At 39.8% G+C, this 288358-nt stretch overlaps 3 protein-coding genes across 8 annotated transcripts in view; 2 read left to right on the plus strand and 1 right to left on the minus strand.

Annotated features, from left to right (window-relative positions):
* ANGEL2 (angel homolog 2) overlaps positions 1 to 16023 on the minus strand; it is a 19521-nt gene extending 3498 nt beyond the window's left edge. Inside the window, exons 1-7 of one of the 2 annotated variants that reach the window (XM_063303387.1) lie at positions 15695 to 16023; positions 14720 to 15126; positions 12956 to 13212; positions 11958 to 12027; positions 10898 to 11319; positions 9485 to 9611; positions 6227 to 6290 (exon numbers count right to left, since the gene is read on the minus strand). In XM_063303387.1, coding sequence (XP_063159457.1) covers positions 6227 to 6290; positions 9485 to 9611; positions 10898 to 11319; positions 11958 to 12027; positions 12956 to 13212; positions 14720 to 15119 — 1340 coding nt within the window. In that variant the 5' untranslated portion in view covers positions 15120 to 15126; positions 15695 to 16023. Of the gene's footprint in view, positions 1 to 6226; positions 6291 to 9484; positions 9612 to 10897; positions 11320 to 11957; positions 12028 to 12955; positions 13213 to 14719; positions 15127 to 15694 lie in introns of those variants that run through there. The other variant, XM_063303396.1, reaches the window with a different exon arrangement.
* A 218-nt stretch (positions 16024 to 16241) lies between these two features.
* On the plus strand, positions 16242 to 17652 carry KTI12 (KTI12 chromatin associated homolog). The gene has a single exon (XM_063303374.1). It carries the CDS (start codon positions 16351 to 16353, stop codon positions 17125 to 17127), a length of 777 nt encoding a protein of 258 aa, XP_063159444.1. The 5' UTR covers positions 16242 to 16350; the 3' UTR covers positions 17128 to 17652.
* An 8813-nt stretch (positions 17653 to 26465) lies between these two features.
* On the plus strand, positions 26466 to 144635 carry RPS6KC1 (ribosomal protein S6 kinase C1). Of its 5 annotated transcripts, XM_063303424.1 has the most exons (17): positions 26466 to 26635; positions 41096 to 41131; positions 47658 to 47778; positions 57157 to 57272; positions 58882 to 58975; positions 60348 to 60404; positions 62504 to 62866; positions 86827 to 86948; positions 91622 to 91714; positions 101202 to 101249; positions 102835 to 102967; positions 112442 to 113983; positions 114254 to 114343; positions 131495 to 131577; positions 133142 to 133237; positions 134836 to 134925; positions 142843 to 144635. In XM_063303424.1, the coding sequence occupies exons 1-17, from the start codon at positions 26531 to 26533 to the stop codon at positions 142951 to 142953; spliced, it is 3300 nt and encodes a 1099-aa protein (XP_063159494.1). In that variant the 5' UTR covers positions 26466 to 26530; the 3' UTR covers positions 142954 to 144635. The 5 variants fall into 5 exon arrangements, with proteins under 5 accessions (XP_063159494.1, XP_063159503.1, XP_063159513.1 ...); XM_063303433.1 differs by lacking the exon at positions 134836 to 134925; XM_063303443.1 differs by lacking the exon at positions 114254 to 114343.
* Positions 144636 to 288358: the final 143723 nt, after the last annotated feature.

The following is a 288358-nucleotide window of genomic DNA, read 5'->3' on the forward strand; positions in this document are numbered from 1 at the left end:
AGTGGAGTCTCTTCCAGTGTGAACCTCACTCAGAGGTTGCTCGAGGAATAAAAGGGGTTGCCAGGTCAGCCATATGGACCTCATCCAGTATGCGTATCTCAGGTATCATGAGTCAGAGACTTATCCCAGCATGACTTCCTCCTGGCCAGACCTTGGCATTGGGTGCCCAAGACTGGAATGGGTCCATCCCTTCATCCTCCTCTAGCTCACTCAGGTAGAACAGAACAGTGTACTGAACTAGCAGACAACAGCTTTCTTCACCCTGGTAACATCTCGTGGTAAACCACAGAAATGACCTTGGAGAAACCATGCAGTGACAATTATAAAAACATATTTTAAGCTTGGGAAATGAAGAAAACTTTAGAAAGAAACTTGAATGGACTCTGACTTAACTCCCTGAGGTATAAGAGGGAAGGAAGGGAAAACAGTCAAGCTTTCAAGATTCTGTTATTGTTGTGGTTTATTCGTTCAGTCGCTTCCGACTCTTCATGACTTCGTGGACCAGCCCACTCCAGAGCTTCCTGTCGGTCATCAACACCCCCAGCTCCCCCAGGGATGAGTCCATCACCTCTAGAATATCATCCATCAACCTTGCCCTTGGTCGGCCCCTCTTCCTTTTGCCCTCCACTCTCCCTAGCATCAGCATCTTCTCCAGGGTGTCCTGTCTTCTCATTATGTGGCCAAAGTATTTCAGTTTTGCCTTTAATATCATTCCCTCAAGTGAGCAGTCTGGCTTTATTTCCTGGAGTATGGACTGGTTTGATCTTCTTGCAGTCCAAGGCACTCTCAGAATTTTCCTCCAACACCACAGTTCAAAAGCATCGATCTTCCTTCTCTCATCCTTCCTTATGGTCCAGCTCTTGCAGCCATATGTTACTACGGGGAACACCATTGCTTTAACTATGCAGACTTTGTCGTCAGTGTGATGTCTCTGCTCTTAACTATTTTATCGAGATTGGTCATTGCTCTTCTCCCAAGGATTAAGCGTCTTCTGATTTCCTGACTGCAGTCAGCATCTGCAGTAATCTTCGCACCTAGAAATACAAAGTCTTTCACTGCTTCTACATTTTCTCCCTCTATTTGCCAGTTATCAATCAAGCTGGTTGCCATAATCCTGGTTTTTTTTGAGGTTTAGCTGCAAGCCAGCTTTTGCACTTTCTTCTTTCACCTTCATCATAAGGCTCCTCAGTTCCTCTTCGCTTTCAGCCATCAAAGTGGTATCATCTGCATATCTGAGATTGTTAATGTTTCTTCCAGCGATTTTAACTCCAGCCTTGGATTCCTCAAGCCCAGCATGCTGCATGATGTTGTCTGCATACAAGTTGAATAGGTAGGGTGAGAGTATACAGCCCTGCCGTACTCCTTTCCCAATCTTAAACCAGTCTGTTGTTCCGTGGTCTGTTCTTACTGTTGCTACGTGGTCGTTATACAGATTCCTCAGGAGGCAGACAAGATGACTTGGTATCCCCATACCGCGAAGAACTTGCCACAATTTGTTATGGTCCACACAGTCAAAGGCTTTAGAATAGTCAATAAAACAGAAATAGATGTTTTTCTGAAACTCCCTGTCCTTTTCCATTATCCATCGGATATTCACAATTTGGTCCCTAGTTCCTCTGCCTTTTCTAAACCCAGCTTGTACATCTGGCAATTCTCGCTCCATGAATTGCTGAAGTCTACCTTGCAGGATCTTGAGCATTACCTTACTGACATGTGAAATGAGTGCCACTGTTCGATAGTTTGAACATTCTTTAGTGTTTCCCTTTTTTGGTATGGGGATATAAGTTGATTTTTTCCAGTCTGATGGCCATTCTAGTGTTTCCCAAATTTGCTGGCATGTAGCATGCATTACCTTGACAGCATCATCTTGCAAGATTTTGAACAGTTCAGCTGGGATGCCGTTGTCTCCTGCTGCCTTGTTATTAGCAATGCTTCTTAAGGCCCATTCGACCTCACTCTTCAGGATGTCTGGCTCTAGCTCACTGACCACACTGTCAAAGCTATCCCCGATATTGTTATCCTTCCTATACAGGTCTTCTGTATATTCTTGCCACCTTTTCTTGATCTCTTCTTCTTCTGTTAGGTCCTTGCCATCTTTGTTTTTGATCATACCCATTTTTGCCTGGAATTTACCTCCGATGGTTCTAATTTTCTGGAAGAGGTCTCTTGTCCTTCCTATTCTATTGTCTTCTTCCACTTCCGTGCATTGCTTGTTTAAAAATAATTCCTTAGCTCTTCTGGCTAACCTCTGGAATTTTGCATTTAATTGGGCATATCTCCCCCTATCACTGTTGCCTTTTGCTTTCCTTCTTTCTTGGGCTACTTCTAGTGTCTCAGCAGACAGCCACTTTGCCTTCTTGGTTTTCTCTTTCTTTGGGATGTATTTTGTTGCCGCCTCCTGAACAATGTTGCGAACTTCTGTCCAGAGTTCTTCCGGGACCCTATCTACTAAGTCCAGTCCCTTAAATCGATTCTTCATCTCCACTGCATATTCCTTAGGAATATTAGCGAGCTCATATCTAGCTGATCTGTGGGTCTTCCCTAATCTCTTTAGTCTGATCCTAAATTGTGCAAGAAGAAGTTCGTGATCTGAACTACAGTCAGCTCCAGGTCTTGTTTTTACCAACTGTATAGATGTCCACCACCTTTGGCTGCAAAGGATGTAGTCAATCTGATTTCAGTGTTGTCCATCTGGTGAAGTCCATGTATAAAGCCGTCTCTTAGGTTGTTGGAAGAGAGTGTTTGTTATGCAGAGTGAGTTGTCTTGGCAAAATTCTATCAGCCTATGTCCTGCTTTGTTTTGTTCTCCCAGGCCATGCTTACCTGTAATTCCAGGTGTCATTTGACTGCCCACCTTAGCATTCCAGTCTCCTGTGATGAAAATAACATCTCTTTTAAGTGTGTTGTTAAGTAGTTGCTGCAGATCCTCATAGAACTGCTCTACCTCAGCTTCTTCAGCATCTGTGGTTGGGGCGTATATTTGGATCACTGTGATGTTAGATGGCTTGCCCTGGATTCGAATTGAGATCATTCTATCATTTTTGGATTGTATCCAAGCACTGCTTTAGCCACTTTACTATTAATTATGAAGGCTACTCCATTTCTTCTGTGGTCCTCTTGTCCACAGGAGTAGATCTGGTGGTCATTTGATGTGAAGTGGCCCATTCCAGTCCATTTCAGTTCACCGACGCCCAAAATGTCTGTCTTGAATCTTGACATCTCACCAATAACCACATCCAATTTGCCCTGGCTCATAGATCTTACATTCTAGGTTCCAATGGTGTGTTGATCCTTAGAACATTGGATTCGCCGTTCACCACCAGCACCGTTGGCCGCTAGCCATCCTTTCGGCTTTGAGCTAGCTGTGTCATCACGTCTGGGGCTAGTTGAACTCATCCTCTGTTCCTCCCCAGTAGCATTTTGACCATCTTCCGACTTGGGGGTCTCATCTTCCGATGGTATACCGACATATCTCTGATGTTGTACTGATCCATTGAGTTTTGACGGCAAGAATACTGGGGTGGGTTGCCATTACCTTCCCCAGGGATCGCATTTAGTCTGACCTCTCTGTCATGACCTTCCGAACTTGGGTGGCCCTTCACGGTTTAGCTCATGGCATCACTGAGGTGCTCAAGCTCCAGCACCACAACAAGGTAACGATCCTTTGCTGAAGTCTGTTATTGTAGGCTACATCAACAGAGTTTCAGCATTTCTGCGGAGCCTGCTTCCTGACTTGGTCTACCTCAAAGGGTTGATAGCGTCAAGCATGGTGCCTCAAATTAAAATTAAAATTTAGGTTGGTGTGCTTAGGCTTGCCCAAAAAAAATCCCATACTAGAACTGGGGCCCTGACTACTGCTGTTAGGGGAAGAGGGTTCGCTGTAAAGCCCAACAACTTGTCCTAACTGTACAGTAGCCTTCTCTTCTGTCCTCAACCTGAGCCACTTCTGCAACCAGGAGCTCTCTTTCTCTTCACTGAGGATGATGGATAACTGCTTTTGTGGCCTTAGGTCAAACAGGTTTGCAAGTATGAATGCTTGCTCAAAACTCAAAGACCTCAGCACTGGACACTCCCAGTGTGAAGCTGGGATGCCAAGGCTCTGCCATTCTCAGAGCCCAGCTTCTCCTAGTTTACCCAAGAATCAAGGACAGAACCTAGTTCTCTGCCTTAAGGGAGAAAGGAGCTGGAATTCCACCAGGTGGAGACATCATGATCAGGCGTTGAAACAGATGAAGCTCGACCTGGTGCCAGTCTACCATTTCCTTCCTTTTCACATTCTGGTAAAAATAACCAAGAGTCTTACGGTACTTTTACAGAACAGCACTGATGGCAACCTTGGACACAGTTGTGATGATCCTGATGATGACATCCTCCAGTCCAACACTGTTCCATGCAATCAGATGAGCTCGTGAGAATGCAGTTAATGCCAACAAAATGTGTTTGACAGGTTTCCCTTTGCATGTTGGGTCCACTGTACATGACCATAAAGTCATGGCTAGGATTTGGCTACTCATCCGGCTCTCAACCATGTGGCTCATGGCTGTGCTTCCCACATCTACTATGTGAGTGATATCTAGCGCCACAGCACCCATCTTTGCCTGGGTCCTACATCATGGGAAGTACTGGGACCTACAGCAGCAGATACCCCCTCATTTTCATCCCATCCCCATGAATGCTAAAGGTGGATGGGGAAGGGATCTGGTAGTCAGGGACAACCAGATCGAGGTCATGCCAGAATCCAGCACCCTCCACCATGTTGAATGGCCAGTTGTTTAAAGCCCTAATCTACACAATAACATGTCTGATGACTTTGCACTACCTTGCTGCTTTCTACCTGATACCTGCTTCAACCTCTGTGCAGGCACCTTGTTCTCTTTAAAGGCAGATGCCTTGCTGTTAGTGAACAAGATGAGCTGTCTAGGGCTCCCAGAAGTGGGAAAGGCAACTGGACCCCCAAGCTTGAAAGATGCCTGGTGTTCTTTCCCATGCCTTGCAATGATTGCAGACAGCATAATATAGATCTTACAACACAAGCTTCAAATGCTCTTATAACATGCTGCTTTTGGGCTCATAGTATGCCCATGGGAGAAGCCTTAAAGTAAGCCTCCTGAAAGTTTTATTTCATACATACACATAGCAAGTAGCAATGCTATCAGTACCAGCACATACATGCAAAACTAACTGGAGAATTAATTCCTCAAAATAAGCAAACAGGACTTATTTTGGAAAGTTTTTTTTAATAGGGGAAAGTTTTGAAAAGCAAAGGAATGGGGGTCTGTCTAACCAAAACTACCTCTCACCCAACTATACTGAATCAAAAGTGAAACTAAAAATAGAAAAATTAAGTGGATTTGGGACTGTAGAGGTTGCCTCAGTGGCAGGCAGGCAATCAGATACTTACATCTAGTCACCCTCACTCCTTAAGAAGCCCCAGTCTAGCACTGAGATAAGTGGTTTCTTGCAGCAATTTGTTCCTATGTAACTAATCTCCAGTCAGCCTTTTTTCAGTGGCAGGTAGCCCAGAATGGCTCCCTCTGTGCCATGCACTCCTTTAATACCAACTGTTTTACTCCAAAACTCTACTCAGATCACCCTCCCACCCACCTAAGCCAACAGCAAGAAGGACCTGACAGGTCCCTTCTACTGTACTAGCCTAGGCAGGAGAATTCAAAAGATAAGACCACCGATTACAAGAGACAAGATAACTTCCAGTTCAAGTAGCTAAAACTGAATGGATAATTTGAAGCCATTCTACCCAGAACAGCTGCATTTCAGTCCATATTCAAAACTAAACAGCAGAGTTTCAGTCTGTGTTTGGAACAAATAATCTAAGAATGCATGATTTGGTTTGTGCATGGAAGGTTTTATATATCCCTAGGTATTTTTAAGTGAAAGCATACTCCATACTCTTTAGTCAGAGTGTAATAACCTTGAAACACTGAGAAAGCCTGTCTTTTACTCTTCTCTTCATTGCAGCTTTAGTGCGATAATATTGAGCACACTTACACAATCTGTTAAATCACCCTTGATGATTAAGGTGAATGAATGTGCCACTTTCCTTTCCCTTCCCACACAACTTCTTGTCTGTATTCAGTGACTCCTCTAGGAACGTTTTTGCTTTAATAAGAAGAGTTCAAGCTCTGCATTTATAAAAATCCAGCATAAGCTGGGTGTTTCAAGAATTGATGAATGAAAAGCAAACTAATATAAAATTATCAAGAGTTACCTTTTTGCTACTATTAGGATCTCCTCTGACTGTTCTAAACTTGCATCTTTAGTCTCTTCACTCTCTAGGAAAAAGAGACACTGGTGATAAGTACATAAACACTTGCCTGACAGCAGAACCACTTAGCTCAGTGGTATCTGTGGAGTCCTTGGTGCTCTCTGAGCCTTGCTGTTTTCTTGCAGATGTTTCCTTGCCAGACTAGGCAACATCTTCAGTGCGAAGAGGGAGTGGGCCTTGCTCTCCATTTATATACTGTGGCTTGCCCTGCTTGTGTTGGTAGGGGTGTTGTTCTTTGATTGGGCTGTTGTTTGCTGCTTGGTTGATTGACTGAGTTAATAGTTCCTTGGTCAGGGTGTATTGTGCTGTTTGATGGTTCATCTGGTGTTGATCCTAGTGTTGATTTTTGCATATCTGGGTGTTGATTGCTGGCAAGGGAGTGTACTGGTCTTTTGGCTTTTCTATTGTCTCTTTTGAATGGTATGTAAATGTTGTTTACCTCTATGTGTCTGTTGATGGCTGCTTTGTCTGAGTGCCAGGCTTCAGGAATTCTCTGGTGTTTTTGGATTTGGCTTGGTTTAGGATGCTCAGTTTCCCAGTTGAAACTATGGTTGAATGTCCATGTGCTGTGAGATTAAGGAGTTCTCATCGTGTCTTCTGACTGCTAGTTGGTGTTCGTGGATGCGCTCTGCTAGTCTTCTGCCTGTCTGTCCTACACAGTGGCTGTTATAGTCTTTGCACTGTATGTTGTAAATAACTCCTGTTTTTTTCTTCTTGGGCTATTGGGTCTTTTGGGTTACTTAATATGTTTTGAAGAGTTTTAGTTGGTTTATGTGCTACGGTGATGCCATGTGGTTGTAACAGTCTGTTGGTGGTTTCTGAGATGTTTCTGATGTATGGTAGTGTTATACTTTTCATAGTTTCTATTGGTTGGGTTGTAGTGGGTTGAGCAGTGAGGCACTTTTTGATAAAGTTGAGCAGGTATCCATTTTGTTGGAAGATGCTGTACAGATGATCTTTTTCCTTTTTCTGGTGTTCTGGGTTGCTGCACACTGCCTGGCACTCAGACAAAGCAGCCATCAACAGACACATAGAGGTAAACAACATTTACATACCATTCAAAAGAGACAACAAAAAAGCCAAAAGACCAGTACACTCCCTTGCCAGCAATCAACACCTAGATATGCAAAAATCAACACTAGGATTAACACCAGGTGAACATTCAAACAGCACAATACATCCTAATCAAGGAACTATTAACTCAGTCAATCAACCAAGCAGCAAACAACAGCCCAAAGAACTCCCAAGGAGAGAACAACACCCCTACCAACACAAGCAGTGCAAGCCATGGTATATAAACTGAGGGCAAGGCCCACTCCCTCTTCGCACTGAAGATGTTGCCTAGTCTGGCAAGGAAACGTCTGCAAGAAAACAACAAGGCTCAGAGAGCACCAAGGACTCCACAGTTCAACCCTGAGCTACAAATATTTGTATCAGTGATATCTATTTGATTGAACACCTTTTCAGATCCTTAGGTAGAATTTTTCACATCACTTGCTACTTGATCATTTTAATTGGAGAGGTCAGTTTCTACAAAAAATACTTGTCCTCTATCTGAGCTGTTTCATTCTCATATCATAAGCCAGCCTCAAAAGGAACAGCTTCGAAAAATAGATTGAAGGCTTACATACCACTGGGCATAAGATAAAAATACAAATAAAGTTATATGGATCTCCCTCTCTCATATAACTGTCCATATCACAAGTGTGACTCATTTGTACATAAAATGCTAACTAAATGTACCTTCTTATGGAGGTCTATGAAATTTCAGGGAAACTAACAATACTTGTAACCTACAGCACGCTTTATCCTGGTGGTACAGATGCAAGGAATTGTGTTGGCCCTTTAAGGCCTTTATAGATAATTGTTTTTCCCCCCAAAATGGAAGGAGCAATAGCATCTGCTCAACTAGTTTCATGCTACACAGAAACTAAATCATCTGTCTGTTCCAGAGACTCAATTTCCAATTGCAATTCTCTGGAATAATTCTTTCATCACTTCCTTTGAGGGAAACGAATAACATCCTAACTAAGTCCTCAACATTGGAACATAGGAAGCCTCCCGTTTTGCACCTTAAAAATTATCTGCCTCTTTAACTCAAGGGTGGGTCACCTGTGTCCTCTGGGCTGCATGTTGCAATAGAAGAAACCTCTAACCATGACTGCTGAGCACTGACAGTGAAGTTTCCCATGATCAGGTATAGCCAGCATAGTCCAGGTCCCATCCATTACAGCATCATCTGATGGGATCTAGGATCTATGCCTTCTCTGCTGTAGTGTCTGCCCTCTGGGAGACCCCCCCTCCCGATATTTGTTTTGCCCCCACCCTGACATTGTTTAAAAGATCCCTTAAAGTCTGGCTCTTCCCACAGGCCTTGGGCTAGAGTGGGTGGCAGGCCCCTTGTGTTTTATATGGCTCTCTTCAGAGATAGGCATTTTTTTCTGGATACCTTTTATTCTTTTGTCTGTATTTGTTATTGCTTAATGTTGCACGCCATTCAGAGTCACAATGGAGTTGGGTGGCCTTATAAATATAATAAATGAGATTAAATGTAAATGAAATTTTAAGGTGGAAATATCTGAAAACTGCAGTACAAGACTACGGGAAGGCATGACCATGTGTGTGAGACAGTATAAAATCACGTATTGTAGATGTTTCACCAAGCATTAATTCAGTTAAAAAACAAAAGCATCCCCAAAATTTGACACAAAACCCCAGTCTTGCCCACCCATTCTGTTGCCCCCCAGATCCACTCAAAATATTGAGGCTCCTGTCCCTCAAACTCTATCCAACTCTGATCAACCCAATATTTCGCTCCTTGGCAGTGGCTCTCCAAGGTCTCAGGTAGATTTTTTTTCTGTAATTTCACCTAATTCTTAAAAAAAAAACAACCAAAAATTCATATAATGGCCACCATATAAAGCAGATACTCTATCACAAAGCTATGAATTCTAACATGTTCAGGAACAGTCACACAATGCTATGGCTACTTCATTCCCACTCTGTCCAGAAGTTACCCACACCTACAGCTGAGCAGTTGGGAATAACAGTCACAAACAGCAATCCTGGCTCCATTACATTTGCTTTTCAGGCTCCTGTACAAACGTTCAACCTCTTGACACTGCAGTAAGTTTACTTACAAACATCTCTGAAAGAAACAGAATGTTCAGAAAGCCACTCCCTGGTCTCAAGAAAATCTACCTCTTTCTTTTAGTAGGCGTTTCTGCTGTTCTTCGTACATGCAATCCTGGGAAATGCCAAGGCTTTGAGGCCAAATGGGAATCGTAAGTATCCTATTGCCCCTTGGGGACTGTTCCTGGCCAGACACCTTAAAAACAAAACAAGATATAGGTATATTCTTAGAATTAATAATGCAGGTCTAGTCTTTCAAAACAATCCTTCACAGCTTTGTGTTTCACCCTAGAATAACTAGTGCCACATATAGATTTAGCTGTCCTAATATTCATTCTTGAAAACATTATTTTAGAATGTAAAAATGCTCTGTCCCATTATAAATCCCTGAGAGACTCTACTGTTTACTTCTACTATTGGGAAAACTGTAGATTTTTGTTTAGGGATAAAACAAAGGAGTTTTGTTTAGATAACTTCTGATCTGTTGAAGAACTCCTATCCCAAAATTAGTTTGTCGTTTTTTGGTAAGCTAGCAAAAAGATTTTTGAAAGCACAAATATGCCACCTTGAGTTATTTATAAAAATAATAAAAGGCGGGATAGAAAATAAATAAATAGCTTACATACAATACAAGAACGTATACTTTTGCTGTATCTGCATACACGCATACCGACATTTTCTAATGATGATTTAAATTCTAACTTTAATGCTCTGGCTAATTTTTAGATTATTTATTGCAGCCAAACTCAGAATGCCCCGAAATCAGAATGTACTTATGTTGGTATTGTTAGGGCTTCAATTCCACTTTAATGGAACCATCAAGGCTTCCCACAAAGAATTCTGAGAATTACTGTTATGTGAAGGAACTATGATTGTTATTACCTCCTCAGGAAAAAGGGATGGTTTACTGATTCTGTTCCAAAGTATAGAGGAAATGTGTATCACAGCTTTGCTCCAAGAACTCAGGATGGTTTCATACAATTAAGAGCTATACTCAGGTGTTATCAGACCAACCCTTGAATACGCTGTTCTCATTCTCATGTTCTGCTTTCAAATGATCCCTTATACATTGCCCTCTGTGGCAGTCCTGAGTATTTGTCACAGAAGCTCCTCGTGTCACAGAAGAGCTGAGCCATGGTATACAACCTTAAAAGCTTATGCAAGCTTACTGACTCCATTAGAGGGGAAGACTTGGGGTGTCTGTGTGAAAGGCCCAGAAACATTGGAAGAAGCAATTTCCAGGGCTTCTTAGCCATATTTTGGGGGGACAGGAGAGGAGAGGTTCCCCAATTTTTTCTTTGTTTTCTCTGAAATTTTCCATTCCCTCATCTCAAGCCTGTCACATCACACTGGCTTTAGTGCGATCTCCCGCTCCCTCAGAGTTGCTTACTGCAAGAAATTAATAGTTGCTGCTGACTGCTTTTCAGGGATGCTTGTTTGTCTACCTTTGCTTTCGCAGTAGCTTCACAAACAGGTACTTACTTTTCCTATTGCCAGACCTTCATAATTCAGCTTTCCTTCCGTCAAAAAATTGTACAGAGGAGAGTGAGGGATGGAATTGAAATCACCACAGATGACAAGGGGACAGAAACACCCATCGTCGCGAATGGCAACACTGGTAATTTCTGCCAGGAGCATGGCTAGCTGGGTTAGTTTAATGTCTCCCCGTCTTGGGTTATATAGGAGATGCGTATTGGCCACACAGATGGCTGTGGGGGCTTTGCAGCAAAACCGAGGCTGCAGGAGCAAGACCAGCCCCACATTATCTCTATCCAAAAGTGGGATGTTGTGACGGAAGAATTCCACAGGATTGGATGAAAGAAGACTGAATTTGGAGGTCCTGAAGCAAATGGCACAGCCATCAGGCTTCCTTCCTGTCCTCATTTTGTATTCACAATGATAGCCTGCAAAAAACCAGGAAAGGACAAATACATATCATGGTTTCCAAGAACTACAGCATAGCATATTAACAAGAATTATGCATCACACAAAGCTTTAATGCAGTTTAATTTTGGCTTAGGGCACTGTGTCATTATAGTTTATTTAACAAACCATGGATAAAGAAATCATAGGTTAGCACAATGTGAGAATTCAGCATTGTGATTTAACAAGACATAGTTAAGCAAAACATAATTTAGCATCATGGTTAGGCAGGAATGATTGGGCAGAATACATGCTTCCTAGTTCACAATGAGCAAATTCTGAAGGATTAATGGCATGTAAAATAACCCATTATCTATGTTCACATATTTAACGAGCATTTGTTGGTTTGCTGAAGTGGGATAGGATAGGGTTATTTATTATCTTTATTAGAGAGGGATAGGAAAGATCAAAACCTATTATGTGCTGTTCCTTTCTTATAATTTGCTCACTTTTCAGTACTGAAATTGGGTTGAGGGTAAATGGCTCAAAGCAGTAGAATACAGGGGTGTAAACCAAGGAAGGGTATTCCACATACTGTTAGTTATAAAAGTAAATCAGCATCCTGGTTTTTTTTGGTTACATATAACTCAGAAAGGAACATATAATGGGTGTATAATACCTAAGGCTTCCAAGCTTGGCTTGATCTCTAGTCCATATTGGTCTTCTTGGACCTCCTGTAAACAAAGTACCTATGGGTGGGGAAACAGGTGATCAACAGCGAAAGATTCATGTCACCTCCTAACACTACTATTATGACAATTTTAGAAATGATTGGAATTCTAATTAATATGGTAATCAAACTTAATGCAGACAATTTAACATTAAAATAAAGGATTGATGAAACAGACTGGATATAATCCAGGCAAAGTTAAAAATTTCCAAGTCTCACTGATTTCAGAAAGACAGAGTTAATATACATGCAGTTCTTCCAGTGAAAGCAATGGGACTTTCAGATGATCACTATGCTATGCACATTTATATAAATACTACTAGGCTCAGTGCAGCATACAATGCTAAGAAAACACAGGTTTTGTGCCAAAGGGTTGGCTTCATGAATGTTCTTCCACCAGAAAAATCTCTTCGGAGCGATTCACTTCTAAGTAAACATACATAACGTTGTGCTGCAAGAAGGTAAGACAAGAGCCATGAAGAAAACCCGCGTTTTGAAGGCAGATTTGACATAACAGGTAAGTGTCCTTTGGAACACCATACCTCCTGAGATTAAATTGGCCCTGACCCTACTGGCTTTCCGAAAAGCCTTGAAGACCTGGATGTATTCCTAAGCATGGGGGTTGGGAGGTTAGTTGGAACCCATGGGGTATTCTTATTTAGTAGATTTGTTTTTATCCTAGTAGTCAGTATAGATTTTATATACTTGTTATTATTTTATGTTTTTATCTGTTGTTAGCCACCCAGAGTTGCTATGGCAAGATGGGAGGGGGGCATATAAATCTAATTAAATAAATAAAAATAGTAAATAAATAAATGAAACCATATATATGTTAAACTTTATTTAAACTTGTAATATGTGAAATCCACCTGTGTTCATTTATTATCAGTAAAAAAAAAATATCATGCATCAATGACAAGTTTTCTTACTGGCAGCTTTCTACTTACATCTGCATCAAACTGTTTGATGTCCGCGAGAATGTTGGGAAAGCGGTAATTCCAAGCTAGTATTCGCTGCTGGCAGTGTTTATAGAGGTGGGAATTGTCTTCTAACAAATCCTGGGAAAGAATGTTGTATGACATTACAGTAAAATCAAATTTTGCCTGTGGGTCTTTATCATCTTGGTTGACCTGCATCTTGTCTTCAACAATCTTTGTTTTTTCACTTTGATGGCAAAAGTATTCCCAATGTCTCTTGATCAAATCTGGCAAAACACAATAAACCAAGGGATAGAGACAAGGTTTATATTAATATATCTTGAATTTAAATGAATTATAGACCTTACTATGTTAACATAAATCTACTCAAATTTGGAGCTGTTCACCAGATGCAGAGCAGGAACAGTGTGATCAATAACCAAGAGAGCAACGTAGAAGATGCCAAGTTGATTATTTTTTTCTTATTTTATACTACTACTATTTTCCTATATCTGATGGTCACCCCAAGAAGTATTTGTATTTGTGTGTGTGTGTGTGTATCTATGTGTTTGTGAATACAAAGAATAAATGCTTAAAATGAAGAATATTAAAAAGAAATGATTAACTAGGGTTTCTAATAGAATTACAAGTATTAGGTAAATCTGGCCATTAACCTAAAATATGGGCAATCAAGAAAGGAATCTAGTAATCAGGCAATAACACTGACTCCCATTTAAAAAGGGGGAAGCATCTTCATTCTCAGAAATATTCAAAGCAAGTTTACCAGAATGACTCCTCAGAGTATCTTTATTTTAGAAAGAAGAAATAATTTCATATACTGACCCTAAAAAGTGTGCCCTGGGATATCTACACACATGACTCTTGTAATTAAGATTCTTCAGGGGAGTAATGCAAATGTACACATTAGCAAGATGATTATGAATAGTGTTTAAGTAAAGTATCTGAATAAATGCTATTCAGCGTAGTTGATGAAGAGAGGAACTAACAGAAACTTTAAAATCAGACGCTATCCTGCTGTTTCTCCAAAGAACTCAGGTGTATATCTTATTTCATTCTCACAATAATCCTGAGAGGTACATTGAAGTGAGAGATGTTGACTGATCTAAGGCTGAGTTAGCTTTTCGGTTGACGAACCAGAGCATTTCCAAACTACACCACAGATCATTTGAGACCTGGAAGTATCCTTGTAGGACAGAGCAGGGGCTTATTGGGGGCACTGGGCAACAGTTTATCTGTTTCAATGTCTTGGATTAGGGACAAGCTATTTGTGGGACTGCCAATCCCCACTGATCTCTGCCCGTCCCACTAAATCTGGCAGAGTGGGCGTCTTCTGAGTCTCCTGATGAAGTGGGGTCACCCGGTGGGTCCCAGGAAGTGTGACTTCTCTCTCATGGGCATCTGCACCTGCTCTATGGAACTCCCCCCAGAGATGCAGACAGCCCAAACCCTACTGAACTTTTGGAAGGCTGTTTTGAAAGACCTGGTTCTTTCCCCAGGCACTGAGGCCAGAATGTTAGTTACGGGAGGTCTGGCATGGGTGTATGTGCATTGTGTATGATCTGAGATTTTCATGGGGGCTCTTTACTTGGTTTGGGGAGGTTCTTTTGGGGTGGTGGTGGTTATGGATTGTGTTTTTATTCTGTTCATCACCCAGAGTTGGGCAATCATATAAATTAGATAGATTATCCAAATCCTCTCTCTACACTCCAGTTAATTACCCATATCCTATTAATATTAAGAACAAATGACCAAGATAATAAAATGCCACATTACTTTTTGGTTTTGCAGTGCTTTCTTCTTTAAGCGGAGATGATGACTTTTCATTTAAAGAAAATACATTTATTGTTTTTTCATCACTGCAACTAATGTCCTGTTCCTCACTATGTCTTCTTTTTTTAAGAACTGGTTCACAGTCCTCAGATTTCATTTTTGCAGTACAAAAATGAATGGAATAGTTTTGCCCGAGGTTGGGAGGAAGCTGCAAGTTCCAGAACAGGGGAAAGCTCCAACTACCCCCAAAATTCTGAAGGTTCAAGTGTGGGTAGCAAGCCCAAGAATAGTATTCCACACACTTCAGGCACTGAAAAGCTTGAGCATTCTGGAGGTGTCTTTGAAGATGATTCCGGTGGAAAACCCAATCTCTAACCAGCCTGTGAACATGGCGGGACAGCATGGGATATCTAGGAAAAAAACAACATTAGTCAGATTTCTGTGATATAAAGCCTAAGATGGAAAGGAAGAAGAGTAAACGAAGAAGGAAAAGGGGGAAAAGTTATAGACAAGTATCTGAAAATTTAGATTGGTGGCACTGGCATAATGTTCAAGATGGCTCTCCACAAAAGTGCATAAGCATCAGCTACTGGCATCAATCTCTATTTCAATATCAGAAAGTGCAGGTAGAGGCCAGTTGCTGGGTACATGAGCAGGAGGATGATGGCTGGCTGGGGAATTCTGGGAGCTGAAGTCCACACATCTTAAAGTAGCTGAGGTTGAGAAACACTGTCTTTGTGTGATGAGTTAACCCAGCCTGTATACACGGAAGTCCTGCTTGGCTAATGGCTGTGTGTTCCACTGTCCCCAGCAGGTTAAATCAGAAGGGGCGGTTCTTATCTCCCATCCCACTGGCCACCCTTCCCCGATGACGCCCGGTGACCATGCTAAGGGGGTGATGGGAGTTGTAGTCCAACACATCCGACGGCACTAGGATTTGGGGAGTCTGCTCTAGGCCACGAGATCCCATATCGTTACCTCCGAGTGGGCCACCTCCGCTCAGCAGCAGGCGCTCCCGGCCAGACCTTTGCTCTTCACCGCGACCCGCCCGAGAGCTCATCTCAGACCGCCGCCACCGCCGCCGCCGCCGCCTCTTTCATTCACCGTGCGCGCTCAGGATTCAGCCCCCCGCGCGCTCCAAATCGGCGGCTCCTCCCACAGCACAAAGCCCTTCCGTTTCTCCGACCCCCTTCTCCCCTCTGCTTTCGCTTCGGCTCATGGGACTTGTAGTTTTCTTTCCCGCGGGCGTTACTTTCGATCACGTTTCTATAGACTCACAAACAACTTCTGAGAACTCTTCTTCGGGTTCTTTAAACCTTTTTCTTTCTTTCTGGAAATTTCTATCATCGCTGTGCTGAAGATCGAAAAGGGAGCTGGTTATTACTCTGAAGTCTGTTTATTATCATTTCGTGGGGTGCGGATTAATTTATCCAAGGGTCCTCTGCGATACCGGCAGTTATGTACTGGAAGCTGCTCTTCATTATTTTATCTCTTTCCTATCTCCAAATCATTGGAGCGGGAAAAACCCGGAAGTGGAAAGAGCGCTCGGAAACGTCGCTGCCACCATCTGAGGGTTGGGCGGAAGCAGAAATGATAAACCGGGAGGTTTCCGCGGGGCAGTGAGCGGAGGTGCGATGCCGCTGGTGCTGTTGTGCGGATTGCCGGGTAGCGGCAAGAGTCGGCGAGCCGAAGAGCTGCGCGCCGCTTTGGTCGCGGAAGGCGAGCGGCGCGTTTTCGTAGTGTCCGAAGCGGACGTGGCCGGAGGGGGCAGCGGCCGGGCTGCCTTGCGGGCGGCCGCCGAGCGTCTGCTGAGCCGGCGGGACGTAGTAATCGTCGACGCGGGCAGCGAGTTGAAGAGCTTCCGCTACGAGCTGTACTGCCTCAGCAAGCACGCGGGGACCCCGCACTGCCTGGTGCTCTGCCCAGGAGGAGCCGCCCGCCCCGACCGCCCTCCTTTGGAGCCGCCGGACTCGCGCAATCGCTGGGACTGGCCCCTCTTTCTGGCGCCCGAGGACCCCGCCGAGCCCCTGCAGCTGCCCGAGATCCGCGCTGCCCTCTTGGAGCGGCGCCCGCCTCCCCCCAACCAGTCCACGCGCTCCCAGCCGCTCCAGGCCGCGGGCTTCCTCCACCAGCTCGACCGGCTGACCCAAGAGGTGCTGGCCGCCGTCATGGCTGCTCAGAGGGACGGCGCCCAGGCCGGACAGTTCATTCCGGTGGCGGTGGATGGGCTAGCAGGAGGCGGCCGAGAGCCTCAGGGGTTGCTGCTGAGCAGGCCCGTCAGCTTGGCCGAGCTGAGCCGCCTGCGAAGGCAGTTCCTCAGTTACGCCAAGATGCACCCGGGAGAAGGCAAAGAGAATCTGCCCCAGCTGGGCAGCATGTTTCTTCAGTACCTGAGTCAAAACCTGAAATGAGAGCTGCACCTTCCTGGGAGTAGGTACTCTTGCTGGCCCCACTCCGTGTATGGACGATGGAGTCAGCCCAGAGTTGTCGTAATAGGAGATGGGTGGTGGAGAAATACGATAAATAAATAAATACATTTCATTTAGATACCCTTTGCTATTTAAATTTTGGACAGGAATTCAGTAACTGTCGAATCTATAGACTGCTGTCAGAACTATTTGGTGAAGACCAATGGAGAAACTTTAAAAATAATGTTCTTCAGTGCATGACTATTTACATTTGAGTTGCCGTTGTCATAATTTTATTGTTATACTTTGCCTTGTTTAAAGGAGTTAATTCGTAGATTCAACATTCATGGACAATCCTATGAGGTAAACTTGGCAGAAATACAGTGACTGCATTGTAGTTAGTAAATTCAGCATTCTAACCAAAGATTCAGTGCAATCCTAAAAAGTGTGCTTTATCAAATACATTATCAAATACATTTGGACTTAATATGACTAAGAAAAGTTTGCATGAAGGCCATTTCATTGTGATTATTATATATTTTTTGCCTTTCTGTGAGATTAATTTATTAAAGAGATAAAGTTGCAAGGTTGGATTGATCTTGACTGAGAAGGCATACAGAAAACTGAACCCATGAGTTTAGGGATATAAATGCTGGCATTCAGAATCCTTGCTTTTTGGGGTTCTGAAGGAAAATGGACTGGCAATGTAAACAGAGCTAATCTCTTTTTTCTAAAAAGAAAAATTCGATAATTCTCAATCCCTTGCTAATGATGTACAAGTCTGATCAATTCTGGTTTTGTTATGATATCAAAGGTGGCATTTACTAGGATTGTCTTATCCAACTGTTTAGAGTTGTGGGCCACTAATCTCAGCCTGCATCCTTGTCATGATCACCCTTGCGATGCTTGTGACATCGCAACGGCTCGCATGACAATGCAGGGAAATGGGTACCGGGCGGATTAAGGGAAAAGGCAACTAGCTAACAAAAGAGAGCAACAGGTGCTGGCAACAAAGTATCAACTCTAGCAGAGGAAGAGAGAGATACAGTGTTGCAAAGAAGGTAACTGACAAGATCAGACCAGGAGGTGCGCCCGAGCTGTCGAAGAGATTACGAACCTGATAGCCCGGCAATGAACCATCACCGGCCAGGGAAGCAATCAAGGAAACGCCCGAAGCACAGGAGGGGCTCCACGACCCCTCACCTACCGGCAATGGAACCGACGGGGCTCGGGGCGCACCCGAAGCAAGAAGGGGTGGAGCGCTGATCAGCGTGGGCTATTTAAATCCTGTTCCGGCGCGCTCCACTCACTCTCAGCTTTTCTTAAAGGGCACGCATACGTTACTCAAATAAAACCAGAACCTAAGCCTACACTAGCGTCTGTGTTTTTACTGGGTAGCAGGCAGAGCCTGACAATCCTTAATATATTTGTTATTAAGTTGGGCTGATTGATAGATGGCTAATCATATCTTCTGCCCATAGGGTTCTTATACATTATCTCAGCAAATATATTTCACTGTGTACATAACAATTTGGGGCTAATTTATCTGCCTGTTCTCTGATGTAGCCTTGTCAGTCCAAAGTTAGCTGTGCTTTCCATGATCACTTGAGTTTCTTCACTGTAGAAAATCCACAATGCAACAGCTAACATGGACTGCATGAGGGTGTTATAACACATACACAATTTTGTTGTACATGAGTGAACAGCTACTACCTAACTTTTTTCCATTAATCAAGCCTAGCCCAAGATACTTGCTACCCAAGGTGAATGTCTTGCTGCCTTTATCATTTGCTGGTTACATAATCTACCTTTCATACAATAGCTCCAGGTGGTGTATAGTCCTGTTTTTCACCATTACTCCAATCCTGTGAGATAGGCTGGGCTGAAAGGGAGTGACTGGTCCTGTGGCTCCCGGTGATGACTTTTGACAGACTAGACATCTCTGAAGGAGTGTGGACAGCACTGCAGCAGAGATTGGTGGCCAGATGGTAAATTCTGGCCAGCGCGTTCTTACTGGATAAAGGAGAGATCATGATATTGCCCACTTGCACTCTGGACAGCTGCTCCTCCTGAGTAGATTACAGGAGCTGAGGTTCTTTTGGTTGGCTTGTGAGTTGAGCAGCTGGGAATTGAGGGATTTCAACCAAGGTCACAGCCATAATGCAGCCTATATGGACACAAGGTTTGCATAGCCTCATTTCCTAAACACTTTCAGATGTAATTAATTTACAGCTGAAGAAAATTGGGCAGTGATGAAATTCGAAATATAAATAAATTTTCTGAGCCGCAGGATAAGAGAATTCCATTTGGTAAGTCAACATTCTTTCTGGGTTAAAAAGGAAAAAAAAAGTTTCAAAGATTTAAAAACTTTTGGCAAAAAGCTTAACAAGGAATGGATGTAAGAAGGTTTAAAATGGATAAAGGGGATAGTTATATTGAAAGATTATTTTTTGGTGAAAATGCTTTTCAACAAATTGGAATTAAAATAGACAAACCAGCTTGACCTTTGTGGGAATGCTTTTGTTTACTATTAAAGAGTGCAGACAATTGGTGAATTTTACAAAACAAAAGATTAAAGGTAATATGAGCCAGACTGTGTTGCTGATTGTAACTACAGAGTGCTATCTGAGACTAAAGTATTAAGGGCACAGGAAGACAAACAGAAAAAAAAAAGGGGGGGCTTGCCTTTTACTCTTTCCCTTGCAATTGAGACACTTTCACTTTTGGATTACAACATTACAATGGCAACCACCAGAAAAGTGGCAAAAACAGCAGAGTGGAGGGCAGGATCACTAGAGCAACCTGCAGAGAAAAATCACACCAGATTTACTTCAGAAAATATTTGAGGAATTAGGCAAAATTAGCTGAATCACTTGATACTAAACTGACGGCTTTTGAAAGAAGAATGGATAAAAGTCTTGTAAAGATGAAACAGGAGCTAGAAGAAGTTAAAAAGATGGAAAGCTCTGTAAAACAAGTGTCTGGAGATGGAAAGTTAATGACTGGAAATTCTGGAGAGTAAGACAAGTTATAGACAGATAGAAAGAGAACTAGATAATTTGGTTCTATTGGAATTAAGAGAGAAGGAATTTTGTTTGAGATTTACAGCAATCCCAGAGGATTCTGTTGAAGATATTAGAGAAAAAGTTATTAATTTTTTTTTTTTTTTTGGTCTGGGATGAGGAAGATTCAGAGTAAGAAATTGATTAAGTATATAGAATAAATACAAGATTTGCAAGAATACGGAATGTTCCAAGGGATGTCTTGGTGCACTTTTTCAGGAAGGAGACAAGAGATCAAGTTTTGCAGCAGCATTTTAATAAAAGATTGAAGACTGATAATACAGATGTAATTGTTCTTAAAGAAATCCCAGTTAGAATTTTGCATAAGAGAAATGAGTATTCTTTTTTGACTGACTGTAACAGAAAAGGATTCCATTTAGATGGGACAAATTGGAAGGTGGGATTTTTACTTTTAAACAGCAGAGGTTTCAACTGAATTCTGTCTGGAAGGTGAGGGAATTTCTAGAAAAATTTAAAGAAGAATTGGAGGAGATTCAAATGGAAGTGTCAGATGAGACCTCACAAAAACTTCAACAGTGCAACAGGAAACTGAAAAGGATGATAGTGAACTGGATGCTACAGGTATTGACTTTTCTAAATTTTTGGCTTGATTATGGATTACAAATGCTTAATGTGGAATATAAATGGAGCAAATGCTCCTCAAAAGAGAAAAAAATATTTGAAAAAATTAAAACAAGATAGATAGCCTAGAAGAGAGACATATTAGAAAAAAGGACATAAAATATTTGATTTATAAAAATCTGGGTGAAGAATTTATTTCAGCAGGAACTAAAAAAGAAATGGAGTTGTTTTGTATATTAATCCCTAAAACCAGAACTTGTACTGACTGACCAGCATGGTAGATTTGTTGGGGTAGAAGTTAATTTGCTTGTGGTTAAGACACTGATATTGGGAATTTATGCCCCAAATGAGGATAAAGTAATGTTCTACAAATGACTTGCGGAGAGATTAGTAGGTTTTTCTTATGAAAATTGGTGTTTGATGGGAGATTGGAATGATCTCCCCATAACTGGATAGAACTTCTGAGAAATATATTAAAATCACTCAAGGCAAATTACCAAAAGTTTTCTTTGATTTGATGGACAATTTAGGGCTGGTTGATATATGGAGACAGAAACATGGCAGTTCAAGAGAGTACACCTACTTTTATGGAAAGATTCAGCATTATTCATAATGGAGGAATGAAGATGATGGAACTTGCTGAGATGGCCAAATTGACTTCTTTGATCAATTGAAAAAGATAGTATCTACGTTTATTGTTGACAGGAAACCCCTTATGGACTTCTTGCATAAAACAGAAAAAAAAAACTTATTATGATTTATGGTTTTGATTAGACAGGACAGATTATAGAAAGAAGTCATGTTGTAACCTTATAGTACAAGGTAAATTTATAATTGTACTTATAACTGCTGTAAAGAAGATCGGAAGCTACTTCTTTTTATTTTTTTTCTTTTCTATTTTTCTTTTCTTCTTTTCTTGCACTTTAGCTTTCTTTCTGATTTTTTTCTTTTTCTTAAATTAGTTTGTATTAGTTTTTATCTTTTTTAAAACTCTATCTACCTATCTGGAATGACTGGTCCAAAGTCACCTAAGGAACTTCTATGGCTGAAGGTGGACTTGCATCTGAGTCTCTCTGGTGTCAGTCCAACACTTTAACCACTACTCCACACAGTCTCAGCTACAATTGCTTACAGCAATTTTAGTATGGTGGTTGTACTACTTCACTGTAAACTGGCTTGGAAATGTATTTGAAGCATGAAGTAATATGTGGCATATTTTGTTGGGACATTTTCATATACAAATCCTATTGAAATAAAATAGGATTTGAATGCTCCAATCACCAAGCTTGTATAGAAACCTTTCTTGATGGTTTATAACTCAGCAGTGAAGCATAGGGACCATCAGGTGTAAGCCTTCTGAAGTACCAATTCTGCAAACCTCAGCTGATATTAAAGCATTGCATCAAGAAAGGAAGACAACGGAAAGAAAGAAAATTCATTGTTTCTCTATGGGACAATATCTCAACTTAAATGCCTTCCAGATACTATTAATTATACTTGATTATTGACAAAACTGGCTGGGTTGCTGTAAGTTTCCCATCTCTGCCTTATGGCTTCAGTAAGGTAAATCCAATGTATATTGAACATCTAAATATCAATAAAAGAACAACAGTGGAAATAGTTACACTGAGATTTTAGGCATAAAATATAGATTAAAAATAATTTTGCTGAGGGGGAAATCAAATTGCAATCATATGAGTTGTAACTATGCAGTGCTTCAGATCTGATCTACAAAAAGTACCTTGGAGTATGAATGCAGCAGCTACCTTAACTACCTTAAAGCAGCTGTGTCTTTTCCCAGAATTGCACGGCAGCAGGAGGGCAGCTAAGTAATCCCAGGAAAAGGTGTATCTGCTGTGAAGAACTGCAAACTGGTGTTACACTCACACCCTTGTGCACGCCCTCCTTTTGCAGATCAGATCTGAAGTGTTGCCTAGCTTCAATATCAACACTTATTTGGGATTCAGTTCTACTAAACTTTAGTATAACCTCACTCAAGCTATACTCTTATGTGAGCAGAACTGGGAGTAAGTTTCTGAATAAAAACTCACAGGGCTACTTTAAGGTTCACTTCTCAGTAGGCAGAACTGGTGCTTTGGAACACAGCAGTTAAATGAGTGTTAAATATCTAACAAATTCATACATTACAAACCTTATTGCCATGATGCCATTCCACATCTAGTTTTAACTGACTGAAGCAGGAGTCACTGACTAATCAGAGTAGATTCTATCCTTTTAAAACCAAATACAGTAAGAATGCTCATGAAAACCTATAGAATGCTGTAGTGAAGTTGTCATGGCAATACTGGCTGCTATACCTAGAACTTAGAAGCATGTTTGTGGTGATCTCACAATCCAGGATGAGGGGAATATCAACAAGTTGTACATGTGCGGTTGTGTGTAGCAGACAAATCTGAAGTATTCAACTTCTGCACAAGAAGCTTTCTTCAGAGAAAATCATCAGATGTATATTCTGTATTAAATTATGCAGTAACACAACCAAATTATGGCAACATTTTCAAACAAAATATCTTGCCCGTTTTCTTCCCAAAGTCATACATCTGCACTAGTAACTTTAAAAAAAAAAATCTATTTGTTTATAGTTTTTATAGCCTGCCCGAATTCGTAGATTTCAACTGTGTAGATTGAAGCATGACAGCACATTAATGAAGAAAGGTTTTGATCTGTATTAGTTACCCTGGGTGTATACGCAAGAGTCACAGAAGCTAATGCAATAACAAATTTGTTAGCTTTTAAAATCCTACAGTTCTATTTTTATTTATTTTGCCATCATAATCTAACAATTTTCAGAGATGTGGCCCTCAGTATATTACAGAGAAAGGCTATCTTAATTGTACTCATTTCACACTGACTATCTGCACATTGTGTAGGATTCTGCAGCAAGTTGTAGGAAATCCACACAAGAAACACCTTGATGACTGATCTTTTCATTGTGAAACTTCAGAAAATTAAAATACTGATACAAGCAAAAGAGTGGCCCAGGATCCAGGAAGGACTTACAAATCTGTATTCAATATCTGTGTGACCAAGCTTTATTGCTGCTGCTGCTGCTGCTGCTATAATTATTAGTATAAAGATTTTAGTTTGCTTCCAAATGAAGGGAATGTGAGACAAAGCCATTAAGCTTCCCCTATATAGTGCTATATATGCTATATAGTACTTTGCTCTGATTTCTGCATGTGTACTGTACCAGTCTACAGGGGTGGGGATGGGGCTTTTGTGTATACTTTTCTAGGCATCAAGGCTTACTCTACAGACATTTGCCCTTTATGAATTATGCTTGGTGGAGTGGCTACTCCCCATGTTTTGTATCAGTATTTTCCCCTCCAATGGGCCCTGGTCCAAAAAATAAAAAATGTTTGAAGACAATAGATAATGCGTGCGCACGCGCGCACACACACACACAAAATTAGATAGTATAATACTCAACACACCAGAATCAAGATTAAACAAGGGTCAGAAGGGTTAATGTCTTTTCATTCTCTGATCCTGAAGCTATACCTTCTAAGAAATGATTTCTTAAAAAATCTGAACAGAAGGCAGATTCCATCTTCAGGTTGTAACCCCCCAAATATATTATACAGAAAATATATTACAAATTATTGCAGTGCTTTGGACTTAATAAAAAAAATGTGTTGGGATATGATAAAGCAGCCATGTGATCCCAGGAAAAGACAACTGCATTAAAGTGTTGCAGACAGGATGTTATGTTCACATCCTATACTGAAACATCTTTTCCAAATCCTGATCAATTCAGTATTTCTGTAAGAAAATAATGTTCTTATATGCTGTTCAAGTTACTCTTTGGAAAAGCAGTATATATTATTTATAAATGATATATATTTAATATTCAGTGGAACTATGCGTTAACTTTTGATAGCCATATAGTTAATTAGGTGCCAATTCTTCCTGATCTCTGATGATTGTACGGACAAATGCCTAACATTTTGATCTAATTCTGGCAACAGTCCACAGCTCTTCCAAGCCCTTTACAGGGATCTCCATGATCTTAACCTTCTGTATTATCCCCTTGTTCTACTTCCTTATATGATGCTCACAGTACTCAATCTTGATATTAGTTTTCAATTGCAAGACTTAATCCTATCATATAGGAACTAAAAATAGATTTAAAGGAGATACCGTAAACTCCAAAAAGGAATGGGCATAGTAATCCATTTAAAATAAAATAGTAATTTAAACAGTGGGATGTGTTAGGGAGAAATAAGAATAATTATTTTAAGAAAAGCCACTTCTAGACCAAAGCAGAACTTCTCAGAATTCGTTTCCTGCTAATTAAATAAACCAGATTGTAGGATAAAAAGACCTTGATGCAAAAACAGCCAAAGTTTCCTTGTGAATGTTTCACTATTTGTTCTATGCAAAAATATTTATATGAAGACTGTCTGGAATAGTTGCTTCACAGTCAACCCATTTCACCAGTCTATACTTAACTAGAGGACCCTGATGAAGGAAAACAACAACAACAAATTGACCAGGGGAAACTTTCCTACTTGTTCTGGCTATGTTTCTGTATATTCCCCAACACAGCTTGGAAAGTCCACTTCCCCATCATCCAAATCAAGCAAATTTATCAGGTGTGTTGAAACATAACCCCACCCCCCGCCACAGTCAAAATATGGTTACTTTGGAGACTTGAAATTATTTTTTTTTCATCAGGGTCTCCTAGTAATGCCATGATTAGGAATTTGGTTGGCTTGGCTGACTAGGGAGTAGATATTACAGATCATTTTCTGAAATACGGATTTTATCTGGAATTGGTAGTGGAATGTGGTTCCTGTGGAAGTTTTAGCTTATTTTGCATTTCATTGTACACATCTGATGAATGTGGTTGGTTAAACTGACATTCTGGCAATTCTGTCATTATTTCTACAGTATCCCACTGTTTACCAATATTCCCTAATAAGTGCCCATTTGGTATTCTAAAGTTTAAATTATCTTAATTCAAGTGTTTTGTGTAATAGCAACTTCCATTGCACATGTCACTGAAAAAAGGACCTGATTTGGCATAACCAGCTAAACCTCTATACTATTATTTTCTGGTTCAATTTGCATATCTGTCTGGAAATTACTAGGTGGATTTAGAAAAATAAAGTCTCTCTCCCCCTCTCTCTCTATTCTGTCTCACATCCCTCCCATACGGAATAGGACATAACTTCTTTACTGGGTACAACAAGCAACATTAGAAAGGTGCCACAAAAAGTTTACATTGCATACCGAGGATTACGATTAAGACAAATCTTAATGGGACTAAACCCCACTGAATTCAGCTATTGATTTCCCTACCAGAAAGGTGATGCCAGACAAAATTGAGCGTTTTTTCCCATTTCTTTTTATAAGGACAACTTCCGTCTGCATACTTTTTTCTCGATACCAAAAAAGCGCCCCATCTGCTTATGCCCCAGCATTTACTGTAGTTTCTCGATCGTAACACCGTTGTGGGGATCCTGCCGGGCCTTTCCCTTGTCTCCAGCCCTTATGGGTGGGTGGAGAAATGGACCGACCGGCTAGAGAGAAAAGCCACTGATTTTCGCCGCTCGCTGAATTGCTACGAGGGAAGCGGTGCTGCCGCGGCACTTCCGCAGCTACTTCCGCCTCTGGTCCGGGCCTGACCCGGGAGTGGAAAGGTTGACTGACAGCTCTGAGAGGCGGCGCCGGCGCCGGGGAAGCGGCGGCCTCGGCAGCTCCAGCGGGTCCCTACGCCAGCGGCGACGGCGGCAAGGATGATATCTCCGCGGAGTCGAGGCGGGGAGGTGGCCCGATTCTACACGGTCACCGAGCCCAAGCGCCATCCACGGGGATACACGGTCTATAAGGTCACCGCGAGGGTGAGTTGCCTTTTGAAAGGTCGGGAAAACGAGTGAGGGGCTCTCGCCTCCCTGATGATTTTCACTGGCAGGGAGCCGGGGGGCGCAGAGCCGATCGCCGGGGCGGATTCCCCGCCTTGGAGCTTGCTCTGGGTGCTCGTGAAGCTGCGGGGTCAGATCACCCGTAGCAGGGCAGGGGCAAGCCGCCTGGCGCCCCCAGCTGGTTGGACTACGCGTCCGTGAGTCCCATGCGGCACGTCCGTGAAACGCGAGGCTGCTGCTTTGGTACAAGATCTGCGCGTGTATCAGCTGGTCGCTCCTCTGGCGCCTTTCCCCGGTTCTGGTATCTGCGATCTTTGAAAGCTGGAGGCGGCAGGGACTGGACCTGGGGCTCTTTGCAGTCAGAGCATTTGTTTTACTATTGAGCTAAGATGTCCTACCAGTCAAAAGATCTGACTTCACTTCCCTCCCCCAGCAGATATGCAGTTTGTCACCCTCTCACCCAAATATTTTTAGAGCGTGAAGGGGAAAATAGCACTGAATCTACATCTCTTCCTATAAAAATTCCCCATTACATAGAATGGGGGGAGTATTGTTTGTTTTCTTAAAATCACTTCCTTGGTTATGAGAGACTGCAGTGTCCCTTGATCTCCTATCTCCTTAAGAGAGAAAATGGAAGAAGTGTAATCCACATCCCAGATCCATCCATCCTTCCTTCTTTCCTGATGTGGAGCGGGAGGGGGGAGAGGAAAGAATATGTGCAGAAATAATATTGCTTATCCCAGGTAAGCCACGCTGAATATAGGAGTTCTTCCTTTTGAGTAAAGGCACAAAGGATTGTTAGTATTGGGAATGGCAGGTGTTCCCTGGTAGAAATGTGTTGAGGGAAGAGCAATCGAAATCTGCATTGTGTAAGACTAGATTGGAAGGAACAGCTGTCATCCTACGTCCCAATAGGATGAACAAGCCAGAGCAGCAGCCAATGTATACTTACTTGAGTTTGCAAAGGGCAGCAGGAGGTTATAGACTGTTCTGGGTTTCTACCTTGAAGGGCAAGAGGCGAATGCGTTGTAAGGCCCATGTGCCTTTGAGTTCAGTGCAAGAATCATATTAAAAATAATCTTTTAAAGGGAGGAGGGATCCGCTCTGTGCACAGACTCAAACCAATCCCATTCATACTGTAAATAGCAGATAATTGTTTGGAAATTCATTCCCAGTCTGGATTTAAAAAACCAAACTGCTGGGTTAGTCACTACACAGTTATTTTGCACATTGGTTGAAATACATTGAACATTACAGGGGACCTTATCTCAGAGAATAGGTCCTCTTTGAATTTCTAAGCTATCCATAATTTATTTATTTTATTTTTTATCCCACCTTTATTATTTATATAAATAACTCAGGGAGGTGAACATACCTAAAATTCCTTCCTCCTCCTATTTTCCCCACAACAACTTAAGAGATGTTACCTAAATATTGCATCTATTCTTCAGCAAAGGATCGTTACCTTGTGGTGGTGCTGGAGCTTGAGCACCTCAATGATGCCATGAGCTAAACCATGAAGGGACAACCAAGACGGGAAGGTCATGACAGAGAGGTCAGACTACATGCGATCCCTGAGGAAGGTAATGGCAACCCACCCCAGTATTCTTGCCGTGAAAACTAAATGGATCAGTACAACCAGAGATATGTCGGTATACCATCGGAAGATGAGACCCCCCAGGTCGGAAGATGGTCAAAATGCTACTGGGGAGGAACAGAGGATGAGTTCAATTAGCCCCAGACGTGATGACGCAGCTAACTCAAAGCCGAAAGGACGGCTAGCGGCCGACGGTGCTGGTGGTGAACGGCGAATCCGATGTTCTAAGGATCAACACACCATTGGAACCTGGAATGTAAGATCTATGAGCCAGGGCAAATTGGATGTGGTTATTGGTGAGATGTCAAGATTCAAGATAGACATTTTGGGCATCAGTGAACTGAAATGGATTGGAATGGGCCACTTCACATCAAATGACCACCAGATCTACTCCTGTGGACAAGAGGACCACAGAAGAAATGGAGTAGCCTTCATAATTAATAGTCAAGTGGCTAAAGCAGTGCTTGGATACAATCCAAAAAACGATACAATGATCTCAATTCAAATTCAGGGCAAGCCATCTAACATCACAGTGATCCAAATATACGCCCAAGCCACAGATGCTGAAGAAGCTGAGGTAGAGCAGTTCTATGAGGATCTGCAGTACCTACTGGACAACACGCCTAAAAGAGACGTTATTTTCATCACGGGAGACTGGAATGCTAAGGTGGGCAGTCAAATGGCACCTGGAATTACAGGTAAGCATGGCCTGGGAGAACAAAATGAAGCAGGACATAGGCTGATAGAATTTTGCCAAGACAACTCACTCTGCATAACAAACACTCTCTTCCAACAACCTAAGAGACGGCTTTATAGATGGACTTCCCCAGATGGACAACACCGAAATCAGATTGACTACATCCTTTGCAGCCAAAGGTGGCGGACATCTATACAGTTGGTAAAAACAAGACCTGGAGCTGGCTGTAGTTCCGATCACGAACTTCTTCTTGCACAATTTAGGATCAGACTAAAGAGATTAGGGAAGACCCACAGATAAGCCAGATATGAGCTCACTAATATTCCTAAGAATATGCAGTGGAGGTGAAGCATCGATTTAAGGGACTGGACTTAGTAGATAGGGTCCCGGAAGAACTCTGGACAGAAGTTCGCAACATTGTTCAGGAGGCGGCAACAAAATACATCCCAAAGAAAGAGAAAACCAAGAAGGCAAAATGGCTGTCTGCTGAGACACTAGAAGTAGCCCAAGAAAGAAGGAAAGCAAAAGGCAACAGCAATAGGGGGAGATATGCCCAATTAAATGCAAAATTCCAGAGATTAGCCAGAAGAGACAAGGAATTATTTTTAAACAAGCAATGCGCGGAAGTGGAAGAAGACGGAAGGACAAGAGACCTCTTCCAGAAAATTAGAAACATTGGAGGTAAATTCCAGGCAAAAATAGGTATGATCCAAAACAAAGATGGCAAGGACGTAACAGAAGAAGAAGAGATCAAGAAAAGGTGGCAAGAATATACAGAAGACCTGTATAGGAAGGATAACAATATCGGGGATAGCTTTGACGGTGTGGTCAGTGAGCTAGAGCCAGACATCCTGAAGAGTGAGGTCGAATGGGCCTTAAGAAGCATTGCTAATAACAAGGCAGCAGGAGACGATGGCATCCCGGCTGAACTGTTCAAAATCTTGCAAGGTGATGCTGTCAAGGTAATGCATGCCATATGCCAGCAAATTTGGAAAACACACGAATGGCCATCAGACTGGAAAAAATCAACTTATATCCCCATACCAAAAAAGGGAAACACTAAAGAATGTTCAACCTATCGAACAGTGGCACTCATTTCACATGCCAGTAAGGTAATGCTCAAGATCCTGCAAGGTAGACTTCAGCAATTCATGGAGTGAGAATTGCCAAATGTACAAGCTGGGTTTAGAAAAGGCAGAGGAACTAGGGACCAAATTGTGAATATCCAATGGATAATGGAAAAGGACAGGGAGTTTCAGAAAAACATCTATTTCTGTTTTATTGACTATTCTAAAGCCCTTGACTGTGTGGACCATAACAAATTGTGGCAAGTTCTTAGCGGTATGGGGATACCAAGTCATCTTGTCTGCCTCCTGAAGAATCTGTATAACGACCAAGCAGCAACAGTAAGAACAGACCACGGAACAACGGACTGGTTTCAGATTGGGAAAGGAGTACGGCAGGGCTGTATACTCTCACCCCACCTATTCAACTTGTATGCAGAACACATCATGCGACATGATGGGCTTGAGGAATCCAGGGCTGGAGTTAAAATCGCTGGAAGAAACATTAACAATCTCAGATATGCAGATGATACCACTTTGATGGCTGAAAGCGAAGAGGAACTGAGGAGCCTTATGTTGAAGGTGAAAGAAGAAAGTGCAAAAGCTGGCTTGCAGCTAAACCTCAAAAAAACCAAGTGTAATGATTGCCCTAGCCCAAATACTCAGACTCACAAGAGGCTGCTAAATGAAATCTGATTTATTAGAGAACTAAAGACAAGTACAAAGAAAGCTGAGAATGAGCAAAAGCGCGCCAAATACAAACTTAAACCCTTGGTGCAAACGTATCCCGCCTCCCTCGTAGCAGCCCCGCCCGGCACAGGTGCTAGCAAGCGTCAGAGTTGCTAGCCTGGGAAAGTAACCTTGAGCTCAGTAGATAAGACAAATACATTCCAAAGCAAAGCGAAAAGATAACGGTTCCCATCCTCCCCACAGAGATGAAACACGCATCCAATTAATGACATGCGAAACGTTACGATGTATCAAAGACACTGAAACGGCGAACATGACATACCGCCTCCCTAAAAATACATCTAAGGACCTGGCTTAGTGGGATAAGCAGAGTGAAAACGGGCTACCAGGACAGGGGAAGCCACATCTGGTGCAGCCACCCACTCTGGATGAGGGAAATGTTTCCAACGAACTAAATATTGTAAAGTATTGCGAAGGCGTCTAGAATCCAAAATTTCTTTAACTTCAAAGTGTTGCTGACCATCAATCATGATGGGGGTTGGAGGTGGAGGTTGGCGATGCCAGCGGTCAGAAGGAGTAGTCGGTTTGAGCAAACTGCAATGAAAAACAGGGTGTAAGCGTTTGAGGTTATGAGGCAAGTCAAGTTTAAAAGTCACAGGGTTAATTTGAGCTATAATCGGGAAAGGACCAACAAATTTAGGCGCAAGTTTCTTTGAAGGTTGTGAGGACTTGAGAAACTTAGTGGAAAGGTAAACCGAGTCCCCGACTTGGAATGGAGGGTGGGGGGCCCGCTTTCGATCAGCATACAGTTTATAATCCGCTTGTGCATCAGCTAATGCCTGTTGAATCATTGGCCAGGAGTCAGCTAGTTGTGTTGTCCAATCATCTGGAGTAGTTGATCCTGCCGGAGGTTGTGGTAGATCAGGGATAGGTACAAAGTCTTTACCCTGTGCTACCTGAAACGGGGTTTGGCCAGTGCTTTGGTGCACTGCATTGTTGTAAGCCACTTCAGCAAATGGTAGGAGGTCTACCCAATTGTCCTGTTGATAATTTACAAAAGCTCGAAGGTACTGCTCCAAAGTAGAGTTAAGAGCCTCAGTGGCCCCGTCCGTTTGCGGATGCCAAGCCGTGGAGAGGGCTTGCTTCGTGCCTAACAGCTTGAGGAACGCCCGCCAAAATTGGGAGGTAAATTGTGTGCCCCTGTCCGAAATTAAGCGGGAGGGGCATCCGTGTAGCCTGTACACGTGTACCAGGAACAGGCGGGCCAATTGCCGTGCTGACGGAATGGACACGCAAGGGATGAAGTGAGCTTGTTTAGAGAAATAATCTTTGACCACCCAAATGACTGTTTTGCGCTGGCTGGGTGGCAGTTCTACAATGAAGTCCATGGAGATTTCCTCCCAAGGGGAAGAAGGGGTAGCCACCGGCTGTAGAAGCCCCTGGGGCTTGCCCACCTTGCGTTTAGACATTGCACACACAGTGCAGGAGGCAATGTAGTCCTTGACATCTTTACGCAATGTGGGCCACCAAAACTGCCTCCGAACCAGGTGCAAGGTTTTTACAAACCCAAAGTGACCGGCGAGCTTGTCATCGTGTGAACGTAGTAACACATCTTTTCTGAGGTTTTCAGGAACATAGAGGCGGTCAGATTTCCAAGCGAAGCCTCTGTCAAAAGTAACCGTGTCTTTATTCGCTAGCAACCAAGTATCCGTTTTCAGTTCTTTCAGAAACTTTTGTTGCAACTGGGAGGGAATTGACAAAGTGCTTGGCTGGGCAGCGTCCGTGGTGGGCGGCTGCTGCGCACGCGTTTGGCTTCGCGTCACAGCCTGCATGCCCAATTGGGGCGCCGTCCATAGGGTGCTAACCACTTCTGGCGCTGCCCCAGCATCCTGAGGTTGCCTTGACAACGCATCAGCCAAGAAGTTCTTTTTCCCCGGAATAAATTTCAATTGAAAATTGAATCGATTGAAAAATTGAGCCCAACGGACCTGTTTGGGGCTCAGTTTTCGAGGGGCACTAAGCGCCTCCAGGTTTTTATGATCAGTCCATACTTCAAAGGGATGATTTGCCCCCTCTAACAGATGCCGCCAAGCTTCTAATGCGGCTTTTACTGCAAATGCCTCCTTCTCCCAGACATGCCAACGTCTCTCAGTCTCTGAGAATTTGCGGGACAAGTAGGCACAGGGTTTGAGGCATCCTGTCCCGTCTTGTTGCATCAACAATGCCCCAATGGAATAATCGGAGGCATCTGCCTGTACTACAAAAGGCTTTGAGGGATCAGGATGCTGTAAAATGGGCTCTTTGACAAAAGCTGCTTTCAGCCGCTCAAACGCCGTTTGACAAGCAGGCGTCCAGCGCAACAGCGCCCCGGGATTCTTGACTCTCCGAGTATCTCCCACCCCTTTTGTTCGAAGCAGTTCAGTTAGTGGCAAGGCAATCTCGGCGAACCCCCTTATGAATAATCTGTAGTAGTTGCTGAACCCCAGGAAACTTTGCAGTTGCCTGCGGGTGCGGGGACTCTCCCAGTCCACGATAGCCTGCACCTTGGCAGGGTCCATTTCTATGCCTTTATCTGAAATTCTATACCCCAAGTAGTCAATACGGGTCTGATGAAAGGCACATTTAGACAGTTTGGCATACAATTCAGCTGATCTGAGTTTACACAATACTTTCCTTACCAGAGCCACATGCTCTTCCATGGTTTCCGTATAAATCAATACATCATCCAAATACACCAGTACCCCTTTAAACAGATGTTCATGCAGTACCTCATTGATTAATTGCATAAATACCCCAGGGGCCCCAGCCAAACCGAATGGTAACACCTTATACTGGAAAGCTCCCAACGGGCAATTGAATGCAGTTTTCCACTCATCCCCCTCCTTGATTCGTACACGATAGTAGGCTTCTCTTAAATCAAGCTTAGAGAAGATCTTTCCCTTGGCCAGATGTGACAACATGTCCTTGATCAATGGCAAGGGATATTTGTTGGAAATTGAGACGGCGTTTAATCCGCGGAAATCGGTACAAAGTCTCAATGTCCCATCCTTTTTTGGGCGAAAAAGCACCGGCGCCCCCACCGGTGAATTCGCCGGCTCAATGAATCCGCGCGCCAGATTTTTGTCCACAAAGTCTCTCAACAGAGTCAGTTCCTTTTGTGTCATGGAATAAATCTTTGGCTTGGGCAATTGGGTGTTGGGCAGCAGTTCTATGGCACAATCCGTCTTTCGATGGGGGGGCAACTGGTCGGCTTCCTTTTCACCAAATACATCAGCAAACATCCTGTACTCGGCCGGCAAGCCTTCCAGAAGAGGGACCAGGTAAGGCGGAGTCGCAGCTGCCGCCACCCCCACCATCTCCTCTGGGGCACCCTTCCCCTCGGTCGCTTGATAGAACCCATCCCTAAACGTGATAGTTCGGTAAACCCAATTTATTTGGGGGTTTTGCTGCACCAACCAGGGTACCCCCAACACCACCAAGGGCCCCCCCACAGGGGCCACGACAAAAGACAACCCTTCCTGGTGGCTGCCCAGTTGCAAGGCTACGCGCCCTGTAAAATGGGTGACCGGTTTACCCCCTGCCATGGACCCATCCAATTGAGTAAAAGCGATGGGTCGTTGTAAAGGGAAAATGGGCAGCTCCAAAGCCGCTACCACGTCGGGGTGCATAAGACACCGGGAACACCCCGAATCAATCATGGCCCATACTTCTACAGTCCTGGATTGGGAGCCCAATTTCAATTTCACCGTGAGAATGCGGTAACTGCCACTCACCGACGGAGGCTCGCGCCCTTCCTCTACCACCTGCCCAGCGGCGCCCTTTAGAGCAGGTGGCTGGCGTTTCCCGCCGGCTGCATGATTTCGGTCTCCCCTTCAATGTCGTAGAATATCACATCGTCTCCCTCGGCTTCAGCCACCGCGGCTTTCTGCTTCTTCGGCAATGCAGGGGACTTCGCCGGCGGTTTGCTGGGCCGTTCCTCCCCCTTTGCCTTCGGGCATGCTGCCACTCGATGCCCCTCCTTACCACATCTCAAACACAAGCCTTTTGCGTACCGCTTCTCCCGCTCCTCGTCCCAGGGTCGTTGTCCCGGTTTCCCCCCGGTGCTCACTGGGCGGCTGGGTTTCACCTCCCGCCCCGACTTGGCGGTCTTCCGCTGGGCAAAGATCTCCTGGGCATGTTCAGCCCTCCCCGCCAGCAGGATCCATTCGTACAGCGTATATGGGTCGTCTCTCCCCAGGGACCAGCGCAGCACCTCTGTATTCAAGCCATCCTTGAAGAGCTCGATAATGGTTGCTTGGGACCAGTCATCCACCTTCCCAGCTAGCGCTTTAAACTCCAAAGCATAATCTGCGACTGATCTGAACCCCTGCTTGAGTTCCTTCAGAGCTCGCTTTGCTCTCTCTTTTGCTAAGGGGTCCTCGAAGTGTTGTTTCAACGCCCAGAGGAACTCATCGAAACTTTCCAGTTCAGGCGCTTCCGACTGGCACATCTGGACATACCAGTCTGCCGCCCTCCCCTTCAGTTTGGTGGCAATGGTGATGATTCTCGCCTTCTCCGATTGGAAAAACGCCCCCCATTCTTCCATGTAAGTTTTCGCATTCGTCAGGAAGAACGAGAGTTTGGTCGGGTCCCCATCAAACTTGACAGGGAAGTCTCGCATGCCGCCTCCCGCCGGGCTGCGCCCCACCACTGGTGCTGCTGCGGCTGGTGCTTCCCTGGCTCGGGGCGGCACGGGGCCCCGGGGCGATCGCCCTGGCGATGCTGCGATTTCCATCTGGACCGACTGGTCCCCTTCGCGCCTCCGCACCACCCGTCGCCGTTCCGGGGACTGCCCCTGGGAAGAAGGGGTTGAATGCCTCGGGCTTGATTCCTCCCGGACCTCTCGCAACGAGGTCACATCCAAGCTCAGCTTTCTCAGTATAGCCTCCAACGAATCCATTTTGGACTCCAGTACTCGGATTCGATCCGGAGTGGGTGAGCCCTCCGTTGGCTGCACCTGCACCACGTTGGGGGATAGTGGGTATCTCTGCCTCCAAGATGGGCCCCCCGCTACGGTGGCACCTCCTTGGGTCTCATCCCAGGTGAGCAGCTCGCCCGGTGAATTCACGGTGGTCTCCGGGGCCGTTTTCAGCCCCCCGGCTTCACTCTCCGACGCGGAGCTCGCCTCTTCCCGGATGGCTGACAGCTCCCCACCTTGGGACGGTCGGCCGGACTGCCTCACGGTCGAGTCCGGTTCCCCTTCTTCCATCATCATGATGTCGGGTTCGGTCATCGCGGGCTCTCTCCCTCACAGGGTTAGACACTTGTCTTTCCTGGACAGGGGCCAGCGGGGTTAGGATCTTAGATTCTCAGCTTTATGTAATGATTGCCCTAGCCCAAATACTCAGACTCACAAGAGGCTGCTAAATGAAATCTGATTTATTAGAGAACTAAAGACAAGTACAAAGAAAGCTGAGAATGAGCAAAAGCGCGCCAAATACAAACTTAAACCCTTGGTGCAAACGTATCCCGCCTCCCTCGTAGCAGCCCCGCCCGGCACAGGTGCTAGCAAGCGTCAGAGTTGCTAGCCTGGGAAAGTAACCTTGAGCTCAGTAGATAAGACAAATACATTCCAAAGCAAAGCGAAAAGATAACGGTTCCCATCCTCCCCACAGAGATGAAACACGCATCCAATTAATGACATGCGAAACGTTACGATGTATCAAAGACATTGAAACGGCGAACATGACATGATTATGGCAACCAGCTTGATTGATAACTGGCAAATAGAGGGAGAAAATGTAGAAGCAGTGAAAGACTTTGTATTTCTAGGTGCGAAGATTACTGCAGATACTGACTGCAGTCAGGAACTCAGGAGACGCTTAATCCTTGGGAGAAGAGCAATGACCAATCTCGATAAAATAGTTAAGAGCAGAGACATCACACTGACAACAAAGGTCCGCATAGTTAAAGCAATGGTGTTCCCCGTAGTAACATATGGCTGTGAGAGCTGGACCATAAGGAAGGCTGAGCGAAGGAAGATCAATGCTTTTGAACTGTGGTGTTGGAGGAAAATTCTGAGAGTGCCTTGGACTGCAAGAAGATCCAACCAGTCCATCCTCCAGGAAATAAAGCCAGACTGCTCATTTGAGGGAATGATATTAAAGGCAAAACTGAAATACTTTGGCCACATAATGAGAAGACAGGACACCCTGGAGAAGATGCTGATGCTAGGGAGAGTGGAGTGCAAAAGGAAGAGGGGCCGACCAAGGCTAAGATGGATAGATGATATTTTAGAGGTGATGGACTCATCCCTGGGGGAGCTGGGGGTGTTGATGACTGACAGGAAGTTCTGGCGTGGGCTGGTCCATGAAGTCATGAAGAGTCAGAAGCGACTAAACGAGTAAACAACAAAAATTGCATCTATTAAGTATTTTGGACACTCAGAATAACCTTAGTGCTGGAGGAAAGTTCTTCTGATCCTTTATGTACTTGAACTTGGTACAGCCACTTAATTTCTCCATTGTTTCTTAGAAAAAAATGTGGACATTAAACAGTAGTGATGACAGGGCAGTACTGTAGTAGCCAAATAACACTTGATGCAGACTGTACTGTACCAGGTTAATTTCTGTTGATGATGAGTGGGAGAGTACTCCCAATACTTTCATTAGTTTGAGATTTCTTTGGGTAATATAAGGTCATAGAACCAGAGACAGAAAAAGTCTTGAACTGTTTTCATTTATCTGAAACTTGTGGGGAGAAGAATCTTTAAAATACTTTGTGCATTCTTGGAAGAAGGGCACAGGCCTTTTTTTGTGATTTTAACTCACAGCATTTCTACTGCCTGAACTGCCCTGAATTTGTTCTATAGAATACTCCTTTGCAGATGTTAGTGGTAATAATAATAGCATTGATATAGCATTGTAGAATGTTCAGAAAGCTTCACATACATTCTTTAAGACAGCTGTCCCCAAATGTACTGTTTTTAACCATGCTGGCTGGGCATGATGGGAAATGAAGTCCAGATTCTCTAGAGCAGGGTTTTTCAAACGTTTTCCAGTTGTGAAACTTGTTAGTTAAAAAAATTTCTTGGAAATCTTGATCAAGAGGCAAAGCTGTAGAGATAGAAAACTGACAATGAAATGAAGCGTATGCATGTAGGACTTTATTTATGCAAATTTGCATATTAAAGGTATGTATGTATGTATGTATTTATTTATTTTGCCCTTAGTCTCTTGTGGAATCCCATCCAGTGCTCATGGAACCCAGGGTTCTGTGGAACCTGGTTTGAAAAACCCTGCCCTTTTTGCTTTCCTGCTCTAGTAATGCTAATTGAAAATCTAACTATATTGCTCTGAGCAGGTTATTACAAGGGGGAAAGACGCCTTATTCAAGACTGCTGATAGGTGGCAAGCTAGAAACCTGCACTAAGATAACTGGGAGGGAAGGGGAAGCAATGAAGACTTCTGCTCCCTCCCAGTGATTGTGCCCAGGATGGCACGTTTCTGTTGCTAATCTGTGTGTGAAAAGATGTGGTGTGGAATGTGGGTATGTCTAAACAATTAGTAACAGATGCCTTCAGGGTTGAAAAGGTTCTCCATTTCTGATCAGAGTTTGGTAATTTCATTATGGAGAAGAACAAACTGCAATACTTTTATCCTCAAGGATTACAAAGTTGGAGGTAACCTTTCTTATGAATTCTTTGGACACTCCTAAATAGTTTGAGGGCTTAGAAGGGGAGAAAACAAGAAAACAGGTTAGGTAAAAAGTTACATAGAGATAGTGCAAGTCATGTGTCATAAAACAGTGAAGTAGAATTATTTCTCAGTTAAAAGTTAAATTCCTATAAATATACAGTACAGTAGAGGGCATATAGAATGTACACACACACACACACACACTGTTACCAGCTTACAAAGTGTTTAAAAGGAAAACAGAAAAAAGGTTTGGATTCTTTTTTTCCACTTGCAGAATCTAATGCACATTGCATCATGCTCTCTTGGTTTTACTTGGCTCCTATGTGATTAATAAGCTTGCAATGCCTTGGGGAAAAGAGGTGTTACAGGAAAGATGTAACAATATTACCTACACACATACTTCTCTTCCCCAAAGCAGAGCTAAATAGTGGATTTGATGCTAAACCTTGTGAAATTGTAATCATCAATTTAGTATGCATATGAACGCTTAATAATTGAGTTTTAACACTTTTAACAAGAAGGAAGGTGAATTTCCAGAGGATGTTTACACCCTATAAGCTGTCATGTTCAGCAGTGAATGGGAATTATAAACCCTTTGAGTGTTATTGACAGAGTCATTCCATTGATATAAATCAAATAAATAAATAAATAAATAAAGCTCTGAATGGGAATTATAAACCCTTTGTTATTGACAGAGTCATTCCATTGATATGAATCAAATAAATAAATAAAGCAAGCAAGCTCTGGTAAGTGTAGTCACCTGCCCAAAAATTGCAAGTGGGGCTATACCGTAGGGTTGCAGAAGAACATCAGGACAATACCAATTTTATTTTTAATTCCTTTCCCAGTTATCTCCAACATGAAATTTTGTATTTTTCACTGTAGCCGCCTGGGTTTATAGTCTCAGGTTGCTAATCCATCACAAACTCCAGATCTATTTCTGGTTCAGTCACTGCTAGCTGAGACGTCTAAGTGTCTGTGTGAAGCCAGGATTTTCCCCTTCTATGCATCACATTGTGATGTTTAGATATGAGAACTGTCCTGCAGAGCATGGTAATGTAGGGTGCCTTCTACAAGTTTATATTCAGGAGGGAGTAGGAACTGTAAAGAGAGGGATATGGAAGGTTGTGGGTAGAAGGATGGGTCTGAGGGAAGCTCAGAGAAGTGTCTTAGCCCTAGGATGACCTCCATCTGTCACAGTGCAGGTTTATAAATACACATTTAGTCCTGGGGAAAACAAGACTTGATAGTCTAAAGATAAGTTGTAAAGAGCTTAATTCTGTGTCTTCTTTAAATGTTTAAAAATGGCTATGCTGTTTTATAGCTTCCTCATATTCCATGAAATCATATTACCTCAGAGACAAGGGATGGGTGGGAAGGGATAAAGTAATTGGCGGGGGGGAGAATTTCCAAATCAGTAAAGGATTTGAAGATCTCAGTAAACCAATTGTTACTTTAATCCCTGGTCAATGGGATTACATTTTGGTTTTGAAACCCCAGTGACAGCAAGGGTACATGACGCACTCCCCCCTTGTTATTTTGAGCAACATTTACCACTTTAATGCCCATTCTTCCCGTTTGTAGACTCCTTTTGGAGTCTTACTTCTTTTTTATTTGAGTCTTACCTTTTATTTGAGTTTTACCTTTATTTGAGACTTACCTCTTTTTTGTTTTTAACTTTGTAAAACCATTTGGTGTTGTTAGCAGACTTGCGACCTCTTTGGTCACCCCTGAATCTTTTCTCAATTTTTTAATGAACATTCTGAAATGTACTGGTTCCAATACAGAACCATGGGACTCCACAGTTTAAATCCATCCCGTGCAAGAACTGCCCATTTTTATTCTTTGCTTTCTGTTTTTTTTTTAATCCATTCATTTGTGTCTGATTCTTGGAGACTGCCTGGATAAGTCCCTGCAGTTTTCTTGGCAAGGGTTTTCAGAAGTGGTTTGCACTGCCTTCTTCTTAGGGCTGAGAGAAAGTGACTGTCCCAAGGTCACCCAGCTGGCTTTCTGCCTAAAAGACTGTGTTTACACGTACTACTGCCGAGCTAGGTATCCCCCATCATTTTCTTGTTTTCAAGAAACAATATATTGATTTTATGATCTGCTGTAGAATTTTCCTGGATATCAACATCAGACTGCCTGAATTCTTCTTTTTCTGTTTTTTAAAAATAGGATCAATATTTGTCCTCTTCCATTGTCCTCTTGTGGAAGCATCCTAGCCCAAGCTAAAACCAAAAATGTTAGGGAATTCCTGGAAGCTTGGCATTCAGACAAATCAGCCATCAATAGACATGTAGAAACAAACCTATTTATACACTGTTCAAAAGAGACAATAAAAAAGCCAAGAAGGAAACAAAAAGACCAGAATACATTCTCTCCAGCAGCCAACACCCAGATAAGCAGGGATTAACAAGCAGAAAACAATACCCTAATCAAGGAACTCCCAAGGAGAAAACCAGACCCCCACCAACACTGGCAAGGCAAGCTACTGCATATAAATGGAGCAAACCCCACACTCACTAGCACTGATGATGTTACCTAGTTGCGTAATGAAACGTCTGCAAACAACCAAGCTCAGAGAGCACCAAGGACTCCACAATAAAATAGGTTTCCCAGCCCAGTCTGTGTTAATTCACTGGATTATTTCATCTGTTATTTTTCATTATTTTAAAGGCCTTGACCTCTAAAAAGATCTTTGCTTTTGTTTTTCAGATTGTTTCACGAAAAAATCCAGAAGATGTCCAAGAGGTAAGGAAGGCTCTTTTGTTTACATTTTTGTAAGCTTCTTCTTTTTAAAGCATCATTGACTCTTATCACGATATAAGTCTCAGCATTTGGATGATGCATCATGCCCCTTCTTGTCACCCCTCCCCCGCCCATGGGTATCCATGGGAAGAGTGGTTAGAAAATCTGAGTCACTGTAATGTAATGGTAGCTGCCTGCCAGTCATAACTATGCACTGCAAAGTTGGGATATACCTTTTAAAATAAATACAGAAATATGATTTGAGAGACTGCAGAGTGCCAGGAATTATACAAATTTTAAATGTGATTCACCCAGGTGAACAGGTGAGATGAAAGGAATGCAAAACAGATTTGATAAAGAATGAAGGAAGCAAATTTAGGAAAGTTCCTTATACTAGGTCAGACTCTTGGATCAAATAGCCCTATATTTGTCTACTCCATTTGGTGTCAGACCCTCAAGTAGAGGTCTTTCTCATCCTGTTTCCTGATCTTTTTAACTGAGGGGAAGGGATTGATTTTGGTCCCTTTTAAAACAAATATGCATTTAGTGACTAATGCAATGTGCCTCAGTGCTGAACTGTTGTCTGTCCTAAGGATAAAGTAAGATGCGGTTGATAGCAAATAAAGCAGAATACTTGAGGCAATATGATAATTCTGAAAACATTCATAAACAGCAGAGCAGGACAGCCCACAGCACCCTCTGTGGTTGCACAGCTAAATGTTGATGAGATTGGTGATATGTATTCCTGAGGGCTTTCAGTAGTGGTGAGGGTGTGGGTAGGAAATGGAGAGCTAGAATGTCTTAGTGAAGTTGTAAGCACCACAGAAAATAATTCAGAAAATCCCAAACTCTTCCTGCAAGCAAAACAGGTTGACCAGGTATATAATCGTCTCACCTCTGGTGATCATTCTGTCACCATCCTACCCACTCCCTTGGTTGCAAGATGATGATGATGGTGATGATACTCATCCAACCATAGGGAATGGTTTTGACAGAGAGATTGATTTGTAAAGTATTGAGAAAGCTCTTCCAGGCTTTGGGACATGAACAACATGAAAAATACTCCTTCTGCAGTTCTATATGAGTGGAGGAGAGAAAGAAACTTTCATCCTGTTAATATGAATAATGTGCCCAGCGGACAGATTTTTTGAATTTGTCTGGACTCATTCTTCATGTATAAAGTTTCAGCAGGAGAAGTTTTTCCTGTACAGTTGGCTTTTATTTATCTAAGAATCTGCTTCTGTACATAAAGCACAAAGGAAGGAGTTGTAAGCAGCTGACAGGGAGATCAGTAACATCAGATGAGTTGATAAGCAGGGCAAGGAACGAGAAATCAGGTAAAGGGAGAATCTGGAGTCCATACAAAAAGACAGCTAGCAAGCTTGGAGGGAATATGATAGAACTGATTGCAGCAGGAAGAGATTGAAACAGTTCTATTGGACTAAGGAGAGCTGAAGGCAAAGCTGAGGGCCTGTCACTCGTGGTGTGAAGTACATAGCATGAAGGGGCCATTTTGATTTTTTAAAAGCTAATATCAATTCATTTTTAATTATTACTTCAATATGTAAATGGGGAAAATTTAATCATTTTATTCACCGCTGCAATTCCAATGAAAGACAAGTTCTATCCCTTGTTATGTTAATTGTAGATCAGGTAATCTTATTTTTGTTTTTAAATAATATTAAGAGCAGAGGAAGGGTTAATTGTGTATGTAGTGTGGAGGATGAAAAAGTAAAGTCTTCTTCATAGGCACATATATATAGTGTACTTGGCAGTGGTATGGAGGTAGCTTGCCATTGACTTCTTTTAGGATGACTTTTCGACTTTTCATTTTAGACTGCAGCCTTGGTATTCCCTGCCCATCCAAGTACTAATCAGACCCAGCCCAGTTTAGTTTCCAATCCCAGAGAAGGCCAGTTAAGGTAATATGCATGTAGAGAACACATTTCTCCTCGATTGCTTATCTCCTTTCAACACATCCAGCTCATGTTTTATGTCTGAGAGCTGCTCAAATATCAAGATAACATTTTGCGCTGTGAGCAGGCATTGCTTTGCCATGAACTCCATTGGGTTTTCCTGTGGAAGCTACTCCATATTCTGATTTTGTTTTTTGTTTTAAGCTTAGTTTCAGATCCTCTGTGACAAGTACTTGGGCTAGTTACATGAAATGACAACACATGAGGGGAGCCCGTAACAAGGTCCTGGCTCCCATTTAGCTCTTCCCTAACAGATAGGGAAAGCTCTAATAACTGTTGTTTTTCCAACTCTGTTTGGAGATCCCATTCCAAGATTTTGAATTTGTTGGAAGTGGGAAGGAAATTTGTTTTACTTATGTTTCCCTTTCATACAAAGCAATCTTCGATTCTTGGCTGTTTAGCAAGCTTCAGTGGAGGAAGGGAACTCGGGCTAACACCGTGCTGCTTCTTTCTTTTACCCATATCAATCAATTCCATACAAAGTCCTTTAGCTAAGCGTTTGTCTTCACAGTCGTCTATTAATGTAATTAGATTTACAGGAGCTGTGAAAAATGTGTGCTATCCCGATAGATTAAGAAAAAAGATGATAAAAAATAATCTTTTGGAGGGGCTCCTTACAGCAGTTGCTGCCTCATTGCCATCTTGGCTCCTCCCCCCACTTTTCCTCAATTGCAGTCTCCTTGAATTCTATCAGCAACCATCCCAAAATTCAAAGAGTTTAAGGAACATCTTCTTGCAGTATCTGGAGGGTCTTTACCAACCCCAATGGTCAATTCAACCCTGATGGGTGGAATCTTCCTCAGAATGATAGATGAGAAGGGGAGAATTACAACTCTGTGCTCTGTGTACAGAAAGAGAAGAAATTGGAAGAAAATCAGACTGAAGGACTGTGCTGGAGATTAGAGCTGGAGGAGTCTTGGGAGAAACTTAGACTAAAGACTGTACTGGAGACAAGAGTGTGGAAGAGCAGGTTGGAAGGGGTGTTACAGATTGGAGTTGGAGTGAAGAAGAGGAGCAGGGAAGATTGCTTGGAAGTGTATGGAAAAATTGTATGGGTGGGTGATTGGGTAGAAAATGGAAGGGGGATGTGAGTAGAGGGTGGATAGATGGAAGGAGGGAGGAATATTGAGGAGGCTTCAGAAGAGAGCTCAAGTGGTAGGCAGGGAGTGGAAGTTAATAGCCCTCCTCCTGAGTGAGGGAATGGAATGGTGTGTAAGGAAAGTCATGCACTCACCCCACCCAGATGGGAGCTGGAGGGGAAGTAGGGACAGGAGGAAGGAGGAAGGTTGAGGAATCTGGGTGACAGGGTGAAGAGGCAGAGATTTCAGGAGATTCCTTGCCAGCATTTACTTCCTGAGAAACTGACCATGGACTACTGCGAGGGTAACAAGGTCTTTACAATATATTCCCCAACTATCTTCCTGCTTGCTTGCTTGCTTTTTTATTTACTTAAAGTGCTTTTATGGGTTCAGTCCTTCCAACTCTAAAAATATAATAAGTAAAATAATATCAAAAATATATCAGTGTCATAACTTATAGCTCTCAAATTAACATAACGTAACAACATAATTTATTCATATAACATTAATACATTATATTCATATTGATAATTGTGGTACATTACATAATAGCATAATGATTTCTAAACTTACTTTTACTGTAATGAAATCTATATTATACAGTTTATCTAGATTTTTAAAATGATTTGCCTTTTTAGATCTAGTTGGCCCATATATTCATGGTAGATTTGGTAGTGTTTTTTAAAATATATATCGGTCAAAAAATCTTAAACCAACTTATTGGCTTGTTATTCACTGGAGACATTTCATTTAGCTTCCCAAATATAACAGCTGGTTAATATTACCCTGATACTGGCAAACAGATAACTTGACTCTATGCAAGGTTGAAACTGGGTTATGAAGTCTTCTGGTTACTCTTTTATTTCACCTTAAAAGAAAACCTATTTAATGTTTTCAGCTTTAAACAGCACTTTGGTGCGTTTTCTGACAATTCTAGCCCAGCAAAAAACCTTATATTTTCTTTTAAACCTGTTTGTTCTGGTTATAGGTTTTTCATCTGTTCCAAGGGGGATTCTGAATAAAATACAGATACCTATGAACAATTTGTTTATCTTTCTTGTCTTTCTTTTGAGAAAATAACCATAGATGTTTCTACTGAGCTCGTCCGGTCTTTCTCCCAGCTGTACACTATGTAAACTTTTAGAGTTAGGAAAGTATTTTATAGTAAAATATATATGTTGCCATAAAATCAAGCTTTATAAGAAAGACAGAATTGGTAAGATAGTTTCCTGTTCCTTCTGATCTGTATTTTTATCTGGGAGATTTGAGTTAGGGCTGCTCACTTCTAAATCTGTACTGAATAAAATCCTTGAACACCCATATCTGGAATAATGTTTAATTCCTAAACATACTATAGAAACTTTAAAAATAGCTCAATACCAAGTGGTGGACAAAAGGGTACTATATTAAAGGTAGAAAAACATTAAAACATGCAAAATGCTTATAGAAAGATAATGGGTAGTATGAGGTCTGCTGTTAGGAATGAATGTTTGTCAAAAGAAATGAAAAGGGTTGAAGAGTCGGTTTCTCTCCACTTTGCTATATGGAAGTGAGAGTTAAGTATGTCAGGGGAAAAAGCAGGTTGAATGCAATGGGAATTGGGTACTTAACAGAAAGTGTCAATAATAACATGGGTGCTGAATGAATGTGGATTAAATGCAAAAGTGAATGACCAGAATGAAAGAAGTACACAGAAGTGCTTTGGTCATATACAGGTAGTCCTCATTTAGTGACCACAATTGGGGTCAGCAACTTGGTCATTAAGTGAAACTACACATGTGCTTATGATCTTACTTCAGCTTTCCTTTGCTTTACAGAGCTGCAAAGGTCATAAATGTGAGGATTGGTTGTAAAGTTACTTTTTCATCACCACAGTAACTGCGAATGGACACTAAACAAGGCAGTCACTAAATGAGGACTACCTGTATGGAGAATGAAAGAGAATTGAATGGGGTTGAATAACAAGACAAGTGTAAGAAGGAAGAGTGACTTGGGCAAGAGGAAGGGAAAGACCGAAAAAGTAAGAGTTGAATGGAATTAATGAGATGCCCAAGAACAGAGGGATGAGAAGTTTAAGGGACAAAATGTGGTGTATGAAGTGGTGGTGGAAACAAGGATGGTTTACATGGGTAAAAAGGTATGCAGAAGTATAGTGAGAGAATGGTGTTGTATACTAGTTTTAACCATGATACTTTTCTTTTTCTTATTTCATACCTTTAATTTTTTTGGCTTCCTATTTCCTACTTCTTTTCTGCATTCTGTATTGCTTATCCCAAAAGGGAATAGCAGGATGGCTAAATATGTATGTGGATTTATGAGTTCTGAATGACGTTATCTTTTTAATAGCCCATGTTGTGAAAACGTATGTGTACAGCATGGGATATGTGGGATCTTGGTGCCCCTAACAAAGGAAAGCAACTCTTAAGAAAGAGTTAAGAAATTCCAGGCCAGCACTAGATTTTTACAAGAAATAAATCCAGAAAAGGGACGGGGTTAAATTAGTGGCTTTACAAAAAGAAAAGAGAGTGGATATGCTAATACATGAAAGTGCTTTCCTTTCTCTGTAAGAACAAATGTACAAAGCCATTACCTTGTGATTATCTCTTTTGAAAAAAAAGATTATCTAGGTTAATATTTACCACCTTAATTTAGATTATGTTGTATTTCATGATTGCTTAAGCCTTCTTTTCTTCATTGCTTTTCACTTTTTTGATAATCGGTAGAAATTTAATGGAAGTCTTAACCCTATTTTAGAAAAAAGTTATGAACAAAAGCTGTCATAACCTCTGCAGGTAGAAAGTTAAACACAACATCTTTTTTGCAAGTTTGAATGCATGCTACTATTTATGTATAGTTGTTTACAGATTTAAAAGGAAAAAAAATGAATTTAGCAGGTGCATGGTTTATTACATGCGGATGAAAAAGTAGTCCTGTTTCCAGATGACAAGCTGGCATTTATTGACAAGCCAGCATCTTCCATAACAACATTAAAAAAACAGGTAATAGTTTTAGGCCCTTCTCTGGGTATAATATAGATTGATCTTGATATATTTGAGAATACCTGTTGTCAAAACTAGCTTTTTTAAAAACTTTTTTGATGGTGTCTTGGGCTGAAAGAGTATATTAGAAATATATCTTAGGTGACTACACTGAATTTAAGTACATCATTAAATCTGAAAGTTTAATTAGGGTTCTCTCTATCAGTTTATGAGCAAAAACCTAGTGTTAAGTCATTTCATGGATTAGAACTCTTACTTAATATGTCTTAGTAGATCTGTCCTTTAGGTGGAAAAGTCGATAGAGGGAGAGAAAGAAGATATCAACAGCAAAATCTAGATTAATAGTGTTAGCTAATATTTTTACTGACTGTATTGGTTTCTGCTATTTTATTTTTTATTTTTATAAATGCTCAATTAGAAGGACTAATTGCCTCATGGGTGTGTCTATTTTCTGTTTTGTTTTGTTTTGCTTCAGATAGTCGTTTGGAAGAGATACAGTGACTTTAAGAAATTGCACAAAGAACTCTGGCAGATTCATAAGCACTTATTCAGGCATACAGAATTGTTTCCTCCCTTTGCTAAAGCAATAGTATTTGGTAAGCATCTCTTTTAAATCACTAAATAATTTGGGAATATATTTTTATTCATCTTGAAATAGAATAATTGGCGTTGCCAATCCCTCCCCCCATTTCCCCCATCCTGTCTAAAAGATGTACTTATATTTAGTGATTAATATTTCAATAGTTCAGTTATACCCTGAAAAGTCTCCAGACCTGCACTGAGATCTGGGCATTCAGTCTTAGTGTGCCTTATCTCCTAGATATATCATGACTATATAATTGCATATATAATCATATATGAAAGGATATATATCTATGCCTATACTATTTCCATTTATTTATACATACATACATACGTATTTTATGTAAGCACCAGTTTGGTGTAGTGGTTAAGGCACTGGGCTAGAAACCGGGTGACTGTGAGTTCTAGTCCCATCTTAGGCACAGAGCCAGCTGGGTGACTTTGGGCCACTCCCTCTCAGCTGTAGGAAGGAGGCAATGGCAAACCACTTCTGAAAAATGTTCCCAAGAAAATTGCAGGGACTTGTCCATATCGTTGCTAAGGGAAGACTGACTTGAAGGCACAAAGTAATATATATCCTATACATATTATATATCCCTTGTATATCTCCTTATAGGTTCTGATTATGATTAGAATATCAAGATAACATGTTATACACTTTACTTGCACAGATTCCACTCCTGATTTTGGATCTAATTATGGGCTAGTTTAATCTATACATAGACATTTTTGCTAGCCATGATTAGTTCTAAATCATAATTTGTCTTGCATTCCTGAGAAAAATAGAAGAAGCTGTTGAAATCAAGCAGTTGGGTCAAAGTGCAGATGTCTGCGGATACCACTGCTAAAAAGCCTGACTGCCTCTGAAGATGAGCCTGAAGATCAGCCATCATCTGAAAAGGACTGCTTGAGTAGTTAAATTGACTTGTTAAACTGAAACGCCTAAGAAAAGCTGCTCTTATTTTGTTCTCCACCCAGTTAATTCTTCCTTTCATGGCATCTCCATCCAGTTTTGTTATCCCCTTTGTCTTCGTTCTCTTCCTGGTGCAGCCACCTTTTCCTTTTGCTCTATCTTCATCTTCATTCCTTTTTGCTGTTTCTGTTAGGAGGAGGAAGAAGTGGGTTTGTGTGCCTGTAAAATGTGTTTGTTGTGGGAGTGGTTCTGTGTGAGAAAGAATGGTTGTTTGCTTGACATTAATCACCCCAGGAAAATGCAGACTATTTTATTTACTTGCTATACTTACATACAGTGTTCTTTTCAAATCTTTTCTTATAGCTGAATGATCGAAGAAAACATGCCTTTTTATGCTTATGTTTAATTACTTCAATAGAATTTCCTGTAATTCTTCAGATAATTCTGTGTGCTCCAATTATGCTCTACTGATTACTGATATATAATACATTTAAAAAGGACTTTGATTAGTGAAATTATGAAATAGTACAGGTGATCCTTGCTTAACAACCACAAGTGGGACCAGCAACTCCGGCACTCCTGCTGTGGCTGTTAAGTGAATCACCATGGTCGTTAAGCAAGACATCATGAGTCTGTGACTTATGATTTTACTGCCAGCTTCTCGATTGACTCTGCTTGTCAGAAACCGGATGTGAAGTGCACAAATGGTGATCACGTGACTGCGGGACACTGCAATGATCATAAATGCCTGCCGGTTGCACAGTGTCCAAATTTGCTAAAAGGGTAGGGGATCTCTCTGATCTCCAGTGGGTGGCTGTCCCAAAGGACTGGGGTGGTGACTGGGAAGGCATGCCTCCGAGTTCCCATCAGATGGCAATATTTAATTTAATTTAATTTAATATCTGCCCAGAGTCCCTCTTGGGGGAGATGGGCAGTAACAAAACTTGAATAATAAATAAATAAATTTAAGGGGGGGAGACCTGGAGTGCACCCACCCTATCTAACCTAGTAGGATGGGCAGATACCCTCAGGAAGAGGCAGTCCCGCAAGTAACCTGCTGGGTGTCCCAATAGCATATTTTTATTATTTGGAGGGGGACTTCTTTGTTCTTGAATTTATTGACATTTTTTAGGCATGCTGATTTTGAAAGAGGCCTTAAAATACATGTCTGATACAATTGTGGACAAGGTTTCCTCTTTGGAGAAGTGACAGTGCTGTTGTTTTTTTCTGATACTGGCCTAATTGAGGAGGATACAAATTGTAAACTATTACAGTATAGTGCTTAGAACAGTCAGACTGGAATTAGGGAGACTCTGAATGAAATTTCCATTTGGTCAGGAAGCTGACTGGGTGACTTTTGACCTGTCATTGTCTTTCAGCTTAACATGCCTTTTGGGACTGTTGTGTGGATAAAGTGTGTGTGAGTGTGTGTGCATGTTTCTCAAGAGATGTTCATGCACACTCTACTCTGAGCTCCTTGGAAGAAGAGCTGGTGGTAAATGTAATGGATAAATGCGCTCTACATGGGGCTACCCTTGAAGAGTATCTGGAAGCTTCAACTGGTCCAGAATGCGGCTGTGCAAGCAGTTATTGGTGCCCCAAGATGGGCACATGTGACACCACTGCTGCGCGAGCTGCATTGGGTGCCGGTTTGCTTCCGGGTCCAATTCAAGGTGTTGGTTATCACCTGTAAAGCCCTACATGGCATGGGGCCAGGTTACCTGAGGGACCACCTCATCCCCCTAACATCGACCCGCCCCACCTGGTCATGCAGAGAGGGCATGCTACGGACCCCGTCTGTAAAAGAATTTCATCTGGCGGGGTCTAGGAGAGGGGACTTCTCTGCAGTGGTACCCGCCCTCTGGAATATTCTGCCCCCAGAGGTGAGACAGGCCCATTCGCTCCCGGACTTCTGGAAGAACCTAAAAACCTGGTTCTGCTGCCTTGCCTGGGGTGGGAGGGACACCAGTTCATCTTGGGGGTGGCTATTATAGATCTCTCCCCAACAAACAAGACCTACACTGCTGGATTTTATATTTTATATCTTTTATTTTTATAGAGTTATTTATATTGTAATTTATGTGTTTTAATTCTGACTGTAAACTGCCCAGAGTCCTCTTTTCAGGAGAGATGGGCGGTGATAGAAATTTGAGATAGATAGATAGATAGATAGATAGATAGATAGATAGATAGGTAGATAAATATTGGGTAATATAGGGAGGACAGTTCAGATATGTCTTTCTTTCTACTGTAGTCCCATGCTGATATGTTCTGATTGGCTCCATTATTCAATCACTGAAATATGTAATCTTTCTGAAAGAACACTATTCCCTCTCTTTCTGATGTTCAGGCTGCGAGTGCCAATTGTTATGTAGTCCAAGCAGGTACCACTCATGCAGAAGAGATGGTGTCAGATGTGGGAGGGCTGAGCATGTTCAGCAGCAAAGAATGCTGACTGATTGTTGACCTTGAGGGTGAGGGGCAGAACAAGAGGAAAAACAGAAGGATGTGGGGGAGGAATGGAAATGAAATGACTAAACCTTTGAACAGCAGCAGCTCATGCTGCAGCATTTTGTCACAGAAAATCATACATCCAAACTGGAGCAAGGTGTCTTTCGATGTGGGTTTTTCCCTTCCAGTCCTGGGGCTGATAGATAGATGTGGTATTTAGAAATAGAAAACAGTTATTTATTTGTAGGGTGCTTACATGCTAGTATAGTGCTTTGTAAAATCAAACTGCAATGTGTTGCCCAGTGGTTTGGTTTCCAGTTGTGTTGAATTAGGGTTTGTTTAATCTTTGCTTAGTGAATAAACCACAGTAGCTGGATTTGTATAATGCACTGCCAAAACAAACAGAAGCTTGGCTTAATGAATCATATGAAGTAGATCTGTGCCTGATCCTATAGCAGTTTGAAAATCATTGCTTGAATAGAACTACTGAAGAAGGATATTAAACCAGTTTGTGCTAACTGTAGTCTGGTTGTAGAGTTCTTGGTGTTTTCTGAGCTTGTTTACTTGCAAATGTTTTATTACCCAACTAGGTAACATCATCAGTGTGAGTGAGTGTGGAGTTTGCTGCCTGTTTATGGAGTTTGCTGCCTGTTTATGGTCTGGTTTCATGCCTCAATTCACAGACTAATTCTTTGGATTGGTGGGGTGCGGGGTTGGCTTCATTCTTGATCCTGATAGATCATCCATTTCTCTCCCCCACTTTTTTTTTAAAAACCACACCTCTAAAAAGCAGAAAACAAAAATAATATTTTTTCCTGGATGTGATTTGATAGTTATGTGTTCTGATGGTAATGGTGCTGTATCAGTTTTGTTCTAACCTTCTTGTTCTTGGCTAAAATAAAATAAAGATGTCTTCAAGTTGAGCTTGACTTCTGGTGACTGCATTCTTGCAGTTTTCTTGGCAGAGATATGGAAATGATTTGCCATTTCTTTTTCTGGAATGTTTTTTCAACTTCTGAATTCCCAGGCAGTCTCCCTCCATTACCACGGATACCAAGGCTGATTCTACTGAGCTTGTGTGGTCAGCCAAAGTCTGGTAATGATGCCTTCTCTTGAGGCCCAGTTCTTAGGTACACAGGCAAACATTCAGAATAATTTACTTCAACAAGCCATTGCACCATGGATGCAGTGGTAAAGTTAAACATTTAGGAAGCTGAACATATGGAAAACATCAAGCAGCTCTAAAACCTGGCTTTCCAGTTATATGTCTAGAAGCCCACATCATTTGTAGATTCTTTTTTTTTTTTTACAATTGGTACAAACCATAGTTTAGCAGTGCCTGAACTGAACTGCTAATCAGATATTGGACATAGTAAAAATAGATGCAGGCATGTTTTATTTATTTAAAACATGCATACCTTGCCTTTCCTTGGTTTTGTTCAAAGCGATTAGCAACAGTAAATTAGAGCAACTGATAATATAACAATAAAATACTAAAGTAGCGATACAAAAATAAGTAAGTACAGTAAGCCTTTAAAAGAATAATGTAATGAAATAGAGTACGCTAAGCTATAATGTGGTTGGTTTGAGCTTCATGAGATGACCCAACCAACTGTGGCTTACATGCTTTAGCTTAGTGTATGAATCAAGACTATGACCCAAAGTGATTTTTAATCTCAAGGCCTTCCTGAGAAAACGTGCTTTAACCACCAGCAAAATGAGAAGGGTAAGAGACAACTTCCCCTGAATGGTTCTAGAGCCAGCAGCATTTGCAAAGATAGGGTAAAAAAAGACAAGGGACAGCTGCAACCGAGTAATTGAAGTTCTGCCTCCTGCCTCTTTTTAAATGAACATTGCATTGCCAGGCTAGCCGATCTTCCCTTCCTGAGGTTCACCATAGGAGAGAAGGAATTTAGCTGCCAGTAGACTGATGGAGGCCAGTCTGTCTTTCCCTCTCGTTTCACTCATTGCAAAGCAGCTGAATAAATTGGCATTTATAAGTATCATGGTTGTCTGGAATGGTATCCTCTCTTTCAAACAAAAACATTGCCAGAGAGTGAGAAAAGAAAAAAGAAAAATAGAAAAGAAAGAAAGAAAGAAATCCCCTTCACGATCTGTTTTAACCCAAGCTGTCAAGGATTAACATATAAAATGTGCTTTCTGTCCTTAAATTATGGTTGCTATCCTTAATATGATGGCATCACTTTTGATCAAAAGTCTTCCGAAGGTTCAAGAGTGCAGCCTAATGAGGTTGGGATGCTGTACAGAAAAATAATTTCCTTTAGGTAAGCGGCACTCTGGCCATGTTGTGCATAATGCTGAACCCAGCAAATTGTCCTTAGAAACCAACTTGTATCAAATATAGTTTCGAGAGTGATGGCTGTCTGAGCAGAGAACAAAGTTGCCAGTTTTGAACCGACTTGTGGTGGGGGCAGCTTTCTCTGTCCCCTCCTCTCAGAAGAAGTCTCAAAAAGGCTTGAAAAGCAAGGCATACGTGGAAGAATCACATCATATTGTCAACCATACAAAAAGCACCTTGTCTGTGCTCTGTATAGCAACCCAAGATAATTTTTTGAGCCTAGTTCAACTCAATTCACATTGCACTTAAAAACCATTCCAACCAGTGGAAAAAATGGTCCTAATTTGGCTCACAAGAAGCAGTTCAGGACTCTTTTGGACCTGAAATCCTGGTCTTGCCTCCTAGATCTTCATGTTGCAGCTTCTTGGCATGTGGAAGTAATATATATGTCCCATACCTCCCTTGGTGGCGGTGGGGGGGGGGGAGGGAGGAGATAAGTCAGAAAGCGTAAGAGTGTTGTGTTTGTTTAAAAATAAATACAGTTCCTTGTTTGGAGAGGCTCAGAGATTGGTAAGCTGAGCCCTCTTAACTCTTACATGCCAGCCGCCTTCTGATATAAAGCAGTTCATGCATTTCCATACCTGCATGCTCTTGGAAATGTTTTATGCTACTCCCCCCATGTACATAAAATTATTGTGCTGAAATAAAGGATCCAGGCTGATCCCCTGGGCTTCTCAGTATAGCTTGTGTGACTGCTAGGATTTCTTCCTCCAGGAAAAAAGAGAAAGAGACAAGAATAATGAATTTGAGAGTGCCCAACTGGAATTGTAGTTATTTTTGCTTAAAGAGGAAAGCTGTGCCTAGAAAGACTTAAAAAAGAAAGCAGATGTATTGTTGAACATGAAGTCAGCAAGTACTCTTCCTGCACACTTTCATGTTATTTCCCATATAAGTCTGGTGAGGACTCTTTCTTGAACTTGGTTACAATTAATCAAGGCTGTCCAGACTGCCCGACAATAGGTCTGGTGAACTGAGTCACCTGGATTTGCTTCCAGTGTAAATGAAACACCCTCAACCCCCCATCTCTTTTTACTTTGTGCCTAAGACAAATTCAGCTGAAATTTCTCTAAAATTTGCCTATCGTTCTAGACGACATTTTGCAGGTTGTTCAGCTGTCCAGTAGGTGAATTGAAAAGTAATAAGTAAGATTGCAATTTTTCTGTAGTCTGCTTGGAGACGTTAGAGAAAAATCAGAACTGTATTTTTACAGGGAATGCAGGGGAGGAGGCTCCTTTTGCTAGCCAGCTTGCTTGGTGTCTGGATGCAGATGAGGCATGAAGCACTTCTGCTAGCTTGCTGTTATATCTAGAATTCCTATTTGCGTATTGGAGCCAGGGCTGTGCCTAAAGAGAAGGTTATTCTGGATATCCCATTTCCACAAGAGAGAGAGAGAAAGATTCTCTGAACTTCAGTTTGTTGCTAGTTAGAACTTTCTAAGAAAATCAAGATACTGCTGCAACTTTTGTAGGTAGTTCTGCCTGTCTGTAGTGCCAGCATGGATCTCCACATGCAGCTGGATCACATGACAGATTGTATTTTATTCGTTTGGCGAGAAGGTCATATCATGTCTGAATGCTTGCCCTCCCCTCACAAAAAGAAAGCAACATCAGCATAATATTATTGCATTATGGGCAGAATATTGTTTTCAGACTAGGAGATTTTTAGTCACTTACCCTGCAGTCATAAGTGACGCATTCCAGAAAGATCCGCATTATGAGTTTCGGCTGATTGTGTGTATTGGCAGCCAGTCCTTTTTTCCCATTTCTGAAGAGATGATAGTATAACCAAAAGTATTTCCAGTAAAAAGGTAATGGATGAGGAGTATTGATTGATTGATTGATTGCATGCCATCAAGTCATTGTCAGCTCTTAGCAACCACATGGATACATTTTCTCCCTGATGACCTGTCCCTAACCTGGTCCTTCAGCTCTTTCAATGGCATACTCATTGCTACTGTAAATGTCCTGATTACCAGGAAACACACTGAGACAATGACTTGGTCTCTAATATTTATTAGTAGTACTTAACAAGAATCCTAACAAACTGAGAAAGCGTGGGAAAACCCAGCCATATAAACCCCAAAGGTTAAGGCGGTCCCGATCTGTGTCTCTTTGAATGGCTGAACAGTTCCTCAGTGCTACGCATGCGCTTGACAGTCTGGGTGGGAGCCCCCTGCTCGCCATCCTTACTCATGACAGTAAATGAGTCTACCCACCTTGCTGCTGGTCGTCCTCTTCTCTTTCCTTCTACCTTTCCCAGCATTAGAGCCTTCTCCAGAGAACTAGTCTTCATGTAATGTGTCTGAAGTAGGATAATTTGAGCCTGGTCATTTGTACCTTGAGTGAGAACTCTAGGTTCATTTGTTCAACGATCCATCAGTTTGTTTTCTTGGCTGTCCATGGCATTCTCAGGAGTCTTCTCCAACACCAGAGTTCAAAAGCATCAATACTCTTCCTATCTTGCTTCTTCAAAGTCCATCTCTTGCTTCCATAGAGTGTCACAGGGAATACCATGGTTTGCACAATTCTGATGTTTGTAGGTATAGAGACATAATTCGCATTTGAATATCTTTTCCAAGGCATTGATGACTGCTCTACAAAGTTCTAGTCTGTAGCATATTTCCTGACTGCTTGTTCCTTTGCTGTTGATGGTTGATCCTAAAAGGCAGAAACTATCCACCACTTTGATATCTTCATTGCCAATTCTAAGGCTGGTTGTTCTGCCTGTTGTCATTGGTTTGGTCTTCTTTATATTTAATTTTAGTCCCATTTTTTTACTGGGCTCCTTGAATTATATTACTAGGGCTTTTAGATCCTTTGCATTTTTGGCTATCAGGGTAATGTCATTAGCACAGTGCACATTATTGAAGTTTCTTCCTCCAGTTTTAAAACCATGCTCATCTTTTTCCTATCCAGCTTCCCTTAATATATAGTATATTCAGTGTATAGGTTGAATAAATAAGGGGAGAGTATACAGCCTTGTCTCACTCCTTTGCCAACCTGGAGCCAGCCTATTTTACCATGTTGTGTCTGTACAGTGGCTTCCTGGATCCCAAGTGTCCTTTTGGGGAATAGAAGGCCCCTTCTATTGATAATACAGTGATGTGATAGTCCTTTTCTCATTCAAGTTGTAACCTTCCTGCACCATCCCTTCCCACTGAATCTAAATAGAACAGATTTCTGGGAGGGAGGGGGAAAAATTGCCTTCTCTTTCTTCCAGTAGCAACACTGTCCTATGCATGGTGTTCAGTGAAGAGAAATTCAGAATCCAAGTCTTTGTCTTTAGCATAAGCTGAAGAGCTGAAGTCTGCAACCATAATGGATTAGGGCTACAGTGGGTACAGTACAGACATCTATAATGTGACAAGCCCTACCTCATTTATCTTTTGACTATTGATGGTATATATTAGGTGTTTTAATGGCTAATTGAAAGTACTGTTTTATGTGTTCTTAAAAAAGATGGAGCTTTAAATTCCATTGGGGCTGCCAGATTGTATACATTCTCAATAGATGGCAAAATATTCTGGGACATTTGAGCCCAGACATTTAATGCTGTCTCCTGAAGCAGTTGTGTGACTTCATAGATGCAGGGCTTTTTTTTCTCATAGAGGATTTTTGCAAGAAAAAAAATGGCTTGTTTCTCAGAATGTTGATTTTGTTTATGTTTTAGGGCGATTTGAAGAAGGTGTGATTGAAGAGAGAAGACAGTGTGCAGAAGATTTGCTTCAGTTTTCTGCCAACATCCCCATGCTCTACAATAGCAAGCAGCTTGAAGATTTCTTTAAGGTTAATCTTTCTGAGCTAGCCCATCTTTTAAATGATTTCATTTGGCTGTTTGAGTGAAGTCCTTGTTCTTAATGCTGCTTCTCTGTAAAAATCAGTACAAATGCAGTTCACTATAAATCTGAGGAAAATATAAGCAATCTTTATGCATTATTTCAATTTGTTTAAGGCCAGCTATCCATAGCCTCAGCTCCCCATCTACACAATGAAGTTGCAAATGATTGGGTTCTCAGAGTTGGCCTAAGGTTAAATCAGAATCTCTGTAGTATGCTAAGAATACATACATAATTATGTATCTCCATTCCCCCTGCAGGCATTTACTCAGGAAATTATCGCTGCTTAAATAGAGTGCTGTGTGATATAACTATGCTACACTTTCTGTCAGTATTGCAAATCATTCTCCATAGGATATAAAACAGAAAGGCACTTTATTAGAATAAAGAGCACCCAAAGAATTTCAGACTAGGGCAATATACAAATATTGTGAAACAAATAAATAAAGTACCGTATAGATTGTAAAATTTGGGGTCTATCTGTAGAAGTCCAGATCTGTGGAAAATCTTACGGTATTATCACTTTACATGACAAACAGCTACTGCTTTGCTGCTATTTTCTGCCATAAATATATTATTGGTACACATTGGAAGGAAGGAGAGTGTCTACTAGTTAGAGTAGTAATGACACATTGCGATATTCTATCATGTGGCCCTGCAGCAAACAGATGATGTCAGCGTGGCAATGCACATGCAATGAAGTAACTGTGTCAGAATATCTGATGCAAAAGTGTAAATTGTGGCATTTGCATCAGATACCCTGTAGCATCAAGCACATGTCATTTGTTCCTCTGTGTCCCTCGCTGCAGACACCCATACTTCTACATTAGAGGGCATAGAGTACTGCTGGATAGGGCTGCAAATATCTAAACAGTCGTCATTAAGGTGGAAGCAAATTATTAGAGTAGTCTGTATCTCTTTAACATCCAAGTTTGAGGGGTATCAGACTAAACATGGGTGAAAGTTAATTTAAGGTAGTTCTCTTTCCTTTCTAGTAGCTAGGGCAGGAGATCTGGTGGGTTATGAACTATCTGATGAATCCACGCAGATGGTTCAGTGGGAAAATTCCAACCTTCTTTGAGAAATTTTGTGTGTAACCAGAATGCCTCTCAGATTTAAAAATCAATTTTATCCTAAAAGCTAGTATGGCAGTTTTAAAATAATATGTTCTGGAAAACATAGATGGCAGCCTTGGATATCGTTTTTCTAGGAAGGGATTATGTGCCACAATGAAGGTGTTTGCTAATCAGTTATTTAGATCGATGAATAAATCTGATATCTGTTGAGTGTACTTTCTTTAAATGTATACTTCAGGTTCAACCTGGAAAGAATATAACACCTAAAACTAATCTTTATCAACTTGGAATATGGATTTGAACTCCCAGAATTGTCAACAATGCTTGTGCTGGCCAAGTTGGGGAACAGTGTTTTAGATCATGTTGCCTGGGGCCCTGTAGTTTAGCTATTTTTCTTTTGGCTTTTCTCCCCTTTAGTGAAAGTTACTTTAATCTATAGTGAAGAATAGCTAAATATATACACTGATTTCTGTCTGTTTTAAGGATGGAGAGGTGCACGATGGATCTGAATTGATTGGTCCTGCAGAGCCTCTGGTGGACTCTCTGACTGACAGCATATCTACCTGCAGTTCTGAAGGTTGGCTTCTCTCTTCTTACCTTTTGTAATCTAGTTCCAGGTGATTTTTTTTAAACTGTAGTTTCTTGAAAGAACCATAGTAAGCTCATTTTGGGGAAAGGCAATTGAGGAATGTTATATGGCATGTTTTGGGCACTTGGTAAAAAAGTGATTGTAATACAACAAACTATTATGATTTATTATGGAACCTGAAACCAAACTTTTGTATTTTACAATGCCTACAATGTAATAATACATCTGCATGCTGTATGGAGATCGAAACAATCCTGGTTTAGCCCAGTATGCAATTGTTCCCTTGGCTTTTGAGTGGCATGCTGGATGCCTATCTCTCCAAAATAGGACTAAATCTAAATTGTGATTTTTACTGTTTTTATGGTGTTTTGAGTGTTCACAGTTGATATGTTGTTTATTTGTTTCCCTGAGTGCCCGGTGGGCAGAAAGAAGGGATTTATAAGAAGGAAACAATAAAATAGGCCAATACTTTTCAGTCATGCCTTAACTGTCATGCCTTTCTGTCACACTGAAATTAGATTTGGTAACAACTTTTTGTGGTCTTTGGGAGCCATACCCCAGATTTCTGAGAGTCCCATGTGGTTCTTGGGCCTCACATTGCAGACCTCTAGTATAGTGTTATGGTGAAAAACAGGCCACTGAGTAAGTTGAGGGGTTTTTCCAGAAACCAAAAGGGTAGCTCTTAATCTTCATCTCCTCTAGATGGCAGCATTACATTTCAGCTCTAATTTTCTGGACTGCGCAAGCAGTAAATTTTTCCTGGTTTGCTTCTCTCTGTTATGCAGAAATCTCAGTCTTCACCAAAATGGAATAAAGCCTATTGTAGCAATACCTGTTCAGATTATTTTTATGTAACATTCTGGCTATAAACAATGCAGTCTTCTTTATTTTTGCGATTGGCTTTTTGGTGCATTTCTAGATCATCCAATACCCTCTGTTCTTTGCGGGGGGGTTCACCAAATGAGGTTTCAGACATAAAATTCACAAATGCAGTAGAAGATAATGTGAAATCTGAAAAGAAATACAGACCAGATAAAAACAACAGCAGGGGAAAATGCAGTTCAAGTATCTAAACGCTTGTGGTGTTGTGGTACATCTTCAGTCTAGGCTGTTGGCCAGGTTAGCTGGGAATCTGGGGAGTTTTAATCTCATATAACTGGATGGTGAACAGTCGAGAGAGGCTGGTTTAGGCTTTTAGAATAAAACTGTTTATATTTTTTTAGATTGAATTTACCCAACAAACTGCCGCCCCCCCCCCCTTATTTTATTTCTATTTAGAATTGCCTGACTGCAGTGAGCCTATCCTAGTTCAAACCTATGCATAACTAATGTTGGCTTCATCTTATTTCTGTTTCTGCAGCTCGGAAGGGTATTGGTGTCCTTGATGAAGTGACACTTAGCCAGTCAGAATATGGAGGTAAGAAAGCGTGGAATAAATTGAACAGTGCTGAATTAGTTCTTTGTTAATTTAATTGCAAAAGAGGGAATACCCATAATGTGCTGGCCCTTTTCGGGTGGATTCCACTTGCAACATGCAGTTTTGAACATTACCAGATTCCAAGCTAAATAGAGCTTTATAAGGATCACCAGCACCATGGATTACATTTGGATCTTATTGGCCACCAAGGCATCTTCCACAGTAATGGTGTCACGTGGATAAAACAAGGCAGAACCTGTTACCATGCAGGCTGCTGCATTTCTAAATAGTCCTCAAGGAGCACCTTGTGAAGTGAACTGTAGCAGCACAGATGAGAGATACAAGGGCATGAATTACCATAAATAATTCACCCTGATTTATAGCAGTTTCAGAGAGAGAGAGCTGCTATAATCTGGGACATTTTATGTGCAAAACATTGGTTAAGCTATTGCTCATCTCCTCTGGCTTAAGACCACCAAATGCACATTTGGGAGAAGTAAGACTTGAACTGGAGGACTACCTGATTTTGAACTCCATCTCATAGCTATGCTACTGCACTAGTTCTTTTAATCTGAGTTTTGCATAATTCTCATCAGTATGAGGACTTTTGGAATGCTCTAGTCTCACACCAGTTCTACTCTACAGCAATAAAATAAATTGTCTACTGAACATGAATTGGTATACAAATCAGCTTCTTACTCAAATCCTCAGCGATGTTTTGGCTTTCTTCTGTTGCTTTATTTACAAATGGGCTCTAGATAGACACAGGAATGCAGTGGAGACTATTCTGGTGTTATTCACTTACTACATTTTTCCACTTGTGAAAAGAAAGATGGGTTACTGTTAAATGCCATTATGTACTTTGAGAAAATTATGTTATTCAATGGTTAAAAGGCCTAGGAGCCAAATCTCTTGCAGAAACACTGAACAGTAAGAGATATGAAGTATGAGTAGATTCATCACTCTGAAATACTATCAAAACAATTTGGACAGCTAATGTAGATAGATACAGTAATGTATATTTCTATCAACTGTGCATTAATTGTTCAGAAAAAAATCTTAATAAAACAAATCTGGTACTCCTTTATGAGGAAATATTACACTGACACTTGTTAGAGTAGGTTAAAAGATCCATAAGCAAGTATATGCTCTGCATAATATAAACAACAATGCATGGTATGGAAAAGGAAGATAGAAGATTGTATTCCTTTCCCATTGAACTGGAACTTGGATTCATCCAATAAATCCAAAAGTTTGGAGGTTTGGGACAGATAAAAGGAAGCATTTCCTCACATGAAACGATAGAAGTTGCATCCCAACATGTTTTGGTAATAGTCACTGACATAGAATGATTTGGAAGGAAATCAAATAAATTGAAACAGGAGAAATTGTTGCTGATCACAGGGCATGCTGCCTATATGTTACCTCTGGAGCCACAAGCTTCTCAGAATTAACTGCTGGGCAGCTTCAGTGATGGGCTGCTATAGTGGGCTGCTATGGGCTTTTCTTGGGCTTTTCTTGCGAATTAAATGCTCAGTTAGATGGACTAGATGGACTTGCTTTGATCTGGCAGAGATCTTGTTTTTTTAATTACCAGTCGAATGGGTTGTATAATTTAAGTTGTACAAAAATAAGTTGTAAGTTGTATAATCTTCATCAAACATTCTTCTTTATCATCACTAGTGCATGATATACTTTACTGAGTGTTCAAAGTACATCACATCTATTATCCTAATAAACCTTCTAATCATCATATAAAAGAAAGGCCACTATCTTTTTAGAGGCAGTGGTCTGGGGCTAAAATAGAAACAAAGTTTTTCCCAAGATGTCCTCTTGATTTACATCTCAGTTAATATCTTCCATGGATATTTCTTTTACTTAAGCTCATGTTCTAAAGGAAGTCAGGAAGCTCTGGCGTGGGCTGGTCCATGAAGTCACGAAGAGTCGGAAGCGACTAAACGAATAAACAACAACAACATGTTCTAAATCAAGACTTGCTACTAGGTGTTCTTTAGGTGACAAGGTATTATTTCATGGGAGAAGACTGAATTAGCAGGACCATTCCCTCCTTTTGTCTCCATTCTTTTGTTGCACTTCAGGTTTATCCAGTGACAGTGACTTGATTTCCTTGACTATTGATGCAGATTCTCTTGTTGAGTTAGATGATGGAATGGCATCTAACCAGAATTCCCCCAGCACATCTCTTGGTCTCAGCTTTGCTGCTGAACCTCCAGCATTGGCATCTGCCATTTCAGACCATGAATGGAGCAAATCTGAGAGGGAGAGGGAGAGCCCGGGTTTATTCACTGGGAGCTTGAAGGCCAAGCTTGGCAGGAGAGACTACTTGGACAAAGCTGGAGAACTGATAAAGTTGGCTTTGAAGAAGGAAGAAGAGGAAGACTATGAAGCTGCATTTGGCTTTTATAGAAAAGGAGTCGATCTACTCTTAGAGGAAGTTCAAGGTATGATCTCATTTATTTTTGTGACCCCAAAACTTATTTTAGTTTAATTAAGCCTTTATCCTCTAGTCAGCAAATTTAACTGTGAGTTCACTCATTTTTGCTGTCATCATGCAGAGTTGCAGAAGTTGCAGGGTGATAAAAAATGTCCATCATAAATTGTAAACACTTACTTTTTCTTAAAGAAGAAACTGTCTTGTTCCATTGACTAAATCTGCCTGCATTTTGAATCTTCATCTATTTTCACTTTTTATATTCACATGCCTATCACTGGCATGTATCTAGGTTTTTCCTTATCCAGAGATAAGTGAGTTCTGAGAAGTTTTGTTCCAGGCAGTTAAATTCCCTTATCAAATGCTACCTTATTGTAGCACTGTGAAATATAAGAATTTCTAGCTCCATAATAAAAACCAATAATTTATCATATTTAGATCAGTGAGAAAACGGAGTGATGAAAACATGCCATCTAAATTATATTAATAGCTTTTCCTGATCTGACATCCTCTAAATGCATCAAACAACAGTTCTATTCATTCCTGCCTTTTGTAGCCAATAACCATAAATGCTCGGGATAGTGGGAATTATAATTAAATAATTGGATATTAAAGGAAAAAGAAAAGCCCTCCTTGGTCACTTTACATTTCTCTATTTATTGAAATAGAAAAGCTTATAAAGAGTGGAAATGATAACCTTTACCTATAGGCTTACAGTCTTAAAATCAGTGTGCAAAAGGAAAAGAGAAAGCAAGCAAGCCATCCAAACCATCCATGAAAAGGGGGTTTCTTGGTTACAGAATTCAGCAGGTTGAAGATCAGAACACAACAGAAGGAATTCTCCCCCTGGTGTGTTTGGTAATAGCAACTGGTGGTGGGAAAAGGGGGACTCTAGTTAGGGTGGAAGGATCCCTGACTACTATTTTCTCTTCCTTTGCTCTATTCCTCTCTAGGCAGGTTTAGCAGTTGAGGCTTCTGATAGGTTTAAATATTTCTTCAAATCAGTTCAGTGGCTCTTGCTAGGAGCAAGGAACTTCTGGCCAACAAGTTTACTTCCATAACTTCAATAGGTATACTGGTAACTATATGTATATTTTAGATATACCTTAAAAAAATTGTTCATGTATGGTTCAATAGGAGCTTTACTTTCTCCCCATGGTTGCATTTAGATATTACAATGAGAGTTTCAAAGGTCTCATTTCCAACAACTTAGCAATAGTTCTGAGCCTATAATATGGTTTATCTTTTTTGGTTTGTAGAAACAAACCACCTTATAAACCATATGTTGAAGTTAGTTTATTTCTCATAGACCATGGTTAATAACAAATCTCTAGTATGAATAATGATAACCCTCAGCTAATCAGAAATAGAAGTAAAACTTAAGGTGAGAAGTGCCCAACTTCTAGAGGGAAGCTGTGTTGTTCCCATCATATAAAGCAAGATTTATTACAAGATAGTGAATGTGAAGAACACTTTCTTGATGTTCTAATCTGAGCCCACAGGAGGGTGCTCAAGACAAAGTTTCCTATTTTTCTCTAGGTTATAAGAGAATCCATTCCACTGAATATGAATTGAAAACTGAAATGTAATATTTTTGGGCGTCCCAAGTTTCTCAACTAGTTAATTCTGCCATAATAGTTTCCACCCAGTTTTTTACATTAATAAATGAATGAAGCTAGTGTACTCTCACAAATAAAATCTGTCTCTCTCTCTCTCTCTCTCTCTGGGTATTCTGGTTAGCTTAACATATGCAAAACAATACTATCTATATACTACTAAAACTGTCATGTCTGTTTGTTTGTAATCTTTAACTGGGCAAAACAGTTCATCATAGGCCAACAATTTTTGAACCAAGGTACCTGAAATGGGCTAACTTACAGAATGTGTCCAAAATCCAGGATCCATGGAATTGAAATTTGGCAAATTTTATAAAACATTTTATGACATAAAAATGATCATAAAACAGTTTATGACATAATACAAAATGTCATAAAACATTTCCTGTGGTCAACTCTTGATGTTTGGCTGTGCTGTACATTTGGATATGAATGACATGGACTGTCTTCGAGGCAGATACATCTCTGAATATCTCTCTGAATTTTAAAGAACTTTTCCAGTGAAGGCAGCACATTAGAAGCTCTGCCACTGTTGAAGGAATTGAGGAATCTGGTAAGGAAATATCTCTAAAACGATGACCCAATGGATCACGGGTTGTCTAGTCAACAATAAAACCCAATAGAGAGCATCACCCAAGGGAACAGCAACCAAACTCTTTCCTCCACCAGCAGAAAGAGACAGGAAGGTCCACCCAACCACACTAACCCATGGATCGGGATAATAGCCATGCTTTTAGTGCTCTTTTAAAGGCTGATAAGGTAGGAATCCTACAAATCTCTGGGGGAATGTCGTTCTGGAGGACAGATTTTCAGCCTGTATTTGCTAATTATCTGGAAGAGTACAGTAATGGTATATTGAATGTGTAGATACTACTAAGGAAATGTTATTCCAATGGTCTTCTTCTTTTTCATAGTGTTTCCCCTGCATGCTTGTTTTTAGACTGTACTCACCTAGTTTTTGCAGTTACTGAGTTATTAATCCATGATGCAATGACGAGGGTTTGTTTATCAGCCGGCTTGTTGCAGAGCTTGGCACCGATTTAGGCTGAGAGGGAATGACTGAACCAAGGTCAACTAGCTTGCTTCCTTGCCTAAGGGAGGACTGAAACCTGAGTCTGTCCAGTTCTACTACAGCACCTAAGCTACTGGACCATGCTGTCTCTCTTTAACAATATGTAGTAATATAATTACAATTAATAATTTTGCCTTAATAATAATGAGAGCTAATATAGTGTATTAGTTAAGATGCTGTATTAGGACTGGAGATTCCCTGGTTCAAGTCCACTGTTAGCTGTGGAATCTCACTGGATGAGTTTGAGTCAGTAACTGTCTCATCTCAGCTTATTTTCCAGAGTTATGCTAAAAACTGGAGCGAAGGCTGAGGTTTCAGATGAATTTCTCCATTCTTGTTGCCTTTTGTTGTGAGAAAACTATCTTCTGGTACCTCTGTCCTTGATTTTTTTTTCTTTCTCCTTCTCCCCACTCTCTGCCTTTAACTTCTAACCATTCTGCTATTTTACCGTTTGAACCCAGTTTGGGGATCACAAGCATTACATAGGATTGTGTGCTGGTGTCTTTAAAAAATTAGGGTATCATTTTCTGCTGAAGATACAAGTACAGATACAAACTATTACCACATGATGGCATCAAGCATGTAGAATATGTATATCCCAAACTTTAACTGAAATCTACTGAATATAAGATAGTCCCTCCTCTGCCCCCGCTTGTTCACTAACAATTTGTCATATTTTAACAAGTCATAATGTTCTTTTACTTTGCTTGGTATAGTCTATACTAATTAGAGATTTAAACCTTGTATTTGGTGGTGGTGGTGGTGCAAAGTATGTGTCCTACTAGTGAGCTACAGTTTTTCTTCTTCATAGACATTTATCTTGGACTGATCCTTGGACATGTGTGTATTGAACTTGCTTTCAGATATAGAAACTTTCCTTTTTTTAATAAAAGAAAAAACTGCCCTCCAATGCCATAAAAATTCATTCTCCCAATCTGCTTTGGGATGCTTGAATTGCAGTTGCTTCCAGAATTGAGTACTGTATAACCATTTGTATCCTCCTGGACAGAAAGTTAGCTAGAGTGCTCTTTTTTAAAACAGCATCTTCAATATTCTTTAACTCTCATTCAAGATGGTGGAAGTGATTTTTAGACTTTTTATCTTTGGAGGATCTTCCTTGCAAGGATTTGTCTACCAAGAAGCTCTGATGCATTAAGGATGATTTCTCCAAGCTGACACCCTTCAGATATGTTAGGCCTGCAAGTCCCCAAATTCCCAATCAGCATTGCCAATAATTAAGTAGAACCCTGGCCAAGCCTGTATGCCCTCCATCCTGTGCTAGATAACAGTCCTCTGTGCCTTCATGTCACAGAAGCAAGTTGCTAGCAATGAGCAAGATGTTGCTCAAGGCCACTGCAGGACTTTTTGTTCCTTAAGGCAAAAAGATAAAAACCTACTTCCTACTTCAGCTCTAGTGATAGGACAGACTGTCCTGCTGCAGCTGAAGTCAATAGTTTACTTAGGTTATCCAGGCTCATAGCTCTGTCCTATATCTTGCCTACCTCTGGTAAGGCATTCTTAGCATCTTCTGTCATTACTGGTCTTTTCATTAGAGACTGCTGATGTTCCTTCTTGCCCAAGGGTCTATGCAACCTAGCAGAGAGCACATGGGAGACGCATCCTTTTCATCTGTGTTGGGTGGTGGAAGTAAGTGATGCTGTGACCACCCTCTTTGAGTGTCTAGGGGCTGTGGGGGTCTGCATGGGGAACAACAGGCTTCGGCTGAACCCTGGTAAGGCGGAATGGCTGTGGGTTAAGGGCTCTGCCATATCCGGGACTTTGTCATCTTTGGTTCTGGATGGGGTTGCACTGCCCCAGACAGACCCGGTGCGTAACTTGGGGGTCCTCGTGGACTCACAGCTCCTGCTCAAAGAGCAGGTGGCAGCTGTGGCGGAAGGGCCTTTGTACAGCTTCGTGTTGTGCACCAGTTACGCCCTTTCCTGGATTGCGAGGCCCTTCGGGCAGTCACTCATGCCCTTGTTATCTTCCATATAGACTATTGCAATGCGCTCTACATGGGGCTACCCTTGAAGAGTATCCGGAAGCTTCAGCTGGTCCAGAATGCGGCCCCGCTGGCTATTTTTGGTACCCCTAGAAGGGAGCATATAACACCTTTGCTTCGCGAGCTGCAGAATACCAGTTTGCTTCCGGGTCCATTTCAAGGTGTTGGTTATCACCTTTAAAGCCCTACATGGCATGGGACTGGGTTACCTGAGGGACCACCTCTTCCCCATTACATCAGCCCGCCCCACCTGGTCATGCAGAGAGGGCATGCTGTGGACCCTGTCTTCAAGAGAATTCCATCTGGTGGGGTCCAGGAGGCGGGCCTTCTCTGCAGTAGCACTCGCCTCTGGAACATCTTGCCCCCGGAGGTGAGATTAGCCCCATTGCTCCTAGCCTTCCTGAGGGAATTGAAGACCTGGCTCTGCCATCTGGCTTGGGGCAGGGAGGAGAATAGTCATACTTGGGGTTGGCTGGTGCCTTGAAGTGCCCCTTCTACACAAGGACTGAATGAGACCATAGCCATCGGGATTTTATTATATTTGGTAGTTTTTAAAATTGTTTTAGTCTATATTTTATATTGGAATTTTATTATATAGTTATTGTTTTATGTTGTAAACCGCCCAGAGTCCCTCCGTTTGGAGGAGATGGGTGGTGACAAATTTGATAAATAAATAAATAAAAAATAGTCTCTGCTTAAGAGTTGAGAAATAAAATACATCTAAACACAAGAATGAAGACTCCTTTGAGTAGCCCTTGGTACCTGATAACTTCATGAACATGTCCATAGTGCTTTCTAGACAACAGTGAGTGCAAAAGTGATTTGCCACTGCTTTTTTTTATTTTTTTAAATTTCCCCATGTCACCCACATCTTTATTTCCTGATGGTCTACTGTCAGACTACATTCAGATCAGCAGAGATTGGCTATTTGCTGCCTCCTAGTGCACAAAATATATTTACCTGACAATAAATGCAGGATGCACGTTCCCCATTGAGATGTGCAGCATTTGTATTCAAAATGGGGAATATGATTTGGGTCAATTTTATGGGGATGTTCAGTGTATCTATTGGCAGCTCCTTAAAGAAGCCACTTCTTTTCTTAGGTTCACGTGTCAGCTGTCTAACTGTAAGCCCTTCAAGGCAGTCCAGAAAAGCAGCACAAGTAGCTCTGCATTTATTGTTACATTAATAGAATCTTGCAAGACTGAAAGTATTTTCCCCCTCTTTTTCTTTTACTCTGGAAAACTAGGGAGGGTCCCTTCTGAAACATTTCCCACACTGTGGGCTGAGATATCTTTTACACACTGGTTGCCAGTCTGTGACTCTCCCTCCTATCTCCCAAGGTCATTCCCACATGTTACATTAGTCCCAGAAAACCATGAGTTTGAGTCAAGGAGACATTAAAAGGTAGTGACAGAGTACGGTCCATGGCCACACCTGTTGTTTCCTTCTTCCCTCCCTGTTCCTTCTGTGGCTACTGTGTGAGCCCCTGAAAAGGTGTGGTGTTTTGAAGGATCCACTAGCAGGTACAGTTTCACCCATGATTTTTTGCAGCTGTCAAGCCTTGCCAGGTCGGCAGACTTAGGAAATAAGAATCACTAGAAATGTCTTTATTGCTAGTAGGGTAATGTAACACAATCAATTCTCCTGCTCAACGTATACCAACGTATACCTGTAATTAAGGCAGAGTTGCTCTCTTTCTCATGCTTTTCTGTCCTGTTTCCTACTCTGCTTTCCCAGGGTCTGTTAGACATTCCATCACAGCACCTTTTTCACCTTGGATTCAAATGCTACATACCTGTAGTTCCTCAGTGTAATGAAGGTTCCCTGTTTCTACTTGGTGCATGTCTACACAGCCTGTGTGTCCTAGAAACCCTCAAGAGGTGGGCTTCAATTCACCAGTTTCAGTACTGCATCAGTTTAATTATTTGTCAGAAATAAACTTCAAGCAGTTAACATCCAGAGACATAAAACATAATAAAACATGATAATTAACACTAAGGACATAATTTCATAAAATAACAGTAAACAACCTAACGCACCAAAATCAAAAGGCATCCAATCCATCCTTTCCCCAAAGCTGTCCAAAACGATTCAGTCTTAACCGGCTTTTGGAATACCCATCAGGGTTGGCACCAACCTGGCCTTGGGGGGAGGCTGTTCCATAAGGCAAGGGCTATCACTGAAGAATGGTGCTTCTGGGCCCTTGGTTATCTCACCTCCTGAACATGAGAGATTACCAGTAGCTTCTCTTGTAAGGAATATATTGGATGTTTGTGGCAGGCAAATACAAACAGAAATGCCCTTCCTTCTCCAAACTCTGTGCAGAAAGAGAAATATGTCCTGACCACCCCTTTCTTTAAAGACTGCTTTGTGTAGGATTTCTGGTAGAATATGTCAGATTGTGAGCAAAATTGTTTTGACACAGATTTTAAAATCCAAATATTTTCTTTTTAATAAAATGTCATTAAAAAAACAGGAATAGATACATGTCATATTTTCATGAAGGAGAATGGTTTGATGAAACAAGCTGTGGCAAAAATAAATGTTCTGCCTGCACCTTTGCTAAAGGAGGCCAGCGGTGATCAGGATTTCCTCATCACACAGTGACACTGCTTGGTGATAGACTCCTGTGTTTTATTTTCCTCTCCAACATTCTTTCTAGTTTAAACTTTTGTGCACAGTCCAACAAGAGAAACGGAAAATCAAAGAAATACGGTATTTCCCTGAGTTGTAACCTTTTATCGTGGCCTAGGTTCTACCAGGAAATGTTGGCCATGAAGCCAGCCAGCTGAAGATTGCCAGAACTGTCTCTCAGGACCCAAAGACATTTACCCTAAGTTATTTGAAAACTGTAGCTGTGTTTTGTGGATGTTGCTTACTCTTGTCACTTTTTTACTTATAAGCATTTCCAAGAAAAGTGATCTGCCTGCCACTTCAGGGTGAAAAGTATTATATACTAAGCTTTGGTTGGAGACTGGGATGCTGCCCAAATCCTTCCCATTAGGGATGCTCTAGAAAAAAAAGGCTATATGTATCAATAAAATAAGTAAGAAGTAGGATCAATCAGATTAATTTCTGTTTATTTTGTCATGACAACGATTCTGTCCCTTTAATATATCAAATACGTCTCAATTCTAAATCACAGGATATACTTTTTTTGAAAAAAAGAAAACCTAGAACGAAGAATCTGAAACCACTTGCATAAATGGAACCTCCCTTAATTCAGTTTCAGTACAAAGCCACACATGCTGCAATCATGATAACAGCATGAAAACGATCTTCAATCTGAGACCAAAGTTCCTTTAGTTTAGCATTTTGTCTTCTTCCATGACTAGATAGATGTCTTTGGAAGGCTCACAAGGATGCCAGAAATGTTACAGCCTTCACAAGATCTGGTATTCAGAGATGAACTGTCCTGGGAGATTGATGAGGTTATTCTGAAGGAGGCAAAGAAAAAAAAAATCATTCATATTTATATCTAGATAGAAATGAGAGAGAATTTAGTATATACCTGTATCAATAGAAGTTAATGATGATTTTCAAAATAGTTCTGACAAGATGTTCTACTGCTTAAAACTTCAATATTTCAGAAAGCATCTTTCCCTTTGTAAGTCAGAATATTAAGAGCTACCGAAGAACTCTTCCCTGCATCCTCCCATTGGGAGTAGTACATTATAGGGAGACACAGCAGGATTTCTTGGCTGTAGCACCCCGATTATGGAATGCTCTCCCTGCTCAGAGGTCAAAGTGTTGGTTTTGATTTCATACCAAGGAAAGACCTAGCTGTTCATCTGGGCTTTTGATTCTCACTGACAGCAAAGTTAAAGTTCACATTGCCAAACTCTGTAAGTTAGGCTGAGTCATGATAGTTTAATCAAGGACACACAGTAATCCTTCAGGCTAGTCAAAGAACCTAGTTTTTCTGTATCCAGATTCAGTGATGCTACCACTAGCCTGCTTCTGGCCCTCTTTTTCTGATTCTGTAACAGGAGTGGGGAGCCCATGTGCTGCATGATCTTCCCTGGCTCCTCAGATTTGGCAGCAAAATGACAGATTTTCAGCAAAGTTGTGTTATGGGGTTTGTTTTTTGTTTTCGGAACCAAGTGGAGAGTAATTATATGAACTATATTTAAATAATTTAATTTCAATTAAGCTTAAATTCAATATTTCACCAGGAGTGCAGTCCCCAGTACGGCATGAAAAAGGACCTGTGATGTCTCCCGCCCCCCACAAGTCTCCCCCTCCCAATCTAGCAGGTGGCTGAAATTCTGGTACACTTAATGAGACTTCAAATAAAGATCTTAACTAAAATAATTTTCAGTGTCAAATCTGATTCAGGCCTCTGTATTTCTACAGAATGGTTTTCTAACTGCCTGCGTGCCTCCTTCAAACTGATGCCATGAATCAGCCTTCAGCAACTTGATGCCTTCTATGTATTTGGATGCCAACCCCTTTAATGCTTGCCCATGCTATCTAGAAATTCTGGGGATTAAAATTTCAGCATATCCAGAGAGCATCAGAATAGGGAAGACTGCTATAGGACATCATGGGTTATGGCTGAAATTTGCTACACCAGTTGTAGAGAAGGACATGATCTAGATCATCTGTAAAACTGATGCTGGAGTTTATTAACATGAAGAGCAGCCTAAGGTTGATACACCCCTCCAGGCGCATTTATTGCCCTCTGATTTAGTGAATACCCTTTTTATTAATTGATCCTTTATAGTAAGTCCTCAAATGAACTATGTACCACATCAGTCTCTCCCTACTTTTATAGATGGGCTGGAAATGAGGCCATGGACAGACTTTGAGCATTCTTTCCAATGAAAGGAATGCTGTTTGCATTTTCTTAATGTTTTCTAAAAAGTAAGGCTTTTTGTATAGATACTGTTGGTTTATTTTATTTTTTTATAAATCGCCTTGGGTGTTTTAATGCAAAGCTGGAAGGCAAATGTTTTTATTGGAAACCAGGAAACCTCTGCTTCTTGCAGAGCGTTCTGGGGTATACAGATCACAGTTATGGCTTGTAAAGCACACTCATGATTTTCCTGCAGTAGGTTTCATTTTATTTCTTATATAGAAGTGCCTTGCATCAAGTTGTATCTCGATTGAAACTATCGTTGAAGTGGTTGTAGGAAAGGAAGAAAAGCTACAGGCTTTGCAGATTGCAAAATTTTTATTTTTTTTTAAAAAGACCAGGCACTGCAATATCTTCCAGGAAATGTGTAATGCAAATATTTTTCCTGCAGTCCCTGTATTGAAGTTGTATTCCCTGTTCAAGCTGGTTTCCAAGGATCAGGCGTCTGCTAGGTTCCTCTTTGTTGTCTAACAAGTTCCTCTTATGCTACTCTGTTTCTTGGCCATCTTTCTCTGCACTGAGCTGCAAGCTCTTCCAGAACAGAATGCAAAGGGAACGGGAATCCTTTCCACTCTTCTCCCTTGTTCTCTCCCACTGTTCCTGGAATCTGGCTGAGCAGCCTTGGAACATGGCTTTGAAAATAACCTTGTCCTGTTTACTCCAGAACTTATGCTGGAAGAAGAGGAGGTTTGGACACATTTTTATTTTCTTATCGAAATAGAGAACCTATTTCTGAAGAGGTTTTTTTCTGTTGGTTAAAATCCCAGGGACTGAAATTCAACAAGAGCTACAGGCAGCCCTTAACACATAACAAAGTTATCTCATGCCAGTTTAACTGTGTTTGTTAAAGAGCAGTCCAAATAAGAATGCCTCATAGTTTCAAAAAACTAATCTAACTTGTATCTTGACAGATGCCAGATGAAAAGTAGAAGCCCTTGTGACACACGCTCCCTGGTTCGCTTTATGGTCACTCACTGATTAGGAACACACAGAAATCACTTTCAACCGAACACTGAGGCACTTCAGGTTCGTTTGGAATACACAGAGACCCAATGAATTTAAAGTAGCAGCAAAACTTTACTAGTTAAAATGAACATTTGCTCTTTCTCACACTCACACACACACACAGATGTCCCCACTTACCTACATCCTTCTCAGCCAAGCTGCCAGGCACCAGCTAGGGCAGGGGTTCCTAAACCTTCTGCCATCATACCTCTTTTTAGTGTAATCTTAATGGACACACCTCCCTTAAAAATCCAAACACCAAAATGAAGACAAATGGACAATGAAAACAATACAATGGAACTTTGGGAAAGGTGGATTTATTGTAACAATGTAACTAAAAGGTTTTTCACACTTCTCTGGTCTCTGTCTGCATCTCCCCAAGGGAGGTAGACCTCACAGTTTGGGAAACCCTGAGCTGGAGTGACAGAAGCCACCAAGCCTGGATCCAGGACAACTCAAAGAGTGGACAGGCTTCAGGACTGATTCACAACAGACTGGCAACTGTTGATGGGGTGGGGGTGGGGGGTCCGTGTGCTCAGGGCCAGCCTCCTTTGTCTGCTTCAGGTGACATTTTTCTTTTGACCCTTAACTACTTCCTTCCTTCTTCTCTAACTCCCGAAGAGATCTTTTTGACAAGATTCCTGGCTTTTGTCTTCTCTGCTTAACTGCCTGCTTCATCTTTAGGTTATGACAGCTTCAACCTGGTCTCACACCACTTCCGTATGGGAGATGGCAATCACGTTAAGAGACTTACCCAATACAGTTTTTTCTTGAGGTTCCTGCTTTATCTTTCACCATGTATCTTGTGGATGTGACACTTTTTCTGTCACTTTAAACCTGGAGAGGCAATCTGCAGGCCACATAATTTCCCCAGCCCCATTTCTGTATTTCATAAAGGCCCTCTAAGATTATGCCCTGAAATCTGTTGCCAGACTGCTGGTTTGCAGCAGTATCTTTATCATGTTTTCTAGGTAGAAGGATATACTGTATGATATTTGCTCAATTCCCACCTCAATTTAACCACCCAAAGTCCCTCTTTTGAGGGAGATGGGCGGTGGCTAAATTTGAGTAATAAATAAATAAATAAATAAATAAATACACACACACACACACACACACACACACACACACACACACACTGTATGGTGTTAAGCCTCTGCAAACAAGATGTGAAAATCTGGCCCTGCCTCCTCTATGATGTCACCTCATCATGGCCTATGCTGAAATAAAAAAGTAAAAATAAAATTGCATCTCCTCACTTGGTGGAACAAGGTTGCACATCCCTGTCTTAAAAAGAATCCTGTAAGACTTAAAGGTTATTTGATTTTTTTGATTTTGGTACTGTTGGCAGATTGTTAGGAAAGCCTGTGGCCCAGGAGAGATCAGAAAAGTCACACACCAGGCATTTCTATAAAAATAATTTTTATTTACAGAAAGCAAACATATTTAAAAGCTTCTGCATTCTTACAGGCTCTCAGTGAGAGCTGCTTAACTCTCTACATGCCTACACAGAAGGGAAACTGAAACTAAAACAAGTCCAGGCAAGCTCTTCTCCCAGGTGCAAAAATTAACATCCGAAAAGAGGACAATTAAATTCAACCTCTTCACCTGGCCAAAATGGTTAGTTACCATAGTAACCTTAATCTATAGTAGAAAACATATTAACAGGTGCTATCTGATTGGCAAATGTGCTTCTACTATTTAAAATAATCTATTTGACAGCATTTCCTTAGTTTACTTTCAGGCTAGTTTGTACTGAGAACCTCTTCTTTTTATCCTAATGTGGGGATAGAATAAGTAGAATAATCAAGCAGTTGGTGCTTTAGATAGAATAACAAGTCCCACTCCAATCAAGGTGTGTCGTATCAAAGGAGTAGTACATCTTTCGTAATCTCTGGCCTTTGGTTGACTGTGGAATGATGGGAGTTAATGTTTGACACATCTGGAGAGAGCCAGGTGTAGTGTTATGGTATGGTTCACATATCCACATAATTGGCTAGGTTGACATGTTTTTTACTAAGTTATAAAACGTAATTTTTAAACCATAATTGTTAGGTTCAAACCTTGTGCTGGTTGTTAGGACATGCTGAGTGAAAACCAAATAAAACATCTAGTGACTTAGTGTGATGAGTGAATGCGGTCTGTATGATTATTGACAGAAATCTTACATGCATACTCATCATGCTATACTCTTTTGGGGTAAACAGCATTATATGAAGCACAGAAATGGAGTAAAGAATAGTTAAAAAAAACCACGGCTCGAGATAAGGAAAAAAAGGAAACATAGCTAAAACTAGCTTATACCAACACCATTCAATACACCTCTCCATATTTTTCTATTCTTGCGAACCATTCTTGCTTCCACTATATCCCTACACTGCTTCGTATATTGTCTTTTTGTTCTTAAACTTCTCACCTTTCGTTTTGAGGATCCCATTAATTCCATCCAACTATGACTTTCTCTGTCTTCCATATTCTTTTGCCGCTCATTCTTCCTTGAGATATTTGTTTTGCAATTCAGTCTTCATTCTCTCTGTGTTGTTGTTTATTTGTTTAGTCGCTTCTGACTCTTCGTGACTTCATGGACCAGCCCACGCCAGAGCTTCCTGTCGGTCGTCAACACCCCCAGCTCCCACAGGGACGAGTCCGTCACCTCTAGAATATCATCCATCCACCTTCCCCTTGGTCGGCCCCTCTTCCTTTTGCCTTCCACTCTCCCTAGCATCAGCACCTTCTCCAGGGTGTCCTGTCTTTTCATTATGTGGCCAAAGTATTTCAGTTTTGCCTTTAATATCGTTCCCTCAAGTGAGCAGTCTGGCTTTATTTCTTGGAGGATGAACTGGTTTGGCATCTTCTTGCAGTCCAAGGCACTCTCAGAATTTTCCTCCAACACCACAGTTCAAAAGCATCTATCTTCCTTCTCTCAGCCTTCCTTATGGTCCAGCTCTCGCAGCCATATGTACGGGGAACACCATTGCTTTAACTATGCGGGCCTTTGTTGTCAGTGTGATGTCTCTGCTCTTAACTATTTTATTGAGATTTGTCATTGCTCTTCTCCCAAGGATTAAGCGTCTTCTGATTTCCTGACTGCAGTCAGCATCTGCAGTAATCTTCGCACCTAGAAATACAAAGTCTTTCACTGCTTCTACATTTTCTCCCTCTATTTGCCAGTTATCAATCAAGCTGGTTGCCATAATCTTGGTTTTTTTGAGGTTTAGCTGCAAGCCAGCTTTTGCACTTTCTTCTTTCACCTTCATCATAAGGCTCCTCAGTTCCTCCTCGCTTTCAGCCATCAAAGTGGTATCATCTGCATATCTGAGATTGTTAATGTTTCTTCCAGCGATTTTAACTCCAGCCTTGGATTCCTCAAGCCCAGCTTGTCGCATGATGTGTTCTGTGTACAAGTTGAATAGGTAGGGTGAGAGTATAGAGCCCTGCCGTACTCCTTTCCCAATCTTAAATCAGTCCGTTGTTCTGTGGTCTGTTCTTACCGTTGCTACTTGGTCGTTATACAGATTCTTCAGGAGGCAGACAAGATGACTTGGTATCCCCATACCACTAAGAACTTGCCACAATTTGTTATGGTCCACACAGTCAAAGGCTTTAGAATAGTCAATAAAACAGAAATAGATGTTTTTCTGAAACTCCCTGGCTTTTTCCATTATCCAGTGGATATTGGCCATTTGGTCCCTAGTTCCTCTGCCTTTTCTAAACCCAGCTTGTACATCTGGCAATTCTCGCTCCATGAATTGCTGAAGTCTACCTTGCAGGATCTTGAGCATTACCTTACTGGCATGTGAAATGAGTGCCACTGTTCGATAGTTTGAACATTCTTTAGTGCTTCCCTTTTTTGGTATGGGGATATAAGTTGATTTTTTCCAATCTGATGGCCATTCTTGTGTTTTCCAAATTTGCCGGCATATAGCATGCATTACCTTGACAGCATCATCTTGCAAGATTTTGAACAGTTGAGCTGGGATGCCGTCATCTCCTGCTGCCTTGTTATTAGCAATGCTTCTTAAGGCCCATTCAACCTCACTCTTCAGGATGTCTGGCTCTAGCTCACCGACCACACTGTCAAACCTATCCCTGATATTGTTATCCTTCCTATACAGGTCTTCTGTATATTCTTGCCACCTTTTCTTGATCTCTTCTTCTTCTGTTAGGTCCTTGCCATCTTTGTTTTTGATCATACCCATTTTTGCCTGGAATTTACCTCCAATGTTTCTAATTTTCTGGAAGAGGTCTCTTGTCCTTCCTATTCTATTGTCTTCTTCCACTTCCGCGCATTGCTTGTTTAAAAATAATTCCTTATCTCTTCTGGCTAACCTCTGGAATTTTGCATTTAATTGGGCATATCTCCCCCTATCGCTGTTGCCTTTTGCTTTCCTTCTTTCTTGGGCTACTTCTAGTGTCTCAGCAGACAGCCATTTTGCCTTCTTGGTTTTCTCTTTCTTTGGGATGTATTTTGTTGCCACCTCCTGAACAATGTTGCGAACTTCTGTCCAGAGTTCTTCCGGGACCCTATCTACTAAGTCCAGTCCCTTAAATCTATTCTTCACCTCCACTGCATATTCCTTAGGAATATTAGTGAGCTCATATCTGTCTTATCTGTGGGTCTTCCCTAATCTCTTTAGTCTGATCCTAAATTGTGCAAGAAGAAGTTCGTGATCTGAACTACAGTCAGCTCCAGGTCTTGTTTTTACCAACTGTATAGATGTCCGCCACCTTTGGCTGCAAAGGATGTAGTCAATCTGATTTCAGTGTTGTCCATCTGGGGAAGTCCATGTATAAAGCCGTCTCTTAGATTGTTGGAAGAGAGTGTTTGTTATGCAGAGTGAGTTGTCTTGACAAAATTCTATCAGCCTATGTCCTGCTTCATTTTGTTCTCCCAGGCCATGCTTACCTGTAATTCCAGGTGTCATTTGACTGCCCACCTTAGCATTCCAGTCTCCCGTGATGAAAATAACATCTCTTTTAGGCGTGTTGTCCAGTAGGTTCTGCAGATCCTCATAGAACCGCTCTACTTCAGCTTCTTCAGCATCTGTGGTTGGGGCGTATATTTGGATCACTGTGATGTTAGATGGCTTGCCCTGAATTCGAATTGAGATTTTTTGGATAGTATCCAAGCACTGCTTTAGCCACTTTCCTATTAATTATGAAGGCTACTCCATTTCTTCTGTGGTCCTCTTGTCCACAGGAGTAGATCTGGTGGTCATTTGATGTGAAGTGGCCCATTCCAGTCCATTTCAGTTCACTGACGCCCAAAATGTCTATCTTGAATCTTGACATCTCACCAATAACCACATCCAATTTGCCCTGGCTCATAGATCTTACATTCCAGGTTCCAATGGTGTGTTGATCCTTAGAACATCAGATTCGCCATTCACCACCAGCACCGTCGGCTGCTAGCCGTCCTTTCGGCTTTGAGCTAGCTGTGTCATCACGTCTGGGGCTAGTTGAACTCATCCTCTGTTCCTCCCCAGTAGCATTTTCACCATCTTCCGACCTGGGGGTCTCATCTTCCGATGGTATACCGACATATCTCTGGTTGTACTGATCCATTTAGTTTTCACGGCAAGGATACTGGGGTGGGTTGCCATTACGTTCCCCAGGGATCGCATGTAGTCTGACCTCTCTGTCATGACCTTCCCGTCTTGGGTGGCCCTTCAGGGTTTAGCTCATGGCATCATTGAGGTGCTCAAGCTCCAGCACCACGACAAGGTAACGATCCTTTGCTGAAGCATTCTCTCTGTATGACCAACCATTTCAATGTATTTCTTTCACAGTGGTCACTCACATTGCATTTAATCCACATTCATTCAGTAGCTGTTTATTCTTGGTCCTATAGCTTTTTGTTTGCCATACACACTTAAGTACCCCATTCCCACTGTATTCAAGTTACTTCTGTGTTTCTCCTGACATACCAAACTCTTCTCTTCATATAATGTATTGGACAGACGTCTGCTGTTATACATAGCAATTTTAGCTTCTTTTGACAACATTCATTCTTCAGAGCAGTCCACATTTTGGCTACTACCTTTCTGCCAGCATTAGCATGTCTTAGAATTTCTCCATCCATCTTTAGTAAACATTCTACCAAAGTACACAAATTCATCCACTTATTCAAGTTTTTTTTGTCATTTCTGTATAACTTGTATTCAGTCCATTTTTCCTGTCAAACACAACTGCCTTGGCCTTTGATACATTAATTTACAAATGCATACTTCTTGCATCATGCAGTCTAACACTTGGTGCAAATCATTTGTGTTCTCAGCCAACAACACAGCATCATCTGCATGGAAAAGTACACATGCAGTATATTCAACTCCCCAATCAACACACCTCTAACATCACCACAAGCCTTCCACTTGCCATTAAACATTTTAAACACCCAAAGGGACATCCACGTTTTACTTCCTGCTCGGTGTTGAACCATTCAGTAAGCATTTCAGTTATTTTCATCAATGCATGCTTTATTTCCACCATATACTGTTCTTATTGCATTCAGCAGCCAACCTCCATATTTGCACAAAACATTGTACGTTCATTCCAATCATTAAACCTTCTCAGTTTCATAAATTATTTAATGACATGTTGAAAAGCAAAAAAGCTGGTTCTGTACATTCCCCCCTGCCATAAAGCCATGCTACATTTCCCACATTTAGCACATTGTCATCTCACTTAGTCTTTTAGATAAATAACTTTTCAGGAACATTTAATAAAGCAAGCCCCTGTAATTTTAAACATATGTATTCATTCAGACATGTTAAAGAAGTTAAATAACCACGCCATAAGCAAACCACACCCCCATTTTAATGTTTTTTCAATTATACCATCATCTTCTACAACATTCTCGCAGTACTTACGGCTTCTTTTCATCGTTTTTTCTTTGTCACTAGTATTTATAGGATAGGAGGTTGGAGTGAGTGGATTGCCAGATTACCAACCTCCTGATCATAGTGTGATTGCAGCGTGTGATTGATTGGCATCCGTGTTTGTGTGTGTGTGTGTGTGTGTATAGATAGATAGATAGATAGATAGATAGATAGATAGATAGATAGATAGATAGATAGATAGATAAATGTTTTATTTGAATTATAGATGTATGCATGCTTATCCATACTGGGGTGTTGTTTTAAATATGTATGGTTGTTGCATTTGGATAGTCTTATTTGCTAATATTTGTTTACTGGTCTGGCTATTAAGTTGTGAAGTAATTTTATAGGATGCAATACTGAAATTACTTTGTTATTCTAATTTGTACCATACCTGGGTAAAAGCACTTTTTTTTAAAAAGTATTATTACTATGTCTCTGAATGGCCCAAACACTTTTTCTCTTCTCTCTTTCCTTGCTCCCATACACTCAGACATGTCATCTAAGAGAATAGTTTTTTTTTTCCTCTGGATCACATTCATTCATAATCAGGGCAATGCACAGAGCTCTCTGGATCTCAAGGCAGACTTCTCAGGTAGATTCCCCATCTCTTTGCTAGTCTTCAGTTGAAGAACTACTGGCTACATTCAAGGAAGCAGACTTGTTCTGGTGCCTAGAGCTTGCACCCAAGCCACTTCTAGGGAAAGACTGGCAGCAGCACCAGCTTGAGGTAACCTCTTGGGGGATGTTGGCAGACTAGGGCTACCAAACAAGTTGCAAAAATCCATGCAACTGTTAGATTTGCAGCAAACAGCAAGAATTTTCTGTATTTCTTTGATGCCACCTAATAGTCACCCTAATGTATCTGCTATATTTGCCTGAAGTCCACTTCCACCACTGCTACAACTCCCCCCCATCATGCTACCCTAGACAAATGCTGTCTGCAACAGACTGTGATTATTTTTTCCCCAAGACTGAAGGTCTGGCTACAGCAGCAATCTCTGCAGGGGAATGTAAAAGAAGTCAAGGCTACCACGGGTTGCCAGCCAACTTCTGAGCCCAGTTCAAAGTGCTGGTTATCATCTATAAAGCTATATATGGCATGACACCAGGTTGTATCAGGGACTGCTTTACTTAGTATGATTCTGCCTCTCATGTCCAATCAAACAGAGAGGGCCTGCTTAAAGACCCACCCCGATAGCAGGGGTGTGGACCAGAAGAAAGGCCCCTTCAGTAGTGGCCTCCACACAATGGGGTATACCTTGCTGTTTTTCTCCTGACATTTTAAAGGGCACAAAGATGTTTGTTTCAGTGGGCCTTTGGCCATTTGTAAGGAATTGTGGGCGTTTGTCTAGTTTTTGGTTTTGGTTTTAGAGTTTTTAATGTGTGTGTGTGTGTGTGTATTATCATAAATTATATTATGATCTTGTACATGGCCCTGAGTCTTTTAGATTGGAGTAGTATAAAGATAAGGTAAAGGTAAAATAAAATAAAATAAAATGAATGAAATAAAAGAAAGACAAGATAAAATATTTTGTGTCCCCTGCTTAGATAAACAACAGTCCCCTACTCTTTATTACATCACTGACTCTTATTGATGGTCAAATTAACCTTGGCCCCTCCTGCATTAATGAACTCCTACACCGAGGGTTCCTGGTCCCATACTTGCCATTGCTGAGCCCTGAAGCTGCTTCTGTGAAATTAACAAGCAGAGACCTTCACTGATAAAGCAAACGGATTTTCTCTTGGCTTTGAAACCTACTAAGGCAAGTTGTTTGACACATACACACCAAAAAAAAATCTCATTTACGTTTCAATTGTTGCTTTTTTTTCCTGGCTGAATAATAACTTTAAAAATTAATATCCCTTACTTCCATTGGTAGGATGAAGGTGCAAAGCATTAAATTGACAGTGGTTGTAAAATATATATTAACAATTCTAAATAAGTGAGAATTTCATATTTAGGTTTACACATCTCTTAAATTTTTTAAGCTACTCCATAAATAATATATTATGGACTAAGTATATGAATGTGGCAAGAATGTATTGTTGACATATTCTGTCTGACAACTTAAAGCTATATTGCCAGATAAAATATCACAATGGATATTCATTAGCTTGTCTAAAAGTAAAATTATTATCTTTCTGAGATGTATGGGTATTACACCAGATCAAGGTGGGTGATCTGCACCTACAACGACTCCACTTAACCCTGTCTTGCAACCTGCGAAGTATCGCTATTTGTACTGCTGAAATTTAGGAGCAAAAATGTTCATGTTTGGTGGCACAGTTTTTCCTGTGTTTTGCTAAAATACAATGCAAATGGGTGAATTAAATCCCCATTTGATCCTTAAACCTACCGTTTCATCAAATGGGCTGCACATTTCAGCCCCTCACCCAGCAAGGCCACTGCACCCTTATCTATGCTGCCTATAGCACTTGGACCCTGATTTTAATAAGCATGACCCCAGTTGTAGAAAGTTTGCTTGTGCCACTTTTACAGATTCAGTTAGTAACATAAATTTGGGGTTTAGTGACTTTTTTTTATTCTATACTTTAGTGTTAGCTGCTCTAAATATTTAACTGGGATATAAACCAGTCAAACAAATAATTTTATACGTCTGTATTAACTTTTAGTAATGCTTATGCTGGGTTCAGTTTGGTTAAAAAGTAGCATATCTTTATACAAAACAATGTGAATTTAACACACGATGCTATGTTTTAATTTAACCCCCCCTTTTTTTGCTACGTTTTCATTTGTGGATAGTATATTATTATTAATATTTTTATTAATGATATTATTATTATTTATAATTTATTAGGCATGTTCATACATAATGTTAATCCATAGTTAATGTTACCAGAACAAATCTAGACAAGCTTTATACTTGCATGCTATCCCCATCTTCTTCAGCACAGCAACAAGCAAAAAAAAAATTATTTTACATTATAGATTAATTGCAGCTTGCTGTGCTGTCTGACCTTGGAGGAACAATATAACTCTTAACTTGGATTAATGGAAACAAGCCAACTTTGTTTAAGAGTTTATGAGTTTGTTTTATTTTGATTAACCATAATTATAACCAACCATAGTTTACAGTTTGGACAATAAGCTAAACTAGAGATAATCTGAACAAAGTAAACTTCATAATTTTATTTTATTATTAATTTTATTTATTTATTAAATTTATATTACCGCCCATCTCCCCTGATGGGGGACTCTGGGCAGTTTACAATAAAAGCAATAATAAAAACATCTGAGCTTCAATAATTCCTTCTGAGCCACATAGGAAGTGCATTAAATCAATTAAAAGAAAATGGGAGAGGTTCAAAATGATACAAATCTGAATTATTTTCTTTTTATATGACACAGTTAAACTGGTATTTGCTAACTTTAGGCATGATGATGGTCACTAATTTAGACATTTTTAAAAGAGAATTAGACAGATTCATGGAGGATCAGATTATCAGTGGCTACTAGGCTTAATGACTATAATTTCAGAATCATAGGCAGCAAGCCTGGAAAACCAGCTGCTGGGAAAAAACACGGAAGAGAATTATAACTGTTCTGTATCTTCTTGTAAGTTTCTCAAATACATCTGGTTGACCACTATGGGACACAGAATGCGGGATTAGACATGCCTTTGACCTGATCCACAAAGCCTTTCTTATATTTTTAGAAATGGCAACTAGCCCCAGCTGTTCAGAGCTCTTTTGCCATCATCATCGTCGTCGTCGTCATCATCATCTATATTCCTCAGTACCCACTGACAATGGGAAGCCCATGGGGCTTTTCAAACTTGGAGCTGGCTCGGGTGCCAGGGTAGGAACATATATTTATCCTCCCCACACTGTGAGAACCTAAGTGTTGTACCAGCATAGTTGCAGCAAATACAAACCCAATCAGGGTTGCTGATGCAAATAAAAGAAAATATTCCTTCTCTTTAACATACAGGATGATTTGCAATGGAAGCAGCAAATAGCTAAAAATGGCTAGAAGCCTGTATGTGTTGCTTGGTAGCTGTATAGTTATTTTTCATCTTTTCTTTTTTAATATTCTGTTTGCAGGAATGGTGAACAGAGCATCTAAAATAACCACTTTCACATTGCAACAAACACATCATCATTTGCTTAAAAAGAGTTATAATTACAGTTGACGAAGCATGGCCACCATAAAAATGCATTAGTTTAGCTTGACACATTAATTACCTGTTTTTGCAGATGTTTTTATATATTGTTGTGCGAACAGATTACAAAATAATTACAGGAAAGTCATATGGAAAACAAGCTAAGGGGGTGGTTTCTCGCCTAAATATTTTCATTCATGTGAATTTGTGCGAGGCACAGCTGCTGTATAGCAAATGGGGAGAGAGAGAGAAACAGGAGGAATCTCGAAGGGTTTTTATTTGAAGGTCTCTGTCATCAGCATTATCACACTTTTTATATCTTTCTTCAGAGGAGGATCTTTTGCAAAAAAAATAAATCAACATTGCCTTATTTATAAAAGTCGGATTCAGGTAAAAACCCTTTGATCTTCGTCAAATGAAACACAAATATCTGCTGGTATCAAGGAAGACACCTAATAGAAATGAATATTTTGTTTGAAGAAAGATGACCTTGCCTGATTGTGCTATAAAGACTAATTAAAAGCTTTAATATACCTAACACTTAAATTCCTGATGTGTTTTTTAATGTCTAGAAGACTCTCAAAGCATAAAAATCTCAAGGATTATTCAGAAGTAGTGTGACTTCATACTCTATTGAAAATCTCATGACACTTGAAGGCAATGTGAATTTGAATATCTGAAAATCATTAATTGCAACTTCAGCATTTAATGTCTTCTTAGCAATACAATTAGAGGTATTTCTTTAGCAGGGATGTGAATTATTACAGGGTCAAAATTAATTGTAGTTTCTTTCATTTCATGAGAAACAAGAAATATTGAAAATAGCAAATTAAAAATATTTACATTGTGGATCAGGTCAAAGGCATGTCTAATCCCGCATTCAAATATTTACATTAAGTAATTAATTAATTATAAATAACATTCATTACATGTAATTGATAGTAAACTGAAAATCTAAAATTTGGCAAATCTTGAAAATTCAGACAATTCTAAATCCAATAAGTGAGTATCTGAGAAAAGTAGAAAAGAGGAACAAAAGGGGATAGAAATTCACTAGTTTATTTTGGTACTATCATAACATGGATGTTATGGATGGCCCTGACTCTTTGGCCTTTTGGAAGGCCTTGAAGACCTGGCTTTGTGCCCGGGCCTGGGGTCCTGAGTGTGTGAAGTGTGTGTGTTTCCTTGCTATATTGATACTGACAGATTATAATATCTCTTGGCTGCTATTTGTATTTAATTTCTTTATTGTATTGTGTTTTAACTGTTTTTATGATTGTTCGCCGCCCAGAATCACTGGTTTGAGATGGGCGGCTATACAGATCGAATAAATAAGTAAGTAAATAAATAAATAACATGCTGTATATATGTAGGCAATCGCTAGACTTTGTAGTATATTTTTGTGTCTTTCTGTGTATGAATGTCTATACATTTTAAGATAAAAAAGGGTGCCTTAGGAATCAGCAAAGTTTTGCCCTTAGAACCTCATAAAACCCTAAAAAATGAAAAGGTACTTTTTATTGGCCATATCTGTGTGGGGGAGAGGGGTGCCTCCCCCTCACCAAATGCTAGGGAGCTACATTTTTTGCAACTGTGTTCTTGTATGGGAGTGTGTGTTTGCTGTGATAGTTTTTACATATTACAGGCAAGATCTTACAGAAATACTGGGAAACGTTTCTCATTTATCTCATGGGGATATGTTTATACTAACATTGAGAGAGACAGAGAGAGAAAATGAATTGCAATAGCTGGAGGCAAGCCAGTAAGGTGGGAAGAGGAAGTGGAGAGACAGAGTCTAGGGTTGGAAGGGCTACATATTGCAGTGGATCATGTGAGGGAATCTGGGACAACTATCTGGAAAAAAGAAATGAAGGCTGAGATAAACAGATGTTGCATGATTGGAATGGAGGGTGAAAGACTTTCTGTTTCCTTTCTGAGAAATAGGATTCTGTTGCAGAAAAAAGTGGGTTCAGTAGCTTGATTTTGTGTTTTTGGCATTCAGATAATGTTCTTTCATAAATTTCTCACTTGGGCAAATTAGTTTTATTTTAGCCACAGCAGTTTGCCTTTTTAAAAAGTTGTTTCTCTAGGATTAGACTGGATTGGATTCAAAAGATGTTTTGTGTTCTGAGGCTTCAACCTAATTCCATCTTCTATTGTCTTTTAGTCTCACCAGTTTGCCTTTTTGCACATGGGTGTTTAGTGACGTAATACCTTACTACAGTAGTCGTTTTTTGATGAACATCCTGTGACAACCATTTGGTGATAGGAGCAACAATGCATAAAAATTCCTACTGTGACCACCTTTCCAGAAAGCGATTTGTGTCCTGAGATTTCCCAGACTACAACTGAAAAAGAAATTGTTGCAGAGGTTTCAGGCTTATAATTATATTCTTTTATATTATACAGGAGAATCAAGTCCAACCCGTCGTGAAGCAGTGAAGAGGAAGACTTCAGAATATCTGATGAGAGCAGAAAAAATTTCTAGCCTTTACTGTAGATCCTCATCAGAAGATGGCTCAATATTTGGTGTAGGTTCTTTTTATTTCTAAAATAATTTAATTTTCTTGTGTTGTTTGTGTATGCATATGGACATATGTGTGTCTCCTTCAAAACTGACTGAATTTCTTTTGGACTAACAGTACCAGAAAATGGATTATGCCAGTTAAGTAAATATGTGCATGTATGGAATAAAGGGCTGAAATCATAGTGAAGGAAAATATCCCGTAGTCTTCTATCTGGTTCTTCAAAAATGTTACATATTTATCCATTTTCAGTTAAGAAAGAATACCACAGCCAAGATCAGCATTAGCATCTTTATATGTAGCTAAGGAAAACGGTTTTTAGTTTAATTTTTTCCTTGTTAGTGAGATTAAGTACAAGTAAATTGATAGAGATTTCTGTAACCATATTTAAAGAAGATGGATGTAATCCTTAGGTTTTATTTGTGAGGATCAGACAATCAGTTATCTTGAGTACAGATTATGTGTGTATTAAGCAAGTAATTAGAGACAGGGGATTGTCTCAGATTGGGATCCTGGTGTGGTAAGCCAGGAGTGTTAGTTCTGCTCTTGCTGCAGTCCAATCTAGATTTTGCCCCGTGTTCCTGAAAATAGCATTGCCAAACAAAAGATTCACTGACACCAATGGGGCCTGATTGACTACAGCTGTGGGAGAAGAAGAGGAAGTGTCAGAACAATGCTTTGGCCCTGATCAGATTGAGTTTATGCTGCACTCAGTATGCAAACTATGCAGAAACACATAATCTGAGATAAACTGAAATGATAGCAAGGTCAAATTTGGAGGAAACCAGATGTTGGAGAAGGCATTCTGGAGGGATGTGATAAAAAATGTCTTGATGGTCATCTCTGAATACTGAAACTGTCTAATGCTATGGTTTTTTACATGGAGGGTTTTTTTTTAAGCAGATAGCACTAGTAAGGCATTTGTAGCACTGGAGCTGCTGTACTTGTTTATTTATTTATTTATTTATATTTATTTATAAATTTATTCACCGCCCATCTCTCCCCAACAGGGGGACTCTGGGTGGCTTACAATAAAACAAGATTAAAATATGAAACCATTACAATTAAAATACAATTAAAATATAAATATAATATTTATTGAACTCCAGGCCGGAGAGCTTGTGACAAATCTTGGTTTTACTCTACCTCAGTAACAGCAACAAAATAATAAACAAAATAATAAAATGAACCTCCCCAGGACCCTTTTTTTTCCTTCTCTGGGCATCTTCTCTGCAGTGGTTAAGGCTCCAGGCTAGAAACTGGGAGACGGAGAGTTCTAGTGCCGCCTGTCCTAACAGTCAGAAATCACGCTGAGACGAGGAGTAGGTCTCTAGTGTTTATTACTGCTACATTAAACAGAATCCTAACAAACTGAAGAAGCATGGGAAAAACCCAGACAGATAAACCCCAAAAGTGAAGGCGGGTCTGATCTGTGTCTCTTTGAATGGCTGCTTAACTCCTCAGTACTACGCACACGTTTTCCCCCCTGGATAGGGGCCCCCTCCTGCTCGCCATCAGTACTCATGACACCGCCTTAGGCATGAAAGCCACTGGGTGACTTTGGGCCAGTCACTCTCAGCCCAACCCACGTCACAGGGTTGTTGTTGTGGGGAAAATAGGAGGAGGAGGAAGGAGTATTAGGTATGTTCGCTGCCTTGAGTTATTTATAAAAATAATAAAGGCGGGATAAAAAATCTAAGAAAAAAAAGTCCCTCACAACTCTTGTGTGATTGTCGTGAGACTGCTCTCATGGAGAAATGTTAAAATTTCAGATCCACATTTGGATAACAAAATGGCCACCAAGTCTTTCATCTTACTTTAAACAATCAGATTAGTTCAAGGCAGCTCTTCAGTGGGGATGGGGGAATGGTGTAGGGTGAGCATGCAGAGGAATAATCTGTTGAACTGAATAGTTCAACTGAGTCTGTTGAGCCTGTTTTTATAGAAAAAACTGGGCAAAATCTCTTCTGCCGTAGAAGTCTCTGTATAAGCTTTGAAGGATTCCTCAGTGCCCCTCCCCTCCTGTGGACTGCTTAATTTTAACTTAATTTGTAGATATGCATGTGTGAAGGGGGACCCAGCCATAGCAGAGACTGAAGTTAAAATTCCCATAGGGTTCTTTCCAGCCTTATAATACTGATCTGCTTAATGAAAAACCAGTTTCCCTACATGACAGTGAAGAGCCAGTTTGGCATAGTGGTTAAGGTGCTGGGCTGGAAACCAGGAGACTGAGAGTTCTAGTCCCGCCTTGGGCCTGAAAGCTGGCTGGGTGACCCTGGGCCAGTCCCTCTCTCTCAGCCCAACTCACCTGACAGGGTTGTTATTGTGGGGAAAAGAGGAGGAGAAAGGAGTATTAGGTATGTTTGCTGCCTTGAGTTATTTATAAAATAATAAAGGTGGGATAGAAAATAAATAAATAAAATAAATAAATAAATATTTGCTTAATTACCAGAGGTAATCTGTCTATTTTGTCACAAGTACGTGTGACCTGAAGGAGACACCATCTATCTAGTTATACAGAATTGTGTAGCAAAAGGATCCAGGATATAAAAGGATCGACATAAGAGGCCTAGGCTGAAATAATAACTTAGCTGTAGGATCTTAGCTTCAGCCTTGCATTTCCAAAATCCATTGAATTTTTAGCTTCACAGTACTAATACTACTTGTTACATGTTGTGGGATAAGTTTAACTAGGTACATGCTGGAATAAAATGGAAAAGGAACATGTTGACATTTACCAAAAGCAACCTGCAGCAAACTTGGGGTACTCTTGTTCCCAATACATGTGCTGTTTTTGGAGATCCAACCATAGTGGAACAAGCTTTTTGCAGTGGCTTTCTGCGTTTATCAGGTGGAAAAGTTAGGAAAAAAAGTTAGCAGTGTTTTCTACCTTTTGAAACTTTGTCTCAGTTCCTAGCCATTACTGCTCTGTAATAGGATGGAATAGGGGAAAATTAATTTTCTAATTCTTTCTGAAATTCCACTTGGATAATAAAAATTGTTACAGGCTAAAGCTTCTCAATTATTTGTTTGTTTGTTTGTTTTTGCTGACCCCTCTTCCCCTTTAAGGAACTCCTGAAGATTTGTGAAGATGTTCAGTCCTCATCAAGCCATTTCTTCCTTTTTTTAAATTCACAAATTAATGTAGTTCAGCCTTTGGGACTGTCCTCCATATAAGAAGAATCCACACTTTGTTTTAAGTCGACAAGTCAGAAGGAATGTTGGTAATAAATTGCATACTTACAGGCAGCCTTAATTTATATTAGCTTTCTTCATCCAGATTGTACCTCACTTTCTCATGAAATGTTATGTTCAAGTGGTTTGCAATAACAGGACAAAAAAGATAAAAAGTAATTAAAATGTGTGAAAAACATCAAACCTGTGGTTTCTCTGGTAATAGCCCTGAATATGAGTTAGAAAGTACTTGTAAAGCATATTATCTGCTTTAAACATAATGATATTTTAAGAATTGTAGTCAGTTCTCTATTACTTAATGAACTATATTTGGGCACGAATATGTGTGTGTGTATTTTCAATCTTTTCCCCTGTATTTTGAATGTTCTTGAATGCTGCTAAGTGATGTTCATGGGTGCTGTTTTGTAAGAAAACCCCATTTTCCTTCCTTGAAAGGAGTTGTCCATGAGGGTTAGGCATATGGAATGGAGGACAAGTTTTGCATTAGCATTCCCATATGTATTTGTGGTCTTTCTTTTGCAAATTAATAACAGCAGTTCTGCTACACAAAACAAAATAATACAAGTCTTTCTGTGATTTCACTGGAGAGGTTCCTCAGTCGGTTCCCTCAGTAGTATACCTAGATTTAGGACACATAATAAGCTTTTAAGACTTAATGAGAGTCTGTAAATTCTCGCCTATATAAGTTAACCCTCAGTTCTGGGAGCTGGTCAACTTATGTAGGAGACTGAGGTAGTGGAGTCCCAAAGTATAAAGTGGACTGTATCATTTCAGACTGCGGTTTTGAATGCCATGTATTGCCAGCAGGTTGGTGATTATAAAGATGATAGGCATCCCCTTGCTGTATAAACTGAAGATGACAAGGAGGAATAATGCTTCCATGTAGATGAAGAAAATGACAGTCTGTAATGAGGAAGATTAATATTCAGTTAATGGCTTTATGGATCATTTGCTATGTTCTTAAATATAATACTACATTGTTTGAAATGCTAGATTGGATCTCATCAAGGCTGAAAACTTACTTAAAAGTAAATAGTATTCACTTAGTAACAAATATACTTGTGCTCAAACTTTCTTTCAAGCTAAGGCATTGCAAACAATGTTGTTTATGGATATGCTGCATTTCTATGATTCTGTTTCTGTTCTTTTAGAATTTAAGTAATAATGTGTATGAATGAGGTTTCCAGCAATGTACCTGAGCTTCCCTACATGCACAAAGAGCTAGGAAACTGTATGAATTGTGAATATTTAAAAAATATTAATATTCCTTTTTACTATATATCCATTTTCATCTCCTGCAAATTATTTACTATCAACTTATTTCTTTTCCTTTGCATTAAGGACAAACAGCAAACTTCTTTCATCTGCCTTCTCTCTGATTTATGATAAATTTAGTTTCCTTCAGCCTAGCATTTGCTTCAGCAGGCAACCTTCCTTCAAGTACCACCCTGATTGATGTTGTAATCTTTGATATCTTCCATTAGCCTCCAGGATCACTAAGTTCAAGGCCCTCTTGGAACCTAAGGAGCCCTGCCGAGGAACTGAAGGCCTTTCGAGTCCTTGGGGTGATTGACAAGGTAATTCTTCAGTGTCTCTTCAAGAGTTCAGTCATAAATCGACTGCATGCTGACATTCTGTCTTTGAAGCTGCGGATCTTAAGGATATGAAACAAAGGAGGAAAATGACTCAGATGCATCTGCACTTTAAAATAACAAAAGTAGAAGGAAAAGAAAGGCTTTTATCTAAGCAATTCATGTAAGGTCATGCAAAATATATTTGAGTAAAAGAATAAGGCATATGTTTGGTGCCGTTCTGTGAGAAGGGCCTTGGTTTTAAAAAGGATTGCTATGTGCACTTTCAGAAAGTTGCCAAGAAGGTGCCAGGGGACAACAACTTTGAAAGAAGGCAAATTGGGAAATTCAGCAGCTCATCCCATTGAAAAGGTGGCAGTCCTAACTCAAAAACTGAATTCAAATATCAATGAACAGTTTCTACAGTATTGTTTACTAAATTTTTGTAGAGCCAATAACTTATTTTTTTCCTATTAGTTCTTCTTTCTTCAGTTCTCCAGGTGATACAAATAATGAATGAGATTTGGCTGAAAGACTCCAAAATAAAGCTGCTACCAACATGGTTATTGATGTTTAACAATGTTAGATATTTTGATATCAAATGAAACTGGATTAATAGGGTTATAAAGAAAGGTACTGGTGGGAAATAGCTGGTATAGCCTAGCCAAGCCTTTGAGCTGAGTGTTGAAAATCCTCTTTCAAGATTGTTGTAGAAAAATATAATTCAGTTGGATACTACACATTCTTAATCTTCTTAAAAATATTGTACAATGCCTGATGGTATGTGAGACTAAATTCTTGTGAAAGATGACAATGGTACACATTTGCTTGAAGTGTCAGGCTCAGCCCAAGAACAATGAAGAGTCAGTCCATTCAAACATTCCAGTTCTTTATTTGCTCACACCATATAGGCAGAATCTTGCCAGACTAAGGCTACCTTACCTAACCTAAGGGGAAAGAACCTGGGAGACTCTAGGGCGGGGCTATCCTGAACCTCTTTGTTTTACCACCAATGCCTCCCGGACTGTGCCTCTGCTTCTCTCCTCCACCTCCTTGGAATGTGCCCCCTCCTTCCTGAGAACCAGCGACACTGCCGAAATCCACCACATCAAGTGAGAAGAAGGGAGCCAAATAAATTGGAGTGAATGGAATGAAACCAACATCTCTACAATATATTTTTAGGTTGGAGCCACTGATGGTCTGTGCAAACATTGAAAAAATGAAGGAATGGGCAGCCTAGTTTATTAACAGGAATGTAATACTTTTGTCACTGACATAAGGGACAAATCTGAAATGGTGGTTTGGGATGCATCTTCAGTTCTTTTGAAAAATGTGGGGTTATATGTTTTTAAAAATAAACTTAGGGATAACCAATTGCTGTCATTCAGTTAATGTGACATCAAGGATAACTTGTAATACTTATTTTTCTGTTGTGATGTCTGGTGCATTAAGCTTGCACCATGTATCATAATAGAAAGATATTTTGGTCAAGTCATGTCATCTGCATTATGAATTTTAAAAAGAGAATATTTAGATTTCAGTCCATTTAGTTTAGTTTCCTTCAGTGGCTCTAACTCAGATGAGCAGGCCGGTGTCCTTTTCTTTCATCTACATAATCTACTTACAAGAGTCTGATCTAGCCTTGTGGGTCTTCCATTCCATATTTCTTAAAGAATTCAACTATAGAAGCAATTTAACCAGCCAGTATAGGGTTATATATGCATAAACCTATAAGATAATATTTAATTTTCTGATCCTTCACCAAGAGGGATAGAGCAGATAACTGAAAATCCTGGACTGAGGCCTTTTGTAGGGTTCATCCATTGTTGCAACCAATCTAGAAATATTTCTGTAGTTGCAGGATGGAGCTTAACTACTTCAGATAGTGAGACTGAGAGCTGCTGGGAGGTGGTGAATGGAAGGTAACAGTCACTGCCTTCTAGGCCAGCCTTATAAATAAGGGAGAAAAAAAGATCAGCAAATACAGGCAGACTTGCTAGAATTCTATTCTCTTATTTTTGTTTTTTCTTGCTAACACATTGAAAGAGTGAAGATGCAACCAGCCAATGGGATTTTGGTGGTCTCAAGGTAATTCTTGCAGCAAATGGGCTAATCAAATCAGGAATGACCAATTGGTTTCTGAAGGTGAACCAGTTTAAAGTCTAGTGAACTTACTATATTATAATCTATTTGTAGCAAAAGGGAAGGGGATTTCTAATTTGGGTATGTATGCGCACCTGAGAGTAAGTCTGCCTTTTATGTTAAAACTGGCTTTAGATTTATGACAGTGGCCATAATGTCCATGAAGAGAATGATTTGTGTGGCAACAATTTATTTCTAGCCAAGTGTCTGGGGGAATAAGATGTCCCTCAGAATAAATGAATACATACTTCTACTATTGTTTTATATTACATTTCTGCACTGTTATCCTTGTGATTAATTATCATATTAATCAATCATTTGTCTCTAGGCCAGTGGCACACAACCTTTTTTGGGGGCCTTGGGCTGTACCTGACCACTGAGTAGCATTCAGGGGCTGTAGTCCAGAAGTGGCAGCACAAGAATTGGTGGGAGCAGGAGAAAAATGAGCTTTCATTTAAATATATATTGAATGTATGAAATATGTTCAGTATGATCACTTGTTACAAGTATAACAATTTCCCCCTTCTGCTAAATTCATATTACAATTTGGTAGCAATGTCTAGATTGTCTTTGTTCTAGGTGGTTTAGAACTCCAAATCCAGACTGTTTAACAATTAAAATAGCTTAAACAGTTTAAAACAATTAAGACATCCTTTGAAACCTGACCATGGAACTGTGCTCATTTTTTAACCTCAGTAAGGTTCTAGGACTCAGCAACAGGTAGGCAGAAACTTGGCCATGCTTGATGAATATCAACTTTTCCTTTAAAAACAAATTGTTTTTAGCACATCACTGCAAACTACATATGCCATAGCTTTTCCTAGGGAATGCAGGGAATGATAATGTGATGATTACAACTTTTCAAGATTCCTTTTTTAAAATAGTAATTTTATTAAAAATTACAATTACAAAGATAAAAATTAATACAAACTAAAAAAAAATAGAAGAATAAAAATAGGAAGTGCAGAAAAGAAAAAAAACAAAGAAAAATAGAAAAGAAAGAAAAAATAAGAATATAGTAAAAGGGAATATATATATATATATATATATATATATATATAAATGACTTCCCCCTGCATCACACGTATAAACAATTTTAGTAACTTATCACTTTCTCTTAAAATACAACAGATGATCTCTTTTTCCCATATCCCATCTCTTACCTATAAACAAATCCTTAAAGCCTTCTCTTTTCAGTCCTGATCAGCAAAAGTCCAGTAAGGGTTACCTGAGATAACATCATATCTACTTTAACCTCGATCAAATAAATCAACTTTATATTCCTTCCTTTTACTTTTAACAGTCTTGATCTTTAGTCCCTTCAAATAATGTCCAAGAACTTGATTTCTTTTCATTTTTTCTTTGTAATCTGTAATTCCTTCTAGTATCCAACCTTCGAAGTCTCATCCTATCATTATTTATAAAGAGAATTCAAAACAAAAGCATTTTCCCATGGGAAGGATTCTTATAATTAATTCCGAAATCATATTTCAAATTCATCTGGACCCTTAGTCCATTTGTAACTTTCCAAAATCAAAGTTCTAATCATCCTTTTCCTGTTTATTAATTTTTTTTAAGTCCTTAAACTTGTATTTAAAACTTCTTTCACTAAGGATTGAAGGAAACTCAGCGAGTGCTGTAAAGCTTGTAGATCCAAAAGTTTCTAATAGCTGAAAAGCAGTTAACGAGCAATTTCCAAAAGTTAATAGAAAAGGAAGTATGAGAACCCAGTGTTCTTTTGAAAGCACTGACTGCGGTTTGAGCAAGATGGCTATTCTCTCATCTGCCAGAGCTCTAAACCTACTGGAGAACGCTGTATGGAGCACTTGTGGGCAATCTTAAGTCCTCTCCTTGTCCGGAGAGAAATTACAAACAGCCGTTCTATTCACTGGCTCTTCATTCTGCTGCAGTCACCGGCTCTGCTTTTAGTAGAGCTGTCTTCAGTTTGCCATTTCTTCCCTGGAAGTCCACAACTTTTCAAGATTCCTAACCATCCTGGGGAAAGAAAGAGAGACTGCTGATATTGTGGCATTTTTTCACCCCATCAGTCCCTTGCTTAAGCAGCAACTTTTCTTTTCTAGCCAGAAGCCTGTTCTTCCTGGATCAGATACAAAACTGATTGTTTGAAACTAAAAAGAACCTTCCCACATTTTGAAAGAGGAATGAGAAAAAGTTATCTTCTGGAAAAAAACAAGGAAACTACACAGGGTAACAATACAGGATAGTGGGGTGGGGTGGTAAAGCAGTTGCCCAAATTGGTAGGCCAGCTTAATTTACTTTAACAACCTGTGGAGATGGAAGCTTTTATTCCTAATTCTTAATTCATCCAGTTATGTCCTTGTGACCTTGGCAAGGAGTTGAGTAAGGTGACTAATGGCTCGCCATATTCTTTGCTTCTGGTGGCTTGCCTGTTGCCTGCCTCTGGGCCTAGGGCTCTCCTTCTGCCAACTTCTGCAGTATTCCTTCGGCCTCTAATCTTGGCACTTTGATGCATATGTTCTGAAGGTGGCCACCATGACTTGGGGTGGCAGCAGATGGTAACCCTTCAGGCTGCCACCAGCTATGCGGGTGTTAAGTTGGAAACTTTGCTTTTGATGAAGAGTCAGCAGTGCATATGAAAGAGCTCTTGCTGCAGAAGTATCTTTTAATTAAAAAATTAGCATACTGAAACAGTTGCTAATGTCTATGTGTTTAAAGGCATCTAAAATCAACTATTTTCTTTAGGCTAAAGAGCATTTTGCTTCCCTATTTTTTCTTTTTGTTTCTTTTTTCAGTAAATTTATTTATAAACCATTTTTTTTTCTTTGTAGCAGACTGAACTGCTGGATCCCAATCAAAACTGAGAATTTTATGTGTTATTTTGTGAAGTGGGATAAAAGTAATTTTGACTCCACCTCTCCTCACATAAGCCTTTTGTAGGGAAACAGGGTTATAATCTGTGTAATACTTAACTGACGACAAGCCCATTAAATTCATTGGGAATAACCGTGGTGTAAACTACTATGTAACTGCACATTTTTTGCTTTTTATCAGCATGTATCTTTGCTCAATAGTATTAGAATCATAGCAGGTTTAACTTCTGAGATTCAGAACAAAAATAAGATTTCTTAATCTTTTGGAGCCTTCCCTTCCTCCAAAATTAGTGCTATCATATATGCTGTTGCTGTTCCATTTTTAGCAATTTGTCCTTATTTACATACATTTTTGGACCTTTAATACTGCTCTGGAGTATTAAGAGACTGAAAGTACTGTCAAAGCACAAAGACTCCTTTGAAGGCCCTGATGCGATTTTTCTCATTATTAGAAAAAAACATGATCTGTGTATTTGTTTTTAATGCATTTCTAAGGGGTTTGCAGTCATTATTTTAAAAAATGGTGGAAAGGTGCTATTTTGGCTGTAATGTTATTTCAAATAAGCTAGAGGAAACTGGAGCCACTTGGGCCAAGTCTAGCTTCTGAGGAGTGCTGCCAGGTCCTATATTTATTTAGGAAGTTGGTAATCTGAGGTTCTAGCCCAGTCCTATCCCCTTGGTTAACCCAGGAAAACATTAGCTGACTTTAGGCAGGTTGAGCAAAAGTTAGCTCTTGCTGATTTGCTTGTTGCATGATTCCCAGTAGTTTAACAGTATCAATAAAACAATACACAAAGAGGCATGGTATTGCGTTGGCTTTTTCCTTTCTAGCCCTTCCAGTAAATTGTTGTCTGCTTCAGATAAGGATAAGATTAGTAATGGGTATGGAAGTTTCTTCAGAGAGATGAGTTGCAGTGAGTGCTAATTGAGGAAAAGGACCATAGCTGAATCATATGGCATCTGCTTTGTGTTAAAAAAAATCTTAGATAGGCTGTAGCATCTTCATTTAGAAGAATCAGTTATTTTATGAAGTGCAAGATGTTTGCCCAAGATCGTGGAGAGTCGCTGATAGTAGGAGCAGGCATTACTAGAATAAATGGACAAATAGTTTGCCCTGGTGTAAGGAAACTTCCTCTGTCCTTCTTACTGTGATATCTTTAGCACTACAACAGGTAAAGAATCTTTGTCATCCAGATGTTGTAGGTCTACAGTTATTTTTATATTGGTTCTGCTAGTTGGATAGATGGGAATTCAGAGTGCAAATCTGGGGGGCTACAAGTTCTCCACTGTAGCATGATATGTGAATATACTTATTAATACATGTAGAAATATGTTTCCACACTTCTTTGGGAAACTGTATTCATTCATTAATTAAAAAAATGAAATAAGGAAAGGGTAAGCAATCTACTCAGTTCACTGGTGTACCTTTGATTATTGTCATTGGCTTTCTCTGGCAAGGGCATCCTATTGGCATCCTATTTTTCATAACACTATGGCATCAACTGCTGCAGAGCAATTATATCAAACCATGGACTGGCAAATCCTATCGTAAGTGGTAACTCTACATTTGACAAGAATAGGATATGTGAGCTACACTCAAGGTTATTCATAGTGATTCTGAAGATGCTGTAAAAATCACCCTGATACAGTTTATGATCTATTTGTGAGTGACTCCTGCTTAGACAACATATCAATTAAAGCTTAGCTGCATAGTAGGTAAATGTAGATAAACAAATAAGTGGAATTAAAAGGAGCATTCTTTTAATTGTATCCATCCCAATAATGATATGCTTATCAAAGGTAATTATTTCATGACGGCTTGGTTACAGCAGTTGTTTTATCCTGAAATGAAAGTCTGTGTTGGGTGCTTTTGATTGGGAAGACGGTCATATCAAATTAGTTCAAATTAGATTTTTGTCTTTAGAAAGGTGAGGAAAGCCATGAGCAGTGTTATTAAATTGTGTGTTCTACCCTATAAATGATCCAGCCCTCTTGAGGGTTAAAGAAGTGATTATTCTGTCCTTTATGCTGACGGCTTCACTACCGATTAGCCTAGTGTTGGTTTTTTTTTTTTGTTTAAATGCTTGGCTCCTTATGATCTTTTGTGTATGCAATGATAATATTAATGCAGAGTCGTAAGCCCATTCATTAAGAAATGACTCTAAAATGAGGTTGCTTCGTGTAAATTTGGAGAGCTGCAGATGCTGTGTACAGACGTTTCTTCATGCTATTAGCCGTATGGCTAATAATTTCCAAGTGGCTAAAGCTCTTGTTAGCAAGAGTGCTGGGGTGTTAAGAATGGCTCTATAAATAACTTTAAGAAGGGAAGTTGAAGGTGCTTCTTTTTAAAGACTATTGTTAACTAAATATTATTGCCAAACAGATGGAAAGCATTCACCAGCCTGATGTTTTTACTCTAATTATATTATCTCCAGTCCTGTACGGCTCAGTTGAAGAGGTGTATCCAGGGGCCAATTTATAATCATTTAACCAACACCTGTTTGGGAAAAATTGACAGTCAAAGGGCACATTAAAAAAAAATCACATATGTTCTTGTATTTACTGCCTCAATGTGAATGTTAGCTAGCTGCAAACAAACTTGGGTGAAAAGACAAAGTCCCTAGGAAAATTGATGCATCTTTTTAACCATTTTTATCTATTTCAATTTGGCATGTCTTCTACCCCACATGTCTTGTGGCTAAACAGGGAGACCACAACTCAATTGTCTTCTTATGATTTATCCCATCAGTTCCTAGTCCATTTTTAAATTGCCCTGATTTACAATCTTTATGGAAAACTTACCAGCTTAGTGACATAAAATGAACACATGTGAAAACATGCTTTTTTTCTTGGGCATGATTGAGTTCATAGTTATATAGGCAGCATTATTTCTAAAATATTTCTGTGTGTGTGTGTACATGTCTTGGTTTGAAGATCAGATAAGCTTTTCCCATCCTACTAAGTGCGAACACATGAAGTAATGAATTTAAGAAACCCATATGTTCCGAGCTAATTGTGATTTTTCCTGAGATGAGTTTATATTACGGATACTCAATAAATACAACCCTAGGTGAGATTTTGTTACTCCGTGGTCCTATTTCACAATAGGCTTCATCCCTTCAGCCTCTGGCCTAGTCAAATATCCTTACCAATGGTTCTGGCAACACACAGTAATACTGTAGTAACTAGATCAGAAATCACTGTTAGGGGATTCTCCAGGAAGCAGCAATTCTCCCTGGAGAAGCCTGGTAAGGTGTTATAAGACTAGTAGGCTCTTCCCTATTGGTCATACACAGGCAGCAATAGGAGCAGCTTGGTCACTGTAGCTAATCAGTGTTTTGAAAGAAACTAGGGATACAAGATCTAGGCTGCAAAACTCCCATCAACTGTACTTTTTTTCTTTGCTGCCATCTAGTGGTTGAATGGATTTTTGCAGAGCAGATATATTAACCCTAGAGATGAATTTTGTGCTGCCAGGCATTGGCAGGGAATTCTGTAATAGAGTAGCTAGCTCTGGTTTCGGTTATATTTAATCCCTTGGAAGTAACCCCTCTCATCGATCCAATTAAATATGGGTGGGGGGGGGGAGCAGAGCCTTTGCACTCAATCACTTATTAATTCAGTGTGTTAAATTAAATCAGAATATTAGAATTGGGATGTGCTTATGTTGGCTTGGCTGGTTTGGGGAATGAGTTGCTGTTTTTACAGCCCAGTTCCAGGCATGATACAATTGCTGTGTGAGGGGAAATGTGGGACTACAGTGGTCCTGAATCCTCCATTATATTTTTGTCACTTTGCTCTCACAGCTGTGAAAAATCCACAGCGAGATTGAAGGGTGCTATCTCCCACTCATGTATCTCCCACTCATTATCTGCAGTAGATAATATATAGCCATCATTTATTTGTTCAATCAATTTATTAGCTGTCTTGCTCAAAGAGTCGGCATAGTATAGTGGTTAAAGTTCTGCACTAGGAGTGTGGAGAACAGGGTCTAGTTCCTGCAATTAAACAAACAGTTAATTAAGCTTATGAGATTTGTCAATGAACTATTCTTGGAATTGTATAAATTTGCAGGTGAACATAATTTTGAAGGTAAAGAAACCCTCTTGTTTTTACATCATCCCTTTTTTTAAAATAATGCAACATATGCTGTTGTATGAGATAACAAGGGCGGGGGGCATGCCTTTTCTGCTTGCCATTTTTAGTTCTTAGAAGTATTTCATTAAAAATAACTGCTTAAAATATGTTTCCGCTAATTAGGGATAGATTTTTAATTAACAACATTACTATTAACTTTTAAATAATCAGTTTAATTGATTCATTGATTAAGCACTGCAGCTATCATATCTTTAGAAAAAAGACAATGAATTGTTGCATATATTCCTCTTGTCAGGTCCGTTTTAGAGACTTACATTTCTGATCAGTAGAGAAGAAATACTAATATTGATAACTGAGAATTCCTACAAATTGAATTAATTTCAATTACTTCTTACATTTAGGTTTTGCTTGTAATGGATACTAGGACACAACAGACATATATATTGAAGGTAAGTCTTTATTTTTCCTAAATCATTCACTGTGCCAGTGGGGTCCTGTCTTCCACTGCTTACAGTTCAGCCCACAAAATCCAGAATGCAGAATGTCATCAGTCAAGTTTGTGGAGTTTGTGTTTTGATCGTTAATCTTCAATGGCAGTATACAGAACTACAGAACTGATAAATGGCTTCTGCTATTGGCAACACTTATTTTTGCTTTGACCATCAAAGGAAAGGGAGTTGTTACAGTCAGCGTACCATAGCACAGTTTACATTTTTTCCACTGAAATATCTAGGTCAGTTCAATACTGGAAGTAGTAAATATTGACAGTAAAGTAATTCTTCACTCTCTCCCAGCACTTGTAGTGCGTAGTGTGTTAGGCTATTCATGTTTACAGTGAGTGGGAGAGGGTAATTCAGGGGCCATTACTCATTTATGGAGTTTTGTGCACAGCTGTTGTTTTCCTTTGTTTCCCTATACTTATCCCATCTTATTGTGTGATTCAAATTTTGCTAAATGACAACTCCTAGCATTCCTCACCATTGGCTATGTTGGCTGAGACTGCTGTGAGTTGTGGTTCTACGATATCTGGAAGACCACTCCCATGTAAAGGATACATCACACAGCTTTCTCCCTCTCTGATGCCTTTTGCCAATATGTTGGGGCCCCCACTGCTTTAGAATTTTCTATTCCTATTCATATAATATTTTTCCACTTGAAACCTTTGTTTTAATTTGCAAGTTTGGAAACAGCATGATGATAAGGCCAGCACAAACAGTGTGCGAGATGAGAGAATGACAATCCTGCATCTCTTTCTCCATTTCCTAATATCATCTAATAAAGCTGTATGTGCACGGTTAGGTCACTAAACAAAGCACAGGGTTAGTCAGAACATTTGCATAGTAGTAATGCATATTTTTGTTTTATTAGACATTGCCAAGAGGAGGAAGAGAATCAGGGCTGATTTTTTTCAGCAGTAGCCTAAGGTCTTGTGAAAACTGATTGTGATCTTCAGTAATTCAACCACACTTTATTTTTCAGCAGTGCTTCTTTCATAAGTTGTTTCACTGTTTGTGTGTGCCATCTTTAGAAATCTGTAACACCTTCGGAAAACAAACCATATCATCACTCTATCTTTCCTTCAATCCAATGGAAATGTATGCATGCTCCAGTCCATAAAATTGAAGGTGGGGCAAGATTTGTCTTTGGAATGTGAATGGATTTAACAGTTTGCTCTGATACTTAAAGCACAGCCCCTGTCCTCCCTGCCCCTCCCCACAAGAGATATCTGGGGGAAAAAAGGTCATAGAGAAATAACTGAGTGTCATTCTGATGACTTGGTTTGTGAGAGATTCTAATGAAAACATTGACCCATGTAATTGATTTTAATGGCAGCTTTGTGCCATCTTCTGTTCTCTGGATGTGCGCCAGATGCCATCAGCAGGGCCTCAGGGGACTGAGGGGCACAGAACAGCAGATGAGTGGTTTCTCTGAAGCCTGGAGTAACTTGGATAGATTAGTTTGGTTGATAAGCACAGAGCACAGCATGCTCCAAAGGCAACTGCGGGTACAACTGACCTTTCTGTTCTCTGTCAGGGTCTAAGGAAAAGTAGCGAATGCAGCAGGAAGAGAAAGACCATCATCCCCCGCAGTGTGCCCAACATGGTGGCTCTGCACAAGTACATCATCTCAGAGGAATCGGTCTTCCTTGTGCTGCACCATGCAGAAGGTCGGTCTGTGGAATCAGATGCATTGCGGGAAGGGTGGGGGAGGCGGGGGAGATGGTGGGGGGAGAAAGAAAGCCTTTGCTTCTTCTGTTGGTGACATCCAGATGTTAGAAGTTATCTTTTGAATTGGAATTTTGGGAATTGTCAAGCACAGGTGCAAAGAATGTTGAGGCATATACTGTATGCCCTTTGTTATGCTCCATTGTTGCTTTTTACAGTTTACATCCCATTAAAGTTCTTGTAGTTGCACTATTCAGCAAAGCAGCTGCCTTCCCCTTTGGACCTCTTTAAGTAAAACTTTCAGGTCACACAGACCAAACTCTTCCTTAAGGTGCTTTTTCAGTAAAACAGTGTGGTAGATATTTGTCTCATGCATTGGTAGTCTGGTCTGTTTATTCTGTTTGCAAATCCTTTCTGCTTCAAATAACCATCCCATATGGCACTCCTAGCACAAGTGATAACTGTAGAGAAATTCTCTTTAAAAAGGAGCCTTTATCTGGCTGAGAGTCTTGGTCATTGCTGCAATGGCCTTGATCCAGATGGGGAAGGATGTTTGCGTGGCCTCTGTAGGGTTCAGAGAGAAACTCCACTGGTGACTGTGAATGCATACCCCAAATCCATAGATCCAGTCTGAACGTGAGGGGCAGGAGTGGCCCACTTAGGTGCTGTTTACTTTAGTTGTGCCCATGGGTCATGCATCTACATTGCAAGCATGTGCAAAGGGGCGGGGCTTTGATTGTGGACCTTCAGACTAGCTAGATCAGGTTTTAGTTAAGCAAAATGCTTTCTCAAGAAAAGGGGAGAAACTCTCCAAAAGGGCTTTGCTTGCACTGAAATAAACAATATGAACTGGGGAGAGAAACATTCGTTGTCACCAGTGGAGTTTCTTTCTACTAGCTTGCTTCTTTAACAAAACAAGTTATCTTATGAGAATAACTTGTCTGTTTTGGCTCAGTGAGGAAGTTGAGACAAATTCCTTGTCCTGGCTCATATAAACATGATTTACCTACAGGCAAGTAAGCAACCCCTTTGCCTGTGTTCAGTCACATGATAAAAAATCAGCATGACTGGAATTGAGCCCAGTTTTGGCTAGTAACAGCTTCTGTGGTGATTGGCTGTGCTGTTTCCAATTTTGGGAACTATACTATGTTTACATGATGTAGTTGACCCACTCTGTAGCTACCTGATGTAAATACGGTGGTGAGCTGGTGGCAGATGCTAGAATTTGACCTCCAGTCACCTCAGAAATCTTTGAGAGGCGGTTGCTTCCTGCTGCCTTTTATTTTAAAAAATGCATTTGTTTAAAAATCACAGTGGCCCAATTGGGATGGGCTCCATTGTGAGAACAGAGTGCAGGGAAACCCTTTGTGTGGCTGTGGTGTGGAGAAGGTGAGAAGTAAAATGGAGAGAGAAAGCCCTGTTTTTGCAGGGTTGCTTGAAGTATTCATTGCTGTGCTGCCAGGTGAAGAAGCATTAATGCTCTGTTAAACCTTTGCACTAAATGCCTCTGAAATCCCATTATGAGTCAGTGAAGGCAGTGGCCTTCCTCTGGCTCCACCATTTGGTAGTCAGAGGCACTTTACCTCAGAATATGAATCTTGCATCTAGGTTTTCTTCTCTTTTCTTGGGAGATGGTTCTGTTTAGTAACTAAAAGCTGACCAAGCTGGTCTTAATTTAAAAATAGATAAAATAAAAATGAACCACACAAACTGTTTCAGGTAGCACACTGCAGATCACTTTTGCTTTTCTCAAAATGGAGAGGGTGTAAGGGCTGAGGCTAATGAGGTGGAAACCAGTGATTCTCAGCCTCAGAGGTCCATTGTGGAAACAGAGTCCAACTGCTCAAAACCACCAAGTAATCCAGTAAATATGTTCATTTGGAAGGGTGGTAGGAAAAGGCCTAGAGTTTAAAGCTGGTCTATATAAGTCTCTGACTTCTTTGCAGTACAAAGGGCAACCAGCTGTTGTGTTTGAGGCTTCATTCCTGTCTGCACAAAGGATTCTAATTCAGCCAAGTCATATATGGGTGTCTTCTCAGTTTAGCTGCAAGCATGAGTAAGCATTAAGTATCTGGAGACCTGTGATTTATCGCTGAGCACAGATGTGAAGTGTGACATAGAGTGAGTTAGAACTGGTACCTAACAACCCATCAGTGTTGTTACATGCCAGTTTCCTCCTCCTCATTGGTCATGGTGGCTGTGGTCTGGTGAGATCTAGCAAATCTGGAGCCCCAAAGTTCTCTGCTTCTGCATTAGACTGAACTTTGGAGTCAAAAGAATGCTTTAATGAAGGAGAAATGAATCCTCCTCTAATCAAACATACATACTTAATACCCTTTTGAAATACTTTAAACTCTTTTTTTAATGCAAAAACTTTTGTTGAATTCTACAATTACGCAGTTGTTCTGATCCATTGTTTTAAGAAAATAGCCGGTGACATTGGATACAAGTTCAAAGAAACGCTGCAGAGTTATGCCTACTTTCAGTGTTTTTGGGTAGGGAATTACTGGTATGTAATTTAAATAAATTTTAAAAAATGAAATTGCTGACTGGTTAGATGGCAAAAACTAGCTTTGTTCATGTAGCTTTTTTTTTTTTTAAAAACCACTCTATGAAGCAAATGGGTATAGGGCAAGATTTGGAGTAAAAATCCAGATGCATATGGCCCTTTGCACGTCTTATAAAATAGTGTGGCTCCTTGTATTGTAGTTCCTTTCTTCTTTTCTCTTTTTCTTCAGGTTGTACTACAGATCAAGTTGGTAAATAGTTCCTACACCAACATTTGGAGGTTCCCTTTAATCTATTAGGAAGAGGGGTAGATAATCTGGTGACCTACAAATGTTTTGGCCTTCAGTTTTCCCAGGCCTTGGTCATTGGCCTTGCTTCCTATAGCCAAGATTGGAGATTAAGGTTTCATCTTAGATTGTAATCCAAGATTATAGAGAGAATTTGCCAGTTCCCCAAATTTTTCTGTGTAATTGGGCATACTAGGGGAGAAAGAAGTTCTTCGCTCATTTCTCTTTGAACATTCCTTAGCATGTTACCCTTGTGTCAACATTATAGAAACCATAGCTTTGTGGTGACCAAAGTTACTAGTGAGGAAATATTGGAACTTGCCTATTTCTTTGGCACTAGCATGTCAGTGAAATGATGCCTTATGTTACTTATGTCACCGCAACTAAAGCCAATATTTAAATATTTAAGACACCAACTTACCGTGATAGGCTTTACCTCCATACTTATTAACAGAATTACCATCTGGAAAAAGTTGTATATGGGTAGGAGGTGGAGATGCTCCAGTTACATGCCAAACAATTGTAGATTAATTCCTTCTATTTTCATCCATCCGTCCATCTTTCCACAACTGCAGAATGCATCCATTCAGTCAAAATATTAAGCTGGATTTCCAGAATCTAAAAGGTAACACTTCCATTGAAAATAAGGATCAGTAATGAAAAGTTTTCCTCTTTTTTCAAACATCATTGCTGAGTCCAGTACAAGCCTCCCCCACATTACAATTTAGTGAATGGCTTGTTAAAGGTGGGAACATTCATAAAGTATCTGTTAGTTTTGTCACAAAGCACTTGGCAAGACATGTTGAAGCCTCACTACTACTTAGTGGTATCAGTGCCAGAAAAGGTAAAAACAGATGCTTCAAAAAGTGTCTTGAGGGACATTGAGGGAAGGATTTTGATGGAGATCAAACTTAAACTTAAGTGGCTTTTGGGAAGTGTCAAATCTTTTTCAGCATAAATGAGTTGGAGTTCATATAAATCTTGAAAGCACACAAGAAACTTCAAAATGGTATTTCCTGTTAATGAACACTAATTCTATAGCAGACAGTACTTAATAACTCCCCCCCCCCAAGTCTTAAGGATCATATGTTGCCTCAAGAGCAGAAAACAGACGTATTCCCTATTTTAATTTTGTCAACACTACAATTGATTAGTATTTAAATCCCTCAAATTCTGAGTCAGGAAAGGTAGCACAACTTCTCTGTGATTCCCAGAAGACACCTCAGATTATGTCACTAAAATTTGGCAGCAAGGTCACCGTAACATAAATAATAGAATAAGTATGTTAAACCTCCAATAGGCTTTACACAGTATCAGAAAGCTGCCACCAACAGAACTACCCTCAAATCTCCCCAAAATAATTAAAAAGTTGCTTGTTCCCCAGCTTTGTCATTACCCCATTTTTGTAATCTATAATCTATAGCCCAAAAACGTTTGCCCACTTTCCCAGCCCCAGAACTGTTGAGCCCTCTCAGTCTAAGCAATGGTTGTGCAGAGCTTGCCACTATCAGAATTTGGCCAACTTTTTTTTTTTGGTGTGCCAAGCTTTATATCACATCCTCTGTCTGCCAGGTCAAATCACTCTTTATGTAGTGACTTTGGACATATAACACTGACCTGGGCCCTGGGTTGTTCCATGTTCTTAACAATAGTTTGGATGAGAATATTGAGGGGATGCTTAGAAAGTTTGACAATGACATAACATTGAGAGAAGTGGCTAATATTTTAGATCAGGTGTTGGCAAACTTTTTGTAAAGGGCCAGATCCTGCCCCATCTCTGCTGGTGCAGCTGGTTGGCCTACAGGTGAAGGAGCGTGGCACCATGGGATGGTGCTGGCTCACCAACCAGGAAACTGCTGATAAGCTGCTGCTGCTGCCACCCAGAATGCCACACCCCTACCCCTTGGCCCTGCCCCTCATCCTGGGAGTTTGACTGCAGCTCAAGCCTGGCAATCTGTTGCCCACCCACCCATCCTTCTTAGCTCACAGGTTGTATAAAAACAGGCGTCAGGCCAGATTTGGCCTGTTAGCCATCGTTCGCTGACTTTTGCTTTAGATTAAAGAGAAAAGATTCCAAAAAGATCTGGACAGGCTTGACCAGTAGGATGAAATGTATAGGATGGAATTTAACTGGGGGTATTGTAAAGTTCTGTATCTGGATAGGGAAAATGTAAGGTACAAGTATAGGATGGCTTGGCAGTAGTATATGTGAAAGGGAGTTCTTGTTGATCAGAAGTTAAACATGAGCCAGCAGTATGATGCAGTGACTAAAAAGGCAAATGCTATCTTGGGGTGCAGTAACAGGAACATAGAGTCCAGATAACTGGAAGTAATTGTCCATTCTACTCTGCCCTGGTCAGTCCCCATTTGAAGTTCAAAAGGGACAGTGACAAGTTAGAGCAAGTTCAGAGGATAGCTATCAAGATGGTGAAGGGTTTGGAAACCAAGCCCTGTAAGGAACAGTTAAACGATCTGGGTATATTTGGCCTACAGAAAGGACAACTAAGGGGAGATATGATAGCAGTCTTCAAATATCTGAAAAATTGTCACACAGAAGAGGGTTTAGATTTATTCTCTATTGCCTCAGATAGCAAGACCAGAACCAGCAGGTTAAAACTGTAAGGAAGAAGGTTCAAGCTAGACATGAAGAGGAACTTACTGACTGTATAAGTTGTTAGCCACTGAAACAGGCTGCCCAATGATCTCCTTCACTAGACATCTTCAAATAGAATCTGGGTGGTTATTTGTTAGACATATTCTAATGGATCCTATATTGGTTGGAGGTTGGACTAGGTGACCTCTCTAGTCTCTTTCAATTTGATTCTATTTGATGAGGCATCCTATAGCCATGGAATATCCCATACTTTGCATGCCTGGGGACCTCATGTATGTCACAAAATAACAGTAGATTAAGATCTAGAGTCTGGATGATGAAAGTGCCAGGAAGTGTCAGCCTCAGTTTTTCATTTGTAAATAGAGATCAAATTAGTAATCTTCACAGAAGGGTTGTGTTGCTAAAATTAAATAAAGGAAGCTGAGAACCACATGGAGAGAAGCAAGCCTCAAACTGGTACTCATTAGAAATTTTATTGTAAAAGAATACAAATAATTGAAAGGCAAGGCTGCAGACTTATGGAAACTTCTTTGAATCAGTTGATTTCCCCCTCTCCCATTATGGGTAATTTTACATGATAATGGATGGCCAATAATCAAATACATTGGCTAATGCATTTACTCAATCTTAGCTACCGCAGTATAAGATGAAAAAGATTATTAGTGTGTCATTTATAAAGACCTAATGATATACCCAGATGGAAATATTGCTCCTCTGTGACCTAAATTGGACATTTTGGAAAAAAAAAAAAAAGATAACATTGTAGATTCCCCATTTCAACATGCACAACTATTAAAAAGCATTTCTTTGCATATTTGCATTTTATTGCCATTCTATGCATATATTCATGAAGGAATATTTGAATTTCTGTGATTATTTGAATGATTAATCATGGTTTGCACCAAGGTATGCACTATAGTAGAAAATAAAGGTTTCTTTTATTTACAGTGTTAACTTTTGCAAATAGTTGTATCAGCACCCTCCAAAGTTTGGAGGGTGCTGATAAAATAATAACAGGTTTCAGAAAGCATCTTAGAAATACTTTTTCTTTTTGGTGCCTTTGAGTCCATGTTGATTCCTAGCAACTGTTGGACTGTTTTAGAAGTTTCATCGCTTGGATTTTTATCTTTTATTTTTATTTCTATTTATAGTATTTTTATAGTATTTTATTATTCTGATGGTTTTAATCATTTGTTGTAAACCGCCCAGAGGCCTCCGACGGGAGGAGATGGGCGGGGATAAATTAGATAAATAAATAAATAAACTGCCTGGGCTAGTCCCTGCAGTTTTCTTGGCAGCATTTTCAGAAGTGGTTTACCACTGCCTCCTTCCTAGGGCTGAGACAGTGACTGGCCCAAGGTCACCCAGCTGGCTTCATGCCTAAGATGGGAGTAGAATTCACAGTCTTGTGGTTTCTAGCCTGGTGCCTTAACCACTGCATCAAAGTGGCTCTCACTAGAAGTACATTTAGGATGGCAATAATAATTTACCAAGCGCTATCACTTTAGGGAATTAAACACAGATCTCTTACAGTAGCTCCAGGAACTTAAAACCTAATTTTAGGTTGGGTGGCATGTAAAAAAGATTGCTATTTAAAAAAGGAAACATGGAGAGAAAAGGCCAGAATAAACAACAGCTGGATGCAAACAGATGTAATTGTAGGTAAAACTTTGTTTTCAACTGGTATAAGTCCCATAGCTCAGCTGTAAACACATGTTTTACATTCTGAAGGCCCTAGCTTTAAGTCGTAGCATTTCCAATGAAAATCCCTAGCATTTCCAGTGAAAACAGGTGATTAGAAAGATCTGTTTTAAAAAGCTAGAGAGCCAATACCAGCTGGAATAGATAATATTGAACTACATGGAAATTAAGGCTACTCCAAGGCTGTTTCTCCTATTATTATACCATAAGAATTCCAGAAGACCTGGTTTTTAAAGACAACCATCACCATAAGTATTTGTAAACCGCCCAGAGTCCCCCGACGGGAGGAGATGGGCAGGGACAAATTAGATAGATAGATAGATAGATAGATAGATAGATAGATAGATAGATAGATAGATAGATAGATAGATAGATAGATAAATTTTTGTGCTCATTCTGTATGTGGGCTTTCCAGTGACATCTGGTTGGTCTTTATAACAACACAGTGCTAGACTTTGTGGATCTTAGGTCTTATCCAATACAACTCTTACGTTTTAGCTGTTTAAAATCTGCTTAATAAATATGTGTAACTGCATCTGTGAGCTGAAAGAAGTTCAGGTGAACATGGAGTTCATGTCTAATTTAATGTTTCTAGCTGTTTGTTTTTTCTAGTTTTGTATGCCACCTGCAGTCCACTGGAGTTGGGTAGCCAATATGAATGAATGAATGAATGAATGAATGAATGAATGAATGAATGAACGAATGCCACATTTTTAATTGCAGTCCATTAGCAATAAATAAGGCTCCCATTGTCTTCCATTCTGAGTTCCACTTCAAGCTCATAGTTTACTTAGTAGGTCTAAATTCAGCTGACCTGTGGCTTCAGGATATTGACAAAGTATTTGCAAGAATGTGGCTGACAAACTATCTTTCGTGATCTTTATTGGCTCTGGATGACCTTCCTGTCCATGGAGTGTACAGTATATGTCTATGTGATATGGAGATGAGGGGACTGGTACCCCAATGGAAGATTTATTTTTCTTTTTATAAGTGGGGAGATGAGGGTAGAGAGAAAAAAAGCAGCAGGATCCATCATCATCATCATCATCATCATCATCATCATCATCATCATCATCATCATCTCAATTTGTATTATATGTGATGATCCTAATCCCCATGCATATTTGAAATAAAATAAAATGAAGGTGGTTTGCATGCTGTATTATCATTGCATGTGCTTTGATATTAGAAATTTTCAGATAATGGGAAATGTGACAGCCAAAATTATAACTAATACAGAAAAGTAAAACTTTATTACTCTGACTGTAAAAGAATGTATGTTCTGCCTCTCACTTTTAAACCTAATTTAAGGATTTTGCATTAAACCTCTGCAAGTTTATAATCTAAGTATCTGAAAGAGTACAGTATCTCTCCCTGCAACAGCCTGCTCATATTTTGAGATGTTGTAATCAGAAGAGACCCTTCTTTACTCACTGTATTGTAGGAGCCAGTTTGGTCTAGTGGTTAAGGCAACAGGCTAGAAACCAGGAGACTGAGAGTTCTAGTCCCACCTTAGGCAGGAAAGCCGGCTGACTGACCTTGGGCCAGTCACTCTCTCTCAACCCAATCCACCTCACAGGGTTGCTGTTGTGGGGAAAATAGGAAGGAGTATTAGGTATGTTTACCGCCTTGAGTTATTTATAAAAATAATAAAGGCGGGATTAAAAAAAAATCTAAAAAATAATAAATAAATAATTCAGAAGAAGGAGATGCAAGTGGCATTGACATTAGAGAAGATCCAGTGTTGTATACAGCATGAGCAAAACTATATCCTGCTTTTTTTTCTCTCTTTCTGATCTGGAACCCCACCCCACCCCATTTCCCGCAAAAGATTCTGGGAGTACGTAAGGTGATTCAAGTGGAAGGGAAACAACCCCTCCTCCTCCTGCTGACGGATACTGTCCCTTAACTTCAATGGGAGCAGTTACTTGGAGCCAGACCTTAGTATGTTATGTTGGGTGTTATATCAAAATCTTGATGATTAGGCAACCTTAGAAATCAGTCAGTCAGACAAACAAATTTGGGTGTTCTGAACATTTTTTGAGCTGGTTGATGTGAAATGTATATTTTGTGTTTTCCTGTGTTTTATTACTAAACTTGAGGTTCTTGCATTGCTTTCATTGTAAACCATTTTAGAATGTTTAAATATCACCCTGCTTTTGCAGATGTTGGGTAGTATAAAGATGCAGAAACATCAGATTAATGCTGTTGTACTACTCGTACATCATTACATACAGTTAGAGGATCAGAGTGGGATAGCATCTTCCACCAGTGTTAATACTTCTCACATATAATTATACCTTCTGCCACAGTTAGGCACTACATGAAATACAACTAATGTTGGTTACTTTCTTTTTTTCATACAGGAGGCAAACTTTGGTCTTACATTAGTAAATTCTTGAGCAGGAGCCCTGAAGAAAGCTTTGAGGCCCCTAAATCCAGAAAGTCCAGCTGTACCAAGATACATTTGCACCAGGCAAGTCCTAGTCCTCAAGATACCAGCAGTAGCCTTGGCTCCAGAAGAAGTAATGGGGACAATGTGTTAAAGGTTTTACCATTGCAGACCAGTCTCACTCCAAGTTCTCAAGATGGTAGTAGTAACCAAGAAGATGGTCAGGAAAGTTCTCCCAAATGGATTGACTCTGGGTGTAGTTCAGAGGAAGAATGCACCACAAGTTATCTAACATTATGCAATGAATATAGTCAAGAAAAAGTTGACCCTGGTTCATTAAATGAGGAATCTGTCCTGAAACCAGATGATAATGTTCTCATTACCAAAGAGCAAAGAGGCTTCAAAGCACAAGATGGAGCTGCCACTGGGAATTTGGAATCTGCATTCACATGTAAGGAAATAAAAGATTTTGCTGATGATGCGGATCCAGAAACTGCTAATCCTACTATGATATCAGAATCGTTAAATAAATCCAAGAAGAGCCCCATGGAATTTTTCAGAATTGATAGTAAAGATAGCACCAGTGAACTTCTGGGGCTTGATTTTGGAGATAAACTTTATAGCTTAAAATCAGAATCTTTTAAACCATTTTTTCCCACATCAGATCAGGATAAGAGCCTTGAAGCCATAGAAAATAAATTAGGCCTTGCATCTCAGGATACTATCAGCAGGGGTTCTAATGACTCTGTGCCTGTGATATCATTTAAGGATGTAGCCTTTGATGAGGTTGGTAGTATTGATGAAGGAAGACCTGACCTTTTGGTCAACTTGCCAGGCATTATGGAGCAAATGAAAGAAGCTTCAGTGGATGAGCCAACAAAGCTGATGGAACCGAATGGAGACATCTTGGAAAGCAAACTTTTGGAAACTCCTGATGTCTTGCAATTGAATAGCAGTGCAGAACAAAGCAGAGTGCTTGAGCAAAAGGTAGAGCATTTGAGGGAAAAAGAATCAAAAGGACTATGCAAAGACAATCAGGAAACAGTCAGGACATTCCATACAGCTGCTAGTGACCCAGTTGGTTTTGGGAACAGGACAGCCTTTCAAGGACTTCAAGAAGCAACATCATCATCGTTAGATGTGTTCAGCATAAAGGAAAATGTCTTGGTTTCCAGTACACAAGTAGATGTTACAGAAGACAGCTTAGATGTGGACAATGAAGCTGTGTTGCTGTTTTCCGATCGTGCTGAAGAAAACAATAAAGATGGAACAGCCTCTTCTTTGTCCCACAAAGCAGAAAGCAAAGAGTTGGGTGTGAGAAGTAGAGGAGAGAATGAAATACATCATTTTTTTCAGGACTTGGATGAGAGATTAGCACTAACCTCCAGATTTTACCTCCCTGAGGGCTGTGTTCAAAGATGGGCAGCTGAAATGGTTGTAGCCCTTGATGCCTTGCATAGAGAAGGAATTGTGTGCCGTGATTTGAACCCAAACAACATCTTATTGAATGATCGAGGTCAGGAACTTTTGCAAATGCATTTCTTTTTATTCGCTGTTGCTTCCAATTAACTGAGAAGGCGTTTTATCTTGTAATTAGTATCTTCATTTCCTGTCTAGAGCTTCATTATCAGTGCAGCAAATTCACCCCCAGTAATAGCTTCTAGTACTTAATGATGCTATTATTCTTAATGATACTGTTTTTAGCTACAAAAGGAGTAATTACAGTTCACTTCTGCATAAAATGGAAGGGAAAATGTTTTGATTTCTCCTGTCGTTTTGTTTTTAGGACACATTCAGCTAACGTATTTTAGCAGGTGGAGTGAGGTTGAAGATTCCTGTGACAACGATGCCATAGAGAGAATGTACTGTGCCCCAGGTTAGAGCAATCACCTCAAATGTTTCACTTGGAAAACAGATTAGCAGCTTTCATTTTCTCATGGAGCTTTCATCCCATTCCACCCTCTGTGTTTCTTGGGAATACAAGCTGTTCAGTATCTGCTAACACTTTTAATTTTTTTTTATTTTTCAAATGCTCTTTTGGAATATGAAATACTAATAACTGTTCATTGTTTAGAAGGAGAATTCGCTATCAAAGTTAGATGTAACAGGAATGCATAAAGATTTTTGAAATCTGTGTGTTTAAGTGTACAGAGTTCTGGAAACTTTTTATTGTTGAAATGAAGAGGGGTTAAACGTATCATGGTTTGTACAGGTTTTCCTTTGTATGTACCTATTATGGTATCTTCCACAGAAGAGTGTCCAGTTTTTATTTAACTGTGGCTCTAAATCTACTATGGATATACTGTAAATACTGAATATGAACAAGTAAAAAGGGAGTCCCAGTAAGCAGTGCATAAATAACATATTTTCATCAGTTTTAACATTCTAATATTAGTAAGAGGAATTAAGATTATATTAAGTAAAAGTGTCTCACCAAACTGATAGCGTGTAAAAGTAAATAAAGTATCCCTCAGATTGAGTGTGATTCATGGAGACTACATGGACATGTTCTTGTGTCTTGGCAACAAGACAAAAGATCATCTTTAAAAAAACTTCCTAGCCTAATCTACGGCCTTATGATTCCTTTGTGGTCTCCTAGTCTAAGTACTATCTAGGTCCAGTCCTCTCATCATTTTTGAGATCAGTTAAGGCCACCTAGATGCTGCCACTTGCTTTGACTCAACAGAATGAATTAGTTATACACTGATTTTACTTACAAGGATTTCAGATGAAATTAGGTGCAACAATTTAGCCTGGACCACATCCAGGATAATGAGAACATAACTATAAGTCAGTTGGGCTTCAAAGGACTAGTGCTGTTTTTTAAAGCATTTTTATTTAAGGTGATATTATGGAGAAAGTTTCTATGGTATCAAAGCTAATTTTCATTAAGATTGTCAATCTGTGTCTTGCATTCTACTGTTTTAGATTATAGAAGGCAGGAGGAACCTCAATTGGATTGTGGAATCTTTTACTTCAAGGAAGAACAAATTTTTAGAGGCCATCTTGAGTCTGCCCCCTGAATCCTCTGTTGACATATGCTTGCTAATTAATTTCGCTGAAGTCATTTTCCATATTGGCTCCTTGTTTAGTTTCAAGCCCAAGATGAAGTAATTTTGAAATCCTAAGTGGCTTGAATCCAGATAGTCTGAAGAACTACTTTCTCTTGTTGAGAACTCATCACTGATTGGGTGATGTAGGTCAGGATGTAGGCCTTTGGTCCTTTGGGAGGCATAACTGACTTAAGTTCTAAATTCAGAAGATGTGCATCAAGTCAGTTTAGAGCAGAATTCAAAAAATTCTATAAAAATAAAATCAACTGAATTTGATTTAGACATTGAATTAATTAATAGAACATCAGAAAGTTCTGTTAAGTTCTATTAATTCAATGTCTAAATCAAATTCAGTTGGTTTTATTTTTATAGAATTTTTTGAATTCTGCTCTGAACTGACTCAATGCACATCTGAATTCAGTTGCAGATTGGAATATTTCTGTTCTTCAGATTTTTCAGTTTACAAATTTGCAGTGCAATGCTCTATTTAAAGATCTATAAAATGTAATTATAGCTCATTAGGGATAGAATATGTTTAGAAATTATGTTGTGAGAAAATATATTCAGAAATATGTATATTTAAATGTAAAGTTGTATTTTTTTAAAAAAGGAAGTTGCACATAACTTTAGAAATAGGCCTGAATACATGAAAATCTCATGTGACCAGGGGTATGTTGAACCATCTATCTTAATTTTATTGCCCCTGTCCCCTAATTAGTAGAATTTGATGTTGATTTGTTGCCTCTTATTTTGCTGCTTATCTTTAAAAAAAAGCATTAGTAACAGTGTATATGTTTCTGTGTGAGTGAGTCCACTGGATTCTTAGTTTCATAAATGTAAGGTAACTTCTTTAACATGAAAAAAATCCCATAGAAATGAATGGAATCAATACTGAACTCATAAAATTTCAGTTAATTATAAATCTAGACAAGACAGCATCATGTTAAAGCAGTGGAAAAATGATCCTTTAGCAATGTGAATTATGAATTTTCTCTTGGGCATTTTCCAATAACTAAAACTGGGCTGAATCCTGTCCTTCTGAGTATGCAGGATGCTTTAATCCCAGAAAAAAAAAGTTATGTTTTCTGCTTTTTTTGCAGAAATTAAAAGATACGCACGCCTGATATATAGTAATACTGTAATTACCCTGCAATCTTGCTGTTATGGAATAGGACACAGCATGTTGAGGCAATATTGCTGTAAAGAATCCTAGTTTCTGGAACTTCTATTCTTTTAAAATATAGGTTACATTTGCATGCTTGCCATATTTATTTATTTGTTTTTCTAGACATATATGTTGCTTAAATTGTTGATTGACTGAGTAGCTCATAGTCCTACCATGTGTAAATCAGATAAATAGCAAACATTACATCAACAAATTTAATGTAATAATTAAGATTCCTATGCTGAGGAACCTTAAAATCCCATAAAGTAAGTAACTCAGAGGAGAAATCTAAATTCATTTCCCCCTTTAAGGTCTGTTGAAAAACCATGTTTTGACTGCTTTCCTAAATCCCAATAATGTTGCTGCAAGTCGAATCTCCAGAGGAATGCTATTTTAGAGAACGGGGGAGGGGGGAATTATTGGGAAAATATTCATTACTTTAAGTAATATTATTTTAAATATTAAGGTGATATACTGTATATAACATAAGATTAACTGTGAAAAAATAATCTGTCACTTTTTAGATATACAATGTTTATCTGTTTATCTAAACAGATACAAATTAGATAAACAGTCACAAATATCATGGTAAATCTGGGTATGTTATTGCATACTTAGGTTTAGGTAGATTTTACATCAGATCCTATTTTTGAATATGGTATTTGAGAATATTTCATCCCATGGTGCAGAAGACATAATATGTAAACTTCCCACCTTGCAATATTGGGCAGAATGAAAGTGATGTGGAATAGGGATGAGAACCTGTGACTTTCAGATATTGTTGAATTACGATTTCCAACTTCTCCCGTCAGCATGACCTGTGATGAGGATACTGGGAGTTGTAGCTCAACAAACATTTAGAGATTCACAGGTTCCTCACTCTCTGATGTAGGATCAAGATCTATTAAGCAAGGTGTCCTCTCTAGTGTTTGTTCTATCTGTACATTTTCACCTAATGAACTTTGAAATAATAAGGGAAAAGACCAATAATATTTACTCTGATTATTCATAGTTGTGGCACAAGATGCAGTCCTGTATCCATTGGTAGTCTCCAATGCCCTAGCATAATCTAATAGTGATGTGTGCCCATAGATCCCCTTTAGAAAGTAGAATCCTGTGCTGGATTAGAGAACCACTATTTGAATTCCTGACAAGGAATGTGGTATAATATCACTTCATGTACATGTTGTTTTCCTGACACCTATGCAGTGATTTGCTATTCCTTTTTTTCAGGATGCCTCTTTGAATTCTCAGGCTAGTTTGTCTATAGTCCAGGGATTTCCTGGGGGTCTCCAGGTACTACTCAAGTCTGCCCCTATTTAGTGTTTTCAGCCAAGGTTGGCTTGGTGCTCTCACCTGCTGAGACCCCCCCACCCCACCCCCCAATGTGATAGAAAGATATATTTATTTTCTTATGTTAAATGTGTAGGAATGAAAATGTATGGCATGATGTTTGTCATCTTGTATATTTTTCCCATCCAAAACCATTGCCCAAAATATGACTGGGAAGACATACCTTTAGATTAGTAAAGAAGAGATGGGCATATTTTATAGTATCTGGAGTTAATTGCAGTTATGTATCAAAATATAATGCAAGTAGCAAACCAGTATGAGTGATCACGATGGGAAAATGGGGAGTGATTCTGCTCCAGCTTTCCCCAACCTGTATTCCTCAGCATGCCTGAAGGTCAGCAGCTAGGAGAAAACTGGATTACTTCAAGTCAAGAAAATAAGAGCATGAAGCCAGTAAGGTCAACAGAAGAAGAATGATGCTTCTGTTATTTTTCATTTGTAACAAGCAAGGAACTTTTCTACTGGAACCAAGCATTGTGTTTGCAAAGACACACAAACTTCCATGATACATTGATTAGAATACAGGAAAAGGGGCCAGATCTGTATGCTTCTCTTATTGCTGTCAAGACTGTATACAGAATGAGAAGGTTGTTAGGAAAGTCCTTGCCCCTAGTAACATTAACACAAAATATGCCAGCCTAGTTATAACCTTCTCACAGTTTTGTAAACATGACACTTTCATAACAACTGCTTCTGCTTTTGTTTTTGTTTTTATAAACCATTAGACAGAAAAATGCCAGTAATTGTTCCAGGATTTGGGGAGAAATTTGCTTTGAATTTTTTAAAAAGATCAGACATTCACACAGGACAGCTTGATCTGTTCCTATTAGATACAGCAGTTAAAATGGAAGCTCTGTGTCAAGATATCGTACATCCTCAAATATCAGATGTGGACAAACATTCCCTCCATGGCCATTCCCTCCATGGTCATCTTAAGAAGGTTCAGAACACCTGGCCAAACATTATTGGAGACAGAAAAATTGAAAGAATGAGATTTTGCTTTGACACAACAAAACCATTCTTACAGTCTTAAAGGGCAGGCAGATACCGGCAATAAAGCATCTTTTTCCTTAGAGTAACTTCAGGGTTAGTGTTTTTTCATAAAAAAACTATGGGTCGGAGGATGATGCCCCAGCACAGATAGATTGTAAGGTTTAGATGGTCTGTCTTATCATGTCCCTAAAGTTCATTTGTTTTTAAATAACACTCTAAAGAAAGTATGTCTTATTTATTTATTTATTTATTTATTTATATCCCATCTTTATTATTTTTTTAATAAATAACTCAAGGTGGCAAACATACCTAATACTCCTTCCTCCTCCTATTTTCCCCACAACAACAACCCTGTGAGGTGAGTTGGGCTGTGAGAGAGTGACTGGCCTAAGGTTACCCAGCCAGCTTTCATGCCTAAGGTGGGACTAGAACTCACAGATTCCTGGTTTCTAGCCCAGCACCTTAACCACTAGACCAAACTGGCTCTACAACTGTTGTTTTTCTAACTGCAGAGGGGAAAAGTAATGTCTTTTAGTCCAATTCATTTAAAACATATATCCAAAATATACACCTTTGGAAGGTCATCTTCTGACAGAAACAGCAAATTCTTCCCTAGTGAAAAAAGAGCCATGCATTGCTCAGAATCTTCTCAGGATGCTTTGAACTTGAAGAGCACCCTGTTTAATCTTTTCCAACCCTGCTATTTTCCACCTGTAAATTGCCACCTCCAATGGCTTTTGAGACCTGAATTTCTGAAATTCTGCCTGGTGATAGTAGTAGAGAGCAATTTAAAATGGAACAGCAGGCATGGAAAGAATTAAACCCTTGAAGTTGCTTCTCCATAAAGAAAGCCATTGCCTGGATTGAAAAACCACCACCACGATGACCACCACCATACATTTGCCTGGAATGTCTACTTTGGCCCTAAAGGAACTTTTGCCAAGGGAGATTTCTCAAAGTTGGCCAGTAGGTGGCAACCTACCATTAACTGTTGTCTATAATCAGACTTGACTAGTAGTTTTTTATATTATGAGAACACTAGATAAAGAAGAGCTGTGTTATATATTAATTATAAATGTGTTCAACTGCTTTTTCAGCAGTGCAAGTTGCTGAGTATTATCATTTATCAGGCTATTCCCTTGATTCCTAATGAAGGTGACTTCATAAACTTTAAGGTGATACAAATCTGGGGTTTCAAACTTTTCCGGGCTTCAGAACTGTTAGTTTAAAAGAAGAGTTCCCAGAACCCCTGATGAAGAGGCAAAGTTCTTGTGATAGAAAACTGGCTGTGTTTGAATGAAATGTAAGAAAAGAAAAGAAAAAAGAGAAGAAAAGAAAAGAAACCAAACCAGCCCTTAGGCTCTCAAAGAACCCCATCAAGTTCCTGGAGAACCCAAGGGTTCTGTGGGACGTGGTTTAAAAATATACATGACTGCCATGCTGTTTTCAAAACACAATGTTTCTTATCCACCCAAAGGTCAGAATTCGTGAATCCAGAGAACTACAATAATAATAATTAAAATCCCTAATAGTAATAAATACTATAAAAAGGCTGCACAGTATAATAAAAACAAAGCACATCTGTGCCCAGCTAAGCTGAACTTCTAAGGCAAAATTTATAAATACAGTTGGATGAATATGTTAAAAGGGCAATTGTCAAACATGGAATCTCGTGGTGCTCCTATTTCTTGGTGCTGAGAGTTTCCTTATTCTTTGCAATAGTAATCAAAAATATGGAGTAGAAAGCAGGAAGAATGGAGTGGAATAGGGGCTGCCATGTTCTTCCATCCATAATCAAATGCACAGTAGCGAGGAAGAAAAAGAAAGGAGGCAGAAACTGCAGTTAGGCCCAAATAATTAGAAGAGATGGATGCCATTGGAAGCTAAAGTTGTGGGCTCTGTCTGCAGAAGAATAGCCATTACCAGAAATGATGTAAAACTGGGAAGCATATCTTTTGCACAAGGACAATTTAATTCCCAACTTCTTCAAGTAGAGCTAGGAAAGACACTATCTGAAAGAGTCAGTACTATAGATGGGTTGGTGCTTTGATTTGGTATAAGCACTTCCTAAATAGCAAGTTTCTTACCAAGTCACAATATTTAATAGCCCATCAGTATGTCCAAACTCCTCAATGTCCATTCATGTCATTAAAAACATTTTCTTACGTTTTTTAAAAATAATTTAGACAAATCTTAGGGTAAAGATTAAAGATAAGGTTGCCCCATACTCATGATGCAAATGTTTCACTTCTGTTGAAACATCCTTTTGCTCCTAGAGTCCCCTGGGAATCTTATCACATATTTGTGCTAAAAAAACATTAACCACCTGCCCTGTGCTTTGTAATATCAGCAACCAACCTTTTTATCTTTTGGTTAATGTGCCTTGGTATTTTGAAAGGGGGAGGAGGGGGAGCAGGGAAGGCAGAGGGAAAAATTCCAGCAACAGATTTGATTTGCAGGGACAAAAATTTTGAGCAAATGCCAAGCTAGCAGGGGGGCCATTATTCTGCTCTAAAAATAAGTTTGAAAAAAGAAACAGACACAAACCTTTTAAATCAACATGTTTTGGTCTAATTGAGGAGAAAGCAAGAAAGATTCAGTTTGAAATTCAAATGATCACCTTCTGTTATGGACATTTTTTTCCCTTGCCAACTTTATGATCCTACATTTTAAAGAATTACTGCCAGTGAAATGAGGGAAATGTAAGTTATACAAGGTAGTTCACAAATAATCTGAACTTTATATAATGGGTTTTAAAGAGAATAGTGTAAAAATTACCTGTACCTTGTTTTTTAAACTGCAAAGGATAAGAATTGCATAAGGAATATGTGAACTGATTAATAGAACCCTTTCTTTCAATATAGAGCTTGCTGTCAGCAATGTATGAACATAGGATGCTGTGCAAAATCAGTATTGGCCCATTTAATTCCATGCCATCTATTCAAAGATTAGGCTAGACTTGGTGCTCTCTAAATGGTTTAGACTACAACTTGCACTATACCTTGCTATTGATCATGGAAGCTACATCTAATGACAGTTTAACTCTGGAAGGTACCAGTTATGTAACTCTGGTTTATTCTGGTCAGCAGAACTGTCCAGGATTTGAAGCCTTTCGTATCTGCAAGCTAATCCTTTCAGATTGCATTATACTTGAGACCTGCTTGCAAAAACAATTTTACAAATTAGCTATGAGTCTTCCAGTGTGATTATCAAACATCTCCAGTTTTAGCTGATTTCCCCCCCCCCCCTTGCTCCTGCCATTTAACTGAAGAAAAGAAAATCTGAATATCTGCAGTTTGCTTCTATAGATGCAGAATGGTAGAACAGTGTTTTCAGATCAGAGGGTTTTCAGTCCAGGAAAAGGTTGAGGCCTTATGTTTATAAACTGACCCATCTTGGCAGTATCAATCTCTTTGGCTCTCTGTAAGCTCTTGAAGAACATTTTGCTAAAAATATTTAGGGCTTGTTGCTGCTGAGCAACAACCTTGCCTGTCTTCTTATCACACATTATTTCAGCTTGCACATTTGAATATTTTTGAGAAAAGGGCATTGTAGAAAAAAAAATAATTTGTTTCCATAGGTTGCTCTAAGGTTTTTTTTGTTAGGTGATGATGGAGTGTTGATTTTGATTTAAAGTGTTATGTATTCATAGAGCTTTAGTGAAGAAATCTATTCTTTGACTTCACAATTGATTGAGTATAATGAATAAGGAAGGTTTGTGAAGCACTGAAGCTTTCTGTGATACTTCTGTCCCCAGAGATCAGTTGTGAATGCAGAGTTCTAATCTACTTTATGATCTCAATGAATGAGCAAATAATTTTTTTGAAAAAATTTGAAAAATATGATCAACAAAATATCCCTTATGGCTATCTCCAAGATAACAAGGGTAAAGTTCAGCCTATATTTGACAGTGACACGCATAATTCTCAAAGGAGTTTCTTCCATTAGACCACGAGATCTGTGTACATATTGGGTGTGTTTGGGAGAGTATTAGTTCCTTGTCCACATAATTGGGAAAAAAGTGAGGCTGGGAGTGAATGTTTACCAAATTTGATGGAACTAAACTTGTCTACTTAAAACTAAACAACTTGTCTACTTCATATTAGTAAAGTTTAAGTTTAAACTTTGCCTTGGGGTAGCTAACATGAAAAAAAAAACATTCCATTTAAAGTGTATGAAGATTTTTTTTTAGTCCACAGTATAGAAGCTTACATTCTTTTAAATGAAATGCTTCAATAGTGCCTTGATTCTTTAAAGAAATTCCAATGTGGAGGTTTCTGTAAACCCTTTAATGGCTAGAACTGGGTATTAAAAAGCATATGTAAACCTATTTTGTCCAATGCAGGAGGAAGGAGAAGCTTTAAGGAACATAGTTTGTTGGAGACAGTTTAAACAGTGTTGTAATAAATACCTTACGACAATTTTAGTATGATAGAACAGGTAAAGTAGTCTTCCAAATTGGAAAGCATGGATCAAGGATAGCACACATAGAACCTGGAATGAATGAAACAGTATTAGGATTGTAGGCAGAGGAAAAGCTGAAATCCTAATAATGGGATCTTTAAAAGTTTGTGCCAATTTATCTTAATATCCAGTTTGGTTCTTATGAGCAAAACAAAACAAAAACATTACCTGGTAGCTCTTTTTGGAGCCAGAATAGTTTTCTGATATCTCAAATTGCATCCAGGTAGTTTTGTGATGATGATTTTACAATGGCATGAAAAGTCTCTGTCATTATAGCCTTGGTTTTGAACAAAAGAGGAAAAGTTGGAAGTGCATGAAGTTAGGAGCTGTTTGAATAAGGATTGTTGCACATACACCTGCTTGGCCACAAAAATATCAGATTAGGAATATTATTTTATCCTCTTAAAAACAAAAGATAAAGTTGATAGGAACCATTTTTTGTTAGCAGGAAAACTTCCGAAGAAGAATGGTTTCCTTGGTTTAACATTTATATTACATGCAGAAGGTCCAATTTTAGTGTCCCATCTTTTCTGACAAAAACATGTTAGGGAAGATTTAAATCTTGTTAGGGAAGATTTATTTCCAAAATTAACAGGGAGGTTGTTCTAGACTTGATGGAAAATCAATTTGAGTTGATACAGATTTTGTATAGTTTTGTGCAGCTATACATTTGTGTATAGCTTTTTCTCAGTGAAGCACTCTTGTAAAAGGTGGATGAACAATTGATTATGCTGTGGATGTATCATCAGAGTATATGAGCTAATGTATAAATAGGATTCTTTCATGAGGAGGAGGAGGAGACTGAGAATTGGTTAGGAAAGAACTATTGCTCAGTGGCTAAATACTGTGCATATTCAGCTTCTGGTTTCTCCAGAATGGGTGGGGGAAAATGCCTGCTTGAAATACTCAAGATGTACTGTTAGTTAGTGGACAATACTGAGCAAGATAGTCTGTTAGTCTGACTTTATATAAAAAGCATCTTCACATAGTCCTAGTTGGTACAAATGCAGATATCCTGAAATTCTGTTCTGAATGATCCCTACATAAGTAAGACAGAGAAGCGTTAGAAAGAAATACAGTAATAGAAAGCAAAGCTATTGGTTGCTTAGGTTTGTAGGCCACCACTTTTTATTATGTAAATGTCTTAGCTGATATGAACGAAATGGCTTCATTATTGAGAACTGGCATTTGGATGTGATTTATTGCAATATTAAAACTTTTTGATGGGTGGAAGTGGGGAGAGCTTTTTCGCTATGCAGAATTGCATTAGCTAGTTGGGCTTCAAAAGCACTTTGCAATCTATAGTTTTCTTATTTTTCTCTCTATGATGTATTACTGAGAGTAAAGGTTGCTTTATTGATGTGATATACAAAGGTTATTATATCAATACATTGCAGAGAAAATGCAAGGGAAAGGAGAGTGCAGACGAAGAATTTATCTGAAGCTTTTCCCAATAAGTGGAGCCATGGCATTCTGAACTGGGTATCTCCCTCCCACTCATTGTGGAGACAGGGCTAAAAAGCTTGTGATGGCTGTAGAGAGCATGTCTCCTGGCCCCTCGTGAGCGTTGCTTGCCATCTTTGTGGTCAAGACCACCACAGTCACTGTTCTTTGCAATTTTTATTTTTATTTTCTTTCGTTTTTTCTTGATTTTTTTCAGCCATTCACCTCACCAATGCCAGAAGCCAGCAAACTAACTTTATGCATGTCTGACTCAGATGCCTCCTTTCAGACCAATCTGAATGTTCCTAGATGAGGGAGTGGATCAGCAGCCAGACTCCAAATCTATCAGACTATTTAAAAAGCAGAATTTCCACAATTATTCAGGAAACTCTGCAATACCATAGGCCTGAAAGACCCAGAGCTACCCGTGACTGTTGACTGTGTGGTGGCAGAGACCTTCCCTGTGGTTCATAAATCCTCTACCTAAAGAGTCCTGGAGGCAACGTGAGGGGCCCCAGGGTGACTGGAGGCAAAATGGGGAGCAACAAGGGTGGCTCACTGCTGGCTGCCAGGCTCTGTACTTTTTCTCAGAAATCTGTAGACCTGTTCAAAATCCACCTAGTGGATGCCATGGTAGCATTGGCTTTGGAGGCCATAATAAACAAAGGATGGGACAATACCCCAAACATCCAAAGGAGTGGAAAATGGAGATCCCAAAATGCAGAGCAGACAAAGTGATATCTCTAGCCACAAGGGACTCCCTGGAAACTTCAGTCTTCGTCAACACTTCCATCCTTTTCACCAAATAGGTTTCTCATCTCATGCCTCCACGGCACAGCGTATTCAGGTAGGTAAGGACAAAGTAGCCAACATGGCCGTTTTTGTGATGCTAGTCTGGATAGTGTCCATTCTCAGCCAAAGGCTTGGTAGCTTCCATGGCCACCCAGAGACAATTTTGGTTGAAGAACTGGACCATAAACTATAAATTAAAAAGAAAGAAATAATAAATTAAAAAGAAAGCTTTTTTTCTTTTTAGGAAAAGAAACAAAGAAGCATCCCCATTTATTCATCTCTACCACACCCAAAACAGAACTGTAGACCAGAGGGAATTCAGACCACCAATGCGGGGTGGGGGGGGGAGACCACACCTACCCCAAAGCAGACGGAGTATGATATCCCCTCCAACAAAAGAGGGGACAGAAACAACAAGGAGAATGTCTCAGTCTTTCTGTGGGTGGGAGGCTAACACAGTTCACTTACCTGTAGCCTAATGTAACATTAAATGTATAAATCCTAAAGATGATCTCACATCATTGTGTCATCAAATTTAACAGGGTTCCCCACAATTATTTCATCACATCCTCCAGATCTCACAGAGGAATCAAATACCAGCTGGTCCCAAAAGCCATAAACTACCTCCAGAACATACAAGCCTTCACACTGATCCAGTGAGGTGAGAGACTCTCTACCTCTGCACCTTGATCCAGCCTTCCTAATTAAGGTGAAGTTAGTCTTTCATCAGGGCCAGGTAGCGATGCTCCCTTCTCACTGCCCCAAGCTCAGGTCCAAATTAGAGAAGAAGTGGCACAAAGTGGATGTTAGGCAGGGCATCAAGATCTACCTGAGTATAGTGGAGAAATTCATAGTCTTGGACAATCTTCTAATTTTCTTTTGAATGCCCCACTTGGCCCACAGAGTGTCCCCTATCATGATCTATAGGTAGGCCTGTTTCATATTAGACTAGAAGACTCCAAATAAGCTTGCTCCACAGGGGATTGTAATTCACCCCACAGGAACTGCAGCCACATCACCTGTTCTTGACCCCAACGTCCCCCTGGGAGATACTTGGAGGAATGCCATGTAGTCTTCCGTCCTCTAGTTAATAAGGCACTATAACTCTTCTAGCTCAGCTGAAGCATCCTTTGGCAGGTGGTTCTGCAGAAATAGTTCACAACAGAGATTAGTCCCCCTCCCCTAGGACAGGATCAGACCCCCAGAACCAGTATATCCTATTTCAGAATGCCCTGGCTGTGCTATAGAACAATGGTGCGCTGGACCTTTCATTGAGGTCCTTTTTATACAGTGGAAATAAGCCATCCAGCACTGTTTAAAAAATGGGGAGATAGTCATGGGGGGGGGGCATCAATATTTGCAATGTATGGGGTCTTGCCATGTTTTCCTGAATCCCTACCTTTTCAAATGCTATTTCTCTTTATGGCTTGTCATTCCAAAGCTGGGGAAGGGAGCAATAATCTCCCATAGAAACTGATGTCAGAATCTTTTCTAATCTGGCTCTGAAATTAGTGGGAGATGCCCACTTCAGAATGCTAGTTTCCAGTTTTGAAAAAGGACTTTCATGGTAAATCCAGCAACTATTCTTGATTAAAGAAAATACATTTCCTTAATTGTAAATGTGAAAATAGCCAGATTTAAAAGGAAAAGCTACAAGAATGAAGATACTAGTGCGTGGTAGAAGAAAATAAAAAATCATTTGGACCAAGCACTGAACATCTTTGAAGTTCTTTTCAAGTACTGTAAAGACATTTTGTGTGCTTTGGCTAAATAGCTTCTGAATTTTACTCTTACTGAACTCACTGGAACTTATTTATTCTGTTCATGGCTCACCTTTCCTCCAGGAATTATTTTTAGTCCTCAGCCAGTGGCAGCATCTGGCCAGCCTTGCTGGGTTTGGAGACCAAACAGGGTGGGACCTGCACCAGCTGCAATGGTTTGTGGGAAAGACCTTGGGAGACTGGGCAAAGAGACACTGCCAAGGGAATGGTCAGACAAAAGACAGCATAGCCCGCAGCTGCATAGTGGGCAGGGCAAGAGGCTAAGAAGGGACCTTCCCTAATTTTTTGGGTTGTAAAGGGGGTGGGGGAGGATTGTACTTTCAGACTTGCAAGATTCTGTCAATGTAGCTTTAAAATAAAGTAGAATTAGCTCACCTGATTGTGAATCCTACCTGGTTTACCCCAGGAGGCCAACATCACCAGATGATTCCAGTGCTATGCCCTGTAGGTTAGGCTGGGAAGTTTAGAAAAAAATCCTGGAAAATGAGTATAGCCAAGAAAATTGTATGAATATGTTTTTATGTTTTTATTTATCAAATTTGTCACTGCCCATCTCCTCCCACCAGAGGGACTCTGTGCAGTTTACAACAAAGGTAGTCAATTAAAACAGTAAATATAAAATACAAATACAATATATAAAAATATAAATGCCATTAATAAATATAAAAATAAGAATAAGAGTAAATTGTAAGTGGCAAGATCTAATTCAGTCCATGTGTGTGAGGAGCGCTCTAAGGTGCTAGCCATCCCCCCGCAGAGCTACTCCCTTCTCCGCCCAAAGCAAGACAGCAGAGCCAAGTCTTCAGGTTCCTCTGGAAGGCCAGGAGCGATGGGGCTAACCTCAGCTCCAGGGGCAGGATGTTCCACAAGGTGGGAGCTACTGCAGAGAAGGCTGACTTCCTGGACCCCACCAAATGGAATTCTCTTGTAGAAGGGGTCCGCAACATGCCCTCTCTGAATGATTGGGTGGGACGGGTTATGTAATGGGGAAGAGGCGGTCCCTCATGTAGTCACCAGGTTATCCTTAACTTTTTACATGGTTGTCTCCCTATTTTATTCACTTACACACAGAGTGAAGTAGGTATGGATATGAGAGAAAGACTAGCCAATAGACCTAGGTGAGTTCATGATTGAAAGGTAGTTAAATCTAGATCTACCCAGTCCTACATTAGTCCTTTAATCATTACATATTATTTACTCTTGCTAGATAGATAGTGTTTGTGTGTGTGTGAGAGAGAGAGAGTATTTATCAGATTTCTGGACTACCCAACTCCAAAATGACACTGGGTAACTTCACAATTTTTTAAAAAAACATCATATACAAACAACAATTGTTTAAGGAAATAACCAACCATTCTTCCATATCACCCTTAACTTAAAGGATTAGTCTGTGCAAACCTCATTTGAATAGGACTTGCTCTCAATTTAGTGTGATTAGGCTCTTCAAAAAACTCTAATAAAGTATGAAGTAAATACATCCAAGGACACTTATATTTAAATAAGTCTCTTCGCTATTCATACGTTACAACACAAGCAGCACAGTTTTAAGTGCTTCATTTTATTGGTTCCATCTGCTTTTGAAATGTATAAAAGTATATATGTATAAAATGTATAAAAGTAGGGAACTTTGATAAAACAGAAATCTAGGAGATCCTAGGTGGGAGGGTGCCTTCAAATCAATGTTGACTCTTAGAGATTTCTGGAAAAGTCCTTGCAGTTTTCTTGGCAAGATTTCGGAAGTGGCTTGCCCTTGCCTTCTTCCTAGGGCTGAGAGATAGTGACTCAATCACCCATCCGGCTTTGTGCCTAAGACAAGATTAGAACTCATAGTCTCCCAGTTTCTAGCCCAGTGCCTTTAACCACTACACCAAACTGGCTCTTCAGGAGATCTTAAAAGCAAGCAAGATGTTACCTAATTAGGCATTTAGTTTCTTGACATTAGTGCTTGGACAGCTCATGCATGGGGGAACTTCAGTAAACAAGAATTCCCTCATTTTTAAAATAATTTTTTAAATAATGACACCTATCTGAGTATATGATCACTGCAAGTTCAGAGGTGTTCCTCATAGTTGCCCTATGCAGTAAATTCTTAGGCATAGTTAATAATGGCACAGACCCACCTAATATTAACAATTATAACAAAGTATGGTGAAGGGATATGAAATCATGGCTTAAAATGGACTTGCAAATTATGCCTTGTGGGTAATCAAGGTTAGGCTATACTTGCCTGGGGGTGTGGGGGAATATTTTAGCAGCTTGCTTGCCTCTGCAGATGCTCTGCATGGGAGATGAGAAGTATTCTTACTGTTGTCCTCTTATACTTGTTTCAGTCAATTTTATAAAAATCAATTCTTAAAATTTTATTTACAAATTATTTAAATTTTAATGAAATGGCTGAAATTTCACAAGATTAACAAATGTTAAATTGCATTGCATTTTATTTAATTTTAGGGTTCTGTGGGTACAATCTAATGGTATACCCAACTCATGTAATAAACCATGATAAGTACTTACCATGGATAAACATGCCTGCAACAGGGTGTTGAGCAAAAAATGGGGTTTGGCATGAACCTCAACATTTAATAATGCATTTTGTCAATTAAATTAACACATTACTTTGATTATCAATGGCCAGGCCTTTTTAGTAGGATCTAAATGTATAAAAAGTTCTTGCAATAAAATAGGAAGTGCTACATCTGTTGGCTTGAGAACTAATATTAACAGATAAGCAATACTGTGTATCTCTGGTACCATTGGGTCTTGGAGTGTAGAAGTTATATGATTTTTATATAACTTGATATCAAAAGTGCCCATGAGCTGCCAAAATCTTTTATAGCCAATTATGTGGATATAGAATATAGAGTTGCTTGCAGAGTCTTTCCTGTTACCTTCACTAATAGGTACATCATGGGGAATGCTTGATCTAGTCATAGAAGCTCCTGCAATTCAGTCCCTGTGCTGTATCAGCACTTAAAGTTTCACTGTGCAGAGACTTTGCCGAGAAAATAAGTTTAAATTCCATTCCTCATCTTTTTCTGATTCTTCAGGAAAAATTTTCCACAAATCCACTAAATAGACATGGTTTTTTTATCTGTAACCTGCCCCACCCTAAAAACAACAGCACTTAAAGATAAAAGCCTCTCATTATAATGCTAAATCCACTGCATGCTACCTTGCTGAGAGATAATTGCTTTCTCAAGGCTACTCAATGAGTTCTATAATCCTGTCCTTTCACTAAAATAGGTGCTGCTGCCTTCCCTGACCTAGCGACCTCCAGATGTAAACCCCCAGAAAAACAGCTTGCATAATTCCTTGCCAGCAGGACCCATGGAAGGCACCAGGTTGGGGACAATGGCTCTAGAAGCGTATCTCCTTTCAGAATGGAAATGAGAACAACTGATTGTGGAATTACTTCCCTGAATTCACCAAACTGAATAAGCTTTCAGCTAAACACCTACCTGTGCAAGCTTGACTTAAACTGATGTGCCTGTTAGGTGTTTCTATTGTCACCATTCTGATCTTGTTTTAAGTTCTGTCATTTTTATATGCTGTTATTAGTGTTTTTATTTCCCTCTGGGATCGTTAGAAATTGTTTTAATTCAGAAAAGTAGATTGCTCCTCTAGTCAAGTGAGGATGGTGATAGTGACTGGAGGAATGCATCATAGTTAGCTATGGCTTGTTGTAACATTGATTTCTTGAAAAAGCCACAGTGATTGGCTACAGGTTTTACAAACCACAACAGCTGGTTCATGCAGCATGTTAAGCTTAAACTATTTATGGTTTAGCATGATGCGTGAACTCAGCAATTATACTGTGTTTAGAGGATAAACATTCAAGAATCCTGATCTCTGTGTCGAACTGGTATGTCTGTAGTGATGTCTAGCTATTGGAGAAAAAATGTTCTGTTAGAGTCCTCGTGCAAATGCAAGTTGGAAAGGGTATTTGACCTTTGAATTTTAACTGCACTCACCTTTCAATTCAGAAGTTGGTGTTGTCTTTGAAGAAACAGAGGCCTGCGACTGGTGGAGCTTGGGTGCCCTTCTCTTTGAACTACTTACTGGCAAGGTAGGGTGTACTGGCCATTAAACAAAAAAGATATGCCAAGTCCTGTAATCTTACAGAAAATTAGGGGACCAGGTCTAGGCTGTAAATATCCAAAGGCAGCTAAGAGATACTGTATAGAAAACTAATGTTTTTCTGCCATCTGGTGGACATCAGGATTTTTGCAGCCCAGAGAAAAGTAGTATCTTAATAAAGAGTAATATAGGATAGGAACTTTCATATTGTAAGAAAAATCTTCAGAACAGCTGTTGATAGTACCTCATCTTGCTGGTGGGCTCACACATCACATTAAGTGATAATTTGTTTCAACTGTGATTTGTTGAATAAACCACAGTTGCCTGGGTTCTTACACCATGCTGAGCCATAAACCATGGCCTATACTACATTATCTAGTTCACACAGTGTGCTAAACTGAAACTGAGCAAAGAATATTATGGCTTAACATGATGTATGAACCCAGACACTGAATATATATTTTTCTTATAGCAAAATACTAGTGTTTGCTTTATTACAATGCTGTCAATAGGACATGCTGGTAAGGTTTAGAGTATATAATATGTTTCTGGGGACAAAACTATAGATGTCAAAGAAGTAATCTCTTTGAAAAGTAACACACAGGAACAAGAAGTAATTAACAATGAATGCAAGTTGCTGGGGTATATCATTGTCCCTCAATCAAATAGGGCAGAATTCTGAAGTTTTGTATTAGGCTCATCTTTATGGATCTTGTAGGACTTCAGGAAGACAAATAAAGGCAAGATGCAAAGGGAGATTCTTTTCCTTTTCCTTTTGCAATGAAAGTTACGTGGAATACTTGTTTGGTTTGACATAGGAGCATAATTTTTGTCAGACAAATCAAGCCTTTCTTCCAATTCCACCTCCTTTCCTCCAGCCTGGGGAAAGGCTTAACTTGAGCAGGAGGAAAGCGTTGTTGGATGGAGGGGCCCATCTGGTTTCTTCCCTTGCACTTCTTTTGAAAGCAAATGAGGTGCTCCTAAAGCCTTCCTTAATGTTTCCTCTTGCTAGCAACGCTGTATGTTGAAATACAACTTCCATGATCTCTAGAGATTATGAGAATTAAGGTGGGTTATGCCTGTATGAAAGAACACAGTTAGGTCAGATAACCTGCCTGATAAATGGAGCAGAGGTCTGTACCTCCTTGATCTTTGTGCACCTATTCACATTTCAGAACACCTTTGGGAACGACCTGTCAGTTTGCTTTCCAGATTTGTTTGCAGTGGAAGTGAATAATATGTGTATGCACAATGCATAGTATGTCCACTTAGAATTTTTGGTGAGGAGATACCATTGTGATTGCTTTGTGTTTTAATTAAATTTGCAGTTCCATCATTGTTAGGGATTTTCACAGAGGTCATAATTACCTGGTTGAATTTGTATACCTTAGCCTGCATCTCCATTTTTTCCATCTCAGAGCAGGAATGAGATTTTAAGTTTGTGTAATTAATATTCAAAAGATGAAGCTCTTTGAATATAGTAACATGTATTGACATTCTTTATATCATAACATGCACTTTAATATGTTGCATTTCTTGTTGGTTTGTGATAGACTCTCCTGGACTGCCACCCAGCAGGAATAAATACTCATACCTGTTTGAATTTGCCAGATCACATTTCAGAGGAAGCCAGATCACTCCTTCAACAGGTAAATTCTTTGTGAATGTGTATAAGTGTTGTGCTCCTTATATATGGCTAAAACCAGACTGGCATATGTTGTATGTTCTACTGAACATACCAAAAGTTTAACAAATGGAAATTTTTCACCCAGTGGAAATAGCAACCTCCCATCACCTTACAATGTTAATAAAATTAGCTTTGTTCTCTTTATACTTGGTGTTGTAAGGAGTTTCCTATCTTCCCCATTTATCTTTAGAAGTTTTAAAAATATATGTGGGAGTAATGTTTAAATCTGAAGTCTGAAAATATACTTACAGAACCGTAGTTTATCTTAGAGTTCCTAGTAGCTGCATCTCCTTAGCAGTAAAATTCTGTATTTTTGTCCAATATCTAAACAAGAAAAGAAGCTAAACTATTTAAATGACAATAAATTTCCAATGGTCTTCAAGGGCAGCCCCATGTAGAGCATGTTGCAGTATTCCAAATGGGATGTGAAGGCATGAGTGACTGTGAGCAAGGTGTTGAGGTATCATGCTTAAGAGGACGTGCTAAATATCAGCTTATATTTATACTTTGTAGTAAACATCAATTCTTGTTCTAAACTAATCATCCTTGAAGGCTATACAGGATTTCCTTGAACTATGGTTTCATTTGTACAAGTGTAACAAGATTCTTCTTAAGCAATCATGCAAAACTATATTTAACTTTCTTCTTCTAGCCTCCACTATAACAAGGTGGTCTTTAAATAATTATGTGTTGGCAAGATGCACGAACCCGACTCTTTCTTCTCTCATGCTCCCATGCCCTATCTTTTGTCTACTCTGACAAGCATCAACATTTCAAAAACTCTGACAAAGATTCTTCCTAGCCATCTAGCTTGGGTAGAAAAGCCCTGCAGTTATACAGTTGCAAAAGATAGGGGCCATTTTTGTCAGGAAAAAATGCAACACTGGATTTTATTTATTTATTTTTTTAATTTTGGAAAGGAGGGAAGGAATCATAGAGAAATGTAAAGACCTATCCAGCTGTGGTCACTAAATACAGCCAGGGCACAAAATTGCTGCAGAAATCCATTGATTTATCTTTAATAGTCTCCCCTGCCATATGTGATTGGGAGTAAAGGTATATTTTTTATATTAAAGTGAGTGTAATCTATTAAGATTTAGAAGCATGCTAAAACTTGGGTATTTGAACAAACATTTAGGATGGAGTCAAACTGATTTAGATCCATCTTGTTGTATGAGTGTTATCGCTGTTGCTGGCACTGTTCTTTCATTCTGATTAGACCTATTTTTTACTGTTATTATCATTTGTTTATTTTTATTGTTTTAATCTATTTGTGTAGATAGGATTGTAAACCACTTAGAGTCAGTATTCGGTTGGAACAGCAGATAAATTTAGTAAAATAAGTAAATAAGAATAAAAGTATTCATGTGCTATTAAGATCGATAGGTTCACCTAGGTTATAGACTCATAGAATAGAGGATATTTTATACTCCACCCCAGAAAAGAGATTGAAAATGAATGGAATTTTACCACTGGCATCTTTGAGAGTTTATTAAAGCAATACATAGCAACATCTAGCACTTTATGCCAGACTATTTGTTATTTTCCCTCCTCCCCCAGGTTCAAGGTTACCCATGTCCAAAAGGAAGTGTTTCATCTCTGGGCTGCATGTGGCTGACTTTACAGTTGAAGAGTCTGCTCCATTGGCTAGTAAATCAACTTTCTTTTGTGTGTCTCTCTAAGGAAACTACCATTCATTTTTGAGGAAGCTTTGTCAGGAAAAGGAAAAAGGGGCTCTTGGCATAGCAAGTCATTTGTCATTATGATTTTCCTCTTCCACCCCCTCACAGGTTGCTTGGGTCAGCCCATCACAGAATATCTAGGAGAGGAACAGTGTGCAGATACATGCCAAATGTGTCCCATGACATGGCTTTCAAAATCAGTGACCTCATTGAAAAAATAATACCCCACCCTGATCTAGCCAACTAGAAGCAACATAGTTCAGAGGCATTATTACTTATTTTGATTACCTGAAGATAGAGATGAAATTCTTAAGGCTCTTTTAATTGACACACAGTTTCTCAAAAGCTGTCCCAGTTAGCAAAATATCCAGTCTCTTTTTGAACTATGCAGCTTTAATGCAGTTTATTCTGCATTTGCTTTCTCATATTAAAGTTTTTTCCTTGTAACAGGGGAAGCTTTCAGAACATAAATGTCTTTGTACTTAACTTTTCCACCTGATATCAGTTGTTATATTTTCCAGAAGACGGCAGTGGCTGTTCTGTGACTGCTTATCTACTAACTCATGTATATTCACAAAGAAGGCTTGTTTTGTTATCTGAGTTATTTTACTAAGTGAGGTTGGAGCAGTTTTAAGTGGCAGAGCCAACTTAAGATGTGCAAATGAATACATTTTATGGGGAAATTTTTCACTTTGATTATTGGATGTATGCATATGAAGGCATGTGCCCAAAAGAATACCAAAGACAATTGCATTATGCTATAGTTCCCTTTAAAGGAAACTTAGAAATGAAATTATTCTTTTGAACTGCTTATTTAGAATGTGACAGACTCATAAGAAGGAAGAAATGTAAACTTCAGTTCCTTTATCCTTTGTAAATATTTTTATGCTTTACTGGTTACTTCCTTTCAAACAATTATTCGCCATCAGAAGTTGCAGATAGGAAGAGTTGACTTACTTTCTATGTATATATTCATCTCCTTTTTGACTTTATTGTGGATTTTTCAAAAAAGCTACTTAGAATTATTAATACTAGCAATCAGTTGTACCATTTCTTTACATTTCATTTGAGAATCTTTAGCTGCTAAAGGTCCTTGGGCCTCTTTTAAGATGTTGTTAGAGAAATATCTTAATTGTCTGAAAAGCATCAGTTTCTTAGTTTTCTCTGTCTGAACTGATCACATTGGTTTCCACTGAAACCCCCAAATGGGGCCACCTGTCAAGCAGTATTTTTATCTTTTTCCATAGGCTTTAAACAAATATTTTGTGCAGGTACTGCAAATACTGAGCTGCTTGAGGCTGTCTTGGGGTTGGCAGTGGAGTTCCCCAGGCTTATGGTTCTGGGGGACTTCAACCTGCCATCCCTGGGGCAGGGCTCGGAGGCAGCCTGGGAGTTCATGGCCACCATGGTGGCCATGGGCCTGACTCAGATTATTCAGGACTCGACTCAAGACAGTGGCCTCACCCCAGACTTGGTTTTCTTGTCAGAGCAATGGCAATGTGATCTGAGGGGAGAGTTACATCTTTCCCCTTTGTCATGGTCAGATCATGCCCCCGTGACCTTGAGATTCTCCTATGCCACACCCCTCCGCAGGGAGGCAGGACCTATTCAATCGGCCCGCCCCCTGCGACTAATGGACCCAATGTGGTTTCAGAGGGAGCTGGGGGTTATATCTGAGGACCTGCTGCATGGTCCAGCAGAGGCCCTGGCTGCTGCCTGGAATAGGGAGGCAGCCAGGGCCTTGGACAGGATCATGCCCATGCGGCCTCTCTTAGCCCATCAGACCCGACACTCCCTATGGTTTATGGAGTTGCTGAGGGTTTTGAAGAGGATTAAGAGACATCTAGAGGGCCGCTGGAGAAAGACGAAGACTGAACCCAACTGGACACAAGCTAGAGCTGCGATTAAGGCCTACCTTGTGGTGGTAAGAGAGGCGAAACGTCAGCATTTCTCCACTCTTACTGCCTCTGCAGAATCCCACCCAGCAGCCCTGTTTAGGATCACCCGATCCCTGTTGGAAAATCATCTACAGGGCTGTGCTGAGGAGTTTTCGGAGCATCTGCAGGATAAAATAGCTCGGATTTGCTCTAAGTTGGTCTCCAAGCATGAGACAGGGTCTGTGGAGATGGTTGGGGAGTGTACTTACCCAGTTATCTGGGAACAGTTTGATCCTGTTGGACCTGAAGAAGTGGACAAGATCCTCCGGACTGTAAATGCCACCACCTGTCAATTAGATCCATGTCCCTCCTGGCTGGTGAAGGCAGGTTGGGAGGTGATGTGCAGTTGGGCCCAGTTGATGGTAAAGACATCCTTGCAGGAGGGGGTGTTTCCAGCGGCCTTTAAGGAGGCACTGATGTACCCCCTCCTCAAGAAATTATCACTGGACCCTACTGTACTGGATAATTTTCATCCAGTCTCCCACCTCCCCTTTATGGGGAAGGTGGTTGAGAAGGTGGTGGCACTGCAGCTCCAGAGGATCCTGGATGAAATGGATTATCTGGACCCCTTTCAGTCAGGTTTCAGGCCTGGATATGGAACAGAAACAGCATTGGTCGCACTTACGGATGATCTCTGGCGGGAGCGGGATGGAGGCAGTGCATCCATCCTGGCTCTCCTTGACCTCTCAGCAGCTTTCGATACCATGGACCATGGTATCCTTTTGGGTTGGCTCAGGGAGCTGGGGGTGGGCGGTGTAGTTTTATGCTGGTTCACCTCCTTTCTCCAGGGCTGGTCCCAGTCAATGTTAATAGGAGAGGAGAGATCAGGCCCATGGCCCCTACTTTGTGGGGTGCCACAGGATTCAGTACTCTCGCCCCTCCTTTTTAACATCTACATGAAACTGCTGGGCAAGATCATCCATCTCCGTAGGATGAGGTATCATCAATATGCAGATGATACTCAGCTATACATCTCCATCCTGGGGGAAGTAAGTGATGCTGTGGCTGCCCTTTCCAGGTACCTGGGGGCTGTTGGGGTCTGGATGGGGAACAACAGGCTTCAGCTGAACCCTGGTAAGACGGAGTGGATGTGGGTAATGGCCCTTCAGCTCCTAGGAATTTGTCATTTTTAGTTTTGGATGGCGTTGCACTGCCCCAGACAGAGCCGGTACGTAACTTGGGGGTCCTCTTGGACTCACGACTCCTGCTCGAAGAGCAGGTGGCAGTTGTCCTGATTACCAGGAAACACACTGAGACAATGACTTGGTCTCTAATATTTATTAGTAGTACTTAACAAGAATCCTAACAAACTGAGGAAGCGTGGGAAAAACCCAGCCATATAAACCCCAAAGGTTAAGGCGGTCCCGATCTGTGTCTCTTTGAATGGCTGAACAGTTCCTCAGTGCTACGCATGCGCTTGACAGTCTGGGTGGGAGCCCCCTGCTCGCCATCCTTACTCATGACATCAGTCATGGCCAGAAGGGCCTTTGCGCAACTTTGTGTTACACGCCAGTTATGCCCCTTTCTGGAGCAAGAGGCCCTTCGAATGGTCACTCATGCCCTGGTCATCTCCCATATAGACTGTTGTAATGCGTTCTTCATAGGGCTACCCTTGAAGAGTATTAGGAAGCTACAGCTGGTCCAAAATGCAGCCGCGCGGGTGATATTGGGTGCTTCAAGATCAGCACATATAACTCCTATGCTCCGCGAGCTGTGTTGGGTTCCAGTTTGCTTCCGGGTCCCATTCAAGGTGTTGGTTATCACCTTTAAATCCCTACATGGCATGGGTCCAGGTTACCTAAGGGACTGTCTCATCCCTGTTACATCAACCCGTCCCACCCGGTCGTGCAGAGAGAGCATGCTTCGGACTCTGTCTGTAAGAGAATTCCATCTGGCGGAGTCCAGGAGGTGGGCCTTTGGAACATCCTTCCCCTGGAAGTGAGGTTATCCCCCTCCCTCCTGGACTTCAGAAAACAGCTGGTTCTGCTACCAGGCTTGGAGTGGGGAGAGGAAGAGCCATTCTTGGGGCTGGTTGGTTCCCTAGTTCTACTGGGACTGGTCTTATCCCCTTATGGGTGGAATTAGATCTACCATCACTTGGATTTGACTGTATTTTTTATATTTATTGACTAGTAGTATTATTTATGATGTTATTGAATTTTAAATTGTTTTTATTGTGAACCGCCCAGGGTCCCCCATGTGGGGGAGGTGGGCGGTCATAAAAATATGATTGATTGATTGACTGATAAATAAATAAATAAATAGGAATACATTCTGTGACACCCCTTCATTGTGTATGTGTGTGCCTTCGAATCAGTTTTTGACTCTTGGCATCTCCCTGGACTAGTCCCCACAGTTTTCTTGGCAAGATTTCAGAAGTGGTTTGCCATTGTCTCCTTCCTAGGGCTGAGAGAGAGTGACTGGCCCAAGGTCACCCAACTGGCTTTGTGCCTAAGGCAGAACTAGAACTCATGGTCTCCCGGATTCTAACCTGATGCCACTGAGTCTCTCACATGCCTTCATTAAAATCAGGTGAAAGAAACTTACTTTTCATCCAAACTGAGTGGAGAGACAGTCCATCTTTTTTCATTGTATTTCTCATGGGCTGATAAATATAAGAGGCAGTATAAAAGATAATATGGTAAAGTCTCTGAAAATGACCACAAGGTGTTTTAATGCAACAGGTATTTGCTGATATATTCTTCTTCTTCGTCTCTTATCTGCCAGTTTGTCTCCATTTATGAACCAATAAGCGGAATGCTCATTAACTTCTTTAACAGGCCTATCAAAATGTGATTTTGGATTCTTGCATCCAGTATAAATTGGCAAGATTAATTCTGAGCCACTAAGGCTTAAAACAGCTGATAGTTGATAGCTTGAAACAAAGTTACTGACAGTTAGCCAGCTGCCTTTAATAAGCCATCCATATAATGTAATAGGTTTTGGTTACAGATAATCTTTCAGTTAAAAATACATACTGTATATACCCAAGCACATTCTGGGTTTTTTTTTCCCTAGCCCAAAAAATATTGGAAAGAAGTTATGTAAAGGGGTATCCATCTAGCAGCAGGATAATCCTCTGGAAACAGAACAGAATGGGATTAAATTTGGTGTCATGGGAGAAGCTGGCAAAAGAACTCCATGTTTGAAATAGGCTGGATCCAGCTGGGGGGCGGCAGAGAAAAAAAATCAGAAGAAAACTCTCAAATGTGTCCATATGGGAGAGAGAGTTGACAACAGCTTGAAATGCTGCTCTTCTAAGTCTGCCTTCTCCATCACATGATTCAGAGCAGAACCTATGCAGCCTCTCTTTGCTTCCTGGTGCACATGTACAGATGCAACATGATGGGAGAGGATAAACAGACATTTACATAGATGCAACATGTTACTTATATGGAAGAAAATACAGATGCCTCCTATGGCTATTGTTGGTAAAGAATTCCAGAAGTCATGCTCTACCTTCCTTGCTACATTTACATAACAGACAATATTTTATCTGAAAACATTTTAATTCTGCATACTTTAGTGAGCCATGAAAAGTGAAGTTTTCATATTTTCCTAGCTATTTACTCAAGAACAGAGGGATGGTCAGCTAAATTCCTAGTTTCTTTCTAATTAAAAACCAGCGTATCCTCCATTAACTTAAAAATATTATACGTCAGCAGTCTAGGCCTCACAAGGCCAGATGCAGGGATCCAGTAAAGCCTAGGTTTCACAATTAATCAAGTTTACTAAAAACAAATCTAAAAAAGAGCTATGGGAAAGCCACAAGCATAAAATTACTGATCTGCTTAAATATATAACAGGTGACCACATATAATTATGTTTAGAGATTGGGATGGCATGCAGATATTGTAAAATTAATAAATCAATCAGTAAATGTGCCTAATCAGAAGGTGAACTACTAGAGATAAGTGTTAAGTTGTCATGAATAAATAACATCCAAGAAAAATGGCTAGAGTGCAGAGGTGGTTGCTTAAGAAAAGTGAGTAACAGCAAGGATATTGCCAGTCCTTCCCTGTCAAATCACCTTGTGGATTTGTTATACGGTTTAGAGAGGTCTATGGAATATTCTGTGCTGCCAATTAAATACACAGCTTCTGATAACAAATTCGAGATAAGTTGCAATTGTAAATCTTTCACCAAAGTAACATGAAGCATATTGTAAAGGTTTCTGTGTAGAAAATATTCACAAGAGCTTACTTTCACAAAAGAGTCTGGAGAGACATATCTCAAGTCCAGGAATATTCAAGAATAGTCTTTTTCCAGTCTAAGGTAATAGTTAATCCAACAACAGCATACAGACAGAGTCACAGATTCAAGCATAAATTGGTTACAAACAGCGCTCACAAAAGCCATCTCTATCAGTGACTAACTGGCTCAGTCAGTGCTTCTTTCTTTCAGGCAGAACACATGACTCCCTTTGCTGTCTCTTCTTAATTTGCAAGATGTTGCTGGGCTTAGGACCTTGACTACATGCTGAATCAGCTGACTTAGGAGATCTCCTCAGGCATGCTCTCTTCAGCTAATTCCTGTGGTTCAGGCTGAAGTTCAGACTGGTCAAGCTCTTCAGCTTATTAATCTGAAGACTCAGACTGATCCCTAGCATCATACTATGTTTAGGGTATGGGATTCTTAAAAAGACATGCCTTATGAATATAGAATTTTGTCACATCAACATATTCATTGCTGTTGACAGGTTAGGAAAGGGTTCAGTAAAGAGTAAGGTTGGCAGAATAAAGGAACTGATAGTGTTTTATAAGAATATGAGTATAGACAAAAGAAAATCGGTGTTTGGATGCTGATATTTTCTAATATCTTTAAAGGGTGTTTTTTTTTAATAAAAAGGGAATAGTAACCTGTGATAGAAGAAGAGAACAGAATTCATGTGGATTTCATCTACAGGAAGGAGCATTTACCTTCCTATAAACTTTATGACATATTCCCCCACTACTTCCTAAATGTAGTGGCCATCAGGGATGTAATGACCTTAAACCATGTAGGCTTCCTAGGTGAGGTGAGGGCATTTGTAGCAATACATAGGCTTTGTTGAGCTCTTCAGGAGAAGAGTGGGCTGTGAGTGAGATAAATAAGCCCAAGAACATTTCAACAATAGAATCAGTTGCTTCAGTTTACTGTCTTGACCTCTGCCAGATGTTTAAAAGATGTGCTATTTATGTTTGTTGGACAATTATGATAATTTACGCTCTCCTACAGCACTGGCATTGCTCACCCTCATATAGGCAAGGGAAATCAACCTTAATAGCAGGCTGCATGTGCATTTTATACTTATTTATAAAGCCTGTAAAAGAGAACCTGTGTCAAAGAAATGGAAGTTAACTGTACAAAACTGGTTTTATTTTTGTCTTTCAGTCTCAAAAAACACACCGGTTTTTAAGTTGATTCTTTACTACCAGAGTAGCATGGAAGCCATTTCAGTACGGTTGATCCCATGCTACTGTGTTCAACCTACAGATTCTCCACAGAATGACAGGCGACATAGTTAGTTTCAAGATTCCAGAGTTGCTGTGGAATATGGAAGAGAACGTATTCTAGAATATACCACCTCCTAATCCACAGTTCCAAGATAACTGATGTGTAGAAACTGATGTGTAGAAACTGATGTGTAGAAACTGATGTGTAGAAACAGGCTCCAACAAATGGGCTCTTATACTGCAATAACAATGTAGTAATGACTTAGAGAAAAGAGAATGGCCAGCTGTATGATAAAACTAGAGCTGTAACTATGAGGCCACTACCCTGATCTTTTCCCATTTTTTGTGTACTCCTTTTTTACAGCCAAATTGGAAAAAAGTTAAGTGTAATATACATTTTATTGAAGTTTAGGCATCCAGCACTGGGTATTAATTACAGAGGATACAATCCTCTGTGCTGATGAGCTATAACCAGCATAGCCTGGGTTGATCGGTATGTTCTTTTCTCTTAAGCTTTTGCAGTTCAATTCTGTGGAACGTCTTGGTGCTGGAATCCCTGGAGTTGAAGACATCAAAGCACATCCTTTTTTTGCCACCATTGATTGGACAGAATTAGCTAAGTGAAAAGCTGTACAAGTTGTCTGTGCTTAGGCTAAAGAGTTCTAACAGATAATTCTCTTGGCTTGCTGTCATTATGAAGACTTTAAGTGTTCCCTGACCAGGAGGAGTAAATTGGGAATTGGAATCAGAGCACCAAAAGGAATGTTTAAGCCTGACTGTGCAAAAGAAAGATGTGGTGTACACTGCTGGGGACTGATCTCAATTCTTCTTTTGTGTTGGAATGGTGTGCAGCACTGATTGCAGGGCATTACAAGCAGTTGTCGTAGCATATCATGCCATACATTTCCTCACCCCCATTTCAAATCATGGGAATCTGGATGGAAAAGGTTGGCACCATTTTTGGAAGTAGCCCTGTGATTGCAGTCACATCTAGCTCTGGCGTTAGTGGGAAATTATGCAAATAAGAATGCACCCCTTGTATTTTGTTTTATTTTAAGTGATGATGAAGTGTGGAATTTCTGTTGTACATGCCAGTGCCTATTGTCTATGCCAGCTGAATATAGCCCCCTTTTTATACTTCTGTAACCTTGGCAGAGTTGAATTTAGGTAGACTAGAGAACAGGGAGAAAAATAACTTATCAATAACATATGCTAAATAAAATATTATGGTGCTTCTGCAAAACTTGACATGTAATATGTCTAATCTGGGGAGGGGGTGGGGGGAGTATGAAAGCTAGTAACATGCAATGTAATTCCAAAATGGTTAAGTGTCATCTCTCAAAAGATGGAACAATGTAATCTAGCTATTGCTATTTTGTGCTTGTTGGTTGCAATGCAATGTTTTTTTAAAGCACTAATGTTTAACCTCAAGTGAATTATACATTTTAAACCACTACAAGACCAAAAGTCTCTTCGGTCACCTACATAATGATTGTTTTAGTAATTTTAAATGGACCAAGAAAATAGAATGCTGAAAAATGTAAGGATGTATGGATATATGGAAAGCTAGCATATATTGTATGGAAATTCATGCCTTCACATAACTCTGTGATATGGTAGTTTTTATTTTTTTTTCTTCATTTTGTTTACATGGAAAATGTTTAAATTTGCAGCATTCCACTTACATACACATGTGTTTTTATTTGCACATGTGAGTTCTGAAAATGTTTTGCCTACTCAATTTCACTACAATTTTGTTTCTTTGTTTAGAAACAGTACATTAGTGTTTTACCATTGTGAATCCCTCCTAAGGAGGAGAGTCTTCAAACAACTGTTCTGAGATTTGGGAGTTTTATATTGAAGTGCTCTATCAGAAAGAATATTTGGAAACTTTTCACAAGTACTAGTGCTTCACAATTTGAATTCCATTGCTTGTGCCATGAACAGGCCCAACTGAAATGGGATGAATGAGATGTCTGCAAGAGATTGGTTGTGCTTTTCATGAATATTGTTTTTTTTAAATAGATTTGCCATGAAGCTGTTTCAGAGGACTGCTGTCTTCTGATACAATTGGTATAATGGAGATTTGACTATTGGTCCTTAACTTGCTGATAATTTTGTCAGATGGAAACACAGACTCCAAAAGTTGAGAACAAGACACCTAAAGTTATATTTACTTAAATTAAAGAATGTTTCTTTTAAAAGGTCATTGTATTAGTACATGTGAAACCTTCTGTAATAACTATTTTAGGATGACTCATTAAGGTATTAAGATCCAAAAACTATTAAAATAGCATACAAACATGTGCCTTGTTACTTCCTTAAATTCATCATAACACACTGGCAAGCATTCCCTCCATTTGCACCTGGGCCAATACCTTTCTTACTAGTTATTGCTTGCGAGCAGTCTTTCAGACTTATACTGGCTCTGAAGTCATTCCCAGGGAGTTTAACATGGGTTACCTCCCAGGAAATTTGAGGGGGATTGCTGTTTCAGGATTACAGGAGAGGGAGTGAAACTTTTACTCCTCAATTGTAGAAATGAAAAGCATTGTTCTTAAAATGAAGGACAAGTCTCCAAACTTTAAGAAGAGTCACACCATTTCCAGTAAGATTGACCAAGTTGGCAGTTCCCTAATGGGACATATAACAAAAAGAATCAGATGACCTGAGGGTTGGAAACACCAGCATTCTTTTATCAGTGCAAATATATACAGTATGGTCGGTTATAGTGTGTAGGTCACTGGGGTGCCCATACACTATTATACAGTATAGCCTCTTGCTTGCCTGTTTGTTTCCCTTAGTTTTATCTGGAGAGCAAAGACTAAATTTCTTGGGTAAAAAAATGTTTAGGCTTTTCAGTAATTCCTGCTGTTCATCCTAGTTCACACTGGAAGCTAAGATTTTTATGGGGCATTCCCTATGTGCATCTGACAGGCTACATCTGTTAGATGCTAGAACTGGGTGCTACCATAAAGTGGAAAAAGGAAAAGACTTCATTGATCCAAAGGAAATCTGGAAGCTCTGTTTTGTTCCTTTTGAAATTATCCTGCTCCTGTTTTCCCCCACCCCCACCCCTTGTGATAAAAACACAAACCACGGGACTGTAATAACACTGTAGGCTGTAACCAGGTCACCAAAGAATTACTATTATGGAGGGCTATCCGATATTACATCATTCTCCAAAACTTCGTTTGAACAAAATCCTTCCATGGCCACATAACAGGAACTCTCTCAGGTGAGCTGCGACAACAACTTCCTGTGCTGAAAGGTGAGGAAATTTCTGAAGCTGAGAGAAATGCATAGCTTCCTTCCAGCAGTGGCCTTGTGGTTTTGGAAGAGAAGGAAACTTTTCCAGTTGTGGCCATGAACCTTTAGCTGTTCTTTTTTGTTGGCTTTTTGAATCTTTCTAGAAGGACAGCTTTCTCATCCAGCAGAATTCTGGGAATTGCAGTCCCAAAGCAGGTGGAGGAGAAGGCCATTGGTTTATCCTTGCCTAGATTTCATCTATTTTATAATATATATCCTTCTGGCTGAGATTTTAAGAGTACTGTACAATGTCAGTTCTGAATCAAAAAGCCATTTTCTCCTCTCCCTGCAAAAAAGAATAAATGAATGAAAACAAATGACAGCAGAAGGGAGAATAACACCATACCCAATGATGTGCCATATGCTGAAGAAATTGATGCCTCTTTGCCCACTTCTGAAACCTGTTCTGGAAAATGGGATGCCCCTGCAAGAAATGGAGGGGAATGAAGCAGGGTAGGAGGGGAAGGGAAGGAAAGAAGGAAGCTTTTTTGCATAGGCAGAGGTCCACTTCTATAGCATCAGATGTTGCCTAATGTCTGTCCTCATGGTGGTTCTCAGCTGGTGAAGACTCACCGGTGGGATTCAGAAGTGATCTAACTACATCTTCAAAGCTTACTACACCTTACAGAATGCCTGTAAACATATACATGTCCTCCATTGAAAAAGGTTTGGTGGGACTTTTTTTCAATGGAGGACGTGTATATGTTTATAGGCATTCTGTAAGGATGGGACTTAAGATATTGGTGGAACTTAAGATATTAAAAACCCCTCTCTGCTAGCCAACACAACTTCCAGAAACTAAAAATAAAGGGAATAAACTGTTATGAAAAGTTGACAGAGTACCATGCGTGACTTATTAGTAAATTTTAATCATGGTTGTGCCCATAAAGTTTATCCCACAACTCTCTGGGATTGGTGGCTTAAATTTGGTTGGGAATCGAATCTTAGAAAATACATCTAGTAAAAATTCCCCTTTGCTACAATTTGGCACAGTGGCTTTTTGTAGTACAGGGATGGGGAAATTTGGGCCTCTGAAGCTTATGCAGCCCATCAGGTTTCGGTATAGGGCATGAGGGGCATTTTAGAGGGCCAACACCCTCCCCCACCCCCCAGCTGCCTCAACTTTCCTTGTCTTCAGGAGAAAGCAAGAATTTCACTATGACTTTTCCATGTTGGAATTGGCAGCAGAGTTGGGGCAGTCTCTTCTTTTCTAGAATGGCCATATTGAGGCCTTCTATCTGTGTGGAAAAGTAATCTGGAAATGCATTGAAGTAGAGACCATTTTCCTCCATTGAAAAGGAGATGAAGACATCCTTCCTTTCACTGAAAAGGCAAAGCTACTATGTTTTCATATTTATTTTATTGAGGTAGAAATGTTGTAATGATCCAACTTATCTCCCACATAAATCAGAAGGACTATGTTAATACTGTACTCATTTTCACAAGTTTTTTTTCCAAGTCAGAAGCACCTACCAAGGCGCTTCTGTGCTGAAAAAATTTGCTGATGATGTTACTGTTGCCTGGGGATGCCTGAAGGGGCTCCTTTCATGTCCCTGTTATTTTCCCACTGAAGTGGTACCTATTTATCTACTTGCATTTGCATGCTTTCGAACTGCTAGGTTAGCAGGAGCTGGGACAAGTTGATCGGAGCTCACTCCGTCATGTGGCTCGCACTCTCGGGTTTCGAACTGCTCTCTCAGGTTTTGAACAAGCGAATCCTAATGTAGCTAAAGCAGAATCCATGCACAACAGGAAGAGATACATAGGTTCACAGAAACCCCACAGCAGAGGAACCTTTCTCTTGTGTAATAGCTAAGCAAAAACAAACAAGCAACTAAGCAAGACTACTCAAAATCTCATGGGATTTTAGTCAAGATGATATTTCAGTGATTTAAAAGAAATAATATATTTTGGAGTTTCGGGACTCAGTTGAGAGATGCACCCTAACACTTAACCTAAAGTTATGCCACTTTTTTGCATAACTACTCAGAATCTTTGGAAGAAAAAACCAAAGACATAATCATGAAAAAGAAAAGACTGGGTACTAATCAGCCGTGGAATATTGGTTAGCATTTGGAAGGAGGGAATGGAAAAAAGGGTGGTGTGAGGAAGAGAGTGGTGTGCAGTGTCTTGCCAAAAGGGTATGGATGGATGGAATCCTTGAATAGCAGCACTGACTGTTGTGCAATCCCAACTTACATCTTCTTTATAATTTGCTCCCCTGAGAAGGTAGGATGCAAAGGGAGAAGGGCTGGTGGAAATGGAAGATTTCATTGGGAAGCATGAAGAAAACAAGAATTCTGAGAGGAAAAACACACCTGAAAGACTTATGCAATGCCCCAACGTTTCAAGGTGAAATTCAACTTTTGATAAGAACAAATAATCTGAATCATTGTTTTACCATCTGAGAGTAGATATATTATCTTATTATCATTCCTCATCCCATCTCTATGTGTTGAAAACAGAACTGAAGTTAGTTCTTTAAAACAAGGGCTAAAATATCTGGGCTGCAAAAATCTAGACAGCCTCTAGATGGCAGCAAAGATGCTTTCTGTATCTCTTTACTGCTATCCAGTGTTTGCAGTTTTGCAACCTCTATAGAGTAACCCTACTAAAAGTGAAGGTTTAACCTAGTGAATACTCCAATCAGGTAGAAAAATAACATCATTTATTTATCAAATTTCGTCACCACCCATCTCCCCCAAGAGAGGGACTCTGGGCAGTTTACAATAAAGCTAAAAAGATTCAAATACAATAAAAAACAGATATATTACATACCGTATAAATATAAAGTATAAAATAGGATCCAGGATGGCAATTAAAAGTTCTGATTCAGATTTATAAATAAATGGGGACCACTTTAAGGTGCTAGCCACCCCCAGGATTGACTACCCCCCTTTCCGTCCCAAGTGAGATGGCAGAGCAGGGTCTTTAACCTTTTCTGGAAGGTCAGGAGAGAGGGGGCCTGCCTCACCTCTGGGGGAAGAGTGTTCCAGAGGGCGGGGGCCACAGCAGAGAAGGCCTGCTTCCTGGGCCCCGCCAATCGACATTCCCTCATGGACAGGGTCTGTAGCATGCTCTCTCTGGGATGCTGTTTCTGATGCCAGCAAGTAACATTTATTCCCTCCCACTGTCAAAAGAAGGCAGGCAGGCAGGCAGGCAGGCAGGCATATATTCTTAGATATAGTTTATTATTAGCTGGAAGGGGATGCTAATCCTTTCTATTTGTATCATGTGCTGGATTCAAATCCCCCCCCCCATTAAGGAGGGGATTTGAATCCAGCACATGATACAAATAGAGCATAATAGCAGTCTGTAGACAGTCTGTAGATGTCTCCTCCCTGGCAATTCTGAAGTGAGGCAGCTCCTTCCCTCCCAAGACCCCAGTTCCATGGTCCAATCTAAATCAGAGGTAATCTGTAGCTGATTTTATTATAAGAAAACTATATTTCCAATTATGGAAAGGTCAAATCTTCTGAATGAACTGAGTCTGCGCTCACCCCTGAGCTTTCTCTGTAGTCCTAACCCATGGGTCAGGCTGGGAGCTCTGCTTGAGGCCCTCATCTGAATATGTGATTTCCCCAAGAAGGACCGTGTGTGCTGCAGGATCCTCTGCCGGTGTAGAATTAGGACTGCAAAGCATGTTTGCAAATAATTCTCCAAACAGACAATGCAGTGTTTAACAGGTCCAGGCAAAGAAAAGCTGGAGGACAGTTCCTGCAGTGAAGTGGACTTGGCCATCAAATTCATCTGCAAAAAGCGATCTAGACTAAACAAGAGGCAAAGGAATGGGAAGTATTACCAATTGCAATTTCTTGCAACTGTCGTGTCATTTGTTTTCTCAAGGACACTGAAGGGGAAGCTGAAGAAACAGCGACTTCCTCTTTGGTAAGATTTATGATAGTGATTTAAGTAATAAAATGAGCACTTATTTGCTTTCGAAGCCCTCAATACCTCATGAAAAGAAGTTCAAATATCAGTTGAATCCTGCTGTTTAGATAGAGGTGGTGGAGCATATTTAATCAGGAAATGCCTGTAATCTAAGTGAGAAACATTTTAGCCTCACTTTCTCACAATTCTCAAGCATGTACAATTCCAGAAGAAGAAAGCAAGCAACAAGATCCAGTGGAACCGATGAGTCTCAGTCCTAAGTACATCAGTACTTAACGCCCTAAATCCTTTCACATGCTGGACTTGACAGGCTGGGGGAAAAACTCTGCTTCCCACAGTAGCAGCTCTTCCTCCACCTACTTCAAATGTCCAAAGTGATCACCTTCTCTGCTGCTTGGCAACAGATGGAAACCGTGGGAGAAGTTCAAAAGAGTGAAATGTATCTTGATGGCACTTTGTATCAAAGGGTACATAGGCTCGTCTGGATGCACTAAAGCAAACGTTATCACTCCCTGCAATGCAAATAGGCTAGAGCTTAGCCAAGACTCAGTGCTGAGTATGTGTACGTGTGCAGAGAAAAGCTGGACGGTATATTTCCCTGTAGATCGTCTTTTAAAAGTCCATGCAATGCAATGGCTGCACTGGATTATGGGAGCAGTAGCCCTGCAGGTGGCAGCACCTAGCTAGCCTTAGCTAATTTCTGGTTAAAATTTGAATGGGAGACCACTAGGAACTCCCAAGGCTGTTAAGACCGTAAGCTGGACTGAGAATTCAAACACATGTCTCAGAGGGAGGCAATGGCAAACCACTTCTGCATTGTTGTTATGAACAAGACATCCATACAGCCACCAGTAGTTGAGCTCCTTTTGAGGAAGCCTTTCCTTTTGTACCCCAACATACCTGAGGGTGTTGGAACTGGCAAAGGGGCCAAAGCCAGCTCACTGGCAAAAGTTTTGCTTAAAAGATACGCATCTGCAACCGCAGCTATCAGGGTGGCAATCTGACTTGGGTGGGAACTCACAAAAAGGGAACAGTTTTTGATGCAAAACAGAACACCACCTGCGACTTCTCTGAAAGCCAGGAGGTTAATGTGAGGTTGAGAAGCAGCGCATTATTCTGTGCAGGGCACAATGAATTGTGCCCCTGTGTCCTTGCTGCTGGTCAAGCAAGGGCTGACAGAAAAACAGAGGAGACAAGGATTTGTTTCAGAGGACCAGGTTCTGCTGGTGGGTGACACTTAAGGCAGTGCTCCAGCTGTTGGGGACCAAGGGCAAAAATTCTCTAATGGCAGCTGGATCTCTGTCTTCTTGGCAAGCATAATGCCCAGTGAGAATGAAAGCACTCCTGCTTGTGAGATGATATAGCCTTATATTGGGCATCCATTGAAAGATGCAGAGGAGGGACAATCACCCTGATTCTTTTGCAGCTGTAAACCCCAGATCCTGGGTTTGGCTGATCTGGGAAAAGCCCTTCTGGGGGAAATAAACCACATTGGCCAGCTGGCAAATGATCTGGCTAGGGAAGCTGAAAACTGAATTAGGGGAGGGCTGGCCAAGAAAACAACAGATGTCGTGATGGTCAGAGGCTCTTTCAAAAAACCGGCAATGCAAAACCTCTTTCTAATTTGACTGGGGGTTAATAAGCAGCGTATTTCTGAATAGTCTTGCCTTGGCACCATGCAAAATTCTGAGCAATTTTCTTCCCCAAATATGATGGAAAGGCAAATTAATTGAATTATAGGCACTAATATGCAGGAAACTGTTTAGCTCATCATTTTGTCCAGCAAGGTTTCACAGAATAAGGGCAAAAAGCTGCCCTTCTGAGCATCAGCTACTTCTGTTTCTCATTTATATTGCACTTGTAAATTATTTTATACAACGCTTTCTAGTTCTTACCAGAGTATAATCCTGAGCATATTATGTCTTCAAACACTGTCTGCAACATATATTGCTGTCTCTTTTGGGAGAAAAAAACATCATCATAAAACTTTCTGCAGACCCTCCAAATCACAGTTAGAGATAAGAAAAGAAGACTGAGATTTATTTGCATATTTCTCTGAGTTTTGATTGCCAAAGCTCCTCTTTATAAGATGTGACACTGGATTCTTCCTTCTTTAGGTCTACATTTATTCCAGCCCAGAATGAAGCCAGAAAGCCAACAGAATGGATTTCATACTGTACTCCCTTGGTTTGCTTAACCATGGCTAGTTGAACAAGCCACAACAATTGGGTTGACATCCCATGATAAGCCAAAGCCAAAAAACCACTGAAACATCACTTAGAAGGAAGATGCTGACATAGCTGAAGTTTTCAATTCTGTACTACCAGACTGCACATGGAAATGTCAGAACGCTTGAGTTTTAGAGTATTTGGGCAGGAATTCTGCAGAGATTGGATCCCTGGGGTCATAAGTGTTTGGCTGTTCCCTAGGGATCTGGTGAGGGACAGTTGACTTATGCTTAACCCAGTGTTTCTCAAACTTAGCAACTTTAAGATGTGTGGACATCAATTCCCAGAATTCCCCAGCCAGCAAGGCTGGCTGGGGAATTCTGGGAGTTGAAGTCCACATGTCTTAAAAGTTGCCACAGCTGAAAAACACTGGCTTAACCTATCTATAAATGCAAAGGTTTCAATTACCAGCCAAATACAGGGAAATGCTGCATTCCTGGAACTTCTGACTGCTCAGAGGAAGTCACCTAACACTCCATGCAGTCTCCAAAACAGTAAAATAAGAGACAGAAGAGATTTCTGAATGCTTTCAAGAAGTGGCTCTCCATGGGCTAAATTGCAGAACTAAGTTATTCATTTCAGATTTTTAATCAGTGGAGGCCCATTTTAATCTGTGAAGGCAATAATTATCCACCTTTCTATTTTATCCTCAAAATGACCTAGTGAGGGAAGTGAGGCTAAGAGGTAATTGGCCCAAGGTCATCCAGGTTCTTTTTTTTTTTTTAATAAAAAGCTTGGATAAATAAATAAAGTTTTTGTTATTACTTTAAAGGTGGCAGTGATGGGTCCTGATGAGTATAGATGGCAAGGCATCCATAAGTGTGGAAGATTGCAGAAAAGGCTCTCTGCCTGGAGCACTTGTATTCTACTATTCTAGCCACATTATGGAGTGGAAGAGCACTAATGTCACTCCTCCATCATGCAAAATGGTTGACATTCAACAAATGCTGGGCTGAGGTCACCTTATCTGGCCTGGTTAAAAATAATAGCGAAAAGCAGCATAATCATCTTTAAAGTATTTTAGAAGCCCATGATAGGAGAAATGTTATCCATTGCCATGGAGCACAAAGGTGATAGCCATCAGAAAGGAATACTTTCCATGAAACAGGCAGCTCTATATTTATTTGGATGAGCTATATATTCACTGAACTCCACAGAGTTTATGCCCTTCACTGTATGTTTAGGATTTCAGCCTAAAGATCACGTAACAGACCCTGATGCCTGATCCTCTCTTCACGACAGGTCAAAACCAGTAGGGAATAAGCATAGCCTCAACTTTGAGGACATGTAGTTTATGTCGTTTTCATGTACATAGTTAGAGGAGCGAGGAAGAAATGGGAGGACTTATAAGTCAGCCCCAAGGAAGCTATCTTTAGGTGATTTCTTCTTCTCACCTTTTCTATTTTCTTTGTCTTTTGTCTCCTTCAGCAGTCCGGATCAGAATCCCCAGCCAAACCAAGGAGAACAGGCTTGATATTCCAGATCCCAGATGCCAATATGTGGCGGCATCTGGTTCATTGGCAGGCATCACAGACAGTTGTGCTGGCTGCTTCTGAGCCTGTCATGTGGCTTATTTTGCTGTTAGGCACAGTGATTCTTTGAGACTGTGGTCCCTGACTGAGGGAACAAAGAAAGGAAGGGGGCAGGGGGAATGCATGCATTAAAGATGCAAGTTACAAGCTCAGGTGATTGTTGTCGAATGCTTTACCTGTCTTGCTCTCCTGGATGTTTCATCCTGATGTTTCTTTTGCAACCTTCTCTTATTGTGCAATTACAGTTTTTGGGCGCCTTAAGGGATGGAACTCCTTGAAAGAAAAACACAGATGACTTAAAAGTCAGGGATAGAACTCTTTCCTTAGAGGGTATGTGTGTGTGTGTGTGTGGCTTCTAAAAACTTGCTTTAGGAATGAGAAATATCCATTGAATAACAACAGCAACAATAACAACGATCATGATGATGATGATGATGATATAAATACGTATAAAACCAGCTTGTTCGTATCTTCAGACAGGGATGAGACTGTGTAGCAGAGATAAATCTTTTGTTGGATGACACGCACTTTTCCCTTGAAAGAGTGGCATTTGAATTTCTATGACCCAGCTGGATCCAAAGAAGGTACTTATGAAAATTGGGGAGGGGGTTTTATGGCACAAATCAGAAATGCCATAGCTTTAGGGGCTTTCTGACGGAAGAGGGGGGTACTCTTTTGCTTTGTTCAAATCTTGGCTGCTGAAAGAACTGCTCTAAACAATAACATAGCAAGGACTACTGAGGGACACTTTTAAGGTTATTCGCAGGAAGCCAGGAAAGAGAAAATGAATTTATTTAACAAGATTTTTGAGAGGGGGAGAGAGATCTTACCCTATTACTGCCAAGTGTTGGATGTTATTCCACAGAATAAAGAGAGACCCATGTTACTGCAGATTATATTCAGCAGGGTGGTATCAATAAATTGGGGCTGACTATAGAACCTTCAGGTCATAGGGTAATTTATATAATATATTTATATATTTATAATTATAATATATATAAAGAGAGTGTGTGCGTGCACAATGCATTGCCATTCAGTGCATTTTTACAGGCACATATTTATTCCTCCATGATTGATCCCCAGAAGAAACCTATTCTTCAGAAGTTGAACATAGACTGCATGATTAAGTTACCCCACAACATAAGAAGGTTACTGAGTGGATAATGTCATTGTAAATGTAATCACAAGCGGGCACTGGACTTAATTTTAGTTGAATGATGTTAAAAGATTTTCTGAAATTTGTTCTGTTCATGTTAAAATAAAAGAATATTCTTGTCTACCATGGCAATCACTTCATCCTGTTTTAAGACAGTGCGGAATCTACAATCAACCCCCCTAAAAGCTGAAGTGGCGCTGACATATCTGCAGGGCATAATGTTGGAAAGGGTGGATTAGGATCTCTAACTAATGGGTTTCAAAGTTTGGAGTGAGAAAGCAAGGAAATTGGGTTTAAACTTTATAAAAGAAATAAGCAATAAACTCAGATTTTGAGGGGCACCTCCTCTCTACGATACACAAAATACATTAAACTGAACTGTTCACAAAGCATGCAGAGATTAGTTGGCATAATCTGACATCCAAATAATCCTTTGGACAATGGATTTATTTATTTATTTGTGATAGTTATATGCAGCTGATACTACAATGTTTTTGTGAGAGAAAGGGTAGAAAAATATTCTGTCAGTAGACCTCAGACTAGATGAATCAATGGCTCCACTGAATATAATTTAGCTCTTTGGCAACAAGAAATAGTGAGAAAGGATTTGCCTAACTATTTAGCTCTTACTACAACTATCTCCTGTGCAAAGTTCTTATGGCACTTTAATCTCTGTATGTGATTGTTTATGCTTGTGTGTGTGTATGTGTGTAGGGGGCTGTGTAAAAGAGAGAGAGACTGAACATTGTCCTTAGCAAACTTTCTTTGGGGCTTTCAAAACACAGATCAACTTTAACTCTTGGCAGGCTCTGTACTGTCCATGTGAGATAAGCTAGCCAGAGTAGTGAATGACCCTTTTAGGAGTTCCACCCATTACAGTGCAGGGGCTCACGTGAGCCTTTTGTCTGTTTTGGTTTAGATTTTTTTGGCACGGTGCATGGAATTTCTGGACCGCCTCGTGGCCATAATTCCAGGACTGGCTTGGTGACCTTCCCTACCTTTTCAGAGCAGCATCAGCTGCAATGCAAGCAGACACTCTTTCTCCCTCTGTCACATTGTTGGCATAGTCCTTGGAAATGTAGTATCTAAAATTAAAGATTTGTATCCGTTTTGGAAAAATCAAACTGACCTTTCTCGCTTAAATGAAGAGAGGGTGGTGATGAGGAAAGACTTGGCTCAATCCAGAGCAATTAGGAAAAATACAATTTGGAGCAGGCAGTAGAAGCTGCTTACATGGTAGTCTTTTTCTGCATGCAAGTTAAGGTTTTAACATCTTGAAACAAGCTATTTATTAATCAAGTACTATTTACTCACTGATCTTGCTTTTCTTCCAAGAAGCCCAGGGCAATACACATGGAAGAGGCCTATTTCATCCTTAATGCAATTTTCTGAGCTGGCTTAGCATGAGAGAAGAAATCACAATAAGGAAAACCTTGCTGGACAGGCCAAAGGTCTACCACTTCATACAGTAGCCACATAGAAGTTCACACCCTAAACATGGTGTTGCACCCTCAGACCTTAAAGACAATATACAGCCATGATGACTTAGCCTCCATATACTGTAATCATCTCTTAAATCCATCTACATTAATGCCCACCACTACATTTTAACACAATTTATTTATTTCAATTAATAGGTGATTGGGAACCCAAATTTACTTTTCACCTCTCCAAGCAAGAGCTCCACTCATGCTGACTCCTATGCCAAGGAATTTCATAGTTTAATTATGCACTGTATGTAGAAATAATTCCTTTGTCTCTTCTAAATCCTATACCATCCTGGGCTCATATCTACATTAGTAATATAACAACTCAGTAATGGCTGGGTGATCTTCTAAATTGCTGATGTGGAGGTATTGTATAAGTGAGGAGAAGAAAAACGTTTGCCCTGCCCATTTTGTCCATAACATGCCCAATATTATAAGCCCCCATAATCTTCTTGGTCTTGCTTGCTTTTTAAAAAACTGAATAACCCCTATTATTCTAACCAGTCTTTATATGGAAATTGGTCAAGTTGTTATTGTTCATTGGTCCATTGCTTCCAACTCTTCATGACTTCATGGATCAGCCCACGCCAGAGCTTCCTGTCGGTCGTTGCCACCGCCAGCTCCCCCAGGGACGGGTCCATCACCTCTAGAATGTCATCCATCCATCTTGCCCTTGGTCGGCCCCTCTTCCTTTTGCCCTCCACTCTCCCTAGCATCAGCATCTTCTCCAGGGTGTCCTGTCTTCTCATTATGTGGCCAAAGTATTTCAGTTTTGCCTTTAATATCATTCCCTCAAGTGAGCAGTCTGGCTTTATTTCCTGGAGGATGGACTGGTTTGATCTTCTTGCAGTCCAAGGCACTCTCAGAATTTTCCTCCAACACCACAGTTCAAAAGCATCGATCTTCCTTCTCTCAGCCTTCCTTATGGTCCAGCTCTCGCGGCCATATGTTACTACGGGGAACACCATTGCATTAACTATGAGGACCTTTGTTGTCAGTGTGATGTCTCTGCTCTCAAATATTTTATTGAGATTTGTCATTGCTCTCCTTCCAAGAATTAAACATCTTCTGCTTTCCTGACTGCAGTCAGCATCTGCAGTAATCTTTGCACCTAGAAATACAAAGTCTGTCACTGCCTCTACATTTTCTCCCTCTATTTGCCAGTTATCAATCAAGCTGGTTGCCATAATCTTGGTTTTTTTGAGGTTTAACGGCAACTCAGCTTTTGCACTTTCTTCTTTCACCTTCGTCATGAGGCTCCTCAGTTCCTCCTCGCTTTGAGCCATCGAAGTGGTGTCATCTGCATATCTGAGATTGTTAATGTTTCTTCCAGCAATCTTAACCCCAGCCTTGGATTCATCCAGCCCAGCACATTGCATTATGTGTTCTGCATACAAGTTGAATAGGTAGGGTGAGAATATACAACCCTGTTATACTCCTTTCCCAATCTTAAACCAGTCTGTTGTTCTGTGGTCTGTTCTTACTGTTGCTACTTGGTCGTTATACAGATTCTTCAGGAGGCGTACAAGATGACTTGGTATCCCCATATTGCTAAGGACTTGCCACCACACAGTCAAAGGCTTTAGAATAGTCAATAAAACAGAAATAGATGTTTTTCTGAAACTCCCTGGCTTTTTCCATTATCCAGCCGATATTGGCAATTTGGTCCCTAGTTCCTCTGCCTTTTCTAAACCCAGCTTGTACATCTGGCAATTCTCGCTCCATGAATTGCTGAAGTCTACCTTGCAGGATCTTGAGCATTACCTTACTGGCATGTGAAATGAGTGCCACTGTTCGATAGTTCGAGCATTCTTTAGTGTTTCCCTTTTTTGGTATGGGGATATAAGTTGATTTTTTCCAGTCTGATGGCCATTCTTGTGTTTTCCAAATTTGCTGGCATATGGCATGCATCACCTTGACAGCATCATCTCGCAAGATTTTGAACAGTTCAGCTGGGATGCCGTCATCTCCTGCTGCCTTGTTATTAGCAATGCTTCTTAAGGCCCATTCAACCTCACTCTTCAGGATGTCTGGCTCTAGCTCACTGACCACACCATCAAAGCTATCCCCGATATTGTTATCCTTCCTATATAGGTCTTCCGTATATTCTTGCCACCTTTTCTTGATCTCTTCTTCTTCTGTTAGGTCCTTGCCATCTTTGTTTTTGATCATACCCATTTAGGCCTGGAATTTACCTCTGATGTTTTTAATTTTCTGGAAGAAGTCTCAACATCCTGATTATTTTAGTTGCCCCTTTAGCACCTTTTTAGTTCTGAAATACTGTTTTTGAGATGTAGCAATCAAATGTATGCATTCATATTTGCTCTCCTCAGCTTAACGGAGTAAGGATATGATTGATAGAAAGATGTTCGATAAAACAGATATTGTTGGGGAAATTGGAACTTTCTTGCTAGATCTTGCTAGAATAGTTCTTCTTTCACTGCAGCAAAATTTCTGACAGAGGTTGTTTTATTGATTAATTTATTTGAATTTATAAGCTGCCCAACTCCAATGGACAGTTTTCTTAGGAACGAAAGTAACTTCTACTGTTCCAGTGTACCAGCTGGGGATTAATTTCTTTGTTTACTTCAAAATGTAATCACTGTCTGAGGTTAATGGCTGAATGGATATTTGAACCCATCTTCCAGTTCTATTCCATCATGCTAAATGTTGTTTTTTCTTCTAAAGTGAAGTGTGCAGAGTAGAACTTCTGACCATGAGATACTGCTGAACTACAACTCCCAGCAGCCCAGTTTGCATGGTCAGCAGTGAGAGATACTGGTAATTGTAGTTTCACAACATCTGGAGGGACAGTTGTATTTTAAACATTATGTGGTTTAGTAAGGCATTTAATACGACTGATTATTCTAGCAGAGTTTACACTGTTTGATCTGTCATCTCTGTTTCTTTTTTTAAATGTTATTTACATTGGCTTGATTGCTAGTGGAAAGGCAGATTGCTGCCTCAGTTGCTGTATAGTGGAAAGGCAGGATATCAATCTTATACATTCAATTTTAAAATACTAAATGTCAAGGCTAGGCTACCAGATAAGGTTGCAAAAATTCCAAATACCACTAAATGCAGCAAAGAGTTCTCTGTACGCTATGATGCCATCTAGTGGACATCTGGATTTTTGCAGACCAGATATGGTAGTCCTAGAGTATAACAATCTGATCACCATGAGAGGGATAATGGAAAGATGAAGGCTTATAAGGCTTATAAGGCTTACTGCTGAAGTGGATCTTCTTGGGCCTCATCCTCACAAATCCAAATCATATCATACTTTATCCACTGTTTTTGGTTTGCTCATGGTTTTTTTCCTCTGTTTTATTAGCACACACTCATTTATGTCAATCAGACATAAAAGGGAAGCTTGTGGTCATAAAATATACAGCATACACCATTTATTATGCATTTAATTTAGAATTTATTGTTATCTTTGCTCCAGTAAGATGAAGGTGCTGAGGGTGGGTCTTGGGCAAGATGAAACAGGAATTTCCTGCCTCTCATTCACATCTGCTGGCTGGGTTCCAATTACTGTGGAATACTGTAACTTTCCAGGAACCGAGCAGCAGTGGACAGTGTTTGGATAGTACAGCTGCAAGTGCCACATCAACATTTCAGAAATAAGGCAGAGGTGTATCACAGCATCTGTATTGGAAACAAAGTCCATAATGCTTTGTATTAGAATGTATGATTTTTTAAAAAAATGGAAGGACAATGCAACTTTCTATCTGTCTGTTGCCTCCAAGGCAGCTGGGTGGTCAGGATCAAGTTATAGTAAATTCTTGGCTTAATGGATCTTAGTGTAATGGCCTTCAGATTTAATGGACAACATTTGCATTTAGATGGCATCCTGAAATAATGGACTTGTCCATTCCCTAAAAAGAGATATGTGTATACTTCATGTCTGAATTCAAGGTGGGGGGAAGAGAGAAGGAAAGATCTGGGAAGATCAGTTGATTGAGCCAGCAGGCGGTGGGCTGGCAGGAAATAGGCTGGGTTAGTGGCAGCAATGGTGACCTTTCTCCCACCCTGGTTCCTGCCCTGACCAGCACATTCCTACTGGCAGTCACAGCAGGTAGAGAAAGAAGGACAACCCCTGAAGCTTAGGCTTCATGGGTGCCTTTCTTCCTCAAAGAAAAGGAAAGTATTTTCTCTGTAGCTGACCTCCCAGAAAGGAAAGAAAGAAGTGTTTGTGTGAGCGCGTGTGCATGAGCATGCATTTGTGTGGTGGGTGGAATTTAAGAGTTAACGGAGTTTCAGGGTTAATGGACATCCTTCCCAACAAATGATTTGCTAAACTGAGATTTTTACCTGTATTTGAAATTTACGGTAAATAATCACTTTTAAGTTAGTGGCCGGGTCATGCATCATGTGAAGCCAGAAGCTTAATTTGCATGCAGCAGGTATTTGGTTCAGTCCCAAGTCTCAGGAACAACTTTGGTCTCAGCATGGGCATCTTCAGTGTGGGGCAAGCATGAAGCTGCTGACGTATGCATCATGACATAGTGATTGAAATGATGCAACTCACTGTTATGTCAGATGTCGTGGTCATTTACATGATGACGTCATGATGCACTTGTCATTTTGATGCTGTTGAGCCTTGTTAAGGAAAGTTATGGTTCTGAGATACTTTGCTAGTCCAAGCAGACAATTCTGTGTTAGATAAACAAAGGACATGACCTTGCATAAAGCACCTTCTGTCGTATTCAGTCATATACTGCAGAGAAACTGACCTGGTTCACAGATTCCACTAAAGACATAATGTGTTTTTTCTTGTTTGTGCCTTAGAACAATATGTGACTTCCTGCCAATTGTAGCTTATTTAACAAATCATGCAGGGGTATCTGTGGTGGTGGTGGAGGTCGGGGGTGGGGAAGGAGTTCAAGAAGGCAAGTGTGATATTAAAAGGGGGTTGATTTCAATCTGGGCCCAGGCAATACATTTTCTATAAGGGTTCAAAGGCAGCACTGTGCTTGTTAGATATAACTGTTCTGCTGTTGTCTCTGGTCAAAAAGATTTTTAAAAAGCTACAACATGGTGGTTTTCAATTTTTGGAGTGCAGGTGATCATCATGAGGGAATGCATAACAAGGCCCTCAAAGTCAATCTCAAAATGTTTCTCTGGGTAAAGAAAAGCTGTGATTATCCTGAAGTTAATTATATCTCTTGGTAGTACTGTATAATTCAGTTCTTAGACACTAGTTGAATTCACTCATTGTGCTAATGTAAAATGTGGTTTGCTTAGTTTTGGGGTTGTTGTGACATGTGAAACTATTGTGGTTTATGAACTATAGTTTATGGCTTAGCATTATTTGTGAATCAGGCCACTGTGATTTCTTCAACAATCCATGCTTTTAGCAGATACTATGCTTACCACACTGGCTGGCTTCACATATTAAGCTAAACTAGACTATAATGGGATTAAGTAGTTCAGGATGTTGTTGGAACCCAGCCATTGTCTTAACACGTTGTCTAAAGCAGTTCATCATGTTAAGCCATGTATGTTTTATGTACTTGGACATAGCAGTGAAATAGCAACAGTGATTTATTTATTTTGTATGGCATAGCAGAATGCAGCACTGTTGCATAAAAATAACAAAAACAATATATAAAAATGTATAAAATATAGGACATTGGGACAATAAATTATTTTAAAAACACGCAATACAAATGATGAATAATTTTTTGAATAAATTAAGTTATGTATGAGCAGTTACTAAAGTAACTAAGCTGTATAGGTGCTAACCTTTTTTTTTTTTTTGCAGCATGAACACCGAAAATAGCAACAGTGATTTGTTAACTTAGTTCTGGGATTTAGCATGTTGTGTGAACTCAGCCTTTGGATTGAACCCCCTTTCCCTCCCATCAATAATGTGGTGGCACAGGCAGTGATGGGTGTGTTGTGGTATGCTCACATGTCCCCTCTGCTTTGCAAGCTGCAGTAGTTGCCAGTTGGCTTCCAGGTGCGTTTCAAGGTGCTTGGTTAGCATCTATAATGCCCTTCGTGGCCTAGGGCCTGGTTATTGGAAGGATCACCTGTCTCTGAATGTTTCTGCCCATCAAGTAAGGTCAGGCAAAACAGGCAAACTTTGGGTTCTGTCAATCAAAATGTCATATTGCGAGACCCAGGAAGTGTGCCTTCTTGGTGATGGTGCCTGCTCTATGGAATGGCATCTCCCCAGAGACTCATACTGCTCCCGCCTTAATAACTTTCTGCAAGCGACTAAAAACTTGGTTGTTGTCCCAGGCCTTGGGATAGCATGGCTGTTGAGTCCCTATGGATTTGGGCTTTATTGTGGTATGTTCTTCCAGTCAGCTGATGATGGATAGAGAAATAGATAGATCATTCCTTTTTAATTATAAGCTGCTCAGAGTCACTGAGAAGTTAGGCAGCTTTGAATTTGAAATAAGTAAATAAGTAAGCAAATAACCTCCTACAAGAAGCATCTTCCAGGTCATGCTTCAGAACAGCTGGACTATTGAGGGTCAAGGAGGAGAGCCAGTTTGGCCTAGTGGTTAAGGTGCTGGGCTAGAAACCAGGAGACCGAGAGTTCTAGTCCTGCCTTAGGCATGAAAGCCGGCTGGGTGACCTTGGGCCAGTCACTCTCTCTCAGCCCAGTTCACCTCACAGGGTTGTTGTTCTGGGGAAAATAGGAGGAGGAAGGAGTATTAGGTATGTTTGCCGCCTTGAGTTATTTATAAAAATAATAAAGGCGGGATAGAAAATAAATAAAATAAATAAATCTCTGAATAACAGACAAAAGCACTTTCTGTGAGTGGAATAAATGGACCAGAATTCAAATCTCAGCTGAGCCTTTGAACTGACTGATGAACTATACAGTAGTCTTTTCTCTGAGGCCTAACCCACTTCACAGGTTTGTTAGGTAAATAACTAGAGTAGAAGAAGCATTGGGCTCCATGGAGAAAAAGTGGGACATCAGTATAAAAAGCTAGAAACAATAGTGCACACAAAGATACTACAAGTACATCTAAGTCAACATGAGCATCTATCTGACTTTACATATAGAGGGATGGTTTGTGGCCTGCTGGCTTGAGATGACTATGAACAGGTAATTACTGATATTATATGGAGATTAATAAACAACTATTATTTATAAGTAAGCAACTTACTTTCAGCCTCAGATTAGCCAGGGGCTGGGAGACCACATCACAAGCTATGGGTAGACATACCGCCATTCATCAAAACACACACGAACATACAGTCCAATTTATATACATGTTGTTGTTTATTCGTTTAGTCGCTTCCGACTCTTCGTGACTTCATGGACCAGCCCACGCCAGAGCTTCCTGTCGGTCGTCAACATCCCCAGCTCCCCCAGGGACGAGTCCGTCACCTCTAGAATATCATCCATCCATCTTGCCCTTGGTCGGCCCCTCTTCCTTTTGCCTTCCACTCTCCCTAGCATCAGCATCTTCTCCAGGGTGTCCTGTCTTCTCATTATGTGGCCAAAATATTTCAGTTTTGCCTTTAATATCATTCCCTCAAGTGAGCAGTCTGGCTTTATTTCCTGGAGGATGGACTGGTTTGATCTTCTTGCAGTCCAAGGCACTCTCAGAATTTTCCTCCAACACCACAGTTCAAAAGCATCGATCTTCCTTCGCTCAGCCTTCCTTATGGTCCAGCTCTCGCAGCCATATGTTACTACAGGGAACACCATTGCTTTAACTATGCGGGCCTTTGTTGTCAGTGTGATGTCTCTGCTCTTAACTATTTTATCGAGATTTGTCATTGCTCTTCTCCCAAGGATTAAGCGTCTTCTGATTTCCTGACTGCAGTCAGCATCTGCAGTAATCTTTGCACCTAGGAATACAAAGTCTTTCACTGCTTCTACATTTTCTCCCTCTATTTGCCAGTTATCAATCAAGCTGGTTGCCATAATCTTGGTTTTTTTGAGGTTTAGCTGCAAGCCAGCTTTTGCACTTTCTTCTTTCACCTTCATCATAAGGCTCCTCAGTTCCTCTTCACTTTCAGCCATCAAAGTGGTATCATCTGCATATCTGAGATTGTTAATGTTTCTTCCAGAGATTTTAACTCCAGCCTTGGATTCCTCAAGACCAGCTTGTCGCATGATGTGTTCTGCATACAAGTTGAATAGGTAGGGTGAGAGTATACAGCCCTGCCGTACTCCTTTCCCAATCTTAAACCAGTCCGTTGTTCCGTGGTCTGTTCTTACTGTTGCTACTTGGTCGTTATACAGATTCTTCAGGAGGCATACAAGATGACTTGGTATCCCCATACCACTAAGAACTTGCCACAATTTGTTATGGTCCACACAGTCAAAGGCTTTAGAATAGTCAATAAAACAGAAATAGATGTTTTTCTGAAACTCCCTGGCTTTTTCCATTATCCAGCGGATATTGGCAATTTGGTCTCTAGTTCCTCTGCCTTTTCTAAACCCAGCCTGTACATCTGGCAATTCTCGCTCCATGAACTGCTGAAGTCTACCTTGCAGGATCTTGAGCATTACCTTACTGGCATGTGAAATGAGTGCCACTGTTCGATAGTTTGAACATTCTTTAGTGTTTCCCTTTTTTGGTATGGGGATATAAGTTGATTTTTTCCAATCTGATGGCCATTCTTGTGTTTTCCAAATTTGCTGGCATATAGCATGCATTACCTTGACAGCATCATCTTGCAAGATTTTGAACAGTTCAGCTGGGATGCCGTCTTCTCCTGCTGCCTTGTTATTAGCAATGCTTCTTAAGGCCCACTCAACCTCACTCTTCAGGATGTCTGGCTCTAGCTCACTGACCACACCGTCAAAGCTATCCCCGATATTGTTATCCTTCCTATACAGGTCTTCTGTATATTCTTGCCACCTTTTCTTGATCTCTTCCTCTTCTGTTAGGTCCTTGCCATCTTTGTTTTTGATCATACCCATTTATATACATGCACACCACTTATCCTAACACATCTCACTGTTTTAGTGATTTTAGGCATGGTAACTGGGAGAGGTGAAAATCCGAGTTCTGCTTTGGCTATGTTTGTCAAATATGCTAAGCCATGAAAAAAGAAACCAGGATTAAAATTATCCAAGTTTAACACACTCTGGGAATGCAGCTGCTAAGACTTTAACTGACCTGGTGAGCATGTTATCTGAACACAGCCAGTGATTCTGAACAGATTGTTGAGAAGGAAGGGGACTTAAGATGCTTCCCTAGTCCCTACTCAGGGTTCCCCAAACTTTTAGGGCTGATGGGCACATTAAAATGTTGAGAACACATTCTGGGTATTTTGACAAAATGGCTTCTGGGGGAGTTTGCTCATTCACAAAATAGCTGCCCTGGGGGACATAACCAAGTACAAAGCCCAGATTTGCCAGAATCCTACTTGTCGTCCCCTGCAGAATTTTTTTTAAAATTAACTTTACTTTTTAACTTAAATTAAGTATAATTTTAAACTCTTTAAATTAACTTTAATTTTAATTTTACAAGTCTGAAAAAATACACAAAACTACAAAAAGAAACCAACTAACTACAGAATTACAAAAACAATAGAAAAATGTAAAGAAAGAAAAGAACATAATTAATGATAAATAACAAATGAAGCAGAAAAAAGAAAAAAAAATTATAAAGGTCCATGGATATCATCTACATATCAAAGCTTAAACATTGTATAAAAATGTCAAATTTAAAAGAGAATAAGTCTCTATTGTTGTAAAATATCATGAAATCTGTGCCAAAGGGAAACTTACGGCATCATTTTAAGATTAGTAGAAAAGATCACCTTTTCAAAAGTAGATAAATTAACATGTGTCTTCAATCCAATCCTTAAAAGCCAGAATAATACTTTTCCAATTTCTCAAAATAATTCTTAACAATTCCCCACACCCAATATATCCAAAGTTCTCAAAAACAGTCAAATTCCACATTTTTGGAATGTAATTCAGCATAATATTTAACAATAAGAGTTAAATCTATTTATGTATATTAAAGTATTGTTCCAAAAGGATGCCAATCACTCACAAAACCAAATCATATAAGTCAATGAGCCCTCACAATTTTTACATTGCTAACAGAAAATCTGACATTGATCCTTTCAAATACATTCTTTGGGACATCTAACAGACTTGGAATAGAATCTTTTGGTGAATCAATTTCAATCATATGTCTGATAAGGTGAATTTAACATTTTTTAAGCCTTGCACCCATTGTGGTTCCATTATCAGACATTCCAGTTCTTTAATCCAAACATCATAAAAATAAGTAATTTAAATTTTAAAAATATTTAATTTTTGATACAAATGGTTTTGGTTTCAGAAATGGACTTCTTCAGAAGAAAAAGCATCTCAGGTTTCTCTGAAACAGCTAAAGCATGTGGTCCATATTGAGCTGTCAAGACATGCTTGAGTGAATTATATTGCCAGTGTTGTGAATTAAGTCTTCTTTGTTCTCTGAGAATAAAGGGGCCCAGAGGAATTCTTGGGTACCATGAATTCTGTGGGCACTTTGGTGTCCCTGGGCTGAATGTTAAGTCGGGTACCTCTTTCCTTTCCTTTCGTTATTGCTGGGTGAGGGAAACTTTTTTGGTTCCCCTTCCTCCTGGTGACTCTAAGGGTTACAAGTTTTCTGCTATGAAATAGCCTAGTGAGTGGCTGTTGGCGATGGAGAAAAGATGAAATAATGAAGTGTCTACTATTCTCCCAGTAATCCAGCTCAGAGAATTGAATTCTTATTGCTGTCAGCAGCAGAAGGCCAGTAATCCAATCAGGAAAAAATGTCAGGATGATTTTCCCACCTATCTTTGCTTAGCCTGATCAGCTGACCAGTGAGACCAGCTCACTACCTCCCAACTGCTAATCATAGCAAGAAATCAACCATCTGTTTCCTGAAGGCCAGCAGATCATGCTGATCAGCTGACTGGTGGGAAAAGCACCTAACCACCTCCCCCCCAACACCATTAGGATGGGTGGTGGCTTTTTCTGTGGTTTGTGACCTGTCTGTGGCCCAGAGGTCAGTGCTCACTCCTTGCATCATAGTGGGGCAGCTTTATTTATTTATTTATTAAATTTGTACACTGCCCAATTCCCAGAGACTCCAGGCAGTTCATAAGCAAAACAAGCAAACAAAACCCACAGAAAAAACAATAAAATAATGAAACTGTAAACACGAGGAAAAAAGATGGCAGAAACAACAATGAGAAGCAGACCCACACTGCCCAGAAGGGGGTTTCCATCACTCTCGCCAAAGGTTTGGCTGAAAAACCAAGTCTTCAAGGCCCTCCAAAACACCAGCAGGGTGGAAGCCACCCAGATCTTGGGGGCCACCTCATACCAGAGGGCAGGCAAAGAGAGAGGCATACTTCTGGGGTCCTGATAGATGGCACTGTTTAATTGAAGGAACCTGGAGCACACCAACCCTGCCAGATCTAATTGGCTGGGCAGATATTAGAGGGAGGGAGGGAGACAGGCAGTCCCTCAAGTAATCAGGCCCTATGCCATGTAGGGCTTTATTGGTCATAACCAGCACCTTCAATCTTACCTGGAAGCAAACTGGCAACCAGTGCAGCTCACAAAGCTAGGGAGTCCCATGGGCATACTGAGGCTTGCCCACCATTGCCTGCACTGCTGTATTCTGAACCACTTGAAGCTTCTGGATGGTCTTCAAGGGCAGCCCCATGTACAGCATGTTGCTGTAGTCAAGGCATGAGGTGACCAGGGCATGAGTGACTGTCTGAAGGGCTGTCATTTATTTTATTTTATTTTTATTTTAAGGAATATAACTCCTGCTTAGCAATATGAAGCATGGTCTTTTCTTTCCCTGGAATCTCCACTCTAAGAAGTTTAGAAGTAGCAGTGCTGGAAGTGGGTCTTGTGAAAGAAACCCCCACTTGACCTGAGTGAGAGTAGCCAAGACAAAGCAGGGGAGGCAAAGTCCTGATCCCTGTGGTTTCAACAGTGTCCTGTAATCTGCTTCCTAAGTCCCAGTTAGGTAAGAGAGGATCACTCCCAAGAGACTTCTTTCTTTCTTTTTTAAGTTTGCTTCAGGTTGAGGTGTTTTGAACCCACCACTTTTTTTCCCTTGTTTGACAGACATGACAGCCTGTCCTCATTATTATGGAAAATATAGGGTTGGAAGTAATTACTATCTGAATATGAATGGGTGCAGAAGTGGGCACTGCCAGCACTGGCCTTTCTTTGACAAGGCATAACTTTCTTCTGAATTTCAGTGTTAATTAATGCTTATTTTAAAAAGCCACTTTAATTGGCAGTAAACACCTCAACTTTTTGTACTCATTAAAATGCAGCCATTGATGTGTGATGGATTTTTTTAAAGCTTAATTAACTTTTCTTTCTGTATATATAACCTATAATAATGACAAACATTGAAAACTGCTCCCCCCACCCCCCCTCCTGTATCGGGCCACTTCAAGAAAAGCTGCAGAAGCAGAAAAAGCATCCCAACTTGGTTAGGATCAAATGCCATTTGGGAGATTAGCATGGAACATTTTGCCAACGTTAAGTGAAACGTTACTGGATCACCCACTGCCTCTGTATGTGTGACACCTGCCACATCATGCTTTGGAAAGGAGACCTCCAAATTTTGAAGCATAAATTTGTTGCACATTTGAATTACGGCACCGGGAATCAGAAGCTAGCTAACAACATCGAGTCACTGATGTAAAGAGTTCCCAGAGTATGAGAACTGGGAAACAGAAAGTGAGACAAAGAAGAAATGGCTCCTGTTATCCCAAGAGATGAACCTGCACTCCTGAGTTTGGATAAGTCCCTGAAATCTCAGACATTGCTGCCAAATGATAATGCTTAATTTGACACATGGGGAAATTCTTACATGCATAGGAGATGGCTTTTCATCTGGCAGTAAGTCATACTGTAGACACCTTAAACATCATTTGTGGAGTAAGCAGTACACCAAAATGGAGCCATAAACCATGATCAATCAGCCCAATAGCTGGGTTCACACAATGCCTAAGCCAAAACCAAGTAAGACATAGCTTAGCATAATATTTGAATGCTGCCACTGAATAATCATGTGATTTATCTTTAATAAACCCAATTAGGTTGTGTAAAGGGTGTAGGGTACGCTTTGCAAAGAATGCGGGCATGAGCTTGCCACGGCTGCTTTGTAGGCTTTCCCAGGTTGTACATGCATAAATCAGAATTCCACTGGGATTGTTAACAAAGCCATTTAGCTATATTTGCATGTGCATGTTGAAACAACCTGGGAAAGTTCTTGAGGTTCTGATGCTCAGCCTAGTGTGAAATGCCCCCTCCATTAAAATGCAAGTTAATTTGAATTAAGTTTTGCTTTAGTTCCATCCATATGTGTCCTCTGAGTATGCATCTTTTGCACCCTTTGGGCTATGAAATTGCCAATCTGGAGGTCAGAGCTACTCTCTCAAAAGGGTGCTTTTCTCACGAGCCAATAATATCAATAATATCAGCTTGATCATTGTCTGGCTGGACCAAATTGCTAGCTTCCCAATGCTAATGGCTGTGGGAAACAGCAGTCTATTTTGCAGTGTTTCAGTGGCTCATGGAGAAAAAATAGGCAAAGTTTCCTGTAGCTCCAAAATTGTCCATTCCTTATATAGAACAAAAGTGGACCAGCATTTCATTGTTGTTTCAACACTGGCAAAAGGACAGGAGTAGCAGACTAGTTTAGCATAGGCTGAGTAGTGTGCTTTGCTATGAGATCTGGTCAAGAGGATGCTATATCCAGGCCCAGAGTCATTTGAGATCAACAGTGGTTCTTTACTTGGGAGCAGGCCTTAGCAGGTGTGCAATAATATCTGAATCCTGAAGTTGAATCTAACTGGCTTAAAACCTTTTCACTTTCTGATATTGGTGCCTATTGTGACTGAAGAGGCACTATACTGAAGTCTTGATTTAAGAGCTCATCCCCATATCCTTAACCACAACATGAAGATGATCTGCTCATTGCTTTTAGAATGTCGTGACATTCATCCCATCCATAGCCCACTGAGGAGGCAACTTATAGTTGTCTTTAACGGTTCCAGTTTTAAAGTAGTGTTGTTGCTGTTCTCCTTATACGAACTGGGGGAGAATCTAGATACAGAGTTTTCACAGATGGCTAAACCCACTGGTCTAGCCATCTGTCAAAACCTGCCACCACCTCCAGTTCCAGCTCACTCCAGAAGAACAATTGGTGGATAACTTTCCCACTGGCTGGTGACAAATGGTGGGGCAGGAAATATCATTGGGGGAATTCATCAGCTACATTCCTTAACTTGTCCCAATGTACACCTGCAAGTACAGCAGTACTTTCTGGCTTTATTAAGGGCAGTGCAAAGTACTCTGGCAAATTTTCTTCTCTAGAGAGAAGAATTTTATTGCACCCGTGAGGAAGTGCCCAAAGTGTAGCACCTCTCTGAGACTTCACTCAGGCTTATCATGATACTGATCTGAGGGCATGTGATGTGATAAAATTTGTTGAAATTAAAAAGGTCTAAGTCTATTGTAAATAGTCTTGAGCTCCACAATACAAGAGAAATGGGATATAAATGGACTAAACGAATGAACATTATATTTAAATTAAAACCCGTACTGGGATGTAATCAAGTTGGGCATAATTATATATATAATTATATATAATTATATATATAATGATATATATCTCGTATGATGAGTACATGACAAGAGAAAGGCAAATATATACACATAATCCACACGATTATATACAAAATTTCTGAAGGGATACAGTAGTAGCCTCATAACTGGATGTCCAATTCAGCTATCCAGGTGATAGCTTCTGGTGTTGCTTCATGCAGATCTTCTAAGGAGCCAGGGAATGCATGTCTATTCTCTAGGAATCTTGTTATGATTTATGTTACCTGCTTAGTAAACTTATATTCAAAAACTTAGGTTCACATGTGTTGGACTAGACAGAGATTCCATTTAGCTAATTGGTTATCTTACTTGTTTTACCAAGTGTTCAGCTGCTAATTTATTTTTTGCATTTACTCAGTAGGATGACAAGAAAAGAAGATGCTGTTGAGGTGCAAATGTCTACAAATATTTCTATGGATGCCTTTGAAGAATTTTAACCCTTTTTGTAATATTTAAACTGGGCTTCTCTCTTTTTTCTTTCCTTCCCTGTCCGCTTACCTTTCCCCATCTATTGTCCCTTTGAGGGATGGGTTGTTTCTTTTCAGATGCATACATACGATATTAATAAAACACTTAGCTTTATAACCTACCTTTCTTCCAAGAACTCAATATCCTATGAGGAAGGCTTGGCTGAGAGACAGTGGCTGACCTAAAATGATCAACTGACATCCATGGCTGAGGAGGGACTTCAACCTGAGACTCCTTAGTTCTAGTTCAACATCTTACCCACTATCTACTTTATTTGAAAGCTATTTTGCAGTAAGAGAGGGGGAGTCTGATAAGTTTTGTCTTGCTCCATATCCATTCAGCAGGGTATATGATTTCTGCTGGGGACTGAATTTATGTATAGTGATCAAGATGGGGACTTGCCAGCTCTTACATAGAGCTACCATATCTGGGTTGCAGAAAGGTAAATGACTGCTAGATATCAGCAAAGACATTGTTAAAACTCCAGTTCTTTGCTCCCATCCAGTGGCTGTCTGGATTTTGAAGTCCAGATATTGTAGCTCTAATATAAATACTTTTCAAACACTGGAAAAAATGCAGAAAAGGACAACCAAAATTTTCAGGGGTGTGGAGCAAGTTCCTTATGAGAAAAAGCCGTGAATTTTGGGGGAAAGTAAAAAACAAGGCAAGTTAAAGGGAATATAATACATATTTAGAGAATGTGAATGAGATGGACATTTTCTCTTTATTTTGTAACATGAAAATTCGGGCAGTTCAGAACAAGGGGAAACACTACACATAATTAATACACAAGCTTTGCTGCCAAAATATGGCCTGGTCAATAGTTTGAAGATAAACTTATATAGGGTTAATTTCCAAAGGTTAGTAAGTCAGTATCTTGCTGTGAAAATAACCAATAATCTTGTGGCACCTTAACAATTAATAAATTTATTATCACATAAGCTTTCATTGTCCATAATTAGCTGTAATTTGTGACTATTTGCATTGGTATATCTATAACTTTGGTGTTGGAGGAAAATTCTGAGAGTGCCTTGGACTGCAAGAAGATCAAACCAGTCCATCCTCCAGGAAATCGAGCCAGACTGCTCACTTGAGGGAATGATATTAAAGGCAAAACTGAAATACTTTGGCCACATAATGAGAAGACAGGACACCCTGGGGAAGATGCTGATGCTAGGGAGAGTGGAGGGCAAAAGGAAGAGGGGCCGACCAAGGGCAAGGTGGATGGATGATATTCTAGAGGTGACGGACTTGTCCCTGTGGGAGCTGGGGGTGTTGACGACCGACAGGAAACTGGCGTGGGCTGGTCCATGAAGTCACGAAGAGTCAGAAGCAACTAAATGAATAAACAACAACAACATCTATAACTTATAGAAATAAAACACATTTTGAAACATATTCTATCCTGGAACACAATGTTTAAAATACATTCTGATGTATTTTTTTTTAAGCTAGGAACTATACTACAACTTCTGGAAATGATTAGCTGTTGTTCACTCTGCCTCTTGGTCTGAGAGATATAGAACAGGTAAGTTCATCTCAAGCTTCCCAAAGAATAAATACCTCAATCATCTGTATCCTGGATTTTTTTTAACACTTAGGCTGGTACACCGTGGCCCTACCTAGAGAAAATGGAATTAGCCTTAATGTGCAGAATAGATTATTGCAACACAGATCTCTTCGAAGGCTGAATGTAGCTGCTTGGGTGCTTTGTCTGTGTGAATTAGTGGTCCATATTTGTCTACCATCAAGTCTGATGTTAATATGGGTGCTTCTCTGATCTTCTTTTCAAGGATTTCTTCATGCAAGAGTCATCCTGGGAGCAGGAAGGTTTTCCATGCAGTAAGTGGTCCTTAGTTTTCTCTGGTCTTTAGTTTACCAGTTGACACTTTGACTTCTACAGTCACTATTTCATTTATTAATTTTTTTTCTTTTGTTTCCTACCACAATTGCTTCCTAGAAGGTTGGATTGTGTTTCTGCCAATGTTAGATTCATCACTATATCTCACCTCCAGCCTGTATGGAGGAATTTGCTTTTCCTATTCTGATGGACATAAATCTGTGTACTCATTGTGCAATTCTGCAAAGTGCTTGGCTAAGAGAAGTAACCATGTATAAATCAATATCCATACCTTGATTCACAACTGCTCTTGCTCACCAAAATATGTCAGTGTCTATTACATACGACTGAAGTCTGCATTAATAATGGAATATGTTAAGTCAACGGTCACCTTGGCCTGCCTGAGGCTACCTTGTTTGTCTTCCACCAGTTTACATCTTGTCATTATCCTAGACTGACACCATTCAGGACAAGGACTGAAGGCATTTATAAAAATTTTCTATGAACAAGGTAACTTTAATGCCACAGGAACCCCTTTTGACCAAAAACCTTGGATTAGGGCCCTTTGCCCTTAGCATACTGTGAACAGTAGCAAGAATCTAGATGCCGAATTTACTTAGAGCTCAGCATGTTATTCTCTTCTCTGTACAGATATTGTTTGAATATATGCCAAGACAATGTGCCATCAACACCTGATTTTGCACACCATACCAAGGAAAGTCTGTAGTTACTGGCAATATATGCAAAACGGGTAGTCCCTGGGTTAAGTCTGCTTGGGAGAATTCATCCCTATTAGTGCATGCAATTCCATGCACAATTTTTGTTTTAGGGAATACCGTAAGAACACTTTAAAAGTACTCCTGGAATATGAAGAAGGTTGGCAACAATCTAGCCTGTCCTTACTTTTTACTCTGTATTCAAGTTTGTGTTCTAATAATGTGAAGATTGACAAGTGCCAGATATATTACAACATTTCTTGATGCCACAAATGGTCACATTGACAAAATGCTTCCCTGACATTTTTATCCTGGCCCTCATCTACTCATATTCTCTACTCTTCTTAAATTTGAAATTATTATGTCTGTGTCTGCATCATTCTGCTCTTTTTACTGAGCCAGGCCTCTTTGTGATCGTATTCTCAGCTTCCTTAAAGTTGCCTATTTGCTTTTTGTACTGGCTCACGGTGTTTGTCAGCCCTTCCAGGTAAACCAGACAGGAAACACGACTAGATGAACTAATTCTACCTTATTGTAAGGCTACATTAACAGAATACTGCAAGTCTGAACATACAAATCTCTCGCCCTCCCTATTTACCACCTGAGTAGTTAGGGCAGGTCCTTCCTAAGTTTCTTTCTCTGGCCGTTACTCTGCTGTGGGCTCCTTTCTCTTTTATCTGATCATTCCCTAGGTGGCATCTCTTCCCCACCCGTCTTCCAAGGTCACCCTCACATTCCATCACAGTGCTTTTGAAGAGACCATTGGTGCTGCTCTGTAATTACATCACACCGAAGAACCAATGGATGCTTCCACACTTATATCCCAAATAGCAATCACAACTGCTTGCTTTACTTGATGGAAGTAGTGTACTTACTAAGTACAAAAGATTGATTTCAATGTATTCAGCACACATTATTGCCAGTGAAGTACAATCATGACAGTAGTTGTGGAGACTATATGCAGACTCTGAAAAAATTGTAGAACAAAAACCAATTATGTGGGAAGTCAACACCTTTCTTGTTCAGATACTCCACCAACTAGGACTTACAACAGTTCCAGTTCAACATATCCGGGGAGGAGACACGAGGTTGCAAAATCTGATGCAGTGAATGGGCAAAACATTACGTGCAGGCATTCAGAATAGGATATTTCACCGGAGAATTATTATTCTGGACTGGGGCAGCATGTACAGGTGTTTCTTAAAACAGGGAAATGGTGGTTTAGCAAAGCAAAACACTGACCCTACGCTACCCTCTTAGGCACAAACAGGCTGCAGTAATATTTAGCCGTTGTTGGATTTTCCTTCTAATGCAAAATGAAGGAGAGTTGGCTACTTTTCTCAAATTTTTCCTGTGATTGAGAGATGACAGGCCTGGTAACTACAATATCCCACAGCTCTGGCGATTCAAGGATATGATGACTGGGTAATAATGCCCAATTTTACACACTTCAGATCCATTAGTAGCAATTACCTTCCCTGAGGTGTTTTGAGTTAGTTTTAGTGCAGCATTCTTGCAGTTGGTGGATAATGAGAGTCATAATGTATACAGCATTTTCAAGTCTCTTTGTTTTTAGCTGCAATAACGTCATTAGGATGACTATTGAACAAATGTGTTTCAGAGTCAAAGTTAAGATTTTTGTTAACAACTCTCTCTCTGCCCCTGCCCTGTCACCTCACCATGGTTTTTTACAACAGCTAGGCTTTTCTTTCAAAAAGCAAAGTTTACAGGCTGAGATCTATTTTTTTTTCTATTTGTTTCCTTTTGGACAAAATTGCATCCCCTCCCGAAGGACATTTGATTTTTATTTGAATCTGCACTGTTAAGTGGGAGGAAAGTTTGGCTCTCCCCAATCTGAAACCACCAATAGACATTTTTATATGGAAGAAACCGAAGTGACATGTTAGACAAATGTTTGTGTGAATTTCATCCCAAATGGCAAAATTGGATTACTTTGCATGGGACCCCAAACTGCACTAAGAAATTGCACTAAGAGGCATCTCATACCAGAAACTGAGAGTGAATCTTTGAATTCAACTTACTCTCATTATTGGCACAACCCCAAAAATATGCCTATTGCTGGATTAGTCCCCAAATCTGTGTAGTTTGCTGTCCTTCCCAAATGCTTCTCAGAAGACCTGCAAAAGAAGCACTAGACAGCGTGGCCTACTTTACAGTTGTCTATCCAAAGGGCAAGTGGTCTATTTGAAGGCATTTTCTATCTGAAAACCATCCAACTCAGTCTGAGTAAACAATAGCGAAGTATAAGACAAAAGTGCCAAGGGCCCTTGACATTTCTTATTCACAATTAGCATGTGATCAGCGTGAGCAGGCATACAGGTTACTTGATCAAAGACTTTTTAATGTGAGAAGTACTATATTTTCATTTAAGTTACAGTAACTATTTCTACATTCCTAAATTTGCATTTCTTCATATGCAAATGTTATGTACATCTTTATCCTCTCTTTTCATAGTGCATTTAATCTTCTTTGGCAATGCTGTAAGTGGTCATCCTTTAATCAGGGACTTGATTGTCTCTTGCAGGTGTTGCCCCACAACTGAGTTTCCATTGAGTTAATAGGATGTACAGTTATTGATACACTATGAACACATCTAATCCTTTTGTATAATCATTCATGGTAATTATAATCACATCTGGTATTGTAATCTTGGTGGTCATGCCCAGTTTGGTGGACATGACTCTTAACTGATAGATCGATTGATTCAAAGGATTTATATCCCATATTTGCATTTACTAGTATAGCTATTAAAGAACAACAAACAATACTAAATAATTGAAAGCCCAGAGAGCAGAGAGCATAGTATAGAGGTCACTAATGAGCACATTAGAATTTAGATAACATGTTATCAGCAGGAAATGTTTGCCATGAAGGGTTTACCCATTCACAAAACTGCTAACACACAGCAGAAGAAGTTACCAGTTACAAAATGTTAGAGACTGACTCTGTTTTGCAAAGTAACTGCTTTCCATTTTTTAAATTTAAAAGGAAAAAAAAAACCCTAAAACTTTTTTAAAAAGTGGAGCAAGAAGCCTGAGAAATCCCAAAGGAGATTTCTCTGGACACATTAATACTTATAGGAACCATTTGGGGAACCTCAAGAACAGCAGATGATTTAAATATCAGAGCCGGCTTAAAATTCCAAAGTTACTAAAAGAAACTTCAGAACAACAACAACAACAATAAAATCTTCTTCCAACTGCCCACTAGCAGATGGCATTCAAAAGCAGTTACATAATAGCCATTGATCCCATGACTGTCATGAATTGGTCCAACCCATTTTTGAAGCCAGCATCGCATCTTGTAATAACGAATGAATTATACAGTTTAAAAAAAAATCATTTTGTTTTTCCTGATTCTTCCAGGATTCAATTTTGTGGGTGACCTCTGGTTGTCATTTTTTGAGAAGAGGAAAATAGCTTCTCCTTGTCCACTTTATCCACACCGTATATAATTCTGTACATCTCCATCATGTCCCCTCTCATTTGCTTCCTTTCTAAACTAGACAGCTTCAGGTGTCACAGCCTTTCCTCTTAGGGAAGCTGCTCCAGCCTCTTGATCTCCTGAGTTGCCCTCCTTTGAACCTACTCTAGCTCCATGATATCCTTTTTGAGGTGCGGCGAGCAGAACTGCACATAATAGTCCAGATGTGGTCACATCATTGATTTATATAAGGGCATTATGTTATTGGCCTTCAGCAAAGGATCGTTACCTTGTCGTGGTGCTGGAGCTTGAGCACCTCAATGATGCCATGAGCTAAACCGTGAAGGGCCGCCCAAGACGGGAAGGTCATGACAGAGAGGTCAGACTAAATGCGATCCCTGGGGAAGGTAATGGCAACCCACCCCAGTATTCTTGCCGTGAAAACTAAATGGATCAGTACAACCAGAGATATGTCGGTATACCATCGGAGGATGAGAGCCCCAGGTCGGAAGATGGTCAAAATGCTACTGGGGAGGAACAGAGGATGAGTTCAACTAGCCCCAGATGTGATGACGCAGCTAGCTCAAAGCCGAAAGGACGGCTAGCGGCCGACGGTGCTGGTGGTGAATGGCAAATCCGATGTTCTAAGGATCGACACACCACTGGAACCTGGAATGTAAGATCTATGAGCCAGGGCAAATTGGATGTGGTTATTGGTGAGATGTCAAGATTCAAGATAGACATTTTGGGCGTCAGTGAACTGAAATGGACTGGAATGGGCCACTTCACATCAAATGACCACCAGATCTACTCCTGTGGACAAGAGGACCACAGAAGAAATGGAGTAGCCTTCATAATTAATAGTCAAGTGGCTAAAACAGTGCTTGGATATAATCCAAAGAATGACAGAATGATCTCAATTCGAATTCAGGGCAAGCCATCTAACATCACAGTGATCCAAATATACTCCCCAACCACAGATGCTGAAGAAGCTGAAGTAGAGCAGTTCTATGAGGATCTGCAACACCTACTGGACAACACGCCTAAAAGAGATGTTATTTTCATCACGGGAGACTGGAATGCTAAGGTGGGCAGTCAAATGACACCTGGAATTACAGGTAAGCATGGCCTGGGAGAACAAAATGAAGCAGGACATAGGCTGATAGAATTTTGCCAAGACAACTCACTCTGCATAACAAACACTCTCTTCCAACAACCTAAGAGACGGCTTTATACATGGACTTCACCAGATGGACAACACCGAAATCAGATTGACTACATCCTTTGCAGCCAAAGGTGGCGGACATCTATACAGTCAGTAAACACAAGACCTGGAGCTGACTGTAGTTCAGATCACGAACTTCTTCTTGCACAATTTAGGATCAGACTAAAGAGATTAGGGAAGACCCACAGATCAGCTAGATATGAGCTCACTAATATTCCTAAGAATATGCAGTGGAGGTGAAGAATCGATTTAAGGGACTGGATTTAGTAGATAGGGTCCCGGAAGGACTATGGACAGAAGTTCACAACATTGTTCAGGAGGCGGGAACAAAATACATCCCAAAGAAAGAGAAAACCAAGAAGGCAAAATGGCTGTCTGCTGAGACGCTAGAAGTAGCCCAAGAAAGAAGGAAAGAAAAAGGCAACAGCAATAGGGGGAGATATGCCCAATTAAATGCAAAATTCCAGAGATTAGCCAGAAGAGACAAGGAATTATTTTTAAACAATCAATGCATGGAAGTGGAAGAAGACAATAGAATAGGAAGGACAAGAGACCTCTTCCAGAAAATTAGAAACATTGGAGGTAAATTCCAGGCAAAAATAGGTATGACCAAAAACAAAGATGGCAAGGACCTAACAGAAGAAGAAGAGATCAAGAAAAGGTGGCAAGAATATACGGAAGACCTGTATAGGAAGGATAACAATATTGGGGATAGCTTTGACGGTGTGGTCAGTGAGCTAGAGCCAGACATCCTGAAGAGTGAGGTCGAATGGGCCTTAAGAAGCATTGCTAATAACAAGGCAGCAGGAGACGATGGCATCCCAGCTGAACTGTTCAAAATCTTGCGAGATGATGCTGTCAAGGTGATGCATGCCATATGCCAGCAAATTTGGAAAACACAAGAATGGCCATCAGATTGGAAAAAATCAACTTATATCCCCATACCAAAAAAGCGAAACACTAAAGAATGCTCAAACTATCGAACAGTGGCACTCATTTCACATGCCAGTAAGGTAATGCTCAAGATCCTGCAAGGTAGACTCCAGCAATTCATGGAGCGAGAATTGCCAGATGTACAAGCTGGGTTTAGAAAAGGCAGAGGAACTAGGGACCAAATTGCCAATATCGGCTGGATAATGGAAAAAGCCAGGGAGTTTCAGAAAAACATCTATTTCTGTTTTATTGACTATTCTAAAGCCTTTGACTGTGTGGACCATAACAAATTGTGGCAAGTCCTTAGTGATATGGGGATACCAAATCATCTTGTCTGCCTCCTGAGGAATCTGTATAACGACCAAGTAGCAACAGTAAGAACAGACCACGGAACAACAGACTGGTTTAAGATTGGGAAAGGAATACAGCAGGGTTGAATACTCTCACCCTACCTATTCAACTTGTACGCAGAACACATCATGGGACAACTGGGCTTGAGGAATCCAAGGCTGGAGTTAAAATTGCTGGAAGAAACATTAACAATCTCAGATATGCAGATAATACCACTTTGATGGCTGAAAGCGAAGAGGAACTGAGGAGTCTTATGATGAAGGTGAAAGAAGAAAGTGCAAAAGCTGGCTTGCAGCTAAACCTGAAAAAAAATAGGATTATGGCAACCAGCTTGATTGATAACTGGCAAATAGAGGGAGAAAACGTAGAGGCAGTGAAAGACTTTGTATTTCTAGGCGCAAAGATTACTGCAGATGCTGACTGCAGTCAGGAAAGCAGAAGACATTTAATCCTTGGGAGAAGAGCAATGACAAATCTCAATAAAATAGTTAAGAGCAGAGACATCACACTGACAACAAAGGCCCGCATAGTTAAAGCAATGGTGTTCCCTGTAGTAACATATGGCTGCGAGAGCTGGACCATAAGGAAGGCTGAGCGAAGGAAGATCGATGCTTTTGAACTGTGGTGTTGGAGGAAAATTCTGAGAGTGCCTTGGACTGCAAGAAGATCAAACCAGTCCATCCTCCAGGAAATAAAGCCAGACTGCTCACTTGAGGGAATGATATTAAAGGCAAAACTGAAATATTTTGGCCACATAATGAGAAGACAGGACACCCTGGAGAAGATGCTGATGCTAGGGAGAGTGGAAGGCAAAAGGAAGAGGGGCCGACCAAGGGCAAGATGGATGGATGACATTCTAGATGTGATGGACTCGTCCCTGGGGGAGCTGGGGGTGTTGACGACCGACAGGAAGTCCTGGCGTGGGCTGGTCCATGAAGTCACGAAGCGTTGGAAGCGACTGAATGAATAAACAAGAACAACAATTATGATATTGGCACCTCTGTTTTCAATGCCATTTCTTATTATCCCTAACATGCTGCTGTTGTTGTTTTTTACAGCAGATGTACACTGTGTCAATATTTCTACTGAACTGTTTACCATTGCTCCAAGATCTCTTTCCTCATCAGACTCTGCTAACTCTGATCCCATTTATTTATTTATTTATTTTCTATCCCATCTTTATTATTTATTATTTTTATAAATAACTCAAGGTGGCAAACATACCTAATACTCCTTCCTCCTCCTATTTTCCCCACAACAACCACCCTGTGAGGTGAGTAGGGCTGACAGAGACTGACTGGCCCAAGGTTACCCAGCCGGCTTTCGTGCCTAAGGCGGGACTAGAACTCCCAGACTCCTGGTTTCTAGCCTGTTGCCTTAACCACTTTGGCACTAATGTGCATCGCTTTATAGTTGCTCATGTTGAATGACATCTACATTTTGATGCCCACTCCCCTGTTGTGCAGAGATCTCTTTGGAGCTCTTCTCAGCCCCTCATTATTTTTACTGCTCTGAAGAATTTAGTGTCATCAGCAAAATTGGCTATTCTACTAGTCCAGTAGAACTGATGCTTTTTAACATATTTATAAATGATCTGGAATGCCCAGAACCCTGTGGGACACCAGTAGTTACAGCCCACCATTGCTAAAAATGTCCATTTACTACTCCTACTCTTTGTTTTCTATTATTTAGCCGGTTGCTTATCCACAAGAGAACCTCTTCTTTTATACCATAGTTAAGCTTACTGAGAAGCCTTTGATGAGGAACCATTCCATTTGATTTTAAAATCTGGGGAAGTTAATATGGGATGAGAAAAAGTCAAGCTTCTTCAGTAATTGAATTGGGCATGGAAACATACTGGGAGCTAGTGCAGGTATTTCAAGCAGACTCGAAGCTGTTCATATAGCCATATTCCAGTAAACACAATAACAGCTGCATTCTGGACCAATTGAAGAGATTGGTGATGTTTCATATACAGCCCAATGGCAATTGCATAGCAGGAGTTCAGTCCAGAAATGACCAAGGGAAGTGTCACCTCACTAGGTCCAGCTGTCCCACAAACAGGGGAGGTTGGTGTTCTTTCCTAATGGGAATCAGGAATATTTCTAAATAATGAATCTTGTGTTTCAAGGACAACAAGATGGAAGTGGAAAATTACTAAATACATGGAGAATAAAAATATTAATTCTAATTCATTTAATTGTAATTCATTGTATTTTATTTAATTTGAATAAACATTACATTTAAATTAAATTAAATTAAATTTTTGTCTCAGTCCCATTCTTGTGTTTGTCTCCCCTCACTTTTTTCAGGGGGCCCATAACACAGTTCTCAAAGACCCAGTGGAGACAAGCAGACTAACAGACCATTCGTTCATTCATTCATTCATTCATTCATTCATTCATTCATTCATTCATTCATTCTTTATTGTGTTTTTAAAACATATTTATTTATTTTTTAAAAAACTATTCCCAGAATGATAGCTTTAGGCAAACCACTTTCTTTGAGTCTCAGTCCTACCCTTATAACATAGTAGGCATTGTATCTGGGCTGCAAAAATCTGGATAGCCACTAGATGTCAGCAAAGAGCTTTCTATATACCTCACCTAGTGGTCAGATAGATTTTTGTGGCTCAAATATAGTATGCCTTCAATATAGAGGATAATACTATTGACTTACTTTGAAGGGCTGTCATAAGGTATGCAACTAAAAAAATAACACGTTAAATTCCTTTGACTGTTGGAATTGCTTGATGAAAGCAGTAATAGATGATACAATAAGGTATACAGATGTTAGTACATTGCTCATCAATGTTTAGCTGAACTTAATAGATACCAGAATGTACTTCACAATGGATATGAGTGGATCATCATCAATTGAATTATCATTTAGTACTTAACTGTGTTATTCATGCTGGATTTTGACTTTTAAACAAATGCTTTTGTGAAGAGACCAAAAATTAATACATTGAGACTAGTAAATATTTCTGCATTCCTGAATTTTATTCATCTTCCAGAGTCCATCAATTTGTATTTCTCCTATTTAAATTAAATTCCCATCACAACAGAAGATGTCTCTGGTATGGAGATGGCATACATAGATAAATGTATATGCTATAAATATTAATATGAAAAGGAAAATATGCAAGTAGCAATAACCATTTCCTTTTTTTCCTACATATTTTTTATTCTGGGGAAAATGCTTCAAAATTGCCTATCAGAATGACTACTCTTTTCTCCATTTTTTTATTAGAATAAATACTTGAAGGCTTGGATGCACACAATATCTATTATTCCTGGTGATAAATATATTATTTATTTATCCTTGGATACCACCTTTTTGGTATGCCCAGAATAAAGTAGTTATTCATAGAGATATATGGAATCACTATGGATTTACCTGCCTCACAGAGTTATTATGTGGACAAAAACAAACAAAAAATAAATTAAAAATTGCACTACGTTGGTTGGAACTTTTCAGTGGTTCATGTAGAATGAATTGTTGTTGTTTATTCGTTTAGTCGCTTCCGACTCTTCGTGACTTCATGGACCAGCCCACGCCAGAGCTTCCTGTCGGTTGTCAACATCCCCAGCTCCCCCAGGGACGAGTCCGTCACCTCTAGAATATCATCCATCCACCTTGCCCTTGGTCGGCCGCTCTTCCTTTTGCCTTCCACTCTCCCTAGCATCAGCATCTTCTCCAGGGTGTCCTGTCTTCTCATTATGTGGCCAAAGTACTTCAGTTTTGCCTTTAATACCATTCCCTCAAGTGAGCAGTCTGGCTTTATTTCCTGGAGCATGGACTGGTTTGATCTTCTTGCAGTCCAAGGCACTCTCAGAATTTTCCTCCAACACCACAGTTCAAAAGCATAAATTTTCCTTCTCTCAGCCTTCCTTATGGTCCAGCTCTCGCGGCCATATGTTACTACGGGGAACACCATTGCTTTAACTATGCGGACCTTTGTTGTCAGTGTGATGTCTCTGCTCTTAACTATTTTATCGAGATTTGTCATTGCTCTTCTCCCAAGGATTAAGCGTCTTCTGATTTCCTGACTGCAGTCAGCATCTGCAGTAATCTTCGCACCTAGGAATACAAAGTCTTTCACTGCTTCTACGTTTTCTCCCTCTATTTGCCAGTTATCAATCAAGCTGGTTGCCATAATCTTGGTTTTTTTGAGGTTTAGCTGCAAACCAGCTTTTGCACTTTCTTCTTTCACCTTCATCATAAGGCTCCTCAGTTCCTCTTCGCTTTCAGCCATCAAAGTGGTATCATCTGCATATCTGAGATTGTTAATGTTTCTTCCAGCAATTTTAACTCCAGCCTTGGATTCCTCAAGTCCAGCATGTCGCATGATGTGTTCTGCATACAAGTTGAATAGGTACGGTGAGAGTATACAGCCCTGCCGTACTCCTTTCCCAATCTTAAGCCAGTGTGTTGTTCCGTGGTCTATTCTTACTGTTGCTACTTGGTCGTTATACAGATTCTTCAGGAGGCATACAAGATGACTTGGTATCCCCATACCACGAAGAACTTGCCACAATTTGTTATGGTCCACACAGTCAAAGGCTTTAGAATAGTCAATAAAACAGAAATAGATGTTTTTCTGAAACTCCCTGGCTTTTTCCATTATCCAGCGGATATTGGCAATTTGGTCCCTAGTTCCTCTGCCTTTTCTAAACCCAGCTTGTACATCTGGCAATTCTCGCTCCATGAACTGCTGAAGTCTACCTTGCAGGATCTTGAGCATTACCTTACTGGCATGTGAAATGAGTGCCACTGTTCGATAGTTTGAACATTCTTTAGTGCTTCCCTTTTTTGGTATGGGGATATAAGTTGATTTTTTCCAATCTGATGGCCATTCTTGTGTTTTCCAAATTTGCTGGCATATAGCATGCATTACCTTGACAGCATCATCTTGCAAGATTTTGAACAGTTCAGCTGGGATGCCGTTGTCTCCTGCTGTCTTGTTATTAGCAATGCCTATTAAGGCCCACTCAACCTCACTCTTCAGGATGTCTGGCTCTAGCTCACTGACCACACCGTCAAAGCTGTCCCCAATATTGTTATCCTTCCTATACAGGTCTTCCGTATATTCTTGCCACCTTTTCTTGATCTCTTCTTCTTCTGTTAGGTCCTTGCCATCTTTGTTTTTGATCATACCCATTTTGGCCTGGAATTTACCTCCAATGTTTCTAATTTTCTGGAAGAGGTCTCTTGTCCTTCCTATTCTATTGTCTTCTTCCACTTCCGCGCATTGCTTGTTTAAAAATAATTCCTTATCTCTTCTTGCTAACCTCTGGAATTTTGCATTTAATTGGTCATATCTCCCCCTATCACTGTTGCCTTTTGCTTTCCTTCTTTCTTGGGCTACTTCTAGTGTCTCAGCAGACAGCCATTTTGCTTTCTTGGTTTTCTCTTTCTTTGGGATGTATTTTGTTCCCGCCTCCTGAATAATGCTGCCAACTTCTGTCCATAGTTCTTCCGGGACCCTATCTACTAAGTCCAGTCCCTTAAATCTATTCTTCACCTCCACTGCATATTCCTTAGGAATATTAGTGAGCTCATATCTAGCTGATCTGTGGGTCTTCCCTAATCTCTTTAGTCTGATCCTAAATTGTGCAAGAAGAAGTTCGTGATCTGAACTACAGTCAGCTCCAGGCCTTGTTTTTACCGACTGTACAGATGTCCGCCACCTTTGGCTGCAAAGGATGTAGTCAATCTGATTTCGGTGTTGTCCATCTGGTGAAGTCCATGTATAAAGCCGTCTCTTAGGTTGTTGGAAGAGAGTGTTTGTTATGCAGAGTGAATTGTCTTGGCAAAATTCTATCAGCCTATGTTCTGCTTCATTTTGTTCTCCCAGGCCATGCTTACCTGTAATTCCAGGTGTCATTTGACTGCCCACCTTAGCATTCCAGTCTCCTGTGATGAAAATAACATCTCTTTTAGGCGTGTTGTCCAGTAGGTGCTGCAGATCCTCATAGAACTGCTCTACTTCAGCTTCTTCAGCATTTGTGGTTGGGGCGTATATTTGGATCACTGTGATGTTAGATGGCTTGCTCTGAATTCGAATTGAGATCATTCTGTCGTTTTTTGGGTTGTATCCAAGCACTGCTTTAGCCACTTGACTATTAATTATGAAGGCTACTCCATTTCTTCTGTGGTCCTCTTGTCCACAGGAGTAGATCTGGTGGTCATTTGATGTGAAGTGGCCCATTCCAGTCCATTTCAGTTCACTGACGCCCAAAATGTCTATCTTGAATCTTGACATCTCACCAATAACCACATCCAATTTGCCCTGGCTCATAGATCTTACATTCCAGGTTCCAATGGTGTGTTGATCCTTAGAATATCGGATTCGCCGTTCACCACCAGCACCGTTGGCCACTAGCCGTCCTTTCGGCTTTGAGCTAGCTGCGTCATCACGTCTGGGGCTAGTTGAGCTCATCCTCTGTTCCTCCCCAGTAGCATTTTGACCATCTTCCGACCTGGGGGTCTCATCTTCCGATGGTATACCGACATATCTCTGGTTGTACTGATCCATTGAGTTTTCACGGCACGAATACTGGGGTGGGTTGCCATTACCTTCCCCAGGGATCGCATTTAGTCTGACCTCTCTGTCATGACCTTCCCGTCTTGGGTGGCCCTTCACGGTTTAGCTCATGGCATCATTGAGGTGCTCAAGCTCCAGCACCACGACAAGGTAATGATCCTTTGCTGAAGGTAGAATGAATGGCCACAGCCAAAGTGTAACAGTAGGTGATATTAAAACTGTATTTCTTTAATATGCAGTATTAATATAAGACAGGAAACTCCCATATTTTTTGTTTACTCTAAAGCAGTGTTTTTCAAACTTGGCAACTTTAAGATGTGTGGACTTCAACTCCCAGACTTCCCCAGCTAGCATACATACAGTATGCTGGCTGGGGAATTCTGGGAGTTGAAGTCCACACATCATAAAGTTGCCAAGTTTGAAAACACTGCATTTGCCTGGCTGAACTTAGACCATTGCTTTCATGGTGAAATGAGGATGGGAGAAATCATACATACTATCCTGAGTGTCATAAGTAATAATATAAACAGGATTGACTGAGTGCCTTGGCCTCAGCGACTCAGGAGAACCTAATGATGCATGTGTAGCAGAAAGACTTGGCTAGGTACAACTTTCTGCCATGTGCATCTTCCTATGACATATTTTTTAGAAGGGAAATTCATTGAAAGCAAAAGTTCATCATTCTCATACGCTAAATACTAGATCTCACCACAGGAGGGGGCTTATTCAGATGTAATACTGTAAATTAAGAGAAAGGGCATGCTGATTTCAAGAACATCTAACTCAGATTTCTGAGGTATGAACCCAGTGCCCAATCTATTAAATGAAACGACTCCCCCTTCTCTTATTTAAAAATGCTTAAACTGTATTTTGAAAATTCTACAAAAAAGGGCAATGAAAAGGTTTTGCTGCTGTGCTTTTGAACTCAACACACATGGAAAAGCTAGAAAGGTGGAGAGTTTTTCCTTTTGTTTTGCTAACCCACTGAATCCCTTGCTGAAACTGACGCCTTGATGTTCCAATAGGATTGATGCTTTCACTTGGTCACCTAAGGGAATCCACTTATAACTCTATTACCTGGCAAATTAGCAGAGTGATTCAGTCAGGTGTATTTATCATGAAGAGAATAGAAGATAATTAATACACTGCATTGAATGCAAATTGCACCCACAGCACTTACCTCATTTTCAATTAGCATAAATGTTACAGCACTGCAGGCTTGTTATGGTTTTACCACGAGCTGGGTAATTAATTTCTGTGAGCGACATATCAGACATCTGATAATGTCGTTTATTAATAAATGTCACCCCAGGTATCTGTTAGGAGAGGTAAATAAATTAAATGTTCACTTGTCTGCCCTGTGCAAATCTCTTCTTACACTTCATCGCATCTTTCCCTCTGTTTGTTTACCAGCCAGAATAACTGCAGAGATCACAGCTGAAAACAAAAGGGATTGGACTAGCTGTAGAATGTGGGGTTGCCTCTTTCTGCTGGCAGAGGTCCTCTAATTGCATGCTAATAGGTAAAACTTTTTGGTGGAAGAAAAGTACTGTGAGAGAGAAATCATTTGCCTGTTGAATGTCTGCATGATATTCAAGAAAGCCAGTGGTTAAAGTGCTGGCCTAGAAATCAGGAGACTGTAAGTTCTAGGCCTTGCTTGGGCATGAAAACTGCCTGGGTGGCTTTGGGCCAGTGACTCTATCAACTCTAACCTACCTCACAAGATTGTCATTGTGGAAATGAAATTAGAGGAGACCACCAGTGTACTTTTTAGAGGGGCAACCAGGTTGGTCTTTTGCAGCAAAAGCAACCAAGGGTCTGTTGGCACCTTAAACATTAACCATTTATTATTGCATAAGCTCTTGTGGAATACTCCAATTATCTGATGATGAAGACTATGAATTATGAAAGGATATGTAATAATTAATGTGTGCCTTTTTAAGGTGCCAGAAGTCCCTTGGTTGTTCATGATGCCTACTTTATTTAGCTGTTCATGCAGGGTGGTCAAAGGATGGAATTTCATAGCTGTAGAACTGCAAAAGGTATTGCTCCCAAAAAGGGGGTGCAGTTTGGTCGCAAGGGCCATGATTATGATAACAGGAGTTTTGTTATATGTATAAAATGTTCTGTGATTGAAAGATAGGGGAGCAGTTGAGTAGAAAATGGAAAATATTTGACAGAGTCTCCTTTGCAACTCCTTAAAGTCATCTCTGCATACTTTTCCTCTGCATACTCTGCTATCTGGGTGGCAACAGTTTCACAACCTAAAAATGCCTCCCAAACGCCAACTGAATTCTCTCTTCTTCTGGTTTATCTGGCCTATCTCTCTCCTAGCTGCAGTAGATAAGTCACTTAGCAAGCAAAATGGGATGGGTGAGAGAGGGGAGAATTTGCTGGCCGTTCAAAGCTTGTGGGTGTGGGTTCACGTGTTTACTGCTGGTTGCCCACCACTTATTTGACAACACAGTGGGTCAAATTTACTAAGCCAGTTTGGACTTCCCACTGATTCTGCATCCTGAACCTCTCTACTGTCAGCCAATGTGGTTAAAAGGAAAGCTTGAAACATCATTTAGACCAGCCTTCCCTGACCTAGGTGTTCTCCGGATATATGGACCAACTCTAGAATGATCAGCCAGTTTACTATTGCTCAAGATTTTAAGACTTAAAATTCAGTCATGTGAAGAGACTCGAGGTCAGGGAAAGCTGATTTATACCCTTTCTCAGTACCAGACTGCTTGTTTCTAGGCAGCTCTCAAAGAGAATATCTGTAGCTCAGGGTTGAACTGTGGAGACTTTGGTGCTCTCTAAGCTTGGTTGTTTTCTTGCCTAGTTGGGCAATGAAACATCTGCAAGAAAACAACCAAGCTCAGAGGACTCCACTTTAGGCAGCTCTCTTTAGCAGCCCCCTCCTCATATTTTATTATATTGGGGAAGGAGGTATGGGTCAGTGGGAATAGAGGAGTGAATTCCGCCAATGCATGAATCACTTCCTGCTAGGAAACTGTAAGTCCCTGTAAATTTCCAGCTTAGGAGATCCTGTGTGGAAATGGGGTTCCTCATGGCTTTCCTCCCTCCCACTTTCTCAAATTAAGGCTTGTTTATAAGGGAAACTTGCGGGAAGACTGGAAAACAACAGGTGGGAACCATCATTCAACCAATTGAGCTTTCAGAGTTTCCTACCAAGCACTCAAAAAACCTTGTGACTATTTGAGTGTCCCACAGGAATGCTTGAAAAACCCAGATAGTTTTCATGGCAAGCTGGAGGGAAATTGGAAATTACATATCCACAAGTTGCTTGATGTGTTTGAATTACAGAACTACTGCTTCTATCTTAAGCAGTATTAGATTCATTGTAAGTTTAAACATTCCATTAGGCATTCTTGAGTGTTTTTCTTTTAAGGCAGCTATTATGATTAGCTGCTTCAGAAGTCAGTGCAGGACAGGCAATTGCAGTGCAAATAAATGCATCATGCAGGCAGCAGAGAAGAATGTTGGATTGCTCGGGTAAAATGTAATTATTTTCTAGCCTCTTTCGTGTGACCCCTGATACTTCCCAATATGTGCTGGTATATCATCCAGGAAATACATGCAGTATGTAACGTCTGGTGGCAGCAACTCATTATTATATTATCACAAGATTTTAAAAGAACATTTGAATATCTCCCAGGAGGGGGAAAAATAAGAGTGCTGCTAAAGGACAGGAGTTATTCCGCTGCTCTGCAGATGTGAAAACATTCTCTAAGATTTCAAGAGGTCCAATGGAAAAGAAACAGATGCAACTATTCTGCAAATAACTGATGCCCTCCCTGCTGGGTAGAAGCAGACACACTGTAAGGCAGTGTTTCTCAATCTTGGCAACTTTAAGATGTCTGGACTTCAACTCCCAGAATTCCCTAGCTGGCCATGCTGGGTGGGGAATTCTGGGAGTTGAAGTCCAGACTTCTTAAAGTTGCCAAGGTTGAGAAACATTGCCGTAAGGCCTAGACTTTCACAACCAAAGACCCTGAGAGCTCCTAGTCTGGAGAAGGCTGAAATAGGGTGCTTATTTTACAGGCTTCAATTAATCTAGCCCAGCTTTCTGCAGTCTGGTGCCATCTAGATATATTTGACTGTAATCCCCAGAATTCTCAGTCAGCAGAGCATCAACTAGCCAGACTTTATGGAAAAACATTATTTCCCTGCATTTTATTCATTGCTAGCAATCTTGTTTGAGGTCCAAAAAGGTAAGGCAAGGTAAGGTCTGGCTGCTGAGGAATTCCATCTCATATTCACCTTGCCAGCTGATCTCAGAAGTGCTATAGCAACATATTTGTGCAGCTTTCCCCGACACTGGCACTCTCCAGAGGTACTAATCAGATTACTGGATAATTTTTTCAACAGGCCATTTCCTCTATTATAATGTGTTTTATCTATTATGCTTAGTAACATAACTTGAAATATATTACTATATACATTTTTAATAGCATTTTTCATAATGGTGCATGGTATGGGAGAAGCAGAAATGTCAAAATACAACCATGGTTTGATTTGGGACTGTAAATTACATGATGCATGACAAAATGTGAACTAAATTAATTTCCTTTCACACTATTTTTATTGAACATCACAGGGCCCATAATTTTCACACAGAATAACTTGGACAATAAGAAAAAAAAACATTAATTAGTGACTGTACAGAAAAGAAGCCAGAAATGACATCTCTATAGGGACAGTGATGAATAAGGCACAAAGAATGTTTTTTATGCCATGAGATTCTGCTAGCATTAATTTCAGGTCTAGTTTCAGTGCTGGCTGGGATGATTCCTACCCCCCACCCGCACAAATACTTCTCTGGTAAAGGCCTACAGGCCTTCTACCTTCTGGTGTCACAGTCTACAAGCTTAGAAAGGTCTCAGTATTTGGACATAGGATTTAAAATTAAGTGCTTTTTTAGCAAGATAAAGTCAGTGCTCGAAAGATTGGTTCTAAAAATGCCTTATAGTTGGGGTAGTGATCTCTCTCCAGACAAGTCGATGCATTTTCAAAGGTCAAATGGAGCATAAGTATAATTTAAGACTCAATTCCTTCACAGAGGAGGACATGTAAGACGGGCATTTGTTAAACAACAACATAACAGTCATATGAAAAAGATTAGGAAACATGAATTTTACGTGGGTTTGCTCCCTCCCTGGTAGGTATCTGGGATTTCTTTAGTGCCAGAGCTCTCAAATGCATCATATCTGTGTGAGTAGCTGCAGACCATCTTTTCCCCTCTTCTTATAATATTAGAGACTCTATAGTTCCTCAGCCACATTTGTATCAGCTCTATTCCTGCCTCTATCAGATCTGCAGCTACTAGAAACTTAGATTTTGTACTGGTAATATAATGTATTGATAGAAAATACAGCACAGAGTTATATAACGTCTCTTTGTACTTTCCAACCAGAACATGCTTTTGGTTAGGAGGGGCAACCCACCACTTTCTCTTTATGATAAGAAATTAAATGCATTGTTAGCTGCAGGCAGAAACTAACAAATCTTAACACTGGGTTTCTGATCTGGGAAATATAATGCATGCTTCCAATCCTGTGACTAAAACCAAAGTGCTTCTGCCCTAGAGAAGGCACAGTGATATATGCCTGGCCATTAATGAGTTGACTAATTGATTGGACTTAGAAGTTGTCCTGCTGCAGTGGCTTGGAGTGGTAATCACATCTCTTTTTCATCAACTGTACTCTTTCCATAAGTCTTCTAGTCTTTGGATATTAAAAGCTAGCTGGAATAAAAAAACATCTTATACTCCTTATGGGATATATCAGTCTCCAGGGAAAGAGAATTATGAGAAATGACTACCAAGGTGGGTTGATTCATTCAGCAGAATTGTATGAGGTGATGAAAAGCTTTTTTAAGATTGAGCTTTGAAGAAATTTGAATGCACCTTTAATTAGCTGCTGTGACAAACTTGCTAGGCACTTTAAGAGAAGGACACTTAAATCAAGACTGCTGCTGCATTGACAGAGGTGTCCAGAAGATATTTGAGGTAGGATTAAGAGGCAATTTCAGTTGTTGCAGCCTGCTGAAATAGGAAAGAAACTGGAGTCAGTTTCCACACACGTAGCCTCAACTCTTGTCCACCATAGTTATTAATATTAGTAGATCCAATAGACTATGAGAGTGGTGAATACCTTTTTATGTCAAGCAACAGTGGTTGACATCATGAAGGAGGCAGTGAAACAGTTTTTCCTGGACTGAATTCCTATATCAGAATACCCTTTTGATACAATTAATTACTGTACAGTATTTTATTGGACTAGCTCTGTTGAATTAGAGTTGGAATCATAGTGTTACCGTAGTTCCAGAATTGTTACTAGAGGACTATACTGAGGATTTTCCATTTTAGCCTAAATTTATTGAGTTATGGATTTCTGTGGGGTTTCAGCCTGTCTCCGTGTGTGTCTACAAAGCCACTGAATGAGATAATTAAGGAATTTGGAGTTGGGTTGGAGTTGGAGTTGATATTCAACTCTATTTCTTCCTTGTCCTTGTCATGTCATACTGCATATGCTGAACAGCTATTTGGATACTGTCAGTAAATTGAAGATGGAGGTTCTGTAGGTTAGTTTTTCACAGATCTGGGAACTGGGTGGGCAGCCTGTCCTAGAGAGAATTGTATCCTCTGTAGGTACATCTCTTAGAAATGGTCTTGGAAGTTAAAGTTACCCTAGCTGCTCAGATTGAACAACTTGTTTCTGAACAAGGTTATAGTAGTTTGGTTATTGTCGGTAAGCTTCCTATATAGATTATTGCAACATACTGTACATACAGCTGCCTTTAAAGATAATTTAGAAGCTACAGCTAGTGATGTTATCAAGTAGCTTTATACATTGGTATAGAGAGAAAACATGAAATTAGAAGGTAACAGTATGTTTCTATAAGGAAGGCTGAAGACTCAATGTGAAATAAAATAATATAAAGGTAAACTTTACTTCGGAAATAACTTTGTGATAGGAAACCATGAATATTGTTTTACAGTGGCTCTACTCCTTCCTCAACATGTGAGTTCAGTCTGTAGTGGAATGAGATGTTGGCTCAGCGACCCCTGACTTATGAGGTGCCACAGGACTTGGCCCTCTTTCTCCCACTCTTTAATGTCTATACAAAGCTGCTGGGAGAGATCATCTGACAGTATGGGGTGCGATATCATCGGTATGCTGATGATACCCAAATTTAGATCACCACCCCAGGGTTGGTAGGGGCAATGCTGCCAATCTCTTAACCTTGGGCTTGGAGGCTGTAAAGTTCTGGAAGGGAGAAAACAGGCTGAAGTTGAGCTCTAGCAAGAGGAAGTTGCTGTTTGGTCATTGTGGTTCTCTTTTGACACCCCGTTTATGGCTGGACAGGCTTGCACTACCTGTGAATAAGGAGGCTCACAATTTGGGATTCCTTCTGGACTCTATTCTGTTTTATTGGCTGAATCCTGTACCAAAAGTTATAGGCAGGATGAAATATGGCAGTAAATATATTAATAGAATAATATGCCAAATTCCAATTTTTCAGAGTATGGAACCCCCAAGAGGGTCATCATTGCCAGTGTGGTTAAATATTTGTCCATACTGAAAACGGACAGTAATTATGAGGTAAACATGTTAGTTGACAATCTCTTACAAATCCAGGCTCAGTCTGGAAGGAATTCCATTTCCTCTTTTGGTTGATTGGCTCAATAGCCAGAATTGGCATCCTTGTCAAGTACTGGGCACCATCACAAGATTTTGTGTTGTGCTATGGGCAGCAACATAAATACACACATACACATACACACAAAACACAGCCCAAATCCACCAAGATTGTGAAATCTCAATGTCTTATGCTTTTGGGATCCCCTGGATGCTATTTGCAATGCTGTCCATGGATGTTGTGTTAGGGAATTATATATGTGTTTTTTAACATCTCAGCACAGCTTTTACCATTCAGCCCAGATGATTTAGAACAAGTGAAGTATCTTTCTCTGCTATAACATCGAAGCTAACCCATGATGTAACTCAACTGGCATGAATTTCACTGCTCATGTATTGGCTATTGCCAGTTACCATTCCATTTGATGGTTTGCTCATTTGGAATGGTAATGTGACAGGTATGTGACAACATTCAATCCATTTCATCTCACACAGACATTTATAATAACTGTTTATGGGGTTTTTTTCCAACTCCCAGTGCTGCCAACATGGATATATTTTATTTTTGGAAAAAAAGACAATATCTAATGAAATAGTTATGTCACACTCCTATATTTTCCCTCTACAGATTAGATCTCAAAAACAAAAGTGCCATGCAGCATGAATCTAATGATATTGACTTTGACTTTGGTTTTTTTTTAACCCTGCCACACTGGTTTCTTTGAGTAAAAATTATTCCTTATTCCTGATTTGATTTTGACCATTTTTATGCTGTTTCTCAACTCATGTCCAAGACATCTGCAGGTGATGCACAGTTAAATTACAAACTTCATTAAGACGAAGAATGTTAATCTAAGATTCCAGTGATTAAAACATTCATACAATGTAAACACAACTAAAAAGGAAGGTAAGGTGGAGGGAAGTAGAGAATTTAACTGTCCAGTTTCAGGCCAGAGCAAGTTGAAGGATTGTGTCTTTGTTCACTTAGGGATATGATGGCCCCCTGGTTCCATCTGAACCAGGGTTGCTAGGACTCAGCTTGGAATGTCGATCTCAGAGCTGACACTGGCACAAAGCACTGTGGTGGGATATCTATGTCTGTGGAGTGCTGTGGTCAAAACTGGGGCTTGTAGTGGAGGGGCACCCCAAATATTTTAGGTTTAAAATATCTAAACATGGTAAGGAGAGATTGCACTTGAACACTAGCTGTTTAACAGACGCAGAGAATAATAGCTATAGATTGTTCCAATAAGGTAAGAAAAATCCCTAGGAAATTTTATTTATTCATGCAATAATTTATACTATCCACTTCCACAGAGGTTTACAATTAGAAAATAACAACAAAGCCAAGAAGAGCAACACATCCATGGAATCTAATCTAACTAAGCTGAGGCAGTCCTTGGTACCATCAGCCCCCATCCGCCCCACAGAACAGTAAAGTTTTCATGGCATATTGGGAAGGTGGGACCATTCCTTAAGGTAGGAAGCAGGGTATTCCACAGAACAGCGGCAGCCACCAAGAGAGTACATTGTTGATTCCCCAGCCAGCTTATCTCCATAAGGTGGGGATTTCAGCAAACCCTCTCAGAGATCTGGGTGGGAAAAAGGGTCCTGTAGGTACTTACTGTAGGTGGCAAACTATGCAGGGCTTGCCAGTGATAACCAGCACTTTGAATTGGACACAAAAACAAGCTGTTAGCCAATGCAGTGACTGTAACAGAGGTGTAGCCCTGCTGACTCTGTGACCCCCAGTTAGCAGAGAGGCTGCTGTATTTTAGACCAGTGCAAGTTGCTGAGCCATCTTCAAAGGCAGCCCCATACTGCGTGTGTGTCACAGCTGGCCTCTATGCCTTGTCCATAAAATGAAGGATATCTAGATCACTGATGTTCATGAAATTAACTTTAAAAACCCTGACAGTTGTGACTAGGAGTATTTTGAGTCCCTGATCTAACCTAAAAGAGACATCAATTTTTGTCATGAGAAATGTTTGAGTTCTGTTAATATTTTAGTTATTGTAGGAAGCATCTGTATTTTATCTATATTTGTCTAATTGTATTCTATTACTACAGGGAAGGGAGCAAATTTGCCTTAGTAAGAGATTGGAGCATAATAAAGAAAGGTTACCTGTTTGTTTGTCAACAGGATGAAATAAAGAATAGTAAAAGAAGGAAAAAAAACCTTCCGAGACATAAGTCAAAGGCAAGCAAATATGTATTTAATTAAAGCAAACATAAAAATTAAAGTTACATGTTGAATCAATAAACAGGATTTTTTTACATGCATTTTGAACAAGACAGATCAGAATCTTGTGTGATGAAGACATAACGTGTCATAATAATTAGAAACACAGACAAAGGAACAGCTCATCAACATGCAAATGTATGCAGTTCTGGTGATTCAGATGAGGCAGATTACTACCTCCTTTTTTTTTTTTTTGCTTGATTCATCTTCATTGCTAATCATCTGAAGGCTGCCAAATGTTCACTGACACTAATGTATTATAGGTCAAGAGAGGCAGGTCTTCACCTATTACCCCCACAAACAATACGCTTTCCTTCCCTGTTTCCTCTTCAGGATTTTCAGCAATTACTGCCAGATGCAATCAGACTCCTTGAATAGGAGCAACTGGGGCTTGTTTGTGGCTTGGATTCATTAGAATCAGGAGGAAGAAGAAAGGAATAAATTACTTAATTGCACAAAAAAGTTGCAGCCAAAGTGATGGTGAGAGAAGCTGATTGTGTGGATGTGTATGAGGCTACTCTTGGAATGGAGGATCTTAGAATAGCTAGTAGTTTGGCCCGGCAGATTCAGACAGACTTGGGTGTCCTCCAAAACAGATGGCTCCACATACCATCTATTCTTCCCTTTGTCAGGTTTTACCATTTATTTGATCTTGCTTGTCTATGAAGCTGGTTGTATTAGATGTAACACAAATATGCATTCAGATCATACCCATTTACTCCTGCCTCCCAACTTTCATTCTTTCTTTATCTGCCTCTCTTTTTGTTTTTTGATGAGATGATCAAGTTGAACAAAGCCCTTGTTGTCCTCTTCCTGAGTGGCACTAGAAAGAAAATGATGGAAAATGTGACTATCACAGCCCATGCATGCAGACAGATTTTCCCAATGGTTTTTAATACACTGTTCCCCCCCCCCCCTCCTCCTATCATCATCATCATCACCACCACCACCACCACCACCACCACCACCACAAAGCATGCATATTTTGTGCAAACAAATCCAACAACTATTCCTAGAACTCCCGTGAAAATTAACAATTGCATCTACCTCTGAGAATTTTTTCCTCTCCAGTTTCCTATATCAAGATTTTTCTCAGATATTCTTTTCAGGTTCCAGGCCATGTGTGATACTTGTGGGTGGTCTTGAGATCTTATTAACACACATATATATGTATACAAATGCATATTGCTCTGTGAAATTATTGCTGGATATAATCAAGTTTTGTAGTTCATTTATAAATAAAATTTCTTAGCACTCCTTATTTTTTTCTTTTTAAAGATTGTCTAGGACTTCATTAAAAAGAGACATCCAATATCAAAGGTAATAGCAGAAATCTTCAATTAACACTGATGGCCAGAAACTTAATTTGTTAAGGACAGAAAATTGCACCTTTTACTACAAAGCTGAAGGGAACATTTAGGGTTTGCTTTTGATCGTTATTCTGAAATGTAGCAATGTGGCTGAGGTTGGGATTTGGTGGCAGGAAAAATTGTGCTTTCCCCCCTCTTTATTGATGCAATTAAATTTAAGATAGTAAGACAAACCCTGAAATTTGCAATCATAGATGAGTATTTGTAGCTATAACTAGAAGCTTTTACGACAAAGATAAACATTCCTATCCAGAAATATCTGAGGAACTCTAGGGCAAGATGTCCTCCATAGGTCTCTCCACTAATCCCTGCAATTTCCCTCTTGTTCTTCAAATAGGACAGATTTCCACTGATGACTAGAGATATAAGGAAGACAAATGACTTGCTGCTCCTTCCACTTGCTTGCTTCTTTCTATTCCCCAACTGGGATAGAGGGACAGAAGAGATGAGAAGGTAAAAATGGCAAAAGGAGCAGCCACATGGCTAAATCCTTCTGGTAGTCATCAGAGGAGCCTGCTGAAGTATAGGCCTCAGCTGGTACTCAGTGATGCCAACTTCTGGCTCTCTCCTCAAAATCAGAAAAACAGTCTGTTCTAATCCAGTGCTGGAATATGTTCTCTATCATGAAAGTATAAACTTCATATCCCAGGATTCCTCAGGATATTAATGCTTGATGTTCAGATTTTTTAAATAACTACTGAGTCTCAGCCTACATGTATCACTGAACTTTATCTTGTTGCTTAGAAGGACCACAAACATTCAGTAATACAGTTCTTTCCCTCCATTTCTAAAAAGTCTTACTATGTCTTCTTTCAGAGGTTTTTTCCAAGCTGGAATATGTATGTATCCAGTTTCACCTTTTTGAAGAATCAACCTTTCACCTTTAAGAATCTTCACCTTTTAGGAACGTGCTTTAGTTTTGAGGAAGAATTTCCTGGACAGTTTCAATCCCCCATGGATCTATTGGCCAATGATAAGGCCCAAATATGTGTATATATTTTTAATTAAAAACATTTTCTATTCAAATAAGTAGCACTTGCAGCTGACTCTAAATATATTAATTGGCTAATATTTTTATCAGTGTTTCCTGGAGCCACATAGGAGACTCTTTATATGATCTACAAGGGGACCAGGCAGGAAAATGCACTTCCGAAGTCTAACCCTGGTGTTGTTGATTGGCCCCTGGGGTTTTCCCTACTGAACAGTGTGACTGCATTGTACGAAGAGAGTGTCCATGTTCCCCTCCTTTCACACTTGTGTAATGGCACAGATGGGATTGTCAGGCTGAAAAATAGCAGGTGGGCTTTAACACAAGGCAGTTTTACTTTTATCGTTGAGCTGGAAACGTTATGTGGCTCTGACTCTAGTGTGCATTAGGTGTTGAGGGTCTGCATATTTAAGAAGAAATCTGTTGGGACAACCAAATGCTACTTCAGTGGTAATAGTCCAAGTCCTGAAAGCCTAGCTACTATGTGACAGATATGAATGAAAACAAGTAGAAGGATGCTAGCTCAGTCAAACAGGAGATACTTTGCATGCTGAAGGCCATATCTTTTGATATCTTCACTTAAAGGATTGACAAACATGTGATCAGAAAGACCTCTGGAAACCAACTGCTAGTCAGAGTAGACCAAACTGGAATAGATGGACCAGTGGGATGACCTAGTATAAGGCATCCCCATACACAGTGGATGGTTCCACACAAGGAGTAATATGTTACCATATGAGTAATATATCAGAATTTACACTTGCATATTCAGAAACCAAGCAAACTTGAACTATTTTAATATATCACACTGAAGGTTTATGTTTTTAAGAGTCACAGAATATGAGTTGATATAGTTGTTTAAAATTGGAGCCTTAGACTGCATATTTACAAAATGGTTTCAAACTTACCAGCATAAAATGAGTTCCTGAATTCTCTTTGCACTGTTCAATGAGTGAAGAGTCACATTAAATGTGTGGGAAGCATTGCGATGATGAGGTAACAAAGAAAGGTTAAAAAGGTTACTAGTCTTTTTTTTTTTGTATGCATGGCTGCTAGTTGTGGACGGTAGACATTGTCTCACTAGTCTCAGAAGATTCCTCAGGAACTTATGCTGATGGGTGTACTTGTTTACTGTGAGTGGTTCTGTTACCTCTTTTGTTTTGACATATTTAATGCTTCCTGTTACCATGAATCTTCTCTTCGGCTGTATTTTCCTGCATGAGTTTTGTCTTCCAGATGTCCAGTGGTTGACTATTTTGATAACTCTTACTATACATGCAGCCAAAGAATATTTGTTCCACAGTTCACCCATTTTATCATCTGTAACTTTTAAAACTATCTCAACTATTATGAAATAGATTGCTGTTTATTGAATGAACTGATTAGTTAGTAATATTATCTTTGAATACAACTTACCAGGTGCATTCAACAGCTTAAAGGCATGTATATGATTCCACCCCCACCCCGGGGCTGAAATAAATAGAAGCTTATTTCTATTAGTATTGTGATTTTTTTAAAAAAAAAATCCTTTAATGTTTACTAAGGAAGAAGCCCCACTGAATTCAGTGGTGCTTCCTTCCCATCAGAATGAAAGAAGGGCCTTGTCTTTACCATTTCATCCTTGGGATGAGATACTAGGTACCCACAGGGTTTTCATGAGGTATAGTTTATTGCTCATTTAAATAAGGAACTGTGGCTCTCCTGCCATAAAATGATCTGTCGAGGGAGAATCTCCCCACCAACCATTTTGTTCCTAGGGTCCTTGGTGACCTGTATGTTTCATTCCAGCTATTTTTGGCAGGCTACCATGTTAAAGTTCCCAGTTTGAAAGGAACTTTGAAATTGTATTTCAACTGATCTTTGATATCATTACAATAATGTGTAATGAATTTCCTTCCCTCCACCATTTATCTAATCCTCTACCAGAACTGATCAACATTTGCAGATTTCCAGTGCAATAACATGGGAAGGCCCAAAGGCTGTATTTTGATGCATTGCCTACCTGATCATAAAAAATATAGTTTGGGAGATTTCTGATGAAACATATTCCATGACACACCTATCAAATTCTAGGAAACCTCCCTTTATTAATAGCAGTTGCCGCTGATAGTATCATCATGATAAAATGGATGTTTCCACCACTTCTCTGATTGTAAATACAATCTAGTCAAAGTGGTGGCAGTGCGTTGTTATTTTAAGAAAGAAGTGCTTAAAGATATCATGTACTGTACATTATTATTCTAGGCCAAACCTATATAACTTGCAACCCACCAAACTGAATATAGGCCACTACCCAGGCATTGTGATCTGGCACTTGAAATTGTTGTTGCTGTTGTTATTGTTAGTCCCAGGTATGCATTCATACTAGACATTTTATAAAGAGCCATTAAAACGGTGCATGACTCAATAAATTGTATTTGGCTTGTGTTCATTTGTTTTAAGTGCTATATAATTTTGTACTTAGGGCAGAGAGGCCCCAAGTTTACATTTGGAGGGAGAACTACTGTCTGATTGCCAGCACTTGGATATAAGAATGAATTGTTTGGGATCCTTGGGAATTATTTTGGGACTGTATGGCATAGTTGATTTTTATTTTAGAAACAGTGCTAAGTGGTGCTGGTGTAGCCATTTCTCCCCAAAATAATGTCAGGATACTGACTATCTAAAAAAACGTGTCTCATGGCTTTGTTTCTCTGAAGAGTTAATGGTTTTCCAGTCTCAGCCCCCCAGTTACTGCTTTTATTTCCTCCTGAACTATCCATCCAACAAAAGATCATACTGTCAACAGAACATTGTAGTGTTATGAAGTTATTCACATTTAACTATGGGATGAAGTCCCTGAGGGCAAATGAATTATCTAGAAAGAGAAAGGAACAGTACTGATAGGTGGACAACTTCACAGACCAAAATATGCTTTCCAAAATGGTGGCGTTTCAGCTTATTTTTAACTGTTACTCTTCTCACTTTCTGTTTTGCTCCCTTTTCTTTTCCTAGAATCTTGGTTAAAAATTAACAAGTAGAGAAGAAGGAATATTCTGTGGGATTCCCATGTTCTGTGCAACTCTGCCAGATTTTAGGGGAGCAGGTAAATAAACTGAGGGGTACTCCATGCTAATGCAACAAAAGCAAAGATGTAGGAACCCTGAGTGGGAAGAAAGAAGATCAAATGACCTTTAGCAGGAAAAGTCAGGGTTTTCAGAGCTGCAGACAGAGTTAGAATAGAAGATGGAAGCCTAAAAAAATAAAAAAGAGGAAACCTTGCCTTCCTCAGGTTCCATGGCCCAAGTCTTTTAAATCCATAGGCAGCAGAAAGCACATCATTTGCATCTACAACTCAGCCAGTGCCTCTTCTTTCTCAGCTCTCAATCCAGCAGCATCTGCTCAGTCTAAGCTATTTTTCATTGTAAGGCAACTGATTGTCAGCCAGGGACCACATAACATACTTTTGAAAGGGGCAGTCACAAATGACATCATGCAAGTGGGTGGGGCCAGGGTTCCTTTTTTTTCCTTATATGGTTTTAAAGGAGTTTTGGCCCCCCCTTTCCAATGCCATACACATCTATTTTGGGGGGGGGAGTCCTGAAAATTAGTGGGAAATACCACCTCACTTTTGATGGCTTGCCACTGACTTCAAAGGACTCAGGAGGATCTAAAAAGGGTACATATGGCATGTGGAAGGTAGTTTTCCCACCCCTGTTTTATAACAGTGGAGATAAAAGAGGCAATTAGATTAGGAGGAGAGACACCCTGATGCTGTGTCTCCCGGGATCTGGTTTTAATAGATACCACTGGGCACATCCAGAACTGTTGCCAGTCAGTGTTGTTTATGTTGGGCTTGATGAGACAGTGACTCAATGGCTGAATTAATACATTATGCTAAGTCAGGATACCATAGTTAGCTGAAGAAGCCATAATAGGTAAATTATTCTTTAGCATTGTGCTTGAACCAGGCCTATATGAGGAATTTTCAAATGTTGCTATCTAAGTATTATTTTTCTGGCTACCTGATTGGCCAACTAGATCTGTGACTAGAGTGGAGCCATCTTATTGTTCCCCAGGTGAGTTTGTTTTGTATGTGGATTCTATTCTGAGAAAGTTTGGTGTCATTGCTATCAGCTAGCTCTTTTCCCCTCCGTATCTGTGTTTTCCATCTCCTATTGAAAGATAATGCCACCTGGGATGCCTGTTATTTCCTGAGATAACATTTTGCAACCAAGAGTGATAATGAGGCCTACCAAGTTTGTTGCTTTGTTCAAAGCAAGATGTCACCCAGTGCTTGTGGTTGGAGATGGTTACTCAGGAAGGTTTCTAATTCAGGGTCTTAATTTTTATAAAGCATGAATTACAAGAAGTCAAAAGAATGATGCAAAGAGCATTTAATAATGCACATTCACAAAAGAAGTGGTGTAACGACATTAATTAGGCAAGTCTTGCGTAAAGATGCAATGTAATTATATATTTGAGACAGTTAATTAGGGAGCTACTTGGAAATTTCAGTGAATATTAAGGTAATTATACATAAATACTATAACCATTAAGACTGCACCCATAATGAAAGCAATAACTAATTACATAAATAACAGCATACTTATGTTTTTACATTACAAAACCTAACAATACTTCCTCTTTCCCCCTCTCCCCCTTGCCATGCAAATGACAAAAACTTCCATTTCTGCTTCAAATATTCTTGCAAATTGTTAGGGAAACAAAGAACTTTAGTCTTATTTTCTTTTTTCCCTAAGATACTCGGAACACCTGCAGTTGTGAACACCTTACTGCTTGGAATGAAACATATTTATCTGAAGAAGGGTGAGACTGGCTGCACAGATAAGCTGAAAGAAAAGCTATATAATTAATAATAGCTAATCCTGAAAGCTTTCATCTTGCTTAGATCCATCCAATCCAGCATCTTGCTTTCCTTAGTGGTCAACTAATTCTTCCAGAAAGCCCAGAAGAAGCCCCTGAGCACAACAGCATCCTTTTATTCTTGTTCTCTAGGAGTTGACATTCCAAGATGCAGTATCTCCTATCTTGAAAGTTGCATAAGACTATTATAATGAATAACTATTGAGAGAGTCCATGCTGTTGCCTAACTCTCAAAGCAAACAAGATCAAGTCAATATTGCAGAACTTTGAAAGCCTGAAGCACCAGCTCTGTAAATAAAGATACATATTCCAAGTAACTTAAATTAAAACAAAATGAATACATTTTGTTTCACTTGTTAGTCCTAAACAAATTCTACTTACTTTTTTCCCCACTTCAAAATGATAGTGTAGGACCCCTGATGGTCCTGGAGGAGCCTTCCCCAATTAGGTGTACTTGGAATTATGGGGACTGAAGACCCGAATTAGACTTGGAGGCACTAAGTTGGGAGAAGCTACTCCAGATTCATAAATATGAAAAAAAAAAAGAACATCAGTTAGAAGGACTCTGCCATATCAGCCTATTTACCTAGTGTAGCTACACCAAATTGCTGGGGCTTCTAGGACACAAGGTACCTTGTGTCTATTTTACATTGATATAATTCCATTAAGTTCAGTGGAAGTTGCTTTTGATTTAACTAGGGCTGGGTGTGCTTAAAAATTATAGTTGTGCCCTTCATGGTGATGTATAGGCAATACTTAATAGTGTTCAGGGCTGTTATAAAGAAAGCAGAAGAGCAAAGGCTCATAGACAGCCAATAAAATTATTCAACAGTGCTTCTATGCTCTGCAGTGGTTTTTACAATACAGTAAATCAGGTTTAGTCAGCAAGCTGAAAGAAGACTAACTTGGGCCTTTTATGATTTGATGGAACAATTGCTATAGAGCTATGTAGGAAGGAGATGGGGGATTGAGTTGCCACCTGAAATATTAACACCCTTGTACTCTGGACATAGGGGTATCCTGATTATTTATTATTTAGATTGTAGAAGACAAATTGTGAATTTAGGTTTCTAAAAAATATTTTTCTGTTAGTATTGTTTTTATTGCATTTTTAAAGGAGTGACCAGCATGTCCTAGACTATCCAAGAAGCTGAGGTGATTCTGTAGAATCTTTCCTGGAACTCAGCCAAGGGGCCATTCTGGGAATGGAAGAACAGTGTGCTGGATTCAGTCCATGACTTTATCAATTGCTTGTCCTAAATGAATATGTTCTCATATCGTAAGTATATAGCATATTAGAAAATATTTACCTAATACTCTGAAGTTCATTTGTTTCTTTAATTTTCCTATCTTGTCTCAGGTAAAGGAGACTGTATTGATTATTGGTTGATTTCAGCAATACTCTAGCATTTTCACTGTCTGACTGTTCATCTTTGATGAACAATTTAAAGTGCTGATTTTGACACATAAACCCTGAATATCTTGGTGTCTACTCTATCTACAAAACTGAGTTTGTAACTTGGGAGATCCTGGCAGTATAGATGAAGACACAGGTCCTTGGGTGTCTTTATTAGTTTAGACATGACTCTGACAGAATACAACACACAGTTTACCCACTCAGTTATGCATGTTGTATTTACAGCCAGATTAGGCTACTGTAATGCCCTGTCTCTGGAGCTGCCTTTGAAAGCAATGTCAAATGCAGATGCTTGGAAAGAATTAAATGTTTGGGCCATTTAACATTAATTATACATCAAGATCCTTCAAGTCCAATATGGTATGGGACCAAGCTGATTAAAGACAGACTTTGCCCATATGAATTTGTGAGAGATTAACAATGGAGGCCTGCTGACATGCCCACCGGTAGCTGGCAAAGATGAAAGATGGGATCTTTTTGGTGGCAATCTGGAACTCTTGGGAACCACCTTCAGAAGATATAATTTGCACCCTTCCTAAAATTGGCTTTTAATTGAAGTAAGATAGATGTTTATTGTTTTTACAGAAAAAAACCTAATAGCAGACTGAAACAGAATGAGTTGATTTAATTTTTTGCTGATCTTTCAGTTTATTATTTTTATATTGGAAAATTTCTTACATTGGAAGAGAATTTCACTTGTTTCTCATTTTCACTAAACTGATTTAATTCACAGTTTGTTGACTAGAAGATACTTATCTTTTGGAGTGTGTACTGCAAAATGTTAGATGCTGGACTGGGTACTGGGAGACCATGAATTGTAGTCCTCCTGCATTTTATACAGTGTATACACTATCCTGAGTTAAAATAAATAAATAGCATAGAGAAAATAAAAATGTGGGCATTGAACAAAGGCCTCAGAATGAGTATTTATGAAACTGACAGAATAAATGTGAAGTATTCTGAATGATCCATTCCTAATTTGAAAGGTCGTTTATAAATCTATTCCTTCTCTTGTCAGATCCCATCTAATTATTTTAGATCATTTGACTACACTGCCTTGAAACACCTCACTGTGTGTGCCAAGATGGACTAGGAGGACAATCAGAAATGGTCGTGCCTATTATTATAACAAAGTAGTGATGGTAGCAGTAATTCATATACCAAGAAGTACCTTGTCATTAGTCTTGTTTTCACAATAAGCTTGATCAAGGAGTTAAATTTAACCCAACATATTAATTCCACTCTAACAAGTTGTGTTGTGGGTACAACCAGACCAGGTCAACTCATTTTGCATACTGAGTCCATACTCTTTCTGACCCTATAATACATGCTAGCGGTTAATACAGGTAGTCCTCGTTTAATGACCACTTGTTTGAAGTTATGGCACTGAATGAGTGGTACGTATGACCAGTCCTCAAAGCTCTGGCAGTCCCAGAACCCCCGTGGTCATGTGATCGCGATCTGGATGAGCAGAAGGATCTGGCAAGTATTAGTGAGATTTGGCTGGGCAAGGGCAGCAATGTTGTTCTCTCAGAAATTGGCCCAGCTGGGTTACAGGTCTTGCAGCAGCCTCAAGGCCAGGGCTGCTGAGAGGCCTAAGACTGATAAATAAATAAATAAAACTTGTAAACAACATTCAGATGAAAATATGCATTCTATGGTGTTTTACAGAAACTGTCATGATTTTCATTAATATGAATAGCTGTTCTGAATTTTTCCTCCAGAACTGTGAAGTCGTTAAAGATGTAAATTCTAATCTTTGATACCATCTGAAAATCCAATGTAATTTGTGACTGAGCCATTGTACGTTTTTCAGATCCAGTTATTTTGTAGGCAGTAATGTATTATGAACACAGAGAAAAAAATATAATCTATAACTTTCCTTAATTTCTATGGATCACATTAGATTTTTTCACTTCCTGGTACCTGAACAAATTCTAGCTGATTGTATCTATCTAGAAACTAACTGTATAGTATGTCTTCATATCAGACATGAATGCCAAAGAAAGTATGAAAAAGAATGGCTTGTCCTAAATTACCTGCCAAGGAAGAAGGTGCTGAGTGAAAGGGAATTATCTCTAGTATTGTTTTTGTGGTTGGTTTTTGGCTGGTGATGCATACAGAGGTCTACAGACAGATTTCTTGGACAGTGATAGTATGGAATGGCCTGGGTGCTTTGCCAGGTAGAACTCAACCAAGAATTATGCACAGTCTCTTACTGTTTTAAAGGAAATGCACACAATAAAGCTTTTGGCAGTTCCAAATTAAGACTGTTGCCTTTTCTGGTGGAAAATAGAATGATTCCTAAGTCTTCTTTTTATATTGTAATGATCCAACTTGTTTATTTTCTACTTTAATTTTCCCATTTAGGAAGGAGAAGATCTTTCTGCTGGATTATCTATATTTCATCCTTTTATTTCATGGCTGCATAGCATGTTTTCCTGATTGTATCTTGAATATTTTATGTGAGGCTTATTCATTGTTTATTAAAGGTATTGCATTTCTTGTATATTTGTAAGGGGTGATTGAGGTTAAACTGTTATGTTTAATGATCATTTCAACAAAGAAAGGAGGGGAATGAACTAGCATGTTTAGAACTGTTACAATTGACAGTAATTATTACTACAAATAATTGAAAGAAAAATATAATTTCTAAGTACTTAACAAATGAATGCTTGTTTTATTTGTCATGTTTAACTGTAAAAAAGAGACCCAGCTAGTGGAGAAGCAAAGAAATGAAGAAAAGAACTTTTCACAGACATGCCAGTGTGTTTATCAACCAGCTAACCTTTGTCCAAAGGAGAATCTGACTTCTACTCCAATACTAATCTGGTGCTGTTTAGGCCCAACCTTATCAGTGGACAGAATGTAGGAACCTGCATAGAGACAAAATGTATGAATCCTTCCAGTTACTGGTTATAGTTTATGTGTTTGTTCTAATTCTGATTAATCAAATGTTCTGCTGTTTAGCTGAATCCTTATTCTGAACAGGTAATCTGGTTCAGATTTATTTATTTATTTAATTTATTTCCTATCCCGCCTTTATTATTTTTATAAATAACTCAAGATGGCAAACATACCTAATACTCCTTCCTCCTCGTCTTTCCCCCACAACACCAACCCTGTGAGGTGAGTTGGGCTGAGAGAGTGTTACTGGCCCAAAGTCACCCAGCCGGCTGGGTGGGACTAGAACTCTCAGTCTCCTGGTTTCTAGCCCATTGTCTTAACCGCTAGACCAATTAACAGCTAATGGTTTTGGTTCAGATCCAGTTCAAGAAAAAAATGTTGTTTATTCTGTTTGTTTGGATGACTTTCAAATTTGTTTTGACACCCTGTATCTAAGAAGAATCTTTTGCAAAACTGCCTTTTCTTTTCAAAGGTAAACTGGTATCTCTTGATTAACTTACATTAGATAAGTTTTGCAAAGTGATTAGATTGTACCTCAGCAGAATGCTTCTCACTATTCAGGATTTTTTGGGGGAAATCTAAACAAAAGTTTTGAAATTTCTGGCTATGTTTTGCTGGTTTTACTTTCAGGAAGGGAGCGACAGAACATGTTGAGAAAGAACTTAATTCAATCTTTTGTTGTCCCCTGGTGAAAAGTGATCTCTTTCTCCTAGTTATCACACAAGTTTCATATAAAGAAGAAAGCAGCCAGTGGCATCTGCAGGCAAGATGATGGACATGACATTGCAACATAAGCCCCACCTCTGTTGTACCTGTGAAAACATTGTACATGCATACAAAGAAACAAGACTTGGATTGCAACTTTGTGGCCACTGTTCTGACTCTTTCCTGTGGATGCAGGAGGATCACACAACACACCTGATTTTATTATTTATTTATTCAACCTGACAGTCACCCTGTAATCCAAACTCTCTGGATGACATCCATAAGTACAACCTTTTCCTCTAAACTTAACATCCAATAAACTCCAGCTGAATGCAATTTAAACCAAACAAAAGAAATCATAATACAATTTGAAATACTGGGGAGTAAAATCTCAACCCCACCCAAATACTTAAAACAGCAGTAGAGATAGAAAAGTATAAGATACAATTTTTGGTCAAATTTTTGAAAACAATTTATCAAAATTCATATGTTATTTCATGCAAGGAATAGGAAAACATGCACTTTTTAATGGATTGTGCGATAAAACAAAATGGATAGAATCACCTTAAAGGTTTGGAATGTTCAGTTCTTACGTGCCTGCATCCGAAGCTCTGACCACATTGGCTACCATTCTTTTATTGGAAAGGTGGAATATAAAATTAATTAATTAATCTACCAATACAGCCATGCTTCTGGTGTTCAAATAGGCTTGCCGTTTGCAATTTTTCTCTTTGACAAATGGTCCCCATCTTTGACAACTGCAGGACAGGCAGGTCCTCTTCCTGTTAGGAGTAGTTATTCCTATTGAATGTGGCTGGAAAAGAGATATCATGGTAAGGAAACATCTGCAAGGTGAGAACCCAACTCAGAGAGTACAAAGAACCCAACAGTGTAACCCTGAGCTACAAATATTTTCCACTGTTGAGAGAACCGTATGTCCTATATCAGCAAATTAAGGCACAGAGTGCAAGCAGAAATGTGAGGAAAGGCATTGCCTTCAGAGACTTTGGTCCAGTTATAATGGTAATGGGCAGTTGCTGAAGAGTTCAAATCTCAGATTAGCTATAAGCCATGTTGCATGGTTCACATGGGAGACTGTTCTAAATGGTGACTCTCCACATCTACTTGTCCCAGAGCTGCATTAAGACCCTTGTTATACTCTAGGCACAATTATCTTCATAGACCCTTGTTGCAATAATAAATTAGATGCTTAGGGTTATAAAGGCATTTTCTAGACTTATATTCTTGAATACATTTCAGGGAATAAGTCACAAGAAGCATATGCATAAAAAAGCAGGAATACTTTCTTAACTATATTTAATATTAGGATGTACGTGTTTTGATTTTACTATTTGTTTTCATTATTTCCATTTTTTAATAACTTAAAATCTTTTAGATGATCTGATAGTTTTGTAGGCCCTAGACACCATGCCTAGGATGTGGAATGGATAATACAGCCATGTAATGCACTGAAGTAGCTGATCAATTTTTGTTGGCATTTCCACACTGGTGAGGGATAGAGTTAAAAGGGCCTGATAATATAGAAGCTTCAACGTTCTGATCAACAGTTGAACAAAGTGCAGACACATATGTAAGATAAAGCCCTTTTGCTGATAGTTTGTATGTGCAATACATTTAAATACAAAAAGAAAAATGCTAGCATAGTTTTAACTAGTGAATGTTGAACACAGCTTATAATTACTGAGTGTAAGAGAATCTAATTAATTAACAACATATTATAAGGAAGTTGTTTCTTAAACTTTCTGTCACATGACCATAATATTTCTATTATTATTACAATTATTTATTATATCTCAAGTTATTAGCATTTCCTTTCAGATGTGTTGAATACAACTTCCACCATCCTCAGCTGACTAGTAATGAGATGTCAGTCTTTTAGATGTTTGAAAATATTTTCCTTAGAAGGCTATACATACTTTCAACTAATGTTTTGAGCTCCTTCAAAGTTCTGGTTACTTTGTATGGTGTTCCAAGAGCCAAAAAATGAGTCAGAAGCGTCTACAGGAGGGGTGAATGATGAAACTGAGCATCATGCCATTGTGACACAAGCTCTGTCTGTTTTGTACATGCATCACAATGATACACATGCATAGAAAAGGGGTGGACAGCATAGGGCTAATTTCAACATTCTGACAATTGCAGATACCTCTGAACCGAACATGCATTTGCCAATGTGGCCTAATGCAGAACTGCACAGAACTGTTATTTCTTGTGACCAGGACACTACTGGCAACGTAGCTTAAGATCCCCTGAACTTTTAAACAACTTCATTTCACTCAGGTTACGAGCATACCAGCTTTGTTAGCTGTTCACTTTTTCTTTTTCATGTAAACAGTTTGAGATCTTGCCTTGAATATTGTCATGATCTCCCCTCCTTCCTTAACTCTTCTTTATTTCAGAATTTCTGAACAGGAAATGTTGATCAACTTGTCCTCAAGGTTTTCAAAACCAGCATCTTTACGGTCCAAGGAAAGTGATAGACTAGAAGTAATTTTAATAGTTCTCACTGTTATGAATTCTAAGATGATACAATCACTTCCCTGCTGCTTTCACTTCAGTGACCATTTTTCCTCTGTTGATCAGGATTAAGTCCAAGACAGTAGATCTGCTTGTTTCCCCTTCCATCTTCTGAAAGATAAAGCAGTCAGCAAAGCACGTTCTATTAAGGTCTGTCTTTTCCTGTATCAGCATGCCTGTTATAAGTCTGCAGCTGAGTCTCTGTGCTACATCTTCCTGCATTAAGAGATTAATTGGGGGAGTAAGCACTGGAGAACCTCTGCAGTAGAATGGCTTAGGCATCCAGGAAGGGAGGGAGGGAGGGAGGTGGGCTATGGATTTGCATTAAAGTTGTATAACCATTTTAGGTAGAGATGCAACTTTATCAGAATTTAAATGGTAAGGCCATATCTCCCATTCCAATGAAGAACAGTGACTCCAAGTGTATGGTAAGACTGCCCAATCTGTTGTCCAGATGCTACTACTCATGGAAAACTTCAGGACTCCAGAACTCATCCTTCTTAGTAGTTGAATTTGAAACTGATGCACCTTCAGACAGCAGATGCTTTCATAAAGAAGACTGTCCCTTTTCTTTGTAGAGAATAGCCACCCAACATTTGATCACTGCATGAAATACGTTTATTTCACACAGAACTTTGGCATAAGGCAGTACTTTGCTGTTTTTTTTCTTTTTTCTTCATTCTTGCTGTTGCTTGATTTCCATATTTACTATTATTAATAATAATTCTAAAACTGAATTTATTTTTACAGAGGCTTTCTTTTAATATGTGAGCCACTTTATTGTTAGATTGTTCTGCCTCCTCGAAGTATTCCAGAGCTATGTATTACAGAATTATAAAAACAACAAACAATAAAATCACCAGATCTACAAAATACAAAAATGTAAAACACACTTCATTTAAAAAAAAAAAACAGTCTTAAAAGCAGCCTGATCCTGTGCAGTTGAAATCCTACAAGTTTGGGCATTATTCATGTCACCAGAAAAGTGAGTTAGAAGTATTTTAAAAGAAACAGAATATAAATGAATCAGGACATTAGAAAACAGGAAAATGTTAAGAAGATAATTGTAGTGTGAACAATGTGTAGACTCTTGAGGGCTGTTGAAGGCTTCCATGAAAACACATTTTTAAGGTGTACATTTGAAATGCAGATATCTTTTAAATGCAAAAATTATGTCTGGTATAAATATTTTCCCTATCAGTTTTTTTTAAAAATGTGACTTACTTCTAATTTTCCTATCATATTTTTACAACTCTATTGTCTTTCACCTGAACTGCCAGTTGATGAGGTGACATCTGGTTTGGCTTGTTGTTTTTGGTCTTTGCTACATTTTGCAAAAGTAATCAGAAATGGCAGAGAGCAATCTTAATAATTTGCTTTCTGGTTAGTGGATGTTTTGTGACCAGCTCCATATCCATATCAACCAGTCTGCTAAACATCAGGCCATCTAGGCCAATCATTTTGTGCCTTCAACATTCCCAAATGGGCCCACCAGCTCAGAAGAGGTTGTCCGCCTATGATGTTCAGAAAGAACTAGGCAAAACCTTTCATAAGAAATGTCTGCGCACGGAACTACTGTGAAAGAGATTGCTATAGGAGAAAGCTGAAGAGCTGGTCCATTAAGCAAATTTTTTAATCTCCTGCCACCTCCTCATGCTTTTCTAGGACAAGAATTTGTTAAAACTATAGGCTTTTATTGGAAAGAAGGAAACAGCTTTACTCTGTGTATGAGCAATGACTAATTCTTGTTTATGGGAAACTAGAGGCTTCTTATGCAGGAAGCTGGAATTAGAAGAGGCTAACATACTTCCACTTTGGAAGGATGACCATTTGTCATGTAAGACAGGGGGAAGTTATATGAGCAGTTTCAGCTGGATGAGGATAGGATGACTATATAGATTTTAAAGAAGTAATTGAAAAGGAACTTAATTTTAACAATGAGTGCAAAGGGCAGTCATAGACGTATTGTTTGGCTCACACTTAAATAACTTCCTGTACTTGACCAGAGGAGCTAGGATTAAAAAAGTGGCTGAAGAGGGTAGTTTTATATTAATTCCTTTCCCTGGGATCTGATTCTTAGTTAGTGATGAACAGTTTCTTTCTCTTTCTTTCTTTCTTTCTTTCTTTCTTTCTTTCTTTCTTTCTTTCTTTCTTTCTTTCCCATTTGTAAGGCCACCAACTATCTGACAAAATCCTGGCCAGCAAACATACCATATAAAACATCAACAATAATAAAACACAGACACACAGACACACACAAGTCGAGGCCCTCTCATTAAAACCACAAAGTACCTACACTGTACATCCATACCAGAGCTCAAACTAACAGCCTGGCCCCAAAGCCTGGGGGAAGAGCCAGGTCTTCACAGCCTTCTGAAAGGCCAGTAAGTTGGGGTTGTCTGTAGCTCAGTTTGATTCCTTCATTCGTTTTTTTTAAAAGAAGTTTTCTGGGACTTATTTATTTATTTATTTATGGTCATATTTCTCCCCACCCAACTCATACTATGATGACTCTGGGCAGTTTACAGATTTAGGAATAAAAGAATAAAATGCCATTAAAACAATATCAATATAAATATATGCAAAAAGATAAAAATATAAAATAAGCAATATAGAATAAATAGTACAAAATTCAAGATCAGAAATAGTGATGTTATCATTGGTCCCATCAGGGGGCCAACCACCCCCATGATTGATTATCCCCCCTCCCACCCCAGGCAAGGTGGCCTAACCAGGTTTAAACCCCCTTTTGGAGGGCTGGGAGAGTGCGGGGTAGGGTACGTAACATGCCCTCTCTGCATGACCAGGTGGGATGGGTCGATGTAACGGGGGTGAGGCGGTTCCTCAGGTAACCTGGACCCATGCCATGTAGGGCTTTAAAGGTGATAACCAACACCTTGAATTGGACCCAGAAGCAAACTGGCACCCAATGCAGCTCGTGCAGCAAAGATGTTATATGTGCCCTTTTAGGGGCTTCTAACACTGCTCGCGTGGCTGCATTTTGTACCAGCTGTAGCTTCCAGATACTCTTCAAGGGTAGCCCCATGTAGAGCACATTGCAGTAGTCTATGCAGGAGATGACCAGGGCATGAGTGACCGTTCAGAGGGACTCCCGATCCAGGAAAGGGCATAGCTGGCGCACAACACGAATTGTGCAAAGGCCCCCCTGGCCAAGACTGCCACCTGCTCCTTAAGCAGGAGTCATGAGTCCAGGAGAACCCCCAGGTTCCTCATCAGATCTGTCTGGGGCAGTGCAACCCCATCCAGTGCCAAAGATGGCACATTCCTGGTTACATAGGAGCCCCCAACCCACAGCCACTCCATCTTACCAGGGTTCAGCCAAAGCCTGTTGTTCCCCATCCAGACCCCTACAGCCTCAAGGCACCGAGAAAGGGTGGTCACAGTGTCACTTATGTCGCCTGGGATGGAGATGTATAATTGAGTATCATCCGCATATTGATGATACCTCATGCCATGGTGATGGATGATCTCACCCAGGGGTTTCATGTAGATGTTAAAAAGGAGCGGAGAGAGTACCAAACCCTGCGGCACCCCACAAAGGAGGGGCCGTGGGCCAGATCTCTTGCTCCCGATCAACACCAATTGGGATCAGCCCTGGAGGAAAGGGGTGAACCAGTGCAAAACCATGCTGCCCACCCCCAACTCCCTGAGTCGACCCAAAAGTGTACTATGGTCGATGGTATCGAAAGCCACTGAGAGGTCAAGAAGAGCCAGGATGAATGCACTGTCCTCATCCTGCTCTCACCAGGGATCATCCATAAGTGCGATCAGCACTGTTTCTGGCCCGTATCCTAGCCTGAAACCCAGCTGAAAGGGGTCCAGATAATCTGTTTCATCCAGGATCCTCTGGAGCTGCAATGCCACCACTTTCTCAACCACCTTCCCTAAAAAGGAGAGGTGGGAGACTGGATGAAAATTGTCCAGAATGGTAGGGTCCAGTGATGGTTTCTTGAGGAGGGGGTGCACCAGCACCTGTTTAAAGGCTGCCAGAAACATTCTCTCCCCTAAGGATGAATTCACCATCACCTGGACCCACCCACACGTCACCTCCTGAGCTGCCTTCACCAGCCAGGAGGGACAAGGATGTAATTGACAAATGGTGGCATTTACAGACCCAAGAACCCTGTCCACTTCCTTGGGGTCAACAGGATCAAACTGTTCCCAGATAACTGAGTACGTATGTTCCCCAGGCATCTCCTCAGTCCCTGCTACATGCTTGGCATCCAACTTGGAATGAATCTGAGTGATTTTATCCTCCAGATGCTCAGAAGACTCCTCAGCATGGCCCTGTGGGTGGGTTTCTGAACCCACCTTCCCCAGAAGGCATTGGGTGATCTTAAACAGGGCGATCGGGTGGCATTCTGTGTGTGCAATAAGAGTGGAGAAATGCTGACATTTAGCTGCTCTTACCACCACAAGGTAGGCCTTAACAGTGGCTCTAGCTTGTGTTCAGTTGGGTTCAGTTTTTGTGTTCCTCCAGCAGCACTTTAGACATCTCTTAATCCTCTATAGAACCCTCAGCTCCTCCATGAACCACCGAGAGTGTCAGGTTCATTGGGACAAGAGAGGTTGCATAGATGCAATCCTGTCCAAGGCCTCAGCCACCTCCCTATTCCAGGTAGTAGCTAGGGCCTCTGCTGGACCGTACAGAAGATCCACGGGTATAACCCCCAGCTCCCTCTGAAACCCTGCTGTGTCCATCAGTTGCCAGGGGTGGACCAATTGAATGGGTCCTGCCTCCCTGCAGAGGGGGGCAGCATAGGAGAATCTCAAGATCACCAGGGCTTGATCTGACCATGACAGGGGACACAGCTGTAACTCTCCGTTCAGATCACATTGCCACTGCTCCGACAAGAAAACCAAGTCTGGTGTGAGGCCACTGTCTTGAGTCAGGTCAATAATAATCTGGGACAGGCCCATGGCTTCCATTGTGGCCATGAACTCCCGAGCCTCCTCTGAGGCATGCCCCAGGGATGGTAGGTAGAAGTCCCCCAGAACCATAAGTCTGGGGAACTCCAATGCCAACCCCGAGATGGCCTCCAGCAGCTCAGGCAGGGAGGTGCTATACAGCAGTGTGGCTGGTACAGTAGCAACACCCCCAACTGTTCTTGGGAACCCAACTTGAAGAACAGGGTCTCACAACTGGCCACTTGTGAAGCAGCGCCCCTGGAGGCCGCTAGAGACTCCCAGATGACCACAGCCACCCCTCCTCCCCTGACCTGGGGTCTTGGCTGGTGCCATACTGTAAACCTGGCAGGGCACATTTCTGAAAGGGGCACCCCCTCCCTTCTGGGCCCAGCCAGGTCTTGGTAATACACACCAGGTCTGCCCCCTCCTCAATGATCAGATCATGTATAAGGGGCCTTGTTGTTAATTGACCTGGGGTTAAGAAGCAGCAGCCGAAAGCCTGGGCCTCAATGGGTCTGCTGTCCAGGGCCTGGGTCTGAGCACAGAGGGCCGGAACACCCCATCGGTACTAAACACTGGGGGCGTCTTCCCTGAAGATGGCCTGCCCTCTGACTCCTGCCATGACGCCCTCGCCCTGTCACCACCTGAATCGAACAACCCACCCTAAATCTCCCAGAGTTCCTAGTTCTATCTCCCCCCACTCCTGGCCCTCCAGGTACCCTGGTTAGGGGTCCCTCCATCCAGTCATACATCAATACACCTCAGAAAATCAGGTCTTTTCTAGGGAAATCTCCCTTAGATTGCTCCCTTAGATTGCATGAAACATGTAAAAAAGGGCAAGGCTTTGATCTCATGGTCATAGCCATCATCTTTTTTAATGGACCTCCAGTGGACATCCCTGTCTTGAATGGAGCCTTTGATAATAATTAACACACCATATCAGTGCTTTCATCTACTATATCAGTGCTTTCATCTACTTGTATGAGTTTTTTTTTCAATTTTTGAAAAAAAATTGTGTTTCACTGAATTTTTAGATAAAGAAAGTGAACCCAAATTATTTCCTTGTTTTCTTTCGTAAATCTGGGATGTAACAACCTTCAGTACAGGAAGTATTAACTTTTTGCCAATAATATGCAGATCAACTGACTCAGCCAGTTTGGAAAACTCCATATGAAGCCACTCCCCTTTCACTGGAAGCACACATAGAAGTTTAACTTTTCCTTCTTTTTTTCGTAGAAGACTATTCTTGTTTCTTATTTGTGAAAACAAATTGATGGACCGATTAGCGCCTTCTGGATGTTTGCATTCCAAATGGCATTTTGGTTTTGATGATTTCCTGTACTCACTGGATCATTCTGGGTGAAAGATTACACATCATGGGAAGCAGTGGTCCCTCCCTGCATTTACTGTATGATGCCAAACTTCAGAAACTCTTCAAAATACTTGCAAGCCCACAGAGTCTTTAATCTGCTTAGTCTCACTTGTATTAGGCTGGGTGCTATTTGAAGGTTTATTAATTATGCTTCTAATACCATTTTCCAACCATTTATCCATATTCAAGATGAAAAGGAATGGGAATTTAATTAAACAAACAGTCAACAGTCAACTGAAACAGGGATATGGTGACCTGCGCTATCCTCATATTTTGTGTATCCATGATTTTGGTCTATTTTGTGTTCTTTTGACATATGCACAGAATGGACTTTTGCAGAGGCAGAGAGCAAGTTTTAGAGGCTTCAGCTGCCTGATTGCTGGCACTTTGACTGAAAGCTTTCGTCTTTCTCCTCTGACCAGACCGCTGGAGAGACTGTGGCTGCAAAATGCAGCATTTTCATCAGAGGGATATTTGGTATATATTTTCTAAGGACCGTTGTTTTGTTTTGTCTTTTTTCAAGGACCAGTACTGGGCCATGGACCACACTTTGAGAAACACATCAGCTTGCACATTATTATCTGCTATTCATCTGTCTGATTCCCATATTACAATTTAACAATTGCATGTGTAGGCGAAATAAGTGTTAGTGTGTGCGTGTGTTCTCATGCATGTGGGGGATGTGTGTAGGTCACTTTATTGTTCCAGTGGCTTGATTTGCCCCTTAAAACCAAGACAGACACCCTGATGAAGACATCAGCTGGGTAATGCCGCTAGTACAGTAATATCAAACAAAGTGAGCTCTGAAGCGCCAACTTTCCTTTTGTGCAGCAACAATGCATGCTGCCAAAACATTTTTAAAAAGCATGTGTGAACTAGGTGATGGCAGCTATGACTATCTAAGTTATTGCTTGGCAGCTGAAAATACTTCTTTGATGCTGTTGCTGGCAAAGATCTCTCTCTATTTGCCTGTTCCTGTTTGAGAAACTGAAGCCACCCAAAGCAAACTATCGGAGCAATGCATCATGCGGCCATTTGCTACTGTGAAAGCGGCTTTAGCTTAGCAAAGTCAATGGAGAGACTCTCGGGCAGCAGCTGATATAAGTCATATTTCTTTTGGATAGTGTCCCAATATGTTTTCCCCCTCCCTGCCTCCCTCCCTCGGATGGGTCAACATGAATCCAAGAAACCTTAGACTAGCGGATGGCAAAACTGCAAATATACACACACGCACAATAACATCAACAAAAAAAAACGGCGGCTTTTCTGTGTTATTTCCATGTTGGCTCCAAATGAACAAGTACAATATAGCCAGCTCCTAGCCCCTGCCAATCCTACATCTGCTCTCTAAAACCTCCAGCAAATAAGAATTACTGTGGGATTGTTTAACCAACGCTTACAATATACACACTTTACTTCTTGCTTTTTTTCCTTTTTTTTTTGCTGCTTCTCTCTGCGTGCTGGTGGCAAAGGTTTGGGAGATAATGGGCAACGATACCCATCAGGCATTTGCGTTTTCTTTTTCTTTAAGGGGGGTGCTGTGTTTCAGGATGGGGGCAACAATAGGCTTGCTTTGTCCACTGGCAAGTGACTCAGAGATATAAAATTTATTTCATTGTCTCCAGCTTTGGGGAAAGAGTCCGCCCTGAGTTTGGTGGTTGGCTGTGGATTTTAGTTGCTGTGGAGTTTTCTCTTATTCAGCTGTCTGTTAAATAATTCATCTCCCTCATGAATGTTGTGTTTTTAGGAGACATTTTCTATTCTTTTGTTTCCTTGTCTAATCCAACCTGTGTGAATATATGCTTTAACCTAGTGGGATAAGGCCACCTTGTTTGAACTGCAATTAATATTGAATTATTGCATGCAGAGACTCCCCCTCTCAATTCATACCTATTAAACACACACGTTCTACATTATTATTACACTCGTCACATACACATCTGATACAGAATTATTACAAACATACACTCACACCACAACAAGTTATTTTATGCTGCCATATTATTTTATATATAAACATCACCCACACCCACCCACCCACACTCACGCACTTAATTTCTTGGTTTGGTTCTATTAGACACATAACCCCCCCTTTCAGAAACTGAAATTTATCAGAATAAACTAGAATCAAAGAGCATAGATGCTTGATCTTGCATGGGATATTTAGGATCTTCTATAAACAGATGAAATGGAACTGCTGTTATCTCATGGAATTGGATCTGGAAATAGGCAGACTGAACTTGATTCATGCAGTGGGGATTTCCACCCATGCCCAGCCCCCAAATCACTCTGGAAGCTTGAATGGCACATATATGGATGCTGTCCCAGGATGGACAATTTTGGAGAATATGGTAGGGCTGCCTTGCACAGACAGTAGTGTGGTTTCTATCCAAACAAATCATTTCTAGGATTTAATTGATTGATTATACCAGGCAGATTTCCCCCTGAATAACAGGATGGAATTCATTACTCCAAGCACTTTATTAGGAAGTTGATCCCATTATGATCAAAACGATACTTGATCAACTCCAAAAGTTGTTTTTCCATCAAAGAGAGATTAAAAAAAAAAAATAGAACTCAACCCTTTACTTCTGCATTGTATTTATTTTGGTTCTTAGGAAAGTTACTTTTCTTTTAGCCTCCTACCTTTTTTTTTTTTTTAAGGAAATTAATGTTTCTTAATGTTCACCCCCAATTAACTCCTGCTTTGTTTTTGTTCTGGTTCCAAACCCCTTTCATGGAAGGCAAGATACTAGACCTGGAGGGCACAATGTTGTTCTGGGTGAGGCCCACCATTGTGAGGCATGCTAGGGATGGTAAAAACAAGAGATGGGACCAGGACGAAAGTACAGTAAATTTGAGCTTATATTTACATATAATTAAAATTCCACGTTGTTAATATTATTACTTTCCAGTGTATTGTTTCCTAATTTCATCCTTTCTATCACAAAGAAAAATTATAGTTTGGTAACAACTTCAGGAAGTCTCTAGGGAATATAACACCCTTTTCCTAACTTCTGGATTAACATAGCCACCTCCTTTCTTTTCTCACTAAAATGTATCTAGTGTAGTAATGATGTGCAAATGAACTAATTTGAGCTTAGTTGAAATCACACTGAAATGCTTTTGTTTCATGCTTTGGCCTATTCTGAGATTTAGGTCAGATTTGGAAAAATATTGAGGAATTCCTGCAACCCTGTGTAGTGTGTAACACGTAATGGACTAATTATATGGAACCGACTCTCTTCAAAAACCTTTCTTATAATCATCAGCTGGGTTTCTGTGAAATGAGATGGGTCATTAATGACTCAAGCGAACATGGGAGTTGTCCTGACTCTGCAAGCATTTAGAGAGATAGTTAAAATCTGGCTCTACCCCAGGTACGTGGGTCAGGATGAGTACAGTTCCCAGTTGGTGAGTTATAATATACCTTAATTCTGACCACTATATAATTGTTTTAGTTTGCTTTATGAATATGTGTTATTTTTCTTTTCCATTTTTAAAAATTATTTTGTATGCCACCTAAAGTCACTTTTTAAAAGTTAGGTGGGGTGTGTGTGGCGGGATGTGTGGGCAGGTGAAAAAAGGCCTAAACATAATTTTTGTGTATATGTGTCCTGTAAAAATGTGTAACCTAGGCCCTCCATCAGACATTTAGCACAATCCTATCTACTGCAGACAATTTCACATGGTAGTAAAAGAAATGTATATATTAGGGTTTCATCCAGGATCCTCTGGAGCTGCAATGCCAAATATTATCTACATTTCTGAAATTTCACTAAAGTTCTCATCTGGTATTTGTACCAAAAAAAATTTTCTGCACTTTTTTTTGATTTTGCATATATCAAGTCTAAAGTGCCATACAGATTTTGTATCCCTTGAATAGCTTCTAAACAGCATATTATCCTGTGGATACTTCATTTAAAAAAAAAAAAAGGTATCAGCAAGGCTGTAAGCATTTTATAAATAAACTCATTTATTAAAGCTTTATTTCTCTTTCTGTTTTTTCTGGAATTATCTCATGAAATCAATTTCTTCTGAAATGTCATGTTGATTAGCAGTTCTTGGAATGCTGTTTTTATACCTAGACTCAGCAATATGGTACATGACATAATCGGGACACTTAGCTGCAAATGTTTTGGTTCTACAAGTCTTACCAACACAATAACTTCTACTGTCCTTCAGACTCATTTACCTGATTATACCAATGATTTGTCCCTTGTATTTAGCTGTCCTCCCTTCTGCACAGGAAACTTGGAAACTGATACCTTCTGAGGGAACACATCAGACAGCGAAGCACAGATCTATATCACAGAAATGCTCCCTTGATTTTACAGAAGGATCTGGACCAGCTGTCAGAATATTGCTGCTTCAGCTCTAGCATGGTATTTTATTGACACCAGAATAGTCCCTCAAGACCTGGCTGTGTCATCAGGCCTGGGGGTCCCCAGGGACTGGTGAGATCTTGAGGTGGCTCCATTACTGTGGTTAACATTTATTCTCTCTTGTGCCTTGCGGTTTTATTTAGATTTTTAAAATAATGACTGTTTTTTTAAAATACATTTATTGTTTTAATTAATTGTTGTAGTTGTTGTAATTGCTGCCCAGAGTCACTTTTTTTGAGATGGGTGGCCATATAAATTTGATCTATAAATAAATAAATAAATAAATAAATAGGCATTATATTTATACAGGAGACTATTATTTTTATTAATCAAGTGGCCATTACAAAGCAGTTACTTGAGGTTAATTATATTAGTCTTCCTTTGAATACAACTGGTATATCTGAATATGTATTATCAAATCATGTTGGTTCATAAAGAAACACCATAATATCGGCTTAATATATATATATGTGTGTGTGTGTGTGTGTATATATATAATTTTCTATCCCACCTTTATTATTTTTGTAATAATAGTAGTGAACATACCTAATACTCCTCCCTCCTCCTATTTTTCCCACAACAACAGCCCTGTGAGGTGGGTTGGGCTGAGAGTGTGTGACTGGCCCAAGGTCACCCAGCTGGCTTTCATGCCTAAGGCGGGACTAGAACTCTCAGTCTCCTGGTTTCCAGCCCAGTACCTTAACCACCCTGCTCTTTCTTCCTTTTCTGTGACCAGGGGAAAAATAAACTTCAGTTAAGATTTGTGTCAGCAGATTCCTCATATGACATTACTTGCAAATCAGGATTTGTGGCTTAAAATCAAACCTAGTTTACTAAAGAAATCACAAAACCAGTCCTGACTGACGTAGCAAATGATAATTGTAAAGCACAATTCTTGGCTCGGATGTAATGGCAAGTTAGTAATCTGTTAGAGTGAAGCTTAATTCTGCTTTATTTTTCCAGGGGAAGGCGATAAAGGTGGGGAATAGGGGGAATGCTCGAATCTGGTGCTTTTGGGTTGGCTGATTTTTTTTTTTAATCATGGATGCAGCTCTAAACCTAAATGACTGTTTCCCATTACATTCAAACTCACCTATTATTACATATTTTAAAAACAAACAAACAACGGTAACAGCATGGTAAAGAGAATAATTTCTTACATTGAATATTGGATGTCAGTCTTTGAGGGGAAGTTGGAAGAAGGAGTACAAATTGAACATTGGTCCATGATATTCATCTTCATAACTTCAAACACACACACACACACACACACACAACCCCAAACAAATAAGACAAACAACAAATATAAAGAGTGCTGATATCTATCCATACAGTGTCTCAGCACAACTTTATGATTTTCTTCCTCACACACACTGAAAAAGCAATGCCTCCTGTTTGGCAATGCAGATGGGTGCCTTGCATGTCATGGAAATGCTGACAGACCTTCACTGTTGCGGCATACGAATGGCACCAGTAAAATAGCAGCAGAACAGATGCTTCCACCACTGCCCCTGGTGGGGGAACGATGATGAAACAGAAGGGGCATTAGAGTTGGTCGATGGCAAATTAATCCTATTGTACTAGCAGCTGCAACTAGCGAGATGTTAGCATTCGTGCTTTAGCTCTTCCACTACACCAAGCCCTGGTAGAGATGGTTGGAAGAGATGAGACAATGAAAGGTCACCAGTTTCAATAGAATAATGGAATAATAATGACAGGGGGAAGAAAGGGATATTCATGAATGTATTCTCTCAATGTATCACTTTTTTCAGGAGATGCATCCAAGCTGGGTTTCTTAATACAAACTTAATTTTTTCAGGTATATGTCGTTGCCTTATCGATAGGAAAAGCAAGGTTACTTGCAGCCCATTTGTAAATCTAGTCCATGTGTATGGAAAGCTCTGATTTGATTGGCAAAAAGAAGGGAAAAAAGAGTATCCCCTTGTTTATTTTGGAGAGGCATAAGGAGGTCATTCAAATATTTCCTCAGAAAGTGATGATTCTGGCATCAGATCAGTAGACTAGAAATCTCATCTTATGGTTCCAAATGTAAAGCATCTAATTTTGAATGAAGACTGCATGGGATGATACAAAGTTAAAGGTTTTGCCAGTTGTGCTCGTACCTGATTTTTGTATGTATACCTATGCAAACTACATCTGGCATGTTGCATGTACCAAGCTGGCATCTAACAGTTAAATAAGGCCACTTTCTCCCTATTCTTACCCTTGCCACCGCCTTTCTTCAACCTGAGATGCTGCCAAAAAAAGTAGATGCTTTAAGCATTTACAAATGGTAATGTACCAACAATTGGTCTCTATCCAACCCGGCTATTGTAGGGATCTTTCAAAGAGAACAGAGTTTGAAATCTCCTGCCAAACTGCTGTGAAGAGTTGAAGAACATTGTATTAAAGCTGAAAGACTGGGGGAGAGGGAGAAAGATGGTCTTCAGCTCCTTCATTTAAAAAACCATAGGGAAGGTCTTTTCGGAAGCCAAAACTTGCCTAGCATACTATTGAACTAATCATTGACCAAATGCTTTGTTGAGATCAGGTCCTTTCAGGTGATGAAATAGATCCTTAATGGGGCAATTGAGAAACAAAAGAAGGTCTGAGGTACTTTGGAGAAAAAAAAAAACAATATCCCAATTTCTTATAATTTATGTTACCCTACCCCCCCCCCCAATTATAAGGGGGAAACTCCCCTTCCCAAGAAAGCCATGAGGACTGAGCATGCTCAATAGCTACAGAATGTTGAATACAAGTTGGAAAAGAAAATGGAAACCTTGGGAGGAAGGGAGGAAGAGTCTGAAATGGACTGCTGAAGGATGGTATAGTTGGCTGCTGGACCATTGAGCAGATGCACTTCTATTAGGAGGTGAGAATCTGCAGCAGAACTGTGTTGCAAGATACGTAATTTTTAATAGTGCAGCCTCCCAAATGCTTAAATAAGTCTTAGATTTACATTCTCCAGCTCTTTTAACATGTTACACTGTACCTGCCAGCTAATGAATAACAATATTGACAAATGGATGGATGCATTAATGGATAAAATGAATATATTTCAGTGCCAGTTGAATTTCAGGACCTCTTTCAGGAAAATAACGTTTCCTTTCTTCTAAGTGTTACCACGCTTAAATGCATTGTGCGAGGAAGCACATGAATCAAGGTTCTTGGAAAGAATATGGAAAAGCGTCCTGGACAGAATTTTTAACTACATTCTGATGTAAAGGGGAAAAAAAAGCACATTGTAAAATTTCTTTTATAATATTTTGAATGGAAGCATTGCTCAAGAAATACATATCCTGTATGTCTGTCTCTGTGTATGTATGTATATGTATGTATGTCTGTGTGTATTTGTATGTCTGTGTGTGTATTGTAAGGTTTTTTAAAATGTATCTATAGTCTTGAATTGGGTTTTTTAAAAATAGGCTAAATATCATTAGTGCAAAAGCACCTGTATCTTTGGATACCAATAATAATTATAAGCTATAAAATCTAACCATAACAAAACTTTTAAAAAATAAGATGAAGATTTGGAGAGAGGGGGATTAATAATGAACCAACGTATTTGTATTTTACCATGTTGTGAATTCTGATCAAGTAGAACGCTTTTCTATCTCCCTACAGAAATCTGAAATATGTTCAGCAAATCTTGTTGGCTTGTACAGTATATTGGTGATATTGAAAAAAACCGATGAAAAGATTTTAAAGAACAAAAATAGCTTCATAAGTAGTAGGGGTCGGGGTACCATAAATTAGAAGAAAATGGGATATTGTAATACTGTATATTGGGATACTGTATATGAATTACTTTTAAGTAAGTGAGCATGTGATTGCTGTTGAAATCACCCTCATTTAGGAATACTTTATTTATTTGGTATTATTATTAGACAAGCAATGCCAATGTCAAATCTTATCGATCGATTTAAATATGGCAGATGTTTAAAATTTAGAAGTACCTTCTTTGTGCATAAGTTGGTAACCATAACAGTTAAAGCATCAATCAAACGGATGACTGATTTCAGATTGTTACGTACTGGGTTTTGGCTCTCTGCATGCTTGTGTGTTGTACCAGTTTATATGTCTTCATTGAAAAAATGACATTTGCCTATGGAATGGTTTTTCCTTCTCTTCTGTTCTGGAAGGAGGAGGGAACAGCTCAGATCTAAAAGATGCAGGAAGCCTGTAAGTAGGACAAGAGCACACGGAATGTAACATTGAATAAAACCATATGGCTGTAATTCTATAGGTGTAATTCAACAGTTTCACTCTTAAATATTATATTAAAATTGTTATCAATTTGCCATAATCTATACCAGTAAAATATGCATAAAATAAAGAAGAGTTTCACACACATAAGCTGAATATGAAAGCAGAAAAGTCACAGTGCAAATACATAGCATAATAGCAAGTAGGATTGGCCGTACAGATTGGTGAATTTACTAAAGGCTCCTATTGTTTTCTGTCAAACTAAGAAAAGTTAAATACTGAGATCCCAAGAGAATAATAACTAGGTAGGGTTTGCCTCCCTCCTTCCCTCCCAATTATTCTTTCCTTGATTCACATGCCACATCATAAAAAAGGCATATAGAATCAATGGGATTTAAGCTTGCAGATAATATGGTGTAAAAAATTATGAACTATCAATGTGCAATTTGTTACGAGCAAGACTCATGATAACACACTGAAGCTTTTCATAGAAAGCCTGCACTTGCAATCCTTACAAAATAAATGTCCCAGCTTCCTAGGAAATACTTTTGTTTTTGTGTCTGGATTTTTTAAAAAAAATCTGAAGGAATTAAATATCAATATACTATTTCCTGAATTATGTGGTATTTTGGAACACTTTTAGGAATGATACTCCTGGGACACAGCTAAGAGATCATTTTTCAACTCAATCAAACAATTTAGAAGCAAAATACAATGTACTGGGAATTCCTGTTTTAGGTTCCATTGGGAAGAATTGTATGAAATACGTGTTAAAGTAAAACATTTAATATGTACACTTCTGGGAATAATTCATAATTCCCTTCTTTAGGATGATTCAAACAGCATGAATTTTAAAAACAGATTTGTTTCTATGAATTACAAGAATTCTATTTCATCACATCAAAACATGATGATCACTAGTTTAAAGCAGTCTTATAAATGTGTTTTAATTGATTAACTGATTAAATTTGCATACATTTACAAGTGCACTAAGTATTTCTGAAACGAAAAGCATTTTCCTCTATTTTTTCCTATTTAAGATTATGCATGTATCTACTGTAGCTAGTATCAATTTATAAAAGGCTTTCCACCCGTATGCAACAGAATGTATAATGCCTCTTTTTAAGATGCTATTTGCCACCTGCTGTTTCTCTAAGCATTACAAACTACATATCTTAAATTGATTGCCACTTTAATTGGAGGAAAGTTTTGAAATGCTTTAATTAACCTTATTATCAGAATAGCCATATATGGATTGACCGAGTTAGCCTTACTCACAGGAAAGTATGTATAAGGTTGCAGTCTGATTAAAAAGCTATCCATAATTAAAATGTGAACAGTTCAAATAATTGTTTTAGCTAAGTTCTATAGGTAGTTCATTGCTTTTTTTTTTTAAAGATAAAATTTAGGAAAGCATTTCCTTTGCAAGGCCCATTTCTGAATTAGCTGTGCAGAACATTGTTTGTTTGTTTTTAAATTGCACTCAGGCTTTCTCTTGGTTTCCAGCATATGGTGCATTACCCATATTCTTTTGTTGCTTCTAAATCTCTAGGAAATTGTGAAGCTAAAAGGATGTTGTGTAGGTAAATATAATTACTGATATATTCTGTTCGTGGCCATTGCACCGTATGGAATGAAACAAGAATTAACTGAAAGCCTTAATAAGCATTACAGTTGATACATGCTGGTTATTTTTCCTGAATGAAAACTAAGTGTTTGGTTTTTGTTCAGTCTAAAGATAGATGATTATATTTATTGATATATTTTATTTCAGCTTGACATTTATGTCAAACTTTCTAAAAGGCACATTAATTTATTTAGAAAAATAAGTAAAGCAGGGGGGAAAGGGAAAAGGGAATAAAATGAGCTTACATGTTCCCCTGCCTCTCTCCCCATTGCCTGCCTTAATAAGGTATTTGTATTTAAAAGATGTTCACAAACAGTGGCACATTGCCTGTTGGCACTGAGTTGTCACCCCCCTTCTTTAACAATCATATGGCTTGATTCTGTTTTCCAGATCTTTTCCAAGAGCTGCTATTTGAAATAAAAATGTTTGTATCCATTTCCCTATTAATGGCCTCATTGTAATACAACCTGCTGCAGTTAAAATGGCGAAACAGATGCAACAATGAAAATTCAAAGTGATGGACACTCAGCTTTGCCTGTAAAAGCTGCTAACAATTTTGAGAATTGGAGTGGCGTTCGGAGCTCCAGCAGAAAGTGTCAATGAAAAAACAAAATAAAAGCGTCTGTTTCTGAACCTAAGAACTGTGCTACAAATATGACACAGGCCCAGACGCTTCTCTGCCTTGAGAGGCTAAGCTTCTTCTATTGAGTAACATGAAGGGCAGAATCATTCTCCACAGCAGTGCCAACAGATTTTTCTTTTGGGTGTATGCCATTGCTGGTGCTTCATGGAGCTTTCTAAAATGGGGGTGCCAACCCTATAGAAGTTGGCATGACTGATCATTCCCTCTACAAAGAGTTTGGACCCATTAAAAAAAAAAAGAATGAGGGCAGCTATTGGCCCCAGAAAAAGCAGTATCTGAATGATTTTGGATTCATTTTTTTTTCTTTGAGACCACTACCTCCACATTTTCTGGTCTGTGTAAGCTGTTTTCTGACCTTTAAAAAAGCAATATTTGTTGGGAAGACTGGAAGTTTCATGTTTGTTTGCAAAATTGGTTGACAAGGTGTAAATGGTGAATGGTTTAAAAGTTCCTAGATGAAAGTCCCTCCTTTGGGGGGAGATGGGCGGTGATAAAATTTGATAAATAAATAAAATAAATAAATAAGATTCCAGCTCAATTGGCTATCAGTCCCTCCCTTGGAGGGTCAGTGATCTCAGAAGGAGAGCCTAAATAGAGATATTTGATAAGAAAAGGAGGGGTTAGCATGTGAAAGTTCCAGAAAAACCAATGAAAGCAGAGCATCAAATATTTTACTTTCAAAGTACAGAATGTTAAAGAATGTGGGAAACAAACTGCTTAAAATGCTTTTATGTTTAATCCTAATAAAATGGATTAATGGAATAAAAATGGACTTAAATAGTTCTTACTTGGGAACAATACATGAATCTCTTTCTGATTTGTTTCAGTTTCATATGCATTAAACAATCAGTCTATTCTATCTCATTCTTACATTATTCTGAGACATATGTATGCAATTTCCACACACACACACACACACACACACACACACACACTGTGTGTGTGTGTATTGTGTGTGTGTTTATTTATTTTCCATCACTTGTACAAATTTATGTACAAGTTTGAGCACTGTGATCCAAAACTGGAAGAAGTATGCTGTTGACAAAGCAAACAAGATCAAAGATAGAAAATAAGAAAGAAGAAAGATTTTTTAAAAAAAGAAAAAACATAAAATGGTGCCTTCCACCCTTCTTTCTATCAAGTAATTATCATCTTAAACTTTTCCCCAACCTCTTCGTCTAACAAGATAGTTATGTTGCAGTCTGCAGATCACTCTGGAAAGAATGTTCTCCTTTTCCATCATGATGGCTTTGTCCCTACCCTGCAAACAAATACATGCATTGAAATACCAACATGACATTAATTTTTAAAGAAAAGTACCACTAAGGGAGTAGACATAATAATGAGGAAAGGGGGCAGTTAAACCTTTGCCTGCCAATGTTACTAAATAAGTATTCATAGAATGTGCCTCCTGCTTGAGTTTCAAGTCTAGGAATCCAAAGTCAAACTTGTTTCAAATATAGATTTAATACATACTCCTGCCATATAATTTGCAATCTGCAATCCATGAAGAAGTGATTTGATGAAGAACAGAAAAATATAATGATTTGGATAGACTGAAGCTACCATTGCTTCATTGCTGGTGTTATCCCATAAAGCTCTAAATGGCTTTATTTCTAGTGAGCTACAGGATTATCTCTTCTCCTGATCCTCTACTCTCAAGCTTTGGATTCCCTTTTCTTGAGGAGTAAAAGGAAAACTTTCTTAGTTGTCATCCCTGCATTACTATAGCTGGCCTCCAGAGGCCAGGATGGGAGCAACACTGCCTTCAGGAAGGTAACAAAAAGATTTTACTTCACCAGACATTAGGCCATTTGAGGTTTATGGGGCTTTTTTTCTGGTTTGTTAGATGTATTCTGGTTTCTAAATGTGTTTTTATGAGAATTGAGGTATGAGTTTGGATTTTTATATTTTGTTTAATTATCTATTTAAGTATTGTAAACTACCTGATGCCTGGCAATATTACACCAAACAAACAAACAAACAAAATGGCTATTCACATCCAAACATCTCCATATATCTCTCCACATCTCACTGTCTGCATCTTCATTGTGTAGGCTTGCCAATTTGGTCTCCTGGATTGCAGCTGGATTAATCAAAAGATAGGCAAAAGTTTAGTTATCAAGCTTATGTGAAAGAGCTTTAGAAAAATACAGACATGATCATAGAATGAAAAAAAGAAGTATACAAAATATGGGAGAGAGGATATAAATAGCTAAAACAAGGAGTAAAATAATTGGTAATTCCTTCTGGAGAGGATTAAAAACCCTGGGCTAACTCAGCAAAACAGCCAGCAGGGTGTCCAATGTAGCACATATGGCTTGCCCCTTGAAATACCTGGAGAAGTATATCCTGTCATCTAAGGAAGGCCCTCCTATTAAACCATTAGGAGTGTTTGCATATGAGGAGGGGAAAATAAAAGAAATCGATCCAGATCAAAGTCATCTAGCCATACTGCTGGGCCATTTTATGAGAAAGCAGAAATATGTTGGGTTTTTTTGAGCAGAATTTTTTTAAAAAAAGGAAATATTGTCAGAGAACTTTCTAAATTTAGTGGACAGGAATGGTATTTTATATTATTTTTCCATTTTTGACTATTTAGAATTGAAAAGAGAATGGAGAACAATGAAATATCACACCGACAGGATTTGAGATAGAACATGTTATTGAAATTTCATATTTTAGGCTTAATCTGTTCTAGTTTTGTTCTTTAAGCTCTTAAATTGGTCTTGTTGGAATAACACATTGGAAGCACAGTCTGCTAACATTTAATCCTCAATATTTTGGACAATGTATTAACAATATGACAGGAAGAAGGCCTGTGACTTCTATCTGACTGTTCCCTATTGATGCATATCATTGTCCTGTTTACATGCCTTATGAAGCTCAGTAGCACCCAATGGAGATGTTTTGAATTTGCACTGCATGTGGCAAGCCTAAATGTTGAAACACTATCTTGTTCCAAGCTCTCTATAATCTCAATGGTGTTCAGAATACATTTGTTTCATCTACAAAATGGGAAGGGGGTATATATGTATGTGTGTCTGTGTATGCTCATATAAATGAAGTTTGTTGTTGTTGTTGTTTATTTGTTTAGTCGCTTCCGACTCTTCGTGACTTCATGGACCAGCCCACGCCAGAGCTTCCTGTCGGTCGTCAACACCCCCAGCTCCCCCAGAGATGAGTCCGTCACCTCTAGAATATCATCTATCCATCTTGCCCTTGGTCGGCCCCTCTTCCTTTTGCCCTCCACTCTCCCTAGCATCAGTATCTTCTCCAGGGTGTCCTGTCTTCTCATTATGTGGCCAAAGTATTTCAGTTTTGCCTTTAATATCGTTCCCTCAAGTGAGCAGTCTGGCTTTATTTCCTGGAGTATGGACTGGTTTGATCTTCTTGCAGTCCAAGGCACTCTCAGAATTTTCCTCCAACACCACAGTTCAAAAGCATCGATCTTCCTTCTCTCAGCCTTCCTTATGGTCCAGCTCTCGCAGCCATACGTTACTACGGGGAACACCATTGCTTTAACTATGTGGGCCTTTGTTGTCAGTGTGATGTCTCTGCTCTTAACTATTTTATCGAGACTTGTCATTGCTCTTCTCCCAAGGATTAAGCGTCTTCTGATTTCCTGACTGCAGTCAGCATCTGCAGTAATCTTCGCACCTAGAAATACAAAGTCTTTCACTGCTTCTACATTTATAAATGAAGTTAGAAACCATAAAGGACTGAATTTGTTCAGAGTTTAAAGAAGGGTAGAAGAGAGCACTGGGACTATTCTGAATGGCTGGGTTTACAGATTGGCCCTTTTCTCATGACATGAACCATCCAGTCTTCCCTGGTACCAATCAATAGACTTGCCATTAGGTGCTAGCTTGATGGTACATGATGGTGATATCTGGGTCTATGTTGCAACAGATACTTTGATTTTCCTCCAAGCGTCTGTGAAAGAGGTTGTGGGTTCTCAGTTTCTGGTCCAATTGTCTTTTCTCCCCATCTGCCAAGCTGAATCAGGAAAAGAAAAGAATAAGTTAAGGAAAAATCCATGACAGAATGGATTGTAAGATCTGTTGTAAGATCATGGCCATTAGCTGGTGATTTTAAAAATACACCTGTACAAACACATATCATGCCAAAATTTGTACAATCCTCCACCACTGTTCTTGTATTTATTGTGAAAGAGAGAATGTAGTTTATCACTTTTAGTTTGTGCTTTTGGCTTCTTAATTGTACTGGCAATCTACTTCTGAAGCTAGGGAGACATAGTCCTCTAACATGCCTTAGTAGAAGATACCCTAGAAACACATGGGTTGCTCTGAGCATGTCAGAGAAGAAGCAGGGTACACATGTACCAAGCAACAGGGCTTTCTGATCACAGATACGTCTCTGTGGGAAGGTATATTATTATCTATGGTATATGATTACCTTCTTGAATTTAAGCAATCTTGGTAGCACAGTTTAGAATATCCTCTTGTAAGACCTGGGAGAGTTTTTGCTCCTAGGATCTACAACAGTATACTAAAGATCTGAATCTATATATGGTAACAGCAGCTTAACTACAATCAAGGCAGGAATAATGTGGGGTCCACTAGCACAGTCTTCAGTCTTAAAACAAATCTAGTTTTGTTTTGCTTCATGGCCGGTATATTTATTTATTTATTTATTTATCCACTCATCAAATTTTTATTTATTTATTATTCAAATTTAATTACTGCCCATCTCCCCCAAAAGAGGGACTCTGGGTGGTTTACAATAAAATCAAACTATAATCATAAACATTAAAATCTCATAAAACCAGCCAGATTACAATTATTATCAAACACAATAAATACATATAAAATTGTTGATTGTTGTACATCACTTCTTGTGAGATGGGTGGTCATATATATTTGATAAATAAATAAATAAATAAAATATGGCCATCCATCTCATGGAAAAGTGACTCTGGATGGCATACAATAAAACTGTAAAGCAGTTAACATATACAAAATATTATTCAGAAAAATATATGCTCATAGAATAATCTAGTTACTTATCTACAACGGCATAATGGACAGGGGTAAAATGGTGGCTTGAAGTGGGCTGCCAGTGAGCCTCAGTGAATACTGATTAGGTTGACCCACTACACATCATTAGCTGATGCTTGAGAATCAATACACTACAGACATTCCTGTTCAGGTCAGTTACTTGGCAAGGGCAGAAGATCTGTCTTTTTTGGCTTTTATACCTAATTTAGAAAATCTAGAGGCCTCATTTGCCAGTGTTAATTTTCCCCATTCCCTCCCTTGCTGAAAGAGTTCTTTGAACTGAGAACTTTGTTTCAGAAGAAAATGCATGGAGGCTCACCCTTTGACAACATGAGAATCCCAATTCTGATCCAAGAATTTCTGAAAATCCCAGTTTCCATTCAGAAATATACCTGTATCTTTGTAATATGCTATACCTAGGACCTGCCAGTATAATATATGATTTTAGTGCTAAGCTTAGAACTTAGTTTGCAAAATGTGTTATATGCCTATATAACATATAAAATAGAGTAAAGCACTTTTGGGGAGCTCAGAGAGCCCATCTGGAACTTGGGCAGCAAGTTATGGATGCCTGCACAAAATGGCTGCCATGGGAGGCACAGCTAGTCACAGAACACCCATTTCTTGGAAAGCAAACTGGAAAGATTGCTTCATATCACTTCCTCTACCCTCTAAAAGTTACAGTTTTGTTTTTACCAACAAAGCTTGCCTTCACATTTATTTGGGGACAGTGGGCTGCTGTCACCCAATATCTTTTCTAACTCCAAAGTTTTTAAAACAATGACAACTTTGGAGACTCATGCTTCCCATATATTCCTTGTCAGAAAACCAGATCAGTTTCCTTCAGCTTTTCCAGTGTCTGCTAGAGTGCAACCTTCTCTACTTCAAAGTTTGTAGCAATAGTGTCTGGTGATATTTTGTGCTCATGTGTGTATGATCTGGAATTGCTTTTGAAATCTTTCTATCTGTTGCAGTTTGGATTTATTTGGAAGAACATTGAATGGTGAATGACCACCAAGGAGCCCATACCTTGTGTGGCGTTTCTCAGGCCTTCTATGGGTGGGAGAACAAGTTGCATCACATTTCTAGAGAAGACAGCATTCTCTGTCCTCATTTTGGAAGGAGCAATGCTGTTTTGCCTGCGTTGGAGTCTCTGTTGTACACAGCACAGAGATGGCACTGATAATATAAAACAGCACTGGGGGGAAGGGATGCCTGGGCAGGCCAAGATGGCAGATGGCTTTTAGTGGCCTGCTGCTTTCCGTTTCTCTACCTTTTAACATTTGTGCCGTTTAAAAGCTCTGGGTTATTGTCCCCCCCCCCTTTTTTTTTTTACCTCTGCTATCCATGGGCTCTTAATGGGAGCTTTTGTAGTTGGGAACAAATGGAGGGAATTTTTTAGTGGGAGGCCATGGCCAACTGCATGGAAGTGGGCTATCTGGATAGCCACAAACACTGAGAAAGGCTTATCAAGAAAGGATCAATCAACTTAGGAAGAATGCAGAGATAATGCCCATCTTCTTCTGTGAACATTAAATACTGGCATTCTAATATGCTTTAATAAAAGGGCCATACAGAAGTTACGTTAAAGGCTATGGGGGATCAGAGAATACTGGCTGCCTCTTATGCACATCCAACATTGTAACTCATGGGGTGAACACTGGCTTTTCCTGCAGAAAAATCTGATACCCTGGAAAACTGCTTCCTATCTATGTTGTCCATCCTTCTCTAACCTGGCCCACTCCAAATATGGTGGACTGCAACTCCCATAATCCTATATCCAGCAAGGCCACTGTATCGCATGTGGCCCTGGATACTCTGGCTTGTTGTATGTGATTTTGATTTTCCACACAGAAAGACAAACAGTGCCATGTGCGTTCTAGAGCATGTGAGTGCTTGCATTCTTAATAAAGTGCATGGCAGCATATATTTTTCTAAGAATTTGCAGTGCATTAGTATGAAACCACCTTGCAGTTGCAGACCAGGAGAGTGGGAGAGGTTGTAGAGATGCTGCTGCCACTGCTCAAGCCCAATTGAATTCTGCTCCCTGTCCCTCAGATCAAGTATCCAGTGTTTGCTGGCAAGTCTCACCCCTGTTCTGAGGCTGCTGCTAGGAGATGGCAGAGCCTTATACTGCAAGGAGGCTCTGCAAAGAAGTATGACTGCTGAACTTCTGGTATCTCTGGAGATAGAAAGAAGAAGGGAAGGCAGCGTATTTCTAAATATGAAGATACCTGATGAGCTCTTTAGAATAATGGTATAAAGTGGATTGGGGATCTATTTCACAGATCAAGAAACTCTCTAAGAGCAAGGAGCTGCAGGGGTTTTGTGGTAAGCACCAGGGAGAAGGAATCAGTGTCCCTTTTGATGCTCTACAACTCCTGTTGCGGGAAAGGAATCACAGCAAATAAGCAATACAGTAGTTCTGGGTTTGCATAAAAGTGACGTATTATTTTAAGGGGGCAGCAGATCTACCATACTACAGAAAAGATCTGGGCAGAGTGAACATCAAAGGTTATATACCACCTCAAGTCTGCCCTTGAACCCAAGAAGACAACATTGTTCATTCCAACCTTCATGTCAGGTAACAAAAGCCCACCAGGGGAGTAGAACATTAGGCCATGAATATGGAGTTTATCAGTTCCACCATAAATCACAGTGGAAGTGTATTTTCTCCAGCTATTCATTTGTCTATTGTACTTACATACCTCCTTGCTGCCAAAATTGGTGCTCAAGGTAGCTAACAATGACAAAAGCAAAGCTAGACATAGAATTATTATTAGGCACAGGGGCCACTGAAGGGAGCCTCCAAAAATCAAGATGGTAACCATGACTGCTTGATTGAAGCCCTGCCACTTTTTACATGGGTTGTCACCCCTGATTAACCATAAACAAATGGATTATAAACAGAATTAAAAGCAGAATCACGACCACTTCAGTAAAAAGAAGCAACCAGCACCCAACTATGAATGGCCTCTTCTCCCAAAGAAAGAGAACTTGTTTCCCTGTTTACTGGCCCTGCCCACTTCTGGGCTGTCCCTGCTCTCTTCATGGCTCATATCATAAAGTGCCCTATTTTTTTGCTTTCTTTTTTGTGAGTATCTGCTAAGAAGCTATATTATGCGAAAGGAGACCCTCCAGAAAGCATAGGACTCAATGTCCAAAAGATGTTAATTGCATAGGCTGTGCCCCGGATAACTCTCTTGTCTCTGCAGCACGCTAAACAGAGTGGAGACATTAGAATGCTCCATGCTGCGCAAGTAGATCCTGCCCCCTGTGCGACCCCCACCCCTCCAGCTTGAGAGATTCCAAGTTTACTGTGACTCCTAAGTTAGAAGAAAATAAGTAGTTTTATTGGATGTTATTTTACCCATCGATCTGCAAGGGAGGTCCTGACATTGCCTTGCAATGCAGGCTGCTCCTGGGCAAGACGCATTCACCATGGAGCATTTGGGTGAGTCCCATGGCGCATGCATAGAAGTAAGTTCTTATAGATTAATCATACAAAGTGTACATGAGTCAGAAACCATGTTTCTTACTTACAATTACTATTTGCAAGACATAGTTACCTATCTAACACAAGGCAGGTTCATTGTAGCAGGATACAAGTATGATGAATGAATGAATGAATGAATGAATGAATGAATGAATGAAAATTGCTTCCAATCACTCCAGAATCAGCCATTTCCCCCCTCCAATTAATGGGATTTAGGTTGACTTTCAGGTGAACTTTTAATCTTAAGTGACACATACGTGATCACTAGCTAAGTTTCACATGCCATGTCTTCCAGATAATTTACGCTACAGGGGCTCTCTGCTACTATGGCCCATCTTTAGCTTTGTTTACTAAAAGGTTTTATACTGTATTTAATGTTCACTTATTGCTTACACATAGACTGGGTAGGGGAAAGAAAAGCTAATCAATATTCATTCCCTTTCAGTCACTCCAAAATGGACTTTTGAAGATACTAGATCAACACCCAATGGCCTATGTTTGTAACTGGATAAAATTTTTCACCAAACCTTGGGATTCAGTTTGAAAGACTAATATGGAAGAAGATTGGAGGCAACCAAACCAAATCATTACATTTAGGTGTATTCCTCAGAATAAAGTATTACATGGGAATAAAGTAAGACAAAAAAGCAGAATATTATTTGATTTGAAGTCCCACTATTCAATTACTCCTCTTTCAAAATCAACAGCAATCTCGATTTCCTATTGTTAGAGTCCTAACTAGCCATGTATTTATAGATGGCCAGAAAAATACAGTTATCTCTCATTCTTTATCTCCCAAGTACTGGTATAAAATAGAAGAATAAGTATAGGGAAAGAAGACAAAAAAGATACTCCAAGCCAGGCTGTTCAGAGTTTAAGATTCAGTTATTCTTAACTATGCCTATGTGAAATTGACAATCTAGTCCCCTTCAAGTGTTCCAAAAAGACATTGAGACAAAGACCACACAAAGAAGACACTGGTGGGGAGTGGGGTGGGGAGTGGGGTGGGGGAGGCAAGAATCCCCACCATTTTTGCCTCCATGAGGGGAAAGATCTGCAGGAAAGTGATAGCTACATTCAGCTGCATTTAGTACTGGTCCTTCACCACCTGATTGCACTTTACACACAGACACACATTTATTTTAATAGGAATCAGAACTGAGTAACTTTTTTGTTCTATTGTCCTGGACTTCGCTTTTCAGAAAAGGTACCAGGTTTGATAGATCCATTGTGAAGTGCTCTGAGCCTAACTTAAGCCACATAAACTCACTATTGTAAGTTTATCACACTGGGAAAGGCAGTCTCTTTCACTTTCATAAAAATAATCTGTTTCTTAGACTGCTGTAGAATGAACTGCAGAACAAAACACAGAGTGAAGCTGCCGGGGCCGCCTATCATGTTTCTTTTACAGAACACCTCTAGTGGATGATGTAGTCCAGGAATGTAAATAGCCCCCAAGAGCTTTCCTTGCAGCTCTGAAGTTGACACTAAATTGTAATTTTTAATGTGATGGAAAGAATTTTTAAATACACAAGGAGTCAGCACATTAACTGTATTTCACTTGATTTACTTCACATTTCAATCTAATAACATTTTGTTTTTCCCTGACCCCATCAATTTTGGAGAGTTGCCCTTGACATAACACTCAAAGGTCAAGTGTGACCTCTGACATGAAAAATAATTCAGGGGGACTCCTGATGTAGGAGGTCCCAAAGACGTTCTAGAGAAATAGATGTGGTCAGTAGCTGGAGCTATAGCCCAGCGTATCTACCACTAAATATTAAGGAGGGAGATAAGAAAACACAATTGCAGTGATTAGATTTAGCTCTTGTAGCCATTCTGGACCCTACCGAGCCCCAGCTTTCACCCAGCCAAGCTGAATACAGATGCATCAGTTACATGTTAATTGTTTAGTGATGTTTTAATGGGTTTGAATGTACAGATGCAGAGAAACCATCCATAAATAATGTGAAACAAACAAGAAATTGCATTTATAAGCCTAACTCATACACACACACACACACACAAACACATGCACACGTGTACATGCATGCACATAGACATATTACTGCTCATGCTGATACAGTACACATCCATTTTGAAGATGCCCTCTTTTCCACTAAGGTGGGAAAAGCCCACATGGCTAAACTCTGTTTTCTTTTTGACAGACTGGGATGGAATGTGCATCTCCAGAGGACTCTTCTGAAAGGATGAAGCCTGCCAAATTTCACAGCAGTAGTGTAGGTATATTTTTAAAATATTGTCTATTTCCATTCACAATACTTGTGACGGTTTCCCCAAATGTTTCGACCCAGGTATCTATTTGTTTAGTTCAGTCCACCAACAGCTAGCTAGGCATCTCCAACTGTACATCATAAATAATGAAACAGACCTTGAAAATATAATATGAATTTTTATAGCTACTGTGTGATCCATAAACTCAAATAAAAACAACCTCAGAAAAATAGAGCTGAAAATCCATTATCAAATTCATGCTTCTTGCTCAGCTATAATCCTTACTAGGGGGGAAAATTAATAATAATAGCAACCCTTGCTGTAAATTTGTATCCTGGGTGCATGGAATCTGATAAAAAAATATAAGAGGCTTAACAACCCCATCCTGTATTTTATAAATGCCTAACCTGTTCTCAAGAATGTATATGAGACCTAGATTTCATTCCAGATGCATGGATGAGATCAAATGAGCCAAGGAATATCAACACACACTTGCATCTGTGAGTCAGAAGATCAAAGTTTGCGCCAAAACACAATGGAAATCAGATGGCAAGGCTCTCTGCTTCTGCAAATGCTGCAGCATCAATTTTCATTATACAGAAGCCTGGGCTTGGAGATGGGGGCATGCAAATGTAAATATATGTGGATTCCATACAAAAGGTGACAGTGACATTAGAGACAATGCTAAATACGCCTCCTGCGTAACTGCTACACTGCAAAAGCCCTGATCTTATAATCAGTGGTATGTTTTAGTAGGCTTGGATCCAACCTATCCTGGCTGGGCTGATACGATGCTGCTATGTAATTGTACAGAGGAAGAAAGCATCCAGGTGAAGCATCATCCATTATAATGTTCTAAGCATGCATGGACACTAGACTCATTTGTTCGGTAGTAATTTAACTTTGGGTTTCTCTGTCCTCCCAAAAGGATCTTGGAACTTGTAGTTTAGTGATATATTATTGAGACTTTTCTGTTGTGGAATGTTACTCATCTAGGTAGAACTACTGCCCCCCCCCCCCGGAAGAACAAATAGTGGACCATTCAGAAATCGCTATGCTAGGACTTAAGAATCTGGTTTTCTAGTTATAGCTGGGCGCCAGCTCCCTCAGTCTCAAGTATCATAGCCAATGGTCTGAGATTACAGGACTAGTAGTCCAACCACATCTTGAGAACCATAGGCTCCCTACTCTATAGGGATATGGGAAGGTGTCCTATTAAATTAAATTAGGATAAAGTTCAGTCTGGGACACAAGAGTCTGTTTTGAGTCAAACTGAATTGAAGTTTGCCTGATTCAAAAACCCAGAAGTTCCTCTCCCTTCCCATTGACTAGGATGGGAAAAGCTCCATGGCTCAACTTTGTTTCCTTTTTAACAGACTGGGGTGGAATGTGCAGCTCCAGAGGACTCATCTGAAAGGATGAAGCCTGCCAAATTTCAGAACAGAAAGTGCAGGTATATATATATTTTTAAAAAGTCCTGACTTTTTTCCCCTGTTTTTCTCTGACAGAATTAGAGGACATCTGCAGGCATAGCCTGCCAAATGTTAAACAGATATGCACTGGGGCTTTTTTGTAGGGGAGTCTTTAAAGATGGAGGGGGTTGGGAAGTCACTAATCCCAGTCCTGCTGTTTTGTGCACTGATATTGAAAAGGAAGACATGTTTTTTATGGTTGGCTTTAATATTGTTTTATTTATATATTATGTTTTAAACTGATGTAAGCACCATCCAGAGAACTGCAATTATGCTCTGATTCAGAAGTAGAACTCATGTAAGCACTGTCCAGAGAAATGCAGTTATACTGTGGTTCAGAAGTAGACATAACATAATACATCCAGGCTGCAGAGGCAAGACTTAATGAAAAATACAGCTATATCTATTTTTATAAGTGGTGGTTGCAAGCCTAGTTGGGAGCAAGCCTCAATTAACAAGAGAGGACTTACTCCTGAATAAACATGGATAGGATTGCACAGCATATATTTGGATAAACAGCTTACATTTATGAATTTTGATAAAGAGTGACACCACACACTTGTTTAACATGTGCATGAAGAATGGACCCTGAATGATGATTGGAAGAATGTCATTCTTCTTCTTCTACACAAATGGAAGAGTAATAAGAATGAATAGAAAAAAACTGCAGGGTGCTAGTTTGTTAAATGGGCCTGGGAAAATGTTTGGCAGAATTCTGATTGAAAGGGTATGGGAAGTGGCAGTGAACAAAATTTGGGAATTGCAGGTTACTTTTATGCCAGGCTAGGGATGTACAGACCAGAGTTTTGCTCTTCAGCAGGTCACTGAGAAAAGGTATGAATGTGGGAAAGTGTATTCCATGTTTGTTGATTTAGACAAAGTGTATGATAAAGTGAATAGGCTGGAATTATGAAATGTTTTGCATGAATATAGAGTTGCTGAATGCTGAATGCATGGTTTGCTTCCATCATAGGCAGTGGTAAATGATGAAAGTAAAGCATGGACGAAAATAAATGGAATGTTTAGCAAGTGATTCAACACTGAGCAGGGAGTAAGGCAGGATATGTACTGTCTCCTTGGTTGTTCAATGCATTTATAGATATATGTATAAAAATATCTCTGATGATGTTAGCAGTTGCTAAGGATGTGAATATATGTGTAGTTTTGTATGAACATGATGCTAGGTTGTTGGCTGAGAACCTGAGTGATTTGCAGAGAAGTTTAAACTGTATGATGCAACAAGGAGCACGGATCTGAAAATTAATATTTCAAGACCATAACAACTATGTTTGACAGAGTAAATGTAACCAGCATTGCAAGTTATACCTAAATGACAAAAAATAGAGCAAGTGGGTGAATGCTGGATGGGAAAATGAATGGATAAATTTTGTGACATGCAAATACTGGTAGAAAGATAACATTTGACCTGTTGTGAGGAATAACTTTGTGGAAAGAAGTGAAAATGGCTGGGTATAAGTGCTTGCTTTTAGCTACTTTGTTATATGGAAGTGAAAGTTGGGTATGTTAAGTACAACATAAAAGTAATAAAGTGGGAATAAGTTATTTAGGAAGTATGCATGGTCAAACAATAAGAGAGAGGATCAAGACTGAATGGCTGATGAATGAATGTGGACTGAATACAAAAATATGAATGGCCTGAACAAAAAAAGTATATTGAGTTGGTTTGGTTTGGTCATATAGAGAGAAAGGATGAAGACTAATTTCCAACCCAAATATATGAAGAGTGAACGGGTCCAGAGGAAGGAGGAGGCCAAGAAAGCCATGGTTGGATGGAGTTGATAAGCATAAAAAAGAGCAGTGTAAAGAGCAAAAGGCAATATATGAAGCAGTGTGTGGATGTGGCAGAGGGAAGGATAGTTTGTAAAAGCAAAAAGTATAGAGAGGTAGTATGAGTGATGTTGGTATAAACTAGACTTTTGTTGTTGTTGTGCCTTTGAATCAGTGTTGACTTCTGGTGACTGCCTGGACAAATCCCTGCACTTTTTTGGACAAGATTTTCAGAAGTGGTTTGCCCTTGCCTCCTTCCTAGGGCTGAGAGAAAATGACTGGCCCAAGGTCACCCAGCTGGCTTTGTGCCTAAGGTGGGACTAGAAGCTACAGGCTCCCGGTTTCTAGCCTGATGCCTTAACCCCTAAATTTAGAATTTTTCTTTTCTTTTCCTTTATCTCTCGCCTTCAGTTTCTTTTGCTCACTTCTTCTGTACTCTGCATAATAACAGTTTGGTCTAGTGGTTAAGGCAACGGGCTAGAAACCAGAAGGCTGTGAGTTCTAGTGCTGCCTTAGGCATGAAAGCCAGCTGGGTGACCTTGGGCCAGTCACTCTCTCTCAGCCCAACTCACCTGACAGGGTTGTTATTGTGGGGAAAATAGGAGGAGGACGGAGTATTAGGTATGTTCGCCGCCTTGAGTTATTTATAAAAATAATAAAGGCGGGATAGAAAATAAATAAATAAAATAAAATAAAAATTTAAAAAATTGCTTACCCCAAAGGGAATGACATTAATAAATTATTATTATTATTATTAGTGTGTGTGTGTGTGTGTATGTATGTATGTGTATATATATATGCATGTATAATACAGATGTGTGATTTGTGGGATCTTGACTATGGATTAAATTTCCACAGATATTTTAGTCATGTAACTGATTAGTAGTTTTTTCCCCATTTTTTAAATGTATTATTGAAAGTACCCCACCCCACAATTCCACTGGAAAGTGTGTGTATTTTTCCAGGCAATCTCTCAGCTACAAAGGAAAGGAGTTGATATTTCAGTGCAAACTTATCTAAATAACACAAGGATATCGAATGCACCTAATTAAATAACACATTTCAATATCTGCATTTTTCTAAATTTTGCAGTACAGTTATCCAATATTAAAAGTACAAAAATGTGCCCATTAATAAGCACGCCATTAGGGGAAACTAATTCATGTTTTTTTCTTGCAAAAGATGTTAATTGAAAGGAAGTTTTCGGGCAGACTTTAAGGGAAAAAAACCTTGCCAATGATGCAAAGTAGAGCAGCACATGAGACACTGAGTGAAAATTGTCCATTTTTTTGCTTCTTTGTTGGCCTGATGCATTAGCTAAACCTGTACAGAACCATTTACCTAATTCCATTTAAACTGAGAAAGGAAAAAAGAGGGTGAGGTTTCACAATGATTTTTTTTTATCTTGAAGTTTTTAAACGACAAAAATGTTTCTTTTCACGCTATGCATGTGAAGAGCACATAGTGCCTGGGGGGATATAGTAACAAGCACTTTTGGTGGAAAAAAGAGAAAAAAGAAAGGAAGAAGAGAGATGGACACAATTTCATACTATCCTATGTTAAAGAAAACTTGGCTTCATAAACATATTCTAGGGATACTGAAGTCTAATTTGACTTTTAAAAAACATTCTTGTCTTCCTGGAACTAACTTGTGCTTTGCTGCCATACTTTTAACATGTTTTTCTGAGGAAGGTTCCTAAGACATTTGAGAATCAAAAGTTGGGGAAATGAAAATGTTACTTGACTTCTGAGTTGCAGCAACAACAAGATGGAAAAACTGAATACATATTTAAAAATCTCTTCCTAGTGCCTTTTAGAAAGTCCTTGCATTTAAATTATGCTGAAAAGGAGATGATGATGGGGAAACAGCACAGCAGCCTGGTATAAAAATGCAATCAAAAGAAAATGCATTCCGAGGACTTTCAGTTTTTTAGTATCTGTCCCATATCTGCTATCTATCCTGGAATAGTGGAAATAATCACAATTTGGGTGGCTGGATGAGGACAGCCCATACCTTGGAAATCTGTTTTTAGCAGACAAAAAGGATGTCCCTGTAATGTGCGGATTTCAATGGCCTTCAAGAGCAAATGCTTTTCAGCTGGTTTGTGTGATGTGATGAAGTCATCAGGGGAGTAGTGGGAATGGTCAAGAAATGACATCTCTTTTGTCCCTTGGCTTGACACATGCCTTCAAAATGCACATGAGTACGGGGTTTGGGTGACTTGCAGTTGCAGTCCAGGAAGCCTGGGAGATGAAGGCTGGTCGAATATAAGATTTATTAGTATGTACACTGGTTGATAACTGCAATCTGTTTATTATTACTATTGTTATTGTTATTATTTATTAAATTAACATGCTGCCCTACTCCAAGCAACTCTGGGTGGTTTACAAATTGTCTGAAACATTAAAAATGACAAGAAACCAAAAAAAAAAAAAAAAAGGGTACAGATGGCAGCCTGGGTGAAACAAAGGAAAACAACCTAGGTTAAAAGGAGGCTTCAGTCATCCTCGCCAAAGGCCTGGGCGAAGAGCCAGGTCTTTCAGGGCCCTTTGAAACACCAGCAAGGTGGGGGCAGTTCATCACCAGCAGGGGGAATCTCATTCCAGGGGGCAAGCACTGTGACAGAAGGTGTTATTCCAGCGTCCCAATAGATGGCATTGTTTAATCAAAGGAACCTGGAGTGTGGCAACCATGCCAGGTTGGACTGCCTGGGCAGATACTATGGGAGACAGGTGGTCCCTAAAGTAAGAGGCCTTATGCCATGTAGGGCTCTATAGGTAGCAACCAGCACCTTGAATCACACCCAGAAGCAGAGGTGTTACATGGGCATACTGAGGCATGCCCATCACTGCCTGCACTGCTGCATTTTGGACCAATTGAAGCTTCTGGGTGATCTTCAATGGCAGCCCCATGTAGAATGCATTACAGTAGTCAAGTCATGAAGTGACCAGGGTATGAGTGAATGTCTGAAGGGCCCCCTGATCTAAGAAAGGACACCAAATGAAGCTGTGCAAAGGTCTTCCTGGCCACAGTTGCTGTCTGCTCATTGAGCAGGAACTGTGCATCCAGGAAGACTCAAAGTTGTACACCACCCCTGAAATGGGAAGTGCCACCCCATCCAAAGTCAGAGATGAAATATCCCCAGATATCTGGGCAAAACAAACACCTATAGCCACTTGGTAGGATTGGTTGGAGACAATTTCTCCCCATCCAAACCTGCACAACCTCCCACTCTGAAGCAGAACCTCAACAGCCTCAGTGGCTGGCCCAGGGTTGAAATTTATAATTGAATATCATCAGCATACTGATGATACTGAACCCCAAACTGGCTGATTACCTCACCCAGCAGTTTCATGTAGATATTATAAAGGAGGGAAGAGAGAATGGAACCCTGCAGTACCCCACAGAAAGATACCATAGTCAATGGTATTGAAAGCCACCGAGAGATCAAGGAGCACAAAGATGGATCGCAGCTCTGTCACAGGTCATCTACAGGTGTGACCAAAGCTGTCCCAGTACTAAATCTCAGCCTGAACCTTGACTGAAATGGTTCTAGATGATCCACTTCCTCCAGGGTTCTCATCAGCCGTAGACTGACCACCTTTTCAACAATCTTCCCCCAAAAGTTCAGACCATCCTGTCTGATTCTCCTTTTACTTTGTGGAGTAGTGAAACTGATATGAGCTGTGTAGCGAGTAGCTCTTCCTTTGGCCTTATCTTTGTTGGAGGAATGTTTAAAATTTCCTTGCAAAGCTCATCTTCCACATGGCATACCAGATCGACTGTAACAGATGCCTCTAGACTCAAGAGATTATTTATCTGACCACAAGAGAATGTACTTGAAGCTCAGATTTGCTGTCACTGTCCTGGGTACTGGCTGTAAAGTATCCTAGGCAATGTCAGATCTTGCTGCCAGGGCCTACAAGGGATGCAACTGCACAGCCACTGATTTGGAAAGACATTTCCCATAATTTGTCAGAATCATCAGGTCATACAATTTTTCCTCAAAAGGAAACGTTGATGGTTATCACTGCATCGTCTTTCACCATTTGAGCATGACAGACAGTTCCAGAATGACCTGGTTTCTTATACTGTATTTATGGCATTCAGCAATCCGAGTGGGATATCCTGCATTCTGTAAGGTGTATTACTACAGATTACTTTCATTCTGGAGCAAAACTTGTACGCCTTGCTTTCTACCAGTTTTTCCTCTATAAGCTTGTTTGGTTGGCTGAGGTCTTTTGACAACATCCTGAAGCCCTGTTAGGTTTCTTTGTTTTGGCCCTCCCCTTGATTAGTTCCTATTCCGTAACATTTTTACCACCTCTTCTAGGATTAAAGATGTTTCCACAGGGATAAAGACTTGTCCAACGTGTACATAAGCAGGCTGTTCCTGATAGCTCCAGAAATTTCTGCTGTTTGGAAACTCAGGCCTCTGCCTGCTCCTACAGTCACTTTATACAGGCCTCAAGAAATGTGCCAGGTTTCTGTGTTCTGATCCTGATAGCATCCTGATAGATTAAGTTCCTCCCAGGCACAAGATATTCAAATATTCCCAAGACAAGAAGATAGTCAGCCTTCCTTGCAATGGTAGCAAAATCAGTAGAGTTATGCCTGTGGCTCCATGGCATCAATGAGGGCATATAACTGACTTTCTCCTTGGTTCTCTTCAGTTCAGCATCAAAAACGTAGTTGTTTTAAATAACCAAATTATGCAAACTTTTTACAGACTTTTTTTCCTTTTTTTCTAGCAGAAATATAGCAGAAATATAGTTCTTATTCCAGCTTCTGTCAGCATTCCATTGCTGTGGAATGGCAATGCACAGACCCTTACAGGACTTGTGCTTCTGAGTTGCACTGGCAACATGAAGACCAAGACTTCTGAGCCTGTAGCCAGATTTCCTGGTCTAACTGGCTGGCATTTCACAATTCCTAGTTTCTTGTAACTCCATCTACCACTGCTTCTATTAGTCCTTGATGCTCCTGTATAATTAACTGCCTTTCGACAGTTTTAAAAGGCACATGTGTGCTTCAAATATGTGTGGAGAAAGTCAAGGCTTTTGCTTCTGTGGGTGCTATTGGGTTAACATGTCCTGCTGAAAGAATGTCCTCTCTGTTTCGAAATCTGTTCTGGGGGTTGGGAATATGGGAAACTACCAGGCAGTGGTGGAAAGAGAGTAGTGTGTAGTAGTAGTGTAAAACTTATACTGCTTGCACTGTAGTGGATTTTGGCTTGTGTATTTCCCAAAGAGGAATATGACTTTAATATTTTCTTATTTAATTTTTACTAAGTGATGAGTGACTGAGAAGAAAGGGAGTTGTATGTTATGCCTGTCTGCGGGTGAAGAGTATATCTATAATTAAGAAGATTGTTCTTACAAACCTGATGCACAAACACAAACACTCTCCACAAGTGACTTGATGATATACTATATTTGGAATTATCACTTCTCAGCCTTTTGGCTAAGATCAAGTGTTGTTTATCTGGATTTGTATTTCTTTCCAAATATTATTTTATAAAAATCAGACCAAGTTAGTATATTTATGGGGTATTTAGAAAAGAAATGAAAAAGAGTGGAAAGAGTTATTTAGCTTTGTTCCAGTCTATCAAGGGAAAGGTACATACACAAAAAGGATGGATTACCATATTGACCCTATTTATTTTCACAGCAGGTGCAAGATAGCCCGTGCTATCAATAGCCACTGGCAACAAAGACAACCAGAAGGATGAACTTGCTTTCACCTCTTACAATTCCACAGCGGTATATGAGGCTACAGCAGAAAATAATTTGGGTCACCATGACTTGAAACCACTCATCCACAGAAGCCTCCTTCAGAGCTGAACAGGTCTCAGAAACAACCTTTTAGATCCTATGACTGAAGGAACTTAGGTAACTAATTTTTCACTAGGCTCCACTGCGTAATAAAAATAGTGCCTTGTACAGGACCATCTAGTAAATTTCATGGATGGGTAAAGAATTCAGATGAGGTCTTCCAACTGTGGTTGTCCCTCACTATACTTCCTCTTTCTTATTTTTCTTCTCCCTCAGCCAAAATATATTGAGATAGTAAACTCACTGGAGGCAGGAACCTGTGGCTTTTGCCTTAGTTGTTCAATATATTGTTAGCACTATAAAACTTGCAGCTTCTGCTATTTATTATGTATCGAAAATGGATTAAACATTGTATATATAATTTCTCACACTGATAACACTGAGCCAGTCATTCCATATGAGCTTACATGAATTGGACAAAGGAAAAAATGCTGCTCCTTTTTTTCCTTCCAGCAAAACCAGTCAGGGTCACAAGCTCATAGCTTTGGATGGGTCATACCTTATTTTTGATTACATGTAGCACTGCCTATAATATTGTTAATTCAGAATAAATCCATGCAGCATGCCCTGGGACATTCCTATGAGTGTCCTATGGAAGGACAAGCTTCTGTACCGATGTTTTGTAGTGTATACGTATTATCTATCCCCCAGCTCTCTTGTCTTCTGTTCTGAAATTAGTCAACCCTCCCTTAAAAGATTTGACTCAGGGCCAAATGAAAGCAGCTGTGAGGAAGGTGAAGGGTTAACCTAAAGCATGCAGCTGCTAATGTTAGTTTTGGAGGCAAATTCAAGTCTTCAGGGATAATCCATCCCAGCAAGATCTGACATGAGATGTGATTTTTCAAGCATAGTTGGGGCCGTTGGGTATGTTAACTGAAATTACTGAAGACACTTCTTGCCTCTCTCCTTCTTTGCTTTTCCTAAATGAATCCATTCTTGACTGATTACAGAAATCATCCATGGATTGCTTTGCTTGCTCCATTACAGGTTTTCCAAAATGGTTAGGGTAGCTCAAGAACCCCAAAGTACTATGAAAACTGACAAAGAAGTATTGCTATGCTTGGTCCAAGATAGATGGGTATGTTTATAAAAGTACCTGCACGCCACTCAGAAAATTAAAATTTAATTTTAACTTCATGTTTACTCAGAAAGGCCATTGCAGGGAATCTTTAATAAATTTGCTTCTCAGAAGGACAGTATGCATGATGTGTTTTGCATGAAAGCCAGGTCCTTCTAAATAATAAGAAAAGTTGGAATTTAGTGCAAATATATAATCTAAGACACCCCTGTCAAAAAGAGAAAGTGTCAAACTCCTCCTCTAGAAAAGTTTCACAATTTATCTTTATTTTAAGTAATGTGAAATGATCCTAGAATGGTTAAAACATTGTTCTCATTAGGGAATCAGCTGAAGAAACCTCACAAGTTCTTCCATAATCAAATTTAATATATTGGATAGTCAAAGGCCTACATGAAGATCCTATGCAATTTTTAAAAAAGCTCTTGATTTCTGTGTTCGCATAAATCCTGCAATTTTAAAAGTAGCTCTCAATTTCTGTGTTCTCATACATCAGCATTTACTGGAAAGCAGAGCTGATTTATTTCCAGCTCAGCTGTGGTTTACTTGAAACTATTGCAAGTTTAGTTTTCCTTTTGAGATGCTATGATTCTATTTTCCCACTGATAGGAACTTTGGCCTCATCTCTTTTCCTGGCTTCTTACCTTCAGGTCTTATAAAGGGAATCCTAGCTTGAGGGCTTTGTAGCTCTCCTTCAGTGGCCTGGACAAAAGGGAGCTTTGTCAATTTCTTTCCACAAAGTGCCAAATTATTTTCTTTCCTTTTAGCATAAAGTGGGGGTGGGGTGGGGGTTATGTAATGATAACATCTGTAACAGTTTAGGTCAGTGATATTTGCTTCTTCTTCTCCATATTTCAGGTCAGATAAATGGCTTTCAAATGGCTTCAGAGGCTTGAGGAGTGAAAATGTTGGGAGGATGGGAGTGAGTGCCCTGAGTGACTTTAGCAGTTTCTGCTGGACAGAGAAGATTAGTTGTGATGACCAAGAAAAGCAAGGTTTACCATCCTTCAAGCAACAGTGACACATAGGCTTTCCAGAGCTAGCTAAAATGATGAAAAAAATGACAAGAGGTAAGTTGCATGGTCTGCTTTATGAAGTCATGGCACATATTTAGTCACTTGTCCTTCCTGAGAATGCCTATGTTGTGATCTTATTGGAACAGATGCCTTTGACTGTTCTAAATATGGATCAGGAAAGAATCTTAGGCTTTGGGTTAGGATGGGTTTACATTTTATTTTGTTCATTCTTTAAAACCAGAACTTGACAGAATTTGAACATGTCTTCTTGAGCTCGAATGCTGTTTTTTTTTTTAAATCAAATGATTGAAATAAAATCAAGAGTATTTAATCTGGATGTGATTCATTGAGAATTCCTAAATTAAGTCTGGAATTTTTAATGTACGCTCCTCATATTTACTAGGTACCTGGTAGAGATGTCCATTGAGGTTCTCTCTATGCTAGAAAGAACTGTATTTATTGAACTTGGCTGATGCAGATGGATGAAGATCAATCCCTCTGGATGAGATCTTGCCCACATTCAAATGTTTCTCCATAGAGAAGATGATAAAAGCTTGAGGTTAAAAAATGTGGGAGAAAGCAAAACCTAATTCTGAGAGTTATGCTTCTCATTTATACCCATACATATCTGTGGTGTTCTGAGTGCAGGATGAGGAACGGGAAAGCGCAAATTTAAATCTTCACTAGGCTGTAAGTTCACTGGATGAACTTGGGCCAGTCACTCTCTTCTTACCTATCTGACAAGGTTGCTTTAAGCTTAAAAGGGAAGAACCATCATATGTGCCACTTTGACTCTTCAGAAGAAGCAAATAGACCATTATTTGGTGGACTTGGAGCCAGAAATGAATATTCAGGACGTGAGGTGAATTTTCTAATGTTTGTTTTGTGTGTGTAAACAATAGGATGTGGGGAAGCTGTCATACCAAGTCAGGCCACTGTCTCCTCTTCTCAGGGAAAGATCTAGCTGAGTTGATCACCACTTTTTGATTGCTTGAGAATTTATGGGCAGGTAGTAAGAAGTAACTTGCAAGAATGATACAGAGCAGCAGCTTCATCCATCCTGCCACTTCCATATTCTGGTAATCTGCTCTGTACGTATTGACCAGGACTTCAAGCTGGCATTTCCAAAGTTAGCCTTAGAGACATTGGCAAGCAGCATCAAGCAAATGTATTGCATGCCTGAATAAAATCCAATTTTAAATAAAGCTCTTTTAGCTCGTATGACATTCATGTAGGAGAGAACACCAACACCACTGTTAAAAAGCTATGAAACTCTAGTGGTTGGTGCTGGCTTTTTGTTTCTCCTGATGTGCCTGCAAACTCCTAGAGCTGAGTCTGTGATATTACAATAATTTCTTTGCCAAGAGGACGTGCTGAAATAAACATAGGATTGTGACTCTCCCCATAAAAAAATCAAGTGAAGAAGCGGGGGGAAGGTTCTGGGGAAAGGGGGAAGAAAGCTTCCATGCCAATATTGGCAGTATCATTAATTAGCAAAAATAATGAAGGGAGAGAAGAAAAAAAAGGTCAAGTACTAGTTTCTTTTTTAAACAAGTCCCTTCACATGGCAGTTAGGAAAAAAATGGCATCTTTAGAAGGAGCAATTCAACAAAATAATTCTCATACTACATTATTGGAATTAAGGCCATGTTACAATTCATTTTAGGCAGTTTAGCTGGACCTATGGGTTGTCCAGAGTAGAAAGTAAAGTAGGGTCAGAACTGGTTAATATTTGGGTGGGAGACCATCAAGCCTTCCAGAGCTTTTAACAGAGACCTCCATTCATGAGATAGGCATATAGGCCTGGATGAACAAAGAAGGAAGCTTCTCTGGTGGAATGTCTTTAAGCTGCTCCTTTCTGTTCACATATTGGTTTGACCTAAACTGACTTAAGAAAAACATGCCAGACTGAGATCCTTAGGCAGCAGCTTGGAAGATATTCAGTCCAAACTACAGTCCATTCCTGCTCTCCAAACATGGTTGCTGGTTGGCACTGGCAATGGGGCAACCTGGGAATGTGGATGAACCTGAAAAGGATTTTCCATTCCCAGGGGTCCTTATATTAGCAGAGGCAATGGGCTATATGGGAATTCAAAACAGGAATATAGGAATGAACTCTTAATTTGTAATGTGAGAAAAGGGGAAACTATCTGGTACAGTGGGAGTCATATTGTGAGTGAAAGTCCCCTGTGCAAGCACCAAGTCATGTCTGACCCTTGGTCAGTTTTCTTGGCAGACTATAGTTGGGTGGTTTGTCATTGCCTTCCCCAGTCGTCACCTTCCCCGGCAAGCTGGGTACTCATTATACTGACCTTGGAAGGATGGAAGGCTGAGTCAACCTGAGCTGGCTACCTGAGAATCCAGCTTCTGCTGGGATTGAACCCGGGTTGTGGGGAGAGTTTTGGTTGCAATACTGCCACCTACCACTCTGCGCCCCACGAGGCTCTGGGAGTCATATTAAGTGTATTAATTTTATTTACTGTAATGAAATATAACATTATTTAAATCAAATTTAATTCTTGTCTTGGCACCATCCACTTTTTTTTTGCATCTACCACTCAAAGCAAGGGTGGACTTTAGCCTATGAATTACTGACCTAGGCCAGAGATGGTTGATTCGAATTGATAGTGGTTCTTCTCAGTTAACTAGGAGACAGACAGTGTAATTGTGTCCAGGTCTGTTCAGAAGCAAGTTATGCTGATTTCAGTGGTGCTTCTTCCTGGATAATGTGGCCTCCCTTTTTCCTCCAGGCACAGAGAAACAAAAAAAGCATGCTTAGACCCCATGAAATGGGGAATGATGCTAGCTTTCATGTTAGGTTGGAGAATGATGGGCAAATGAGAAGAAAGCATTAAAATGGACCTCATGGGAAAGGACAGGGGAGAAAATACTCAGCATTTATAGTTCTGCTGTTCCTGGATGGCAGTACAGAAGAATAAGACACCTGGAAAACAAAATAGCTCCAAGAGGAAAAATGAGAAAAGCTGAAAGAGCTTCAGTAGGAGTTTCCCCCTATCTCCCTAGCACTGTGGGAAAACAAGGGGGCAGTGTGTTATAATGGGACATAGCTCAGTGGAACAGATTCCCATAAAACAAAGCCTAAAATCTTTTCTAATAGACTACATTCACACATTGCGATAAGCCATAGTGTAAGTTACTTGGTTTTAGTTGTGTTTGTCATGTGAACTGAGGCATTGTGCTGTGTGAACTACGGTGCACATTGGCATAATATGAAAGAACCCAGCCAGTCATGGTTTATTCAGTAAACCATGTCTAAACACAGTATAGCTTATTGTTACGACTACAGTCAAAGTCATATATGCCTACGTGGGTGTAATTACCATTTAAAATTAAAGGTCTGAAATTCTGAAGTAGCAGAGCTTTGCTGTAACCAGAATTGCGTTACAGAATGATACAATCCTGGACGCAAGTTCTGACTTACATACACAGGTAGGTGACAAAGACAGATGGGGGGAGGTATTGCGCAGTATCTGTTGATGTAAGCTCATTGGTAAGCAATTGTATAATAGTCATCATCATCATCATCATCATCATCATCATCATCTGTGTTTCTGAAACACACGTGCTTGCAGTGTAGACAATAGCTGCGTTTTTGCCAACTTACCAAATCAAGGCTGTTTGGAGGGTCAGTCTGTTGTCTGAGGCTTCCATTGCAGCTCTCTCACATGCTTTCAAAGCACTGCAGCATTGCTCATCAGTTGCTATAAATGCCTGTGAAGCCAGCCATATGGCAAGTGGAAAACAGTGCTGGAAAGGCTTCCATACATGATGCTCTTGCTGCTAAATGAGGATTTCATTCCTGAGATACAGATTTCACACACACAAATCTCTGGAGAAGACTTGCCAGCAAGGCTACAAGAATTTGCACCAGCCTGCTTTAATTCACAGAAGTCTACTTACACCTTTTAGCGACTGGGCTGTTTCTGAACCTTTCTAAACTCTGCACTCTTCACTTCATTTGCTTAGAAAAGGGTAAAAGTCCCACTGTTGGCTGCATCAAATCCAAGTACTTCTATCAACCCATTCTCCCAGCATGGTCTCTGTGGAATTCCTACTCTGCTCCCCTCCCCACCCCCCGGCCCTGAATAATGCTTCAGTTTGCTCCTGGAAGCTTTAGATGAAATTTCCCAATTTGCAGATCTGTGTTGTGTTCTTGTAAACAGTCCAACACAGCCAAGACATCTGCCAAAGTGTGATTTTTTTCCCTGTCAGATAAACTCTAGTTGTTACTTATTTCTATTATAATGAAAGTTAACTTTTTCTGTAGTGAAGTCAAAGGATCAGAAACTTCCCTAAATTTGCAAGCATTATTCTGGGGATTTAAAAACAAAGGTTGTTTTGAAAGTGCTTTTGAATTTCACATATACTCCCTGGCCAAGCACTCCCAGGGTGTTCACATAATTAAAGAAAAAGCTACCATTATTTTGGAAATATGAAGATTTTTTCTCCATTCCTCATCATACTAAAATTGATAGTTTTTCAAAGAGATTGACTGGTAATAGAAAGACAAAATGAAAAATCTCTTCACACAACAAAGGCCATTTACTTATTTGTTTGCTTGCCTGTAGTTGGCTTATGGCAAGGGTGGAAAATTAGTTACTAGCTCCTGGACTAGAATGCTAATCCTTCATGATTAGTGGCCATGTTGGTTGGAGCTGGAGTCACCTTATGTCCACCAGCATCTGGAGAACCATAGGTTCCTTCGTCTCTTTCTTGTGACTTCAGTGCCAATACATGCAATGAAGATTGTTAATGTTCAGAAATTATTTGACAGATTCATGGGGGAAGGCCTATATCATCAACAATAGCTAAAGAATATTCCAAAGCATTGTGTTTCATTTGCTGGAGAAAAAGAAAAAGGAAGAGTTTCCAGTGTGTCGCACTCCTTCAAGCAGAAAAGAGAGAAAGAATTTTTTCGCCCCATTTGATCCTGGATGCAGTGATCTAACCACTTCAAATGAGATCCAAGAACTGAATAAATGTAGGGTGGATTTTGGAGTTTACTGACCCTTGAGACCCACTTGGTTGCTATATGGAAGGTGCCCTGGGCAGGAGGTTTTGATAAGCTATGGGAGGATGACAGTAATTGAGACTAAAAAAGAGATCAAGAACAAAGGATCATCAGGACCTAAAAACAAGCCAAGAAAAAAGAATGAGGGCAAATGTTGTCAGCATTGAAGGAGCAGCTAAGGGATGGGGGAACATCCAAAGGCTTAGAAAGAAGAGGCTGTTGCTGAAGCAAGGTTTAGCTGGCATAGTGTCTTCCTGCCTCTGATGGTCCAATGGCCAGCCTGGATGTGTATTTATATATAATTAGGTTGGGTTTCTTTCCAGATAGACTCAGGGGAAGTGACCCTGTACTTCCCCAGTCACTGGCTCCACGTTATTTTAAAGCAATTTGCATTTTCTTCTGCAAGAGCATTCCATTTTTAACTTGCCTAAAGCTGCTCCAGATTCTCTGCCATATTTATACAGATGTATTAAACCAGTCAAGGGGAAAAGAAATGTTTGTTTTGAATTAAGCTTTACAAGAAGTATGTGGAGAATAGCATCCTTTCTTGGCAGCTATTTCTTTGAGATCTGGTTAAAAAAGGAAAGAAGAAGTTGCAGAGGAGGAGGAAGAGGGAAAGAGCTGGAGGGGAATAAAACAGACTCTGTGAATCTCCCACTCAAAGGCTCTCCTGCACAATGAGATTAGCATGATGTGATCATTCTGATGCCAAGGTGCTAACACAATAATACATGTAAGTTTGCCAACTTTTTAAATGGAATGTATTTGATTATTTGCTTTTAATTAGGGTGAATTTTGGAGTATGTACAGGACCATTTGTGATCTACACAAAGCTTGCTGTGGAAGAATGATACATTCTCCCTAAAAGATGGTTTAGGCATTGTTCTTTTTCAAGCTGTGGTGAATGAGATTTATTGGTACTGTTAAACGTTTTCGTCTCATTGCTCTTCTGCCATTCTGCTTCAACTGGCTGGCAAAACTCTGCAGGCATGAGAAAATATGGATACAATTCCAAATTTAATTGTTTGGGAATACGTCTCATTGAAGTCAACAGGACTTAACTTCTGGGCCGACTATCAATCTTTTCTCCATGTACCACCCTAATATTTTAATGCTGGATGGAGCATGACCTCCAGGTATTGTCACCTTTGTGGATAGCATCAACAGCGGAGGGGTGAAGGTAAGAGTAATTCACAAAAGCAGTGAGAGCAAGTGGGGCTCTGCAAGCAGAAGAGGACAGATTACCTAGGAAAAGGAACTCCAGAATCAAATCTGTGGGAAGGCAATAGCAAACCATTTCTGTATGATCACTAAGAAAATTGTTTAGACATGACTGAAGTGTTTAGACAAACTTGCATGCTGGATGGGTTTCTAAAGCCCAGTTTGGCAGGCATTCTTTTAGTTAAAGGAGAAAAAGGCCACATTTTCATGAATGGATCTGAAGGTGAAGCCGTGGCCAAACCAAAGCTGCAAGGAATTCTGGTCATTAATGGTGCCAATATTGAAAGAGGAGTGCAGTACTTCGCTTTACAAAGAGACATACAATTGGAACATAGAAAATAGGAAACATGAACAAGGAAACTGGAAATGAAACATACTCAGTTGGATATTTTAGGAATAAATGAAGCTAGGTGGATTGTTCTAGAAATGGGCTGTTTTAAATTAGATGTGTACTTTAATAGCTAGTGGATTCAGGGCATGGGGTGGCAGTGGTACTCAAAAAGGACATTTCTAAGTATGTATTTGGCTATAACTCAATAAATCAGAGAATCTTATCTATCAGGATTAGTGGATATCCAGGGAATATCAATATCGTACAATATCATACACCAGCCATAGATGCGATGGAGGAAGGCACTGAGGAATTCTAGGCAAAGTGTAAGAAGTGTAAAATAGACGAAATAATGTAGTACTACTGAAAAACAGCTGGAAAGGGAAAACTTGGAGAAATGGAAGAACCTGGAAATATAGGAAGATTTGGATTGGGTAAATACAACAGTGCAGGAAAGATATGCAGAGTCTTGTGAAGAAAATTCTTGTTCATTACCAGAACCTGCTTCAAGCAACCTAAGCACAACTCTACACCTGGACATCACCTGATGGACACCATTGCAATAAAATTAACTACATAATGGGAAGCAGGAGAGAGAGAAGTGCAATCTGCTCAGCAAGGGTATTTCCGGGTAGAACTGACCATGAAGGCAACCATACGGATTAAACCTAGAAACTTAAAGAGAGTATACTCCCCCCATGCTAGTAGGAGTTCACTTGGAATATATATATGGTCAGAATATGCTCTCAGTGTAAGGAATAGATTCAGATTCGGCATAACCTATGCAAAGAAGGAGCTATGGGAAAAGATCAAACCAAGCAGGAAACTTTTGTTCCCCGAAATTTCAAAGAGAAAAGATCAAGTAGCTTCAGAACAAGCTATAGTATCATGATAATCAAAAAAAGACCTAGGATGAAAATCTTGGGTCACAAAATGCAATGACTGAATGTAGACCTACCATCTCAAAAAAGAAAGGGCAAGAAAAGATCTCTGTCAAGAATGTCCAGAAAAGGAGGGAAATAACGAAACAAAGAAAATCAAGAAAAAAGAAAAGTAACATGAGTTACATCTTTAAGAAGATCAGCCAAATTGTAGGAGAATGTACAGTTAAAGGAGGATTTCACAAGAATAATCTTAGAAAAAGTCTAATAGAGGCCAATGGATGATATCAGAGAGATTACAGAAGAGCTGTCCTTACTAGAGGTAGGTTGAGATGGTGAGTATTCATCCATGCAGTTTCCAGGCATTGATCCCAACTCAATGGCATCTAATTAACTAACATAAAGAAAGAGGAAATGCAACTCCAGGGACCTTGATGAACACTGAGTGGCTTCTTCAGATTGGTACTCATTTCCTTAACTGACAGCTGAAGAAAACACTTCTTGCTTTCTGTCCTTTTGCTACTCTCTTAGATTATTTCTCTTCAGCACTTCAGTGCAGAGGTAGGGGATAGGGACGGTTAACAAATAGCTCTTGCCAAAGTTCTTACCAAAGGTAAGAGTTTCTGCTCTTGCTTTAGTAACAAAAACAACGACTACATTTCTGAACATCTAAAACTGCAACTAGTCAATCTTTTTTTAAAGCCTTGCAATCTGATTGCCATGAGCACATCAACGTGCTGAGTGAATTACTTTTTTACTTTTGCCTTTTTCTTTCTGGTCTCCTTCAACTTCATGGATACCCCTGAGTCCTCATACTTTCTTCACACTGTGATTCTAACCTTTCTTCCATTAACAAAAATTAAAATGCCCCCAATATAGTAACCTTTGGGGTTGTGTTGCTGCAGCCCCTCATAATTTGGGATGCCCTTTTCTACACCTATTCTAATTCAGCAGTACCCCTTTTGAGGCTCCCTGGTGAGAATGGTCACAGCACATATTTTTACAATATTAGCATAAATAACGTAAGCTAGATAGTCTTAAGGAGGACTCTCAAGCTTATTTATGAGAAGCAAAGATCTGTGCATTAGGTGACAAATGTCCATTGAGGATAATGCCTGTCCTCAATGTCCTGTGCATGCTGCTCCCTAACCTCCTCTTTGCAGCCTCCAGAGCTTATTTTATTGATTTCATTAACTAGATTTGTAAGGTTGCCCAATCATCACATGACTCCAGGTGGTGTACAGGAAAAATTAACAAGCAAATATAAGGGAAAAAAAGACAAAACAGGCAACTGCTAAAGAAATACAAAAACTTTGAAAAAACCCATTCCAGTCAATTCACAACATCCCCATCCCCATCCTCAGCCCAGGGCAGAATTTATTTCAACACTGTGATTTTTTTTTTTTTTTTGGTGGCCTTATTTTGCCCCAGAGTAACAACAGAACAGGCATGAATTATCATTCCACCAGACACATACTTTGCAGCCCTTGGAAGCAGAAAAAAATAAAAATAAAGTGCAGCCACCAGCTAGGAAAAAAAAGTTGTGTGCCCCTGCTGTATGATTTGGGGAGCAAATTGGCCAGTGAGAGAGGGATCCTCCCATTAGGCATGACAACATGGGCTTGGCACACCTTGAAAGCATTTTTACACTTGGAGCCGGGCATGGGGAGATAGCCATTAACACCTTATAGCAACCCAGGAAATTGGAACTCAAAGCTGTAAAGCAGGAGAGATTTCCAATTTATTGTTTAGGGATGTGTGGATGAGTAAAAATCTAGTCCACTTTACCACTTGTGACAGGAGGGCAGTATTAGGTCCATCAGTTTTTAAAGAAAACTTTAAAACTTTACATTCATAACATTTCCTTGTTGCCTTTATGTACTGAGAACTTTTAAAAACACAAACTAGCCAGATTCTGATTTTTTCAATAAGTACAGTTCCTGATGCAGGTTTCTTTAGCATCAATTTCTTTGATGTAAGCTCTTTTTTCCCTCCACTATTTGTACAGAACTTTCAAGAAATATTGGTTATGCCAGTTACTTTTTTTTTTTTTTAGAGAGCCAGTTTGGTGTAGTGGTTAAGGCATCAGGCTAGAAAGCAGGAGACTATGAGTTCTAGTCCTGCCTTAGGCATGAAAGCTGGCTGGGTGACTTTGGGCTCATCGCTCTCTCTCAGCCCATGACATCAGGCTCAGGCAACAAGCTGGTTGGTTAATTCCTGTCATAACCAATGGATCAAGATTCGGTTGGTCGGGGGGCAGGGGGGAGTGGACCCTACACCTGTGGGAAAAACACTAGGAAGAAAAAAACTTTTTTTTTTTTAAACAGGGAAGGTGAATGCTAGCTAGACTTAGATGCTAGTGTCCAGTGGGAGTGGAAAGCCTAAATCTGCTTCCTGTGAAATCCATGGTGAATTTCCATTACATTCATACTCCTTACAAAGAAGATGCTTTAAAGAAAAATTACAGCCTGAGTGCATGGAAAATGCTTGACAGTGAGCAAATAGGTTGCTAAAAAAGAGGGAAGCGTTCCCAAGACTTTTAAAAGAGAGGCATTTTATTTTCAGGGGAACAGAAAAACTTCAGAGAATGGCTGCTACTCACTAGTAAGTTCCAGGATATGTAATTTTAAGGCATTTGTATATAAGCAAAATCTCCCACTTCCACTGTGGTGCAGAAAAGGCATGAACAGATAAGAAAGAGCCAATATTGTTGTCCCACAAATTTTGACCAGAAACTTGCAAAGGAGTTTAGCCAGTATTTTTATAACAGGTGCAAGCTAGATCCCATTTCCCTGTTCAGGCCTGTACAACCTTCTGCACACATGGGAGAAATTTTCATCATGCAGCCCTCCCATGAAAACTGCAAAAACCCTTTTGTGAATAGAAGGTGCTTCCATGTACAGAAGAACCTTCCTTCCTTCCTTCCTTCCTTCCTTCCTTCCTTCCTTCCTTCCTTCCTTCCTTCCTTCCTTCCTTCTTCTTCTTAACAGCCTTCTAAGATAACTTACTTTAGGCAATGAACTTAGTAATTATCAGAAGGTCAAGGCTAAGAAGGCATGTTTATACTGCCTAGACCAAAGTAAGTTGGTAACAACATTGCTATAAATATAGGCATAGCAAATCAGCATCCTTTTCTCCAGCATTTGTTGATGACTATAACTTCTCTCTAGAAGAACAAGGTAATAATCCAATTAACTCTATCAAAATTAAGCTAGATATAGTATTTAGTTTTTGGGTTACTTTGCAGCTTGCAAGAACTTGTTTCTTCTCCACCCACCAGAAACCAGGAGGCAAGACATACATTGTGAGCAATTGTACAAGCCCTTTTACCTACATACTTTTTCAGATGGACATGTATATTTAAAATCCCCCACCTCCTTAAACAATAGAAAGAAACAAATGGTTGACAATAACAACGGCAGCAGCTCTCCAACAAAAGCATGCAATTATTACAATTATACTATCCTTGATTAGACTCCCATGCATTGCATTTCAATGTAATTGATGTTGTAGGTTGACACATTGGACACCAAATATTCTCGCCTGTCCCTTCACTCTTTTGTTTCAGAGCCTGATTTGCATTTTCTATGCTTTTAGTAATAAAGACTTAGCACTTTTCCTCCATTAGAAAAAAGAGAGATACACACACACACACACACACAATAATCTGCAACTCGGCACTTGTTTAAGGATTCTGACCCCCCAAAATACCACTTTGCTTCACACATTAGCTGCTTACAAAGAAAGGAGCTAATGTATCATCTAATTGGGCAAACCACTGCATCTGATTTCTCTCAATCAGACTATTAGCTTCGTAATTACCCATCTGCCTCATGTGGAAAAACGGCAAGGCGAACACCCAGCTAATAATGTTCTCAAGAGCTCTCCAGTACCCTGAGATGAGAACAATGTTGTGAGATAGAGTCCCTAACCATTTACGTGCCAAGGAGGTCTCTGCAACACAGGAGAGTTTGCCAACCTTCCCAGGATGAACAGGGTTAACGATTTGTCTTTAATTAGTCTGAGTTTTGTGGGTCTGTTTGAAGTTTTTGTTTGGTGTGTGTGTATGTTGGGAAACAAATGACAGCAAAGAAACTCCCTGAAGCATCTTCTCAGCTTGTTCCAAAATACATTTGTTGGAGAGCAGGATTGTCTGTCAAGGCAAGGTGGCATTGTTGTTTGTAGCAAAACAAAAGGATTCAGATCACTTTTTATAGCTAATAATTTTCCCCAGCACACCTCTCCCTCTTGTTCGGTGTGGGTGGATGGATAGATAGATAGATGCATCTCTATGTGTATTTTTTCTTTAGAATGGAGGGGGGGTCAATACGTGCCTTAAAAAATAGCCATCCCCATCCCTATGCCCTGCTGTGTAACATCTGGTAAAAATGTGTAAGTTGTCCATATTATGGGTCTCTTCTCCATTTCACTGGCAATGGGAAATGGGAAAACTCACAGTGCAATGCCATACTGAAACTTGTGCTCTGTTTTACTAGGTGTTATGGGAGACAGAGAGAACCATAGTCCACTTCTAAGTTAAATCACATGGCATCTCCAAAGGGAGCAGATAAAAAAAATCACTACTACTTAGTGTAGGCTTTGATGGATGAGCAAAATGAACCAGTAGTCTGACTCAGTTGAAAAGAGCTTCCTATGATTATTTATTTATTTAATTTAATTTTCTATTCTGCCTTTATTATTTTTATAAATAACTCAAGGCAGTGAACATACCCAATATGCCTTCCTCCTCCTCTTTTCCCCACAACAACAAACCTGTGAGGTGAGTTGGGCTGAGAGAGAGTGACTGGCCCAGGACCACCCAGCTGGCTTTCATGCTTTATAGATTATACCATCTAGTCCACTTTTAAAAATTACCTTACACTTTTAATAGAACCAGATCACTTCAGATCTTTTCCATGGTTCAATGTATAGACACGCAGACACATATATTTCTCCTTGTGTATGGTATTCTTGTTACAAGTTAGATCCAAAGGGGTAATCTGATCAACTATGAAAGGACCTGAAGAGACTAGGTATCAGATGAGTCAGGACCATAGACAGCTCACCAGGACAGCAATGAAAAGGCAATAAATTGCTTGAAGGGCCGCTCCAGCCATAATCTCTTGTTAACACTGAGTTTAAGTAGTCCTGCACCCAAATAGTGTCTTCAGCTCATTAATCTCAGAGAAGAATGGTTTGGCTTTAAAGGAATCATACTTATGTTGGAAGATCTCTGGCTGGCTGAACTAGAAAGTTTTGCCAGAGGAACTTATGAAACTGCTTTATATTTATTTATATTTAAAAGTTTCCAAGTGCACACAAGGAATCATAGAATAGCATTAGTATAAGTAATATAAGGTAATATAATATGCATAAGTACCATATAATAAAAATGATATTAGTAAAAAGGCATAAACACTATTAGAGCAGCAAATGAGCAAGAACAATTAAGATTGTTAATTTAAAAATGCCATTTAAAAATGCTTGGGCAAAAAGGAATATTTTGATTAGGCATCAAGAAGAATGTAAAAATAATTTGCTGCTCTCATATCTAAGGCTGAAGATGAAGATGAACCTGTGCAAACTTATGATTGCAATTTCAAGTTATTATTTATAGCAGGGTCTGAGGTAAGGACAAGTGTTAGCAGAATAAAACTTCGTAAAGAAATAAATGTATCTGGGTTGAAAAGGAGTTTAAGAATTGCAGTTTTGCTATGAGACAAAGCTGTCAGTCTTTTCTTAATTGAGGGGAAAATTCAAATGAGATTCATGCAATCTTGTTATCAGGCACTGTATACATTTATAATGGACCTGTTATTTTCATAGGAGATACATGCGAACACTTGGCTGGGCATTTTATCACCTGCAGAAAGTTTTCATATAACAAGATGATGTATTCTACAACAAGGGTGGGTAGGAAATGGACCTACCCTGGATAATTTGCAGGGGATCAGTCACAACAATGGTATGCTATTGTCCATGTAAATTAAGATGCTGAAATGAAGATAGCTTGAAAACATCTGGACTGACTTTTCTGGGGAAAGATTGTCAGCTCAGTTAAGTTTTGGTACTCAAGCCTAACATGATGGTGATATATATATATATATATTACTAGCATTTCTATGCCACCATACTCCAACAGGTTCTAAGCAAGGCTCCATAGTATAGCACCTATATTGTTTTGAGTCCTGGCATGTATTTTAATTGCGGAAATAAGTAACTAAGGTGATTAGCAGCTTTAGTGAATGCCATTGATCTGGCTACTGTGATATTAAATCAACTGTATCAAGGAAAGTGTGTGTGTGCGTGTGAGAGAGAGCAAATTTTGCGTATGCATAAATATCTATAGGTGCTTATGTCACCTCTATTCAATTCTGCAGTTAAGATAGATGTTATTTATTTGTTAATCTTTCACTTATGTATATTCAGGTGTAAATTATTTGAAGGTGATTTCAAGCAACATTAAAATGCATTTTAAAATAAAATATAATAAATGTATCAGCATACAGTAAATTATCAAGATCCTTCTTACATGGCAGCTGGTGTTAGAAGGAAAATCTAGCCAGAGCAGGCCCTGATGACTTCTTTATTTGTCCCTGCTTCTTAGTTCTTCTCCACATGGCCATTGGTGGTCAGTGAATTTTGTTGGATAGTTATCTGAACCTGATGCCTCTTGAGCCATTGAAACATCAACTCCTAGTATTTCCAGCTAGCATTTCTAGGCTAAGCAAATCTAGTCTAAACATGATTTTTCTTTCTGTATTCTCCTCCCCCATCTCTGGTATTAAAAACAAGGAGATCTGCTTTCGAAAAATAGGACACAATTTAAAAAATGACATAGAGAATGAAAAAATAATGAGAATAAAAAAATGCTGATGAGAATAAAAAAATGAGAGGAAGAATAAAAAAATAGTATCAGTGCTACAGAATGGATGTCTTTTGATTATGGAGAATTAACTATATCTAAGATATAATAGAATTATAGAAGTAAACACATATTTGTAGAGCTCAAGGCAAAAGACAGGCAATCTTTATTCCTCTAAATTTATTCTTTATTGTTATCAGAGATTTTAAAATCCATTTCAAGTTTGTTAACATGGGGTCAGACAAACCATGCAACCAAATGGGAAAAGAAGAATAGATTGAAAGCTTGGAGTGTCATGCTGAAAATTCTTCACTTACATTCCCAACTTATCTGGAGAGTAGGAAGTTGGGGAAGCCTGCCTTATTATAAGAGTTTGAGATTTTGGCAGAGATGCTAGGCAGGTACAAATGTTGGTATTTGCGGGGCACTTGCCACCTAATTATTTAAATGTTGACCGTAACCGCTTGGCATATTCAAATAGAAGAAAAAAATGTGAAGAAAAACCATGGAGGTGAAGCTGGCCCTAATAGTTTATTAGTTGTATTAAAATTACACCATGACACTCTGAGGACACAAGTAGAGATGCTTTGGGGATTGGAAGCATTGCTCAGGACTTTGGATTTCACTGTTTCTAGAGAGGAATAACTGGGAGTATAGACTTAACTGAGTTGCATGTAAGAGTTGAGCCAAAGAGCATGGAGCTATCCAGTGCCCAGGTAACTGTAGGTCTTGGATAAACCAAGGCCACCCAGAGTAATGCAAGTGAGATGGGCAGCTATATAAATTGAAATAAATAAATAAAGGCATCAGGAATCCAATCCCTCGTGGAAAATATAGTCTCAGTGTGCCTGGAAAAAGGATATGTGTAGTGTCTCCACCTCCTTGCCACTGCCATAACTGCCTGCTTGCTTGCTTTCATCCTCTCACCAACCTGCATCACTATACAAAAGGTGCAATAAGAAAAATGGATGCATCTCTTTCTTTCTCTTTGCTGTTGTCACTGCTTACACACCTGGAGATGAGATATGAAAAGGCAGGGACATGTAAAAGAAGACCAGATATTGGGGGGCAGAAGCTTTTGGAGTCAGCATATCCTTCCACATTGAAATGTTGAAGCTGGTACCTAGCAGTGGTGTCTTCAGACCTTGGGAAGGCATATAGTTAAGCTTCCATGAAGTATACAGTCTTGGAATTCTGCTGTTTACTCATATTTAAGCCATTGTGGGAAAGAACAAAGTAAGACTCTGATTTGCTTCTTTGTCATCTATTAGACAAAATCTTTTCAGAGATATACAAGAAAAACAAGAGGGGAAAAAGACATTTGGGGAAGCAACAAGCATGACCTGGAAGGAAAAAAGAAATAGAAGACACTTCTCAAAGATGCTGCCTGTTCTAAAAATATTATGGCTTGTGATGTGATAAACATTCATAGGCAAAGACAACAGCTGCAAAACACAGACAAATCACTTCAGACATTCATTGATTTTGCAGAAAAACTGTAAGTACTTCACTTAATAATGATTGTTCTGCTCATGCTCTCAAATCTTGTACTCAAGCTACAAGTGCATCCAGGTCAGGGTTGCGTTATAAAGAAAAGGAACCAGAAGACAATGAAGCTTGACTGGAGAGATATTTAATCATGAGCTAATCTACAAACTAAAGCAAAACAAGATATTCTGAATAGGAGATTATTAGAAGATGCTAATTCTTTGCTTAAATTATTTATACTGGATTTGAAAAAGCCCTCTCATTTTCATTATTATGTTTTTAATGTTTTCATTTGTATGGGTGGTCCTAGTCCCCATCCCATTTCACTGGGTCAGTAACTTGGAATCCAATGCTTTGCTTTTGATAGTTTCATAGAAATATTGGATCCAGCCAAGGAAATGGCGGGGCTCTCTGCAGACATTTTCTTACATTTATTTAAAACCAGCTAGCAGCTTTATGAAGGAGGCACATGTGGGAAAATGGAACCCTGCTAAGCACAGACTGCCCAGCAAAATCAAGACAGACTTTTAAAAACAAAACAAAAAACCTTCTGCTATTGCAAAACCTAGAATTCGAGAAGGAAAAATGTTACTATGTGAACATTTGCTTCATTAAAAATATTTTTAATAATCCTAGACTATTTTTATATTTATGAATATTCATAGGAACAGGTCACAAAAATAATGGCATATTTGCATGCTACATTATTTATAATGGAGCTACTAACACTTTAAGTAGTGCAACAGCTCCGGCTTAGAGCTGGATACACAGTCTCCTTGACTGAGGAAAAACAGGTATTTTGCAGAAGCTCATGATGACAATCTACTTAATTACTTTATAATCACTCTGCAAGACTATTTATGCTGTTTCATTCTATTAAGTAAACTCCCTTATAAAATATAAACAACTGAATCACTAATAAAATAGTTTAAAAATCAGACTGTTGTTATTGTTATTATTTATTTATTTTCTATCCCGCCTTTATTATTTATTATTTTTATAAATAACTCAAGGTGGTGAACATACCTAATACTCCTTCCTCCTCCTATTTTCCCCACAACAACAACCCTGTGAGGTGAGTTGGGCTGAGAGAGAGTGACTGGCCCAAGGTCACCCAGCCGGCTTTCATGCCTAAGGTGTGAAAGCCTTAACCACTAGCCTTAACCACTGGACCAAACTGGCTCTCAGTTAGGGGTTCTGACCACATGTCTACACCCCTGAATTCACTTCTGACTCCATACATTTGACTTACAGTTCTCAGTGAGCCAGTTGAAATGTAACTTTTAGCTTTTAATTAGAAAAAAACATTTTTTCAAAGAAATGTAACCTTTCAAAGCACCAAGATGAAATAGGAAGGAATTCTTTAGCCTTTTCTTGAATATCTTTTTCCTTCTTTACCAACTGTAGGGGTCTGGATGGGGGAAAACTATCTTGGGCTCAAGCCTTGTAAGGCTGAGCAGTATGGATTGTGAGGCCCCTGGTTTCAAGGACTTTCCATCTTTGGTTCTGGATGGGATTGCACTGGCCCAAACAGACCTGGTGCACTACCTGGGGGTCTTCTGAGACTCACAGCCTCCTGCTCAGAGGGTCTTTGTACTGCATCATGTTGTGCATCAGTTGAACTTTATGAGTTGCACTGGTTACCAGTGTGCTTCTGGGTGCAGTTGAAGGTCCCTTTGTGGTGCAGAACCAGGTTAATTGTAGGACCATTTATCTCCAATTACATTTGCCCATCCAGTAAGATCTAACAAGATTGGCGTGCTTCAGGTCCTGTTGCTCAGGCAATGCCATCTGGCAGGGACCAGGAAATGTCCCTTCTCTGTTGCTGCCCCCACCCTCGGAATGATGGCCCCAATGAGATTTGGTTAGCTCCAACCCAGCATGCCTTTTGGAAGGCATTAAAGACCTGTTTTTTTTCCTCCTTTTTTTTTTCCCCTTGTGTCTGGGAGCGTGACCTGTTTTAGATGATTTTTTTCCCCGGCACATGTGTTTGTATGTTGCTGTTTTGGACTGTGTGTGTGTTTTAATAGTTTATTATGTGGTCTTTATTGATTATTACTGTTATTGATGATGTACACTGTCCTGAATTGTGTTCTGGGTAAGAAGGCCATGTAAATCGATTGAATAAATAAATAGATCTTTTGCACTAATTATCACAAACAATAATAAAAGTTGAAAGCCTCATTATTATTTTGTTTCTAGGGCAAAGCAAGATGATCCATCTATTAATCTGGTGCTCCATTGCCGTAAAGTGTCTAAAAATTGCACTCAAAATATTTCCCTGAATTACACAATTGGTGAGAGACACAATAACACTACAATATCTACAATATCTGGGCTGGGTTACCTCATTATGGGTTGCCATTCATTGGATCAGTGGCATTTATGTTAAAGAAATATTTATCTTGTAAAGCAAGACCATTAGTAAGATCTTGTTTATTAAACAAAGCATCATCTGTGACACTAACAGTATGATATGGAATACAGTGGCCATGGATACCACATCCAGTACATTGTAAAAACAACAACAGACCTTCTTATACAATTTAGAAATACAGCCCACAACCCTGATCATGAAGCTAAATAGCCTGTTTCAGAATGTATTTCCTTATGATGGCTATTACACACTATTGCAATTTGGGTGTATTTTTGAAAGGTCCACAATCCAGGGGTATTAGAAAAAAGAGAAATTCTTGATTCATAAATTTTAGACTCTAACAACCATAGGCTTAATCTGAAAGGCAACATTTTATTTATTTATTAAACAAATTTATTTATTCTGGTTCCACCTACCAGAGGGAACGCTTTGGGCAAATGAGAATAAAACCCAATGCAATTAGAACAAAAAACTGTTGGAAACAAAACAGACAAACAACAACCGCACCCAACAACAACATTAAAGCTCCAGTAAAACTCACATCCACACTTCTTCACAACTTGACAGCTCAGTCAACACCCTGGCCCCAGCCATCTATTTTCTTTTTAACAATCTCTTGCATATGCCACGTTCCTTAAGAAGTCATTACTACTGCTCACGAATAAAATCCCAACTCTCCTGATGAAGAAGGAAGCCAAAACCTTTAATTAGACAATGTTAAAGAACTGTTTAGTCATTCGTCTATTGTAGTAATCAAACAACTCTCAATCTATATTGCAAATGGAAGTTCACCTATAAAAATGGTTACATAGTGCTGACCTATTTGATGAATAATATAATATTCCATAAGCGTTGTTTAGTATTATCTGTATAAACAAATAGCAAAAGAGAAGGTTATTGACATAAAATCAGATTTTAGGTTGCCATTCTGATATGCTTGGCTGATACCACACTGCCAAGTAATATACTCAAACTGATATACATTTGTTATGGATAGCTGAGTTCCACTGAAATCTCATCTTGCTTGTCCTTCTTTTCTATGCATTGTTTACAACATTGTGTTGAACTTGTGCTCATGGTATAATATTTCCTTTTTAACACCACCCAGGGCAAAGATGGTCCGAGACCCTGTACTGGCTGGCTGAACTGTGTTTTCTGGGGACTCCTCCAGGTTTGTCTTTTCCAATTTGTTTTGATTGTTTTGCTGCTGGCAGGCCCAGGGATGCATTGAATTGATGCCCCGCCTTGAAGAATCTTCTCCCCCTTGGTCATGAGCTGATTAATTAATTAATGCTTCGTGGATGTTCTTGTTTCAATGCTTGTTCCAAGTCTTTGACTTTGTCCTTTCAGCCATATTCCCATATGATACTTCTAACAGAGATTGTTGGCCTGCTGTAATCTGCTGAACCACCTTGGAAAGAAATTGCTCATTTTCTTGCTCCCACTTGTCAAGGATTTCTAGAAGATGGGAATCTGTAATAGCCTAATGCATTATTATATTTTAGGGATCCCAAACATAAGCATACAATGGCAATAATTCTTGCTGGTGTCCAGCATGTAGCTACATTACTACCTCATTACAGAAACCAGAATTGCCTTTAGGTTCACAGTGATGTATGACAGTACATCTCTCATGGTTGCTGCATCTAGGTAGCTTTCATTTTCAATTATGATCTGAAGATAACATCCATTTTATGATCTTTGCAAAATATCCCATAGTCTGTTGGCTTCTCTAGTTGTTCCTTTGTATATACGAAGCTAGCTAATAATATGGACCACTGATTCATTCATTTCAGTGCTATCTGCTAAAAAGTAGGTCACTGGATATTTCCCATGTCTTGCAATAGAAGACCCTTGAAGCTGGTGATACCAGGCATTTTCTCTTTATAGATTAGGGTACTTCTTTGATTTCAATGAAAAGGGAACTATTTTTCTGTTTCCTTACAGGTAGTCCTTGACCTATGACCATTCATTAAGCAACTGTTTGCAGTTACAACAGTGCTGAACCAATGGTGGTTATGACTGGTCCTTGGAGTTTGGACCATCCCAGTACCCCCACCATCATGTGATCGTGATCTGGGCGTGTGGCAACCAGTTCACACTTATGATTGGTCACAGTGCCCTATGATCACGTGATCGCCATTTGCAACCTTCCCCACCGGCTTCCCAAGAAAGTCAATGGGGAAGCTAGCAGGGAAGGTAGCAAGTCACTGGGGTAAGTGTCCCCCACCTGTGCATCCTCACCCAGGCCCTCTGTGCTCATGTCCCACTGGCAACTTGCGTACTCCTCACACCCTTGTGCACCCTTGCACACCCTCATGTACCCTCGACCCAAGCTGTGCCTCTCATGCACCCCCTCACACTGACTGTGGGTGTGGGAAGCCAGCAGGAGGTTGCTTTGCCTAACAGCTGTGGGATTTGGTTAACAATGGCAACCAGGCCTGCAGGGATTGCCATCACTAAGAGATGCAGTTGTGCTTTACAACCGCATTGCTTAATATGAATTCGACTCAGAGCTGGCAGTATGTTGCTCTTATTATGAATGGGTCCTCAGACACCTCCCTTAGTGTCTACCAAGCTCCCTGCCCTCCCTGATACTTCTAAAGATCCTTTCAAAAAATAAACCAAACCAAACCAAACCAAAATCAATTTGTCATGCTGCAAAGCAAAGCAGGTAGAGAGCTATAGAACTAATTCACTTTCTGGTTCAAAGATACTTTTTGAATGAGTGAGCATTCCTGAGAGCAGACATGAGGAAGAACTGGTGAAGCAGGTTTTATAATCGTAACAGAAAGGAGGTTTATTTTCAAGAAATATATTATAGGAATATCCAGCTAGCCACATCCTACACAGAGAAGAATCAGATCATGTGTTCCATGCACATGTGTCTGGGGACAAAGGTAGAATGGAGTGACCTCAGATTAGCAGTCTCTTCAGATAAAGAGCAAGGAGAATGGTAGACAAAATATCATTAATTCTATCCACTCCCTGCTGCCCTCTTGTCAATAGGTCACAAGGTGCTGAAAATCAGTGCCATTGGAGCCTCACCTCCAACATGATATATTGTTGTCCTACAGCTTGAATTTGGCAGAAGCTTCCTAGACAGGGCAGGCTTAGTAAAGAACCTTTATTATACACTAAGACAGGAGCCTCTGCAAACAGTTGACCATCCTCTGGCAAAATAAAGCCTCTTACACCTTATCTGTTTAATCTTGGTGCCTCTTTCTCCCATCCTTCCCACAACTTATCAGAACCCTTGCTTTGTGCTTCTCTTGCTTATTGCTAGGTGGAATCTGTTATTGACATTTTCATCATTCCAGCCCTGGGAAACTGTAGCTCTCAATGTATCCCCCACGACCCCTCACCAATTCTCATTAAAGCTCTGGTCAGGATGGCCAGATACAAACTCCTGTAATTTGGCAGAAAATTCCTGCTGGAAGCGCCCAGTCAATTTCTTACTATTAGAAAGCAATTGTAGACTTTTCTACTATTCTACTGTGAGACCTCTCCACATACCAAGATATATAGAGGCAGGTTGTCACATTTCCAAAACGTGCCTGTTTGCATGCTTGTGTTTATTTTCATGCACATTTAAATGGAATGACAATAAGTCCAGGAACGGTAATGGTAATTTTCATTTCAAAATTTGTATCTGTAAGGAATTCTCCAAGATTTTATTGCTGCAAGGCTGAGCTTGGGAAATGGAGGAGAAAAAGAAGAAAAGCCAAGCTACCTAAGGGACCATCTCATCCCCAGAACATCGTCCCATCCCACCCGGTCATGCAGAGAGGGCATGCTACAGACCCCGTCGGTAAGGGAATTCCACTTGGTGGGGTCCAGGAGGCGGGCCTTCTCTGCAGTGGCACCCACCCTCTGGAACATTCTGCCCCCAGAGGTGAGACAGGCCCCTTTGCTCCTGGCCTTCCGGAAGAATTTGAAGACCTGGTTCTGCTGCCTTGCCTGGGGTGGGAAGGGCAATAGTTCTTCCTGGTGGTGGCTGGTATTGTAAAGTCCTCCCTACCAAATGAGGTCTTCGCCACTTGGATTTTCTATTTTTTCTATTTTTTATACTGATTACTTGCATTGTAATTTATGTGTTTTATGGCTTTTAATTGTTGATTTTATTGTAAACTGCCCAGAGTCCCCTTTGGGGGAGATGGGCAGTGATAGAAATTTGAAATATAAACAAACAAACAAACAAAAGCAAACAGCCATAGTGTAGTTAATCCTACTATATAGCACTTCATTGGGAGGAATTGGAAATGAAGACTGTATGGTGATATTTTGAGGGGAAGGCCAATTTAAATGAATAATAAATGATTTGTACCTTTCTAGTGTGCTCCTTTTAGATCTAGCCAGTGTGGTGCCAACGTGAGTACATGAAAACATACAGAAGGTTGTATTATTTTAGGGTTTCCATTTAACACAGGGCAACATGAAATCAGGAAGTCAGAAAGAGAGATATTTTGCAATAAACTGCAGAGCTTAAATATTATATGGTGACTAGATTTTTAAAAAAGGATTACTTGAATTTGCAGAATTGCTGGAGAATACCTCAGTTGGCATAGTATGGAAATAGCAGAGAATGGTGAACAACGACTAGGAAATAGCTCGAGGCTGTTCCAGAAGATGGCAGCAATTTTGGAAAATGGATGTCTTATTATTGTCCTTTCCCTTAAATGCTGTCACCTGGTAGGCCCCAGGAAGTGTGTCTTCTCTGTGGCAGTCCTTGCCCTGTGGAACTTTCTTCCCCCTGAGGTCTGGCAGGCCCCGCCTTTTTAGCCTTCTGCAAGGCCTTGAAGAGGCAGCTCTTCCCACAAACGTTGGGGTAGGGTAGGGCTGGAGCCCAGCAACATTGATCATTGACACATGGAGGGGTGTTTGCTTTTGGGTGCTAGGAGCTTTTGTCATTGTTTTATATATTTTTTAGATATTTTTACTGTTGTTGCAAGCAGCCCAGGATTATGGCACATTAGATGGGCAGCCAAGTAAGTCTTATCAATCAGTCAATGAATCAATCAGGCATATCTGTGTGAGGCGCAAGTGCAGTCTGAGATGCATAGAGCAGGGATGTGCAACTTCCTTCAGCCAGAAGGCCAAACCAGGCTTTACATGACTTGTTGCATGCTACCCTTCCATTTATGAGTGGATGAGACCAAAGGCCACTTGGGGAGGGAAGTTCAGGTATTTTGAGAGGTGAAATAGGTAACTTAAGCATCAGCCAAGCTTAAAGCACCCATTTCCTTTCTTAATGTTCCAAGCTTTGCAAAATGCAAAAAGACCATAAATCTTTGGCCCCACCTACTTGGGTGAGGTGCCTGAGGGACACAAAAGGGAGCCTAGCAGGCTATGTGTCATAGAGGAAGTGATCAAGAATTGTGTGAGAAATGTATGGTCTTCTTAGAAATCTAATATAGTAACCAAAATATGATCTCCCCTAATGGAGGAAACGAACATACAGTAGGTAAGCCCCATACCCTGGAACTTCTCACTGCTTGCAGAACTGATGCGGGCATAAGCTGTATTCCAGAAACCAGGTTGGTCATTCACTGGCAATGGATTATCACTACTTCCACAGCTTTGCAGTGATGACCACTGAAAGGCTGTATCTCCTTTTTAGTGCTCAGTGGAAGAAATCATTCAGTCTCCTCCATCTCACTGAAGTGGCTGTTGCAGAATGCCAATTGAAAAAGAACCAGTCACTGTAATTGTTCTGCCTAAGGCATTAAGCAAGTCCCAACCTAAAAAAATCTCTTCCCCAAGTGATGAAACTTACCAATGAGAGTCACAATTAGCTTCTTATTCTTAAGGGATTATTTAAAGAAAAATGTCCTGTGTTCTTGAAGATGCTTAGGGTGGAGGACACTTCCCTTCTTTGGCCATGCCATGATAAATACTACTCTAAACAATTTCCTGTCTCCTCCTCCCAATTTGATGAGTGCAGTAGACTGCCTGCCTGCCTGCCTCTTGGTTGTGTGCTTCCAAGCCAGAACATGGGTGAACTGGGGCAACCTTAGACTTCATCCAATGGCCATGTTGGCTAGGAATGATGGGAGCTATAATCCCACATATTTGGAAGGCTGACTATGGGAAGCTGTTTTAATGTATCACCCCTGATTTGACACAGTAAGTGGATTTCCCAACTAACTGTAATTCCATCCATTTTTCCTTTCTGCTGACAGTCATCCTCTGCTTATTTTTTCTATGTGTGTCAAAGAAAAAAATGATTTTCAAAAAAATAAAAAATACTGAGCTGGCAGAATGCACAGTTGCCCTATCTTTTATTAGAGAAAGTAAAGGAGCAGTTAGCAAGCTTTTGATTTTGCAGAACTTTTCATGAGGCTGAGTGGCAAGCAGAGTGCTCCAGGTACTCTTAAAATGGAGTGATACTATAGTTACATAACCACAAATAGAGGATTCTGTCTCTTATATGGTCTTTTTTTGTCTGGCTTTTGTTTCAATAAATACTTACAACAAAACATAGTGTTCAAAGCAAAATGCTATTGAAATCAATTTCTAATTAAACTTATGTCTAAATTAATAAATCACAACTATCCAGATCATGTTCCTATGAATAATTTCAATTATAGTGAACATAATTATTAGATTTTGCATTTAATGAACCATATTGTTCAATGGTAGTCTTCTGACAATTGGGACTAATAGAATATGTTAACCTTTATTCTCCTCAACTTGACACCACATTAGATCATGAATTAATATGTAAGCACTTTGGAGAGTTTCATAATTAAGTAGCCATTGTGACTCTTCTGGCCTATGGGATGAGTTATGTTCATTAAGGAGAAGCATTTGAACTAAATCAATAGAAGCCCATACAATCAGAACAGAATTTCAGCATCCAATTCGTTATACCTAGATGTTCCCACCTCCCTAGCTGATTTCTGTGTATTTTGCTAAGAATCAGAAATACAGTTTGAAGAAGCAATTCCCCCCCAATTCATTAGAGATTAAGCTTCTGAGACTTTTTATCTCAGAAATAAACCTCACAAAATCTGAGCTAGACTCTCTCTAGAAGACCGCAGTTACTTGATATGCCTCCCAGCTGGCTATTTGAGGCCATATTTTCCATATTCTAATACTTCCTTAGATAACCTTTCAGCAAGGAAGCTCAGAGATATGAATTTATCAGGTTTGTTATATTTGATACCACATTAAATCATGTGGTGTCACTAGAGTAAAAACTCAGATAGAAAGGTTCAAGATTTTGCATAATGAAACTCATTTAGTATGGTTCTTCCTTAAAAAGTAAAGTTTTGTTTCCTCTTCTCTCTGTGGATAATTTGTATGGCTATGTGTTTCCTGCAAAAAGCTTGAAGGATAGGTGATTAATGCAAGGAAACATTTGCTTCCTCTCACTTGGTTTTTACTCACTTGGCACCAGGGTCACATGTGGACATCATTGCTCTCATAATCCCTGAATAGAGTGCTTTGGTTATACTTTTCTTTTGTGAGTGAGATTTTTTTACTCAGTTTTCATTTCTGCCCTATTTAACATATAATGGCCATTCTTTTGTCATAGAAGGTAGAAATCTTGTAATACGTCTGGCATTACTAGAGTTTAGGACTGCTTCTCCATGTGTCACAAAGAAGTTTTGCAAAATATCTATGTAGCAAAGTTATCCCAGAAAAAAACATGTGTGCATATAAAGACCAGAATCCCCATATTAATAACTTTGTATACACACCTTTGTCTGTGTGTCTGTTATATCATCTACCACTGCAAGTTGTTGTCTTGCAAGTCTTTGTCATGTGACTGTCTGTCTGATTTCTGACTCAAGTTTTTCATTCCTAAATGATCATGGATAAAAGATAAAATCTGACACACACAGGTAATCTTTATTATCTCAACATTTGTTAAGCTTTGTGATTTACTGAGACATTAAAGTCATTGCAAGTCATAAGACCTGCACATTAGATCCACTTCATAAGTAGTAATTTTTGGCTCTGTCCTTAAACCAGTGTAGCTGAATAACTTCTTCTATAATTAAGGAATCTTAATTTAGATCCCAGGTAGAGGTGGGACTGTGACCAGCTAGTTCTAGTAATTTATGCACAATTGTAGAAGGAACCAATATGATTTCCTGCATAATATTGTCTTGATCTCAGTGAGGTTTGAATTGAAACAATTCTAGAAACCCTTTGAATGCTGTTAACATATACCCAAAGTGATCCATGAATAATCATGGCTATCTTCAGTGCCCAACCTTTCCTGAAGGAGGCGCACTCTGTCATCAAGCTTTTGTTCCTGCCTGACTTGGATTTACCCACCAATATATAGACACACAATTCTGAAGAAGCCACATGATCTGCTTCAAAGAGAATCTGGCAGAAGTGAAACCTGAGCTACATGAGAGCCTCTGGATATCCCATAGAAGGAGTATCTCCTTCTACCTGGGAGTTGTGTTAGGTTCTCATGTAGCTCATGTTTCACTTTTCTGCCAGCTTTTCTGTACCCTGAGGATGTTTTCAAGGGCAGGAATAGATCAGTGATGATGGAAGTAATACTTCCAGTGAAACTGGAGAGAAGGTGAAAAGAGCCTTCCACAGAGATATATGATATTCTTGAAACCAACTGAAAGTGAAAGGAAGGTTGCTCTTTTAATCATATCAGGAGGGATGATGCCTACAGAAGGCTTTGATTTTGGGAACCAGTGATGATCAGTAGTAATAACCATTGAATATTGTACTGGCAAGTCATTAAGAAGTGATAGATAAAATCAGGGTGTATGTTTTTTACCTCTGAACATGGCTGATCACCAACTGCTTTCCCCAAAGGACAACTTGACTCACTCATATCCCCTGTGTTTGCCAGTTTCTCTTTTTCTGTTCCCTCTTCCATAAAAAGGTCAAGGAGCAACACTGATAGCTGAGGCTGGTGTGCTGCCTAAGCTCTTGTTCAAAAGACTAACAGCATCTCTGCTCAGAAACAGATCTGCAGTGAGATTTATCCCTATGGAAGTTTGTATAGGAAGACAGTCTAAGTAGCACAAAATGATACCTTCCTTGTGACCCAATGTGAAATGAAGCTGCTGAACTAATCTAGGTCAATCAAGGGATGCCTACAAGAACTCTCCTACATTTAGTGATCCTTTCTACCACCAATAGAAAGGCTTCTCACCCATTCATGGAATAAATTTACTTCTGAAGTGGGTGGATGAAGGAAGATCTTCTCTGTATTTGATTTTTCTAGGCAAAAGGGAGTTATGGATCACACAGGAATAAAAATGTAGGACTGCCTGCAGCTCCTTAAACCATCTATATCTTTTCCTGGCATAATGTAGCAGCTCCTAAGAGTGGTGTAGAAAGTAAGGAAGATGACCTTGATGGAGATATGCAGGAACTGTTACATTGGCAAAACATGCTGAACCATTTTTTAGGTCCAAAACTGTCAGATAACATTTGGAAGTGATTCAGACAAATGCCTCCCTAATTCACTGAACTATAAGAATGAGGAGGAGGTACAGCACAATCAGACTTGCAAGATTTGTCATGCAAGATTCTGTTGTTATAGCCAATCTCAATAAAAGTAGTTTTAGCTTTCCTCTGAAGTTGATTTCCTGGTCTGGTCTACTTAGAGGGTCTGATAGGAAAAGGCACAGCTGTTTTAAGGAGTTGTAGAGAAGAATGCCTGCATTCTCTGAAGCACATTTTTGCCTTTGAATCCAAGTGCTGGGCAGCCCTAATAATAATATGAACATACAAATAGGAAAATATTATAATAATGAAAGCATATTCTGATGACAAATTAAATTGCCAGTTCTATAACATAGTACAAGTAGTATATGTCATACAGATTCTATGCAATAAATTAGCTGCAACATGCTACACAACAGTGAGACAAAAGACAATCTGCTATGCTTATGTCCACTTTTAAATTATTATTTCACAAGCTGGGTTTTGATACTGACACAGTGTTCTCAGGCTCTCAAAAGTTAGTTGGCTAAGATTTATGTATGCCAGATAAAGAGCAAAGGCTATGCAAAATGAAGGATCTTTTGGACATTAGCCAGCTGTCTCAATAGTTGGATAATGTGCATTGTCCAACTATATAGATATTTTCTTGCTTTGTGTAAAGCCAAGTGTTTTGCACAAAGACTTTTCTATTAAGCATTCAAGTTCTCTGTCCCCTGTATTTGAATGTAGGTTGTCAACGTTACTACTCATTTGTATTTCAGATCTCTGAATAAGACATTGCCCTCAGGGTTTTGAATTACTTGGAAGGCTGTCTAAAACACTGGAGCTTCTACCTTCATATTCTATTGTCTTTGATGAGAGATTCTTTGCAGAAAATGCCTGTTCTTATTTGGAAGATATCTCCTTTGCTGACAAACTTCGAAAAGTGGGTAATGGTTAAGATATAGAATTGTTTTGTAACCTTTTAAATGCTAAAAACTGTGGTGCTTATGTAATCATTGGTGGAATACATTTGTTAGAGAAAGAATAGGGTTCTATTTTTTTGCTGTAGGTGTATGGAAAATAAAGAGGACAGCTTGTTTGTTTATTAATTATATAGCTTATACGCTGCTTCAGTCCAAAGACTCTAGCAATCCTCCGATACAGTAATTAGGTTAAAAACAAATCACATCAAATACAACGATATCCAATCTATTTAGTGCCCTCTAATCAAATCTCAGGAACAGCTAGATTAATATTCCCCCTCCATCCCCAAAGGCCCTATGGAATATCCAGATCTTGACCAGGTACTGGTCACAAGGAAGTGGGCATGAAGGAGAAGGCTTCAGTTTCTTTGTTTTGACTGAGAGTCACATTCATCTATAATTAATCTAAGGCAGGTGTGTCCAACCTGTGGCCTGTGGGCTGCATGTGGCCCTGAACAGCTAGTAATGCGGCCCCAAGGATGAAGCACATGAAGAATAAAATTAGAATTAAAATTTCTGATGAGCACCTTGAGAACTCACTGAGAATTGCAACCACTTTCATTGACTCAGACACTGATGCATTAGTTTCACAAAAACAAGGTCAAATATCCCACTAGTTTTATGTTGCCCTCTTTTTTTAAGTTTTATAATAAAAATATAAAAAAATAAATGAAATTTTATTACTTATATACATTACCTATATTATATATTTTCTGTGTGGCCCAAGACAGTTCCTCTTCACTCAATGTGGCCCAGGGAAGCCAAAAGGTTGGACACCCTAAGGTCACTTCCTTTATGTACCCTTCTGCCAGGAAAATGCAGTAGTATGGTAAACCTTATACTTTTAGGTCATGGCTCATAATCATCTTGACTAGCAGGAAAGTCAGGTGACAATAGTCCCTTGTACCCTGTTGGTTTGACAGGGCCACAGTTAGTTGACCAGTCTTCATTCAGGCTGCCTTAATTATTGTGGAACCTGCTAAGCTCAAACATAACCTAATCTCACAGCAGTCGAAGGAATTACTCTGAGGGAACCATTTTCCCAGCCAACCCAGAATCTGGGTCTATCACTGATTGCTGAAAGAAGCTTGTATTCCTGTTCAATTTTCTACATGTTTTTATGCAACCATGAGATACTGTAAGGGTGAGTTTTTCTGCTATATTGCCTTCTTGAACTATTAGAATAGGAGCAGAGAACTTATGGCACTTCAGATTTAGTTAAACTACAACTCCCAGAACCCCATCTCTGTTCCCCTTTTTTTATTTAAGAGGCTGAATAGCTAGCAGGCTACGTGATGGATCTATTTTTGATATTTCCTTGGGATGGCAAGAACCCTTAATTAAGAATTCATATTTATGTGGGGAAGGGTCTACTCTGATTAGCTTGATCCTCTACTATTTAGAATACAAATTGCTTCATGCAGACGATAAGTGACATCTCTGGAGTACCTAATAATATTAATCACAACAGCAAGTCTTCTATACTTGCATCTGTAACCTTGCAGGTAAGTTATTGCAACTTCGTCCAAACTTTCTTCATTAATGTATCACTATATATCACCATCTCTCAGCCAAGGACCTGGGGGAAACAAAATATTGATAGTCAGTTTGGCCTAGTGGTTAAGGCAATGGGCTAGGAACCAGGAGACTGAGAATTCTAGTCCCGCCTTAGGCATGAAAGCCAGCTGGGTGACCTTGGGCCGGCCAGTCTCTCTCAGCCCAACTCACCTCACAGGGTTGCTGTTGTGGGGAAAATAGAAGGAGGAAGGAGTATTAGGTATGTTTGCCACCTTGAAAAATAATATAAAAATAATAAACGCAGGATAAAAATTAAATGAACAAATAAATAAATAAAATAATTCTGCAAGAGTACTTTAATTCTATAACTAAATTCTACAGTCCTTTTCAAGGGTTAGACCCAAGATCTGTGTCCTGATGTTCATGCTTATTGCCATGTGAGAAGCTGTTACTCCGTTATTCAAGGTTGTTTTGCACCCACCCCAGGTTGCTTCTGAATCTGGTCTATGACTGAAGGGGAAGGATGACATATTCCTTTATCACTTATGCCAGCTTGACGTTTTTTTACCTTCCATGGACAGGCTTGATTCACCCTCCAGTTTTGCAGTTCTGCCAATGCAGCTGTGTCCTTACTTTCTCTGTCCTCTTAAGCCTATTTCTGTTCAGCATCTTCATTTGCACAAGGTGGGGAATGTGGGTCAGTCTGCCTTACTCTTTCCCTAGTAGTTTCTCTCTGCCATATTTAACTCTTTGTTTTTGCAAAAGCTTCCTTTCAGTGATTTTGATTCATTTTCATTGATGAGTTTTCACTCAAATGCTTATGTTTATATCATTCTGAAGTCTCATCTTTTGACTATGTTTGATCTTTCTTTGCATCTTGATTGGATAAATAAATAATTGTATCTTTTTATAATTGCAGAATAATTGTCTAAATCAATACTGCAAGTAATAATTGTATAATAAACTGCAGAAACTTACAATGTCCCAACACCTGCAACACTGAAACTCCTTTATCATGTTTAATTGTACAACCTTCCTTTAATAACCTTTCAGCCAGCCAAAGGATATTCTCATCTGGGTCTAATGCTCAGTCTTACATTCAGGGGCAGATGGGCTCTGAGACTGCTTCTATGGCTATTATTAGCAAGGGCGAATAATGGCTTCCTTAGGTTAGAGCCTTGGCAAGTTTGCAGGAGATGTACTGGTAAAAGTGGTAACAGATGTTTCTGAAAAGATTCATGTGGCATTTCTTCTGCTGTAGTGTTACTTAGGGTGAAGTTCTTCTTAACTGATCCAAGGTAATGAGCTACTTTCAGCCATTTGTTCATCTGGGCTTTATATATCACAGGTCTGCTAACTTGTGATGACCAGGAAAGTCCATTTCACTACAATCATGTAGATTTTGCTCAAGAGATCAAAATGAAAAGAAAGCAGATGCTGAGAGACAGAAATTAGAATCTACATTTACCATGCACTTTTCAAGGTAAAACTGAAAGCAAGTGATAAACTTTTTTTAGCATCATGAAAGAGGGATGGAGGAAGCATAACTGAAGGACACTTGTTTCTGGAGGCATTGTTTTTCCATCATCAGGCTGGCCCTCTGGAATGGCCTCCAGAAGTGCATTTGGCCCCAACTCTAGTTGCTTCCCAGAAGCTTTTGAAAATGGAGCTTTTCCAGAGGAAATTTGGGGGCTAATACCAAGTGCTACAGTATTTGGCTGTTTAGGCAAATTGTTGGCTAAATTTTTATTGTTATTATTGTTGTTCAAGTTGTGAACTGCCGAGAGTCTGCATACAACTGCAACAGGATATAAAGGTCATACATACATAAACAAGCAAGCAAACAAACAAACTTACATTCATAGGAGCAGAAATCCCATGCTATCACAAACCCAAACATCCAAAAGTTCAAGACAATGTGTTCACACAAATACAGTATAAGTAGTTCTCTATATATCTTGCCATTTTATTTGTTTGTTTGTTTAATTTAAATGGCCACCCAACTTGCCAACTGTGACTCTGGGTAGCTGACATTGGATTAAAACAGATAAACAAAAAACAACCAAAACAAAAATTGACAAAAAGAAAAAACTGACAAAAAGCCAGTTTAGTCTAGTGGTTGAAGTGATCAGGATGACTGTGAGTTCTATCTAATCCTGCCTTAGGCACAGAAGCTGGCTGGGTGACTTTGGGCCAGTCACTCCCTCTCAGCCCTAGGAATAAGGCAATGGCAAACCACTCAAGTCACTCCTCACTTGACAACATAAAAAAAGAGAACCTAAGACATCTTAGACCAACCAACCACAATCATCCTCCTAAACCATTTCAAAATGGGCTCATCTAACCCTCTGGCCCAAATGATACATATTCAAGGTCTTACAGATGGCCAACAGGATCAGAGCCATCCAAATTTGGAGGGTATGCTGTTCCATGGGCAGGCACAACAGATTGTATTGTTTCACAGATGGAGCTGGAACATGCCCATCCTGTTGGATCTTGTGGGAGATTAGCAGAAAATTATTGTAGAGAGGTGGTCAGATTGGGAACAGGAGAGAAGATCTGATGTCACTCAGGGCAGTAGAAGCATGTGCAACCTATAACCCTCACTTGTGTTCTATTCATATCACTCAAACTAGATATCTGATAAAGATGTTTTGCATAATTTCAAAAACTCAACTTTCCTAGATTTGATCATGGGAGAAAAGAAAGGTGAAAACAACCTTTCTCATGTTAGTTTTCATTTTCTCAGAAACCATTATTACTTTATTTTATTTGTGCAATTTACCTACTACTGCAGTCTCAGGGATGCTAGACACTTCATAAATATGAAAATAACAATAAAATAAAATTACATTTTAAACCTTCAGTAACAAAGCTGCAACAGTTAATACCAAATAATTAATAAATACACATACACACAAACACACATATACATATAAACACACGGGCACACAGAGTTGTGGTATTCATTGTAAATACAGGTCACCTAGGGACTGTGATTGTCTTTTATTTGTCCTAATCTTGTAAACTGTGTTTAAAAAGAGCAAATCTATAAAATGCGTACATGTCTTTAAGGTACTGACGGTGTAAAGCCTCTTTTAATGTCAGAACTTTATGGTTGTGCTAGTAGAAGAAATTATGGCAATGGCACTGTTCCATGAAATATTTTTGAAAGAGTACAAAGACATTGTGTGAGACCTTGTGCAGCTCCCTGTTCTGGCTTGCACATGGAGATGTTCAGCAAGACCTTATGCAAGAGACTGCAGAAAATCTTGATTGCACAGCAGTGCATAATTGTATTTCTGTTTAGCCTTTCTGTGCATAGAAACACTCGTTGAAGGACAACACTGAATCCAACCTGATGTCAATACAAATTTGAATATTTAAATATTCCATTAATATTCAGATAGATAATTAGAGCTTTAAAATATCCTATTTGTATATTTTTCATCATCTTTCTCAGATGGGCATAGGCAACTTTTAGATAGTCAAGAGGCTTTAGGACGCTTTGAGGTTTTGGGTTGCAGGGTTGCCTATCCCTGCCCTACATACTTAGGATGGAGGCAATCAAGACACATCTTAAAATGTCATTTCTGAGTGTTTCAGCCTCAAAATCACATACTGGTTAATCAAGAATTTGGCAAACTGCCCCAATCATATTGACTCTGGTGGCATACAAGAGAATGAGGATCCTGACGTGAGACCAATAGGCACAACTGCCTATGCAACATGTGCAACTGCCTGACAGAGTATTTCTGCAAATATTTCTGTCTATATTACAACAGGGTGATAGCCTTCCTGTCCCTTTCAGGACTACTGCACTTTTCAATACTGTTGTGGAAGAGAGTTAGTGCAAATATATATATATATATATAGGAATATTTAAGTTGTTTTGTTTCATTTTGTTGTGACAGATTCCTTTATATACTGCCAAAGAATTACCTGTTGGAGAGGATTTTATTAAAGTGATTCAGAATGGTACAAAACTCCAGGAAAAGAATTCAGGAAAGATTTTCTATTTACTTTGTCAAATCCAAACTGATGGCAAATGTAGACGTGTCTCTGCACATGTGTGTTTTAAAGTAATAATTGCAAAGAAATCTAAAGTGCCTTTCAAAGTATATAAAACTCCAGCAAAATTTAGGAGATTAGGGGTTGTGCCAGAAGTGGGATTAGTGAGTGTTATATCTCTGTTATATACCCTGTTATATCTCTCCCAGGTGATGGCACAGAGTCAAGTGCCTAGAGTGGCCCCACAAAAACGGGGCCACTTTAGGCACTCTATTATTTCTCTGGTTATTTCTTTTTCACTCATGGGAGAAGTGAAGAAACAGTGGCAGAAAAGGGTGGGTGGTGGTGAATAGGCCTCCCTCCACTCTGTCTTCAGGGGCTCTAACTCCACACAGTAACAACCTAGAACAGGCACAGTTTATACACAATTTGTTCCTAAGAAGTGTAATCTTAATCCAATGTTTATTAAAACTGGACAGAGTTTATTAAATTGAATCAAGATGATCAAATAGGAGCAGATCTTTACATATATTAACTTAATTCTCTTTCCAAATATTTGCAAAATGTCTTATGTCTCTTTGAAGGATTTAATTTTTTTTTTTAGAAAAGCCCAATGACACAATGCTGGTGTTGGCTTGTCTCATGAACAATATGCCATGCTTCTACAGTATGAAGGTGCATAGAGGCAACTTTTGCTTTACAGCTTAACACAATGACATGGACTGCTTTTGACTGTTATGGCTGCTTTTGCCTGGGCTGTTATGCTTTGGGGTTATGTTTTAAATTGTATATTGGTTGTTGTAAGCTGCCCAGACTCTTTTACAGTGGGGTGGCTATAATACAGGTAGTCCTCAGTTAACGACCATGTGTTCAGCAAGTGTTCGAAGTTATGATAGTGCTGAACAAGGAGACTTACGACTGGTCCTGGAAATTGTGGCTGTTGCAGCAACCCCATGGCCATTAGATTGCAATTTGGGCACTTGGCAACCAGTTTGCAATTACAATGGTCACAGTGTCCTGCTGTCACATGATCATCATTTGCAACCTTCACTGCTGGCTTCTGACAAGCAAAGTCAGTGGGGAAGCTGGCAGGAGGTTGCAAATGGTGATCATGTGATATTGTGCCTAATGACCTTGTGGAATTCGCCTAATGACTGCACTGGAACTGTTGCAACTGCATCGTAAGTCAGCCCAATCATGTGATGTCATGTGTGATGACCGTGTTCCTTAGTGAAGGAGTTTTTGGTCCCAATTACCATCATTAACTGAGGACTACCTGCAAATATAAGCAACAGCAGCAACAACAGTATTTGGGAGGTAAGACCACATCTCAGGCTAGGCTGAGAGATGATACAGAAGACAGAAACAAAAGAGAAGTAATTGAAAAAGGACCTCAGTTCTATGAGATCCACGGAATCAAGTCACCACCTTAATGAGGGAGTACACAAGTACACAGTGACACAAGTACGCAATCCTTAATGAGGGAGAGAGAAGGGGCTGTTAGCAGCTTCAGTAACACCAGGACCAACACCTTCACTACTAAAGAGCCCAAAGGGTGCTGGTGACATTGCCATGAGGAAAGGATGTAAAACATTCCATTGTTGCTAGTTTCTTCGGGCACCAGCAATGGAAAGGTGGTATCAAGCCTTATCAAAATTCTGCCTGAAGTTTATGGGCTGTGCTGCAAATAAATCCTCTCTCCCCTCTGCCCCACAGGCATGAAGACTTAGGTGCTGCCACACATGTAAAAGACATCCATGAATCCCGGAGACTATTAAAGACCAAGAAGACATTCCCGGCTGCTTGCACTATTTCCAGCATGGAAATACATTTTTTGCTTGAGTTGAAAGATAAGATGATATCCTCAAAAGTTGATTGGCCTGCCTAGTAAATTTTGTTCAAACGCTTGTGATAAGGCCTATTCCTCCATTGCATCTGAGGGCAGAAAGCAAACTAAGCAGGTGCTAACCACAATTTCTGGGTGACATATGCCACATAATGCCGTCGTGCTCCTTTTCATAGGGGTAAAGGAAGAATATGAGGGAGAAATGGAGATCAGTTAAATAGGAATTATCTAGTTCCACATGACTGTGGCTCTATCTTTCATATTCTCTGTGAGCACATTCAACTCCTGCAGAGGGGGATGACTAAGGGGTTGGGTTCCCTATAGATTGCCTCAGGACAGGGCATACTGTTTCAGTTCACTGGGGCCAGGAAGATGGGTCTCTTGGAATTGGCAGGAATCCCTCATTATGAAGTCTACTAATTTGTGTGAAGTCAGTATAAACTTCCACACATGCTGTGCAGTTTGCAGCTTCAAGAGGATTCTGAAACCATTTAAGAGTTTTTTAGGTATTGAGCTTGACTAAATAATATGTAGGAAATAAATTAGATGCACCATTTTACCTAATCTTCTACAGAGTTCATGCATTTTTGTGCCCACTTATACATTGGTTTGGATGGATCAGTTTGGATTATGATACGCAGCTTCGTTTCTTGTCCTTGACACAATGCAGTATGTTAACAGCAAACCTGTTTGGTATCTGTGTTTAAATATATCTTCAATTCCTTAATCAATGGGGTATGAGTTTGTGCTCATAAATTTGTAAGTGTTGTTTACATTATGAGTGTGTGTATGGATGAGTAGGTAGCTAGATAATAGCTAGCTAGATGATAGATAGATAGTTAAATGATAGATAAATAGATGATAGATAAATAAATAGTCTCCTCTGACTTGAGCCCAACTCCAGGTGACTTACACACACACACACACACATTGAAGTGAAAGCTTCACTTGTTTTGTTTTGAGGATTCTCACCTCTGTTTTTCTTTGCATGAAAGAGATAAATGTTTTGATCGCCTTGAGTGACTTAACATGCAATTGAATAGCACTTGTTGTGTTTGAATGTCACATACTATATGTATTGTGACTGATAAAAAAAAGTCATTTTCTCTCTCTTGTTACTATCTCCTAAGATGCTCTCAGAAACAAGATATTTTGACTCAAAACATTTCTGTGATAAAATATGTTCACAATAATGGCATGAAGTTTGCTAGCTGAAAGCAAAACAGAGTTAGATTTCCATTTTTTTTCCTACAGTGATGAAAAAGAAAAGAAGGATAAAGATTCAATACAGCATACTTTAGAAAAATGTTTTGGTTTAATTTTTGAGATGGTACATTAGGAATTGGAATATTTCCTCTACATCAGGTTTATGGCCATGCTGGCAAGGAATTAGAGGGATTGTAGTCCAACATATCAGGAGAAAAGCACGTTCTTGAAAGCTGCTCTGTTCAATTCCTTTACTATTCTTATTTGATCTGTCCTGCTTTCTGGTTTAGCTAAAACACTTTTGTATATTTATAGGACTTTGAATGTAGGAAAAGACTTTGAAGGTCATTTTGTTTACTCTGTGAGTGATATAGGAACATAGGTCTATTGATTAATGGGGGAGCAGGACTACCCCTGGACTTATCCTAATGCTATGGTTCAAAATTGGAAAAGGTGTGCAGCAAGGCTGCATACTTTCACCCTACCTATTCAATATGTATGCTGAACAAATAATTTGAGAAGCAGGAATGTACAAAGAAGAATGGGGTATCAGAATTGGTGGAAGACTCATTAACAACCTGTGATATGCAGATGATACAACTTTGCCTGCTGGAAATGGAAGAAGACTCAAAGAAGACTTGCTGATGAAGACCAAAGAATGTAGTCAGCAATAAGGACTACATCTGAATGTGAAGAAGATGAAGATTCTCACAAATGGACCAATAAACAATGTCACAATAAATGGAGAAGAAATTGAAGTCATCAGTGATTTCATTCTACTTGGATCAATGATCAATTCCAAGGGAAGTAGTAATCAAGAAATCAAACAACGTATTGAGCTGGGAAAATCTGCCATCAAAGACCTATCTAAAGTTTTCAGAAGTAAAGATGTCAGTTTAAACACAAAGGTGCGTCTCACTCATGCCATGGTCTTCTCAATTGCCACATATGCCTGTGAAAGTTGGACATTAAAAAAGGAAGCTAGAAGAAGAATTGATGCATTTGAAATGTGGTGGTGCCAAAGATTATTAAAAATACTATGGACTGCCAGAAGATCAAACAAATCAGTTTTAGAAAAAATACAACCAGCATGTTCCCTAGAGGCAAAGATAACTAGGCTTAGACTTTCATACTTTGGGCACATCATCAGGAAAGACTGATCACTTGAAAAGGACATCATGTTTGGTAAAGTCGAGGGCCAGCGGAAAAGAGGAAGACCTTCAGTGCAATGGATTGATACAACTACAGCAACAATGGATGCAAACATTGGAACAGTCAGGCATATGGTGCAAGACCGAACAGTATTTTGTTTTGTTAT

The sequence above is a fragment of the Candoia aspera genome, chromosome 1, assembly GCF_035149785.1.
Source record: "Candoia aspera isolate rCanAsp1 chromosome 1, rCanAsp1.hap2, whole genome shotgun sequence".
Taxonomy (NCBI): domain Eukaryota; kingdom Metazoa; phylum Chordata; class Lepidosauria; order Squamata; family Boidae; genus Candoia; species Candoia aspera.

Excerpts from the sequence above, each read along its gene's own strand:
- KTI12 (XM_063303374.1), top strand. The coding sequence starts at position 16,351 with ATGCCGCTGGTGCTGTTGTGCGGATTGCCGGGTAGCGGCAAGAGTCGG.
- RPS6KC1 (XM_063303424.1), top strand. The coding sequence starts at position 26,531 with ATGATATCTCCGCGGAGTCGAGGCGGGGAGGTGGCCCGATTCTACACG. Across the intron at positions 101,250-102,834 it reads AACAGACATATATATTGAAG|GGTCTAAGGAAAAGTAGCGA; the intron begins GTAAGTCTTTAT and ends GTTCTCTGTCAG. Across the intron at positions 134,926-142,842 it reads AGAGTCTGCTCCATTGGCTA|CTTTTGCAGTTCAATTCTGT; the intron begins GTAAATCAACTT and ends TTTTCTCTTAAG.